Source organism: Eulemur rufifrons, chromosome 20 (genome assembly GCF_041146395.1).
Source record: "Eulemur rufifrons isolate Redbay chromosome 20, OSU_ERuf_1, whole genome shotgun sequence".
Taxonomy (NCBI): domain Eukaryota; kingdom Metazoa; phylum Chordata; class Mammalia; order Primates; family Lemuridae; genus Eulemur; species Eulemur rufifrons.
The window spans coordinates 23,763,168-24,039,718 of record NC_091002.1 but is presented as its reverse complement, the minus strand read 5'-3'; the positions used below and the strand labels follow the sequence as shown (position 1 = coordinate 24,039,718).

Below are 276,551 nucleotides of genomic sequence, written 5' to 3'. Positions count from 1 at the left end.
CCTGTCTGTGTGAAGTGGCTCCCGCCCTGTTCCTCACTCCTCATTGCTCCTCTTCCCGGGGCTGCCACACTTAGATATGGGACTTGTTGACAGTGGCTTGAAAATGTACGGAGTTTGGGTCTGGCTATTTTCAGAAGTTCTTTCCACCCCAAGAAGAACCTAGTGGCAATGCTTGCTGCCAGCTTCCACCCTTTCAGTTGGTGTGGCCGGGCATCACGTGGTAGTGGACCTTCTTAAGCTCCTCTCATCGCTGCCTTGGGGGCTTCATGCCCTTGAGAAGTCTGGGTGAGGGAACTTGCAGACCCAGGAACTAGGTCCAGGGCAGTGTCAGGGGTTCCTCTGAGAAAGAGCTGCTTGCTTCTGCTAGATGTGGGCCTTGTGTCGGGGCCCGTGGGAGACGGTGTTCAGCAGTCCCCAGCCCCTTTCCTGTTCCCAGGAGGCTCTCAGAGCTGGAGAGAGAAGTTGCCGTATTAGGATCCCTTGGCTATAAGCAACAGAAGATTCAACCAACTGGTATAAGCAATGAAGACATTTCCTCACTCATTCAAAACTTATTCAACACATTTATTGAGCACCTACTGTGTGCCAGGTACTGTTTAAGGTGCTGGGAGTGCACACAACAGACTGAGTCCCTGCCCTCAAAGGGCTTACAGTCTAATAATCTCAGGACAAGAAGTCTTGGTGGTGGTGGGAGTTATGTGTTTATGTCCTCAAGAGCCAGTTTCTTTGCCTCGTTCCATTCTGCCACCCTGGGCACAGACGCTTTCCCTCTTAGGCTTGCCACCTGTTGGTCGTGAGATGGCCCTTCCTCACACATCCCCACGGTCAAGAAGCAGGAGGCTCAGCACCTGCCTGCTTTTACTCCACCTCTGCCCCCGTTAGCAGGAGGCAAGCCTTTCCCAGAAGACTCGACACAAACCAGTCCTTGAGTCTCATGGGCCGTAACTGGCCCATGGCCACTTGTTGCTTCAAGGGAGTCTGAGAAAGTGGGTACTGGACAAAGGGGTCCAATCAGGGCTCTCCCCTAGGGCTAGGAGTGGAGCCTCCCTTCCCTGAGTATGTTGGTGCCGGCCTACTTGATAACCTGGACAAAACTGGGGTTCTGTTAGCAAGGAAGACGGAAGAATAGTTACTGAGTAGGTGGCACCGACAGGGTCCACCATGGAGACAGCAAAAACATCAGCTGTGTGGTCAGGGCTCCCAATTTCTTCTAAAAAACTGATCTGATCTTGACACTTGCTCCTTTCACATCCTAAGCCTGCCTCCGTTGTCTCCTTTCTTGTGGTTGGAAAACTAAAGGTGCATCAGCCTTACTCAAGGAGCTTGTTAAAAATCCCAGAGCTGGGTGGGGTTCCAAGAATTGCATTTTAACAACCTCCTTGCATAGTTGTGGTATAGCTGGGCTGGGCCCGCACTCTGGAATACTCAAGGTCAACAGGATCAAGTCCTCAGGATGGCTTACATGGCCCATGCATGACCCGCCCCCATTTTCATCCCCCTCATCCACCCCCTCCTCGTAGTCTTGTGGACACTGCCCTCCTCGTCCTCCTGAGGGGGTTGGTGCTTCCCCTCTGCTCCCACCACTACACACTGCTGCCAGTATTTCCCACTCCCTTACCTGGCAATGAGGTTGTCGCATTTCCTGGCCCCTAGGTCTGCTTAGCACAGATCAGGTTCTCAAAGGTGTGAGGGGATGTCCCTGTGAGGTGGAAGGTCAGAGGGGAGCACTGTTGCCCGGGTCTACCAGGAGCAGTGGGATTTGAGCTTGCACTTGAAGGAGCAGAGTTTCTAAGTGTGCCTGTGAGGGGTGAGGCGCCAAGGGAACCTCGGGAGCGAGGCTCAGGGGAAGTTGGCTGGGGGGGTTGCTTGGGAGGCCGTGGGAGGTGGGACCGGAGGGGTGGGCTGGGATCTGCGACTGAGGATGTGCACAGTCCTTAAGAGTCAGGCAGGGAAGGGAGGGAAGAAAGGGAGGAGCAGAAAACAGGAAGGAAGCAAGGAAGAAAATTAGGCGCTCAGGTGATAATTTGGGGGCCGGGGGAGGGGTAGAGGTGAAGCTTTAAGGCTGCCTTCCATTTCCCTCAGTGACGTGCAGACAGGTGTTTAGAAGTGGCGGCAGCGGTGGGTACTGTGAAGTCAAACCCTGCTGCTGCCAAGCCGAGACCAGCCAACAGGCGGGCACGTGGGCAGGCCACCTCAGCGGCGTGTGACGTGGACAGCAAGAGCACAGGGCCCTGCAGTCTGGCACGTGAGTTTGAGAGCCTGCCTCTGCGGTGCCCAGGGACTGCGTGAGCCTGGGAGGTGACCTCATGCCCCCGCCTGAGTTTTCTCATCTGTAAATGCAGGTAATGACAGATCTGCCCATGTTTGTTTCCTAGGGCCTCGGGGACGAATTACCACAAATGTGTTAGGGTGGCTTAAAACACAGAGATTTATCTTCTCCCAGTTCAAGAAGTCAGAAGTCCGAAATCTAGGCATCGGCAGGGCCCCTAGGAGAGGATCCTTCCTGGCTCTTCTGGCTTCTGGTCACCCCTGGCATTCTTTGGCTTGTAGCTACATCACTCCGTCTCTGCCTCCCTCTTTGCGTGGCCTTCTCTGTGTCCTCTTCCGCCTCTTAAGTATCTGTATGTCATTGGATTCAGGACCCACCCTAATCCAACATGATCTCGTGGTGATCCTCGCCTTAGTTACGTCTGCAAAGACCCTATTTCCAAATAACGTCCCATTCTGAGATCCCAGGTGGATGTGAATTTGGGGGGACACTAACACAGCGAGACCCACTGCTTCATCTCGCTGTGAGCTCGTGGCCTGCAAGGCCCCAGGAGGCTGTAGACAGCTCCATGAGGCAGAGGCGGGAAGCACAGGAATTGCCAACCCCATGTCCAGATGTGCAAACCAAGGCTCAGAGAAGCCTCACGTTGCCTCGTTGGTAAATGACAGGGTGAAGAAACAAATGAAGTCTTTATCCTATGAAGTGCATTCGTTCAACAATTGTATTTTGAGCACTTCTATGCCAGCTCTCATGAAGCTCATGGTTTGGTGGGAAAATTAAAAAGGCGGCCACCATGCATCTCTTCATCGTCATTGCCACCACCGCTGGGTGATCAGTGGAGTGAGGGCCACTGGGAAGAGGGCTCCTGCCGCAGGAGGATTGTGGGAGGAAGCGCTGTGGCAGCCAAGATCGAAGGGTGAGGAGTCAGCAAGGGAAACGGTTGGCGACGAGGAGCTAGGTGGGTAGTGGGCAGCCTGCGCAAAGGCCTGGAGCCACCCTGCTTGCCTGCAAGCCCGAGGTGAACGACAACACAGTCAATAGACCCTCAGTAAATGTTTATGAAATGAATTCCAGATGAGGAAACTGAGGCACCAAGGTACTTCCGAGTCTCACAGCAAGAACCAGCAGAGCTAATTCATGAACCCGGGTCCCCTGTCTCCCCGTCTGGGTCTCTTCCTATCTGCCTGGGTACTTGCCTTACAGAAACAGCTTCCTTCCTTCCTTCCTGCTGAGCTGCAACCTGGCCTTGCTCAGGCCACAGCGGCGGAGGTGAGCTGGGATAGACACACAGAACGCTGGGTCTGCAGCCCAGACTCTGCACCAATCCCAGGCCAGATTTCCGTGAGGCTCTGGCTAAACAGGCCCAAAGTCCTGTAGGGCAGCTGGGCTGAAGCAGAGGGGAAGCGTCCCCTTCCAGAGTGGAAATGTATGCAGCTCGCAGCGACACTCCCTGCCTGGACTTTTTGGGTTTTTTTTAACAAGAACAACAGCCCTAAAAGAACAGTGAACATTTAGAAAGCATTTACAAAGAACAGGCACTTAATCGTCTCATTTAACCCACACAAGAACTATTTCAGGGCAGAACCATTTGTTGCCCCATTTTGCAGCTGGGGAAGCCCAGGCTCAGAGGGATAAAGTGAGAGGTCACAGAGCTGGTGAGCAGCGGAGCCACAGGAATCCAGCCACCAGCCCCCCCAAGTCCTCCCGTGTCGCTGTGGTGGGGGAGGGGCCAGTTCACAGAGACTCCCTGGCTCCCTAGAAGGTGCCAACCCTGAATGCGACCACAACCACATAGGCCCAACTTCCTCCCGCATCTACTTCCTGCTGAGGCAACAGGACCTGGGATCCTCCAGGGTGACCTGGAATGGAGCGGTGGGGTCAGAGCCATGCAGCAGGGTCGGGGCTCCTATCACATCCACAAGGGATGGATAAAGGTGGGACCTCTCTGAATTGGGTCCCCCTCCCCGCCCTGAGGCCCTGTCTCTTTCCCCCCAGACAGTCTTGATGATGCCACCTCTGTTTCTTTCCCTCCCTCCTCAGCTTGGGCAGCTATGTAGGGACATTTGGTTCCCTCACAGAAAGCTTGGACAAGACACCATGGTACATAATGATGGCTGCTTCACTTCTCTGTCGCTGCGTAAGAAACCACACTGAAACTTAGTTGTGAAAAGCAACTATTAATATTTTATTATGTTCACAGATTCTGTGGGCCAGAAATTTGGAAAGGGCTCAGTGGGGATGACTTGTCTCTGTTCCATGATCACTGGGGCCTCACTTGGGAAGAAGACCTGAAAGCTGGAACCTTCTGGAGACCTCTTCAGTCCTACGGTGTGTGAAGAAGTTGATGCTGGCTGTTGGCTGGGACCTCCCCTGGGACTGTCAGCAGCAACTTGGGCCTTCTCTGTGTGGCTTGGGCTTCCTTATAGCATGGAGGCCTCCAAGTAGTCAGAACTCAGGGCTCCAAAAGTGAATGTCCCAGCCAACAAGGTGGAAGGTGCGTCACCTTTTGTGACTCAGCCATGGAAGTCATGCAGAATCGCTTCACCACATTTTACTGGTGATAAGTGAGCTGCAAACCCATCCAGGGTCAAGGGGAGGGGAATCAGACTCCATCTCTTGATGGTGCAATGGGAAATTCTAAAAGAGTGTGGGGGACAGGAGATATCACTGCGCTATCTTTGGGAGCCACAATCTGCTCAGATAGCAAACACAGAGTGCTTAGTATGTGCCAAGTATTGAGTGAAGTCATCTGGTCTCTGAACCCTTATCAAGACGGTTACATATAACATATTTATTTAAAAATTAGATACATGTACCACTGTACTAATATATTGTGTGATAATACATACTCAACTCCTTGAAGTTTTAAAAGGCTGGAACAGGAAATAATCAGAATAAAAAATTTCAATGTTTTCATTCTGTATTCCAAACGAGTTAAAGGATTTCCCTCTGAAATCTGCCCCCCTCTCCTTCCCCTCCACTGCCACCACCTGGCCCAGGACACCATTAAATCTCTCCCAGGCAACTTCTGCAGTTACTGCTCTGGCCTCTACCACCCACCTTGCCAGAGTGATCTTTCTAAAGAGCTGTCACTCTCCGCTTAAAAACTCCCCTGGCTTCTACTGGCCTCTGGACGTGGTCACAGCTTCCACATTCGAGGCTTGATTTGGCCCCTGCCTGCTTTCCACACTCGCTGAAGGCCTGTTCCTTGGGCACGTCTCACCCTGGGGTTGGCAGACCATATGCATCAGAATCTCCTGGGGACTGACTGTTCCAACTTGCAGATTCCTGCATGGATCAGAATTTTTTGGGGTGGGGGGAACTCAGGAACTTACATTTTAGACACTCCTTCAGGTGGTTGTCTTAGTAGTCTGAGATAATCTCTTCTAGTGCAGCACCCTCACCCCCATTCTGCAAATGAGGAAACTGAGGCCTAGAAAGAATAACTTCCCCAAGGCCTCAATGTTTATGTCAGGGAACTGAAGGGTTAGCTCAAGTCAGATTTCAGGGGCAAATGTGCACTGAGACTCTCCAAGGGGCATTTTCTAAACTAAACGACTTGACCAGGGTGTGAGTTGGGCAGAACACCTTTTTCTTTTTTTTTTTTGAAACAGGGTCTCGCCCTGTTCCTAGGCTGGAGTGCAATGGCGTCATCATAGCTCATTGCAGCCTTGAACTCCTGCCCTCAAGCGATCCGCCCGCCTCGGCCTCCCAGAGCACTAGGATTACAGTCGTGAGCCACCGCCCTGCCCAGAACGCCTTTTGGGAAACGCTGCGGCATGAAGCCTTGGTGTGCAGAGGGAACCGGGCTCAGGGCCCTAGAGGGTCGGGTGTTCTCCCAGTCAATCCTCCCGCCGATCCTTCCGGGTTTGAAGGACCGACGCCGCAGCGCCCCTCGGGGCCTGCAGGTGGCGCCATCTCCCAGGCAGTGAGGTCCCGCGCGCCCCTGGAACGGGGAGAGGGTGCGCTCTTCCTGGGTGGTCTGCGCCCGGGAGAGGGAGAAGCCGAGAGGAGGCCGAGGAGTGGAGTGTCTGCTTAGGATTCTCCTCCCCTTTGCCCCTCTGCACCATACCCCCCTGTACACGCTTTCCCCTCTCCTCGCCTCCCCATGCAATGGCCCCCTGACGGTGCGGGAGGGGTGCGTCCTAGCCCCCGCCAGGGTCTCAAGGGTGAGAGGCTACAGGGTGGCGGGTAGGGTAGGAGAAGGCGGAGGAGCCGGCCCGGAGGTGGGGCCATTGTCATCATAGTAATGAGCCTTATTGACTGAGGCCCACTCCACCCGGGGCCGGGGTGCAATTGGGCACTGCGCGCCCGTCTTTAGGCCTCTCCTGTTCGAGCTCCTCCCCCGGCCCCAGGAGTCTGGCAAAGGAGCGGCAGCTGTGTGGATGAAGCCCCCCCTCCCCGGGCTTGTGGGAGAGTGGAAGTGGGTCTCAGGCTGGGGACTTCAGTTGTTGCCCTGGAGCTGGGTCCTTAAGAGCAGGGACCCCAAACTGCTGCCCCTCTGCTCTCCTGGTGAACTGCGCACCTCCACACCTCGGCAGATTTCCTTCTCCAGCCCCCCAAAACCAGCTTCTTCTGCCTCTCCCTCCTGTGTGGGGCCTTGGCCTTCCCGCCCCAGCCCTCCAGCCTCAGGGGCCTGAGGAATCACCCAGAGTCCCACCTTGCAGGGCGCCCAGGCCCTGCTGGCCTGGGGAGGGGAGCCCAGAAACTGTTTTTAGCACACTGCCAAGGGAGGTCTTGGACACACTCAGGGAAATGCTGATGAAGAAACACCTTTGGGGAAAAAAAGACCCTACTAGTAACGTTTGCTCATTGCTGTGGTGTAAATACTCCCGCCACTGCCAGTTTCAAGCTGCTGACATGACAAAAAAATTCTTTAAAATGGAACCACCGGCTCTCAGAGTTGACACAAACCTCCTCCAGCACGACAGAAGAAAAAGGTCTGTTTATGACTTGGGGTGTTTAAGAAAGACCCATCCTCTGCTTTGGTCAGGACAGGCTACAGCACTTGTGGGAAAACATAGGGCCCCTTGTTTAAAAATTATTAAGAATTTCAAGACAGCAGCCACAGAGTATTGAACCAAGTGTGAGGGCCCTGTGTCGTTGCACAGGTCGCACACCCGTGGAACCTGCCTGCCAGGACCTCTCTCTAGCCTCTGGCTGTCTCCCTGACCCCTAAACACTGTTCTCCAGACATTAAGGGCTACCTCTTAATGTCTAGGCTGGATCTTGTCACTCCCTCACCTGCTGCTTGTCTTTGAAAGCAAGATCAAGGCCTGCTGCCTGGCCTGTTTCCCTGTCCCAGTTATCTGTTCTCATAGTTCCCCACCCTGCATCCCACCTGACTCTTGTCGCTGTAAAAACTTGACATTCACTTGTACAATGTTTGTCCCTCCAGAACATAAGTTCCACGAGGACAGTGGCCACTGTGTTGCTGTGCTCAGCGCCACTGTGAGCCTGCACTTAGTAGGCACTCAGTATGTGCTGGAGTGAATAAAAAGAACTAACGGGTGAAAAGGACGGTTGGACCAGGACAGGGCTTTTCAAACATTTTTTGGTAACTGAATCATTTAGTCAAATGGGACTTTCCAGGGAAGCCCATGACATGAGACAGATAAAAGTGTAGCTGCTTTGCCAGCAATGGGGTGGGAGGACCCCGACACCAGGTAGTCAGTGAGAATGAATGGACCCGGTTTGGTGACAACAATATTACCGCTTTCCTTTGTTCTTCCTACATGTAACCTAAGCCAACCCCTCTTGGCTGATGTTAATGATCTGGTTTATGTTCTTATTATCCAGAACCTGAATCTTAGCTGTCACATTGGTTGTAAATCCAGATGACATTCCCATCTCCCCTCCTCCCTGCCCATGCAGGTCACTCTTGGCCACTTCTTGGCTCTGAGGACAGCAGCTGGGCTGAGTCATGAGCGGAGGATTTGGTGTCGTTTGGGGAGGGGGCGCCAGTGCAGGGCTGCAGCCCCCCAGCGCAGCCAGCCTGTCTCGCCCGCCCTGTTGTCATGCTGGCCTCCCTCACTTTGGTCAAGTGAGCTACATGCTCGCTCTATCTGACCTCTAACCTTCTTTAACACCAGTAAGCATTTATTAAGCACTTACTGCATGCCCAGCATGTTGCTAAGGGCTTTCTAGGTTTTATTTCTATTAGTCCTCACAACGAGCCTTAGGAGTGGCTGCCATTATGTTCCCCATTGAACAGATGAGAAAACAGAGGCTCAGAGAGGGAGAGTGACCTGGCCAGGGTCACACAGTGGGTGATTCACACTTCCTGCCCACCCTGACCTGGGCCACAGACCAGTGCTTTACGGATGAGAAGGGGAGAGGGTCCAGGGCCTCATGTTGCTTCTGGTGGCCTGGCTGTGTCCCCTGACCCTGGGAAGCACTCCTGGCTCTTACCTGGGAGCCAGCATGACCAAGTGGCATTGGAAGCAGACAGGCCTGAGCTGGAATCCCAGCTGTGTCGCTAACCAGCTGTGCAACCCGGCTGCGCGGGGGCGGCTCTGGCCTCACTCTCTCGCCTGGGTGAGAGCAGTGTGGATGTCAGAGCCCCGGGTGGGGACAGGGCGTGTGAGGAATGGGATGCCCGGCACCAGGTACAACAGCCGTGAAGCGTCCTCGAGCTTTACCCACTCTGGGCCCATCTTAGAAGAAAATGGAACCCCCAAGGGGGTCTCATTCCTGTCCCCCCTCAGTGGGTCTCAGAGTGGGATCCCGAGGGACGCTCCCCTTGGGGCTGTCCTGCGCCCGCCTGCTCCTGGTGAGAAACAGCCGGGGCAGGCGCAGGGTGAGGAGGGGCAGGGCGCCGGGCTCTGGTCCTTGCCTCGCCACCGGCTGATGCCCTGACCCACTCTTGGCCTCAGTTTCCCTACCTCTAGCACGGGGCTCCTGCAGAGCATGTGAGCTGGGAGTCCACAGCAGTGAGGCCCAGAGGTGTGCGCTCAGGACGCTTCACGTGGATCGGGGTGGGTTCGTTTCCCAAAGCTGCTGTGTCCAATTCCCACCAACTTCGTGGCCTAAAGCAATAGAAATGTATTCTGTCCCAGGCCAGGGGCCAGCAGCGCCACACCCCTGCAGAGGATCTCTGGGGGGGAACTTTATTTGCTTCTTCTGGGGACACGGTGGCATGCTGGGCCTTCTAGGGCTTGTGGCCTCCAATCTCTGCTCGTCTTCACATTGCTCCTCCTCTGTGTGTCTCCCTCTGTCTCTGGTAAGGACATTGGAGTTAGGGCCCCCCAGGGTAATGCACAATGATATCATCTCGATATCCTTAACTGAATTATGTCTGCAAAGACCCTTTTCCCAAATCACGTCACGTTCACAGGTTCCAGGGATTGGATGTGGATGTACCTTCTGGGGGGCCACCTTCAACCCACTGCGGGGGTTCTGACCGTCAGTGCCCCTCGCAGGCTCTCTGCCAGAGGAAGGAAAGCGACAGCCAGAGGAATCCTCTAGGGACCTTAGTGCCACAGCAGCAAGCTCAGCACGCGTGAGCCCAGGGAGGAAAAGGCCACTAGGGGAGCCTGGCTGGGCAGTACTGAGTCCCTCCCGTTTTGGGCCTTAGTCCTGGGTCTGGGCCAAGTTGTCACCCCAGGCCAGGGTGGTAGCACACGACAGCCCCGCATCTCACCGCCCTGTTCTGGCAGAGCTCTACCCAGAAACATATTTTACCCATAAACGGGCCAATTAAGAAGGCAAATGTTTTCAAACAGGAGGATTTATTGGTATCGAATGTGCCATCCCTCCAAGCGAGAGGAGTGGGGTGTGCGCCGAGCCATCTGGAGGGGAGTTGTTTATCATATTTATTTAGTTGCTGGTTTGGAACTGGCAGGGCTTCGTGAGGTGTGGGCGCGGATCCCTGGGAGGGCACGGACCCGGGAGGCTCTGTGCACACGCGTGTGCCGGTGTCTGTGCAGACACGCATGTCTTTGTACCTGAGTGTATGTGTCCACAGGCCTACACGTGTCTGCTCATGTGTGTGACCCTTTATGGTGTTCTCTCTGTGTGCACATATGTGCCTCTGTGTGTATACAGGCATGCATGTGTGTAAGTATGAGGGGCCCTGCATATGTGTTCTGGTATGTGCATGTGCACGTGTGTGTCTGTGTGCACGTGTGTGTCCGTGTGCACGTGTGTGTCCGTGTGCACGTGTGTGTCCGTGTGCACATGTGTGCTCTCTTTGTGTGTGGATACATATGCGGCCTTGTGTGCACTTGCATGTCACAAGCTCTTCATGCCTTACCCAATTTAACTTCCTGGCAGCATTAATCATCTCTTAAAGTCTCTTCTCTGGCAACTACCCATGTCACCCTCCTCTGATCTCTCTCTCCTGGGTGTCACTCTTCTCTTCTCTCTCTACACCAGGGGTCACCCGTAGGTCCTGTGAATGTGAGAAGAGGGCCTGGCCTGGGCTGGGCTCTTGACACAGACTAATTTTGCATGTTAAAGGGAAAGGAATTGTATTGGCCTCTGCAAAGATACGTACTCTCCTGTTCTGCTTGAACAAGCCTCTGACTCTACTTCCGAGACCACCCTTTACCTCCCAGCATTTGAAGAGATGCGGGACACAGACATCATTGCGAGTGCAGTGGTCACTGACGCAGAGCTACTGAGCGCCGGGTTCCAGGAGGCGCTAGGGAAGGTGGAGACTGTGGCGAACCGGAGAGCACGTGCCCCGTCTGAGGGGCAGCCACTTCTTGGTGACGGTTGCTCTGAGGGGTTTCCAGCCATGTTGCCAGGTTTTCTGATTTTCCAAGAGAAGCCAGAGATCTGCGGTTTTGTTTTGTTTTGTTTTTTGTTTGTTTGTTTTTTTGAGACAGAGTCTCACTCTGTTGCCCAGGCTAGAGTGCTGTGGCGTCAGCCTAGCTCACAGCAACCTCAAACTCCTGGGCTCAAGCAATCCTCCTGCCTCAGCCTCCCGAGTAGCTGGGACTATAGGCATGTGCCACCATGCCCGGCTAATTTTTTCTATATATATTTTTAGCTGTCCATATAATTTCTTTCTATTTTTAATAGAGACGGGATCTCGCCCTTGCTCAGGCTGGTCTCGAACTCCCGAGCTCAAACAATCTGCCCCCCTCGGCCTCCCAAAGTGCTAGGATTACAGGCGTGAGCCACCGCGCCCAGCCCCAGAGATCTGCGTTTTTAAGTGAACATGCTTGAGTTTTAAACATTGGCTCCAAGATTTTCGAGACACTATTCAGGCCTAAGTGCACTTGTGCGTGGGATGAGTGAAGCCCAGGGCTGCTCGTTTGCAGCCTCCCCGATACTGTCCCAGGTGTGGCTGTTCTGTGGCTTCAGGCTTCAGCATCAAGCTGCCAACCGACAGCTGTGCCTCTGCGTGGGGTCCAGACTCATCTTGAGTCAGACCCTCTCAACCTGGGCTTGCATCTTGTGAGCGCCACGAATCCAGAATGTCTACAGTGCGGTGAGCATCTTCCTCCAGGTCAGTGCCCCCCTGGGTCCCCGAGTCAGAGGCAGCCCCATCATCAGCCCTGGAGACTAGACTCTGGGTGTCATCCTTGGGTCCTCTGTTCCCCTCGGCCTCCGTGGGCATCTAATCAGTCCCCCAGTCCTGCCAGCTTTGCCTCCATGACGCATCTCTTCAGGCTCCATCATGTCCCCTGGATGGCTGTGACTGCCTGTTCCAGCATCCCTGGGCTTCTGGCTTGTGCCTCCCAGTCCCTTCCCTATCAAGGTCCACAGAGCTCTGTGTGGCTCGACCCCCGCCACCTCTCCAGCCCCGTCCTTCCCTATCCCCACTGGCACCTTAAGCTTCAGCAGCACCAGACCGCTGTTATTCTAGTTCCTGCCTCCTGTCTTTGCACATGCTGTTCCCTTTTCATGGAATGCCTTTCCAGGGCCCCCCCCCCATCCCCTAACTCCTGTTTATCCTTTGAGATCCCACAGGAGGTTCCCTCCGCAAAAGGGTGATGATAGATCTCACCTGACAGGGTTGTTCTCAGGTTTCTATGAGAACGTGCCTGGAACAGTGCTTGGCACACAGCAGGTGCTCAATTGATGTGTGTGCCTCCCCTGCCTGCCACTCCCTGTGGAGGGAGGTCCCTGGGAATGGACTGTGCCCTGAGGGATGAGACAGCGTGGCCCCCAGACAGGTGATCTCATAGCCTTCCCTAGGCTTGGACCTGGTGACTCTCAAATGACATCAGCCACGGAACTTCACCAGCACGTGGATTTTTCCAGGAGCCTTCTTCCGTTAAATAGGCATTTTCATATTTTCACTGGACAGACATTAGCCACGGAGGACTCTGATTTGTATAGCCCGTGTTTGCGAGAGTGACGTTCTGGGCTGCAAAGATATAATCAGCTCTCATAAGAGATGGTTTCCCTGGAGCCAGACGGGGGCTGGGGTGGCAGCAGCGTGATTGGAACTCTAAGTGTGTAAAGTGACTGTCGCAAGTCCCCCGAGCCACAATTCCATCAGCCTTTCCACACGGGAAATTCAACTGCGAATGTTAAAAAGAAGGTGGAGGATGAAAATGAAAGGAGAAAAACATTCAAGATGAAATTAAATTTTGGAGTCATTTGATGGAAGTTTTAAAAATGAACAATAACAGCGCCCCCAAAAGTGCATCTTCTCCAGCTCGGCTGAAGGGGAGGAGGGGTTGCTTTCTGCAATTCCAGAAGAACTTTTCAGTTTTTTCTTTCTTTTTTCCCCTCCATCCCTCCCTCCCTCCCTTCCTTCCACGAAGGTTTCCTGAGGTTTCCTGAGCGTCTACAGCCTGCCAGGCACTGCATCCGGCCCTGGGGTGTAACAGCGAACAAGGCAGGTGTCGCGCCTGCTCTTAAGGAGTTTGCAACCCTCCCTGCTGTTGGCATGGGGGCTGTTTCCAGTTTTTCACAGTTGCAGGTAACAGGGCGATGAACACTTTGCACATATACCAGGATGAGGGCTGGCATGAGGTTTCCTGATGCCCCAGAAAAGGTGACCGAGGCCAGAGCCACAGGCAAAGTCACAAAGCACCCCACATCCTAAAGAGCAGTTAAAATTGGGCCAGACATGCCCTTCAGGGCTTATAAAAGACAGTCCAGCAAGCTCTGTTATCCCACCGTCTCCCCGCCTGCCCCAGCCCCTCACCCCCTGTTTTGTCTCCATAAGCAGAAAACCAGCAAGGGACAAAGAGGAGAATGATTGGGACATAAGTTGTGGGCCCTGGGCGAGGTCGGGTATCGTCTTCTCCCTGTGGGAGAGGAGAGGGGTCTCCATAGGGACGCCTGCAGAGATGGGGGTCCACTAGAAGGGCAGGTGGGCCCCTCATGCCACACTGTGGGGTCTGCTTAGACAGTGGCCTCTGCGCCGGGGCCTTGGTGAGATGGGATGAGGTGTGGGTGGGCAGGGAGGACCCGCGTGGAGGTGGTGTGGTCAAGTAGATGCCTGGGGAGAAGGCAGCTGGGGCCGTTTGCTGGCGCAGGGACTCAAGGGCCAGCAGGACTTCCGGGTGGGAGTTGAGAGATAGAGGAGGCAGAGCCATGGTGTGGCCTCCGTCAGGGACCCTGAGGACCACAGCAGGGGCACAGGGCATGGCTGGGCAGCACCCTCTGCACTGTCCCTTCACGTGGCCCTCTTCTCCTGGAGGCGCCCTCTGCCTACTGCCTACCCTCCCTCGCTCCTCCACCCCTGCCAGGCTGGGCCAGCAGCCTCCTCTGGCCACTCACAGCCCCCAGGGTTCCTGCTGCCTCAGCACAGCCCCCCCCCCCCCCCCCCCCCCGCCTGTCACTGTGTGGTGTGTGTCCGTCTCTGGCTGAGAGCAGGGACTTTGTCTGTCTCATTCCCTGCCGTGTCCCCAGCATCAGCACAGGGCTGGTAAACAGCAGGTGCTCGCACCATGTGTTTGTGGGGACACCTTTGTGATTGTGGGAGGAGCATTGAGCCGAGGGGAGGTGCTGGCTCCAGGTCCCTGGCTGTAGGACACTTGTCTTCTGCCAGATCTTTTTTTTTTTTTTTTTTTTTGAGACAGAGTCTCACTCTGTTGCCTGGGCTAGAGTGCCATGGTGTCAGCCTAGCTCACAGCAACCTCAAACTCCTGGGCTAAGCAATCCTGCCTCAGCCTCCCGAGTAGCTGGGACTACAGTCATATGCCACCATGCCCAGCTAATTTTTTCTATTTTTACTTGTCTGACTAATTTTTTTCTATTTTTAGTAGAGGTGAGGGTCTCGTTCTTGCTCAGGCTGGTCTTGAACTCCTGCCCTCAGGCAGCCCTCCCACCTTGGCCTCCCAGAGTGCTGGGATAATAGGCGTGAGCCACTGCGCCCAGCCTGTCTGGTCTTTATTATCCCTTCTCTCCTCTTTATGTCCAACCCTGGTCTGGCTTTCATTTTACAACCAAATAAATAAATCTTCATCCCCATAGACAGTTTTCCCGTGGGCAGCGCTCTGAAGAATTGGAAATGCTCCCAGCCAAGGTTTACGGCAAAGGAGCGGTGGGTGCCCCCCGGCCTTTGCCAAAGCTGTGCTGTCTGCTTGTCTTGCCGTCCCCTCCGTCTCTGCGGGCAGAGTACCTCCTCGTCCTACCGGGCCTGACTGAAACCCCCCCCCCCAGGACACTGTCCTGTTCTCTCTTGCTGTATTAGGATTTCTTCTGGAATCCTCCTGTGAGCATCCTTCATCCCAGCGTCATCGAAACAGGATTTTCACTGTCTGTGTCTGTCTTTGTCATTAACGGGGCACTCCCTGAGGGCAGGGACTCAGTCTGACCCAGCGCTGTGTCCCCAGCACACATTAGGTGCTCTTACATGTTTTTGAGGGCAGCTGTCGATTGCTGGAGCCAGGCTAGAAGGTGGTGCACAAAGGGTCTAGAGACAGAGAAACGAAGAGAGGGAAGGGCGGGCCGGGACAGGGCACAGGGAGCAAAGGCATGGTGGCAGGAGACAGCCTGGCGCGTGGCTTCTCAAGCAGTGTGGTTGCCACCAGCACCCATGCTATAGTTTGCAGGGGGAAGCCGTGAGAGACCAGCAGGGGTGAGGTGCTGGAGAGTGTTGGTGGCAGCTGGGGAGCCGGGATGTTGTCCTGAAGCCCCAGGGAGCCAGTGAAGGGGGCAACGGGAGGGGGCAGGAGAGGATGTTGGGTTTAGTGAGCTCACGCCAGCCGTGAGCAGGGAGGAGGAGGGAGGGCCTGGAGACAGCAGGGTGGGGGCAGCAGACCTGGGGAGCAGGGACAGACTGGAGTGAGGTTCTAGAGGTGGGATGAAAGGGGGAGGCTGGGCCTGCGCCCGGGATGCTGGCTCACAGCTGGGGGCTGGTGGAGATGCAGAGGAGAAGTTGGGGTGGGAGGCTGGGAGCCGCTGTGGTCGTGGATGTCTGGCCCCGAGGGGGGGGTGGGACACTGCGGGGGACACTTAGGAGGCCCAGCACCCAGGATGTAGAGAAAGGTCCAGGCTCAGGAAGAAGCGTGGGCATGGCCAGCAAGGCATATGGAGGACAGAAGCCTGGAGGAGTGTGGCTTTACCCCGGCTCACCACCCCTCGAATAAATTAATTGTCAATACAATGAAACATATAAATATTTATTTTAAAATAAGTATATTAAAATTTTGGACTTAACAACTTTCTTTTTTTGATAGTGAAGGAGTCTTACTTACTATGTTGCCCAGGCTGGTCTTGAACTCTTGGCCTCAAGTGATCTTTCAGCCTTGGCCTCCCAAAGTGCTGGGCTTACAGGCTTGAGCCACTGCACCTGGCCCTCAGAAACGTTTTAAAGAAAGCACAGACGTGATGTAACCGAATTACATGCTGCCTTTCCCCAAATATACTTACATTAATAAAAAATCCTCTTGCACTCCCTATCCCTCCATCTCACTCCCCAGAGTCCCTGGTTATGTTTCAGGTGTTTGCCCCAAAGGGGATTTTCTGTTGTTTGCTGTGGGGTGAGTGACAGAACGCCCCGCCGCGCCCCTCCTGCGGAGGTTTCAGTGCAGCGCTCACTGCTCGCTGGCATGCTTTAGGGTGAACTTCCCGAAAGGAGTTTGGGCCCGTGTCACTGGGTGTTCACTTAGAGGCCCTCAGAGCTAGAGAAGATGGGACAAACTGGTGTCTGCATTGCACGACATCCTGATAGGGGTGTCCTATTGTCCCCATTTTGCAGAGGTGGAAACTGAGGCTCAGAGAGGTGACTTCCCTAAGCCCATTAAGCCGATGAGTGGCTGAGCCTGGATTTGAACCCAGGTCTGCCCAGTTGCAAAGCCCAGGTTCTTGGTCATATTTTTAGGTGCAAACAGAGACCAAGTTTGGTTTACATCAGGATCCAGAGGCAGCCCAGAGCTCTAGTAACCATTTCGCAGAAGACTGAGGCAGTACTGGCAGCAGAGCCCAGGCCTGCTGCCCCGGTCTGAGGTTCTGACCCTCCGCAATCCTTTGGGGGAGGGAAGGCTTGCGAGAAGGATGCCAGCTCAAGGGGGCCAGGGTCCAGATATGCGTGTGCTATGGGGGCTCCAGAACCCTGCCCTGAGGCTGCACTCAATGCCCCCCACATCTCCCGTCCAGGCCCCCCACACCCCCGTGGCTCGGAGCAGATGGCCAAACCAGTGTCTTTGCTGCAAGCGAGGGACCGAGCTCTTCAGTGAAGAATCATGTCCTTCATCTTGTCCCCTGCGTTTTACACCACCATGTAAAATTTTCCATTAATTCTTCAGAATAAAATGTAGTGGCTGTTAATTTTTGACGCCTGGGAAGTAGCCAGCTGAATGCTTTTTTATGCCTGAAACTATTTTCCGCCATTAGGAAAGTGTAATAAAAAGTTTTCTTTCTTTGATTTTATTTTTTAGATGAGAGGTTCAGGCGGCTCTGCTGTCAGAGCTGTGGCCGGCAGCTGGGAGCCCAGGAGGCAGCAGAGGAAGGACACGAGCAGCTTCCCTCAAATGCCTTCCTCACTGCCTGGCCTCTGAGCCAACCAGGAGGGCCAAGGTCTGGCCCAAATCATAGCCAACCCCAAGTCTTCACTGATTTTCCAGAGAGGCTGTTTGCAAGAGCTTGCATGGGCCCATGAGAAGTTTCTGTCCTGGGCTTTGGCTTCACACAGACCTGGGTGGAAGTCTTGGATCCCCAACTTAATAGCTGAGGGGCTTTGAGCAAGTCCCTTCCCTCTCTGAGCCTCGGTTCCTCTTCTGCAAAATCTCCCAGGGTTGTTGATCCCGTGTCGGGTCCTAGGAAACAGTAATGACAGGAATGTGGGTGCTTGAGGGTGGGAAGGCCTCTCCAGGGTCCTCGGCAGGGTGGTGCCGGGTCGGAGCAGCTGGGTCCAGGGCGGCAGGAAGTTAGGGAAGGAGTGGGTGCAGCCTCACTTGCCCTCGGGGAGAGACCTGTGGGGGCGGGTCCTGCTTTGCCACCACAGCCTTTTTCCTTCCAGAAGTGTTCCTCCTCTCTTCGGGGGAACCATTCCCACCTACCCCCCGCCTTAGGATCCAGATGATGCACTCTGCCTCCTGGGCCATGGACATGGGTCTGTCTTTGTTGGGATTTTTCTAACTGGAGACAAGGAAGAGGGACCCCTTCTTCCTCTGTGGGAGGACAGTCAGAGCTGCTGGTGGCCATGACCCCCATGCCCACCCTGTCGAGAAGCCTTTCTATGGGAAGAGAGAGGGGGCGGGGACGCAGAGTGGTCTCACGTGTCGACATGGCCAGGCTCCGGTGCCCCAGGACTCAATCAAACACCAATCTAGGTGTTGCTGTGAGGGTGTTTTGTATTCGTGGTTAACATCTGCAATCAGCTCACTCTAAGTAAGATCACCCTGCATAACGCAGGTGGGCCTCACTCAATCAGGTGAAGACACTAAGAGCAAGCACAGGTTTCCTGGAGAAGAAATTCTGCCTCAAGATTGCAGCGCAAAATCCTGCCTGAGTTTCCGGCCTGCTGGCCTGACTGTGGATTTCAGACTTGCCAGTCCCCACCATTGTGGCAACCAATTGCTTAAAAAAAAAAATCTATTTATCTATACCTTCTATTGATTCTATTTTTCCAGAGAACCCTGACTGATACCCAGAGGTAAGAAGAAGGAAGAGAGGAAGTCCTGGCAGTCTGAGTCCCTGTTGCCTCTTGTCCTGAGACACACCTCACTTGTCCTTCCTGGGGTGGACCCTGCCAGGCCCTGCACACTTGCCCTCGGGCCATGCCACTGAGGTAGGGACTTTAAATGCCTGTGAGTTTTCTCCGGTGGTTTCCCAGGGAGGGGGGCCTGCCTGCTTCTCCAGTGCTCACCAGAGACATGGCCTGGCAGGGGACCAGCTGGGCTCACCCAGCAGAAGACGTCTGTCTGAGCTCAGGAGTGGTGGCAGCAGGGCCCAGGAAGGATCAAACACCCCGTGCTCAGGCTTACGAGTAGCGGTGAAGTGCATCAGCCTCCTCTGGCTGGAAGCCTGGCCAGCAGCCCTCAGACACCCTGCGCTCAGGGCTTTGGGAACTGACCGCTTGACTCTAAGCCAACAGGACGACGGGGCTGGAGCCTGCGCTCTGACCCAGTTAGGGAAGGCCGGGCTACTCCAGACCCATCTCACCACGCCTGACTGCCTCCATGGGGGCAGCGGGGAAGAGAGCAGGGCCCATGCTGACTTCCTCCCTTGCAAGGGAGGTGCATCTGGGTTGGCTCTGCTTGGAGCAGGCAGACGGAAGACATCTTCCTAAGACGTCCTCCGTGGAGGGGGTGGGCCTCTGGGAGCCCCCAGGACTCTGCCATCACTCTCTGGTCTCTGCACTTTCAGAGGAATCATAGAGCACTGAATTGGATGGGATCTTAAGAAACCATCTACTCTGGGAGTTTTCAAAACTTATTTTATTTTTTCAGGGACAAGATGTCACTCTGTTGCCTAGGCTGGAATGTAGTGTCGTCATCATAGTTCACTGTAACTTCAAACTCCTGGGCTCAGGTGATCCTCCCAAGTAGCTGGGACTACAGGTGTGCGTCATCACACCTAGGTAATTTGTAAAATTTTTGGTAGAGACAAGGTCTTGCCCAGGCTGGTCTTGAACTCCTGGCCTCAAGCAATCCTCCCTCCTCGGCCACCCAAAGTGGTGGGACTACAGGCGTGAGCCACCACACTAGGCCCAAAACTTATTTTTAAAACTTGTTACAGGCCGGGCACGGTGGCTCACGCCTGTAGTCCTAGCACTCTGGGAGGCCAAGGCGGGCGGATCATTTGAGCTCAGGAGTTTGAGACCAGCCTGAGCAAGAGCGAGACCCCGGCTCTACTAAAAAAATAGAAAGAAATTAGCTGGACAACTAAAAATATATACATAAAAAATTAGCCGGGCATAGTGGAGCATGCCTGTAGTCCCAGCTACTCGGGAGGCTGAGGCAGGAGGATTGCTTGAGCCCAGGAGTTTGAGGTTGCTGTGAGCTAGGCTGATGCCACGGCACTCTAGCCCGGGCAACACAGCGAGACTTTGTCTCAAAAAATAAATAAATAAATAAAACTTGTTACAGAGCCCACTCTCCAAGGGAAACCTTACATATAAGCCAAATATGTAAGAGAAGCCAGGAGAGATCTACCCTGAATGAGGCAGGGGAGGGGGGACCCAGTTGCTCCCCTCTCAGTGGCCCTAAGACCCTTCTAGAAATCAAGTCCAGCCACCCTGTTTGCCCAGGCTGCTTCCACCTGCCGAAGGTCACTCCCCAAACTGACACTAAATGGCACGTATCAGTGGGATGCTTGTGGACTAAAAGCCACATGGCGACCTGCTGCTGCTCACCCCCCACGCTGCAATGCCATCAACTCCACCCTGGCAAGGTGTTCAAGGCGGGGCTCGGGAGCAGGGCAGGGATTGTGACGTATGTTGCGGGCACAGGTCCTGGCTGGGAGAGTCAGCTTGACAGAACTGTGCGTGCGTGCGTGCGCGTGTCTGCACGTATGTGGTGTGGTGTGGTGTGCGCAATACAGACAGGAGAGTGATCTCATTAGCTGAGCTGGAGTCACCGTCCAAAGATCAGACAAACCAGGACGTAACAGGCAGGGACAGAGTCCAAGGTTCAATGTCTCTAGAACTCTTGTGATCAATAGTTATAAGATTCCATGATTCACAAAGACAGGGACTGTGTTTCATTTATTTAATACATATTTATTTATGTACCTCTATTGTTTTCTAAGCTGGGGGAACCTATTTTATTGATTTAGTTAACATCCACGAGAGAGCTGTGGTGTCTGTCAGGTCTCTTTGGTTGTGATGGAACATTCTAATTCGTTCCCTCTCTCTCAGAAAAGAAGGAATTTATGGGTACTTGAAACTGAAAAGTGCAGCAGCACCTTCAGGTTAAGCTTGATCAAGGACTCAGGATAGGAATCCCCTCTCTCATCTCTTTGATCCTTTTCCGTGTTGAAGTGCCCCCTTGAATAATTCTTCAGTGAGGGCCTATTCTCTCAATCATATATGTCTGGAAATATATTTTGGCCTCAGTCTCCAGTGACAGTTTAGGTATAGAATTGTAGGCTGCCAAGTATTTTTCCGCTGCGTTTGAAGATATTATTCTTTTCTGATTACTATTGCTGCTGATTCGAAGTTTTTTTCAGTCTAATTGTTTCTTTGTAGGGAATCTGTCTTCCCTCTTCTGGCAGCTGTGAAAGTTTTCCCTTTACCCTTAATGTCTGACTGCAATTAGACATGCCTGAGTGTACATTTTTGTATCCTACTCTGAACTATGACTTTTCTCTGTGAAGACTCAGAGCTTTCTTCAATTCTGGAAAATGCTTACATATTATATTTTCATATATTGCCTTTCCCATAGTCTGTTATTGGGATTCCTATTCCTGTTCCTGTCATACACCCTATTAGATATACAACGGATCATTTCATTTCAACCTCCACCTTCTCTTCTCCATTTCACATTTCTTTATCTTTCTGTGTGCTGTATTCTGAGCGATGGTGTTCAGAGAGGTATTCTAGGTAACATTTTTTTTAGCTTTGTCCAGATGTTGTGGGCTAAACTGTGCTTCCCCCAAACTCTTATGTTGAAGCCCTAACCCCCAATACCTCAAAGTGTGACAATATTTGGAGACAGAGCCTTTAAGGAGGTGATTAAGTTAAAACGAGGCTGATATGGGTGGGCCCTAATCCAATCCGACTGCTGTCCTTATTAGAAGACATTTGGAGGCACAAAGGGACACCAGGGATGAGTGTGCCCTGGGGAAAGACCCCATGAGGACACAGCAAGAAGGTGGCCACCTGCAAGCCAAAGAGAGAGGCCTCAGAAAGAACGAAACCTGCCAACACTGTGATCTTGGACTTACAGCCTCCCAAACTGAGAAAATAAACTTCTGTGGTCTAAGCCACCTGCTCTACTGTGTTTTGTTATGGTGGCCCGAGCTGATGAATACACCAGACTATGTCAAACCCCTCTATTGAGTTTCTTTTTCTCAATTTATCTTGGATGACTTTTTTCTTTCCATGGCCTGGGGCAGGAAACCCACTTCTAGGTGCAGCCCATGTTTATTGGGCAGTTTTCTCCAGTCCTCATTCAAGAAAGAAACAGCTCATTTCCAGCCTTTTCCTAATGTGGGGAGCCTAGTTCCAGCTCCCAGGCACTCACAGGGTCGGGAGCCTCATCTTCCATCCTCACAGCGACAATAAACCCTAGCCTCTTTCAGCCAAGTTCTAGGATGATGGTAAAAAAACAAAAAACAAAAAACCCCCAACCCTTTCCAACCAGAAGTCTGCATATGGCAGCCCCAGGTGGTTTAGCAGCTCCATGAAGCTGCCAGGGACTCAGACACCTTTGATCTTTGCACCCCATCACCCTTGGGGTGTGGCTTTGACCCTCTTGTTGCATTTCCAGGCAGCCCATCTTTTTTTTTTTTTTTTTTTTGAGACAGAGTCTCACTCTGTTGCCCAGGCTAGAGTGAGTGCCGTGGCGTCAGCCTAGCTCACGTAACCTCAAACTCCTGGGCTTAAGTGATCCTACTGCCTCAGCCTCCCGAGTAGCTGGGACTACAGGCATGCGCCACCATGCCTGGCTAATTTTTTTCTATATATCTTTTTAGTTGGCCAGATCGTTTCTTTCTATTTTTAGTAGAGACGAGGGTCTCGCTCTTGCTCAGGCTGGTCTCGAACTCCTGACCTTGACCGATCCACCCGCCTCAGCCTCCCAGAGTGCTAGGATTACAGGCATGAGCCACCGCGCCCGGCCAGGCAGCCCATCTTTAAATGCCCCCATGGTTCTGTCTTATCTCACTGCCCAGAACTGGGTCACATAGTGGCCCCTGCTGCAAGGGAGGCTGCAGGAGTGAGTGTTTTTGGTGGTACCTTTCCTCCCCGCCTTGAAAAAAATTGTGATTCTCTTAGTAAGGAAGTAGAGCGAGTCGGTACAGAGTGGTTAACTTGCAACATCTGCCATACAAAACATTATCTCCATTTTGGTGAGGAAATTGCAGCCCAGCGAGGTGTGGTGACTTACACAGCTCAGATTTGACTGCGCCAAAGTCGCGTGCTTTCTGCTCCTCCCCTGGCCCCCCATCCCCTGCTCTGACCCAGGGATCCTGGCCTGGATCTCACCTGCGGGGTCTGCCCTCGTCACAGCACCCTGGCCTCACATGATAAATGGCCAGGAGGCCGCACTGTTGGTTCCCTAAATCCCACAGGAGCAGTGAGGCCCAGGATCTGGGAGTAGGGAAGCTGGGGCAGGACCCCATCTGTCCTGTTCCCTCCAGCTGTCACTCAGACAAGCACTTGTCAGCCATGGCAAAAGGGCAGCCTCGGACATTTCATCTCTCAGCAGTTGGGGGGCTGCACGCAGGAAGAGTGATGCCTGGCCGCCCGAGGGGGAGCGGGGATTTATCAGGGGCCAGCATGGCTGGGCGGGGCTCAGGGTTTGACATCCACATCGCTTCTGAGGCGGAAGGAACTGGTTGACACCCCCTGCCTCACAGTGGAGCCTCATTAGCTCCGCCTCCTGTCTGTCCCTCCACCCTGCCTGCTCTCTGTCCCCCACCCCTCCCCTGTCTCTGCCCTGGATCTGCAGCCAGGCCCTTGCTGGGTGTTGACATCTGCCTCCTCCATGCTGCTCTCCCTGTAATCCACCCTCCGCGCCACCCACTCCCAGCCTGGTCACGTCACACACACGCCTCCTCCCCACTGTGAGATCCTTCCGCGGCCCCCTGCTGCCCGACCACAAGCAGCTGTCCTGTTCAGGGGATCCTCGTTAGCCAGCTTCCCCCGGGAGACTTGTCCCCTTCGGTGTGATTTGCATCGAAGATGAGTCTTATACACTGCCTGATGCCAGTGTATTCCGGCAGTGCTCACACAAGACAGAGAGCAGTGGCAGGTGATGGCATGGGCCAAATACAGACGGGGGTCAGGTGACAAACTGACCATGAGGGTCTCTGTCCAGAGACCATCCTCAGAGTTAGAGGGATCCTCTTCCCTTTCTTCTACCTGGATTCAGTCCAGGTCAGCTGCCAGGTGTTTCTTTCATAAAGGGAGTGCTCTCGAGGGGAAGCTTCGCTTTAAGGTTTATGAAAGTACATCTGTGCTGAGGTGGCCTTGTCTCCTGGAAATCCCCGGGTCTGGTTACATCTTGCTGCTAAGTGACACCTGGTGCCAGCCCTGTGAGATGCGTGCGTGGGCCTGTGGCTCTGGTTGCTCTCACAGCCACGATCTGTCTCTGATCATGTGCTCCGACAGCAGCTGCAGCCCTGCCAGCCTCTGCCCCGAGCCGCAGCCTCTGCACTTCTGCTATTCGATTTTTTAGAATGGGTTATACAATTAAAGGTTTCCAAAATCAAATTCAAGAGGCATGCCACAAAAAAAGTCTAACTCCCACACACCCCCCTCATCTGCCCAGTTACCATCACCCACCACGTTTCCCAGCTCCTGGTCTATGCAAATGTGAGCAAAACCGAATACATAATCTTATTCCCCCCACCCCCTGCTTTTTACACAAATGGGAGCTTATTATGGTCATGCTTCTATACCTTGCTTCTTGTATTTAATATATCTTGGAGATCTTTTCATATCCGTAGAGAGGGGGCTGCCTCATTCCACTGTATGGCTGCAGAATATTCCACTGACCTTAATTTCTTCAGCCAGCTCCCAGGCGGTGGGTGTTTGGTGCGACAGACGCTGTCGATGCCCTGCCCGGGCCTACCTGAGCTCACCTGCAGTCCTTTCATTTCCGTAGGCTTCTGCCCGTGCAGTTTCATCTGCCTGGGACACACTTCTGCTTCTTTATCTCAAGTCACGAATCCAGCAGCCCGGCCGGAAATACCTGACCTACCTAGTTCAGGCAGGGCTAGCACTTTGGGCCCCAGGGTCCCCCTTGCCCCTCTGCCTCAGGCGTGGTCACAGTGGATTAAATCCTCTGTTTACCTGCCTGCCTGGCTTGGCGCCCCTTGGCAGGGGCAGGGACTGGGCTAGGGGCGGGAGGGCACAGGGAAAGGGTCCCTCACCTAACAGCTGCCCGTTGGGGTCCCCCCGACCCAGTGGCTACTGCCGTTTCTTAGGCAATCCCTGGCTGGCCGCCAGAGGTTTCTGTGTCACAGGTGCCAGATGGTGGCCCTGGCATGGGGTGCAGGTGGATGTCCCTTGGGGGATCCTCTGGAGGCTTCTCCTGCCTGCTCCGCCTGCCCTGGTTTTCTCCCGTAGCTCACTTTCCTCACCCTGTTTCCCCCTGGGCCCCTTCCCTGGTCAGCAGCCCTCTTTGGTGCAGGAGTGGCACCCTCCCATGGTGACCCCTTGATTTCTGGAAACCTCCCAGCCCTTGCTGGGGTGTGGACTGTTCCGTGTGTCTTCTCTCTGCCTAGCCATCTTTCCCCACAAAGAGAAGCACTGAGAGCTGGGGAACCTAAGCATGCACCCCACTGCGGATGAGGTGCTTTCTCTCCTAAATGGCAGCTCCACTTTCTGCAATTTCTCTTGGAGTTCCCCCATTCGGCATGAACTGGGGGAGGGGAGGCCACACTTCCTGGGGGAGGGAAAAGCCATGGTACCACCTGCCTCCTCCTCTGGCTGGGGACACTCAACTCCAAAGACTGTCCCACTGCCCACGTGTTTAGGGGTGACTCTTGGGCTAGGGGAGCTGGTCTGGCTGCCCCTTAATAAGTCCTGAGTTCCCCCTCCCCACCATCTTGGTAGCTGCCTTGAGAAAGGAGTTTGATACCCTTTGTCCTCTGTTCCGGGTCTTGTTGCCAGTTCTGGGGCAACAGGAAAAGTTGCACTTAACCACCCAGGGCATTTGCCTTTCTGTGAATCCTCTGTAACCTGAATACCCCAGACAAGAGGAAGGGCTGAGAGTGTGGGACAGGCTACCCCCAAATCCACACTCACTGATGCATCCTCTGTACCGGCTCTGCCAGGTGTTTGTCTCCGTGGACCCACTGGGTCCTCAGCTCTGAGCTCCGTGAGGTTCTATATTCCTGGGACCCTGGCACATAATAGCTGCTCAATAAATAACCGTTGAGAGGGTGACTGTGGTAGCTGTAGTGGTTGTCCTCGAGTTTACGATATGCATCTTTAATCTGTCCGAGTCTACCATCAAACAACATTATACCACTTTACACACAGTATAAGGACCTTACAACAATATACGCTCAATTCCTCCCTCCCATCTTGGTGCTACTCTTGTCATGCATTTTATTTTTACATTTGCTGCAAACACACAATACTTTGCTACTGTTTTACTTTAGATGGTCAAATGTCTTTTAGAATAATTAAAAATAAGAAAAAACAAAATTTATATTTGCCTTCCTTTGTGCCATTTCTAGCACTCCTTGTTTCTTGGCATAGATACAAGTTTCTTTCTGATGTCATGTTCCTTCTGCCCGAAGAACATCCTTTAGCACATCTTGTCATGCAGGTCTGCTGGTAATTAGTGCTCTGATTTTGTTTGACTGAAGAAGGCTTGCACTTCTTCACTTTTTAAAAATTTTAGGCAGGGCACGGTGGCTCACGCCTGTAATCCTAGCACTCTGGGAGGCGGAGGCAGGAGGTTCGCTTGAGGTCAGGAGTTCGAGACCAGCCTGAGCAAGAGCGAGACCCCTGTCTCTACTAAAAATAGAAAAAAATTAGCTGGGCGACCAAAAATAGAAAAAAATCAGCCAGGCATGGTGGTGTCATAAGGCAGCTTCCTTTAATCTCTTATACCATCTCTGGTCTTCCTCATAGCACCCAGTGCAGTCCGTGGAAACGAGCCCGTGAGCAGGTGCAAATTCCACATGTGTCTGCTTCTCCCATGGGAGCCACACTCTCATACTCGCCCACACTCAGCCTTAGCAATTTGTTAAAAACTTTAGCTAGCTGGGCACAGTGGCTCACACCTGTAATCCTAGCACTTTGGGAGGCTGACAGGGGAGGATTGCTTGAGGACAGGAGTTTAAGACCAACCTGGGCAACAGATTGAGACCTTGTCTCTACAAAAAATAGAAAAATTATCTGGGTGTAGTCCCAGCTACTCAGGAGGCTGAGGCAGGAGGATTGCTTGAGCCCGGGAGTTTGGGGTTGCAGTGAGCTATTATGATGCCACTGCACTCTTGCCTGGGCAACAGAGTGAGACCCTATCTCAAAACAAACAAACAAAAAACTTTAGCTGAATTTTTACCAGCTGCAGGGCTCCTGGTGTCTGCCCCAGGTGAGCAAGGGCTCATGTTCCATCTCTCCTTGAAGGCACATGCCTTTCTTTGTCTTTCAGGGTAATTAGTTGCCCTGTGATCTCAGCTCTCTGATAGGTTCAAGAAAAGTTGTAAAATTGCAGATTGGCCTTTTCTTTTCATAAGGGTGGACGTGACTCTTTCCAGCTTTCTGCATCCTCGAGAGAGACTGTAAGTGAAATAGGGACAGTTTCAGAACATGCCCATACATCCTTTGAGTGCAATGGAAGCGACTCCGTGTGGCTTCTGAGGCCGTGTTGTAAAAGGCACAGCAGCTTCCGCCTTGCTCACTGGAATGCTGACGCTGGAGTTCTGAACTGCCATGTCAGAAGTTCAATTACCCTGCGATGGCCACACTGTGGGGAAGCCCAGACCATGTGGATGGGCCACTTCTAAGTGCTCCAGTTGAAAGTCCCAGCCGAGCATTCAGCCGGCAGCCAACAGCAACCTCCGGAGGTGTGAGTGGCGACGCCTCCAGTTCCCAGCCATCAGGTCTTCCCAGCTAAGGCCACAGACATCAGGGAGCAGAGACACAAGCCATTCCCGCCACGCCCTGTCTGCGTTCCTCACCCGCAGAATCCCCAAGCCTCATAAAGTAGTTGTGGTTTGCTGGTAAGTTTCGGAGTAAGTTGTTACGTGGCGATGGTAACCAGGACAGCGGCTCAGCATCACGGGCTTGCACTGGGAGCCTGCTCTGGCCTCGCCCTGTGGCAGTTACAGAGGACAAGCAGGCAAAGGAGACACAGAGCCTCTGCCCTCTCGGGGGTCACAGTCTAACGGGGGAGGCCGACAATGACAATCCAGAGAGGTGAGGGTTGTGTGGGAGGACCCGGGACTGTGGGATCCAAAGCTGGGGCTCCTGACACTGCCTCCCGGTGATGGGAGAGGGACAGCAAAATAAAACTTCCCGGAGAAGGTGACTCCTGAGCTGAGACCTGAAAGATGAAGAATAAAGGGCAGGGAAGAGTTCAGGCCCTGGGAACAGCTTGGGCCAGATGGCTGCTGGGCAAGAGAGGTGGCACTCTGTGGGGACCTGCAGGAGGCCTGGCAAGGCAGAATGAGAGGCTGAGGCTTTGGGAGGCAAAAGGTGAGGTAGGGCTTCTGTCACACAACCCAGAGGCGTCCCAATTCATACACACGTGTTTTACAGATGAGGGGACTAAGGCTCAGAGGGTTCAATGACTCTCTCAAGGTCCTGCAGTTCGTGCTAGAATTAAGATCTAACCCCAAGTTGGTCTCACTCCAAGGCCGGCATGGGTCATCTCTTCACACCTTCTGAGAGAAGTGGGGGGCTCAGATATGGACATGTGGAACGTCCACAGCCTTGGCAGTGCCCTGTGTGTGTTACTTTATAACGCCGCCCCATCTGAGTTGGGGGGTCAGCAGAGCAGGGACAGGGGCAGCTGACAGCTGGAAGGGGGCTGTGGGGTGAGGGTGGGCCTTGCTACTGCTCCGAATGTGCCGGATCAGCTCTAACCCAATCGCTGCCTCAGGGTTCTCAGCTGTCGTATTGACACGTCTTGCCTGGTGGCCAAATCAGCCCCTAATCAAATTGAATTCCTTATTTCTGGCCATAAAGAAATCCAGGGAGATCAATAATAATAACAGAGACATTCAGAGAAGCACATTGCCTCTCTGGAAAAATGAAAGGAGTTTCCTCCACCTCAGCCAGGGCCCAGCCAAAGACAGGTGTGTGAGCAAATGGACGCGATAGCTTTATTTAACCATCTTGGCACGTCAAACAGACATTTAAATTCCCCGTGCTAGTCTCAGGAACAGGGGAAAACAGAAGACACTGGGATTGCTCGGTGGGGCTCCACTGTCTTCATTAGAGACAGCAGCCGCCAGGCGTATGAAGTGATTTTTAACTAGTGGTTGACAGAGGATGGGCACAAGCTATTTTGTGGGCTGGGAGGAAAACCTCAGGGACTTGGTGAAACCCTGGAATCTTTGCCACAGATCATCTGGTCATCAATCTACAAGGTCCTTTGTAAAGTTTCTGTTTTGGTGGATTCAAAGTAGGTTGGCGAGAGCTAGCAGAGTCCTCCCTCTGATCTATTGTTTTTGGGTCTAAGGTTTAGATTAATGGTTTTATTGCATTGATAAATCCGGCCCAGTGGTAGTGGCAGTCTGAAGTGCTGTGTTGAGAAGGATTCTGAGGTTCTGTCCAGGCTCAGCAGGAAAGAGCTCTGTGATCGATTAGTGATGTATCCCGTGGAGGCAAGAAGTGGAAGACGCACATTTGTTCCACGTTTGCCAGCTGTCTTAGGTCTGTTTCCAGGGAAGCAGACTCTGAGACGGAGACTTGCATGTAGGAGGTTTACTGGGGGACACACTCAGGAACATCTGTGAGGGAACGAGGGAAGCTGAGTTGGACAGCAGAGGCCTCCGCCAATCCCATGGGGTTCTCTAAAATTGTCTTCAGTGGAGGCCTGGCAGGGACCAGCCATTAGACGCAGCCAACAGTCGTGGAAGTTGGGGGAATGAGTGCCTTGTTTTGGCCCAGAGAGCCATGTGCCCAGCTGCAAGGGATGAATTATGGGGGATCCACATTATTTTGACTTATTTTGCTATTCTGTCCATCCCTGCTGGTGACTGGTCTAGGGGGCACACACACATCAGTGAGTGGCAGCAGAAAACATTGAGAACTTCTGCATTGGATCATGGGGGCAGGAACCTCATCTTACCAATGTCTGTATCGTACCATTTCCTGAGCACCTACAACGTGTCGGACATTGGCCTAAGTACATCAGAGACATCTCATTTAGTCTTCACTGGATCTCCTGAGGGAGGCCTCATTATTACTCTTCTCACATTATACTTAAGGAAACTGAGGCTTGGAGACGTGAAGTGACTTGCCCAAAGCCACATAGCTGGTGTGTGGCAGAGCCAGGGTTTCTGTCGTGGTCTCAGCCCAGCTGGGACACAAGGGACTGTGAGCCCAGAGTTCTAAGCTTGTAACCAGCTGCAGGTTTGGGCCCAGGGAGCCCAAATTCAAAAATCTTATAGAACAGAAATGCCTGACATTCAGTTTTGAGTTGTCCCGTATCTGGACTTTAATATCTTCTCCATTATCACCTAAGCCCTCAGTAAAAGCTGGTGACACAAACAACCTGTGTCCAGGTGCTTTAGGGGAATGAGGGAGGCTGTGTCTGGTCATGGGGTGATGCTGAGAAGAGGGAAGGGTGCATCTGGAGAGGGAGGCGGGCTTGGTCCCCTCCTTGTAGGGCCCAGACCATGTTTTTTTTTTCTTTTCCTAGAGACAAAGTCTCACCCTGTCACTCAGGCTGGAGTGTAGTGGTGTGATCACAGCTCACTGCAGCCCTGAACTCCTGTGCTCAAGTGACCCTCCCACCTCAGCCTCCCAAGTAGCTGGGACTACAGGTGCGTGCCATTACACACAGCTAATTTATTTTTTGCAGAGATGGTGCAGGGGCTGGGGGTGGGGTGTGTCTCACTATGTTGCCCAGGCTGGTCTTGAACTCCTGGCCTCAAGCGATCCTCCCACCTGGGCCTCACAAAGTCCTGGGATTACGGGTGTGAGCCACCACACCTGAGCTCATGACTCTTTCTAAAAAGCCCCACTTGATACCTGATTCAGACCTCTAGGTTCTAAAAGGGTCCTTTAACAAGGTGCATTTGCTGCTCCTTGAATAAGAGAACTTCTTGCTGTCAAATGTCAAGCCATCCTCAGCTGAGCTGTTGGACGCCATTCATAATGGGGCTCAGCTCTGAGTGACAGCATGTGTTGGGCATTGTTCTGGCAGAAATCACCAGACAGGTAGTTGTTTTACTACTTGAACTTTGTCTGGAGACGAGTGGAGGAGAAAAGGAAGGGGGCTGACGTTTACTGGGCACCTACTGTGTGCAGCTTCTGTGCCAGAACCTTGACAGCTCTGTACATCCTCACCGAGACCTTGGCAGAGGGGGAAACTGAGGTTAAGAGATGTTGAATGACTTGACCGACTTACCCAATTAGTATGTGGTGGAGCCAGAATTTCAACCTGGGATCGCCTGATGTTAAAGCCTGATGACACTAGCCCTGCAGAGAAAGGACAAATGATCTGTAAGAAAAAAGCAAGGGGTGCTGGATGTGGTGGCTCACGCCTGTAATCCTAGCACTCTGGGAGGCCAAGGCGGGTGGATTGTTTGAGCTCAGGAGTTCGAGACCACCCTTAGCAAGAGCGAGACCCCGTGGTCTCACTATTTTTGGCTAAAAATAGAAAAATTAGCCAAAACCAACTAAAAATGGAAAAACTTAGCTGGGCATGGTGGTGCGTGCCTGTAGTCCCAGCTACCTGGGAGGCTGAGGCAGGAGGATTGCTTGAGCCCAGGAGTTTGAGGTTGCTGTGAGCTAGGCTGACGTCACGGCACTCTCGCCCGGGCAACAGAGTGAGACTCTGTATCAAAAAAAAAAAAAAAAAAAAAAAAAAGTGGCCGGGCGCGGTGGCTCACGCCTGTAATCCTAGCACTCTGGGAGGCCGAGGCGGGTGGATCGCTCGAGGTCAGGAGTTCGAGACCAGCCTGAGCAAGAGTGAGACCCCATCTCTACTAAAAATAGAAAGAAATTATATGGACAACTAAAAATATATATATACAAAAAATTAGCCGGGCATGGTGGCGCATGCCTGTAGTCCCAGCTACTCGGGAAGCTGAGGCAGTAGGATCGCTTAAGCCCAGGAGTTTGAGGTTGCTGTGAGCTAGACTGACGCCACGGCACTCACTCTAGCCCGGGCAACAGAGTGAGACTCTGTCTCAAAAAAAAAAAAAAAAAAAATGAAACAAAGAAAGAAAGAAAAAAAAAAAAAAAAGAAAAAAGCAAGTAGAAGCATTGTTTGATGGGTACAGAGTTCCAGTTTGCAAGATGAAGAAAGTTCTGGAGCTGGTGGCCTGACTGCTATGTCTCTTCAACTAGAGAATGGGAGTAAGCTTGTGGGTCTAGCAGGAGCTCCCAGTTTTTACATCTCCTACCCGCTTGGCCAGTGCTGAGTGGCTCAATTTCTGGTAAAATCTATCCAAGTTGCACCAGTCAGAGTCCTTTGACCTGTAACTGAGTGAGTCAGCGCCTGTCTCTGACTCGAGGAGAGAGGGGGTGTTGGTGACCATGGAGGTATCTGAGGTGAGAGAGAAGGATTTGACACATTGATAAGCAGAGACAAGGGATGGGGGGAAGGGAATTGTGGTCACCTTCAGCCCTAGATACCAAGTGTTGCCAAGGTACCGGTGTGACTGCCCCCAGGCTGAGATTTGGCTGTCCACTCCATCTTTGGATTCCATGAGCCAGTCAGTCCCTTATGTCTCGAGCTGGTGGGGACTGGGTTTCTGTTGCTTGTCTTGGAGGACACACACTCACGGTCTGTGGTTAGGGGCAAGCGAATGATGGGCCAATGCCAGCTACACTGTAGTGTGCTGTGCCTTCTTGCTGGGATCCTCTCGGCTTTTGTGGCACCCACAGATGTGACCATATCCTCCCTGTCCCTAAGGCCTGGGCTTCAGATGAACAGACCCATTGCGGAGTGGGAAGTCGAGGGAAGAAGAGAGTAATGCACTCATCCTCAAAAGTGCCTGCTGTTTAATCCTGCTCAGAAGGCAGCCCCTAAGAGGGAGCTTGAACAATGGCGAGTGGAAAAGGAGAGAAAGGACAGAAATAAATTCTGTCCACTTCTTTCCCAAACCCGTGGACATCTAAGATATGCTTCATGTGTGGATCAGAGTGTCGTTTGCAGGGACCAGCCTAAGAACCTCTCCAGACACCAAGCTTTCTAAAGTCATGCATTTTGACAAGTGTCCATTTCTTACATGTGACGAAACTCCCCCAGTGGCATTGGGAAACATACAGTGAAGAAAAATGCTAGGATGGAACATGGCAGGAATATCAACAGCCCGGCTGCAAACCCAGGAACTAACAATTACAGCTGCTCAGGACGGGCACTGCACAACTCCCAGGGGCACCATTTCTAGTTCAGTGCTCAATCTGTCCAGCACCACTCAGCAGATTATTCGATAAGGAGTTCAGAGCCAGGCCTTGGGGTCAGACGGACCCAGATTTGAATCCTGGTTTTGCTGCTTATTAGCTATGTAACTTTAGGCAAAACATGAACTCTTGTTGCCTTGGCGTTTTCATCTGCAAAATGGGGATATGCCAAATTTTATTGATTCTAAGATGCAGTTTTTTACATTTCACATCTCTGAAATTGAGATATATCTTACAATTGCCATATTTTTAATCAGTCACATTTTTTTCTTTCTTTATGGTAATAAAATAATGGTGCATGTTATAATTGATGCCATGGTAGACTTGTTGAAATTTGGAAATAGTATCTAACTCACAGGAGGATGGATAAGATCTGACATATAGACACAGGGTCTCGTCTGGGTTGGTGCCCTGCCCCTACCCTTCAGCCCACCCTGAGGATCACCCAAATCTTCAGTGGAAATACCTGTAGACCATGTAAATGGGGCAAGTCATTTCTCCTTTCTTTTCTCAGTTTCGTTGTCTGTAAAATGGGTACATAGTAGTACCACCTCATAGAGTTTTACAAGGACAAAATGAGCCAGTGATAGCGAAGCAGGTTTGCCCTGTGTGTCACCATATGCCACCAGGTGCAGGTCTTACAGCCTAGGTGGAGGGCAATGGCAGTATGGTCACTGTCTGTCTGTCTGCCCTGCTTTGGGCTGTCTCTGGCTGTTGGGAGACTCCAGGTGAGGGGGTATGTATCTCCTCATCCCAGGTAGGTAGGCAGACCTGGGTGGGAGTCCTTGCTCTGCCACATTCTGGCTGTGAACTTGGGGAAGTCTCACCACCACCTGAGTCCCAGCTTCCTTGCCTGTAACACTGGGCTGATGGGCTTATGGTAGGACTGAAAGGAGAAAACAGAGCCAAAGTTCTTGGCGCATGATGTATGCTTGATCTGAAAAGAGAACTTCTACTTGGCCAAAGGAGAGGACTGGCTGGGGACTGACACGAGACCTATCTCCCAGGGGCCCCCGAGCCTCCACTCCCGAACATGGTGAAGGAGGCATCGCTTTAAGAGCCCTCACTCAGAGCCTTCCGGAGCCAGCCGAGACTCCAGGATAGAAGAGACCTGAAGTACCATGGGCAGCCCAGATCATTCCTGCACCACGGCTGGGAGGACCTGTGGGTGGCTCCTGATTTGGAGCTATCGAGTAACGCTACTATGAACATTTTTACGTGTCTTTTGGCAGAAATATGCACTCATTTCTTTTGCATATGTGCCTGATATTCAGGTAGGAAACAAGCCTGTCTTGCTCACCATTGTATTCCCAGGGAGTAGCACAGTGCTTGGCACATAGTAGATATTAAATATTTGTTGAATAAATGAAAGAACAAACTTAAGCTACTATCAGCTCAAAGTAAGTTAGGACAGAGCCAGGACTGGATCCAAATTCTCTTGACATCCATCCTTCGCAAGCTGAGATTTGAAGGCCCAGCTCAGAAGGAGACAGAGCTGCAGGTGCTGGGTTGATTTCAGCATCCTGTTACTCTTTGAAGAGAAAGCAGTTCCCTCTCCCTCTCTTGGCCTGCATTGTCACAGCTTGAAATATTCATTTGATTATGAGAACATTTCCCATTAAGTGTGCGTCTTCAGCCTCCCCCCCCACCCCCCAATATTTATGAGCTCATAACTCCAGGATCTGTCACGATCAGTGTTGCAAAAGTGTATCTGAACGTAATGAAATAATTCGATGAGAAACGTGGCAGGGAGACAGTTGGAATTTTCCTCTGCCTTATAAACCATCCCCAGGGGACGGGTGTATATAAATCAACACCTCCCTTAATTAAGTAAAACATTTTAAGGAAAAAAACAAATTAATTACCACTTCATGGCACCACCCCAGCCGATTACCCAAATGGTTCACATTCCATAAAGCTCGCCTGAATTTAGAACTAATTATCGCTCCTTGGGTTCGTTTATGCTTCCCAACACGACAAAGATCTGTACTGAAAGTGGGTAGTGTGGGATGGCTTTTTTACTCCACTGTCAAGATGATATAAGTTGTTGTAAGATTCAAGAATTAAGTCTTTTTTAAAAAAAGCTGATAACGCAGGGTATGTAGAACATGTAGCATCCTGAAGGGGAAATAAAAATGATCTTGGGGTATTGCTGGGGTGGTGGGAGGAAGTGATGGGGTACAGGACGTGTGGAGTCTTGGCCTGGCTGAGTCTCTGACTTGCTGTGTAACCTTGGGCAGGAACTGGATGTCTCTGGTCTCAATCTGGGATGGTTGTGCATTGTCCATTAGCTGGCCTGCCCCCAGGTGAGCCCTCACCCCTGCATGTGGTCCCCATAAGTCCCTTCTCTTGCCTTAATTTCCTCATTTGTACAGTGAGAATCTTGTCATCTCTGAGCCTTGCTATTGTTCAATCTGGCTTGAAGTCCTTCCTAATTGTCCTTCCTTCTGGTTCTGCCCTCACCCTTGCCCTGGGGGCCTGACTCATTCTCATCTGTGAGCCTACAGGGCCCTGTGGCCAGGGAAGCTGTTGACTAAGACTCGCCTATTCCCGGCCCCATCCTGCCCTCTTGAATCTGGCTGGTTTCTGATTGGTCCAGCCCTTACTGGGGCAGGCTGCCTGGGCCTGGCCTTGGCTCTTTTGGGGGGGTGGGGTGGGAGTGGTGGTCTCAGTGGCATCAAACACAATTGGTCTTGGTAGCCCCCTCCAGCTGTAAGCCTTGTTCCAAGTCCAGAGTCAAGTGCCAGCTAAGCCAAGCCCTAACCTGCCTTTGCTTGTGCCATTGCCCCACTTGAGTGGCTGTGTCTGCTATCGGCACTCAATCAGTGCTTAGTCATGATCTGAATTTGATGAAAAATATGGATGGCCAGAAAGAAACAATAATCCAACTCTTTAAAACATTTTTCAGGTATGAGTCTCATATAGTAAAGTACATAAATTATAAAGGTACTACTCCGTGAACGTTTACTTTGTGTTCACCCATGTAATCCCCACCTAGGTCAAGACACAGGACATTTCTGGTCGCCCAGAAGGTTCCCTCCTGGTCAGCACTCCTCAACGCCCCTCAAAGAGAACTCTTATCCTGACTTTTATCACCATAGATTGGTTTTGTCTGTTCTGGAATAGTCTGGTGTCTAGTGGGTTTTTGTTTTGTTTTGTTATTTATTTATTTATTTATTTACTTTTTTGAGACAGAGTCTCACTCTGTTGCCCGGGCTAGAGTGAGTGCCGTGGCGTCAGTCTAGCTCACAGCAACCTCAAACTCCTGGGCTTAAGCGATCCTACTGCCTCAGCCTCCCGAGTAGCTGGGACTACAGGCATGCGCCACCATGCCCGGCTAATTTTTTGTATATATATATTTTAGTTGTCCATATAATTTCTTTCTATTTTTAGTAGAGACGGGGTCTCGCTCTTGCTCAGGCTGGGTATTTATTTATTTATTTATTTTTTTGAGACAGGGTCTTGTTGTGTCACTGGGCTAGAGTGCAGTGGCATCACCATAGCTCACTGCAGTATCTAGTTTTTTTGTGTCTGGCTTCTTTGGCTCACCCACTATGTCTAGGAGATCCATCCTTTTTGCAGATAACAGTAATTCTTGAACTCTTTTTAGACTAAAATTTTAAAAAAATGATTAGTGATGATGCTAGTAATCTGGTTATTGGTATCTAGTTTGCAAATGCTAGGATATTTGTGGGCCTAATACTATCATTACAGTATGTTCCAAAAAAAAAAAAAAAAAAAAAAGGAACAATTTAGCTCCTAAGAGTACTCAAGTGCATTCAAGTTCCAAATGGAGCTGGGATGAATTTGATTAGGAAGGTGTCTAATTACAACTCTCCCCTCTTGAGAACCTTCTAGGGCATCTTCTTGTTGCTTTAATTGCCATTTACTGGGTGCTATGGTTTGAATATTTGTCCCCCAAAAACTCTTATTAAAATTTAATCACCAGTGTGGCAGTATTGAGGGCTCTGCCCTCATGAATGGATTAAGCCATTCATGGATTAATGGATTAATGGGTTAATGGATTAATGCATTGTCATGGGAGTGGGACTGGTGGCTTTATAAGAAGAGGAAGAGAAACCTGAGGGAGCGCGTTCAGCCCCCTTGCCATGTGATGCTCTGCACCACCTTGGAACTCTGCAGAGGGTCCCCACCAGCAGGAAGGCCCTCACCAAATGTGGCCCCTCAAACTTGTGCTTCTTAGCCTCTATAACTGTAAGAAATAAATTTCTTTTCTTTATAAATTACCCAGTTTCAGATATTCTGTTGTAAGCAACAGAAAATGGACTAAGACACTGGGTGACTGAAGAGGTTGAGCGTCTTTTCTTAGGATGATTTGTTACCTGTGCTTCCCTTAGATCCTGCGGGGACCCTCTTTACGGAGCTGGTGTAGGTCAGGGGGTTGGAGGCTGCTTCCTTCAGGTCATGTGTAAGAGGGTAGGAATGATCTGGATACCCTTTTTTGGTTGTCCCCAAAAGGTCCACTCACCCCCAGACCCAGGAAAAATCAGTGCTCAGGGCAGGTGGGAGAGACTTAGGCTCAACTCTCTCAGGTCAGAGTTGGCCTTTTCTGTCCCCACGGGAAACCCTCAGTTCCTACCCCACCTTTCAGAGAGTTTCTTGGCGACTAATGCCTGGGCCCCACTGAAGGCTCTGATCCAGCAGGTCTGGGGCGAGTATTTTAAAGCTCCCCAAGTGACTCCAGGAAATGGGCTGGAGCCAGACTGCTGAATTTGAATTTCAGCTCTGCCTGTTATCGCTGTGACCTTGGGCAAGTAACTTCCCTTCACTTGCCTTAAACTCCTCATTTGTACAATGGGAATAATAATAATGTTGGAGGAATAAATGAATTAATGCATTTGCACTTTTAAAGCACTTAGAAGAGTGTCTGGCACAGAGTAACTCAAAAGAGTTACTCAGAGTAACTCAAAAAGAGTTGGCTGCTATCACCACCACCATCATCATCATCACCATCATCACTACCATCACCATCATGACCATCACCATCACCACCACCACCATCACCATCACCACCATCACTATCAGCATCATCACTATCACCATCATCATCACCACCATCACCATCACCACCACCATCACCATCATGGCCATCATCACCACCACCACCATCATCACCATCACCACCATCACTATCACCATCATCACTGTCACCATGATCACCACCATCACCATCACCATCATCACTGTCACCACTATGATCCACAGAGGCACCAATGCTTTACCTTTAGGACATTATAATAAGTTATTTGACTTATTAAAGCTTGTCAAAGGGAGACAAATACTGTATGAGTCCACTTATATATATATGAGGTATTTAAAGTAGTCAAAGTCATAGAAACAGAAAGTAGAATGGTGGTTGCCTCTGGCTGGAGAAGTGGGGAGTTGTTCAACAGATATAGAGTTTCAGTTTTGCAAGATGAAAAAGTTCTAGAGATCTGTTGCACAAAAAGGAAATATAGTTAACACTCTTATACCATACAACACTAAAAAAATGGTTAAGATGGTAAATTTTATGTTATGTGTTTTTTTACAGCAATTAAAAAACAAACAAAAAACCTTCCAAGGTTCCCCATTGCCTTCAGGGCAAACCTGGATCCCTTGTCTGGGTTGGGAGGCCCTCTGCACTGTCACCACCTTCTGCCAGTCCCCTAAAGCTGCCATGTTCTCCAGCCCCACCGAGCTCTTCAGCTTTTCCAAAATGCAGCCCACGCTTGCTCACCAACCGGTTTTTCTATCTTCCCTCAGCTTTTCAGTCTTTTGAAATTCTAGTCATCCTTCCAGAACCAGCTCAAGTGCATCCTCCTCTGTGAAACCTTTTTACCCCTCTCCTCCAGGAAGGATTACTGCCCCAAGTGTGTGCCCTATTGCTTTTTGTATCATGCTGAGTACTGTGCCAAACGAGCTATGTGCATCAGGATCTCACTTACTCTTCATCATAACCTATACTATCCCCATTTTACAGGTGAGTAAACTGAGGCTAGGAGAGGGGATGTATCATGGCCAAGATCACACAGCTACTACATAGTGGCACTGAGACTTAAATCTTCCTACTTCCAGAGAAATTAGGAATTTTGACCACTCAATTCTGCTCCTTGCACACATCTGAATTATTGCATTGTCCATAAAATTGTTTATTTTTCTGCCTCCCCAGTTAGGGAGCCTTAGTCTTCCTGCCTCGGATGCACTGTGGCTGGCCCGGGGCCTGGCACAGAGAGGGTACTCATTTTGGTGGGAGCTTTGTTGTGCTCCCCAGAGTAAGTTGGTGTCAACGCCAGCTTCTCTAATTCCACCACTTCTACTTCCCCTCCAGGAATTGGCAGATTGGCAATTGCAAAAGAAACATCCCCAGATGATCAATAAATAATAATGTTGGGGAATTTAAAATAAGAATCTGGATTATTAAAGTTACAAATCTTTGGTCTTTATAACTTTAATAAAACATGCATCTATTAATAATGGATACTGGTTCTGGCCTGCTTAGGCTGAAAAGGGGGAAAAAAATGACCAATTGAAAGATGCTAATATTTTTTCTCCTTACCCAGAGTGGCTGCCAAGATGCTGCTTCCCTGACAAATTGCTCATCATTTGAAAAGGTTTAAAAATTTTAACAGCATGAAAACCTCAGTGAGACGTGGTTTCTTCTTGAGACATTCTCTCTCCTTGGATTTGGTGGCCCCACCATCTGCTGGCTCCTCTCATTGGCCTCTGGCTGCCCTTCTCAGTCCCCTAGTTTTTTCAACCTGTACCCTGGGCCCTCTTCTCTTCTCTTCCCACTTCACTCCCTTATCCCCAGTACCCACATCCACTCCCACGGCCACCAGTTATCATCTTTGCACAAAGAGAGACGATCAGAGAGGAAACAGGCAGACAGACCCTATGGCGCCTCATAGGTCATGTAAGAACTTTGACTTTTACTCCAAGAATCATGGCACCACTGGAGGAGCAGAGGATGTGGCTTGAAAGAAATCCCTTTGGAGGCTGTGATTAAAATAGACTCCGAGTGACAAGCACAGAATTCAGAAAACCAGTGAGAAGAATATTGTCAAAATCCAGGCAAGAGGTGACAGTGGTTTAGAATTGAATGGAAACAGTGGGGAGCTGAGGTTGGGTGTAGGGTATATTTTACAGGTAGAGGCAGTAGGATTTGGATAGATTGGGGGGTAGGTGAAAAAAAGGGAAAGGAGTCAAGGATGCCTCTAAAGCTTTTGGCCTGAGCAAATGAAAGGTGAGCATTTTGGTTTCCCGAGATGAGGAATGAGTTGAGTCTTGGATGTGTTTAGTTTGAGATGCCTGTTTGATGTCTAAGAGGAGATGTCCAATGTGCAGTTGGACAGATGGGTCCAGCGCTCAGGAGAAAGGTCCAGGTTAGAGATAGGAATTTGGGCAACAGCATCAAAGATGTGGTATTTAAAATCACGAGGCTAGATGACATTGCCAATGGAATAGGACAGAGACAAGAACATGAAAAAGGACCAGACCCTCTGACCTTCCTATGTTTAGAGGTCGGGGAGTGAGGCAGAATCAACAAAGAGGAGTGAGAGTGGCCAGTGAGACAGGAGTAAAACCAAGAGCATGAGGATCCTGGAAGCCAAATGAAGAAAGGGTTTTAAGGAGAGAGTCACCATGTATGTTAAGTGCTGCTGATGGGTTAAATAAGGTGAGAACTGAGGACTGACCATTGATTTAGCAACATGGAAGTCATTGGTGACCTTTACAAGAGCATTTAATTTCATTTTGGGTCCCCTGATGGTGAAAGCAAAAAGGAAAGCTAATGGATTCTGTAATTCTCATTATCGTCCAGAAAGAAATCTACTAATTGTTCAAGATGCCCCAAATCTTTCTGGGAATTTATCATGTGAGTTCTTATAAAGGAGGGATTGAATAATATAATGAATATTGTCAACAAAAATATTATAGCAGAGCCATGAGGTCAACAGTATACTCCCAGGATGTGTTAGTAAGTGCTATTGTGGGGAAGCATAGTGTGGGAAAAAGACTGTTATGTTTATTAAGTATTTGTCACTGCACTGATGCATGGTGGGTTCCATCCAGTTTGAGACTGGGCTCTGTCTCCTGGAGAAGCCACAGCAGCCAGGGGCCACTTTCATGGAGACCAAGAGTTAGTGGCCTCTGTGTAGTGCCACAAGGCCATCCTGTTACACAATCCAGGAAACACAACTACAGCACGGTCTGTGTGAGATGAGCTCCCTGGAGTTGTGCAGTGCATAAACTGCACAGCTGTAGGAAGCAGGCCTGATGTGACAAGAGGCAGATAAAGGTATTCCCAGAATTCTACAAAGGTGAGAAAGTGGTTTTCCAGACAGACGTTGGGGCATTGTTATCAGAAGAAGGGTGAGTGAATGTTGGAAGGCAAAACAACAGATGTTCACCTCCTACCATGAAGGACAAATTCCAGATGGAAATAAGGCACAAGTTCTCTTTATTCCTTAATCCCTCAAACTTCAGAAAGAGTTCTGTTGTGTCTCTCCCTGTCATCAAATCTGTGACTTGTTTTAGGAGAAAAGGCAAGGGGGGTGGGTAGGGAATTACATAGCTTCCACCCTTCTCTCTCTCTTCTTTCTTTCCAAAACTTCACTCTCTTCCTAACTGGGAGGATTTTTCTAGTCATTGGAGGAGAGGAGATTGGGAATATATTACTTAGAGGAAGCCCAAGATGCTGTAAGAAAGAGGACATAAACACAGAGGCTTGAGGAAATAGAAGTTGATTCACTCTCATGGAACAGTCTCAAGGTAAGTGGTGCAGGCCCTGCTCCCCATGGTCACTCAGGTATCAAAGATCCTTTCATCTTGTTTCCCTGTATCCTTTGTGGTGTTATCTTCATCCCCACTGTCAGAGCTTGGTCATAGCACATCTGTGTTCAGGGAAGGAAAAAGAACAATCATACACAAGGTGCCCTATCTCTTCTATTCTGATTCCATTGGTGACAACTTAGCCATGTGGTCACACTGGCCACAAAGAAAGGGCTGGGATGTGTTGTATCTAGCTGGGGAATCAGCACATGCCTGGTTTATACTCTGTTACTATGGGAATGGGTTTAAGTGAGTAATGGACAAAAACTAGTTTTTCCTGCTCCCATCTCTTTTCCAAGCATTTTTATCTCTCAAACTTAGAAATTGAAAATTTGAAGTTTCTTTCTTTGGGCCCCTTTCTGACCATCTGACCCAGGTACAAATGTTGGCCCTATGTCTCCATCCCAGTCCAGTATGGAGGGCCCTGGGGTTATCGTGTATGGAGAAAAGTCTATCAGTCAAGTTCACATGTCAACCCACAATAATTACAATAATGGTGAATAGCAACAATAATTATTAATATGTTTAGTTCACATATAGATTTATATTTCTCATAATGTTCTATAATTTATTTTTAGTAATATACAGGTGACTTTTGCCATAAGTCAAAAGTCTTCCAGGGGAAGGAGTGACTAACTCTGCCTGGGAAGTGGGAAGCCGCTGAAATGGGCTTTGAGAGGATGCATAGGAATTCTCAAAGGAAAACAGACAGCAAATGACATTTTATGCACAGGAAATAGCATGTACAAATTCTAGTATGTACTTTCACTAAAACAAAAACTTTTTTTCCTGTTTTTATGACCTTGTTTCTCTTCCTCTCTTTCTCTCTTATACCCTTACACCCACAAACACACCAGGTAACTGTTAGAACTCTTGTTTGCAACAAAACTCAACCTCAAAATGGCTTAAACAAACAAAGGGAATTTATTGGTTCATGCAATTGAAAAATGCAAGGGCAAATTTAAGATGTAGCTAAACTCAGGGACCCAAACAATGGTTCCAAAACCTGGTCTTTCTCTGTCATCTGGCTCAGGCTTGCTCCATGCTGGATTAGTGTCCACATGCCACATGGTGCCAAGACAGCTGCCTGCAGCACCAATTCTACTCATCCCCATGGAAATCAATGGAGAGCTTCCGTCTCCGTTGTGCCCCATTGGCTGTGATTAAGTCAGGTGATCATCCTTGAGCTGCTCTGATGGGCTACAGCTGAGACACATGCCTGCCCCTAGCACCGGGGGAGAGTCAACACTGTCTAAAGCATAGGGACTGAGAACTGGAGGGGGTGATCTGCCAAAGGAAAAATTTGTAAGCAGAGAAGGGCGAATGGACCTTTGACCACAAGAGCCGTGTATGCGCACTCCCTGAGCTCTGGATTCCTACCTATTGTGGGGACACTTAGGACTTGGTGATTGAATGGCCCTCAGAGCAGTGGAGGCTGCAGTGGGCTGAGCTCTGAGGCACAAGAGAGGGGGAGGTCGAGAAAAGTGGCTGGTCCAGGGCTCAGAGGATGTCCAACCTTTTCATTGGACAAATAAGGAAACAGAGATCAGAGAGGTTGAGGGACTCATCTGAGCCATCTGAGGCAGAGCTGGGACTCGAACCCAGGCAATGGGAAAGCCAGAACCAGCCTCCGTCTGTAGGTCTGGCAGCTGCCACACTCATTAGCTCCCTGATATCTCCTTGTTTCCTTGTATATTTTTACAAGGTTGTTAATTACCAGCCATAAAGCTCGGCAAACATTTTGATAGGCTTTAAAAGCTCATGAAAACAGCATTACATTTTAAGGCACGGTTTCCTAATTAATCTAATTAACTGTCAGCCTCGCATCCTGCTGGTTCCAGATGAGGCGAGCTGTGCCTCTCGGCTTCCAATTCAGCCCCAGTGGACAAGACTTGAGGCTTTCACACGCGCAATCTGCAAGCCAGGAAACCAGCCCATGCATGGCCCGAGGTGTGGGTTGCTACAGCAGTGTCTAGAAACCCAGCATCACACTGACTTGTTTTCCCTGGATGGTCTGTCTCTAGGACAAGGACACAGTGGTTTGGAAATGGCCTGTGTTAAAGCAAGCACATAGAGGACTGGCCACCTCAGCTTAGGAGTGTCCCAGGCCCAGGTGCAGACACATTTGAGGAGACTTCGCCAGTGATGCTCCTCTTTCTAGGGGTCTCTCCCACTCACGGCCCTGGTCATGTGACCCTGCTTTCCCCAACAGCTGATTGGACTGAGACAGACACCTGACGCAAAGATGGCTCAGTCACCTCTGACCTGGCTTGAAAAGATGAGTTGGGCCAACCAGAGACAATTCTGGAGACTGTGAACTAGAACTGGGGGAGGGTGTATTAGATTACAGGGGCTGCTGTAGGAAAGCACCACAGCCTGGGTGGCTTAGACGATAGAAATTTATTTCTCATGGCTGAGGAGGCTAGAAGTCCAACACCTTGGTGCCAGCAGGGTTGGTGTCTCTCAAGATCTCTTTCCATGGCTTGCAGATGCCACCTTCTTGCTGTGTCCTCACATAGTCTTTCCTCTGTGTGCACATCCCTGGTGTCCCTCTTGTGTGTCCAAATTCCTCTTCTCAGAAGGACACCAGTGAAATTGGATTAAGGCTCACCCTGATGGCCTCATCTTCACTTAATCACCTCTGTAAAGGCCCTATGTCCAAACACTTTCACGTTCTCAGGTACCGTGGATTAGGGCTTCAACATATGAATTTGGGAGGACACAATTCAGCCCATAACTAAGGTCTTGTGATGAAAATTCACATGGCCTCTGGGCTGGGGCAAGAGGGAAGATAGCCAGTGCCCTGCCTGTATCTGCGAGACCCTCACTCCACACCCTGAAAGTGTTACTGCAAACACCTAGGACCTGCCACCTTTCCCCTGAGGGCTTTTGTCTGGTTGCCTTCTGCTGAGGGCATGGCCACCTGCACGCAGGGAAAGTCAGAGTGGCAGAGGGTTAATGCCCAGGGAGCAGCCCTCCACCAATGACTGGTGGGACCTATGCCCCAACTCCGTTGCCCCTTGGGTGGGGTAACTGCCCCATGTTCTACGCCGGCTGCAGAGTTCTCTGGTGGGACGGGGCTTCCATGCCCACAGTGGTAACTGGCATGATCATGTACCTGTCCTTTCCCTGTCCCACTTTCCCACTCCTCTGCCAGTATTTCCTGGAGTCACCTCCCAAATAAACTACTTGCATTTGAATCTTTGTCTCAATGTCAGCCTCTGGAGGAACCCAAACAAAGTCAGGTGGCGTGTGGACATTTTGTAGGAACAAGAACAGAGGAAGCTGGCAGGGAAGGGGAGAGAGGAAGACGTGGACTCCGAGCGAGGGAAAGAGCTCCTGAGCTCAGGTTCTGGTCCCTGGGAGCGCTGCCCTGCGTCTCTCTCCCTTGGCGCTCCAAGTGGTCATGTACAGTGGGAGGTTATGGGTTTTGGAACATAAAACAATTTAGCCGCTTCCCTACCCAGGTGCAGAAGATTCTGTTTGAGTCTTCCAGAAACTTTCCTTAAATATGCAAGGATAAGGCAAGTTGGTGCCTCTTGCTCTGGGGGGAAAGACATTCTGTGATTACATAAATATCCCCCGCCCCTGCAAAAAATCCATGGTTTGTAGAGCTGAAGCGGGAGAGGAGTTGGCCAAATTTGCTTACAGGACAGCAGCTCCCTGGAAGATCAGGAATTGCGGCCCCATGCCCTTTTCTTCTGTGGTAAAACATGATCACGACCTTTCTGATGGATTGGGATGAGCCCGACAGAGGCCCCTGAAAAAAAAGGACATAAATACCCATGGGGAAAATGACCATAAATGTAGAGGGAGTCCGCACTGATGGCCAGTGGTAAAGACACACACCTTTTATACGGTCTTCCCCTTTAGACATGACCTTGATTATATTGTTTTATTATTCTCAGCAGAGCTGAAAGTTAGGTCTAAGGATTAAAATAAGACCTGGGAGTTGGAAGTCTTTCTGAAAAATAAGGATAAAATAAGTCTAGACACCTGATTCTGTTATTCTTCCCATATAATTTCTGGGGGTGCACCCCACGCGATGGAGGGGCCAGCGCTTTGGGCCAAGGGGTAGTGTGGTATTTATAACAATAACCATGACCTCATTATTGTTACAAAGACCTCTCCTGTTCACAGATGAGAAAATTTCGCCCTTCTCAGGAGGGTTGAGTGGCAGGTGCAAGAAATAAAATCAGACCCTAAAAGTTCTAATTCAATGGTTAGGAGTTAGGATGATGAGGAACAGACTGGAAAACGAAGTCCTGTTTGGGTCAGGGTGAGCCGTTTGGCACGGAAGTTGTGGACATTTTGAGGGTGTCAGAAGCCAGGTGGGGGTGGGGCTGCTCTAGGAAAGTTTGAATTCTGGTGGCCTGAGGCCCATCAGGACTGAACAGGACTGTCCTTCCCCTGACTTCATCACTTAGCACGTCCCAGTACCCCACCTGCTTGACACCTGCCTGATGAATTTAAATCCATACCCTCAAAACTGCAAAAGTAGGGCTGGTTCTGCCTCCTTTCTGTCCACTCACCTTCCAGAATTTAATGAGCTTGTCTAGGTTAACATGTTTTATTCAAGCCCAATGCTGGTGGTATCACTGAGGAAGTAAATCCTAAACTAATAGAAGTTGAATGTAATGTAAAATAGCAATTAATCTCTGTCTTGGAGAGTAAGAAAAATTAACAAACCACTGTTCAAATATTTATTAGCAGGAGAGACTGGACAGATATCCTTACTCTATGACTGGGAGCAACTGAAACAAGGAAATTGTCTTGCCCTTAAGTGGGGGGGGGGGTGGGCTGAGGACGGCGAGGGATCCAGAGCCATCCCTGGGGAGGAGGGAGGGGTGAGACCTGTGGTCTTGTAGACAGGTTAGAGCGGTGGGCAGTATTTCCAGATGCTTCTCCCCTCTCCTTGCTGAAATCAGATTGTGGTTGTTCAGCCTGACATGACCTTCATCTTTGACACATGGAAGAGGGTTCTGGCCCCTGCCCCATGCAGGGGCTCAGTCTTGACCTTCTCCTACCAGCTCCCTGCCACAATGGTCCCTTCATCTACCCCCTCTTTTTGATGTCCTTGGCAGTTCTTGACCACTCTGGATTTTTCCCTACTCCTACAGGCATGGGGCCACTCCCACAGGCATGACCATTTGTCTGCCTCCCCACCAACTTTCTCATCTAAGACCTTGATAGAAGTGGCTATAAAGGCTGGCACCTGGAAGACAAGAGTCCAGACTTCCTTTCCCAACTGTGGGAGATGCCTCCAAACATGGCCCCCAGCAGTCCCTCCCGTCCCTGGACACGCATGTGCTCCTCCTGTCGAGAGGTGGCGCCATTTCTCCTCCCTGGAATCTGGGCCGGCCTTGTGACTTGCTTTCACCTGCTGCTGTGCCAATTCCAGGCCTACCACTTAAGAGGCCTGGCAGCTTCTGCTCTCTTGGAATCCCGAGCTACTGAGAAAGAAGTCCAACGAACCTGCTGGAAGGTGAGGCCCAGCCACCCAAGCCAGGCAAGAAGAGAATGTGGATAAAGGGAACACGCAGGGAGGGCAATGGTAGGAGCAGTTTAAGGCTGAGGTTTGGGACTGAACCCCTGGATGGGAAAAGGACCAAACCTTCCGACGTGTGTCTTCAATGTTCCTGCCCCAGCTGAGCCTCCATCTGAATGCGGGGGTGACCCCTACAAACATCCCGTGGAACAGACATGCCCAGCTGTACCTGGCCATCCTTTGGAATTGTAAGAAAGAATAAATCATTATTCTAAGCTTTTAAGGTTTGGAGCGGCTTGTGAAAAAGCAATAGAGCATTGAGAACCAGCCCGTGTAGGACTGGAGTCTGGCTCCCCCTGCCATTTTGGATGTTGGAAACTATACTTTGCCAACTTCAGGACCTCCAGTTGACACCCAAATGGCACCTCCTGATGTTGATCACCTGTCAGGGCTGCTCTGCCCATGATGCTCCAAGCCCAAGCTCATTCAGTTGTTCAACAAACACAGAGTCATACCTACTAGTTAAACCAAGCCCTGTCTTGGCCACTGAGGATTCAGAGACACACTCCTGGCTTCCAAGGAGTTCATGAGCCCAAGGGGAAACAGGCAGGAGATAACATTCTAAAATTCAGTGTGCAGAGTACTGAAATAGTAGCAGGACATTGTCGCATGAGAGTGAGGAAGGTGGGGGTGGCAGCCAGGCCCAAGTAGGCTTCGTGGGAGGGGTATTTGGTCAGTGGGAAGTTCTCCAGACAGAACTTCCCCAAACTAATCGGATCAGACCTCTACTCTCTGAGCCCTTATGGGAGCTGAGGTTTTACTACCAGGTATCTCTGTTCTGTGCCAGGCTCTGGGTGGTGGGAGTGTCACTGAGGAAAGCAGGGGATGAGGATGTACTGAACCCCTGCTGTCCAGCAGGCTCTGTGTGGGCACATGGCAGATCTTGTGCCATTGAATTGTCATAGTTCCCCTAAGGGGTGGGTATGACTATTCTGTTTTGTTTTTTTTTGTGGGGGAGCGGAACAGAGTCTCGCTCTGTCACCCTGGCTAGAGTATGGTGGCATGATCATAGCTCACTGCAACATCAAACTCCTAGGCTTAAGCAATCCTCCTGCCTCAGCCTCTCCAAGTAGCTGGGCATACAGACGCAACATCATGCCCATCTAATTTTTCTATTTTTTGTAAGGACCAGCTCTCACGCTTGCTCAGGCTGGTCTCAAACTTCTGGCCTCAAGTGATCCTCCCACCTCGGCCTCCCAAACTGCTAGGATTACAGGCGTGAGCCACCACACCTGGCTGACTATTCCTATTGTACAGATGAGCAGTGAGTTGCAGAAAGGTCAAGTAAGTAGTTCAAGATCACACGGCATACAAGTGGGAGGATTTGAGCTCAGGTCTGTCTTATTCCAAAAGTCATACCCTCTCCTCTGTACCAAGGAGCAAGAAAAGGACAGACAGGCATGGAATCATCTGGGAGCTTTCAAAGCACATGGTACCCAGACCCTGCCCTCAGAGATTCTGATTTAATTCACCTGGGGTTGGGCCTGGGCCTTTTTTTTTTTTTTTTTTTTTTAAAGAGACCCTTCACCCATGCTTCATGTTACTGAAGTGCTATTCTTTTGGGCAATGACGTGAGAAGTAAATATTTATTAAACTCAGGATCAACTTTGGAAAAGTGGCTCCCAAAGCCAGTCTCAAATTCAGGTTCCCATGTGTTCCTTGTTTCTAATTAGAGAATGTGAAACATGTTCTTCAGGGAAAAAAAATTACCCTAAGAAATAAACAACCACCAGTAATAATTCAATGAGTTTTAAAGTCAGCATTTCACAGATTTCAGGCATTTGGGGGCCACCTTCATGTTTGCCATATGTTTGTATAACCACTGCTAACTGACTTAGTATTTTACTTTATGTCAACTCCTATCTCATAAACTTGAAAGCTTTTAAAAGACAACTATATCATCACTAAAAATTAAAACCAGAAATATTTGTAATAAACATGTAACTGTAAAACTATTAATAAAATATGGTTACTACTAAAATAATCTCATATGCCACATTGATATGTGTCCTGTATTTTGGGAAACAGTTACAAATACTAAATTTAAAAGACTGAAGCTTTTAGATAAAATCTTGATGAATCCTAGGTCACCTCTCACCTAGATTATTGCAATAGCCTCCTGACCTTCCTGTTTCCTTGCTCACCACCCCATCTCCCATCTATTTTCTTTCCAGCAGCCAGAATGATCCTTTAAAACATACACCAGATCATGTCATCTGTAATCTCTCTACCTAAACCCCTCTAATGTCTCTCATCTCATTCAGAGTAAAAGCCATAGGGCTTGCTATGGCCAACATCTTTGCTACTCAAAGTGTGGTCCACGGATCAGCAGTATCAATATCACCTGGGAGCTAGTGAGAAATGCAGAATCTCAGACCCCACCCTAGATCTACTAAATCAGAGTCTGCATTTCAACAAGATCCCCAGGTGATTCGTATGCACATTTTAAAGTTTGAGAAGCCCCTAAGTGGTCCCCTCTCCTACCAGTCTCCTCTCCCTCTGCCCCAGCCACCCGGCCTCCTTGCTGTTCCCCAGCCACACCACGCTTGCTCCTACCTCAGGGCATTTGTACTTCCTGTTTCCTTTGTCAAGAACATTTGCCAGAGCCTGGGTTCCCCAGAAAGCAGAGCTGGAAGCAAATTTTGTTATGTGTGTGTTTACAAGGGGTGCAATGCCAAGGAAGGAGGAAGAGCCAATACAAGGGGGCACCACCAAGCAGGTCACCACTTGGCGTCAAGCACGACTGATTGCTTGATCTCATGGAAGTGTTTTCTGAGAGGCCACATGAATGCAGCCAGCTCAGGACTCTAGTGCCACCTCCGGTCTGCAGTACCATGGGTTGCAGGGTGGCAGCAGGCATCCTTAGTCTGTGTACTCTGCTGCTGCTGGACCCCTATCCCTTCTGTAGGCTTTCAGCCATGTGTTAGTCCATGGGTGTGGCTGTGTCTACTCATTGTTCTGCAACACCCGTGGGCCCTTCCTGTCAACACCCTTTCTTGCCTCCGATTGATATGGCAAGCCCTGCTCTTCTGGGTTGCCCTTAAGCTGCGCAGGATGAGGATGGCACTGCTCTTGCTCCACTCATGGGCCCTTTGTCCCCACTGGGAGTGGGGTATGATAGGCAGGGATGAGGTCAGCATTAAAATAGATCACATTTTAGGAATGCAGTGATTGCAGCCCAAAAAGTTTAAGAGAAGACGTGGTTGGGAAATGTATTGTTTTACATTCACACTATAAAATCACAAATGGTTAATTTAACATAACCAGAAAGCAGATGATCATTCACATATTCTTCATACTCTGGGTGAGGCTTACATCGTGGTCATCGTCAATGAAGCGCTGCCTTTGGGAGAGGCTGTGGAAGCCCAGTATTCACTGGCAGCACCACGGATGATGCAACCTAATGAGTAATGGTGTAACCAGCATTAAATAAATTCTATTAGGGAAGTGCAGAGACAAGAAGATCTATATTGTTTTGATATAAACAGGACCTGCAGAGCTATGGCATTGTGAGCAATAACAACGTTGCTGCTTTTTTTCCTCATGGTGGAAGATTAGGCATTAGCCCAGAACAGCACAGGTGATGGTAAAGAACAGGAAAAGATGGTGCCTGGATACTGCAAAGAATCTTCACATGCACTGATTAATACTCAAATACCTAAGTACCTCTTCTGTACCCACTATTCCATATCTTCATCAGTAAATCACTGTACCTCACATAGACCCAAGAATTTTGTAATACATTTTTTATAAAATTGTTTATGTAGGCAGGACTTCCCAAAACCTATTTTCCAGGGTCCCATGTACCCTATGGACAGTGCTGTTCCCACTTGCAGATACAGATACAGTGAAGCTCACACACAGGCCCCACATCCATTTATCCTTCTAGTATTCATGCCCCAATTTTCCTCTGAGAAGCCACTCCCTGCCCCATAATCAGTCCACATGGAATCCGATGAAGCAGAATTCACCAACTCTGGGGATGAAAGTCCTGACTTAGGTCTAGGCCAATTGGCACATCTCATTCCTCTGGTCCCAACAGTGGGTTCCTGGATGGGCGTGTGATCCAATCAGAGCCAATGAGATGCAGTGAAACTCTTACTTGGGATTCTGGGAAAGGAACTTTTTCTTTCCTGCTGTACCTGAAACCTAACAGCACATAAGAGCTGGATCTGCTACTGCCCTCTTGCTAACATGTGAGGCCTGGAACTCAAGCCACCAGCTGAAGAGGCACAGGGGAGGGGTGGAGGGAACTAGGATCTGGTGAGCTCATCTGAGTTCCTGATCAAGCTGCATCTGAAGCCAGCATGCCCTTGGGCCATGAGCCAATAATGGCTCCTTTTGCATAAACAGTTTTGGTTGGATTTCCTATTATTTGCTGCCAGATTAAAGGCAACTGATTATCACATATGACAGCAGGTGCCTTCATTGCCCATGTGCCAATGCCTTTTCAGTTCTGATTTTTTTTTTTTTTTTTTTTTAGCTAACAAAGAATGGCATCACGAAGTATGCATCTACTTCTGCCTGGTTTCTTTTTCTTGTTCTTTTTTTTTTTTTTTTTTTTTTTGAGACAGAGTTCTGCTCTGTTGCCCTGGCTAGAGTACAGTGGCATGATCATAGCTCACCACAACCGTGAATTCCTGGGCTCAAGTGACCCTCCTGCCTCAGTCTCCCAAGTAGTTGGGACTACAGGTGCACACCACCATGCCTGGCTAATTTTTTCTATTTTTAAGTAGAGATGGCCGGGAGTCGGGGGCGGGGGGCGCGGGGGGGGGGGGCGGTGCTGTCTCGCTCTTGCTCAGGCTGGTCTCGAACTTCTGAACTCAAGCGATCCTCTCTCCTTGGCCTCCCAGTGCTAGGATTTCAGGCGTGAGCCACTGCACCTGGCCCTCTGCCTGGTTTCTATTCCTGCCTCCCTGCTGCCCCACAACTGAAGCCCCTTGACAGCTGTTGCAGGCTCAGCCTCTTTCCAGTTACCAAGGAAAATCCTGCCCTAAGTGGAAGGGGAGGGGTCAATAGCTCCAGCGCCGCTACAGACTGGATTGCTAGACTGCAGCTTTTGGGCTCAGGAATGAAACACAGGTGTCATTTCGAGGCACTTCCCATCCCTTTCATTCCCGTGGTTGTATTTGTCCGCACTTAGCAGAGGACCCGCCCTCATGGGTTGGCTGGGGAGGCTGTGTGCCGTGTCCAACTCGCTGCTCCCCTGTCTCTCCCTGTTACTCCTCATGGATGCAGATTCCTGAGACTCAGGGGAACCATCTAGAAGCCTCTGCTAAGTGGTTCTCAAAAAATGTTTAGATGCCATTTAGCCGCTTGGATGAGCCGGCAGCTGCCTCATTAATCTGACAAATGGTTGGAAACATCTTGCTTCCTTCCTTCCTTCTGACATTGGGCACCAGCAGCCTCCTCACCTTGAGGACACTTTGAATTTTAGGAGGCCAAGGGAGCCTGGACTTGGAGATAGACAGATGTGAATTCAAATTGCAGCTTCATGATGTGAATCTCTCACATTCTTGTGACCTTGGTCACTTCCCTGATCCTGAGGTTCCACGTCTGTTTGATGGGGATAATGCCAGCCTCAGAAAGTTGCCATGACGGGTCAGTGAGATATGGCGCCCAACCCACGGTTTGGTTGGGCTACTAGCCCCTTGAGATCAACAAGAGTTCAAACCCCCCCCCCCGCCCTCTATGCAGGTTAATGCTTGTTAAGGGCTCAGAGCAGAGCCAGTGAGAAAGCACTAGAGAAAGTCCTTCGAATTCTGGGGATCACTTTTTGTGCCTCTGACTCCAGGCTTCTGGAATGTCTGTCTTGAGAGGTGATTAGGTTCAATGATAGAGTGTGAACTCTGGGCCCTAATTTCCTGGGTTTGAATCTCTGCTCTCATACTTATTATATGTGTGATCTTGGGCAAGTGGGCCTCTCTGGGCCTCAGTTTCCTCATCTGTAAAATGGAAATGATAATGACACCTGTCTCTTAAGGCTGTTGAAAAGATTAAAGAAATCTCTCTCTGTAAAGCACCCAGAACAGACACAGCTCTACATAAGGGTTAGCTACTGTTATTCTGCACTATGTTGATCCAGATGTGAAATCCCATCTCTTCCTTAATTTCCACACATAAACTCCCACTGGGGAAAAAAAATTGTGAGCATGGTAGAGCTTACACAAAACCTTTGGGTACAGGAGAGGACACAGAGAGACGCACGGAGAAGGTGATGGGAAGATGGAGGTGGATGTCGGAGTGATGATGAATCTATAAGCCCAGGAGCATCAAGGGTTGCCAGCAACCGCCAGAAACTAGGAGAGGTATGGGACGATTTTTCCTCAGCCACTCCAGCAGGAATCAACCCTGCTGACATCATGATTTTGGACTTCTGGCATCCTGAAATGTGACAGAATACCTTTCTGCTGTTTTAAGCCACCCAGTTGTAGGTAATTTGTTATGGGAAACCAGTGCGCTCTTTTGAACGTCCCTTTGCTACTCTGTCCTCAGTCCGTAAATAAGGTCCTGCAATACTTTCTCCTCCCTCGAGTTTCAGTTCAAATGTCACCTCCATGGTGAAGTTCTTTGAGTCTTCATTAAAAATGAATCATTTCTTCTGTGCTCTTGCATAAAAAACAACAACAACAACAAAAAGCCTTTGGGTACAATGGATAAAGGAGGGGTTACCGCTCGTTACACAAACTGCTTCGAGTAGAAATTGAGACATGGCTGTTCTTAAGCGTCAGCCCTGCCTGGGAGCCCCTCGCTCTGTCCCCATGTGATCCCCGTCCTTTCACCTTCTCTCTGGCTCCTTGCTTTTCGCCCCCAACTCACTTCCATCTCTTCTTCTCTACATCCCACCCTGGACCACCTTCATCACCCTGTCCAGATTCTCCTCCCTTGAGCACGCGCCAAGTAGTTCTGCTCTCCAGCCCCACTCCCCATCCGAGCACACCCACCCAACGAGCTCAGCAGAACACAAAGACCTTCCCTTTAACTGGCCCTACCCTCCTTGGAAGGTAGGTGTAGGAAGTTCGAGGTGTAGAAGGGAATGCTATGTCTTGTTGTAGGCATGGAAAGACTATGATAGATAAGGTATAAATGACACAGGTTCAACGATTAGCTAAAATATACGTGTATTATATTTTATTTACCCTGTTAATTCTCAACCCCCCCCTTCACTAGACCTCAGTTCTCACTGCTCTCACTGGGGAAAAGGAGCCACAACCGAATGGGAAGAGAAACCAAAGAAGTTAATCTCCAAATATCCAGGTCCTGGTGATTAAAAGGCAATTTATACAGGATTTTAGGATAACTTCGACAATAAGTAATTTTTGCCGTACAGCGTTGAAGTTTGGACATAACTCCCACATGAAGTGGACATCTCTAGTTCAATAAATGTTGATGGCCTTCCTTAGAAGAAAGAGAATCAGGCTTTAGTAGAGCAAGAGAGTAAAAGTGAACATGAAATCTTTACACAGTTATTTGAAAGAGAACATTCTGATTTTGGTGATGTGATCTACCAAGGTGACGTGGACCATTGTCTCAGCTACAAACATAGGGAAATGCTAAATAAAAGTCTTAACAGTGTGTATTTTTAATACATAGCTGAGTTGAGAAGGAGGAAAGGGAAATAAATCCCCAAGTGCCTGAAAATCTTTAAGCAAGATCAGTCAATTCTCAGCTGATGTTGCAGTAGCCCCCAGGGCACATCCATGAACTTCAGAGGTTAGGGACAGGGGTTTTAATACCCACGAGGGGCAGCAAATGTGGCGTTGGGGCTCTGAGAAACAGTGAACTGGAACTAAGACCCAGTCAATGCAAAGCTGGAGCTTGGAAGGACTCTCCTTCCTGTGAAATGGGGACCAGAAGTTCTCCATCCGAGGCCCAGACCTAACAGGCTGAGGCCAGGTCAGGTGATGAGGACAGGAATCCAGACCCATGGGGCAGGTCCCAAGCCCATTTATCAGCATGTGAGCACAAGATTAGGGCAAAATTGATGCAGAGTCTCAGAGTAGAAGATTGAATAATAATAATGCGAATAACAATGGCCATTTATTGTGCACCTATGGTATGCCACACACCTGATGAGACAGGTGCTACTGATGTTACCACCATGAGGCTGAACTTATAGATTTGGACAATGTCAGGATGAGAAAGTAGTTGCCTGTTGGCTCCAGCCGGGAGAGGGTTTTTGTGGGATAGTTAAGAGGAACTTTCTGGGGATAATTTTTCAACCCAGTGGCTTTTAAACTGTGCCCTGTGGAAGTTCAGGGGCTAGCCCTAGGTGGCCAGAAGAAGGTCCTTTCTCTATTCGAGGCTTTGTCCCACCCCCCTTCAACTGGATCAGTTGCATTTATATATTGTGCAGCTTCTCTTCTCTCTCACAAGATTTGCTCCACTGAAAGGGTTCTGTAGCAAAAAATAATAAAATATAAACTACAATAAAGTAAAACAAAATAAGAATCCAAACAAGTGACAATCAGACAAGACGTCTATTGCTATCACACAGCCTCGCCCTCTCTCTTGCAGCACTGGACGTTGCTAATTATGTCATTAGCACTTGTTTGGCTGCCACTGGACATAGGCTGTGCAGGGACTTTGTTCTCCAGCATTTCCCAGCATCTGGCCCTAAGAAGATCCTCCACAAACGTGCAAGAGGGACTCTCATGGGAATTCCATGCTCCCCAGGCCAAACCAGGAGTCCAAGGATGTAGAGACTTAGAACATGGCTCAGTCCATGGGTAGGGGCTGCTTCCTCTCCTCTGAGCACTCCATGCATAGGTAGGAAGGATAAGGGTCTGATTCCTGTTCACCATATATACCTAAAAAGTAAGAGTCTCTACCTCTGGAAGCTCTTTAATTGCACCTTATAAAGAAGTTCCACATGCAGAAAAGGGGGGAAATTAATTGGTCTTCCAGGGAGCAGCTGAACGAGGTCTGGTAATTGAATTTCACAATGAACGGCTCCCTCTGGGTGGTCTGCATGTGATCTGGAATGGATATTTGAAGTTTTCCTCATGTAAATGGCTTGAGCTCCTTAAGGTTTACATTTTTGGGTGGACATTACTCATTCACACTTTCATCTTGGACAAGACGAAGGGAAATTTACACTGTCTTACAAATTCTAAAATGATAGAGGGGAAAGAAAACGGGGGCGGGGGACTGTCCTCATCTTGAAATACAATTTGGCAGATCTTTTGCTAAGGTTGGGAAAGAGCCAATTCAGAGAATAAATTATTACTCAAACGTAGGCTGCCTCAGAGTGAAGCTGCAGACCCAGCTGGTGGGTACCAGAGCTCGGGGGCTTTGTTCCAAAATGAGTTATGATAGGTAAGATCAGGAGAGGCAAGGAACACACCAGGTTATACTGATAATCAATACCTTGAACAGGTGGACACATACTGAGATGTCCCACTGAAGATTTAACTAGCATGGTGATGCAGTGAAGACTTAACTTGTGTGTTTTCTGTCTCAATAAAATAGTTACTAGTAAATCACTCTGTCCTTGGGCTGGACATGCACGGTAACCCCCAACTACTGCCACCACCAGGGTGGGTATCAGATCTTTTAGGTTTCTAAAGTCCAAGTCAACACTACAAATATTGAACATGCAAAGAATGCATGACATCTCTCTCTCAAGCGTGTGTGTGTGTGTGTGTGTGTGTGTGTATGTGTCTGCATGTAAACTTCCCTCATTCCAATCAAAAAAGACACAACCAAAGAGCCCACCCTGAAAGAAAACATAATTAAAATAATGAAAGAAAATTAATCACAATTGCTTTATACCTCAAAATATAATAAGGATCTAATTTCATTTTTTAAACAGAGCTCAAGATGAGATGATAAAAATGACAAAATTAGATGAATAAGACCCAAGGAAACAAATTAAAGACCAAAATAGCATCATTATGGCACAAAAAATTTAAAACTGCAAAGAACATATACTGCTGAAAAATAGCAATAGCAACATAAAGCAAAGACCCGAGGTAATAATGGTAAATGCAGATTAAAAAAACAGTTTAAAACAATTAAAAGCTAAGAAACATGGAAAACAGACAAAGGTAATCCAATGTAAAGACATTTGACATCTATGAGTAGAGAATACAACAAAGGAAAAGAAGACACAAAGACATAAAATGAGTGAATTTCTCTGCAACGAAGAAAAAAATCAAATCTACAAACAGAAAAGTACAATTTGCCTGAAAAATTTAATACAAAATATCCAACATCAAGACATAATCTACCACAAGAGTGCCAAAATAATTTAGTGAAGAATTGTTTCAACAAATGGTACTTGGAAAATTGAATATCCACGTGTAAAAGAAGGAAGCTGGACTCTTATCTCACACCCTAAAAATTAACTCAAAAGGATCAAAAACTTAAGTGTAAGAGCTAAAACTATAAAAGAGGTGAAAATCTTTGTGGCTTTGGATTAGGCAATGGTTTCTTAGGTATGACATCAAACCATAAACAAAACAAAAAATAGATAAATTGGACTTCATCAAAATTATAAAACCTCTGTGCTGCAATAGGGAAAAGACAACCCACAGAATGGGATCTATTTGCAAATGTTTGATTATATCTGGTTTTCAGACCTGTCTCTTTCATCAACTGAAGCTCACAACTCAGTCATTTCCAGAAATTTTCCTTCAAATGCGGAGGGGATTATGAATGATATGAGGGAAAACTATCCATAGCAAGCCTGATCATGGACACAAGAAATCAGCAAAGAGAGAAGAGGGGTATGTGCGTGTGTGTGTGTGTGTGTGTGTGTGTTTACTCATTTAGCATAGGAGACCTGCTTACCTCTGGTGTCAATGCCTGTAACAATTATACATGCAACCCAGATGTTCCCTAGGGTTTCTTGCTATGGGTGATCTCAGTAGGTCAAACTCAGATTCCAGTTCCATGGCCTATAGGTCCACAGAGCCCTCCCCAAGAGTCTGGAGACCCCAGGAGACTTGCATGCTCAGTAACATTGCCTCTGGGGTCCTGATTCTGGCATGAATCTCTGTGACCCAGATGTGAAACTCAGCCACACACACACAGACACATAACCACTCAAATCAGAAAAAGCATTCATGGGTATAATTAAATTTTTCTCAGTTGGTAAAAATTTTAAATACAGAGAAAAACACAGAGTAATCTAACAAATACCCATGCCCTCCAACTGTCAGAATTTAATGTTATCATTTCACAGTATTTGCTTCTGAGTTTTCTAATCTAATAGGGTCAAAAGCGAAATCTCCTATGTACACCTTCCTCCCCTGAGGGATCCACCATCAGGAATTTGGTGTCTGTCCTTCCAAATCTTGTTTTCATACTTTTACTGCACATAATATATCCATAAATGGTCGTCTTGCATGGTTTTAAAATGCACATAAATGGTATCATATTTTATTCTCTGCAACTTGTTTTTTATGCAATAATGTGTTTTTGAGAACTATCTTTGATGATATATATAGACATAGATATATACAGATATACATCTAGTTCATTTATATTAACCGTTATGTAGTATTTCATAATATGAATATTTATAAATCCATCTATCTAAAGCTCTACTTGTGGACAATTAAGGATTTTCCAAAATTATTTCCTCTATTACAGACAATGCCTCAAAGAGTAAACATTCTTTTTTTCCTTTCCTTTTTTTTTTTAATCCTGCTGCTTGGATTGAAAGGAGCGAACATTCCTGCATGTATTTATTTCCTGGTGTACAATTTCCCTGTAAATTCCTAGAAGTGAAATTGCCGGGTCAAAGGGTATGTACATTTTGTACTTCACTAGATAAACATCACCAAATTGCTCTCCAAAGTGGATGTGCCAGTTTATACTTCCACTTGCAGTGTAAGAGCATTCCAGTTTTGTAAGGAGATTTTTCTGAAGATTTAGATGAGATGCAAATAAGCAGAAAAGTGGTTACATTAAAGAAATGCAAACAAGTTCAAAACAACTATTTGGCACATCTGTGCTTAAATGTCTTTCTGCCACACACCCTGAAAGGACACAGACCCACACACGCTGGGGGATTCCACCTGCTGCTTCAACCCCTTATTGTCCCCAGCCACGTACTGTCACTGAACAACTTTCTCCTCCTTACCTACCTTTTACGCTCCCATCCCCATTCTCTTCTGCTTCACAGGGGCAAAAAATAAATTCCTCCCATTTTCTCATGGAAAGCTGCTTAGTCATCTTTTCTGTTACTAGGGACTTGGTGCTCCTGCCTCCACGTGTGGTGGTTTCTCAAACACAGTTGTCTCTTGTATCAGTTAAGCATTGTTACATAGCAAATCCACTCCAAAATTTACATGTCTTAAAACAACACTATCTATTAGCTTATGAATGTCTGGGTCAGCAATTTGGGCTGGGCTCAGTTAGGTATTACTTCTGGTCTTGGCTAAGTTTATTCATGCCCTGTAGTCAGCTAGGTGGCTCTGCTTCTAGGGGTTGGTTGACCGTCAGCTGGTGCAACAGCGATGACTTGGCCACTTGTCTTTCATGCTCCAGCAGGCTAGCTTGGGCTTGTTCTCCTGGTAGCGGCAGGGCCCCAAGAATGAGAGCAGAAGCACACAGCCTTCTGGAGGCTCAAGCTCAGAACAGGTACAATGTGACTTATGCCTCATTCTGTTGACCAAAGCAAATCACAGGCCAGCTTAGATTCAAGGCGTGAAAAAATAGACTCTGTCTCTTGAATGGAGAAGCTGCAAAGTCACATTCCAAGGGGCATGGAAACAAGGAGGAGTAGAGGGTTGAGCGTTTGGTTTTCTGTGAAGCAGATTCTGAGATGGAGATTGGGGTGCATGCAGCAAGTTGCTGAGGGAAACCTCTTGAGACCGACACTTGTAGAAGAGAGGAGAGAGAAGCAGGACGGAGCAGAGGGAGAAGTTGAACTACAATGACAGAACAAAGGCTTCAACTGACCCCATGGGGAACTCTGAAGCTGGGATAGATCTTCAAAGTTGTCCTGAGTTGGGGCAAGGGGAGCAGGCCTCTAAGCTCCCAAGTTGATCAATCATTTACGCAGACTGCCCTGAAAAGGCAGCAGTGAAGGAAATTCCCAAAGAGGGTGGGGTGGAGGGGTGTCTTTGTGAAACATCGGAGTCTATTCCACTGCCACATCTCCGGAAGAGTGCTGATGCTTAAGGTAACACGATTGTCAACTGCTATGTATGTATACATTACACATTTACAATCACTTATTAAATGTGTTGCCTTAACTATGTACAGATTTTATTTGATCACAATGCTAAATGTCACTCCTTTGAGCTTGGTCTTCATAGTTTCATTCCTCATTTATCTAGATATCTGCTCAAACTTTAAGGGATGTGGAGAAACTGCTTCTCCCATCAGAAATCTAGGCAAGAACAATTTCAAACCATGCTCGCAGCAGTCACCAAACTGCAGTTAAAGTAGAAACATGATGTTCTTTGTATGAATAGTTCTTTGGAGAAAGGCTGAGCTCTGAGTTGTGGAGAGATATCATTCAACGGAGAATGTGGGAAGCCAGGATGGAATTTGGCTGGAGGACCAAGTCGTGAGAGAAAAAAGCGATCAAGTGAGGCATTAAAGGATAAAGAAATAACCCCATGAGGGCAGTTCTTGAAATCTTGGAAGGCATTTTATGGCTTGAAAAGGCAAGTTGCTGGTATGACAAAATTCCAGGGGAGTCCCCAAGTCAGAATTTGGACGGACTGGATGGAAAATTGGTTCCACCTGCCAAAAAACTAGAATCTCTGTGACCACATAGAAAAGACCCTGCTTTTTGGAAACCAAAAGCTTTGACCTTCAAATGGAGGCTTATACAGGGACAAACAGGGCAGGCCAGAAAAGAGATTATAGGAGAAGTGGCCAACAGAGAAGGCCTTAGAGAACCAGAAAATGTCAGGGCTCCTCAATTAAAGTGGAAAAGTCAGCTCAGGGTGATTAAACGATAAGATCATGATCATATCATGGGTTGTTGGCTATTCTGTTTTGCCCTCCAGAAACCCTCTCTACTGAGGGTGGCACTATGCTCCAGAGGCTCACTTTTGTGGACTGTGTCAACAGGATCCTTTACTCCCTGGCCTCCTCTTGGGTTTGCCCAAGGGGAGACACCTGCAGGAGACTAGAGGATGGAAGGAAAGAGAAATGAAGGTATTTACTCCCCCAGCTCCTTCCCCACTGGGGCCAAAGACTGGAACCATTATGGAAGACTCTTTCTACAAGTCCAGCTCTTTCCACATTCCCATAAATGCCCCATCTCCTTGCCCCTTCAGGCCTGGAGTCATAATGTCCCCCAACCCCGCCAGATGTTGCAACCTCTGGGGTGTTTCCCCATTCCTTTTGGCTTCCCTTAACCCTTCTTGTACCTTTATAAATAATCTTGTTGATCACTCCATTTGAGTGTCATTTCTTTCCTGATGCAACTCTGAATGATAACAATCATTTGAGCTAGCTTATTGGAAAGGGGATTCTTGTGAATTTTCATGGATTGTTGTCACTTTTGGCTGCCCAGCCTCAGAAACCCATACTCATTTCCAGAGAATTTTCCATCACACGAGTCTTGGTGGAATTAGAGCTCACTTCCCCATGCAGAATGTGGAAGTGCTAGCTGCTTGCTTTCTCAGCCTCTCTTGCAGCTAGGGTCTGGGCATGTGACCTAGGCTCAGCCAGTCAGAGGCACAAACTAGACTTTGAATGAGAAGCCAGTGACACAAAGACACAGGGGCAGCAGAGAGGCCCAGTCTGGTGCTGGTGGCCATAGAAGCAGCAATATCCTGTCTCTGGGGCAGCCTAGGCAGTAAGGCCAGAATCAGTCCCTAGTGTCCATGTGTGGGGCTTTAGCAGGGTCAGAGGGGCAAGCTGAAGGGTCTGGTACTCTGCACTGGAGACAGCAGGGTCCTCACCAGATAAGCCCTGGGTGTCTGCCATTGTGGTGTCCAGATCTGCTTCTCCAGAATTCCCAGCCATGTCAAAAGCTCCCTGGTATCTTTTCCATTGATTCTTCTGCTGATTAAATCTACCAGCGTCAGTGAATCCCAACTGGAGATTTCCATGCAACTCAAGTGTGGATTGTAGCCAGGCTTCACAAGGAAACAGAAAACAGCCAGTGGCCAAGGCAGACACTCCCTCTGCCTCCCACTCTTGTGCCTCAGTCTCTCTCTCTCTTTCAATCTCGGCGTGGCACACCCACCACATCCTTCTCCAGCTGTGGTTTTATCTTAATTCATGGAATGACATTATAGCCTATTGGTTAGAAAGCACCCACTTTGAGGTCAGCATGCCTGGATTCAAATCCCAGATGGACTGTTCACCAACTGTAAGGTTTTGGTTAAGTTACTGTACCTCTTTGGGATCTGTACAATAAGGATAATAGGAGGGCCTTCTTGTTTTGAGGACAAAATAAGATAATGTATGTAAAGCCCTCACCAAGCTACTTGGGTCATGGAAACCATTGATAACTGCTGCTACTGTCATCTTCATCAGTGGCCTTATTATTATCATGACTCAAGGGCCTTATGGAAACTACTCAGAGCAGGTGTTTTCAACCTCAAATGCCTACAGGAGCCAGGTTGGAAACACGTTGAGTGAAAGGGAGCCATGTATAAGAACACACTGGGGCAAGGTGGGGACAATGAAAAATGGGAGAGTGTGCACCTGTCTAGAGGGGGAAGCTGCCTCCTGGCAACAGCCACTTATTGCCATGTGGAATGTAAGGCCAGTGATGCCAGATGTTCCACTATTTTAAGAGAGGCCAGAAATCCAGATATTTTGGGGAAGCTTGATGTTTTTTAAAAATCTAAAAAAGCAGCCAGGCAAGATGGCTCATGCCTATAATCCCAGTGCTCTGGGAGGCCAAGGTGGGAGGGTTGCCTGAGGTAAGGAGTTTGAGACCAGCCTGGGCAACATGGCAAGACCCCCATCTCTACAAAAAATTTAAAAAAAAAATTAGCTGAGCATAGTGGCACGCTCCTGTAGTCCCAGCTGGTCAGGAGGCTGAGGCAGGAGAATTGCTACAGCCCACAAGTTCGAGGCTGCAGGGAGCAATGATGGTGCCACTGCACTCCAGCCTGGGTGATAGAGCGAGACTCCATCTCTTAAAAAAAAAAAGTCTAAAAGCACTGTACACACCAAACAAAACCTTCCTGGGACCATGGCAGGCTGCAGATGCTGTCAGGGAGAGAAACTTGTTGGGTCAGGTTCATTCCATTGGCTCAATCAGCTATGGCCAGGTCCTACCACCCACCCAGGGGGAAATGTGGTGGGAATTCTCTGACAGTAGGGTATGGGCAGGAATGTGGTGGCAGGCACACTTTAGAGAAGAGAGGCAAGGACTGAGAGAATACCCCAAGAGTTGCTTTTCTGTGGATGCCAGGCTCACTGAAAACAAATGCATGAGGAATGTGATAAGTTCTGATAACTCCAGGGTTAAAATAGGGGCTTACTATCTTGTTTTTTTATTTACTTAGTGTGGCTGGAGGCAGGGCAGAACAGCACTGCTACAAGGGTTCAGATATGTCCACATGATTCCTTCCATTTTTTCACACCTCCGTCTTAGTATGGAGGCCCTTGTCCTCATGCTTGTCACCTCATGGTAGCAAGATGGCTGCAACTAGGACCATCACAATTATGTTCCAGGCAGAGAGAAAAGGAAGTGAGAAGGGATGGATTTCCCAGAAATTTTCTTTTCCTTTTCCCATATTTCTTTTTCCATCTCATTGGCCAGAGCTAGTTCCCATCCCCATACCTAGCCACAAAGGAAATTGCAAAGATGAGTATCTTTAGCTTTGTACATTGCAGCCCCAAACAATATCAGGGTTCTTTAATTGGAAACAAGGAGAGCATAGACCTTGAGTAGGAAATCGGCAGCCTCTGCCACCTCCTCTGAAAATGTACAATGTGCCAGACTGTGGCTAAGTACTAGGGACTTAGTATTAGAAGGACTTTAGGGACTAAAGGCACAGTCTGAACAGCAACAAGACACAGAAGTAGTTGTGAAACCCAACACAGCTGGGCTTGGTTCCAAAGTGAGAAAATCAGCTTTTGGCTTCTTACAGCTCCTCTGGGCCTCCCATCCTTCCTGAAACCTTCCTGACCCCTTCCTGACCGCCTGCTGTCAGTGTGGCCTTGCCAGGGGCCAAGCATGGTGGGAAGAACGTGTGGTTAACACCAGTAGCAGTTTCAGGAGGCACCCAAGAGTTGTTCCAGAGAGAAATATGTAACTGGCACATCTGGTTTATAATGTATATTAATTCCTGACATGTAATTTTAGTAATATATGTAAAGCAAAAAGTCCAAGTGCTGATTTAGGAGCCTTGTTATTGCCCTGTCAGCAGGATTCATGTTCTATTTGCTCAGTGCTCCGGGTCCAGCACCTCACCTAGGGCAGTGGGAAGGAGAAGGCTCTCTGACGGGTGCCAGCTGGCGGTGGGGGCCCCCGTTGATGGGGATCAGGCATCAGTCAAGTGCGTGGGGCCCCTGGTAGGGTTGGCAGGAGCCCATCTGGCAGAGAAGACTATGGAGCTAGACCAATTTCCAGCTGAGGTCAGGGGCAGATCCATCCCTGCCCCTCAAAGGCAGAAATAACTTGAAGTCTAGAAAACTGTGGGCTTTGGGGTACAAAGCCAGCTCTGCCACTTTATCACCATGGAGCTTTGGACAAGTTACTCCAGCTCTCTGACGCTCAATTTCTCCATCTGTAAATGAGAATCATAATAGCACCCACTTAACAGGGCTGTTGTGAGGTTTAAATAGAAATAACAGCTGCTGAGCACTTACTAAGGGCCAGGGTAGTGTTCCAAGTGTTTGACATGTATTATCTCACTGAATCCTCACAGAAACTTCATGAAATAGACACTATTATAATCCCCGATTTACAGTTGGAACAAATGAGGCACAGAGAGGTGAAGTAACTTGCCCTAGGTCACACAGCTAGGAACTGGCAGAGCTGGGGTTCAAACCTAGACAGTCTGGCCCCAGAGCACGCCCTCTGAGATGCTTCAACAGACTGCTGTATTTTACAGTAGGCACACAGTAAAGGGCAATTCTCTAGGCCAGTGTTGTCCACTAGAACTTTCTGTGATGAAATGTTTTATAATTCTATGTTGTCCAATAAAGGAACCATTAGCCACAGATGGCTACTGAGCACTTGAAATATGGCTAGCTTGACTAAGGACCTGAATTTTTAATTTAATTTAAATTATTATTATTATTTTTTGAGACAGAGTCTCACTCTGTCACCCCAGCTAGAGTGTAGTGGTGTCATGATAGCTCACTGAAACCTCAAACTCCTGGGCTCAAGTGATTCTCCTGCCTCAGCCTCCTGAGTAGCTGGGAATGCAGGCACGTGTTACCATGCCCAGCTAATTTTTCCATTTTTTTTTTTCAGTAGAGATGGAGTCTTGCCCTTGCTCGGGCTAGTCTGGAACTCCTGACCTCAAGTAAACCTCCTGCCTCAGCCTCCCAGAGTGCTAGAACTGCGCCCGGCCTAATTTTAATTAATTTAAATAGCCATTGTAGCTAGTGGCTGCTATACTGGACATGTAGCTGTAGGCCCCCACGCCCACTCTTATCCTTGCTGGAGGGGTTTAACTCCTCATAGCTGTTGGCCTAGAACCTCAGGGAGGTCAGCGGCCTGCGTGAATTAGCAGCAAGGTTTGACGTTACTATTCCAACAACATTGGACCATTTGAAACAAATGGGCAAGGTAAAGAAGCTGGACAGATGGGTACTGCATGAATTAAATGAGCATCAGAAGAGAAATCGTCTCAAAGTTTGCCTTTCTGTGCTGTCATGACATAAATGTGAAATATTTCTATACTGTATTGTTACATGTGATGAAAAATAGATTCTTTTTGACAATTACAAGCATTCAGCACAATGGTTGGATAAAGATAAAGTACCGAAACACAGTCCCAAACCAAATATTCATCAAAAAAAGCTAATGGTGTCTATTTGGTGGTCTAGCGCTGTTATTATCCACTACAGCATCATGAAACCTGGTCAATCGATTACAGTGGATGTTTACTGCAACCAATTGGATGAAATGATGAGGATGCTTGTGGTTAAACAGCAGAGACTGGTAAACAGAGACAGGCCAATCCTCTTGCAAGACCACATGTTGCAAAAAACAATACTGCTCAAATTACAAAGGCTGGACTTGGAAACTCTCTGTCATCCACTGTATTCGCCAGACCTTGCACCAACTGACTACCACTTCTTCCAGGCTTTGGACCACTTCTTGCAAGGAAAAATATTCAATTGTCAACAAGTTGTGGAGAACACCTTTTGCGATTTCATGGCCACTTGCTCTCCAGGCTTCTTCACTGCTGGCATAAACAAGCTACCCTTAAGATGGCAAAACTGTGTTGATAGTTTAGGCACATAGTTTGATTCATTACACTGCTTCTTGTTTGAGATATAATAAACTACAATTTTGATTCGAAATCGGCATTTCATATTTAATGACCTAATATATATATTTTTTCTCCTAGTGTGTTGCTTGAGTTTTTATCCTCTTAACAGGGTCTTTCACATCTAGGTTTGTGCAAGTACACTCCATGATGTTCCCGCAAGGACAAAATCGCCTAATGCATTTTTCAGTACATAACACTGTCAAGTGACACATGACTGTAGATATATAAACCTAGAGAAAGTTACATCTTTGTGTTATTGAGTCATCTTATCCAAGAACATGACACGTTTTCCTATTTGTTCTAATCTTTCATGTCCTTTGGTAGTATTTTGAACTTTTCTTCATGTAGATCTTGCACATTTATTCCGGGATATTTTGTAAAGAAATGTTTAAATTTCTTCACAACTTGAGTCTCTTTGCATCTTTTTTGTGGGTATTGTAAATGGCATATTTTCTTCCTTTCTGTCTTCCAGCTGGCTATCGTTTGCATATATGAAAGCAGTTGATGTTTATTATTCCTTTGCCATGTTGGTCTGGGAAATTCTTTGATTGTTTGCAACAGTTTCTCAGTTGATTCTCTTGGTGTTTTCAGTTACATAATCTTTTCCCCTGAATACTGATAGATTTATTTCCTCTTTTCCCAATTTATACCTAATAAGATGACCTAATATAATAAGAAGAGAACTCAGTTCCCTACCCTTGTGAGCTATCTGGAAAGAAGATGTCTCAACAAATTAACCATAATAAAGGATACAAAAGGCAGAATCAAGACAAGAAGCTCAGGGGTCTGGAATCCCAACCTAAGTTCATTTGCAGTGCACTGTGCTGCCTGCCCGGGGTGAAGGGCCTGCCTGTCTGCACCCCGCCTCACCACTGCTTCTCAAAGAGTCAGCTCAGAACTGCCTCTCAAAACCCAATCATAATTTTTCCAGACTGGGTTGAACCTGTTTAACTAAAATCTCACTAAAAATCTAAGAGGAGGGGGAGAAGAGAAAGGGGGGAAATGCTGGCTTTCCTGGGTTTGCACAGTGGATTTTGGTGAAAGTCATCACACCAGAGCTTGACTCACCTTTGCACAGTCTCAGGAGCTGGGAGAATCTACCAGAAGAACCATTGCATCTTTTGCTGCAATGGATATATGTCTAAGATATATTGCTAAATAAAACATTCCTGTTGCATAACAATTGTACCAAATGGACCTATTTTTATTTTGAAAAGTATATGCTAGCACATGCATAGCCCTAATAGCAGTTACCTCTAGAGCTTACAGCTATGAAGAATGTCTTAGTCTGTTTTCTGTTACACCATAGACTGGGTAATTTTTTTTTTTGAGACAGAGTCTCGCTCTTTTGCCCTGGCTAGAGTGCCGTGGTGTCAGCCTAGCTCACAGCACCCCCAAACTCCTGGGCTTAAGCAATCATTCTGCCTCAGCCTCCTGAGTAGCTGGGACTACAGGCATGCACCACCATGCCTGGCTAATTTTTTATATATATATATTTTTAGCTGTCCAAATCATTTTTTTCTATTTTTAGTAGAGACGGGGTCTCACTCTTGCTCAGGCTGGAAGACCGGGTAATTTTTAAGGAACAGAAGTTTAGTTGGCTCATGGTTCTGGAGGCTGGGAAGTCCAAGAACATGGTGCCAGCATCTGGTGAGGTTCTTCCTGTGATGGAAGGGCAGGAGGCAGAAGCTAACTCACAAGACGGAGAAAGGAATTGGGCTGAACTCATTCTTTTATCAGGAGCCCACCAGCAATAACTAACCCACTCCTGTGAGCCCAAATGACCTAAATACCTCTTAAAGGCCCCACTCCCCAATACCATTACATTGGCAATTAAATTTCAACATGAGTTTTGGAGGGGGACACTCAAACCATAGTAAGGAATATTTATTTTCCACATTATCAGTGTCTGTTACGTTGGTGTTTTTAACATAACAATGAGGTATTGCTTTTGTCATTAAAAAAAGAGCATGTGCTAACACATTCTAAAATGTTTACAAATGAAATATTAATATGATGTCTGAGATTTGCTTCAAAATAATATGTGAGGAAAAGAAATAGGTGTGGGCAGAGATGAAATCAGACCAGCCATAAATTGATAATCACTGAAGTTGGGTGATGAACACATAGGACTGTGTTATAGGATTCTCTCTACTTTTATATATTTTTGGAATTTTCTGCAATGGAAAGATTTTAAAAGGAGATAATTTTATAGACACAGACATGAAGAGACAGCCAGTAGTTTTTAAAGTCACAGAATGGTATGTATAATATCCCACCTATGTGCAAATACTTGTATTTCTACATATATTGGTATACATATGGGCAAAAATCTGGAAGGATCAAGTAATAATAACAAGAAAGTTTACTGAACACTTTTGAGAGTATCAGGCAGCATCTTAAGTATAGAAATCTCTAGTTTCTTTTTAAAGAAACTAGTTTCTTTGATATATTTAAAGACACCACCTGCAAATCTTTTGGAAATTTAAGTCTCTGCTAGCCCTGTAAATCTTTTGACATACTTCCCATCAAAGAGTGGTATCTATGTTCCTTCTTTTTGAACCTGAGTGGGCTTCTGTTTTGACCAATAAAGTACGGCAAGAGTGATGCAATGTTCTCAGTTTCAGAGCTGGAGTCACAAAACACCAAGAAGCTGCTGCCTTCTTCACTGGAATATTTGATCTTGGGACACTGGGCCACTATAGAAGAAGTTTAACTACCCTGTGGCTGCCATGCTAGGAGGAAGCCCAAGCCACATAGAGAAACCACGCGTAGGTGCTATGGTCAACAGTCCCCACTGAGCCCAGTCTTTGAGTCATCCCAGCCCAGGCACCAGACATGTGAGCAGAAAAGTCTCCACGTGATTCCAGCCCCCAGCCATTAGAGTCTTCTTTGATAAGGTCCTTAACATCATAGAACAGAAGAAATAAGTTGTCCCTTCTGTGCCCTGGTTGAATTTCCAACCCTCAGAATCTGTGAGTGGAATAAAATTGTTTTTGTTTTACATCACTAAGTGGGATGGTTTGTTATACAGCAATGGATAACTGGAGCATACAGGCTTTCGATCATGTTAGATGATTACATTTGGTTCTTATGGTTTAAGTCACTGTAAAGCGCATTTTTCCCTCACTTGTAGTTAATCACAGCCAACTTGTAAACAAGACCGTAGTCTCCTTTACTTATTTTTTTAAGTTAACCTATTCTTTCTGTTTAAATATGTCTTTAAAAAAGAAAAAAAAGTATTTTTCTAACACAGTAGAAACAACTGTTACTAAAATTTAAAATTATGCTTTTCTACATGTCATTTAAAATCATTTTGTAGCCCACCAGGGATACATCGCGTCTTCTAGGAATTACTGCACTAAGCTTTTCTTCTGATCACAAAGGTCTCTTCTAACTTTGCATTGGAGAATTTACGAGGTTTCCTCTCCCAGGTTGTCAATGCATGTTGCCCCAGGAGGCCCTGTGCTTTGAAGGAGTTCACAAGCCTTCATTCCTGTGTGGTGCATGGAACAGTGCATGGCAGTGACCCACACTGTGAAGGGTCAGGGATTTTACCCCACTTACAAGCGCGTCACCTAGACAATTTCCTGGATGCTGGCAACAGACACAGACTCTTGGGTCAGAGATCAGGAACTGGATCACTCACAGAGAAATTAATAGGCTGAGCTTCAGGTTTATTGCAGATTCTCCAAGCCCCTGCAAGTCCCCAGGAGCTAATGCATGTGGACCTGCACACACAGTACATTGTGTCACAAGAGAGGAATGCTGAGCTTGGAGAAAATACTGCTTTTCCAGTGAGCAGTACCAAGCCTAGGTAAAGGAATGGCTTGGGTACAGGGCAATCAGGGCCTTGCCTTCCTGGTACACCCAGCAAGAACATACAGGGATGCTCAGGGCCCATAGATGTCCCGATCACAAGCCCTGTGGCCCAGGTCAGATACGCTAGGGGTGCTGTGAGGTTCTAGACCTGAAACTCCACCACTGTCTCGAGTCCTAAAAGCATAGCATAAGGTCAGCAAAGTGGGCTAGGGGTATTATCAGGTTCACCTTGATTCCACTTTAATCAGTAATAATAAAAGATGAATGGTTTATGGTTTGCTCACTTCAATTTAACTTTTATTAGTACAATAACCCAAATGTTGCTGAGCTTCTTCAAATTCCATGTTCAAGGGAAATCACATTAGTGGCTTGTGTCAATTAGCTACTGCTATAGTAATGCCATATACAATCCACCTCAAACTCCCAGTGGCATATGACAGTAAGCATTTAGTTTGGGGTTACGTGTTTCCTGGTCAGCTGGGTGGCTCTGTTCCATGCATCTCCCATCCCCCTCCTGCAACTGTGGGCTAACCAGAACACACTTAGCTCTTGGAGATGACGGAATTGCAAGAGAGCTGCCCACCTGTGCAGGCATATTTCAAGCCCATTTGCTTTTAGTGATATTCTCATGGCCAAGTCCAAGTCAAGGAGTAAGGAGGTATATACCCCATCCATGGAGGTGGAGGGGAAGGAAGAAACATTCCTGACAGCGATCTAATCTATCATTTATCAAAAGCCCATGGTTTCTCTTCTTATCATTGTTACTCACACTGCATCTCCTACCCTTCTTGCAAAGTCTTCCCCGTATCCTCCCTTCAACCCCAAAGTACAATTAACTCTCAGATAATGAATATTCAGGTGATGGCTCCTTCCCCACCTCCCAGAACAGGGCTATAGAACAATTTACACTCATTTTTCTCAATTAACCAATATTTCTTCCTAATAATAAAGAAGAAATAAAACATTGACTTGGAGGATATGCCTCTAAGCTCCCTGTCCCGCCCACCAGGCTGGAGCGGCTCTTGGAGGACTTGACAATAACCCAGCGCTTTACGTTCCAGCTTTTACATGCACAGGACACCTTCTGCTTGAGAGGAGATGCATATTGTACAATTCCTCATAAAGAACGACTCCGTTCTAGTTTTTATGGTTATATAAGGTTATAAAAGGTAATAAATTAATTTAGAAATGATTCAGAAAGGACAGAGAGACTGAGAATAGCTAAAACATCTGTTTTCTTTATAGTTGAAGAGAACATACTTAGGGAATGGGCTTTACAAAGAGGTTAAACTACACAGAACCTGACTCAGAATGTTGTGTTATGTTCATACATTTTTCTTAAAGTTTTTTTCCCCCTTCTTTATCTCTGGGTGTGTGTGTGTGTGTGTGTGTGTGTGTGTGTAAAGAAGAATTAAGCAGGGGACTCGTGTATTCCCAGGAGTCCCTGCAAGGTATTTCTTATATATTCAAAGACCTGTGAACACTTGTTGTCTGAGAGGCCACCTGAAGGGTCCTCATCTTTTGCATTGCTGAGGATATCTGTACTAGTCAAGGATTCTTTGTTAGAAGTGATAGAAACCCAACTGCAACTAGTTTGAACAACGAAAAGAGGATTTATTGGCTCACACAACCACACCATAGACAGTGCAGGGTGGAGCCGGTCCCAGGATGACTAGGTTCAGATATCCAAATGCCACCAGGCTCTTCCCTCGCTTTTCTCTGCTGCTCTTTGCTTGCTGGAACCATTCTTGCCTAACACAGATGGACTTTCTAGACAGAGAGGGGAATACGGCCTCTGTCACTCTAGAATCACAGCCTTCCAGCTTTAGCAACTCCTGGAGGACAGAGAACTTCTCTTCCTGGGCTGGTGTACAGGCTCCAGAAGATGTCTGTCATTGGCCCAGTTTGGATGACATGCTCATGGCCTGGACCATTCGCTATGGCTGCATTTCCAGAATAAAGGTGGAGAGCACTGACATGGCCACTGCAGAAGATCACTGGGAACCGTGAAACCACTTTAATCTGTATGAGCTGCAGTGCTCCTTATGAGAACTGCAAAGCTGGTAGCAAGCCCTCTCCCTGGTCTGAACCTTAGGAGGCCCATCTGTGCGATGGCAGAAGGCTGATCTGGAAGTCTCTCCCACATAGACATCCTCTGACCCTTTTAAAAAATCACACACTATTACTCCCTCTCACACTATCTTTGGTGGCCCTCTGAGTTTGCTCCCCGTGGGTCAGTGAGCAGGGCAGGTTAAATGTCACCAGGGTAGCTGGCTGGTCTTGGGTGCAAAACTAGGAATCAGCTGCCCACGTCTTTGGGGTGGGGTTGTGGGAATCATGGTCGCCCATGGTCCCTGCACTCCTGGGAGGGCTTCTGGCCAGCTTCACTGCAATTGTGACCCTGTTTGAAGCTTGGGGCACTTGGACCTTGACATGAGGGAAGGGGCTCACAGCCCTGAGTTGTAGAGCTGGCTCTATCATGCCACTTAGCAGTTCCCTCTGTCTACCCCCTGCCGCTTCTTCATGCTCCCCTGAGCATATCTCCACTCACCCTAACGCCTGAGTGAACAACGTGGAGTGCTCTGAAGATCAGCCCTCTGTCATAAGATTGCCACCTAGCTGCGCATTTATTTATTTTAAGCTAAACTACACTGTTTAAGGTACATATGCATTATATGTTATGATTAATCCACATTTGAACTAATATTTTTGGCTGACAAACCAAATATCTATCCTCATAACATGAAATAAAAGGGCTTCTGCCATATGTGTTTAGTGTCGGTCATCCCTCAATAGAATATATAATGGATGACATTTAAAAAAATATTAAATGAATGGTGTCTTAGGGTTCCCTCAGATGCACACCCTGGGACAAGACTCTGAGGCCAAGTAGTTTATTTGGGAGATGGTCCCAGGAAACACAGTTAATAGAGAGGGGAGTGAGATAGGAAGGAAAGGCTGCCAGTCAATTGTGTGTGACGAAGTAATTCCCCACCATGGGCAACTGCAGCTCAGTCACCCTAGGAAACTCTGGGAGATGGACACATGCCTCGGAGTTATCTTACCTGATGGATGGGAGAGGATGCTAGGTCGCCATCAACTCCCCATCTGTCATAGGCTGAATGAGATTTCTTTGCGAGTTACATGTCCAGTACTTCTGTCTTGTCCAGTGAGTGGGCCAGGTGTGCTCCTGGAGGCAGGAAAAAGCCCTTGCTCAGCAGGTCATTGCAGCAGTGATCAGCTTTGGAGCTCTGAATACTAGGGAGCTACGGACCATGGGCAGTGGGCTGCAGATGGATTTCATTCCTCTAAACTGATATCCAAGGGTTTCTCCATCCTACCACTGAGTCAATGGAGAGGGGTGGGTGGTTTATATGAAGATCCACGTGCCAACCCCTGGCCTCTCAGGCAATATTCCCAGAGCACGGCACAAGGATCCACATGTGGACTGGTGGACACCCAGACACCGCCGTGTTCACAAAAAAGGTTCACAAAAAGATGAACCTTTTACTCAAAGGTACAAAATACCTACATGAGACTTTTACGCTGCAAGAGACTCAGTTACAGTTAATAATCAGATTTATATATTTCTCTTTAAGAAAATAAGGGAGGCACAAGAAAAAAAATCATCACTTATAAAAAATAAAGAACATATACATTTTTTCATGCCTATGAGTTGTAGAAGGTAGATTTCAATCCTCTCAATAAGTACAATCTCCATGAGGACAGAGGCTTTTACCTGTTTTGATCATCACCATATTTGTAGCCCGCAGCCCTGTGCTGGGCATGTAGAAGATGCAGAATCAAGGTTTATTGAATAAATGTATGCTCTAAATTTCTCTACCAGTGGCCCCTTCCCTCCTGAGATCCAGGCCATTTAATTTCAATTAGTTTATTGCAGCTTCACCCAGAGCTGGGCAGGAGTGCTGGGATTTTCTCTCAGACAATTAAGTGCTTTAGTGAAGAGTTGGAGGGTGAAGGGTCGCTCGCTCTCTGTGCCCCATGCAAGCCTGGCTGGCCTCAAAGAAATGGTGCGGCCGTCAGAGCACTGGCCGGTGACCGAAGGGCTGTATGTGTCCCTTCAGTTTAATGTCCTCTTAATTAGTATAAATAATAGCTGGGCCATCCCTTGCCGCCACTGCCTGTCTCCAAGGCTCATTATGATCAGGGATGAACAGCACTCTTCGGATCTTTATGTCCCCGTACACGACACTGTGAAGAGTCGACCATCATGCCCGGCCCACAGTAGTTGCTTAATGGGTGTTACTGTTTTCCAAGTATGACACTCCTATGAGGCCCCACCAAGCTTAGGCATTTGAGGCTGAGCCTCTGCACCCCTTTCGCTGCATCCAAAGGGCTGGAGGTGAGAGTCCTAGGAGAGAAAGATGGCAACCACACCCAAGACAGAAGGAACAGCTCTGTGCGAGTAGGGCAGGGCTGGGCTGGGCAGGCATCCTTCTTTGATGTCAGTGTAAAATCTGGCAGGACATTTTGAAATAATGTGGTCAAGGGTTTCAAACCAGCACCCTGCAGGCTAAATGGCTGTATGTTTTTTTTTAAATTCAAATGAATTCATAACATTTTAACGTTGAGAAATTTCACAACTTAGCCTACATTTCTTGCCTCTCCAAGGAAAAAAAATCCGGTGATCTGGCCACATTGGGCCCAGATTCCACTTAGTAACACTTGGCTGAAGCTCGGTATCCACCACCCCCCTTAGCTGGGCATGTGCTCAGCTACCACAGACCTCACCCAGCCTGCTGCCCTTGCCTTTGCTACCTGCCTGGGCCCTTGAGCATTTGAGTTTGTTTCCTTGCTCACTGAACAACTGGAAAAACTGGGGCTCAGAGAAGGAAGTGGTTTGAGTTGTCCAAGCTCATATCGGTAAGTAATGGCCAACTTCAAACTGGGCCCTGTGACTCCCAGTCCTGTGCTCTTATATCACAACACTTTCTGCTGCTCTTTCTAAGTTTTGTCATCTGGACAGGAGCTACTGCAGTGGGAGGTGCAGTGGAAGGAGCTGACTCGGAAGCGTGTGAGTGTGGCAGCTCTGCCTCTGCCTCACTGGGGCTGTTACTTTCCATCTCTTGGCCTCAGCTTCCCCATCTGTAAAATGGGACTAACAATAATCCTACTCTCTTAGGTGTAGAAGGGCTTTGAGAACTCTGTAGAGCTAGGAAATGTTATTGAACATGATTGCTGTTTCAATTTTTTTTTTTTTTTTTGAGACACAGTCTCGCTCTGTTGCCTGGACCAGAGTGCCGTGGCTTCGGCCTAGCTCACAGCAACCTCAAACTCCTGGGCTCAAGTGATCCTCCTGCCTCAGCCTCCCGAGTAGCTGGGACTACAAGTGCGTGCCACCACACCTGGCTGACTTTTTCTATTTTTAGTAGAGACAGGGGTCTCACTCTTGCTCAGGCTGGTCTTGAACTGAGCTCAAGTGATCCTCCCACCTTGGCCTCCCAGGGTGCTAGGATTACAGGTGTGATCCACCGCTCCTGGCCTGTTTTGATTGTTTATTGCTATGTAACATAGCACCTCAAAACTTAGTGGTTTAAAACAATAACCATTTTATTTGTTTATGATTATTCAATTTGGGCTGGGCTCACATGGGCGGTTTTTCTAGAGATCTTGCTGGTAGTCACTCTTGTGGTTGCATTCAGCTGGCAGGAGGAAAGAATGTCCTGATTGGCCAGGCCTGGGTCAGGTGCCATCACCAGAGCCCAGGGGAATGGTGCCAGCCCCTTCTGAACTATTAATAATATTAATCATAGATGACATTTAGTGAGTGTTTGCTATGTGCCAGACACTCTTCAAACACTTTATGTGAGTTAACTCACGTAATCCAACAACTCTGTTAGGTAGATATTATTTTCCACATTTCCTATATGAGGTACAGAGAGGTTAAGGAATTTGCCCACGTTCACACAGCTGGTAAATAGCAGAGCCAGGATTCAAATCTGAGCAGTCTGACTTCAGTATCCACGTTCTTTATGGCCTGGACCAAGAATGGGAGTGGAGGCTCATAGGAAAGTCAGATACTGACAGCAGACCCCAGGACTCCTCGATGGCATCAGCTGCACAAGCAACGGATGTCAAACTAGGGCAGCTGCCAAGCTAGATACTGATGCAGGATTTCACCCCTAAAGGCACTGCTGGAGCATTTCAAAGAGGTTACTATGGGTATTACAACAAGTACGTCAATGTGAAGAAAGAGAGCGTCACCAACGTGGAGGGCACACTCTGCACTCCTGACTACGACCTCCTTGCCCTCCTTGGCATCCCTGCGTGAGGAACTCGATCATCAATCTGACTTACAGAAGTCAGAGCTCTTATTCTTCATCTCCTTTATCATCAATAACAATCATCATAACAGCTTACTATTTCCTGAGCATCTTGTTTCATATCCTAATGAGAATTAACCTCCAAATAAAAGATGACTGGTACATGTTAAAAAAAAAGTCAGATACTAATATCAAGAAGAGGGGGTATCTTCTTAGCTTTGTGCCTTGAAAAAAATTAAAAAATAAAAAAAAGAAGAGGGGGGAAAAGATACAGTGCAGGCAAAATCAGTATCTATACCCTGCAACCACCATTAATCACCATAAAAATCCGCTGTGCCGTTTAGAGCACAATCTACAGAATACCTTCATGTTCTCTGTGCAGACCCCTGGGTACTTGGGTATCTTTCTCTCTACCCCAGCTGGGATTCTTTTATTCTTACAGTCCTCTAAGTGAATACAAAGCTGAAAAGCTGTGGAGCCACGTGGTCAAGAACTCTTGAGGTACATCATCAAATAAGAACATCTGAGAGCACATGATACCAACATCTGGCCACAAACTCTTAAAATAATATGGAGAAGTGAATTTGGAGAAGCAGATGGAGGACAGGAAGGGGAATGGTAGGTGACACCTGCAGAAAGGCACCTGGGGCACCAGGACTGAAGCAAGGATGATTGAAAAGTCTCGGGAAGTGTGTGTGACTCTTCTGAGTCCTTGGGCTGGGGTGTGGCTGGAAGGTCTCATGTATCTGTCATTTCCTCAGCACCCAATCCTTTTTGTATGAGATGCTCCAGAGATGGTTTTTCTCATTTGAACCACTGTCACAGACACAATGCCTTCCTTGTTTATATTTCTTCTAATGTGCTTCTGCTTGAGCAAGTGAGCCCTTAATGTCAATTTCAATTAATGCTGCTGCGTCTGATCTCAGTGGTGCCCCTCACGGATGCAATGGCAGGCAGAAGAAGGTCACTGAGAAGTGGGCAGAGGTGTCCCCTCTTGTTCGAAGGCTTGAAGGCTCTGGTGGGGGAGGCATTGGGAGGGAAAGTGTAGAATGATTTACTCCCTACTTGATGAAGACCATACTTTAATGATGCTAGCCTGTCTTTTGTTTGACTAAAAAAAAAACTAATGTGGAAACCCAGTAGCAAGGCAGAGAGCAGAAACAAGGGCTCTGAGGGCTGAGCCAGTGAGGAAGGAGAGACATACAACCTTGTATTGATCTATGAGAGCTTCCCCATGACCCTGAGGCCCCCAGCCATCAGTCACAGGGATGGGAACTGTATGCACTAAGCCTGCTGACTGCTGCCTAAGAGAGAGTCCCTGATTCTGTCACATGCACTTTCTTCCCTCCCAGCTGGATGGCTCAAAGCTGGTGGTCTCAGGCCAACACGTCTGTGTGTGGCCTGAGCTCAGCATAGCAATGGGATGAACCAGAGTTTGGTGGGGGTGGAGGGTAGCAGAGCAAGGCTCAGGAAGAGGTAGACAGTCCCAATCTGCCAAACCTTCCTCCCTCTCTTCTTCCTTCCTTCCCTCCCTTTCGCCCTCTTTACCTTCCCTTCCGTCCTTCCTTACAAGGGAATTTGTTTCCTTCCAAAGGGGAATTTGTTTAGGAAAGAGAAGATATGGATTTATGTTCTCCAAGAGATGATGCTCTCCCCTTGGAGAAGTCAGAGCTTATTTTTCATGCCCTTTATCATCAATAACAATCATTATAAGAGCTTTCTATTTCTTGAGCACCTTCTGTGTCAGGGGACACTACATACATTATTTCTAGTCTTCACAACAACCCTCAAGGTAAATGTAATTTATGGCCACTTTCCTTAGGAGGAGATTGGGGCTTAGAGAGCTTGAAGAGTTTTTCCAATTAAGTAGTGGGATTTTTTTTTTTTTTTTTTTTTTTTTTTGCCAAATTACTTCTCACTTGAGGGGTTTTGTTTTGTTTTGTTTTGTTTTTTGTAGAGACGAGGTCTTGCTATGTTGCCCAAGCTGGTCTCCAACTCCTGGGCTCAAGTGATCCGCCTCAGCCTCGCAAAGTACTGGGAAATCAGGCATGAACCACCGTGCCTGGCCAGGACTGCAGTTTGAACTGGGGCCTGTTCGTTCAATTTCTGGCTCCAATGTCATAAATTACTGAACTCTTGGGAGGGCCAGGCTCCTGGCTAAGACCCGATGATGGGTGCATCTGAAATGAAAAATGTCTTCTATTCACATCCCAGATATCCATATCAGCAAGGAGTTTAACCTATACCATTCTAGGAATCAAGATGCAAGGGCTCCTGGCCGGGCGCGGTGGCTCACGCCTGTAATCCTAGCACTCTGGGAGGCCGAGGTGGGCGGATCGTTTGAGCTCAGGAGTTCGAGACCAGCCTGAGCAAGAACGAGACCCCATCTCTACTAAAAATAGAAAGAAATTATATGGACAGCTAAAAATATATATAGAAAAAAAATTAGCCAGGCATGGTGGCGCATGCCTGTAGTCCCAGCTACTCGGGAGGCTGAGACAGGAGGATCGCTTGAGCTCAGGAGTTTGAGGTTGCTGTGAGCTAGGCTGACGCCATGGCACTCACTCTAGCCTGGGCAACAGAGTGAGACTCTGTCTCAAAAAAAAAAAAAAAAAAAAAAAAAAGATGCAAGGGCTCTAGCCCTGGTCCTACAACTCTTTTGATGGGCAGCTGTCAGTGTACATGATGTGTGAGCTCCCCTCTCTAGGCCTCATTCTACATCTGTAAAATGGGCAAGTTTGGGCTAAATATCTCCAAGGGTCAGCTCAGTTCAATCCAATCTGACAGCACTTATGGTGACTTCCTGTGTGACTGTGCTGGGAGGGTACAAAGAGGGGCAAGACAGACCTCTGTCCTCTGGGTGAGCAGCATGCGTGCTCTAATAGTTATAAAAAAAGGGCAATAAAGCTTAGAGAGCAGAGCATCTCATTTAGACTTAGCCAGTGGCAACATTCATGGCAACGGCAATGGGGCAGGCTTCATGGAGGAGGCACCATTAGTACTTGGGCTTGAAAAGAAATAGAACGTGTAGGAGGGGATGGGAGGAAGTTTTTCCCACATGCAGCAGAACCACCTGGTCAACCCATAAAATTGCACGAAGTAACAAATCATAGTTGTTTTAAGCCACTAAGTTTTGGGGTGGTTTGTTATGTAACAATAGATAACTAAAACAGATCCCAAAAGTGTGTACTTACAGACTTTATCCTAAAGGTCAGAGACTGCCAATTTCCAGACGACTGCCTACAATAATTGGCCTGTAATAATTAATTTGGCTTGCACAGTTTTTTAAAAATATCTCAGCCAACATTTAAAAATTGGGAGATTTTATATGAAAATCCAGATTTTGGGGTTCTCTTGAAAAATCCTGCATCTCGGCACCTGTGTTCTAGCAACAGCTGGCTGGTTGTTCCCTATCTATGTGGCAGATACTCTCTGCTCCCTATTATCTCACCCCTAACCTGCTTTCTGACCCCTATAGGCATTTGAGTTTTCGATCCATGCTGTTGGCATGGCCATGGAAGGCCATCGAAGGGTTATGAGCAGAGGAGGAATGATGAGAGCCGGGCAGCAAGTAATGTATTGGTGGGGAGTGACTCTGGGGCAGGTGTAGTCAAAATCCCCAGACCATGAACTCCATCTTTTGGGAAATGCTCCTTCCCTTTCTCTGATCATATAGTTCCAGTGGGGCTACCATCTCCCTATATGTCCCACCTCCCTATTCACAATGATTGGTTAAAGAGTGGCACCTGGCTTAAGCTGGGCCAGTCATAGTTCCTGTCCCTCCAGCCATACACGACAGATCCAGAGATGGGGACCTACCCATGTTGGACCAAAGTTTTTCCCTAAAATATTGTCCTTAGGACCAGAAGCAGAAATCCTCAGTCTCTCTCTGGTGGAGCAGGTGAGAGGTGTAAGTGGTGAGAGCTGCTGTGGCCAAGCATCTGGGCTGGAGGAGAAAAGCCTACGTGCAGAGCCAAGAGACAAGGCCTGGGGAGAGAGTCCTGGCGACATTCGAATCTCTGATCCCCTCACTCCAGTGCATTTTCTGAGCCTGGTTCTCCAGCCTTCCTGCCAGTTCTGGGAGCTCCCTATTCCCTCTTGAAAAATTCCTTTGCTGCTTCTGTTAGTCCGAGTTCATTTTTTCTTCTTCTTCTTTTTTTTTTTTGTAATTTCCAATGGAGAACCCTGGCTATAAGCAGGAGTTTTGAGACAATGCAAGGAGGGCTACTCCTTACCCCAATCAGATAGAAGCCAAAAGAAGGTTTATCCTTAAACTGAAGAGCAGGAAAGAGGTAGTGCTATTCCCACTGGAAAGTGCCTTTAGCTGGGAGGCAGGTATCCTCTCTGCCACTGACTTCCTGCAGAACCTTAGGTAAATCTCTGTGCCTTTCTCAGCCTCCATTTCCCTACCTGTAAAACAGGACCCGGAAAAGAACAGTGATTCTCTAACTGTATTCTGCAACACCTGGGATTTTGTGGAGGGACCACTGTTAAGGAGGGTGGTTTCAGGCTGGGGTAGGAAGGCCTACTAGCAGGACTCTGGGCTCCCCTCCCCCACGTCAAGCAACTCCCCCTCACCCCCAATCTGTTTTATGTATTGCCTTTCTGGGAAAGGTCTTGCTTAAGAGGGCTATATAGCTTAATAAGTTTGAAAACCCCTTTGAGGGGCTTTCCAATTCTAATAGTTCATGATTTTATAGGTTACAGGGGAAAGCATAAAGACTTTCACACTGATAATAAAACTATTTTGAATGTTTGCTCTATGTCAGGTATTGCATTAAGAGTTTTTTGTTTTTTTTTTTTTTGAGACAGAGTCTCACTCTGTTGCCTAGGCTAGAGTGCCGTGGCGTCAGCCTAGCTCACAGCAACCTCAAACACCTGGGCTCAAGAGATCCTTCTGCCTCAGTCTTCTGAGTAGCTGGGACTACAGGCATGTGCCACCATGCCCAGCTAATTTTTCTACATATTTTTAGTTGTCCAGCTAATTTCTTTCTATATTTTTAGTAGAGCCGGGGTCTCGCTCTTGCTCAGGCTGGTTTCGAGCTCCTGAGCTCAATCGAGCCTCCCGCCTTGGCCTCCCAGAGTGCTAGGATTACAGGCGTGAGCCACCGCGCCTGGCCTATCACATTAAGAGCTTTACATACATTTACCTTATTTTTAAAATCCTTAAAGCAACCCTATGATGTAGGGAATTAATTATTACCATTTTGCAGATAGAACCTGGGACTTGAGGGCTGGAGTAATTTGCTCAAGATCACACAGTGGGGAAGTGGGGTTTCGACCTAAATTGTTTAGAAGGCATGAACTGGAAGCTCACAGGCCAAACCCAGCCTTAAGATGTGTATCTTTTGGTCTGCATGGTGCTTTTTTTCTTTTAAAACTTGAATTAGTTGCCAGTATTTAAAAACCGGAAGATTTCATATAAGATTTGGATTTAGAGCTTCCCCTCAAATCTCCCCTCTTTTTAGACCTGGTAACTGCTAACAGTGGGGGCCTGTATTCCAGCACGAGTAGTAGCTCTCTCTTCTAGAAGGGACATGAACTCATTTATGGTACCTGCCTGGCCCTACAGGCATCTGATTTTGCAACTCCTGTTCTAATGGCAAGCCTGTCTTCTTTCTTACATCCCTCGATCCCCACCTGCTGATTCTCCCCCACTACCCTCTCCCTCATCTGCCCCTTCCTCTTTGTTCTTTGCCTTTGATGAAGACACCTGTTGGATCCCTATGCTCTTTTCTCTTGACTCCATCTTCCAAATCCTGGCATGGGTAGCTCTGCAAACATCATCGTCACATCTCTGAAGAGGAATGTGCCCATTCAGGATGAGTTCAGAGGGCAGAATTAAGTCCAGTGGAGAGAGAAAGTGGCTGATGCACGCCTTGGAACTCAGCCCTACATTTAAATCCTGGTTCTTTCACCTACCATCTGTGAGACATTGGCCATGTCACATTTCCTCATCCATGAAATGGGGACAAAACCAGAACCAACCTTACAGGATTACTAGTAAGATTAAAAATCCAGTTGAATCGGATTACATTTAAAGTTCATCCAAACTTGACCTTGATACTTTTATCTCCACTTGCTGAACTCTACTTATCTGTTTTAGTTAGGAAATTATGGTTTCGAGTTACAACAATCACAACTCAAACTACTTAAACTATAGAGATGTATGGGTTTATGTTAAAGTCTGGGGGTGGGGGTCAAGCGTCAGGAATGCCTTAATCAGGTCTCTGGCTCAATTTTTCTGCAATATTTTCTTGGTCCTGCCCTCCTCCATGTGATGGTTTTGTCTTCTGGCAGGCTTCCCTCATGGTGGCTTAAAAAAAAAAAATCTGCTACATCATACCCTATACCACACTATCCAGAAGGCAAAAGAATGTTCCCTCCTTTATCAGACCAAGAACCGTAGGTCCTTACTAATTAGGAGGTAGGATAGTATAGTGATTCAGTACGCAGGCTCTAAAGCTGGACTCCATCACTTACTAGTTCTGTGACACTGGGAAAGTTAACCTCTTTGTGCTGCAGTTTCCTCATCTGTACTACAGGGATAACAACAGTACCTATCTCATAGGGCTGTTGCAGGAATTAAATAAGCACTTAGCAGACTGTCTGGCAATTAGTAAATGCTCCATAAATGTTAGCTAGTGTTGCCAGCATATTTCCTTAGAAACATCTCCCTTCATACTGTAATTTTCACATTCTTCTGGTCACCACTGAGAGTCTTCCTGACATTTCTCTGTAGAACTTGTAGTCACTCATTCAATAAATATTAAATGAGGACCAATTGTTCTAAGCACTGTGGAATGAGCAAAACAGACAATATCCTGTCCTTGTGAAGATCACAAGGTAGTGGAAGGTCGGCATGGGAGAGAAACAATAAACAAACATACAATATTTCAGGTGGTGATAAGTGCTATGTTGAAAAATCCAGCAGGAATGAGTATGAGGAGGAAGTGCAAAGGAATGGGGTATTATATTCTAAATGTGGGAGGGAAAGCCTCTTTGAAGAAGTGACATTTGAGTGGAGAACTGAAGAAGGTGAGTGAGCCATACCAATATCTGGGAGAAGAGCATTTGAGGCAGACACGACAGCATGTGCAAAGGCCCTGAGGCAGCAATATGCTTGGCATATTGGAAGAACAGGAAAGAGGTCAATGCATGGCTGGTACAGAGTGAGAGGGATGAGGGCATCAGGGGATGAGGTCAGAAGGTCAGCAGGAGGGAGGCAGGTCTCACAGGACCATAATCCTCAGTGTCAGCAGGGAACAGGACATCATCTGCAGAGTTAAGTTTTATAACCACGGTCATGAGAGCCTCAACTTGCCTGGTGGTAGGGCTGAAGGAAGGTCAGACAAGGCTTTCAGAGCAGTTGGCTACTGAATTGAACATTAAGGAAGAACCAGAGGCATCTGGGCAGAAGGGGAGGAGCAAGCTAAGTAGTGAAAATGCTCAGCAGAGGGTGCTCAGAGACTGTGGTGTATTCAAGCAAATATGGTAAGGCTAGTGCACAGGAAAGGAGGTGAGGAGCCAAGAAGTGGCCAGAAACAGAGCAGAGGAAGTTGGCAGGGGCTGGATTCATTAATCCATTGAATGACTGATTCAAGTGTTTATGATTGATTGAAGTGTTTATTGAGCATTAGGTGTGTGCCAGACCTTGCACTAAGTCTGGGAACATAGTGATGTATATACAACAGTAAAAAACACATGAACAGACAAATGACAGAACAACAGGATATATTAGAGAATACCTTTAGACGAGGTACTCAGGAAAGACCTCTCCGAGAAGGTGATATTTAAGCAGAGAGATAGGGGCGGAACATCCCAGGCCTTGCTCTCCGGGTCACCAATTCTCTAATTTGATTTCTCTTCCTTTTCAAGAGGGCACAGAGGTCAAACAACAGAAGGGCAGTTATAAGCCAGGACTCTGAATTCAAACTCTGCTCCATTCTCAGGAATCCCGTCTCTTAGGCAGGTTCTGAGGAGGCAACATGACAAATACAATCGTAAAATCACAGGTTGGATGAGGCACGGAGAATTTGTTTGGTCAGCTCCCAACCTCTGAGGAAAGCCTATAGCTGAGGACTGAAGGACAACGGTCCTCTTGTGTCTCACAAGACCCCTTTGGCTGTTCTGTGGAGGCCGGAGGTTGAGGGTGGGAGACCCTGGAGGCTAGAACACTGATTCAAGTGAGAGATCCCGACAGGAGAAACGTTTAGGAGGGAAGACCACTACCTGAATCAAGTTATAAAACATCTGCACTCCAGAAGGGTAAAGGTACTTGAATTTAACCTTTTTATGGGGTGATAGCACCTCCTCCACAGACCACCCGCACCGCGGCCTTTCCGTCCAGTCCTAGCCTGGCTGGCGAGGAGCAATCCTCACCGAGGCCACGTGGCCAGGTTCCTTCAAAGTGAAAGGACCAGGTGTTTCTTCCTACTTCGTCTCTTCCGGATCCCTCCGGCACCGCCCCCAGCCGACTGATTTGGGACCCAACTCCAGGCCACGCCCACCAAGGCACCGCCCACTCGGCGCTCCTTTAGGGCACGCCTCCTTCCGGCTCCTCTCCAGAGTGGCCACGCCTGAGCTCCCGCCTCCCCGCTCTGCTTCCGGGCCCGCCTACTTCAGGCCAGCTCCTATCTTCCCCCTCCTGGGCTTCTCTTCAGTCCCGCCTTCACCCTCTCCGCTTCTGAAGGCCCCGCCTCTTTCCAACCTTGCCCGGGCTTCCCTCCACCCGTGACTCCTCCTCTGGGCAGTCCCCTTTTAGCCCCGCCCATGGCCCCTCTTTCCAGCACTCCCTGGCTCTCGGCTCTCCGAGGCCTCCACGATCTTCCCTACCTGCCTTGCCCACCATCCCAGGGCTTCACCACCCTCTCGGCCCCGCCCCGCCGTCGGCTGCAAACTGTTGTAAGCTTCTCCTCTTCTCGCCTTAGCCCCGCCTCCAGGGCCCCATCTCAGTCCCTCCTCCCTGTCAGGCCCCGCCCCGGCCCCGCCTTCCTCCCCTCCCCGCCCAAGCTCTGGACCTTTCCAAAGCCAGGGTGAGGGGGTGGGGAAAGCCCATGCGCCTGGGAGTCTGGCTGTGTCAGGGCGGGGCTGCGGACTCCGTGCTCGTGTCACCGTGTCCTTCCTTAGATACAGACAAGAGGAGGAGGGAGAGCCCGGGTTCAGGGCCAGAGCGGCGGGCGGGGCCGAGCGAGGGAAGCCTCTCCGCGTGCCCCCACCCCGCGCGCCTCAGTGGTGCCGGCCGAGGGAAGGGCTCGCGGCTGCGGGGCTCGCGCCGCTGTCAGTGCGGTTGGGCGCGCGATCGGCGCGGGCGCGGGGCGGCAGACCTGAGAGAAGCTGAGGGGGCGGTGGCGGCGGCGGCGGCGATTCCCGCGCTTGTGCTCAGCCTCCTCACGCCGCGGCCGCCTTCCTCCTCCCTTCCTTCTGACCCCAAGTGCGGGGGCACCGCCTCCTTCCGCGCCGCGCAGCTTTCTCCAGACCTCTAGGTGCGGGTGAGTGGGGGCAGCGGGCGTTTCCTTAAGGGTGCGGGGGGGGGGTGTACCTTGTGCCTTTTCATTCGCCTACTTCTTCAGGCGGGCCACTGCCTATTTTTAGAAACTCTTATTTCGGCCATTCGGGGAGTCCCGGGAGCCATAGTAACTCCGGGCCCCCTCCTCCTGCTCCTTTCTCCCACCCGGACCCGCCGCCCTAGGTCGCCGGCTCGGGTCTGTCCGCGCCCGCTCCCGGCCGCCCTGGCATTCACTGCCCGCTTCCTCTCCGCTGGCGGAGCCTGGGCCAGGAGTTGGCTGGGTGGGCCCGCGCCCGCTCGGAAGTTGGAGTCTTTTGTGCTCGTGCCCCGCCCCGCCCGGCGAGGGGAGGAGGGCGGGGAGCGGAGGCCGTGCGGGGGAGGCCTCGGGCGGGCCCGGCCCTGGCTCTGGCCCCAGCCCCGGGCGTCTTCCGGCTTTCCCGCTGGGGCTGGCTCTGCGGGCTCCCAGAGGCGCGCGAAACTGGTCCTGCCTCGCTCCTCGCGGGCTTGAGCACCGCGCTCGCACCTCTGCCGGTCCTGGGCTCGTTGCACACCTCGGCCTCGGAGAGGAACAACAGGCCCTCGAGCTGGGGCCCTGTTCCGCACTTCACTCAGCCCCCTTTGCGGCCGAGCCTTAGTTTGCCCCTCCGTGAAATGGGGAAAGAGAGAAACTTGTTTGTGGATTCAGAGAGGAAACTATTATAATATGTGAGAGAAGTGTTTAAATACCAGCAGATAACGTTTAATGAGACTTGACTCAGGGACTTTTTGCCTTACTTCGTTTAATGATCACAACGACCTTCTGGGTTATCCCCATTTACAGAAGCAGAAATCAAGGCTCAGAGAGGGTAAATAAATTTGCTCAAGTCACAGTTAATAGTCACAAAAGTGTAAAGCAGTGGTGCTAGTACCTGTTATTTATTTTCTGATGTGAGCGTGTATCATCTCTTAGTGCAGAGGGGATTTTGACTTACCCTGGGTCAAACCATTTAGTTAGAGATAAACTCCGGGTTCTCCCTGCGTTCTGGGCCATTGTCCACGATACAATGGATGAAATCCCATTCTGGGGTTACCATAGCACCGAGAGAGGGGAGGTTAGGATGAATTTCTTACTAATATCGCCGTTAGGAGTTGATGGTTGGAAGGACTCCAGATCTCAAACACAACTAAAGTTCCCTGGGGTTTTGGTTGCAGGAAGGCTTAAGACTGTATAAACAGTGAGGTCCATTCTTTGTTTATGGCATGTTTCTTCCCCAAACTTTGCATATTCTCTATGTTGTTTAGCTTTATTGATCCTAGTTTGAGGAGATGAGTAGCTCAAGTCATCTGCTTCAACTCTGTACTCAAATTTCTCCTATTTTCAGATAAGGCCCAGTTTTCTGATTTGTTTGATCCTGGTTTGGGGGAGTGTTTAAAAATCAGGCAGGGGAGTTTCTGGGCCAGGTCTTAAGACCAGGCTCCTGATGTTTACATTAGTTCTTTGGAGTCTGGTAGGTCTGTTGGTCCCTCCCCACCCCCCCCCCCAAAAAAAAAAAAAGATTTGGATTTAGTGGTTATGGTATGTAGGAGTTGGAAGGTGTCTTACAGACTGTCTGGACAACTTTCATACCTGCCTTTCTCCTCTTCTCTATTAACTGAACCTTGGAAAGGGGAAGTAAGTTGTCTAATTCACAGACTGCCTCAGTGACAGAATCAGAACTAGAATTCCCAATCGTCTTCTCAGTCAAGTAATATTTTTATTTCTCCCATACCCTGCCACCTCATAAAAGAGCACTACTTATTCATGCCTTGAAGATCAGGAATCTTGAGTATTTGGAAATTCCAAGGAGGTTGTGTAGTCTCTGCCACTCTCTGTGCCCCATGTTTATTGTTATGAGGAGTTCTGGTTTTGCACACAGGTGTTACCAGTTCTCCTAAGTTGCCAGTTTTGTTTTATGTTATTTTATATATGATTTATAGTGTCTTCCGTAACCATTATATGATTTCATTTCTAATGCAGTTCTGTGAGGGAGTTTGCAGAACTTGCCTCCTTTTTACTATAAGGGAATGAAGATATAGCAAGATTAGGACACTTGCCTTATATCAAAGAATTAACAAGAGGTGAGGACACAACATGGGCAGAGGATTTGACATGACTTCATAAACTGAGCAACTCATTGTGACTCTCTGAGCCTCAGTTTCTTTATCTGTAAATGCTCAGAGGGTTGCTGTGGGGATTATGAGAAAATGCTGTGAAAATGCTTTGCCATTAGTAGTAATAATAGCTAACATTTTTTAAGTAGTTAACATGTACCATGAGTCACCAGACTAAGGTCTTTCTGAGGCATATGTCGTTTAATCCTCAGAGTAACCTATGAATTAGGTACTGTTATTATCCCTGTTTTACAAAAGAAGAAACAGGCTTAGAGAAGTTACGTCAAGTGGCCAAGCCAGGATTAACTACAGACAGTATAACTTTAAAGCTGGTATGCTTTTTAAAAAAATTGTGGTGAAATATATATAACAAAATTTGCCATTTTAACCAGTTTTAGATGTACAGTAGCATTAAGTACATTCATATTGCTTTGCAACCATCACCACCATCCATCGCTAGAACTTTTTGTCTTCCTCAACTGAAACTCTGTACCTCTTTATTCCCTCCTCCCCCCAAGTCCCCGGCAACCACTTTCAGTCTATGAATTTGACTACTCTAGGAACTTCATGTAAGTGGAATCATACAATATTTGTCCCTTTGTGACTGGCAAAGTTGTCACACTTAGTGCCTTCCTTAATCTCAGTGTGCTTTGTGTAAATGCAAAATGATTATTAGTTCTCATCTGCAGCAGGGATGTGGCATGCAAGCCCAGAGCAGGAACCAAGACCTGGTGGTTATATCTCTGGTTGAATCTCCCCCCAACACCCCGCCCCCCATGGATTGAAGTTCCTTATCACTGAAGTCTTTTTTGGATCTCTGCTGGCCCCCTCTATATCTTCATAAGCCTCATACCCTTGAAATAGAACCCAGACAACTGTCTTCACCTGGTTTGCACTTACTTTCTGACCATCCGGGGGTTTGGGATATGGGGCTGCAGTGATCAGGAATAACAGTGCTATAACAGCAGCTTGGATCAAAACTACTCAGAGAACAATTAAGTGGATTACGTTTATGAAATGCTCCCTCTCTCCTCCCCCCTCTTTCCATAAAAGCACACAGGAGGGATTAGCTTTTGGGTTCCTAGAGGGTGTTTATGGATCCTCACTGCTTGCAGGTGGTTAAGACGGAGTTAGATGCTGCATTTAGCCTTTCAAAATTCCCTTTGATTTGACTGTTTCTCTGTCAGTCTGTTTGGGAGGGAGGTATTTATGTTTATGAAAGGTGGTTAGAATTTTGTTTTGATACCAACAGGGGGTTGGGGTAGGGAGTGTTCTAGAAATGGATAATAGGGTAACAAATAACGTGGTCATATGGATGGTCATGTCATGCTCTCCTTAAAAATCTGGTGGCCCAATATTGCTTACATATTAAAGTTCAAACCAGTGTGACCAGTGAGTTCAGAGTGTGTTGTTTATTGGATAGAATCCTGCAGTTGAGGAGTCTTAAGTCGTTTAGACCAGCCACCTGGCCAACATTTGAATTAGTTACTTGTTGAGATTCTGTTTCATTGGACACTTCATTACTGAAAAATTTTTCATTCACTGAACAGTTATTAGGCATCAGGGAAAGTTGTAAGCTTGGGGATTTGGGAACGTATAGCCTCGTGGGGAAAACAGGCAGTGTGAGAAGTGTTGTGAAGGACAAACGTCATGAGAGCACAGCAGAATGATATCTAACCCAGCACTGGAGGGTTTGGAAAGGCTTCCTTGGAAGAGAAGTTGGCTAACCCTAGACCTCAAGAAAAAAATAGACATAAGCCAGGGGGGAAAAAAAGAGATGTGGGGAGTCAGGGAGGAAGCAGAGATAAGACTATTCTAGATAGAAGGAACAGCAAGTTCAGAGATGGTGATGCTAATAGATAAGACTTCTGGCTATTTACTATATCTGTCAAGTGCTATTCTAAGAATTCAAAATGCGTTAACTCATTTCTTACCATAAACAGGGAGGGGTAGGTGCTTTCATTTACTCCCATTCTGTAGTTGAAGAAACAGGCCCAGGTGGAGCATAAAGCATGAGGTGGGTGGGTGTGAAAAGAGAGGAGACTGGCAAGGGAGGCATAGCAGAGGCCAAGTCAGGAAAGGGCCTTGTTGCCCATGTTGAGGAGTTTGGACTTCATCCTGAGGTGAGGGGACCAGGATTCTATGTGCGTTTCAGAAGGATATCTCTGCTTACATGTTTGGGGAGTAGACTGGAGAGAGGTAGAGCTCCATGGATAAAGAGACAAGTTAGGAGGCTGGTGCAGTAATACAGGCAAGAGGTGACGGTGTTTCAAATGAAGGTAGAAAAGAGGTGAAATTGAGTGATAAGACAAAGATTGGTGTGGAGGGTAAGGAAGGAATCATGGTGACACCTGGGTTTCTACATGGTGCAGTTGTGTAGATGCTGTTTATTGAGGTGGGGACAGGAGAAGGAGGAGCACATAAGGGAGGGAGGAGGGTTTCTTATGCAGAGTCTCCTTACATATACTTTCATTTACTTCTAGTTATGGATCCTAGTTCTTCATGTCATATCTGGAGGGGAGGGAGTGAGAGTATGGCACAACAAGTCTGGTCACTATCCCTGGCTAAACTGGATAATACAAACACAAGTTTGGGAAAGAAGGAAATAACATTAGATCCTAGACATCCAGGCCCTGTGCAACCTAGAAGACTTTACGTTAAGCCAAGAAAAGCTTAAGTTTTCTCCAGGCAACGTCTTTGGCACTGCTCTTTCTGTGTACCAGTGTGTCCCTCTTTAAGTCTAAGTCACTTCTCTGGTTACTCTATGCTAGGCACTGGGAAAACATAGATGAGTAAAATGTAGCCTGAGGAGCTGACCTTCCAGAAAGGCAGAGATCTCAGTAGCTTAGATACAGCATGTAGTAGGGAGAGGGTAGGGTGGGACAGGGCAGGGTGGGACAGGATGGGAAGGGTTCAGGAGGGATTTTTATTGGGGCTAGGAGTCAGGAGACCCCACTCTGTGCTCTAGTCTTTTTGTCAGGTGGCAAATGTTCAGGTTTATTCATCTAAATAATGAAGAGAAATAATGACTAGATGACCCCCAGGGTCCTTTCTAACATTTTATGATAATAGAGAGGATGGGGTGGAGACAGCAAGAGGGTTTTCACATGAATATCTGTAAAAACCTGGTTTTGTTCAATTTTAGCTTTGTATATAAAATATATAACTGGAGGGGAGAAAATGACAGCAGTAATGTTAGCCTGCTTATCCTACAGCTTCTGCCTGGGTACTGTAAGTAAAGTTTCAGATCTGTGCTCAAGGTGCAGCTCACAGACCCTTAGGACTTGAGATATGGGGCAGTGGGATAAATTGGAAGTCTGGTCACTAACCTGAGTGTCAGTTGGTCATTGTGTGGGCTTGACCAAGGCTATTTCCTTCTCTGGCCCTTTTTCTTCATAAAATAATCTGGGAGGTCCCTGAAATTCTATAAATGCCAGAGTGCAGTGGGGAGGTAGAGACAGAAAAATGATTGGAGATGACTTTCTACTCACCTCCTTCTCTTAAATGAATGAATAGAAATGGATATCTGCCCAAATATCATTGTCATTTTTTCTGTTTCCAAAGGCCTTCCTGTTTCCTCAGTGTTAGTGTCTTCTGTCATTTCATAATGGCCTTCATGGTAAGAAGCGTGCTGTGCCTCCTGGGAGGAAGAATGGGATATTGTCCCTGTGCTCTGGTCTCCATCTCCAGAAGAGCCATTCAAGCTGTCCACTGCCCCCTGCTCTCTGTGCTAGGGTAGGGATGGGCGGTTGTGGCTGAATACTCGGGTTTCCTAGAGGGCACATGCATTGGGAGTGCTTTACTTACTGAAGTGCACATCTGGCTATCCTCCCAACACACCCAGTGAGTTCCACTGAGGGAAATAGCATTCAGTGGGCTTTTGATGCTTGCCAAACTAATTGTAACTGCCTAATATTCTCTGGGGTCTCAGTCTTCCTGTCTAAAACAAGGGGGTTGGACTAGATAATCATGAATGATATTTCTACCTCTTCACAGTTTTATGGCGGTGGCTTAAGAATTTATTTCTGGAAGGAGAAAGGGCTTTGCTAGTGCATTGAGAGTTATCTCAGGGTTAAATTCTGGATTCACAGAAGATACCTTTCAGTATATAAACAGATGTATATTGCTTTTTAGAATGGTCAGATTGCTGAAAAATTGCTCATGAGTTGAATTTATCAAATTATCTGCTGAATTTTATTATAAACTTGGAGCTGTAGTCCCATGGGACAAACTTGGAGTCCAAGACTATAAAAAATTATATTTAAATATGTAGCAAACTGTTTAAAATCACATAATAAGGGGAAAAATCAAAAACACTTTAAGATCCTCATGTAGTAATAGGAATGGAAAAAACACTAGACCAGAAACCTTTGTTTCTCTGTTGAGGTTACCTGGCCTTTGAAATGCCATCTGTAGAGACTGGATAGTTCTGTTTATTTGTCAAGTAATACTGCTTTCTTCCAAGTAAGTATTCTCTTTTAGAAGGCCAGGTTTAGAAGCTTAATATTGTTAGCCAGGTTTTCTTTATTCCAGAGACATTTATTTGGTATTTAGCTGTCTTCTGTTTATTTGTTTTATTAAGCATTTTAGTAAGCTTTCTTAAAGGTACAGTTTGCATGGTGTCTGTTGATCTGTTTGTCCAGTTTCCTTTGCAATTCTTTGTGCTCATGAAAGCAAGCCCAGGCGTAGATTTAAAAGGGTCATTTCCATAACTCATCATTTATCTATATCTGGGTTTTCTTTGTGAAAGTATGATCACGCTATACTGAGAAGTCAAATGTTTCCTGCTTACACAGACCATTTTAAGGCTTTAGGATTTTGATTTTGCAGATAGCTGTAAGGTGATACTGAGAAATGGTGCTGTCAATACAGTAATGAGGGCTGTGCATGAATCAGTTGTATACAAGAATAACTTTTCTTCAAACCTTAAGGACTCACCTTAAATTGTTTTCATACCCATTAAAATCAACCCTTACTAAAGTTAGAGTTTTGGGTAGAGTTGCCATGCTAAGTAGGTTACCTAGCTGCTTTAACATGATTGTTTATGCTTGGAAGTCCAGCAGCCTTTATTCCAGGGGCTTGGAGTACCTACTGAGTGTTCTCCCTGTGGAAAACATAAAAACCAAGCTAGACATGATCCCTGTCCTCAAATTGCTTTCAGTCTTGAGAGGGAGACAGATAAGTAAAACAAATCCTAGTCCTGTTGCCCTGGCTCAGATATTTGGGTTGAGAGTTCAAACTGGAAATAGCATAATTGATGGATGTATGACTAGGCAAAGAGACCTCTTTGATTATCTGACTTCCAGTGTGTAGATTTATTTTTGGCATTCCTTTCTCCTCTCCCTTTCTTCTGTTACCCAGATTTATCCTCCGTTGCTAAAGTGTCCAGCACCCAGTGTATAAAGTTAAGAATGTTAGGGAAGGGGGACAACATTGTCCTTCAGGTTTTGGGTATCCAGACATCTGCCTAGTGCCTTCCCTATTCTCCTCACATCAGTTCTCTGGCTGGCTTCCAGAAAGATTGAGTATTGTCTAGCTTCTTATTTAGGAATGAAGAAAATTAAGTTTTATATTAAATTATTTAAGTTTTATTATACTCCATTCTGAAATAAAATAGCTCTCTATTTTGTTTGCAAGTGGAATTAGTTGAGGTATGGTTTCTGGCATTTGATCAATTGTGACTTAATAATTGTGGTTCTTGAAGTCCATTGTCACTGCCTCTGCCAGCCTTCTTTGAACACTTTACAGCATGGAGCCCTAGCAAGTGGAAATGGAGGGCACATTGAGGATCCCCTGATCTTGAAGGGCTTTTCCTCTTCCCTCCTCTCTACCCCCAAAAGAGAAATGTTACTTGGGGTGCTGTGTTGTGTTCATGATTTCTTCCAACAAGTTTAGCATTGCCTGTGGGGTCTAAAAGAAGAGGGAAGTATGCCTGTGTCAATCCTTGAAGGTTAGGTACAATGTTGAAATCAGTTGGCTAAACTGTTTGGGACCCACTTGAGTGCGTTAGTTGGTTCTGGGAGGAATAGAAATGTGTTAAGCACACTCTGATCTTCAGGGACTTTATGGTCTCTTTGGGGGAGATAAGATAATAAAATCATGAAGATGTAGCTGATAATAAGTAGAGAGCTTGGTTCAGATGACTAAGGTGTGCTCTTGTTCCCTGGTACTAAACTGAAGAAGTCATTTTCTCTCTCTGAACCTCCATTTTATCATCTATAAAGTAGAGTTAATACTGTATATTTTGCCTTCTTCACAATAACATTGTGAGGAGCAAATTAGATTATGTTACTAAAAGTACATCATAAAATCAGATGAAGCAATTTATATGGGAAGAACCGTTGAGTCATTTGTCATAGGTGATAGGTAAGTGACAGGATTTTCCATAGAAAGGATGATCTCTTTGTAGTGATCAGGAAGAATGATCTGAAGTAGTCTCTAGGATTAGGAGAAAGTGTGATTTAGCATTTAGGCAGTGATGGAGCAAAAGACTGTAGGCAAACTGTTTTGTGGGGGCAGTGAGTGTTCTCAAACCTCATATTGATGTCATAGGTTAGGCATATGTTTATTTTTAGTAGTTACTGCCAAATAGTTTTTAAAGACATCACACTGTCATCGGTGGTGTATGAGAGAATTCCTGTTGCTCCATGTCCTTGTCAACACTTGGCATTGTCTGTTTTTTTCATCTGAAGCCATTTTGGTTGGTAGTTAGAGATACGAATTTTAACAATCATAATAGGAATCTAGCAAGTATCATAAAGGGGTAAAGTGATTGGGAAGTTCAGTGGGGGGAGAGATGCTTCCTGTGGAGGGTGGGCAGAGCCTGTGAAATATTTTTTTTTTTTTTTTTGAGACAGAGTCTCACTCTGTTGCCCAGGCTAGAGTGAGTGCCGTGGCATCAGCCTAGCTCACAGCAACCTCAAACTCCTGGGCTCAAGGGATCCTCCTGTCTCAGCCTCCCGAGTAGTTGGGACTACAGGCATGCACCACCATGCCCGGCTAATTTTTTCTATATATATTTTTAGCTGTCCGTATAATTTCTTTCTATTTTTAGTAGAGATGGTGTCTCGCTCTTGCTCAGGCTGGTCTCGAACTCCTGAGCTCAAACGATCCGCCCACCTCGGCCTCCCAGAGTGCTAGGATTACAGGCGTGAGCCACCGCGCCCGGCCCAGAGCCTGTGAAATATTTATGGAAAAGTGAGCATTTGAGCTGGGTCTTGCAGGATAAGGATAGTGATTATATGTTGTCCAGGAGCATCCTAATTTCTAATATTCTGTCTGGTTGTACTGATAAATTAGGACATGCCAATATTACCATGTCTGTACTGTACCTCCCAGACTATTCAGAAACAACACCCAAATAGCTTTTCTCAGTTTATACGCTGCTCTCTTCCCTCCTCCCCTTTTCTAGAAAGTATGGTCACAGATGATTTAGGCTGCAGAGATAGAGGACATTCTGTGCAATGGGAACAGCTTGAGCAGAGACACAGGTGAGTATCCACACTAAGTAGCATCCACATTTCTGCCAATGATTTGGGGGGGGGGTGGAGGTGGTGTCCCGTACTTTGGAGGTGGATGATACCTTCTCCTACATAGCCTTTCAGAGCAGGTGGAAAAGGTCATGTCGTTATGATAAAGCCAATTTGTATTTAAACTGGATAGAAGGATGAGAATGATTCTTTGCCTATAATTACATCATTTCAGGGAAGAAATTAATCTAGCAAACAATCATATTTGAAGTGTGTTGAAAGAGAGTTTGTCTTCATTTTAAATGGAGGGGAAGAAAAAGGAATACCAAAAGCTAAAGGCTCTCAGAGCAAATCTATTACTTGTATATTTGCTCAGGGAAAAATTGCCATTTCTTTGTCAGCTTTTATCCTGCCGGTGGATCCTGGCTGGGTGTTTATTTTCTGTAGTTTTACGAAATCACTTTGAAGGCTGGCATGAACATTGATCATATCTTAGAGCCTTTCCTCTTTGTTCTGTCAGCAAATATTAGAAAATGTACCTTAAATTACCTGGTTGGGGAAAATAAGGTGGCAGCAGCATTTTCATGTTGAACATTAGTCAGCTCCTGATCCTGTGTCAAGACCTGGGATGTTTGTCAAGAGAGATTGAGAGGGCTAAAGCTGCCATTAGGGACATTCACTGGGGGTTTCTAGGCATTCTGTCAAGGAGACTAGTCAAGTACTTGATTAAAAATCTGACCTGGGTTCTAAACCCAATTCTGTCTTTCCTATTAGTAATATTAATAGCTACCACGAATTGGGTGTCCACTGTGTTGAGATACCATACTTTGTACCTTGCGTTCATACTAATAGAGCTAATATTTACCGAAGGTTACTGTGTGTTAAGCCTTTCATAGATGTCTTATTTCTCACCTCAACTCTAAGAAGTAGATTCTGTTGGTCCTCATCATACAAACGGGAAACTAAAACAGGAAGGTTAAGGAATATGTCCAGGTAACACTGCTGGAGTAAATGGAGTTGCTGAGATTTAAACCTAACCAATTCTTTATTTTTAATATAGAAACTTTCAGACATATATTAAATACAAAGTTGACAGAGCAGGTTAATGAAGTATGATGTACCCATCACTCAGTTTCAACAGTTATCAATTCATGGTCGGTCTTAGTTCATTTATATGCTTACCTACTTTTCCTCGTTCTGTGCTTTGTAGAAAATCTCAGCTATCATATTTTGTCCTTAAGTATTTCAGTATGTATCTCTAAAAGATGATTTTTTAAAAACACAATTATAATGCCATTATTACACCTTATAAAATTTAGCAGTTCCTTAATACCATCAAAATCCAGATTGTGTTCAAATTTCCGGTTGTCTCATAAATGTCACGATCTTATTTTTATAGTTTGTTTGATTCAGGATTCACATAAGGTCCACACATTGTAATTGGTTGTTATGCCTTTCAAGTCTCATTTAGTTTTTATATTCCCTTCTGCAGTCATGTGCTGTGTAACGACATTTCAGTCAATGATGGACCACATATATGGTAGTCATCCCATGAGATTATAATAGCATAATCATATTTTCACTGTACCTTTTCTATGTTTAGATATGTTTAGATACACAAATACTTGCCATTGTGTTAAAATTGCCTATAGTATTCAGTACAGTAATGTGCTGTACAGGTTTGTAGCCTACGAGCAGTAGGCAATACCATGTAGCCTAGATGTGTGGGAGGCTCTACCATCTAGGATGGTGTAAGTACATTCTGTGATGTTCTCACAAGGACAAAATTGCCTAACGACACATCTCAGAAAGTATCCCTGTTGTTAAGTAAGTAATGCATGACTGTAGTTTTTACCTCTTTATTTGTTGAAGAAACTGGATTTTTCCTGTGGAGTTTTCCATGTTCTGAATTTTGCTCATTGTATCCCCTCAGTGTGTGTGTTATGTATCTCTGTCCTCTGTATTTCCTGTAAATTGGTGGCTGTATCTAGAAGACAGTATCTCTTAAATCTCATGGCGACCCTATAAAAATAAGTATTATTAATATTTTGTAGATGAGAAAACAGATTGAGAAAGGTTGAGTGGCTTGCCCAAGGCCACACCTGGATTTGAACATAGGATCTACTTGCCTCCAAAGCTTTTGCTCCTTCCTTTTCACCACTAACCCACTCTGTGAGCTTAAGCAAATCATTTTATGTTCTCTGGGCATTAGTTTCTTTGATGTGTTTCTTTGTGATCTAAGGTCTCTTACAGGAGTATTCTGTATATCTATGACCGTTTGAGTGCCTGCTCTATTATGGTAGCGTCCTACATGCTGTGGATGATATACTCTTGGGTAAGACTGTCTGCAAGGTGCATGTGGTCAGTCAAGGACTGTAAGACCATACCCCATTTCAGACACAGTCATCATGGGGCTATGAAATCCTTAATGTTTTGTAAGGCCTTCCTAACTTGCCTTCCTGCCATCCTGTCTTGCCTTCTTCTATGCCATGTTCCTCACTGCTGCTGGGTGCCTTTTACTAAAAACCATTTTTGTTGTGTTTCCCTTGCTTATAAATCTGGTATGGAAGACTTGGTAAAGAAACAAAGTTTTTCTGGCAATAAACCTTCCCTCTTTGGAGTTACTATTTCAAGGGCAGCTAGTCTTTTTTCTCTTCTGTTTGGCAAGGGTCTTCCTGCTTTATGTAGATGCTGAAGGAATCTTGAGATGATACAACGATGGAAAGATGGAATGAAGCTTGGGGAATGCCATCCTGCTTCAGGGGAGAGCATACATTTAGCATTGTTCTGTTCAATCCCAAGGGCATCTGACTATAATGGGGCAATTTTATTCTTTTGCACACGAAAGGAACTTTTAGTTGTGAAGGTCAGAGGGAAGAGTCTTAAAGGTATTCCTTTTGGGGGATCCAAGCTGCTGAACCTTCATCTCATTGAAGAGTCCTCAGGGGACTTTTAAATCCTTTTCTTTTCCAGGTCTGTTCAGAGTCTTACCTTCTAAGCTGGCAAACTGGCAGCCCTTTGGGTTGTGTCTGGCCTACATACATATTTGGTTTGGCCTGCAGTGTTTTTTTTAAGAAGTGAGTCTTCCTTTTGCCTAGGCTGGAGTGTAGTGGCACAATCAGCAGCCTTGAAATCCTGGACTCAAGTGATCCTCTTGCCTCAGCCTCCTGAGTAGCTGGAACCACAAGCATGTGCCACCATGCCTGCCTAATTTATTTTAATTTTAATTTTTTTAGAGACAGGGTCTTGCTGTGTTGCCCAGGCTGCTCTCACATTTCTGGGCTCAAGCAGTCCTCCTGCCTCAGCCTTCTGAGTTGCTGGGATTACTAGTGTGAACCATTGCGCCTGGTGGCCTGCAGTATTTTTATTTTGAGTTGAATCCCAGCCTGGGGAGATTAGGCTGCCTTTCAGTAGAGATACAGTGTGTGTGAGATCAGAGGTCCCAGCATGTGGGCTGTGAGGGTGACTGATTTTACATGAAGAGGGAGGAGGATTTTTGAGGAAGTAGCATGGCTAGAGCCTGATGCTGACCATGAACAATTTTCCTATTTATTGGAGTAGGAATAGGCCCCAGCTGTTCTGTGGAAGGCTTTGCTCCTGAGTCCTCTACCAGGGCTCTCTTGTATACTGGCTTACACTGGCTTATACATGCCTAAGAAGCTTGCAGCCTGTATTTTTTGGGACTCTGAGACAAAGAGATATACCTCTGATCTTTAGGCAACCCGTTGGAGCACCAGCCCAACTTGGCAGAAGCCTTGAGTTTACAACATCCCATTCTTCTTTTCTTTACTTTTTCCAATTACTGCTTCCTTATTGACTGGCTCCTTTGTACAGAGAATATTTGTTCTTAAGTTTATCAAAGCCACACCATTTCCTGTTGTCTCTCTGATACCCATACCCAGTGCCATTTATACATGTATCACCAGGCTAGCACTTTTTTCTTTTTCTTTTTTTTTTTTTTTTTTGAGACAGAGTCTTGCTCTGTTGCCTGGGCTAGAGTGCCGTGGCATCAAGCTGACAGCAACCTCAAACTCCTGGGCTTAAGCAATCCTTCTGCCTCAGCCTCCCAAGTAGCTGGGACTACAGGCATGTGCCACCATGCCCGTCTAATTTTTTTCTGTATATTTTTAGCTGCCAGATCATTTCTTTCTATTTTTAGTAGAGACGGGGTCTCGCTCTTGCTCAGGCTGGTCTCGAACTCCTGACCTCGAGCGATCCTCCCGCCTCGGCCTCCCAGAGTGCTAGGATTACAGGCGTGAGCCACCGCGCCCGGCCCACTTTTTTCTTTGAGACACTTGATAAACTCATTTTTTGCTACTAGGTTGGCCCTTGGGTGCCAGCCAGTGCCAACCCAGCTCTAGATGGAGCTCTCTGTTGTTGAAGACGCTACCCAGGTAAAGTGCTGGTAAATCCCCTGGGACTAAGTGAATTATCTTTATTTTACTCGGAACTTTTGTGCCCCTGTTGGCTAGTAAATCTGCCTCCTGGCCTGTCTTAGGACTTCACAAGGACAGCAAACTAGTCAAGTCTCAGTGGACCATGTTCTTGTCAAAGTTGGTATCTTTGGTAGTTTCTAATATGTACTTGCAAGCTGAGATGAAGTGAGTCTGATGCCTCATGAAAGAAACCATGACATCTAATTGAAATCAAAACTGTTTTACTTATAAGTTAGTACCTGGTCTTTTTTCCTCCCAGTTGCAATGTGCATCAGCTCTTAAGTGTGGAAGGTAGGTGACTTTCTGAGTAAGTGACTCTTCTCCCTGTCTCTCTTCTCTTAGGCTTTTTGTAATTTCTGTAACATCATCATCGAATATGTGGGGCACCATGGTAATTTCCATGACAACTGATTGTGATTTCCCGGATAAAGAGAGGAAGCTAATAAGTGTTAGGAACTTGAAGAGGTATCTGGCTAAGTTCTTGTGATGCTAGTAAAATTTTAAGCTGAAAGCAGCAATTTCCTAATTAAACCTCCTCCTTTTACAGAGGAGGGAACAGGTCCAGAGAGGTTAAGCAACTTGCCTAAGGGGTCACTATACTGTTTGTGGAATAAACTCTAGATCTTCAGCCTAGTATCTCTTTGTGCCTCCTATTCTGTAAGACTTCTTTCCATTATATCCCGGCTAACTGTGAGCTCCATGAAGGCAGCAATCATGTCTGTCTTGTTAATGAATGTTTGTCTAAGGCCTGCTACAGGATCTAAGTATTTTTTGAGTGAATAAAAATGTTGGAGTTTCTTCTCTAACTGGGACACATGGTTGCATATTGGATGGTACATGAAATCACAGGATAAAACCTGTATCTTCCTGAAGTGTTAGCGTACTCAGGTTTTTTTGTAGTTGGATTAGTTTAAGTATTATAACTGGTAATTTAACGGTAATCATTAAATCATATTATGGAATGGATGATAAGTTAACATGAATTTTTGAGATAAAATGAGAAGGTATCAAATAAATTACAGGATTATAGCAGGCCCCTTGACCCCTACCCCCAGAGGGTCTAGTGTTGCCAGATCTCTGACATTTTTAAGAGCAGCTAGAAATCTCACTTTTTTTGAGACAGAGTCTCACTCTGTTGCCCCAGCTAGAGTGCCGTGGCATCAGCCTAGCTCACAACAACCTCAAACTCCTGGGCTCAAGCAATCATTCTGCCATAGCCTCCCGAGTAGCTGGGACTATAGGCATGTGCCACCATGCCCGGCTATTTTTTTCTATATATTTTTAGTTGTCCAGCTAGTTTCTTTCTATTTTTTAAGTAGAGACGGAGTCTCGCTCTTGCTCAGACTGGTGTTGAACTCCTGAGAAATCTCACTTTTTAAAAAGTGAGATCTGATTTTGAATGTTGGCAATTAACTCACATTTTTAAACAAATTTGGGCACATCAGACAAAACACATCCTTGGGCCTGAGTATATTTGTGACTTGTGACATAAAATACTGTTCTGGGCAGGAGCTAGACTTTGGATGGGGCCAAATAGGTGGTGGTGTCAGGGATGGCTGCTATTCCGGGTCTGGCTCCTTCTAGGCTTCAAACTGGCCATAGCTGAGAGTGGAAAGAGTGAACCAAGAGACTTGAGAGATTAGGACAAATTCCCACATTAAACACCACCCTCTGTGGGAAGCAGTGTCTGTAACTCACAGGCTTAGTCCTTCTCGTTTACTACTCTTGTTTTGCAATGAAACCGAGGTCCCAAAAGGAACTCGAGCTTTCCTCTAGGACTTTAAGAAGCAGCCGTAGGTCCTGGACAGGCCCCACTTCAAACTCCAGACTTTTTTTGGTGCTCCTGCCTCACACACTCTTAGGGCATGGGGCAAGGGGCTGCTGGCATACTTTGGGTTGGTAGAGCTGGGCTAACTCCACTTCTTGGTGGATCCCTGTCATCCGGAAATGGGGGAGGGTTGAGGTGGCAGTTGGTAATGTGCTCAGCCTCTTCTTGGTGCAGAGGGTCTATTTCTGTCACTAGCATCAGATTGACCTTATTTTATTTTTTTACCTAGAAAGATGTAGACGACAGCTCAGCAACAAGGAGCCTCAGAGCTGAGATAGAGCTGTCCCTCCTTTTGCTTTTCTTGCCTCTTGTCTTTTGTTTCCTTCTCTCCACCTCCTTCCTACTACCCCCACTGTTACATTCTCCCCCACTTTCTCCTCTATCCTTTGTTTTTCTCTTACTGTTGCCCTTCCTGGGAAATTCTTACAGTATCGCTGCAATAGGCAGAGCCTGAGATTGAGCCTGTTTTCCATGTTTTTTAAGGGGACTTGCACTAAAAAGTAGGGCAACTAAATATGGGAGATTGGACTTTAAACTGTCCCCCCTTGTCTTCTCCACCCCCACCCCAAGTTGTAAAGGATAAAATCTAAGCTCTCGCCTTGGCTGAGGCTCATACACTCTGGTGCCATGTCATTTTGCTACCTTATGTCAGCGGCACAGTGCTTTACCACCTACTGTTGCCCTCTACTTCTGCTCAGTAGAAGGTTCCCTGGATGTGCGAGGCTCTGTCATGACTTACTATAGATGGTCCCCAACTTGCAGTTTGACTTAACAACCTTTTTTTGTTTTGAGACAGAATCTCACACTGTTGCCCAGGCTAGAGTGCTGTGGCGTCATCCTTGCTCACAGCAACCTCAAACTTCTGGGCTCGAGCAATCCTCCTGCCTCAGCCTCCTGAGTAGCTGGGACTACAGGCATGTGCCACCATGCCTGGCTAATTATATCTATCTATCTATCTTTAGCTGTTCAGATCATTTCTATTTTCAGTAGAGACGGGGGTCTTGCTCTTGCTCAGTCTTATCTCGAACTCCTGATCTCGTGCGATCCTCGTGCCTTGGCCTCCCACAGTGCTAGGATTACAGGTGTGAGCCACCGTGCCCGGGCCCCCCCCCCTTTTTTTTTTTTTGAGTCAGGGTCTCAATCTGTTGCCCAGGCTAGAGTGCCGTGGCGTCAGCCTAGCTCACAGCAACCTCAAACTCCTGGGCTCAAGCAATCCTTCTGCCTCAGCCTCCTGAGTAGCTGGGACTACAGGCATGTACCACCATGCCTGGCTAATTTTTTCCATATATCTTTAGTTGTCCAGCTAATTTCCTTCTATTTTTTTTTTTTTAGTAGAGACAGGGTCTCGCTCTTGATCAGGCTGGTCTCGAACTCCTGAGCTCAAATGATCCGCCCGCCTTGGCCTCCCAGAGTGCTAGGATTACAGGCATGAGCCACCGAGACTGGCAGACTTAACAATTTTTTTGACTTTATGATGGTGTGAAAGTGATATGCATTCAGTAGAAACTGTACTTGGTGTACCCGTACAACCATTCTATGTTTTTACTTTCAGTATAGTATTCAATAAATTACATGAGATATTCAATACTTCATTATAAAATAGGCTTTGTGTTAGATGATTTTGCCCAACTGTGGAGTATGCTGAGCACATTTACGGTATTGCTAGGCTAAGCTGGGATGTTCAGTAGGTTAGATGTATTAAATACATTTTCAACGTAAGATACTTTCAATTTAAGATGGGTTTATTGGCATGTAACCCCATCCTAAGTCAAGGAGCATCTGTAGTTCCTGTAAGTACAAAGTCTCTCATCTCCCAGCCCCCTTTACCTGTTAAACTCCTATTCATCTTTTCCTGCCAATTCCCATGCTACCTCCTCAGTGACACTTTCCCTGATCACTACACAAGCAGAATTAATTTTGATCCTTTGTGCACTTTGCTTCTGTAGTGGCACTCTAGTGCTTCATCACACCCAAATCCTCTCTCATTCATAAGATTGAGACTTTATAGGCCAGAGGACAGTGTGCTACTTGTCTCTCTTTCCCTTGCATCTCTGTAATAGGCCTTGCACAAATATTACTTGCAAATTGAATGACAGAAATGTGAATGTACTGATACCTATAGTATAAAGCTGGACATTAAGTGCGAGAGATGGAATACAACAAAGTGCTGTGGAAGTTTACTGGAATTCTTGAGAAATAACTTCTAACTGTGAGAAATCTTGGAAGCTTCTAGAAGCTGGTACCATTTGGGTATGTCCTTAAACATTCAGAAGTTCTGTTGGCAAACATGGTGGGAAGAACTTTCCAGATGGAGAGAATAGTTGGAGTATTGAGGAAGTACGGAGGTCAGGCCCCACCTACTAATCCACCCATCCTCTCATCCAGAATTCCTGCTAAAATGTGTGCTCTCTGGGAAATTCCTCTTCCTGTTCTTTTCTTCTCTTCTCCCTACTTCTTTTGATACTGTTGCCTTTTATTTTTGATTTCTTCTCAACTCTTTCCCTTTCTTTCATATTCCCTTTTCTCCAGTCCTTTTTTTGTTTAACTTTATTATTTACCTTTCTGTATCTACTTTATCTTTTCTTGCCCTCTTCCCAGGTAACCCAAGAAACCCAGGCTTTTGGGTGGAGATGTGAATCAGCCATACAATATTTAACTCCAAATAACACCTCCCCTTGTGAAGGTGAGAAGGAATCGTGGCATAATTGCTTCTCATCTGTCTCTTGTGTTTTATTGGCACTGACTTTTTTTTAATCTCCCACAATGCTGGGGGTGTCATTATCATTCTATTTTTTATTAGTTGTCAAAATGTCAATTTTAATGAGAAATTTCTGTAGATGGGCCTGCCCTTGAGTGGTATGAGCCTTCAGGCAAAGCCAGGGCTGGATGAATCAGAAATGTTCATGGATCTGTTTTCTCACACATATAGATGTGTAGGCCACACAGACACACACACACACTACTTCCTATCCTTACAAGCTAATATGCCTTGCAACACATGCACACACACACAACTGAGTCACGAATGTGATACATTTTTTCTCTTCTATATACATCTGTACTATCTCCCTTACACTTTCAAGTCATCTGTTTCCCCCTCCTCCCATATATGCACACATTTACCTGTTTACACTCCTCATCCCGCTGTCTTCTACCCAGATACCCAGAATTGTGTGTGCTACAAAGTATCTGCAAGCCTATCTCACAGACACTACACTGTCCACTCCCTTACATAAACATACACAAGTCCTTCCCTCTACATGTGCCTGTGCATACACTGACATCTCTGCCTATGCCCCAGATGCCACACACTCAATACCACAGCATCTCCCCCATATTCCTTATACCCAGGCGCTACTACTGTCTCCCTTCTTCAGTTTCTCTATCTTCATAACATACATTTTAGTTTCAGACTAGTTTTGAAATGTCTTTGCCGGCAGCCAAGCTAGCAGACTGTGTTAGAAAGTCTGAACCATTTATAATAGATCCTTTGGACTCAGGCCCCTAGAATAACCCTTTTACGATGGGGGTGGGGGCGGACTGGATCAGATAATAGTGGACTTCTACTAAATGTTATTGTTATGATCCAAGGTGAGTTTGAACCTAGGTCCAAACTAGATCTTGTGCTTTTAGATTTCTTTTGGAAGATGATCACATGCTTAGCAAAAGAGAGCCAGAGCCACTGCATGTGTTCCAAATCAGAATCTCTGGGGTGGGGCCTAGAAACTGAAAGTTCCCCTAGTCCTTCTGTTGTGTAGCCAGGTTGGGAAACACTTATCTAGAGGTAAGATAAAAGTAAGAAGATTTGCATTATCTTCTTATACCACCTTGGACAAGTATCTTTTCTGGACCTCAGCTTTCTCAACTGAAATACAACAAAGCCTGTGCTTATAAAGGACCCTTTCAGTTCTAAAATTTCATGCTGCTTTATGGTGAGTTTAGTCTGGGATCTTTTTCTACCTCAAAGTGTCTATTCTCTGGGTCTGCCCTGGGCTGTGCATTTCAGGGCACTTGCCCAGAGGCCAGCAGAGGAAGCCTTAAACCCTGACCTTCTGTCAGAAGCACTGACACTGCTCCTAATTAGAAATGGATCAATATGGGCCTGCAGCCAGGCCTGGGGAGCCTGGGAGGAGGCTGGAGGAGTGAGTGCTCCTAGCTAGGGAGAATCTGATTACCGTGAAATGGATCTGGTTACACTTGTCAACACAACAGTTCTGCTGGTATAGCCCTCCTCCCCTGGGCCCAGCAGGCAGGGCTGCCCTTCGCAAATGGAGAAGTGGTTAACTTGTATCCCCCTTTAATATGTTTTCCTCACCTTTATAAACTCTTCCATAATGTGGTGCTAGGTACATTGTTCAGGCACCCTCGTCAGATGGAAATAGCACTTACTAAATAGCTACTAAAAGTCTCTACTGTACTGTACCATGTTTCTGAGCATTTGCAATACTGATTCCAAGCTGAAAAACTGTTTTCTGGCACGGCCCTCTCTTACCCTTCTATGGACTGAACTGGAGGAAATTCTTTAAAACCAGTGGTAAGGCAGGTGCATGGGGTGGGGAGAGATGCTCTGCTTGCTTTTGCTTTCTCATCGCCTTTCTAGGTCCCTGAGGAATGAGCAGGCTCTAGTGGGAGAGATCACTCATCATTTGGGATCAATGGGAGGGGTTTCTCCTGTGTGGAGTGCAGAGTCAGGTTTCTGAACTGACCCTGTGCAAGGAGCGGGAAGGGACTCATAACTGGATATTCCAGGGCATTGGAGAACCTGAAGGCTTAACATGCTCAGCAACCAGTGTGGTCAGACCAAAATCCATTTATAGGTGGTCATTCAACAAATATTTGTTGACTTTGTGCTAGTGTTTAGGATCCCTAGATGACCTAACAGTCTAGCATTAGAGTCAGACAAGGATACAAACCACAGTATAGTGTGTGTGCCTTAACAGAAGAGTATACGAGGGACTCTGGGATTACAGAGGCATGATGGAGGGCTTTGATGGGGGACAACTGATCTGTGTTTTGAAGGAAGAGTAAGAGGTAAGGCAGGGAGGGCACTCAACCAGGGAGCTGGCACAAACAAAAGCATAAGGATGTGTCTAGTGACTTTTGATAAGGGAGTGGCTATTAGAGCAGTCCCTAACATGTGGCAAAACACATTGACTGCCCTGAGCCTTTGTCCTTGGACAGATGTAAGGTTGTAGTAGTGGCCATTGGATGGCAGTAATGCAGGAGCAGCAGGTGGGAAGGAGAAGGTAGATCTTTTAGCAGGTGCTGACTGAAAGATATTTCTAGAATTCTGTGGGGGAGAAGGGAGGAGAGCTGCAGACCAGCAGCCCTCTGTCCTCTGGGCCAAGCTTGCAGAGGTGCTGTGGGTTCTTGGCGGTGGTTCGAAGGTTTGCCTGGCCCAGGAAAATGGCTTTGCTTCTCTCATGGCAAAATCCTCTGCTCCACACAGCATGCCCCTCCTTTCTGTATTCTTTAAAAAAAAAAAAAAAAAAAAAAAATTAATGGAATCTGTTCAAAATACCCCTGAAATGAAATTACATTTTTAACTCTAATTACCCTAATTAAAACTTGACAGCCGTAATCCTGGAATGGCAGATATGCTAAGTACCCCATGCCTGTGACAAGCTCACTTACCCAGATGGAATGTGGTTCTGTTCTGGGCTTAGGAGAAAAATCCTTTTGTGTGTTTCCCCGCCTCTCTCCCCCAACAGTTTAGTCTTTGGGCCCCACAAATTCCCCAAGCTGAGATAGCTGTTCCTGTGGGCTACAGGCTTGCCTAGGACCCTTGATCTCAATAGCTATCCTTTTGCACCCAGAAGTGATGCCACTGTTGATTCTTATACACACTCTCAAGTTTTTTCTTCAATTGAGGTCAGACTGCAGCCTTTCCCTCAGTGAAATCCCCTGCCTTGGGGGACCACGGATCTGTACTTGTTAGAAGGCTGTCTGCTGGCCTAGTGCTAAATATGGATCAGTGGTCACTTTATGACTAGTATCAAGGATATAGTTTGAGGTCAGGGACAAGGAGGTCTGAAAATAGGATCCCTCTTCTCTTCACCTATCTCCAGTTCCTTCAATTCAGTACAGTCTGGACCCACTTAGTGAGATGCGTGGTCTTAGCTTACTTTAACTAGTTACCTGGCTAGACCCAAAAAACGTGATGTGGTGGAAGGTAGGAGCAAGCCCTTGAAGCAAAGTGAAGAATCCATTGATGTTGTGTGTCATCTCAGGGTTCTGCTAGAACCAGAGATCCCATGTGCTAGTAGTCTATTCTCAGCCTAGAAGCCTGTTCAGTTAGCAAACATTGGGTGCCATGTTAGGTGCTTCAAGGGACACAGAGTTGAATAAGACCATTCCCTCCCCCTGAGGTAGTCTGGCTTGTCCCTGAACAGGTAATACTGGCAGAGAAATGAAGAAGGCCATTGCAGGTGTTAGGGAACAGCATAGGGAATGCTAGGAACTGCCAGGTGACAGCCTGGTGTGATTGGAGTACAGTGTGCAGGAAAAGGATATGGTGGAGAATGTGGGTGGAATTTAAACTATCCTGTAGGCCAAGGAGATCCATTGAGGAGGTTGCAAGGCTATAATAGGAGTATGTATGATGGATTGGGATACAGAGGTTATGGGAGACAGATTAAATTGTTAGAACAGGTGTCAGCAAACTATGGGCCAAATCTAGCTCACTGCTGCTTTTTGTGACGTTTTACCGGAACACAGTGTCACTCATTTGTTCGTCTATGATTGCTTTTGCACTACAGTGGAAGAGTTGAATACTACAAGAATACTGTAGCCCACCAAGCCTAAAATACTTACTTTCTAGCCCTATACAGAAACAGTTTGCTGACCTCTGAGCTAGAAGGTAGTTATACAGGTCTGTAAGAGAAGGTAAGTGTCAGAACTAGGCCTAAAATGGATTGGAGGTGTTAAATGAAACTCCAGAAGAAGGGACAACATGATTTAGCAGAGGGCACCTGTTCTACCTACCTACCTTTCAAAACTTGTAAAGGCCAGATTTGTTGAAAGTCACTGTCTTAGTCTGTTTTGTGCTGCTGTAACAGAATACCCCAGACTGGGTAATTTACAAACAGTAGAAGTTTTTTGGCCATGGTTCTGGAGCCTGAGAAGGCCAAGATAGAGGGGTTGTATCTGGTAAGGGCATTCTTGCTGCATCATAATGTAGTGAAGGGCATCATATGGTAAGAGAGAATGTGTGCAAGAAGGGCAAACTTGCTTTTATAATAAACCCACTCTTGAAATAACGAATCCACTCCTGCAATAACATGAATCCATTCATAAAAGCAGAGCCCTTGTGACCTAATAACCTCTTAAACTATTAATATTATGTTGGGTATTAAGTTTCCAACACAGGCACTTTAGGGGACACATACAAATCATGGTCACCATGGCCATAAAGGGACACTTGATACATAGGCAAATCCTGATTTGCTTTTATTAGCTGTTTGACCTTGGGCCAGTCACTTCACTTCTCAGAAGTTCAGGTGAATCTGGTGAGTAAAGGAAAGATTCATCAATCAGATCTTCCTCATGAGACAGAGATTTTATTCTGCCTCTTCTCTATACCTTATACCTCACCTCTAGTTTATAAGTCTGAAGGCCCTCTGGTGGAAAAGGCAGATATCCTAGAAAACCTGGAACATAGTTTGAGTTGAGAAGTTGGGGATGAATGGGCAGAATCTACCCAAAGTAGATCACCCAAAGTAGCTGATGTTGCGGAGGAGAAGCTCATGATATTTTGATGATAACCTATACCCTTCCCCACCATAATTGCTGACACTTGTTCTGGCCAGATTGAGTTTATTTCTGCCCTTAAACTGACAGAGCACATAAGACCCCTACAGAACTAAAGCATGGATTTGTCGCTCAGTCTCCTTTTCCAGCCAGAAACTGCATAAGTGCCACTTGACATCCCTGTGTGCCCCTCAGTGCCACTATACTGAGCCCTGTATGTCTCACTCCCTTTTTCCTACAGCTCTGTGCATCTACCCTGTAGGTTGGAAAAAACACTATGTATGGAGACTGTAGTGATGGGATCCAAGCTCATTTCTGCCTTCAGTTTACTATGTGACCTCAGCCAATTCATTTCATGTCTCTGGCCCTTCTGTAAGCTCCAGTGCGGATATCTTCAGCCACTTTTTTTGATTTGGGATTTCTTCTCTAAGGCCCAAACTTCATAACACAGCCTTTTTCCTTGTATCTGTTCCCCCAAAGCTCCCCACTTCTTTCAATCTAGAATATTAGTATATGCCCACACATCATTAGCTTCAAATTCACTGCCTTCAACTGTGAGGAGAATAGTCATTTCTCTAGCTGTTTTTATTGGTTCTAAGAACTGGCAATTGATGTGATTATTAGAGTGGACAGACCCTGGGGATCAGGTCCACCTAACCCCAGAGATTCAGCAAGATAAGATATTTCCAAGATGGTTAGTCTAGTTCAGTACAAGCAAACATTTGGCCCTGGGCATCCAAGATATAGTAGAGGAAGAAGGGGCAGGCACTGAGCTAGGCAGTTGACATACTTTCTTTCCCCCATTTATCCTCACAACTCTGAGGTAGGTGATTTTAACATTTTACAGCTGTGAGATCTTAAGTTTTAGAGAGTACCATTCAATTGACAGTGACTGACTCATTGAGGATGCAACTGAATATTCCTTGCTTCCAAGAAGGGAAGAGTGGTAGAAGAGGCAAACAAGTAAACACAGTGATCAAAGCACTAAGGCTATCCAGTTTTGGTGGCGGAGCCAGGGCTCAACCCAGGTCTGTCTGCATGTTGTTTCTACTAAACCATGCTGTCTGCCTTGCAGAAATGTGGGGAGAGCAGCAAGCACAAGTGGAAGTGTAGGCTGGTAGGCAGCCTCTGGAGAATGGCCATTGGTGGGGAGGGCTGGCCTTGGATTCAGAGCTGGGCTTTATAGTTTTAGGAGGGTCCTGAGAGCTTAGGCAGGTGACCAAGGCAGGGGCTCTCACATGGACCTGGGCCTATTTGTAGAATAAAGCACCTGATTTTGTTCCCTGTAGAGGGTGAAACCTAGGTGGTCAGCACTGACCATATCCTGGAATACCATCAGAGCCCCAGAGTTAGCTATGGTATAAGAATAATAGGGAGGAAGGGTTGATATCCAGGCCTTATGGGTGAGAGAGTCAGAATTAGTCTAAGAACTGGATTTGAATTGCTGAATCCCATCTGAAATGATAGAGCTAGGATAGGCAGTAAGAGGCAAGGTAAGGCGAGGGACTTTAGAGGCTGACAGAAGCTAATCTTTAGGTTAAAAAAATAAGCCTTATTAGATCTACAAGTTACTTCAGCTTAAAAACTTGAACCATTTGCAAATGCTGGCTCCTTTTCCCAGAGACCCTGTCTTCCTTTTCCTCTGATCATGGCTAGCCAGGCATGCCATGGCTAGCTCTTGGCTATAGCATCCTTCAGTCCTCCTGTATCACATTGGGCCCTCTTCTGTAAAGCCCCTGATAGTGCTAGGTTTACTTTATCTTTATCCACCAGACCTGAAGTTCATTCTTAGGAAAAACTCCAAACCCCCACCCTTTTACCTACAGTTTTCACTTAACTGAGCTGAGCTGAATCCCAGCTAAAATTCACAGATTCTTTTTTTTTTTTTTTTTTAACCTGGCTATCTGCTTTGTGATTTTAATTTTTGGGTAAAATTGGCATCATCTCTCAGGTCTTGGTCTCTCACTGTGGAACTGGGGTATGAGGCCAAGTTTGCATTTGCAAAGCATTGTCATTGCTTTTTGAATACCTATTCAAAAACTAATATGGGAGTTTGAAATTTGCAGTTCCAGCCTCCACATCAAGGACACCTCCAAAGTCGTTCTCTACTGTGTGAAGTCTGGGGGATGTGGGATGTACCCTGGTTAGGAGTAAGAAGACTGGTCCTGGCCCTGCCACTGACTTCCCTCTGTGACTTTGGACAGATCTCCCTGCTCTATCCTACCTCCCTTTCTATAAAGGTGGGGCCCTTCCAGTTCTGGTTTCATCAGGGGCATGAAAGCCATCTTCTGTACAGTCTCAGTTGCACAGAGCACTGTCTGGCCCAAGCTTTGGTGTGTTGGTTACTGATTATAAAGCCTTAGATTCTTGCTTGCAGCTCAAGAGGGGGAAGGGGAACCATCCAACTGTCTCATTAGCATGGAGAAAAGAAAACAGTAATTACTTGTGCCTCCCTTGATAATTCCTGCAGGGTTCGTTCTTCTAGGGAAGGAGGAGGGGAAAAAACCAGAGACAGCTTCAGCTGAGGAAGGAGAAATGCGGTTAGCTGCCCAGATAATGCAGAGGGAAGAATGATTGTCTCGCATGTCTGTTATGTTCTGTGGACCTTCCTCCAAGCAGCCTGGAAACTGCCTAGATTGAGTTTCATCTATGTATGGCATATATTATGTTCTCATACATGGACATGGGTTGGGCTCAAGAACCCTAATATCACCTGTCATTGAGAAACCAGCTGTCCCCTAGGGCCTCCTTTTTGATATGCTGGGCATCCTAACACCTGTCTTTTGTGGGGAGTTAGGGGAGGGTTTTACTGAACCATTTTGTGTCCTGGGTACATTTCTGTTATGTTGTGAGGTCATCTTTTTAACCTCCACAGCAACATAACCAGTTGGTTTATTATGCCGGGGCATAGGCATCCGTATAGTAGAGCCAGTCACAGGAGTCAAGGTCAGATATCCTTGTGAGTGGGAGGAGTCTGGTAGAACTGCAAGACCATGGGGTTTGGTCAAGGCTGGGATAAGCAAGCCTTACAGAATGATTGAGGCAGTTTCAAGGCTGAGAGGTTAGGAGCAGCCAGAACAGAGCTAGCAAGGAGATTGGCAAGCTTGGCTTGTGGGACAAGGGCCATTTGTCCTGTGCCAGTCTTTTCCTCTGTGTGTGTGGGCAGTCGTGAGCCCTCAAGTGCTGACTGACTGTAGCAGAAGTGGGTTGGAGGCTGCCTTCAGGTGAGCCCTGCCTGAGGGAGCCTGGAGCTATTAGCTCTGATTATCTCCTGGCTGCTCACTCCTGCCTTGGTTGCCACCCCAGAGGCCTAGAGAACCCAGCTTGCCCTTTCCTTCCTCCCCTGAGGAAGATACCACATCAGCAGCACCTCTTTCAGCCAGTCTTCCTGCCGGCCATGGGGCTTGCTTATTCTAAACAGCAAGGGTTCTATAGGAACATGCTATTTTTTTTTTTTTTTTTTTGAGACAGAGTCTCACTCTGTTGCCCAGGCTAGAGTGAGTGCCGTGGCGTCAGCCTAGCTCACAGCAACCTCAAACTCCTGAACTCAAGCGATCCTCCTGTCTCAGCCTCCCGAGTAGCTGGGACTACAGGCATGCGCCACCATGCCCGGCTAATTTTTTCTCTATATATTTTTAGCTGTCTATATAATTTCTTTCTATTTTTAGTAGAGATGGGGTCTCGCTCTTGCTCAGGCTGGTCTCGAACTCCTGAGCTCAAACGATCCGCCCACCTCGGCCTCCCAGAGTGCTAGGATTACAGGCGTGAGCCACCGCGCCCGGCCGGAACATGCTATTTTTAAAAAATTTGTTTTACAAATGTAGGAGAGGATTTCTTCTGTCAAAATCTTCCTTCTTCTGCCCCCCTGAAATGCTCCCTTTCTCCTGTCCCAGGCCTTTTGATTACATTTTGATGTTCAGGCCCCAGGCTTCCCATAATTTTCTCTCTTAATTCACTTCCTGGCTCCTTTCCCTAGCCTCCAGCTGTAGATTCCTGGTTTCTGTATAAGTACTCCTATAGCATGCTGTCCCATTTATTTCTCTCAATAACCTATTTATGAAGCAGGAACCTTTTAAAACAAATGTAGGAAACTGAGGCATAGAAGATAAATACATTGCCTAAGGTAACAAATCTAGTGAGGCAGAGCTAGAATTCAAATCCAGGTGTCTCTGATTCTAGTGCTCTTTACCACTAAATTACCTTACTGTTATTTTCTCTAAGCAATATTTGACTTCTAGTGGTTCTTGGTGTCTACTTGCACCCGTTGGGATTTGTGTGCATGTAGTTTTTGAACTTTATCTAGTCTTGGTTGGTGCCTGACTGTTTTGATGGAGGTACAGACAGTGTGACATTGTGTCTGCCATAGCTCTTGCTAATTCTTTCTCTCAGGGCAGATCACTTTAACTGAAAAGGTAGTACAACTCACTGTTTTTTAAAGAGACATCTCCTTATTCCTTCTTTACTGCTTCATATCAAACCAGTCATAGATTTAAACAGTTAACCTGTTCTTGTCAGTCTTGTTTGATCCACCTTCAGAAAATCCTTCATAAGAGCAGATAGGAGCACCCTCATTTTACAGATCTAAAAACTAAGGTCCAGGAAGGTGAAATTGAATTGTTCAAGGCCACACAGTGAATTAGAGGCAGAGCTGGAGCTAATTCTTAGGTTTTCTGACTCTCAGCCTACTATTCTCTCTAATTTAGTAAGAAGGAGAGATACATGCATATAATGTGCAGATCAGACCTAAAGAGAATTGAACTGTAGATCTAGAGGTTTCTGAAGGGACCTTGCCTCCTCCATCCACATCTTCACCCCAGGTGAATTCCACATTTGAGGGATTTAGCAGAAAGGGAGGAAACACTTTCCTTTAGAACTCAATGAAGCTTTCATGACAGGGAGCTATGGGGAAGGATCTAGAGGATGTCAGTATCCCCTTATCCATGAGGAAGGATAGATTCCCAGGGCTTACTAGCCTGGAGTAATGCTAGTAGGGAGGAAGCAGTGGCAAGAGGAAGAACCTGCTTGTCTTCTGATCTCTGCAGGCTTGAGCCTCAACCAGGCAGGTGTTGGGCTGGGACAGGACCTTAGTGAGGACTGAGGATGAAAACCCTGAGGAGCTTGTCCTTAGGTGCCTCACTTCACATCCTGCTGACAGTCCAGGATTTGGACAAGTAAATTTCCTTCATTTAAAATTTATGAAGAGGAATCCCTACTACTGCTCTAAAAAAAAAAAAAAAAAAAAAAAAGTCCTTGGTTTTGGAACCAGAAGGAAAAAGAAACCTTTTCCAAAGTCTAGGCCTTAGACATTTCATTCCTGCCCAAGCTTCTCCTTCCTTACCTGCTCTCCTTCAACCACCTTTCTCTCCTTCCATTTCCTCTGTTTCCTGTCCAACAGCTCTTCTTAGCCTTTCTCTCTTCACTTCTCCCCTAACTCGTGAAAACAACAGTAGGAAAGGACACCTCAGCCAACAGATTAGTAGCATATGATTTATATAGCTACAGGGGCTGAGACTCAGAACATGGAGCTTGAATTTTGGACCTTACTTTTTAGTCCTCAGAATAAGAGTTGATGGGGCAGGTGTTTATTTATTTATTCACTCACATGTTCCCCAAATACTTAGTACCTCCTACCTGCCAGGCTCCTCTATGTTAGACACTTGTGCTGTCACAGTGATAAGACCCCAATGACAGTTGTATGGGGAAGATATAGTAGTAACCACCCCCCAAATCAAATCATTGAATTTTGAGGTAGAAAGAACTTTAGGTTTTCTGCTCTTCCTTTCATGTTGCCATGTAATGAAGTAAGGTAGACCATAAAGTAAGGGAAAGCACATAGACTTTGGAGTAAAATAAAGCAGACCTAGGTTCAAATTCTAGCTCTGCTACATACTACCTGTTTGACCTCGAATGGCACACTTATCCTGCCTGTCTTCAGTTACCTTGGTTGTAAAATGGGCATGCCATCACCTACTTCACAGGGTGTTAACGAGGATTAACAGTTTAACACCTAGCCCAGTGCCTGTGTAGGGTATAGCAGCAGCCCTTGTCTTTCTCTCACCTAAATCAGGGACTGGTGTAAATCCTTGCTCCTTCTGTGAGCTTCTGAGGTCCACCCCAGGTCAGATTCATTTCTTTCTCTACTTTTACGATTCATAACACTCTGAACTGTTAGAGCCTGCCTGATATTCTTAGTAGTCCTTTTCAGGAAGTTGCTACAGTTCCACCATGACTGCAGAGTACCTAAGGATAAGGACTGTTCTCAATCATCCCTGCATCCTCCGTAACACCTAATTCAGAGCTCTTTACAGAGTAAGGCCACTATCAGGAAATATTTTTTGACTGATTGGATAGAAGACTCATGTATGTACTCACTGTTTTTCAGCTGACAGAGTTGTTAAAGACCTGGCTGGGAGACTCCCATCCTAACTCTTGCCCTTTCCTCACCTGTGATAACATTGATTCTCACAGAATCCCTATGTCGGTAGTGTGGAAATTATATCCCTGTTTTGCAGATGAGCAGTCTGGAGCTCAGGTTAGAATCCAGGTCTCTTGTCTCTTAGATCCAGACTGAGATAAGAGTAGGAGGAATGGGAACAGAAATCTTTAGAACTGACCAGGTCTCCATACTTTGGAAGCAGTAGGAATCTCTACAGGGAAGAAGGGGAAGAGAGGAACTGTATTCCTGAGGCCTTAGCTGATGGTGAGGCCAAAACTGAATGTAGCCACAAGCCAGAAATGTTTCAAGAACAGGGCAGAGAAAGAGTGGTGAGAATGGGTTCAGGATAAATTCATAGATTAATTAGGCCTTGAAGATTAAGAAGGGTTTGTATAGGTACAGATGAAGAAGGGCATTCCCGTGAGAGATCGTCATGGATGAAAGTATGGGGGCTGGAAAGCCCGCGGTAGAGGTAAGGGCAGGTGATGACTAGATCATGGCATACCTAGAGAGCAAGGCTGAGATGATTGGGAGCCATTTTTGAGCAGGAGAGTGGCATTAGGACCGTTAGTCCAGCAGTGTGGGTCCAATGGATTGGAGCAGGAGAGCGAGGAGAGACAACTATAACCTTCTGTCCTTGTAATGTCGATAAATTTTAAGAAATATCCCAGAAGTGCAGGCAAGAGAAAATGTGATCCTGAACCAAGGGGAAGTTGACCCAGTAGGGAATAAAGAAGAATGGTTTGGATATAGAGTTCTTAGAGCAAAAAAAAAAAAGAGAGAAAAGAAATATCCCAAAAGGATTTGGCAATTGTGGGAAGGAGGGGTTTAGAGCATGAACATTTGGAATCTAAGTACCTGGGAGAGTGGCTATATCATTTGCTGAGCCATGGAGGCTGGGAAGTAGGACATGAGTTCAGTTTGACTGGCTGGGTTGGAGGTGTTGATAGTCCGGTCCCCTTACAACCCACCCCCTGGTGCCTCTGCCTTGTCCTTTGACCTGGAGCTGCAAAGATCCTTCAGTTCCGTGTGTTTGCTGCATTGTTCCAGGCCTGGAGCCCCCCATGATCCCTCCGCTGATGTCTTGGAGCAGCTCCCACTCCCTCTCTGAAATAAGACAGTGCTTAGCCCAGTACTCAGTCTATTTCCAAGTGTGCAGTAAAAGGCTATTAAACGGCTGTTGTTGTTATCATCGTAACTTTGAGATCACAGTAACTAGAGATTAGAAGAGCCTTTGGAACCAATTGGCTGAAAGACTCTGGAGTCATTCAGCTTGTATTCAGTGTAAAGCCTGGACTGCAAGTAAATAGAAAAGGACGTCAGGCTGGGTGTAAATGGGTGGGGGCTCTCACCTGTGTCAACTAGAACTAGAGAACACGTTTTTGCCCTCTGTTTTTGAGAAGTGGTACAGTGTGTGGTTTAGAGGGCAAGCCCTGGATTTGGACTTCGAGGTTCAAGTCCCAGCTCCACCATCTATTAGCTGTATGAATTGGGCAAATTTACTAAACTTCTGCGCCTCAGTTTCCCCATTAGTAAAATAATAATACACCAACCTTCCAAGATTGTTGTAAAGATTAAATGAGTTAATACCAGTAAAAGGTTTAGAAGAGTGCCTGGTATGTGCTACTGTTCTCCTCATTCCAGAGTCACCTCTACCCCACATTTCTGAGAATATATAGAAGTTCTCTGTTTTTCACTGTCTTCACCCAGCAGAGGAGGAAGGCGAGCACAGAAACCTGAAGCAATCTCAGAGTGCTTGAAAATGTGTCTCAGCTAGGGTCCAGGTTATATAAGCCTGGAGGAACCTGACCCAGGAGTGAGACAGAGTAGAGTTGTCTAGAAGACCTGAGTTCCACTCCCAGTTTTACCACTGATTTAACTTTGATCTTGGGCAAGTCACCTGACCTTTGAGCCTTCGTTATCTCATATGTAAAATAGAGAACATAAATAGTTCCTCCATGGGGCTAGTATATGCTTCATTCTCCCTATCACTCCATTCTAGCTGTATTGGTCATCTTATTCCTTAAACATACCAAGCTTATTTTTGCCTAAGTATAATGGTAGAGAGCCTTTGCACTTGCTATTCTCCTTCTCTAGAACACTCTTTCCTCGGATTTTTGCATGTATTACACCCTCACTTTATTCAGGTTTCTGTCCAGATGTCACCCTTTGGAGAAGGGACTTCCCTGACCATTTCATCTAAAAGTAGACTCCGCTTTAACCCTTGTTATTCTTTCTACCCTTACCTTGCTTTATTTCATAGCACTTAGCACTACTTGAAATTATATACTTAAAATAATTAACCTGTCTTTACTAGGATGTAAAATGTGTGAGGGCAGGAACTTGAATGCCCACACTGCCCTGAGTTCATGCCTGTTCTGAGCAGGACACCTAATGGTCTTCTCTCTCTGTTGTAGGTGAGCCTTGTTCCCAGAGGCAGCTGGTGCTGACTGTGTAACCTAAAGGAGGAAATAGCTGGCTAAGCACAGCCTTGGTACTGGTGAGTGAGGGTGCCTGGGAAAACTCTGGACAAGCTTGGGCCAAGATAGAGGGTAACTAGTTTGGGGATTAGTTTTACCTTTAGTACAGATAACTCACAGGTGATTACTTTCCTATTCTATGTCTAAGAGATTGGATGTTGGCTTAGGCAACGTCCTGAACTGGGAGAAGGGTTGAGATTCCTTTCCTAGAATTGCCATGAGAATATCTGGCATCATTTGCCATGAATAAGGCAGAGCTGGCTTGCTTCCTCCTTGCTTTTGCTGGAGGTTATCTGGGGACCTGACAGCTATACCTGTCCTCCCTTAAGCTCTTTAATGTGGTCTCCCAGCCCTTAGAGACTTTTCTGACTTTGATTTCTACTGTGACCTATCAAGCCCATACATCAGTTTCAGGAAATCCTATGGTTTTCTCAATCCTGCAAAATGTGATCATGGAAAGTGATGAGGATGGAGTGATAGAGTAGGGCTTGAATGAAGGGGAAAGTCAGGGGAAGCTCAAAGGGAGGACCACAGATGGTGAGAAGGGAAGGAAAATCAATACATTAAGAACTTACTATGTCATGGATCCCATTTAATCTAGACAACCCCTCTCCCTCTTTTTTTTTGAGATGGGATCTTCCATTGTCGCCCAGGCTGGTCTTGAACTCCTGGGCAAGTGGTCCTCCTGAGTAGCTGGTATTACAGCTACTTGCTACTGCACCTGGCTCTAAAACCCCATTTTATAGATGAGGAAATTGAGGCTTAGGAATCTGAAATAATTTGCCCAAGGTTCACACCTGGGAATTCACAAAGCTGATGTTAGGACCCTGTTCTAACTATAAATACCATTGTTCTTCCTGACTTGGCAGGCTTTCCTTGGGCTGCTAATCTCCCTGTAATTCTGATTTTTCTTACAGAGTTAAAGAAGACAGACCTCCTTAGAGATTGAGGAAGGGGATTCAGTTGAGGGACCCAGCAGAGCAGGTAGGAGTTGGGGGTCCCTCTGAGCAATGGTATTTCTGAGAGGGCTAATAGTCTGAAAGATAGGAAGAACCTTCAAGCAGGCAGAGGCTGCTGTGACTGGAAGGAGAAGAAAACATCTGTAACACATGAAGTACCATAAACACTTGGTCCAGCACAAGATAGGGACCTGAAGAGCTGGGTTGAAGTTAGGAAAAACGGTTTTAATCTTGTCTCTCCACGTGTGCCCTTGGACAATCTTCATTTCCCTACTTGTACAACTGGAGTGCCTCCCTGTACCCCTACATGTCTATTGTGTGTGTATCAACCATGCAGGGATGTTATAGATAATCAAATGAGAAATGCATGCTGAGAGTCTTCATAAATTGTAAAGCAGCATGAATGAAACGGGAAAGTGAGAAGAAAGCATTATAAATATGTCTGAGTTCCTTTTGTGTGGCTGTAAAGGAATCCCTGAGTCTGGGTAATTTATAAAGAAGATAAAGTTTATTTTCTGATGTCTGGAAAAGTTCAAGATTGGGCATCTGCATCTGACGAGGACCTCAGGCTGCTCCCACTTCTGGTGGAAGGTAAAGGGAAGCCAGCATGTGATCTCAGCATGAGCAGAGATCACATGGCAAGAAAATAAGGAAGAGAGGGAGGTGCCAGGCTCATTTTAACAATCAGCTCTCCCAAGAACTAATAGTGAGAACTTACTCCCCTCCACTTCCCTCCCAGGGAGGGCATTCATCTATTAATGAGGGATCTGCCCCCAATGATGTAAACACCTCCCATTAGGCCCCACTTCAAACATTGGAGATACAATTTTTACAAAAGGTTTGGAGGGGTCAAACATCCAAACTGTAGTAGTTTTGGGGCACCTCAGTCCCCAAAGGTAAAAGGGGGAATTTTTCTTTTAAAATTTGCTCTGTAAATTTTCTCCCATGCCCTTCTCCTCTCCTTCTGCAGGCCCAATGCATAGCTCAATCTTCCACAAGGAAAAGGATTCTGGGGCATAGATGACAAAGCCAGGCAGCATTGGCATCCATAATTTGCAGGGTGCAGGTTTAAGTGCATTCATAAACCCTGGCTGCAAGGCTACTGCTGGCATAGATAATTAAAGGAGTTTTCAAGAGCCATTCCCAACATGAGTCGCCACTAAGTGACTAGTTCCACTGAGTTGTTACCTTGTTCCCTGCTGTCATCTCAGAAGAGGAAGGCTATTCTTATTTTGGCCCTAGGGTCCCTGCCTGCTAGTGGAAAAGGCGCTTACACTATAGCCTTATATCTTATGGAGGCCATGGTCATTTTAGTTTTCCTACCATCTTGCTTTCTCCCTTGGCTAATGATATGTAGGCCATTTTCTTCATACTCTGTTTAACAACACCCTGTTCTTCCCTCTGTCTGCCAGAGGGTGCACAGAGGGGTTTGGTACCCATCTGGTAATCTTGGGCTCCACATTGGCCAGCTCCAACCTTCCCTCCTACTCCAGGCTTTTGCTGCCACCTCTTTTTGTCTTAATTAATCTAAAGTTCTGTAGCTTCTGGCCTTTCCCTGGCCTTGGTGCCAAGCTTGGATCTTATTTTTCCTGTAACAACTACCCTATGGAAAAGTTACAGTATTGACTGTTTTAAAATATGAATGGTTCCATGTAAATGCAGATAAGTATATAATATATAGGTATCTATATAATAGCTTTTATATCTAACAGCCTCATTTTTCCAGAGCCGAACTAAAAAATGAGGGTAGCAAAGTATTGTCATCCTTAAGCCCTTGTACACCGCTAATTTATTCTTATTTTTACGTGTTGTTGTAACAAGTTCGCATTCTGGTTTCTAACCCTCCATAAAATTAAAAGCAGCATGTAAAAAAAGGAAGAGGAGCTGCTACATTAATAGCAGCTAGATGTGAGAGCTAAAAGCTGACAGTAAGGGGAGGGGTGAAAGAAGAATGATGAGAAGTTAAGACAGCAGTCTGGAGGCCATTTAATTTAGGAGCAACAGCACTACAAACATCTATGTACTCTAGTAAGGTAGGGGTGGGGCTAGGTAATTTCTGTGGTTCTAGGTTCCTCTTGAAGGCCAGAGTTATCAGAAAATGTTAAATTGATTATAGTCTCTATTAATATATTATTATTATCAAGCACTATGCTGAATGCTCTACCTAAATTTATTTCATTTTCATAGCAACTTGGGAGGTAGGTGGTGATATTCTTGTTTTATAAATTATTTGAGACTTAGAGAGGGACGTGTAGGCAGTGATTGGAAGAGCTAAGCTTAGAACCCAGAAGAATCTGGCTCCAGAGAACCAAGTTTTTTCTATTATCCTACATTGGTTCTTTCCCTATGACCTAAAGCCCTAGTCCTTCTCGGCATCTTGGGCTAGTATTATCTCCCTCACCCCTTTTAAACTCATTCTCCTATATAAATTTTTCTTTTTGGAGACATTTGTTCGTTGTGTATTTGAGCAGCTATCATGTACCAGGCACAGTTTCAAGTGTTTGAGATGTAGCAGTGCATAAAATAGGTTTTCTCTCTTGTAGTTTAAATTCTAGTGAAGGAAAGCTGGTAAACAAATGAATAAATATGAAGAAAAATAAAGCAGGATAAGGGAATAGGGAGAGACTGGATTATCATAGAAGGCCTCTCTGAGAAAATAAAATCTGTGCAGAAATCTGCAGGAACTGAAATAGTAAGCTATGAGTATATCTTGGGGAATATCATTCCAGGCATGCAGAGTTCAGCAGGTTAGAGGCCCTGAAACAGGCTTGTGTTCGTTGTGTTTGAGGAACAAAAGCAGGCAGCCAGTGTGGCTACAGATGAAATAAAGCAAGGGGGAGAGTGGAATGTGGAGAAATCATAAAGGTAGATAGGGACCAGATCATATGGGGTTTTATTGAGTGAACTAGGAAGCCACTGTAGAGTTTTGAGTAGAGGAATGACATAATACAACATCAATTAAAAAGAAATCTCTGCCTGGTTGCACAGCTAGGATTTCTAATACAATGTTGAATAGCATTGGTGAAAGCAGATGACTTTACCTTGTTCCCAATTTGAGGAGGAAAATATTCTGTCTTTCACCATTAAGTGTGGTGTTAGCTGTAGGGGAGTGTGTGTGTGTGTGTGTGTGTGTGTGTGTGAGAGAGAGAGAGTTGGGGAGGGGGGAAGAATGACTTTTATTAGGCCAAAAGGAAGTTGCCTTTTATTTCTAGTTTATTGAAAGGTTTTATTATGAATGGGTGTTGGATTTTGTTGATTTTGTGGGTTTTGTCCTTTATTCTTTTAAGATGGCATTACATTAATTGATTTTCAGATATTAAACCAACCTTGCATTCCTAGAACAAATTCTACTTGATTGTAGTGTATAATTATTTTATATGGTGTTGGCCTTGATTTGCTGAGGGATATTGGTCTATAGTTTTCTTTTGTTATCTTTGTCTGCTTTTGGTATCAGGGTAATTGTGGCCTCATGAATGAATTTGAGTATTCATTCCTCCTCTGTTTTCTGGAAGAGTTTGAGGGATTGGTAATATTTCTTCTTTAAATGTTTGATAGAATTTGCTAGTGAAGCCATGTGGGCCTGGGCTTTTGGGAAGATTTAAAAATTACTAATTCAGTGTTTTTTCTTGTTATAGGTCTACTTAGATTTTCTGTTTCTTTTTTTTTTTTTTTTTGTTGAGACAGAGTCTCACTTTGTTGCCCAGGCTAGAGTGAGTGCCGTGGCGTCAGCTTAGCTCACAGCAACCTCAGACTCCTCGGCTTAAGCGATCCTACTGCGTCAGCCTCCCGAGTAGCTGGGACTACAGGCATGCGCCACTATGCCCGGCTAATTTTTTCTATATAGATTTTTAGTTGTCCATATAATGTCTTTCTATTTTTAGTAGAGATGGGGTCTCGCTCAGGCTGGTCTCGAACTCCTGACCTTGAGCAATCCACCCGCCTCGGCCTCCCAGAGTGCTAGGATTACAGGCGTGAGCCACCGCGCCCGGCCTTCTGTTTCTTTTTGAGTCACTTTTGATAATTTCTGTCTTTCTAGGAATTTGTCCATTTCATCCAAATTATTTAATTTGTTGGTAATTTGTCTTCTTTCTTTTTCTTTAGTCTAGCTAAAGGTTTGTCAATTTTGTTGATGTTTTCAAAGAACCAGCTTTTGGTTTCATTGTTTTTCTGTTCCATTGATTTCTTACTTTAATCTTTATTATTGTTTCCTAATTTCTGCTTGTTATAAATTTAGTTTGCCTTTTTTCTAGATTCTTAAGAATTAGGTTATTGACTTTTGAAGCACTGTGCAGCCTAAACCAAACTCTTTTCAGGCTTGACTACACCTAGGGGCTATCAGTTTGTTCCTCGTGATGTAGTAGTCTCTGGTGAAGTATCTGAAACTTCAGAGAGGGCCTAATTCTGAAACAATAAGGGGAGACAAGTGGTCTACAGTATATGTGTATTACCAACAGAAAGGGGGCTAGGGCTAGACCTGTAGCTCTGGGCAGCTGGGATCCTACCTGCCCTTAAGTCAGCACTGGACAGGCAATGAGGCAGGCCTAAGCTTCGAATACGAGATAGGGGGTGGTGTGGCAGGAAGTCAGGTAACACACAGCAAGCCAGAATTCCCCAGGCTTCTGAGGAAGGTTGCATGATACAGCTCTGGAGGAGACTGCTGCCTACCTCATGGACTTCAGAGGCTTCAAGATGTTTTGGGGGGCCTTACTGAACACCTGTGTTACCAATGAGATTTTAAGCAGAGATTTGATTCCATTAAATAAGGCTTAAAATGCAGGTCCCATAGGTAACATTGTGGTGGGAGCAATGCTTGGGCTTGCTGGGCACACACTTGCACCCTTTAGTTTCCTCATCTATAAACAAAGAATAATAGTTTCTACCCAGTCTACTGTATAAGGCACATTTCAGATAAGTGCTATATAAAGCCATTAGGTACTGTACAAATTTAAGGGGCTATTAATGTTAGTAATTATAGTGATAGGGACCTGGGACAGAGTCTGAGAAGGTCCAGGAGCAGTGGCAGTGCATCATCATTCTTCAGGGTATAGGGATGAATGTCTGACAAAGGTGGACCTGGTAGCTTAGAAAGGCGGAAGGCTCATTATCTGCCAGTGTAATCATCGTATGGCTCCTAGAGGATTCTATGTGTGGGGGTGGAATTTGAGGGAGGCCACCAGAAGCACCTGTCCCTATTCACTCCCTACCCAGGGATTTTGGCCATACTTTATTACTTTGGTTCCAGAAACAGCTGGCTTTCTTGAGGGTTGCTGTCACAGCAAACCAATAAGGTCCAGCTTGCTTAGGGGAAAAGAATAGCGTGCAAAGGGCTCTGGGCACTATTGAGTTCTGGGTCCCCCTGCTTCCTTCCCCAGGTTCTATTAAAACTAGAGAGGATCTTTCTGTCCCACTGGAGCAGCAGGCCAGAGCAAGAGATCAGCCAAACAGAAGAGGGACTGACAGGTTCTAACAGGTCAGATCAGCTAGAGGGCACTTCTAAGGATGTTGGCTGTTGCAGTGAGACAGGGTCCTGAGCTTAAGAATACAACCAAGAGATCAAAATTTAAGGTGGGAAAACAACATATGAGGCAACCAAAGTCCATCAGCAGCTATGGTGTCAGAACCCAGAGATGAGGAAGAGATGAATAAAAGGAAATTACCGTCAAATGGGGCGGATGCAGGGGGGGAAAAACACCCATTTTATGAAAGACCTCATTAACACAAAGCAGAAATTGCTTCTTTGGAATTATCTGTCATTTTGTATTATCTGAGTCTCCACTGTCTACCCCTCCCCTCATTGCCACCCTCTATACCTGCAGTGTGTCAGGAATTACTATGCTAAGTGCATAAGGCAAGAGACTAAAGATACCTGTGGTGTAACTGGTCTTTGGGAAGATTAATTAGCTATATCTTTCCCACCATTTTCGTATATTCTTTAAAACCTTAGGCCATATGATGTTGGGGGAAGAGAGGAGGTTTTAAAGCCACATTTACTAAGATTTAGGTCTTTGCTCTGACATTTATTTTCTGTGTGACTAACCTCTCTGAGTTGTAGTTTCCTCATCTGCAGAATGGGTGTAATAATACCTACTTTATATGGTTATTGTGTTGCTAATAGGATATGATGAAAAAACTGCCTGTGCTGTATTAGTGTTCAACCACTGGTGATTGGAATAAATTCTGATACTAATGTGTTCAGTGTCACATTGAAGTAGGAGAGTATGGTAACCCAGGCTTTTAACCGTGTTCCATTAACTCTCAACCTTGGGAAAGCATTTTATCCTTGGGCCTCAGTTTCCTCAGTTCTGCAAAGAGGGAATGATGTAGAAAGTTGATCTGCAGTTGTTAATGTCTCTTCCTATTCTGTGCCTCCAAAGGCACATTGCCCTGTGGTCCAAAGGGATTAAAGAGTCAAGAGGGACCTAAGGAGGAGCCTCAACTTCGGTGCTGCTTAAGGCTGCAGCAGGGGCAGTTAAAAAGAAAGAGCCATCATCTACAGTGAGAAGGTGTTAGAAGTAGCTAGAAGTCTGCTGCAGGGGCAGTGACCTGCCTGCCACCCAGCATTTGGAAAAGAAATATCCAAGAGAAGATCATAATGGCTTGGAAGGTTGGAAACTGAGTAGCTAGCAAGTGTGAGAAGGACCATGACGCATAGGATCTAGTTTGTGCTCCATATTACTGGGTGTTCCCAATCAAGCTGTTTCTCTTTTTTTCATCCTCTGTATCCCCATCTATGAAAATGAGTTAGGCAGTGTATTCTCCAAGGTCCTCTCCAGGGATGATTTTCTGAAATTTTACTGTCCACTTCCTTCTGGTTCTTAAGTTGTGTTTGTACCCCAGCTTTTGCTCTTGGTATTGAGGATTTCATTTATATGAGAAGGCTTTTCAACCAGCCAGGCTTTGTTTAACCCTAAAGTATTTAGAGTACTTTTGAAACTACATTTTTAGGCCACTAAGAACCATTCAGTTTTCACATCTAGAATTGCCTTAGTCCACCTGATCCTGAAAGAGAATGCAGCAGAGTAGAAAGACTACAGTACTTGACAGCAGGCCCTGAATTCAGTTCCTGCCAGTACTAACGTAATCTTTCTGGATCATAGCATCATCATCTGAAAGTGGCAATAGTGATAATAGAGTGGACACATACAAAATTATTATGCAGAAGAGGAAAGAAAAAACAGGCCCGAGAGGTGAAGTCACCTGCTCAGGTTCAGGCTCAGACCGGAATCCAGGTCTCTTGTGTCTCATACCAAGGTGGTGTTCTCCTCTAGAACCAAGGTCCGTTGTGCCATATTATGTAGTAGCAAAGTTTGGAACTGAAAGCCTGTCAGCTTTCTTAACGTCTCCGTCAACTGCCTTCTCAATTCCCCTGTGGCGTGTGTCAATAACACAGCCCTTACTTGTTTTAGAAACAAGTGCTCCATAAGCACTCCTATTTGATTTGCTTTGGCTGGTACAGGATACAGATGCTCTTAGAATAGCACAACAGACTTTCCAAATCAGCCCATGCTCATTCTGAGCCACTTGCACCTCTTATCTGCTGCTGGCTGGGGTTTGTCCCCAAGTCTTCCCTATCTGTCATATAAATCACATTTAGTCATCTTTTGCTTTTGCCCTTTCCCTCTTGAATAGAAGTAATATTTATTTAACATTTATTGTGTGCATACTATGTGCCAGGTATTGTGATAGGTACTTTAAATAGATTATCTCTCTTAATCTTTATAATTCCTTAAGCTATTAATAGCTCCAGAGGGGAAAGCTGAGGCTCAGTGCAGTCAGTGAATTTACTGAGGTCAGATATTTAGTCTGTGAAAGAGCTGGAGTTTGAACTCAGGTTCTGACCCCATAGACTAAGCTCATGAGTACTGTATAAGTACCATACTGCCTCCCTGGCCTCTGGCTACAGCCCATCCACGAGGGTAGCATATTCAGGAGTGCCCAAGAAGAGGCATTTGGTGGCCTGGGTATGATGGGAATATCTTCCTTGCCTTCAGTGCATTTTTCCAAGAGTTTCTGCTCTGTTGACCTCAAACCAACTTCTCCAGAACTCAGGCATGGAGCCCAGAGATCCAAGCACTAACAGAGAGGCCAGGTTTCCATCTTCAACATGGAACAGATACTCTAGTAAAGAGCATACTTGTCATTTTCAACATTGAGTGGGAAGAATATCCCAAGCAATAAGCCCCTACTTGTACGCCTAATTCTGAACTGCGGGGAAGGAAAGAGAAAGGGTCTGTACACTTCAACCTTGATGAGCCTCCTCCAGGGACCTAACGGGAGAGGAGATATACATACATAAAAGATTTTAGGTATAAGATTGTTCTGATAGGTTTTCAAATCTGTACTCACTTTTCAGTTTGAAAGCACTTTACCTTCAGAAATAGTACTGTGAGAAAACGGAGGGAATCTGCCTTTATGTAGCAGAATCGGAGACTAGACTCCCAAATCCTTAGTCTTAATAATGCTGGTGAGTCTAAGTCCTTCCTGAGAGGATTCTTTCCCTGACCTTGGGCTTACCCAACCTTCAGTTGCAAAAGGGGCAGGCCCTTAGTCTCTTGTCTGTTCTGAGCCCTCTCTTTTCCAGTTGTCCCCCTCCTCACTGATTTATCCTCAACTGCTAGAGACTTCTAATGAGACCCCTTCTAATGAGAGGTATTTTTAGGCATAGGGTGAGAGGAGTGTTTTTGTCTCTGCATTTTCCCTAGGACCACTTGCCATAAGATCATGAAGTTTTAGGGTATCAGAGTGGGAACGGACCTTAACAATCAAGTTTACCGAGGAACCTTTTATGTAAACAATATCTAAAACAGCTGCTTTGGTTGAAGCAGCAGCAGGAGGCCTAGTGGCTCAGCCTCCCCACTTCCCTTACCAATGACAGCCCTTGAGGCATCTGCCTTAAACCTGCAGGGTTCCCAGGATCACTGTTTGTCAAACAGCACTGACCTGGACCAATGTGCTCATTCTATAATTGTGAAATTGAGGTCCAACAAAGGAGAGTAAGTAATGTGCCCAAGGTCACGCAGTGAATTAGTGGCAGGTGCCTTGACTCTCAGCCTAGTGTCCTTTCTACTACACTGAACTTTCAATTCATAAGTGACTACGTATAATACTTTACTAGCATCTTGTGCTTAGGTGTCAGGCTTCTCTTACCTCTTTACACACCTGGTTCCTGTGAGGTAGGCAGGCCTGTGGATGTGTGTCAGGGCATAATTCTCATACATTTAGCAAGCATGTGTCAAGTTTTGTTTAACTGATTGGTGCGGAAACCAGCAGAAAGAAAGTAGCTGAGAAACTGGATTTAGGTTGTTATTAGAAGAAGGATTGCTGAAATAAGATTACTAAATTAGATCCAAAATTGGTTAATATCCTAATGAAAATTAACCTTGGGAATTATTTTCTCAACTTAAAAAATGCTTTTCAGTTTCTTACACATTAACTTCTAACTTTGTAGAGTTTTAAACGTTCGAGCCCTAATCATTTATAAAGAATAAGTCATACAAAATTCCATTCTCCAAGAGTGTCAGATGACTCACAGATGCATAATAAATAATGTTCTAATACGACTTGAAGAGTCACATAATCATCTTTTTGCCTTATTTTGCAAGTTTGGATAATTTTCCTTAACACACAGCCACTGAAAATAATCAGAACTTTTTGTATTAAAGCCAGCTAGAGCCATCCCAACCCAAGAAGGCAGCTTTCTGCTCAGGGCACAGACCTGACCTCTTTATTAAAGTTTCTGTGGGTAGCAGCTGTCAGCAAGATCTTGAGTTCTCTCGCAGGGGCTTTTGGCCTTTGCTCACCCTAGACTTGTTTCTTCCCCTTCCTCTGGTCAAGGGGGCTCTTTACTTGTTCATGGTTGCCCTTGGGGCCATTATGGATGCAAAGAGGTTACAGAGTTCCACCTGGAGGAAGTTTATTTTGCACACAGAGCCAGTTCTACTCATAGTAAAGTAGGCATCTGATTTTCATTATGCAGTGTTCTCTCTGAACAGATTTTGCCCATCTTCCCATCCCCATTGCTACTACCCAAGGCCAGATCTTAATTATCTGTCGCTGGAACTATTTTAATTATCAATTCACTTGCCTCTCTATGTCTAGCCTTGGTCCCTGAAACATAACCTTTCTCTCTCCCTAGTTTTAAGGCACAGATCTTATTCCTATCACTTCCCTGTTCCTGAAACCTCTAAAATAAATCTAATCTCCTTATCATGACATTCAAGTCTCTGCAAAAACTACACTCCACTTTCTTTCCAGCCTCCTTTTCCTCATGCTCTCTGTTCCATGGGGGTTCATAGTAGGTAGGAATATTAGGGAAACCAACTTTTGGACAGTGTGAAGGAAGAACTTCCTGATCAAGTCTGCCAATGAAGGTCGGGAAACATTCTTTGTTGTGGAGCTATGTTAAGATACAATTTGATAAACATTTGTGCCAGGCACAAGAATAGGTCTTTAGGGATAAGAAGAAGCCAATCACATGGTTAAGGCCTTTGGAGCCCACAGTTGATGAAGAAGGACAGGCAGGTAAAGTAAGTAGACTAAAGTGGTGATCATTATAATTGGAAGTGTGTGGAGTGCTTTAGGAGCTTGGAGGAAGCGAACGCTAACTGAGAGATCAAGTAAGGCTTCACAGAAGAGGTGATACTTGAGTTGGACTTCAAAGATGAGGTATTTGGCAATTGCAGAGGGGAGACTGTAGTTTCCCAGCAAAGAAACCAGTGAGGATAAAGGCACAAAGCCTTACATAGGTGTTTTAGAGAAGGAAAAACAGTCTAGTGTAGCCAGAGTATAAGGATTTCAGGAGTTAGGAGTGTGGTAAGGGTTAAAGTTACTGAAGTAAATTGGGACCAAACTTTGAAGTACCCAGTGTTCCAGGCTCTCATATGTGTGCTGTGTTTCACATATAGCATATAGTAATGATTCATGAATTAAGTGATATGTATTTGTCTATTTGTACATGTATGTAGCTATGGTAGGATGTGTGTTACATTTGAAGAACCATTGAGACAAGGCAAATATCAAAAATTGGAGCCAGATGGACAGGTTAGACCTAAGCTCACCCAGTCTTGGAACTTCTGAGATATTCACCAGTTTCACAAGCATATAAGTTAGTACAGAGTACCAGCATTGGAAGGGACCTTAGGGACCAGAAGTTTATACATATAGCTATTCAGTTATCCATTCAACAAATTCCTGATGTTGCTCTTATAGCTGGGATACAGTAACAAACAAAACAAGGACTACCTTCATGGAACCTGTTTTAATGGAGGAGACAGAAAATGAGTAAATCAATAATTATTACATAATTTGATGTGTTATAAAGAAAGATGAACAAAGATGAAATGACCAGAGAAGACCTCTACAAGCAGGAAGATCATTTCTAGCTGAGAACAGAGCACGTGAAAAGGCCCTGAAGCAGAGCATGTTTGTAGAATACTTAGAAGGCAGCCATTGTGGCTGGTGCAGCACCAGTGAGGGGGAAAGAGGCAGGAGATAAGGTTGGAGAGTGGGCAGCTGAGGCTAGACCATACAGGGCCCTGGGATCCATTTGGCCGATGAGGAAATGAGGCTGGCATGTAGCCAGGGCCACACAAGTTAAGAGCAAGGCCAAGGTTGGTACCATTCTGGTTCAGCTTCCTTTCCTTTGCTCCCTGCCATTTTCTGTCTTTTGCCCAAGATTTACTTGAATCCCATTGAATACCTTCTCACCTACCTAACGTAGCCCTCTTTTCCAGCATTTCTTAGACCCACATTTGCTCACATGACCTGGCGATAGAGTGATTCCTAGACGGTTAAGGCTAGAGAGATCCTTGGACCTGTTTGAGTTTAAGCCCTGGTTTTAGAAACCCAGAGAGAGCAATTGACTTGCCTAAGGCCACTTATCTATTAATAGTTACTGGCAGAATTTGAGTTCCTTTCCCCAGTTCTCCTGCCTCCTTGTGTCTGGCTCTTTGTTTTCTGCATGCTGCCTCCCTTTCTTTAGTTTCCAGCAGAAGGGAGTCAAGTTGTGACCCACATATTTGGTAAGAGCAGCTAGCATTCCAGGGCCCTCTGCCTCCTGCCCTTACTTTAGCTTTTTATTTGGTTTTTGTCATCTGAATTTACTGTTTTATTTGGGCCAGTGTCTTTGAACTACCACCCTCTGCAAAGATAGCAGGTTGCTACTTCTGCACCCTTTTTCATGCTACCCCCACACCTGAACTGGCAGCCCCCTCTTAATCACCGGTCTGTATGCAGGCTTGCCTTTGAAGCCCAGCCCCAGTCTTATCCCCAGAGAGGCAATGTGGAAGAGGGTAAAGTTTGGAGTTGGATATATTTGGATTCGAATCCCAACTTTGGCACATACTGGGGCCAGAGTAATCTTGGACAAATTACTTGACTTCTGTGAGCAGTTTTCTCATCTATAAATGGGGCTGTTATTAACTGCTTCATGGGGTCACTGGAAGGATTATTTAAGGTATTGTATGTGTACACACTTTAAGCATTCTGTAAAGAGAAACTTGGATTTACTCCTCCTTAAAGGCCCCTCCTGAAAGCCCTCTCCCTTTTCCCTAATTATGTAATAGCTATCATTTCTTGGGAGGGTTTCTATGTGCCAGGCACTATGCTAAGTGTCCAGTGCTTTTAAAATGCACTTAGGGCTGGGCATGGTGGCTTATGCCTGTAATTCTACCACTTTGGGAGACTGAGGCAGGAGGATTGCTGGAGGCCAGGAGTTCAAGGATGCAGTGAGCTGTGATTGTGCCACCGTACTCCAGCCTGGACAACAAACTGATACTCTGTCTCTAAAACAAACAAACAAACAAACAACAAACAAACAAAAAAGCAGTTAGCACTGCAAGTGAATCTATAATTGTTTCAAAATATAAAGTTAAAAAATTTTTAAAAGCATTGATCTTATTTTTTATATATTTGTGTTATTCTTGTTGTATGTAGATAGAGGCCAGGTTAGAATTCAGTATATATCTATGTTCTAGTTGCTGTTTGATTTTCTAGCTGTGTAAACTTAGACAAGCCTCTTGACCTCACTCTTAGGTATTTTTCCCACCAGAGCACTAAAACTCAACCCTATAACCATTTGGAAACCTGACTTGCTTATATGCTCACCTTGGAAAAGTGTGTCTCTGTTGATGACAAAGCAGTAGTAACCCAGCTGACCCTGCGTGACTTAGGACAGTATAGGAGATAGAGAACTGAGTGTGTGCGAGCCATTAGATCAAGGATTGGAAATTCTTCACAAACCAAATACATCAGAAGATTTCTAGGGTAGAAGCTGGGGGTAGTGTTGATGGTGACACTACTTGGATTATCTTCTAGGGATGGATGATTGCCAACCCTGTTGAGTGCCAGGACCAGAGATGTACAGCCACCCTTGCTTGTGCCTAGGCAAAACATAGTGTGTTGGTGGCAAGTGTCTAACATGACTGTATCTGCCCACAGGCCATGTCTGCCATTCAGGACCATCTGCTGGTCCCTGGACAAGGCTGTTTTGGTTTGATAGAAAGAGCCTAATGTTTAGACTTGCATAGACCTGAGTTCAAATCCCTGCCTGCCAATTACTAATTGTGTTCCTTTGGCTAATTCTTACTTTACCTCTCAGAGTCCGTTTCCCTTTCTGTAAAATAGTGCTGTTGATACCTATTTTTGAGGTTGTGAGGATTCAGAATAAGGTAAGTTGGTGTCATACAATACTTGATACTCCGTTGGGTAAATGGCAAGTTGATCTGTTACTGTTAGCTCTTTGAAGACTAGTATCCCTAGGAGACGGCAGTAAAGTCAGGGCTGCTCTGATTCCCTGACTAACCCTACCTCCACCCTCAGAAATGCCCTGGACCCCTCCTTTCCTTCCTCAAATTCAGGCTCCAAAAATGTTGGGCAAGAAGGAGCCTCCCTGGCCAGGCTCTATCCTACTAGGGGGTTATATATCGGAGTAAGCAGGATTGTTACATGGCAGATATACAGGGACAGGGCAGATATCTCAGGCAGCAGCTGATGAACAAAAAGCTTCTCTCTGTTCCCAATAAATTGGTCCTTGGGGATCCTAGCTTTGAAATTCTAATTGACGAAGGAAAAGATTCATTAGGCTCTGGACTCATTAAAATGCTCTGCTGCTCACCTACGATTTATTCTTGGCACTTCATCAGGAGGAATTAAGTAAACCAACGGGCTGGGAGGCTGCTGACAGCAGAGTCCTATGTGCCTGGTACTGCGGGGGGATGGGGGTGTTGAGCCTTCTGTACTATGGAGCATACAGCTGGCTTCAAAAGCTCTTCACCCCTAGGATTTTGCATGAGTCTAAGTCTCATATACTGTTAGCACTAGAAGGACCTTCTGAGTTTATTCATAGATGAAGCTCATTTATGAATGGTCCAAAGAACTGGGGCTTGCCCAAGATCACCAAGCCCATTAGTGGTAGAGCTAGAATTAGAATCAGGCAGGCAGCCTGACTTCTAGGACAGGATTATTTCCCCTGCATCACTTTTGGATTTCCAGACCCAGTATTTCATTCATTCAGCCTTCAACAGATATTTTTGATACTGTGTGCCAGGATTCTGTGATAAACAAAACAACATGTGAGAGGAGTAAATACCTGATCCAATATTAGTGTAGATTAGAAAGTTCTCCAAGTCTGAGGGTTGAATAGGTATTAGCTCAGCAAAAAGGTAGATGAAGAATGTTTAGGCTGGGGAACTAATGCCTACAACGGCCAGAGACTCAGAAGGGAAAGTTGAGTCTTGCTAGAGTGGAGGAATTGAGGAAGACATGAGAAATGGAGGCAGGTAAAATCTATGGAGTTTGGGCTACTTTATGGTTATAAACCCTGGACCTGGGATTAGGAGTCCTGGGTTCTAGATGTGTTTCTGCTACCAGTATGTTAATCATCATTCCGGTAGCATTTATTTCCCATTTTTTAGGTATGCTATGCTGGGCATTGAGGTACAAAAGTATGTAAGAGGTATGTAGTCACTTCCCTAAGAGATTGGTCAGTTTAATGAGGCAAGCAGACTAATAACAACTCCTGTAATAAATGAAAGGAACAGTTACCTCTGCTGGAGGAAGTCAGAGTTGAGCTGTGTGTTATTTTCAGCATTTTCTGTGGGCTTTGATGATCTCACCTGTCAGGTGGTAAATAGCCACTGTCCAGTGTAGCTCATAAGCTGATGGGAAGACAGCTTTGTAATGACTGGTATTTGGCATTCGTGGGTTACAAAACACTTTTCACATTAATTCACTGAATCTTAACTACAGTCTTATGACTTAACAAGTTTCTCCCTAGTTAACAGATGAGGAAACTAAGAGTCAGGGAGGTTCAGGCTTGTTCATGGTTTTACAGCTTTTGATTAACAAAAGTTAGGATTATAAATCCAAATCCTGTGTTCTGTTTTGCAGTGCAGTGGATTGAACAAAGTTTGAAAAGTGGAAAGATGGCAACCTTTCTTTCTGTTCTCTACTTGAGTGGCACATTGTTTCCTTCCTCCCTCTTTCAGAGTCATTAGAAATGCAAAGAATGTCTACTGTGTATGAAAAGCAGACCTAAACTGGCTAGGGGGAAAGAAAGGGAGCTTATTTCAGGTCTTCCCCAGGCTGGACTCCGAACTTTTAAGACCATGTGCCCCAGAGCTCCCATCAGCTCCTGTTATTTACAGAGCACTATCTCGGCCATTATTTCACTGGCTACTCATAGCAACTTTATAGATGGGTAAACTGAGGTCCAGTCACTGACTTATTCATGCCAGAACCAGGATTGAAATCTAGGACTCCTGACACCAAACAGGTACTCTCAAGTCATAGAATGTAGGCTCCTAGATTCAATTCAGTTAAAACAATTCTTGAGTATATTCCACGTGCCAGAGACTTTGCTTTGCAAGAGAGCCTCTAGTTAGGCTCAGACCATCTTGGTGCAGTGCCTTCCTTAAGAGCAGGGGCTTGTGTTATTTACTTCTCTGTCTCCAGCCAAAGCCTAGATCCAAAAATGCCTTGCTGTTGTTTTTGGTCTTAGTCTGCCAGAAGCTGGAGGGAGCAGATGGCCACAGCAATGTGGGTCACGAAGATGTGATCCCAGGCAGGGCTAGAGGGTGATTTGAGAACCCTTCATCCAACTACTGCTATTTCTGTGCCTAGGCCCCTGCCAAGGTAGTCTCCGTCCCAAAGCAAAGTGAAGCTAGCTAACCCAGTCCCATTTCCCATCTCTCATCTCTAGTCACCTCCCTTTGCACCTACTCACTCTCACCACCCCATATACTGGCCTTAGTCTCCTGGACAAATCTCATACAAAGGCTGCTAGGATCTGCTGTCCAGGTGACCCTTTGGACCTACTTCATAGGTATGTTCGAAGATGGGGTTAAAGAGTCTAGCCCCAGTCTGGCATCTCCTCTATCTAGATAACTCCTGGCTACTGGGTTCCTACTCACTCTGCTGTTTTTACTCCTGACTCCTTAAGAAGCAGATTGGCAACTTAATGTGACTCCTAAAGAATAATTAATACTGAGAGAAATTGACATGTTTCCTGTTTATCCAAAATCCTAACTGGAAAATTTTAAGGAGCACTATTGGGGGCAGGGGGCGGTGATGACTGGGAACTCTGCAAGAACCTCGAGCACCTTAGAAATCATGAACAGAAATAACAACATTTATTCATGATGTTTCAAATGCTCCTAATAATCATACATTTATACATTACAGAGCCTTTTCATACCTGTTATTGCCTTTGAGCAACTCTGTGAAGGAAGCAGTATAAGGATTACTGTTCCCACTTGACGGTGTAGGAGACTAAGGCTCAAGGAGGGTTAGAGACTATCTGATAATCATGGTGGCAGAACCCAAAACAGAACCAAGAGTTAGGAGACAAGTGGTCCTGGGTTTGAAATCTGATGCTCACCACTTTCTAGCTGTGTGACCTTGGGCAAGTTACTTACCCTTTCTGAGCCTCAGTTTCCTTCTCGGTAATATGAGGGTAACAATATCTACCTTTTATGGTTGTATAAGGATTAAATAATATAATATATGGAAAATGCTGGCACAGTGTAGAACAAGTATTAGGAGCTCAGTAACTGCAGGTTTCCCATTTCAGTGTTTTAAGTGTGTTGTATTCTGAGTCTTTGAAAATTGGTACTCTCACTATGGTAAAATGAACTACATATAATAAATTCCATTAACCAGAGTATGATTTAAGTGCCTCACTGGGTTAAGAGAAGTAGATAAGAGGGAAGGAAGCAGGGTGCTCCAGGCTCTGGCTAAGTACTTCTGATGCAAATCACAGTAGATTAGAGCTGATAGGGACCCTAGAGATCTGTCCCAGTGTGTCTCCCTCAAACTGTGTCTTTCTCAGAAGAGATTTAATAATTTGGGAAATGTCAGATTGAATAATGCTAAGTACATTTCTTTACTGCTGACTTCTCAGAGCCTTACTGTGCATGTGACTCTTCAGAGGGGCTGGTTGTGGAATATGCCAAATTTTCTATTCTTATTTGACCTTGGAGCCCCTTTTATGAGGACCTCTCAACATCTTGAGGAATATTGATCTTTCACAAAAGAGTTCCTATAACCCTAATCTGGTCCAGTTTTTCCATTTTCTTTGTTTGTCTGTTTGTTTGTTTAGAGACAGGGTCTAACTGTGTTGCCCAGGCTAGAGTGCAATGGCCCCATCATAGTTCACTGTAACTTTGAATTTCTGGGCTCAAGTGATCCTCCTGCCTCAGCCTCCTGAGTAGCTGGGACTACAGGCACATGCTACCACACCAACTAATTTTTAAATTTTTTGTAGAGACAGGGTCTCACTATGTTGCCCAGGCTGATCTCAAACTCCTGGGTGCAAACGATCCTCCTACCTTGACCTCCCAAATTGCTGGGATTACAGATGCAAGCCATGGCACCCAGCCTCAGTTCTTCCACTTTCTAGATGAGACGCGTAAGGTCTGAAACCAAGTTTACAGAGCTAGCCCCTGGCAGAACCAAGTCTAAATCTCAGGGTGCCTGACTCCTTCTTGGGCCATGCCATTATTTATACTCCACCATTCTTCCTTTTTTAGCCAGCAAATCCTAAAATTACAGAGGATTCTGCAAACCACTAATCAGAGAGTTATTGTTATAGCATTAAGCTTTCTGTTTTGATGTGTATTTATTCCAGTAAGCAGGAAAATGAGGAAATAACAGGCTTAATGGCCACCAAATGTTTCCAAACAGTTTAAGGACCAGGGGTCAGGTAATTAGCTCAGTGACTGGAAAGGTGCCCCCCTCCCTTGTAAAGTTGAACTTTGTTCTTCTTGCTGTAAGAAATTTGAATTGCATCTTGGGGACTCATCTTGGAGGCCCACGGTGCAGCTCCTAATGAGAACTACTCTGACACCAGTAATTATGGAAAGGATTCCGAGGGGCGTTTGAAGAGAATATGTCAAGTTTCTGCTCCTCCATCACCATCTCCACCACAAAATTTAGTGAGTAGGAATGTGCTGCTGGATTTCTCTCCAGATCTGGCAGAAAGAGTTGTCCTTGGCATTTGGTGGGGCTATCCTTGCGTTTTATTTTACTAAGCCCTCTAGTTCAAATCTAGTAAAAATGTCACCTTTAAATTTGCAAGGTTATACAGTAGACTCTTCAAAGAGCATCTGATCTCAAAACAATCCTGTTATGTAGAGGTTATCTTCCACATGTCATATGAGGACATTAAGGCTCAGAGAAAGGACAATGACTTGTCCGAAGTCTGACAGCAAATCAGTGATAGATTCTTCATTGTGTCACAGGTATCTAGTGCAAGCTTGACATGTAGTAGACATTGAAGAAATATTTATTAATTGAAAAATTTAGTACATTCTCAAGAATGAACTTAAGGTCTCCTAACTCTTGGTCCAGTATTCTTTCCATTAAGTCAGCATGGTGGGACCTAGTAGTTGGGCTCATCTCAGGGTCACCCAGATAATAAAGAGAAAGAGGGCTGGGTCTCCCTCACTGTGTTGATGGCTGACAAGGATGGCATTTTCTGGCCTTTGCTGCTTTCTGCTTGGTGAGGACCTCGTACATCCTCCCCATCACAGAAATCCTAGATTATTAGTCTCTGGGCTGTACATTCAAGCTCTTATTGCTTCTGCTTCCTGTAATATACTGAACAAAGACACCAGTGACCCCCAGCTTCTCACTCTGGCCCGCCTTTATTTTCTCTCTTATCATTGTCTTGCTTCTTTTTCTGCCCTACTGATGGAACTTGGGCTCATCTCATGAATACCAGGAGTACACACCGTTTAGTAGTTGCCGGGTCAGGAACCCTGAGAAACCCTTCACTGAAACAGCATACACCTAGGATTCTTTCACCTGTTTATTAGCAGAAATTCCCCGAGCATCTACTGCTTGCCAGGGTAGTGCAGGAGACTGGGACTGCAAAGACTTCTGAAATAGTCTCTGCCTTCAAGGAGTTCAGAATCTAATGGAAGGAGGCAGATGTATGAATACAAAAATGCAGCACATGTTGTTGCAGAAGAGATCTGTAGAGGATATCTAGGTCCAGAAGGGAGGGAATGGTTGGATCTGCCGGGGGCAGGGTAGGGGGTGGGGGTTGGAAACAAAGGCTTTCCTGAAGAGTTTCCATCAGGGGCATCGTATCAGCACACTTGTACGCAGAAAACTCCTAGCCCCAGCCTCCATCACCAAATCAGAAATTGGTTCCAGTCCTGCTTCATCGATGAAGTGGTCTCTCTGTCTACACAACGTTAAGAGTATGATATTTGGAGCCATCTATTAAACGGGACAGTAGTAGTTAATACCATTGTCATTTAGAAAATTCCTGAGTGCTTGCTGATACATTATCTCATTGAATTCTCATAACAACCTCACGGGACAGGTACTGTAATATTATTCCCATTTTACAAATGAGAAAACCAGGCACAGAGAGGTTAAATTATTTACCTAAAATCATACAGCTAGTGCATGGCAGAGCTGGGATTCTGAACCCAGGTAGTCTGAATCCAGAGTCATTCTGGATTTCTTACCTCAAAGAGTTTTTAAGGATCAGAAGTGAAACACTTAGTAATGCATCTGCCATGTAATAAGCAATTAATAAATTATAGCAATCATTTATATTACAAAATAGCCTTTCCTAAGGTTGGGGTGGATTGGGCCTCTGCAAAGATGTCTCCTTCCTGTTTCTCCCCAACCTCTCCTGGCTTTAGCATCTGTGCAGCCTGCTTCTTTGTTTCTTAAACAGCGTGGGTGAGGCATGGGGCAGGGTAGGGGTGGGGGGCAGTATTATGTGGCTCAGCTGGAGTTCAATCCAGCAGATACTCCCTGAGAACCCCTTCTGGGCTAGGGCATATCCTGAAAGGCAGTGGGGATGCCAAGGTGAAGTAGATTGCGGTTCCTGCCGTCTAGGAGCAGAGGTAACACTGAAACAGATTATTTTAATACAGTCTCTTCAGGTGGATTTTAGCCAGCCCATCAGCCCCCACTGCCCATGGCTCGTACTACAACTAGCAGGTCAGAACGCCTTGCTATTATATTGTTAAAACAATCATCTTGTTAATATCCTTGACATAATTAAAGCAGCTCTTATTAATGTAGAAAGTAGTAATACCTTAGAGAAGGCCAGCAGCTACTCAAAAGACTTTTGACATGCTCAGTTGGAAAAACTTATTTTATTTTTAGGGGGTAGGGGGAGGTGGTGGTGTTCCAAAACTGCTGGTAGGGCTGAGGGAGTCCCTAGCTTCAGGAATGTACTGTGAGGAAGGATTTATGTCCACCCAGGCTTCCCTCCTGGCCACCTGATATGCTCCTTAGTTATCACATACTTTATAGCTTCTTGTACGGAGGCACATTTTTTTTTTTTTTTTTTTTTATTTTGCAGAATAAGCAAGAAGGGGGAGGTAGCTTTCTGAGGCAAGACATCTGCAAGAGAGGCAGTAACTGAGCAGCTGCTGAGATAGGCAGGGGCCAGGGCAGCTAGGGTTTCATAAGTATATGTATTATTGCATGAGATACCTCCAATTAATTGATCCATGAGCATTATTGAAACTCCTGTCATGTGCCTAGCAATGTGCTAGGTAATGTGGAAAATATCAAAAAAAGCTCTGTGCAGCTTAACAAGGGAAGACTAACACATGAGACAAAAAGGAGCTGGCATAAGATGAGATGCCCTGCTTAGGGGTTGGATTGGTGGTTCAGACTCTGAAGAGCTGTAGGGGCCAGGCACCATGGCTCACGCCTGTAATCATAGCACTTTGGGAGGCCAAGGCTGGAAGATCACTTGAGCTCAGGAGTTCGAGACCAGCTTGAGCAAGAGTGAGTCCCCGTCTCTACTAAAAATAGAAAAGTCGTGGTGCATACCTGTAATCCCAGCTACCTGGGAGGCTGAGGCAAGAGGATTGCTTGAGCCCAGGAGTTTGAGGTTACTGTGAGCTAGGCTGACACCACGGCACTCTAGCTGGGGCAACAGAGTGAGACTCTGTCTCAAAGCTGTAGGGACTTAACAAGTGCCTCCTTAACTAAGTACTGTGCTGCATATGACTTAGGAGTGGTTGTTGGCATGCATAAAGTTCAGGCTCTTCAATGGCCACAAAGACTTTTCTGATCTGATCTCTACCAGGCCTTCTGGTGTCATCTGCAACATTTATTCTTATATCTTAGACTCTGGCCAAACCACAGTACATATTATTATTCACTAAATACGGAAGCTTTGTTAAGCTTCCATAACTTTGCTTATGCTGTTTCTTCTTTCCTGAATGTTCTCCCTCACCCGTATATGGGCTAAGGTGAACTTATTCTTCAGGACAAGATCAGAACTTCTTGATGACTCTTCTCTGACTTTCTGTTCTCCTTGCCTTTCTGACCCTTGGGTAAGTGACATATCTCTGAGTGCGCAGTTACTCCTGTCTTAGCTCTTATCAAGATGAAAGATAGGTTCTGGTTGTCATGAGATCTCTGTCACTGATTGGACTGTGAATTTCTCCAGGGCAGGGGTTGTTCTTTTTTAATCTCTGTACTTTGTACAGTTTCTGTCTGGCAACAATAGGTGTTCAATAAGTGATTTCTTGATAAATGAGTAAATAATTAAATCTTTTTAGCACGTTACTCCTCTGCCTGGGAACCTATAGTAGCTTCTTTGTGGCATTCAAAACTCTGTAAACTCAAAAACGAGTAAACAAACACAGGAGACTATCCATCTTCACATATATGTAAAAACGGCAATGAGGATTTGTTTTTTCCCTGCTAATTTAACCCCTCTCCCCCATATGATGAGACATGATCCTGTTGAGGTTGCCAGGAATAGCAATGTAAATTGGTACAACTCTTTGGAGAATAATTAGACAGTGTATCTCAGGAGCCATAAAAATGTTCATATATTTTGACCAGTAATTGCACTTCTTAAGGAGTCTGCCCTAAGGAAATAATCCAGTATATATATACAATAAGCTTTCCCTCAGATGCTATTATTTACAATAGTGAGAAATTGAGGAAAGCCTAAATTATCACCAACCTAAATTATGATAAATGTACTCAGGGAAAACTATGAGCTATTAAAACAGTAGTTATAAAAATGATGCTTTTTGAAAATTGTGCAGCTGTAAGGACAAATATGTTACATGTGTTGTAATACTAATTGAAAAAATAGGTTACAGAATTGAATGAAGGATCCAACTATGTAATCTGAACATAATGCACAAGAAAAAACATTGGAGGGAAATAAACTAAGATGCTAGCGGTTATGTCCTATAGAAGGGTAGAAGTTTAGGTGATTCTGTGTGGTAATTTCAAATAATAAACACACTGAACAGTACAAATTCTTACTCAAATTATTAAGAATTTTAAAATAATAAAGCAAACCTGATCTTAATTCTAGTTTTAAGCAAAGAAGTGAGGTGATGATATTACTCTAGTGATAGTAGAGGATGAATTTAACAAGTGGTTATAAGAATGGAGAGAGAGGGCTACATTCTAAAAATATTTAGGAGGCCAAATCAGCAGGGCTTGGTGATTGACTCAGTATGCAAGGGGAAAGTATTTGCCTACTAGAGAACATTGTCTTAATGAGTATAATGACATGTCCAAGGTCACAAAGCTAGTGAGTAAGTGGCTGATCCTGGGGTTAAACCCTGGTCTGTCTCTGTCCAAAGTTGTGCTCTTTCTCTTACAGCTGAGACACCTGTTATAGTTTGGGGGGAACTTTTTAAAAAAGCAGTTGTTGCAATGTAGAAACCTATTTAGTGTAGTATCTTCTTTGTGTGGGGAGAGGGGACCAAAAAGGGTTAGTTAATTCTTCCCAAGACAGTGATGGGGGAAGACTGTGGGTGCCACAGCTGCTTCTGTCATAATCAGTTGAATTGATTAGTTTAGAAACCCACAGCCATTGGGTGTGTTATGCCTGTTGTCTTAGGGGCTGGTGTGTGTGTGTGTGTGTGTGTGTAAGAGAGTGAGAGAGAGAAGTTGTAGTGGTGCATTGGTTGGCTTTTGTTTGATGCTCATGGTTGCAGGGCCTCTTGAACTTGGGTATATGCATAGGTATACCATAGCACATGCAAATGAACATTTTGGTAATTAAGCCACGTTTATTAATGATGCAGCAGCTGTGGGAGTGAGAGGTGTTAGGTAACCTCAAACAAGGGATGGTGTCTAAGCTGCTCCCTGAAAGGAAGGGTTCACCTGAACCGTACAATGCCCTATTCCCATGCCTGCCTCACATAGACTAATCTAAGAAAAAGTGTTTTTTTTTTTACATAATTCTACACTTTGGAGTATGAGACCCATCCCTTCAGTATGAACCTAATTCATACTGACTTGTTCGTTGTACGACCTTGGGCAACTGACTTTGCCTCTCTGCACTAGGGTTTACTCATTTATAAAGTGAGTGACTTACATCCACTTAGAGGATTACTGTGTATAGATTTGGTGGCCTTAACTAATGAAGGGGCTTGTAAGCCATATCAAAGGTTTTGGACTTGATTCTTGGTGCTGGCAAGCCCCCCTGAAGGATCTTAATAGAGCTAAGCATGGTGGCTCACACCTATAATCCCAGCACTTTGAGAGACTGAGGTGGGAGGATCACTGGAGGCCAGGAGTTGAAGACCAGCTTGGGCAACATAGTGAGACCCTCATCTCTACAAAGATCAAAAAAAAAATAGCCCGTCATACTGGCACATACCTGTGGTCACAGCTACTCAGGAGGCTGAGGCAGGAGAATCACTTGAGCCTAGGAGTTTGAGATTGCAGTGAGCTACGAAGACACCACGGCACTCTAGCCTGGGCAACACAGCAAGACTCTGTCTCAAAAAAAAAAAAAAAAAGAGAGAGAGAGAGGCAGCAGGGGCACACTTCTTGATCACACAACAGGCAGATGCTTAGTAATATTTGTGGAGTTAATGTTGTTGCCAGAGAGACAAAGGTAGAGTAGCTATGACTGTGGCATCATTCTTAGTGGTCCTCTTTGGACCAAAATGCCACTGTGGGATAATGCTTAGAGCCTTAAGTTAAGTTTGAATCAGCACCCTGGAGAGAAGTCAGTTCTCTTCCCCTTCCCCTGTCTGCATGTGAGAAATAAAAAATATGCCAATGTATATGCTGTCTGTAGGGGGCTGTTAGGGGTGGCATTCAGTGTTTTCAAGTAGGATTTTTATAATGAGGAAAATACTGATTCCACATGAACGGATTTTAATCAACTGCCCTTGCACCTGAGGGGCACAGCACTTAGCTGCAGTGCCAAGTTGTGTGCCTTCCAGCCGACTGGCTTTCTGCCTGTGTGCCTCTGTCTAGGAAGACCTGCAGCACCTGTATCCGGGGAATATTCCATCCAAATTTATGTAGCACAGCTCAGGTAATGTAGTAGGTTATCTCCTTTGTCCCTCACAACAACCTGTGCTGCAGGTGGACAGGGCAGGGATTTTTATCCCCATTTCACAGATCGGGAACCTTGAACCTCTGAGAGGTGAAGTGCCTTTCCAGGGTCACACAGCAGTAGATGGATTCAGGTCCTAGGGCTCCACAAGCAAGGAGGAATCCAAAGCTAATTAAGCCACTATTACTGTTTTAACTTAGGGCTAATCCTGTTGTGGGGAGGGGTTAGGGCCTCCCTCTCTGTATTCCTCAGAGTCCCTTACTTCCTTTAATATAGACTGGGAAATGGGAACATGTGCTCTACGATGATGTAGCCTTCTGCAGCCTCACTCAGAATAGAGCAGCCACAGAGTGTGGAGGTTCCATCAGAGATGCAGAATTTTAAGCAAGTGGGGTTAAGCAACCCCTGGGTTCCTGTTGCCCAGAAGGGAAGCTTAGTCTGCCTGCAGGGGTCCTCAAGGTACAAAGAGGCCTTTCTGGGAACCTTTGCTTAGGGGCCTCTTCCTGCCTCACTTCTCAAGTTGTATCTTTTTGGACTCTGGTGGCTGTTTTACTCCAGATACTCATCTATTTATTCATTCACCACTTCATGAGTGCCTATTCCTGTGATTCCTTTTATGTTCAAGGCACATTTCCAAATTCTAGAATTTTAGTGACACACTTGAAGAGACTTTATTATATCTCTAGTGATAGTAGTCTTTCCTTGATTACAGTTCAGCTCTAGGTTAATGTTCCAGTAGAACTGACCACCTTTTCCTTTATACTTACAAGGAAAAATTCTTACAGGTTTTACTACAACAGTAATAATACAGATTTAGCCCAGGTGCAGTGGCTCATGCCTGTAATCCTAGCACTCTGGGAGGCCACAGCAGGAGGATTGCTTGATCTCAGGAGTTCAAGACCAGCCTGAGCAAGAGCAAAACCCCCGTCTCTACTAAAAATAGAAAAATTAGCTGGGCGTGGTGGTGTGCACCTGTAGTCCTAGTTACTTGAGAGGCTGAGGCAAGAGGATTGCTTGAGCCCATGAGTTTGAAGTTGCAGTGAGCTGTGATGACACCACTGTACTCTACACAGGGTGACAAAATGAGACTCAAATAATAATAATAATAATAATAATGCAGATTGAGCATCCCGAATTCAAAAATCTGAAATCCAAAATGCTACAAAATCTGAAACTTTGTGAGTGCCAACATGATGCTCAAAGGAAATGCCCACTGGAGCATTTCAGATTTGGGATTTTTGGATTAGCGATGCTCATTCAGTTAAGTATCTGCAAATATTCCAAAATCTGAAATCCAAAACACTTCTGGTCCCAAGCATTTGGATAAGGAATACTCAACATGTGGTAGCAGCAGGAACTGATATATTTGCCTGCTTTCTAGTGTACCAGACCTTGTTCTGAATGCTTACATTGAATTAAATTATCCTCTAGCAACCGTAGAGACATATAATGCTATCCTCACTTTACAGGTGAGACAACTAAAGCACAAAGAACGTAAGGCACTTAGCGAAGGTCATGTCACACAGCTAGTTCAGTAGGAGAATGAAGGCATTTTGATTTCAGAAATTACTCTCTTGACCGCCTTCCATGGCCTCTCACATGAGAGTAAAGATTCTGGTTTTGCCTCCCACTTGGTGGCGGGCCATGTGTTTAACTTCTACTTACAGTAAGTTGTACCGCTTTCTGCACTGTGTCATATGATCCACTCAGCTGTGGGCTGTGCTGAAAGATAACACTATATAGGCTCAGAGTAAAGAAGAAGTTTTGTACACTGCTAAAGATTTGGCCATGCACCTGGAAGATTCAAAGTACACTACTGTGTCTTTGAAACTGGTTAAGAGCTACTCATTTGCCCAGCCAGTCTTGCTCATAGATGTACAGTAGCATCTGGGAATGAATCTGGTATCCATTTTGCTCTCAACTCCTTAAATGGAGAGAGAAGACTGATTTGTAAACAGCCATAATACAAGATTGAAAATTAGAAAGACCAGAAGAAAAGTTACAACATGCCTTTTCCCTTCCTGGCTGGTTTCCTCATGTTTTTTAGTATAAGGAGAGAACGTCTGAGAGTACGAGCTTCTTTGGGAATATACCTTCTTTTCACACCCCCAGGCCCCAGGAAAGTTGTTCCAGTTCCCATTAAGCCTAGATCATCTTCCCTTGCAGCATATAGCATGACCCAGAGCAGATGACCAAGATAAATCATCATCAGAAGTGTTCAGTGGCAAATCCTTGGTCTACCTACCCTCTTCTCTCTTGAGAGAGAGAGAAAAGGAAAGGAAAAAATTAGGACAGTTTTTGTAAATTAGTCTAATACCAAAATCTAAAAGAAAATCAGCCCTAAAGAACTTGAAAGAAGTGAAATAAACTTCATGCTTTCTTTGCTCGGTTTCATAGAGGTTGACAGGATTGGGCCAGAGTGGCTTAGAGCTGTGCTACTCAAAAGTGAAGTTTAAAAAGCAAAACAAAACAAAAACCTGGTCCTTCACCACAATAGTTTTGAGAAGCACTGACTTATTCATTATTTAGTTGGTGTGACAACATGAAAAAGAGCCTCGGTGTTTTTGTCTATAAAATGAGATTAATGATACCTGCTTCAAGGAGTTATTTTGGGGATTTGACAGTAAATAATATTTTTAGTATTTAATATGTATCTACCACTGTGCATTGTATGTGTATTGTTTAATACTCACCACAATGCTGTAGTAAGTTTTATCATCCTCATTTTTCTGAGACCTTGGATAGGTTATACGACTTCCCGGAAGTTAAGCATGCAATAAGTAAGCAGGTGGGATTGGATGGGAGTTATGTATGTAGCATGCTCTACGTAAGGAGCCTGGCACACATGAAGGCTCCCTTGTCACTAGAGGTAGAGATCTGCATTCTAATTCCCTAACATATTTTTTGACCTTGAGTAAGTTACTTTCTCTTAATTTTCTCATCTGCCCTCGATGGCAGGGACTATATTTTATTCATCTTTTGTTCCACAGCATCTAGCTAAACAGGCCTGGTATGTGATGGGTATTCAATACTGAGGCCATTGATTACACTAGTGGGTCTCTGTGGGTCCTTTCAATCCCTTCTTTCTCTAAACATCCTAGGTACTTTATTGACTGTTCCCCCTTCCTGAGCATCATATTTACTACCTAGTCTGCCTGGCAACATGACCTTATTCCCTCATATCTGTTGGTCTTAGGAATCTTGATTCTGGGTCCTTTTGAGATAGCCCACATGGTGTCTGTGTTTTTAGTTGTCTGTGAAATGTGTCTAGGATAAACCACTAGGGATAACACAAGTTAAAGGGTGAAAGGGGCCTGCTCACTAAGTCAGAAAAACATTCTTATTCCATTCCTACCCAACTGGGCCTGCGCCTAGGGCAGCTCTGCTGGCAGCCCTGCCAGGCCTGAGTAATGGCTGCAGCCTGGAGCAGGGTTTTCCATGAGCTCCATCGGGGTCTCCAGTAATTGGAACATGGCACCTTCCAACTTGTAATGGATGGCAGAACAAGAGGGGCATTTGTCACTGCCCAACTTCCCTGCGGGAAAGAGCCTCATAAGTCACAGCTGACAAACCCTTTGATGACTTTTAAACTTCATTTACAGAAAAGAATAGCTATAATCAACCAACAGCAAGCAGTGACTAATCTTGCCACATTATCACTGTGAGGAGCCAGCCCCGTAAGGCGTTGAGGGTAAGGGTAAGGGGGCATCCCCCAAGCTCACAGCAAGTGCTGATTGGCTCTTGGACTTGAGCGCATGCCTTCAGCAAGGCCCCATGAGTTTGTGTGAGAGGATCAGTGTTAGGAGGTAGAGGAAGAAACTGACCTCCAGGCAAATACAGGGCACACTCAGCATCAAAGCCATTTTGAGCTAAGGTTAAGAGGACCAGCTCTGGTCTTACACGTAATTGTCCCAGCTCTGCCATTTCCTGGCTTGAGTAGGACTAAGCACCAAGCCTTAGTTTCCTCGTATGTGCGATGGTCACAGTACATCTTATCGCATTGCCTGTCTCGTGGCAGAAGGCTTAGTGCAGTTTCTGGTACATAGTGAGTACTCAGCAAATGTTGGTGGTGATTGTCATCATAATCACACATTTAGCCCTGGAAGGGCCTTTTGTGGTCACATGGTTCAAAACCTAAGGTCATGTGGCACATCAACAAAGCCAGGACCATTCTTCCTGTGGGTGGAGGGGTCAATGGGAACAATCTAGTAGAGTGGAAAGAACACAGGCTTTAGAATTAGAAAAGCTTGGGGTCTTTCACTTCTAATCATGCTACTCATTATGACTATGGACAAATTATTTAAGCTTTTTCTGAGTCTCAGTTTCTTCATCTGTAGAGTGCAGATGATACTACTTATCTCATTAGGTTGTGACTAGGATTATGAGAGATTATGCCTGTAACACTTCCAACAGTGCCTGGTATAAAGTTACTGCATATTAAATCATATGTTCCCTTTTTATTCTCTCTGAAGGCAAGAATAAATATGCATCTATCAGGGGAACAAGAGACAGCAATGAAGATGTTCTCCTGTTTCAAATGTCTATTTCCAGCCCTGCTTACAGGAGGAAGGGGAGAATAGGGTGATCAAGGGAGGAGAAAGGGACACATTTTGTACATTGTTCTGTAGTTCCTCCTGCCAGGCCTCTCCCTGTGTCACCACCCAGTGGGAATTCATCTTAAACTCTCTCCCCTTTGGTGGAGCCTTCTGTGATGCTCCTACCCGTTCTCAGATCTCCCAGACTGCTTTGCTTGAGTTGCTTCTGGGGCAGTGGACTCCATCCCAAGGCACATGTGCTTTGTGGCAGTGGTGGATGTCCCCTGCTGGATTGGGAGTTAGTTGAGATCAGGTCCCAGACCAATTGCTAGATGAATAAATGAATGAATGATTCATTTGTTAATACCTGGCCCATTGTTAGCTAAATATTTGAATATTTATAATTGTGATTGTTTGGATAAGGGGGTGTTTGGATGATTTATTTGGCAAAAATAAAGAGGTCGACAGTCATTTGTAGGTCCCTAACTCTAACTCAGTGTTAGGGATTGTAGGCCTAAGGTTGTCACCTACCCACCCTTTGTTACCTTTCTCCCCATAGCTACGAAGGGGAGCTTGTCACATAGATGCTGAGTCTCAGCCTAAGGCTACAGACAAGAGTGCAATTAGTGTACAAGACGCAGGGAAAGTAGGATATATAACCAGATCACACAGTGGGGAGAGATGTCTGAGGCCCAATCCTGCCACCTGTTTCTGCTTTGGGGTGTCCCTTCAGGGCCTACCAATGCTACAGTATAGGACTAGAGACCTCATGGTATAGTTGAGGGGTGACAGTGGTTCAGCAAGGCCTGGAACCCCTTCTGGCCAGTGTTCTTTCTTCTTCCAGCCCCATACAGTAGTGGTCTGACAGGCATGGGGAGGGGACACCTTTATGAAGTTTCTAGGTTTGGTTCCAAATACTTGGAACAAGGGAGAGCATGCATAGTCTCCCTACCCCTGACTCTCTTATTTTTAGGCAAAGTGTGGAGCACGGGGAGATGACGTGGATAAAGAACACTAGAGCTAGAATGTGGAGGACCTAGAGTGCCAGGCTAGATTCATCTGCTTTCATAGGGCATTTGGGTTATCCAGTTTCTTAATTTCTTAATTTCTAAATACCTACTGGTGCCAGCCATCATACTGAACACTTTACACATACTATCTCCAGTCCTTACCCTAATCTCAGGATTGTTATAATTGCTATTTTGCAGTTGAGGACTTCGAGGTGAGGTTAAGGAACGTGGCATGATTACAGTTATAAGTGATAGGGCTAGAATTAGATCTAGACCTGTCTGACTCCAGAGCCTGTGCTGTGTTTGCTATTTCATGTGCCTTTTCTTTTTTTTTTTTTTTTTTGAGACAGAGTCTCACTCTGTTGCCCAGGCTAGAGTGAGTGCCGTGGCGTCAGCCTAGCTCACAGCAACCTCAGACTCCTAGGCTCAAGCGATCCTCCTGTCTCAGCCTCCCGAGTAGCTGGGACTACAGGCATGCGCCACCATGCCCAGCTAATTTTTTCTATATATATATATATATATTTTTTAGCTGTCCATATAATTTCTTTCTATTTTTAGTAGAGATGGGGTCTCGCTCTTGCTCAGGCTGGTCTCGAACTCCTGAGCTCAAACGATCCGCCCACCTCGGCCTCCCAGAGTGCTAGGATTACAGGCGTGAGCCACCGCGCCCGGCCTCATGTGCCTTTTTCCTTTGTTATTGGGAAACAATCAAAAAAGAGATTCCTGGAGTGAGTGCTTCTTGAGAAGTAAGTAGAGCACAAAACTGTTGAGTCCTTTGTTTCCCAGCCTCTCCACAGTGCCAGCACAGAGGAGATTACTCAAGAAATGTGTGTTGGCCGGGTATGGTGGCTCAAGCCTGTCATCCTAGTGCTCTGGGAGGCCAAAGTGGGAGGATCACTTGAGGTCAGGAGTTTGAGACCAGCCTGAGTAAGAGTGAGACCCCATCTCTACTAAAAATAGAAAAAATTAGTTGGGCGTCTTGGCGCATACCTGTAGTCCTTGCTACTCGGGAGGCTGAGGCAAGAGAATCACTTGAGGCCAGGAATTCGAGGTTGCAGTGAGCTATGATCACACCACTGCAATCTAGCCAGGGCAACAGAGTGAGACTCTGTCTCAAAAAAAATAGTGTTGAATGAGTGAAGGTGGCAGGGGTTGGGTAATAACAGAAATAGGTATAATCCCATATCCTTTTCTAGTATGTTACAGATGTGACAGGACACTTTGACATCAGTTAGCTTGTTGGATTCTTGTATCAGATCTGAAATCAGGAAAGTGATTGTTTCTATTTTCAGAGTAAGGATGATAAGGGTTAGGGAAATTCCATGATTTGTTACAGGTCACATGACTAAGAACAGCAGAGCCAAGGCCAAGCCTTCTGGACCTATAGCATGCAGCCATTACACTTTTACTCACCCTGGAGCCTTCCATGTTCAGCATGCTGGGACCTTGGATTTCTCATGGGAGGGAGAATGGTCAGGAACTCAGGAGCACCCCTTGGGAAATTAGTCCTGATCCAGTAATGATCATTTGGGCAATGCTAATGAGCCAGGGCATGGTGAGTTTAATGAGAGTAATGGATGTTCTGTCATCTCTGGCCACCTAGTAACCAGGAGCCTCTGGACCGAGGAGGCTCTGATCAGTCTAATTGCTTGGCTTTCTCCAGAAATAATCTTCCCATCACTGGTAGCTATTTTCCTGTGAAACCACCTAGCTATCTTCAGGGTTATCTAAGGGCAGAGAGCTGTGACCCTCGTCCAGTGCAGGAGAACAAGGCCAGAGGTATGCAGCAGTATTGGCCAAGACAGAGGCTCTAGATGGCACAGGGCCGTGAAGACCAAAAACAGCACCGCCTCTTTTGAAAGGAGCATTTCAAGAGGAAGGGTCCAGTGCTGGGGAGGATTTACAGAGTTGGGAGAGTGGGCCTTTTCTGATGGTTGAGTGCCTGAGAGTTCAGGCTGAAGATTAGACTCGATAATAGGCAGGATTGAGAGTGCTTTGAGGAGTGACATGGCAGAGTCAGAGACTTAGGACACTTGTTGGGAGAGTGGCATGTACAGTGTTGAACGAGAAGCTTGGATTCAGGTCTCCTAGCTATTCCCTTCGCTAGCTATTTGCCTATAAGTTACTACTGATTTTCAGCTGTTTTCATTTATGAAATGGGACTAACAATTTCGGGATAAAGGATACTATCTTAGTCTGTTTGCCCTGCTGTAACAAAACACCATAAACCAGGTGGTTTATAAACAACAGAAATTTATTTCTCACAGTTTTGGAGGCTGGGAAGTTCAATATCAAGGAACTGGAAACTTGGGTGTCTGGTGAGGGCCCTCTTTGGCTCATGATCTTTTTCGCAGTGTCCTCACATGGTAGAAGGGGCAAGGCAGCCTCTGGGGCCTCTTTTATTAATATAAGGACATTAAACCAATTCATGAGGGCAGAGCCCTCATGACCTAATCACTCCCAAAAGCCCCACCTCTTAATACATTGGGAATTAGGTTTCAACATAAGGATTTGGGAGAGAGGGGGGGTACCTTCAGACCGTAATAGATATAAACTGACTTTGTTCACTAAAATTCTGTGCACCTATAAGGAACTGTAGTAGAAAAGGGGTCTTGAAGAGCAAGGACCAAGGAGAGAGTGTGGCTGACTGTGGGTAACTTATTCTCACCATGGAAATCAGTACCCAAGTCATCTGTGTGCATATGGAATCTTGCCCCTTCCTGTTTTCTTGTTTTGGGAGTCAAACAGACCTGGATTCCACTTCTGGCTTTGCTCTGTTAACCAATTACTTCGCGTCTCTGAGCCTATCAGAGTTTCCCTATCTAAAATGCCTCCTCACAGGGCTATTGTGAGGATATGTGAGGTATGTATAGTCTCTGACACATGGTTGGCATTCAGTAATTAGGGGCTGTTCTTACTGTGATGTCTCTCTTGGGGTCTCATTTACCCCAGGTTGAGGGGTGGAGGTACATTTTAGGGCTTTTTTTACCTTTGCCAAGCCCTGTCACTTTTCTACGTGTTCAGGCTTGGCTCCTGTGGTCCAAAACAGTTTCCATCTGAAATATTTCAGCTGGGAAAAACAAATTTTTTGTTTTTGCCACATGTCTTCTGTTCTTATTAGCCTGGAATAGAAAGCCCATCCCTTTGAGCTGTAAATTGCATTTCAAAGCCTGTGTCTTTGGTGGGTTTTCATTAGCTTAAGAGCTCAGCTTTTATGCAGCAATTGTTTGTCTTATAGGTAAGGTGAAGACATTTATTTGGGACCTAGTTTCCAGTTTTCTCAAACATAGCATTCTTTTGAGATGCTGTGGGCTCTCCCATATCCTCACTGTTCTGCAGACCTGTCTCTCACAGAGCAAAAGGAAAATGGAATATAAGAACCCTAGACTTGGCTGGGCGTGGTGACTCACTCCTGTAATCCTAGCACTCTGGAAGGCTGAGGTGGGAGGATTGCTTGAGGTCAGGAGTTCGAGACCAGCCTGAGCAAGAGTGAGACCCTGTGTGTACTAAAAATAGAAAATATTAGCCAGACAACTAAAAATAGAAAAAATTGACTGCGTGTGGTGGCGCATGCCTGTAGTCCCAGCTATTTGTGAGGCTGAGGCTGGAGGATCGCTTGAGCTCAGCAGTTTGAGGTTGCTGTGAGCTAGGCTGATGCCACAGCACTCTAGCCCCGGGTAATAAAGCGAGACTCTGTCTCAAAAACAAAATAAATAAAACAACAATAATAGTAATAAAAAAGAACCCTAGACTTAGAGTCAGAGGACACATGGGTAATCTTGGCTCTGTTACTCACTACCTGTGGCATGCTGGCCAAGTTCCTTACCCTCTGTTTCTCCAAGTGAGGGTATATAAGCTCTGTGCTCACTTAAGGTCCCTGCTAATCTCACATTGCAGAAGCCTCTAGGGACAAATCTGTTTCTCTCTCCCTCCCCTCACCCCCACCACTGAGAACAATCCCTCTACCCACCTCTCCTCAGCTCATTGCTAAACTCAGAGCCTCCCGGGGCTGCAGATACCTTGCTCTCAATTGCACAGCTAATCTGTGAGGCACAGTTTGGCCAGTGGGTGGGAATAGTTTATCAAGTCAAGGAGCTTCTACTGAATAGTAGGATGTCAATATTTTCTAGAGTTCCCACTCTAAGCTGGGGGAAATCTTGAAAAACTAGAAAGAATTGGGTAGGAAGGACTGATGGTTGGTCTATGGAGGTGGGTGTTTGGGTCAGAGATTAGAAAAAGGTGCCTGGAATCTCTGCCCTCTGTGGTCCCCACCACCTAAGCCAGTGCATAGCTAGACCTTGCCCCACCTCCTGGGATATATCCTTACCACTTCCTCCCTAACTTTGAGCATTTACTGTGTCCTAGGCTTTGTCAGGCCTGCCCTCTGACATTTGCAGGGCAGAGTTGAGAGTACACATGGAGACCCATGTACCATATGTCTAAATATTTGAAAGTTATAAGTAAAGCTAACATATTGTGATGTTGTAATACCATGTCTGAATTTAGAATTCTTTTTTTTTTTTTTTGGAGGTAGAGTCTTGCTCAGTTGCCCCGGGTAGAGTGCAGTGGCGTCATCATAGCTCACTGCAGCCTTAAACTCTGGGCTCAAGTGATCCTCCTACCTCATCCTCCCGAGTAGCTGGGATTACAGACATGTGCCATGATGCCTGGCTAATTTTTCTATTTTCTTGTAGAGACGGGGTCTCACTCTTGCTCAGGCTGGTCTCGAACTCCTGAGCTCAAGCAAATCCTCCTGCCTCGGCCTCCCAGAGTGCTAGGATTACAGATGTGAGCCACCTCGCCCAGCCTGGATTTAGAATTCTTGAACACTTTGGGATTCGTACCTGAGCCTGGCAATTCAGGGAGACCTAGTCAGGGCCTGCCTCCTTTTCATTTCCCACCTTCAGCTCCATCCCTCACTTTGAGGAGCCTCATGAACATGTATGTCATCACTCAAGCATTTCCATATACCCACCAAAAGCTATCCCCTTGGGCTTTGTGAGTCCATACAAGAGTAGCACAGCTTCCCCTCCAGAGGAGTGTGCAGGCCTTGAAAAGTGGGTCGGGGTTTGTTTAGACAAAGCTGTAGGTGGGCATTTCTCCTTGGCACTGCAGGTTTCTCACCCGGAGCAGCCACATACACTTGCTAAGTCTCTTCTTTACAGATCAGAAAACTGATCTTCACGCGCCATGGTTTCTGGCTGCTCCTCCCTGGCATCATACAGAATGTGGTCCAGTTTGACCTTGAATCCTCATCTAGAATGGGCTCACAAATGGCAGTGTTTGAGTACTTGTAGCCAGAGAGGTTACTAGATCTTGTAAAGGGCTTTACAGTTTGCAGAGTCCTTCTATGTACATTGTCCCTATTCCCAGGTGATGAGAGAAGAGACTGGTAGGACCAAACCTGAAAGACTTTGCTTGTTACTAGTCGAGTGCTGATTTCACCACAGTACCAACCATAGGTAGTCAGCAAATGCTTCCTGCTCAGTGGTGTTAGAGGCTTCTGGAAGAGGTCTGAGGGAACCCACAACTGTCGTGTCTCTGCCAGGTTAGTGACAGAGCTAGCAGTCATCAGCAGATTTCTGAACCATTATTCCTCCTCACTCCCTTGCTCTCTCTGTCCACCAACCAGGCTTGACTGGCTCCCTCCAGCCAAAGCAGGTGGCTTCTTTCTGAGCCAAAACTTGATAACTTTGAGCTGAACGACCCAGAGGAGAATCATCTGATGCCCACCCAGGAGCCCCATACACTTCTTGGATACCTATGAATAGACAAGGAATTAACCACTGAATGGCTTGTCACCCAGGTAGGAGAGGGACTGTCAAAACTGTGAGGAATGGGGCACCCAAGGAGACCAATGTGCATTGAGCATTTCTGCTGCACATGGACAGTGTGTTAGGTGTTTTCACAGGTAACCTCCTTTATGTCCCTCATTGCTTAGTATTAGGTTGGTGCAAAAGTAATCGCAGTTTTTAGCATTGTTAAAATTTGCCATTTGGGCCAGGTGCAGTGGCTCACACCTGTAACACTAGCACTCTGGGAGGCCAAGGCAGATGAATCGCTCGAGATCAGGAGTTCGAGACCAGCCTGAGCAAGAGCGAGACCCCGTCTCTACTAAAAATAGAAAAAAATTATCTGGCCAACTAAAAATATATATAGAAAAAATTAACTGGGCATGGTGGCACATGCCTGTAGTCCCAGCTACTTGGGAGGCTGAGGCCGGAGGATTGCTTAAGCCCAGGAGTTTGAGGTTGCTGTGAGCTAGGCTGACGCCATGGCACTCACTCTAGCCCGAGCAACAAAGCAAGACTCTGTCTCAAAAAAAAAAAAAAAAAAAATGTATTTGGCCCCAGAATTGCTAATGAACACTGCCCTTACAATGCAGTGGTGGTTCAAGAAGTTTTGCAAAGGAGATGAGAGCCTTCAAGATGAGGAGCACAGTGGCCAGCCATCGGAAGCTGACGACAAATTGAGAGCAATCATTGAAGCTGATCCTCTTACAACTACATGAGAAGTTGCTGAAGAACTCAGCGTTGACCATTCTGAGGTCATTTGGCATTTGAAGCAAATTGGAAAGGTGAAAAATCTCGATAAATGGGTGCCTCATGAGCTGATTGAAAATTTTAAAAATGGTCATTTTGAAATGTCATCTTCTCTTCTTGTATACAACAACAAATCATTTCTTGATCAGATTGTGATGTGTGAGGAAAAGTGGATTTTATACAACAACTGGCGATGACTAACTAGCTCAGTGGTTGGACCTAGGAGAAGCTCCAGTGCACCTCCCAAAGCCAAACTTTGCACCAAAAACAGGTCATGGTCACTGTGTGGTGGTCTGCTGCCGGTCTGATCCACTACAGCTTTCTGAATCCCAGTGAAACCATCACATCTGAGAAGTATGCTCAGCAAATCGATGAGATGCACCGAAAACTACAATGCCTGCAGCCGGCATTGGTCAACAGAAAGGACCCAATTCTTCACAACAACGCCCGACTGCATGTCGCACAACCAACGCTTCAAAAGTTGAACGAATTGGGCAAGAAGTTTTGCCTCATCTGCCATATTCACTTGACCTCTTGCCAACCGACTACCACTTCTTCAAGCATCTTGACAACTTATTGCAGGGCAAATGCTTCCACAACCAGCAGGATGCAGAAAATGCTTTCCAAGAATTCCACAAATCCCAAAGCACAGATTTTTACACTACAGGAATAAACAAATTTATTTCTCATTGGCAAAAATGTGTTGGGTTGTAATGGTTCCTATTTTGGTTAATAAAGATGTGTTTTAGCCTGTTCATAAAGATTTAAGATTCACGGTCTGAAACTGCAATTACTTTTGCATCAACCTAATAAATGTAGATGATTGGATGCAAAAGATAAACTGAGTAACAAGCATCTGTCCCTTCCAAGTCAGTTCCAAAGCTGGCACCAGCTCCTTCATCATTAAGAGTGATGGCACCCTCTCAGCCCCCTTCCTTGTTTAGGATCGTGACCTCCTGACCCCAGTTTGTCCCGTGGGCTTACTGCAAGCCCAGGCCCAGGAGCAGTATCTTCCCCAGAATCACATTCTCAGGGCCAGCCTATGAGTTCCTGGTAAACAGTGCCATCTGCTGGTCAGAACATACCAGTTTCCTGGCTGGGAGGATCTCGGAGAAAAGGGTCTCTTACCTCGTAGTGGAACAAAAGGTACAAATTTCTCTTCTCCATTTCACTAAAAAGAAGCCCCTTCTGCCCAAAAATATTAGTAAATAGGCTGGCAGGCTGATGAGAGCTTTTATACGTGCTGCTTGGGGCCTTTAGCACCTTCTGAAAAGGCCTCAAGGTAGGGTTTTGAGATAGGAGGATCCTAAAGGGAGGGTTGTACCAACCCAGGCCAATGAGCAGAAGACTGGGCCAGGAAGTATAAATGCCAAGGCTTAACTTTAGGCCATTTGTACTGAAATTGAGCCTCCTCTCATTCACCTTGAAGTGTGTGCCCAAGTATAACCTGTCCAGGAATGGAGTAGGAAAAATTTGTACTGCTCTTTGGGGTAAAAGACATTACCAGAGCATAGAGAGCAAAGAGTAGGTGTAGTCTCCTCTCTGAGTCAAACAGAACAAGATTTGAATGAGTGAGTAGGTATAGAAATGAGTAACTTTTTTTTTTTTTTTTTTTTTGAGCCACTTTGCCAAGTGAAAGAAATGGGTAACTCTTTTTTTTTTTTTTTTTTTTTTTTTTGAGGCAGAGTGTCGCTTTGTTGCCCTGGCTAGAGTGAGTGCCGTGGCGTCAGCCTAGCTCACAGCAACCTCAAACTCCTGGGCTTAAGCGATCCTACTGCCTCAGCCTCCCGAGTAGCTGGGACTACAGGCATGTGCCACCATGCCCAGCTAATTTTTTCTATATATATTTTAGTTGGCCAGATAATTCCTATTTTTAGTAGAGATGGGGTCTCGCTCGTGCTTAGGCTGGTCTCGAACTCCTGACCTCGAGTGATCCACCCGCCTCGGCTCCCAGAGTGCTAGGATTACAGGCGTGAGCCACCACGCCCGGCCAGAAATGGGTAACTCTTAAAAAAATTAATTTATTGAAAACAATTATCAGATAAATATGCTGACTTACTGTAGTATTTAAGTTGGCTTTAGGTCCAGGAAACAGAGTGATAAAGGTGGAAAAAATGGGCTTCAGGGACAGACTGACCTGTGTTTGAATGCCCATTGTTGGCAAGTTAATGCCCTTAGTTTCTGGTAAAATATGAGCAATAATAACACTCACTTGTGGGGTCTTGAGATTATCCAATATTGTATGCCACTCTTAGCCCTCAGTGAGACTTAGTTAGCATACCTTTTTCAAAATGGCTGGTACTGATAAAGATATAGCTAAGTCCATGTCTGGATCAGACTGAGCAATTTTCATATGATACTGTTCTAAAGTGAGCATTACTTGCATTTGCCATGGTTCTGTATTGAAGGAACAGTAGAAAAGCTGTAGAAGATCTTCACATTGAGATCCTGAATGGGGTAATATTTGAGATGAGCATTGAGGAAGGAGTGGACTCAAAAGAATTGGAGTAAAGCAGTCCAAGGTTCAAATGCCAGCACTGCCATTCGCTAGCATTGTGACCTCTCTGAATGTTAGATTCCTCCCTTATGAAGTGTTGTGCTCTGCTTACCACGTGAATACCAGCTAAGTAACAACTCTTAGTAATATAACAAGAAAACAAGATGCAGAAACAGGGAGGCTGGATGCTGTAGGGGGATGTAAGCTTGTAGGAGGGCAAGAAGCAACTAGTTAGCCAGAATGTGGGCCTTGGGCAGCCCTTGAGCCCAGCTCGTGGTCCCAGTTTTACATAGGCTCTCTCTCTTCAGGTGGCCACCATGTCCTTGAAGATCCAGACAAGCAATGTAACCAATAAGAATGACCCCAAATCCATCAACTCTCGGGTCTTCATCGGAAATCTCAACACAGCTGTGGTGAAGAAGTCAGATGTGGAGACCATATTCTCCAAGTATGGCCGTGTGGCTGGCTGTTCTGTGCACAAGGGCTATGCCTTTGTCCAGTACGCCAACGAGCGCCATGCCCGGGCAGCTGTGCTGGGAGAGAATGGGCGGGTGCTGGCCGGGCAGACCCTGGGTAAGCCTCTTACCACAGTATTCTCCTAGTGTTCTCCAGAGTAGCTGCTATCCTTCCTTCACGCTCCAGTTCCCCTCTTGGCCCCCTTCTCTCTTTCTCCCGCCACTACCACTACTCTGAGATTTTGTAAATTAAATAAGCTATATGTGTTATAAATTAAGTCATAAAATTGATGCCTAGAGGGGAGAATTTTAGAAGCCCCTGGAAAACAGTTCTGTCCTGTCCCTGCCTTCTGGGTGCTTCTTAATGATAGGCTTTAGGGCTCCAGTTAAAATGCAGATTCCCCTGAGAAAGGGAACAGAGTGGATTAGCATACCCTCTTACATTGGGCTACAGATGACTTAGAACGCTTTCTGAGAGCTAGGAGGAGGGGTCTCCCGTGGTATGCCTTGGAGTGTGTACAATATTCATGTGTGTGCATGTAATTATGTGTATGTGTATGTTTGAGAAGGGATATTTATATATGTATTTCTGAATAAGAATGTGACTGAATATGTGAACATATATCTGTATGTGTGGATGTGTCAGAATATACTGGTGTGTATAAGCAGATTGCACATACTCATTTACTAAATATTTAATGAGATCCTATTGTGTACTAAACACCGTCCTAGGCATCAAGATGTTTAGTAGAACGTCCGTGTGAATATGCATTGGCTCATTTGCATATAGCCAGTTATATATGTGATGTTGGAGCCAAGTCTGAGTGTACTTGAGAGTACATGTTGTCTGTGTGTGTGACTTTCTTATGTGGACATGTGAATTTATGTATGAGGGTGCGTCTTTGTATATGTTCTTGTGTACCTGATATATGTGTTTACATGAATGTTCTTGAGAATGCATATATGTATATTGTACACGGTTGTGTGTGTATGTGAGTGATATGTTTGTGAGCATTCATGGATGTGTCTGTATGTGGACACACAACAGGGATATCCATGTGATGTCTGGGTATGAGTCTAATGTTTGAAGACTAGATGTATGAAGACTTTTGTTGGCTATATCAGTGAATAAAGTCCATGTTTCCATCATGTAAGCACATGAATTGCATGTGTACATGAGGGGGATGTGTTTGTGGGCATACTGCTGTCACGCCATCATTCTGACTCTGCCTCTTCCCTTCACACAGACATCAACATGGCTGGAGAGCCCAAGCCCAACAGACCCAAGGGGCTAAAGAGAGCAGCATCTGCCATATACAGGTGGGGCACTCTGTCTGTCTAGGTGGGATGGTCCCTCTTCCCACAGAGGGAGTAAACGCTAGTGTGATGGTGTGCTGAGCCTAGAACTTGGGGAGGCGTTTGGAGATGAGGGCCTGTGGAGAGTGGGCTGAGTGGCCGTCCCTAAGCTCTGGCCCTCTCCCCTTTGTTTCCCCAGTGGCTACAGCTTTGACTATGATTACTACCGGGACGACTTCTACGACAGGTGAGCAGGGGAGGGGCGTGCCCAGGCATGAAACAGCCAAGCTGGAAGGGTTCTGAGAGATTGTTGGTACAGCCCACTCAGTTCTCCAAATGGGAATTAAAGCCCAGAAGTGTGGACAGGCATTTGCCCAAGGTTGCTTCACAAGTCAATGGCAGAGCTGGGTGTAGGGTTCAGTTCTGCAGGAGCCCAGTCTAGAGCTCCCATCACCATACCACGCTGACACTCTGGCTGCCCTTTTCCTCGTAGTTCTGGGGTAAGACTCAAGGAGATGGTAGAGTCAAGGGCTGTATAAATATAGCCAGTTGGAATATGCAACAGGGTACAGACTGGTTATAGGGAGTGTGAGCCTCATACTTCTACTTTCAATTTCCTTCCTTGTGTGAAGTGACCAACCAGCTGGAAGGAACTCCAGAGCTCAGACTGAGCCCCTTGGCCTTATATTTATAGCCACAAGGCCAGGAGCTATTTGGAGGCCTGAATTAGTCTCTGGTGGGCTGTGGGCTCCCACTCTGCCACACTCTTAAGTGGAAATCGTAGTGGGGACTAGCCCAGACCTCTCCTCCCTGCTTCCCTCCCTACCTCCAGCTCAGCACACCCCCAGAGGCCCAGGTAGTAGAACCTCTCTGAGCCTTGTTTTTCTCACCTGTGAATGGTTTCAGGAGACAGTGTGGTATAATGAAAAGTGCCCTAACTTGGGAATCAGGAGATTTAGGTGCTAATCTCAGCTCTGCCACTGGATGGATTATGTGACTTTAGGCAAATCCCCTTCCCAGTTTGTGAAATGGGCTTGCACCAAGTGATCTCTCAGGACTCCTCCAGCTCTGGGATTCTGTGGTTCAGTGATTCTGACCAAGGCCAGAGCCGCCCCCTCCCCTTGGGGCAGAAATGCAGGGTCTGGGATTGGATCTTTTCCCAGAGACTCTCCATCTCCAGCCACCACCACCCCCAGGGCAGGGCTCCCTGAACAAAGGAGTACCAAGGAATGGGGCCTTGAACTGCCCAGTGAGGGCAGGTTTACTGGCTGTCATCAGGAAAGTGGCCCCAGTGTGTACCCAATAAGGCTGCGGGTCCCTGCAGAAAGATGGTAGCAACAGATGGCAGGGAGACCCCTTCTCAGCCTACTGAGTTTCTGCCTGGTCTTAAGGAAAAGACCCCCCAAATCTCTGGAGAGGACTGAGTGACGGCTGTGGGAAGGAGCACACAGTCTGGGAGCCCTGGGGTCTGACTGAACTGCCCAGCCTTGCTCATCCCCCACTGGGCTCCTCGCCTTTGTCTCTGAAGTAGAGCAGGAAGGGTGGGGTGATTAAGGAGGCCCAGAGCAAGGAAAGGGCTCAGAATCTAGCCTCATGTCTCTGAGTTCATGGGCTCATGCATTGAGGGACTCAGTGTCCTAACCTTTCACCTATCACATCTTCTAAAATATATTTTTAGCTAAATTCTTTCATGCTCTGCCCTCACAGAAGACTTGGATAGACACTGAATTTGGGTAGCCATCCTTATTAAGCATGTGGGGAAACTGAGGCACAGGGGTTGACCCTTACTCTTGTACCTGTCTATTTCCAGCTGGGGATTTGTGCTGCTTTGAGACTTCCGAACTCTGACCAGAGTTTGGGGTGGCAGTTGGCTGGGCAGAAGCCAGGTCATGCGATAGAGCTGGCCTGGTGTCAGAGTGACTAGGGAAGGCACCTCTGTGGGGCTGGTCTCACTTTTCGTCTCTGTTGAATGGGCTGTAATCACTACCACCTACTGTCTCATCTGCCCTTACCTCACCTAGCTGGTGGGAGAGGTGGATGTAGTGAGGATCCCAAGAGCCGTAAGGGTCCACAAAGCTGTGCTTCTCACCCCAGGGCTTGTTGGGGGCCCGCCAAGCTGTGTAGTCCCAGCCACAGTGCCCCCTCGTGGCCACAAGCCATGCTGCAGCCTCTGGCCCGTTTGCCCTACAGGCTCTTCGACTACCGGGGCCGCCTGTCGCCTGTGCCAGTGCCCAGGGTGGTCCCTGTGAAGCGACCCCGGGTCACAGTCCCTTTGGTCCGGCGTGTCAAAACTACCATACCTGTCAAGCTCTTTGCTCGCTCCACAGCCATCACCACCAGCTCAGCCAAGATCAAGTGTGAGTGACTATATCTTCTTCCTAGATAATTTGTATTTTTATCATTAGCAAAATAATAGAATCACATTTTTTTACATTGGAAAATAGATAAAGGAACAAATCTCCCACAGCTCTGCAGCTCTAACACAACCAAGTGAGTATTTTCATCCATTTCTAAGAGGAAAACGCTGACATTTGAGGAGGAGGGATGCGGGTTGGGCACAGAGAGATTAGTGCTGTGACATGGTGCCCAGATAGGAGATGGCATCACATCTCTCCTCTCTAGTAAGGACAAGGACAGGTCTACACAGGCCCACTATTCCACATTCACTCCAGTGTAGACACACTACAGTCAAGCACCCAGGAAATCTATTGCAAAAGACCTACATTTGTATACCTTGAAAGACAAGCCCCATCCCATAACACAGGCAAAGACACAGGTTCTTGCTCAGGTGCACAGAGAAGAGCACACCATACACCTTCATTCCTGTCCATCCTCAGTCCGTTTCAAGATCGAGAGCTCTGGGGAAAAGAGAGCCCGGTTCAGAAGTGTGGCTGGTCACTGTAGGGATGGCCTCCAGGAAGTCTCAGGAGGAGGCCTTTTCCCTGACCAGGAAAAGAACTACATTCCTAGTTGACAGAATAGGGCTTGAGGTTTTGTTTGTCAAGCCTTCAGCCCCTAGGTGACAGCCCTGTCCCCCCCTTCCACTCCCAGTAAAGAGCAGTGAGCTACAGGCCATCAAGACAGAGCTGACACAGATCAAATCCAACATTGATGCCTTGCTGGGCCGCTTGGAGCAGATCGCTGAGGAGCAAAAAGCCAATCCAGGTCAGCCTCTGAGGGTCCTCACCCAGCTCTGTGGCCAGGGCATAGGGCAGAGGGTGGGAGGATAGTACACAGGGGAGAGGGTCTGGGGTGGCCCTGCAGATCCCAGCCCACCTGGACCCACCGTGTTGAGGCCAGCTTTTCCTAAAGTGCCCCAGGCTGAGTTTTATTTCCTCTTCCTCCACCCCTTCCTCCTCAAGATGGCAAGAAGAAGGGCGACAGCAGCGCTGGCAGTGGCAGTGGCAGTGGTGGTGGTGGTGGTGGTGGCGGTGGCAATAGTGGCAGCAGCAGTCGGCCACCAGCCCCCAAAGAGGATACGCCTTCCGGGGTAGGCACGCCCCAAGAAGCACAGGCTCGAGATGACGGTGACGAGGAGGGATTGCTGGCACCTAGCGAGGAAGAGCTGGTGAGGGCCTGGCCAAGAGCATGGCAGGGTGGGCTGGGGCTGGACTTTGCACTCCTTGTCTCAGGAGGGCAATAGGGCAGAGAGAACCTCTGAGCTGGTGGGCCCCCCGTGAGCTCCCTCGTCCCAGGGGTTCTAGTCCTGTAGAGAAGAGGGAAGAAAGAGCAGGGGGCAGTTGCCTATTTCAGATGCCAGTCAGCAGCCCCACTAAGAACTGGGGCAGACCCAAGTTCAGGGCACATTCTGGCCTCCATTTTCCACATGAGTTGGAGAAAGGGGAGCACACGGCCTGCAGAGTTCCAGAGAGTAGGACTGGGGTTGCCTGGGGAAGCCACGGGGAGGTGGGTGTTACCTCCACAGAGCGTTTGCTAAAAGCCGTTCTTGCTTGAGCATGAAGCAGGCTGTCATGAGGGAGTGAGCTCCCTGCCTATAACTGGAATTATTCAGGCTGAGGCTGGGAGGCCATTTAACAAGGAGCTTCTGTTGAGAAGGAAGGTAGCCCAGACTCTGAGTCTGTAAAATATCTGTTGTTTACTTGCTACTTGGTTACTTGAGGAACGTTCATTGAGCACCAGGCCCCGTAGTCCATACATTCTAACTTCATTTAACTTTAGCAACAGCCCTGTACCATGCACAGTATTATGGTTCCCACATTTCAGCCCACAAGGAAACTGAGGCTCACAGGGGTCGAGTACCTTGCCCAGTTAATAAGGACTGAGCCAGGATTGTAGCCCAGACTTCTCTACTGGGCTACAGGAGGCTACAGGAACCCCCTGCTGGGTTCCAGCATGAGGACAGATAGGCTCATGGCCATGACAGTCAAGGGGACTTCCTCGTGCCCAGCTCACATGTCCTGCTTTGAACCTAGCCTGATACTTCATCTTACTCTCACGGGCATAATAGTCTCCATAAAAGCCCTAACTCTTCCACCAATCTATAAGGCTTTTAGGCTGCCCCAATCCAAAATCTTTCTATGCACAGAAATGTGCCCCCTGCCACTCCCAGAACTCCTTGATTGGCCCCTTCTCTCTTCTGTGGGGTCCTCAGACCACTCTCTCAAGATCCTATGCCATCCTTGTTGTCTGGTCCCATAGGCATTCCCGTTGGCTGTCCCTACCCCTTTCTGACTGTGTCTTTTAGGTGTGCTCTGGGCCCTGGGGTCTTTCTAAACAAATGGCCCAGGACAGAATTTGGAGACTGCAGTGAGTGATGTGTGGTCTCTTCTTGCCTTCTCCCTATCAGGAGCACAGCCAGGACACAGATGCGGAGGATGGGGCCTTGCAGTAAGCAGGTATGGGGTCCTGGTGGGCAGGGGTAGAGAAGCAGTGAAGCGGAGGCATGGCCATGCCTCTTCCCTGGGTTGGGCAGGAAGTATCCTGGAGCAGACCGTAGCAAGGTAGCACTGTGCCCAGGAATGGAGCCCCTTCCGTGTCCAGCCATCTGGCCAACTCTTTGTGGGGGGGACTTGGCAGGCTAAGAAAACAGGTGCAATGGATGGGCTGGCCAGGGTTGCCCAGCAATGGCTCCCTCAGCACACTCTGAGCCACGTCACCTGTCTCCACCCTTGAGGAGTTCCTAGTCTGGTGGAGGAAGACACAAACTGTTAACTCCCCAATGTGAGCAGGGTGACAGCAGAGAGGAGCCCAGGTGGCAGAAGAGATTATGTGTAGCTGAGCCTGCTCTTGGTTGAGGGAGAAGCCTTAGCAGAGGCACAGAGCTGTGACAGTCCCTGTGGTGAGGCCATGAGCCTCCTGTGGCTCTAGCCCCAGCTCTGCTTGGTAGGGAGAGGACACTACTCGTCATCAGAGGGTGATGATTGTGAAGGGCATTACATGCCAGGCTTAGGGGCTTAGACGTCATCATTTTGTGGGGAGAAAATGCCCTGTGTGGCAGGAGCTGCAACTGCTTTATTTGCTTTCACCTCCAACCCCACAAGGTTATGATTGTGCCAGTATAGCAGATGTGGAAACTGAGGAACTGAAGGATGTGGGGAGGTACTACATGTCTCACAAGATCCCAAGGTAGTAATTGGTAGAGCCTAGATTTGAATCCAGTGGTGCGTGGCCTGAAAGCCCATTCTCTGTCCACGGTTTGCCACCCTACTCTGCCCTACCCTGGAGGGAAGCCAGGCCACACCTAGCCCTGCCTACTCTCTGACCTGTTCCCTTGGTTGGAGCCATGTTCAGAGTAAGACAGGCTTCGGTGGAGGAAGGTCTCAAACACCTGTGTGGTCCCAGGGAGGTGTCTTCATATGGGACACATTCGTGCTATAAAATGCCCCACCAACAGGAGCTTCTAGAATAGTTAAGTCTAGAAAATTATGCATATGTAGTCTCTTTTGGAACTTCATGGCTTTACTTGGCAGGCTAAGTGTTACCTTGTTAAGCTAGTTCACAGGTGAGTTACAGAGACTCTTGTGAGGAAGTGGAGGTTCAGGAAGGAGGTGAGACTTGCCCAAGTTTACGTGGCCAGAAGATTATGAGGCCAGAGCTAGAGTGTAGGTAAAGATCTATCTGTAGGCATCATCCCACCCTCTCCTCTTCCCTACCCCTGATATCAGGAACATCAGGGGCTCTTCCTCTCAGCCTTAGTGTCCTTTGCCTCTCTCTTTCTCAGCCTGACAGGAGCAATGGCCACCAGCAGGAGAAAGGCATCGCCGCCCCAGGCCTCAAGCTGGGCACCCGCCCTGGATGCCAACCCCCAGCGGGTACCAGAGGAGAGCGGGCAGCAGGCACCTCCTCCCCCATGCATCCCAGCCAATGTCACATCCTCTGCAGGTGGAGTTTCCAGCCTACCCCTTCCCTGTGCACCCTCCCTGTGTGCTCTGTCCAGGCCAGAGGGCAGAGCACAAGTGTCTCCCCACACTCTGCCTCCCTTCCCCCCAGGACACTCCTAGGCTTGGGGTTTTTCTATAGGTTTGGAGGGGGGCCCACAGCGAGGGACCCCGACAATAAAGAGATTGGATCCCAACCTGCTCTGAGATGGGATGGTTTGTTTTCTCACCAAGGTATTCTGGCCCTTCTGCTCTCCAGAAAGCTGGTCTGCTCTACCCCTTCTGTTCTCACCTCCTTCACTCCTCCCTACCAGGGAACATTGTCTAGGGTGCCTAATACTGATCCACTTGGGCCTTAGTTTCCTCAGCTAAAATGGTGATAAAAATGGCCAGTAGAGGTGTTGGGGGAGGGTTGGATATGCTGGTGCCCATGAGCACCTTGCTGGCTGAAACACCAAGCAGGTGTGACCCACTTGGTCACCCAGTAGTTAAGTTGAGGCCTCATCTCTTTCCTTAGCTTCTCACTAAGTCAGCTCTTAAAATGATTCTAGAATCCACCACTTCCTCCACCTTCTCTATACTGGTTTAGGATACTGGTTTTTTCACTTTGTCCTCTTACCAGCCTCTCAGTCTCCAGCTTCTCCCCTATATCATTTCCCAGTAGCCACCACCCACTACAGTGTCCTTTCTGAAACATCCCTTCCGTGTGTAAAAACTCTTTACTAAATGAGTTTTCATCATCAGAACAAATCTCATCTCCTGGGTGTGAGGTCCAAGATCCTGTTTGCTCTGGCCTCTCCTGTCTCCTGCCTCCACCCTTCTTTCCTGCCCACACACAGACCCTGTACCTCAGCCTCATAAAACATACAAGTTCTTCACTCCAGGCAGTCTGGGGAGCAAGGAAAGAGCCCACCCCACGGCTTCCAGCAGTGGGAAGTTTGTGTCAGGATACACGTGGACTGGCTGCCCCTCTCTTGGGCCACTTGTCTGGACATTTGCTGGCACTCAAACAACTGGCCAGGTTCCTTCTAACTCCCACTTCTTCACAGCTCAACGTGGCCCATGATGTCTTTCAACTCAGCCTCTTCCCCTTTATTCCTCACAATGAATTGATAAATTTTCCCCACGTTCAGGTTCCCAAGAGAGAATCAACTGCCACAGCAGATTTTGTTGAGTCACTCATAGGTTACACGTTCCCATCGTGGTCCAGTGAACTGGGAGATGAAATGTGGCCACGTAGGCTGGTCTCATTGGCGTGGGGCTGTGGGACGGCAGCGCCCAGAAACATACTTTGTTCTAAGCCTGGCACATACTCCTCTGCTCCCCTTGCTACTCTCTCTACCTGGAAAATACTTGCTTAAGCATGTAGCTGCTGCTCTAGTGTCAGCACCTCTGAGAAGTTTCCCTGCCCTCCTGGGCAGCCCTCCCCCAGCACACGGAATTCAACCCCATCATCAGAAAGGGTTTGGGTTCTTTCCTTCCATCTTTACATGTCCCTCACAGCTTGCAGCCCTGTTGGAATCCTTATTGAAAACCCCGTTTCAGGCCACCGGTTCTGTATCATAGCCTTCACCAAAGCTTCCTCCTGGGCTTTGGCCCCAGGTTTAACTGGACGTTGCAGGCTGGGCTTGGGACAGTGCTCAGGCTCCCCAGGGAAGTCTTTGTCATCTCATGTCTCCCTCACTGGGCAGCCCTCCTGTCCACTGCCACTGGCAGGCTAGCAGTCTGAAGCCCCAGTGTGGCTGTGGGCTCAGGCAGTCCTGAGTTCTGCAGGGGCCTGACTAGGCCAGCCCCAAGGCAGCCAGAGTTCAGGCTTCACACCTGAGCCAAAGGCCCCAATCCCTGCTTGGCATTGCCTCTTGGTGTGATTTGGAGGAATATTTCTGCCCCTTCTTAGTGTTAGCTGCCCAGTGGGATCATAGTCCCCATATGTCTGCCAAGGGACCCTGGGCAGCAGCAATGGAGCAGGTAGGGGATTTGTGAGGAACCTCATGGCAGAAGCTGAGGCCTTCAGGCTGAGAGATCCAGGCATGGGGTTAGAAATAGGCCCTTTGAAACTGGGCCTGGTCCTGGCTCAGCTGGCTTAGCCAAATCAGAAGGCTTCGATCTGGAGAGAGGAAGAAGGTGTATGGTGGAAGGGGCTAGGTCCATTGGGACACACTCCTCCACTCCCAGAAGACCAGAGCCAGCTCCGGCAGACCCACTTGTAAACCAGGCAGGTCACAGCTGTTCTTGGGTCTTGATATCCCTGTCTGTACAACATGGGGAACAGTTGCCCTGGACTGGAACGTGGGCAAAATCCAAAGATTTGCAGTCTAGTCAACCTCATGCTGAAGGCATATGGCACCAGGCATTGTGTCCCTGTATTTCCAGAGCCTGGTGTCAACTGAGACACTCACTTTTCAGAGTTTAGGGGGCAGGTAGACCAGCAGTGACCATGGGCTTCCTCAGTATGCCAAGCTTGAGAGGGCCATGAGAAGAGCAGGAAAGACACCTTTAAGGACAGGAGGCATCTGTCCTTACCCACTTCTGCCCACAAGGCCCTGCTTAATCACCTTGGCACCAGGACATGTGCTGGACAGAGGGAGAATGGGAGTCTCATCTTGGCACCCCAGAGAAGCCCTTGGACTACTTCAGTCCCTGGGAACACTCACAATTGGGCCCCTGAGTGGAATATTGGCATCCAAAGCCCTGTGTACACATGCCCTCCTTCTCTGAGCCTGGGTTCAACAAAGACTTCTCCCATTCTGCTGGTCAACAGTTGTTATTTTTCTGTCTAACCTCTGAAAATTCTGAAAGGAGATGGTGAAGAAATGTGATAACCAGATTCTACCCAAACGACCAATTGTCTCTAAATGTTTTCAAAATTTAAAGCCTCATTTGTGATCCTTACAGCCATCTTGAAGGAATATAGCAGCCAGTGGGGTTTATTGGATTGTGAGCTAAGAGGCCTGGGGCTTTCCCCTGTATTGCTGCCAACCAGGCTGGTGACCCTAGGCAAGCCTGTTTCCTTGCTAGATCTCAAGTTTCCTCAGCTGTAAAATGAGAGGTTGGTCTAGATCAGGGATAATAAATGGGCCTTGTATCAGTTACTGACTGTTGTATGACAAACCACCCCCAAATTTAGTAGCTTTAATAAATGACATTTGTGAACGCCAGATTCTGTGACTTGGCAATTTGGGCTGCGCTCAGCTTGGTGGTTCTTATCTCATCTGGGCTCTCATGTGGCTGGAGTGAGCTGGGGGCTGGTTGGTCTCAAAGGGCCTCGTCCACATGTCAAGTGGTTGGCTGGGCAACAGGAGCATCTGGGCCGCGTGTTCTCAGCATCTAGCAGGCTGACCCATATTGTTCACATCACAACCGGGTTCCAAGAGCAACAAGAAAGGGCCATCCCCAATACACAAGTGCTTTTCAAGATCCTGCTTGTGTCATGTTTGTAAAGTTCCATTGGCCAACACAAGTCACAAGGCTAAGCCCAAATTCCTCTTAATAGGAGCATCTTCAAAATATGGCCATAATTTGTTTTTAATCTACCACAGGCCTCACACTTGTCAACACAGAACGCTTAGTGGTTGCCTGGAGTAGTCCTTGTTAAGGATTTGGAGCAATTTTTAGAGTTTTTGGAAATACTAACATGATAATTTGATTATAACGTCTCTTATGGGCAAGGAATTTAAATATGGGTATGTGTCAGGTATTTGCCAGTCCCAACCAGATGACCCATGAGCTCATATCCTGTCCCATAAGGACATAATATGCAGTGTGCCTGTCTGACAAGATCACAGAAATACAGAAGGCAGAGCAAGGCAAAAGATTCTGAGCCGGACATCCTGGATCTGAATCCCGGTTGGATCAATCAGAATCCCTCTCCCTGTGGCCAGATTCTTCATAATAAAATGATCCCGTAATAATAAACCACTTCCTGTACACCTGCTGTTAAAAGGCACATTTGACACTTGAATCTCCACAACCAGTCCTTAGTGGATATAGTGAGGATTTTCATTTCAAATTACAGAAACTGAAGCAAGACCTGCTTTAGCAGGAGAAAGTTTACTGGCTCGTGAATTGTTAAGTCCAGGGGCAGCTCTTCAGACACGGGGATTTGGGTTCAACAGCTGCCATCAGGAATCTGCTGGTTCTCAGGAAGGTTCTAAGTGGTGGTAGAGCATAGCCATGGGGCCAGTGAGGGTGGAAGGGGAGAGGAGAGAATCCCCAAAAGGAAGACAAGGCTTAGCTGACAAAACAATAGGTGTTCATTGTATGGTTATGCCCATTGTGTAGATTTTATAGATGGGGAGGTTTTAAAGCATGGCCTCATGGAGAAATGGTATCTCTATCCCCTCCCCTTTATCTGAACTCTGTGACTGATCAATAGAATGTGGTGGTAGTGATGCTATGCCAGTCTTACAGTCCAGGACTTAAGAACTAGCAGCTTCTACTTCTTGTTTCTTGGGACCCAGCCACCATGCTGTGAAGCAGCCCAGGCCGCATGGAGAGGCCACGTGTACATGTTCAGCTGACAGCAGTATCACCTCTCAGACATATGAGTGAGGAAGCCTTCGAGATGACTCCAGCCACCCAGCCACCGTCTGAGAACTGAGTAAGAACCACCTCACTAACCCCAGTCAAAGCCCAGCACCATGAAGGATGATAATAAACTGATCGTTGTTTTAAGCCCCTAAGTTTTGGAATGATTTCGTTATGATCGGTAGATAGAACAGACTGAAACCCAAAGAGGCTAAGTAGCTTGCTCCACTTTAGGGGGCTGGGTTGAGTATGGAATTTGTGTTGAACTGAGTTCCTATCCAAATTCTTTATTGTGTGACCTCAGGCAAGTCACTTAACCTCTATGAGCCTCACCTTCCTCCTCTGAAAAACAGAGAAAAGAGCACATCCTTATTACGACAATAAATGAGAGCATTTGCTATTACCTCATCCAATCCCCATTCAGGTGATTTTTCTCTTAAAAGGTAACAGACCATAATTTCCTCTCCTCTTTTTTTTCCCTACTTATTCATACCCACCATGTTCCAAAAAGCATTTCAGGCATCTTACAAAGAGGAAATGAATAAAATATTATTATATAAAAATTAGGTAAAGGAAGATAATGGTAAGAAGACCTTTTTTTGCTGTTCCAACATCTGGTGAGTTCTTGCAGTAAGAGTGGCGTGTCGGTTGGTCACTAAGGCTGTGGGGCGAGCCCAGCTGGCTCTCTGTGCTTGAGTGGATACCTCCCTCTTCTGACTGACGTGTGGGCTCCTGGTACACCACACACCCACCTCACCTCCCTTCAACTCCTGGGGGAGCCCAGATGATCTATCCTACACAAAGGTACAGTAGCCAGGTCTTGTTTGGGCAAGTGCATGGATTTGGCTCTTTTGAGTACACAGAATAAAAACTGGCAGCATCACCCATTCTCCCTGACCTGGACCCCTTTTCTTTCTCACCCTCCAGTCCCTTCTGATCATAAGCCCCCTCATCCCTCAAACTCCACCTTCAGCATATACTCCACCTCCCATCCACCCCAATGTCCATCTCCCTGACCACCCAGTGAAGCTACCTAAGGCCAAAGGCTATCTTTCGTCCTTGTCCATAAGTCTTTTAAAAATGAATGTGTGACTTGGCCAACTAAATAATTACGGAGCTTGGAGTTGCAGTGTGGGAAATAATAAACAGATAGCAAATAGCAACAATCCAGCATCTACCTTTGTGTTCTTAATTACACTTCACTTCTACAGCATTTGGCTCTATAAAAAGAGGAATACATGGACATATATATGTTCAGCATTTCCTGGGTGCTTTGCTAAGTTTTTTACACAGGTTGCATTATCTTACCCCTCACAGTAACCCCCCAGGAGTAGAAATACTCATCCCATGTTACAGACTGGGAAACTGAGACTTAAGGCTGAATAATTTGCCCAAGATCATGTCAGTTGGAGGTAGAGGCAGGATGCAAACCTTCCCCCCACCCCATCATAAACGACTCTCTTCGAAATCCTTGTTTTTGTGACGAGTCTCTCCTGACTGTCCTCTGTGCGGGCCTCACTTTCCTTTGCTGACTCTTCCATATATGCCTGCATCTCTCCACCCTTTCTCTGTACTCGTTCCTGGATGACCTAATCCATGGCTCTAGACTCTGCTCATGGCTCCACGATCTCCACCTCTAACTCACCTCCCCAAGAACACCAGGGGAATAGATACAGATGCCCATCTGACAGGTGCACTTGGATGTCCACAAGAACTTCAGCCGAGCCTCGCCGTGTCCAGCCCCCAGTCTTTTTCTTCAGGAATCGTTTATCTCGGGGAATGGCACCACTGTGCACTGTATTGTCCATGTCAACATCCTCCACTCCTCTGTAATTGTTCACCATGTTAACCTTTCCATGGTATGTTTTGGCTCTAAGCCCTGTTCATCCCATTGCCTTACATTAGGCCCTTTTCATGTTTTACTTGGATTTTTGGACTAACCGAGTCTCTCTGCTGCTTACTTCCTACCAGTCTTTCCCCTGTACCACCAACAGTTATTCACTGCTCACTGAATAAAATCCAGACCCCTTGGCATGACATATAGGCCCTCCAAGATCTCACCCCTTCCTTTCTAGCTCAACTTCTGCAATCTGCCCCTGGTCTCAAACCACATAGAACTAATAGAACTGTGCTGCTGCCTCTACCATGAATGCTTTGCTTTCTCCCACTGGCTAACCCTTGTTATCCTTTCTAGCTCAGCTTGGAAGTCATCTAACTCAAAGACACTTTCCTGACCCAAATTAGAGCTGCCTCCCCTGCGTGCTACTTCCACCACAGATCTTACCAGATTATATAGTTTGCTTACCTGTTGTTTCCAGTAAACTGTAAGCTCCTGGAAGGCAGGGACTGCCTTTTGCTACAGGTACTCAGATACTACTTTTGGACGTGTGACACTGTCTCTAACAGGCAGCATAGCAGAATGCTTAAGAACACTGACTCTAGGCCGGGCGCGGTGGCTCACGCCTATAATCCTAGCACTCTGGGAGGCCGAGGTGGGCGGATCGTTTGAGCTCAGGAGTTCGAGACCAGCCTGAGCAAGAGCGAGACCCCATCTCTACTAAAAATAGAAAGAAATTATATGGACAGCTAAAAATATATATAGAAAAAATTAGCCAGGCATGGTGGCGCATGCCTGTAGTCCTAGCTACTCGGGAGGCTGAGACAGGAGGATCACTTGAGCTCAGGAGTTTGAGGTTGCTGTGAGCTAGGCTGACGCCACGGCACTCACTCTAGCCTGGGCAACAGAGTGAGACTCTGTCTCAAAAAAAAAAAAAAAGAACACTGACTCTGAAGCCCGAATGCCTGGAACTGCATCCTGGCTATGCCACTTACCAGCCATGTGACCTTAGTGAGTTACTTAAACAGTCTCCATTTCTTCATCTGTAAAATGGGGATAATAATACACCTACTTCAAAAGGTTTCTGTGAAGAGTAAATGAGTTAACACAGCCATGCATTGCTTACTGATTTCATGGTTGTCGTTTGGCTTTTGTCCTTGTGCAAACGCCATAGTGTAAACAATTGTAGATGGTGTAGCCTACTACACACCTTGGCTCTATGGTATAGCCTGTTGCTCCTAGACTACAAACCTGTACAGCATGTTACTGTACTGAATACTGTAGGCAACTGTAACGTGTATCTAAACACAGAAAAGGTACAGTAAAAATGTGGTATAAAAGACAGAAAATGGTACACCTGTATAGGGCAATTAGCATGAATGAGGCTCGTAGGACTGGAAGTTGCTTTGGGTGAGTCAGTGAGTGATTGGTGAGTGAATGGGAAGGCCTAGGACACTGCTGTAAACTTGATAAACCCTGTACACTTAGGCTACACTAAAATTAACAAAAAAGTTTTTTCTTCAGTAATAAACAGCTTACTGTAGCTTTTTACTTAATAAACTTTTTAATTTTTTGACTTTCTGACTCTTGTAATAGCACTTAGCTTTAAACACACATTGTACAGCTGTACAAAAATTTTTTCTTTATATCCTTACTCTGTAAGCTTTTTTCTATTTTTTTTTTTTTTTCACTTTTTTGTTTTCAGATGGAGACTTGCTACGTTGTCCAGGCTGGACTTGAACTCCTGGGCTCAAGTGATGCAGCCAGGACTTACAGGTGTTCACTACCATGCCTGGCTTTTTGTGACTTAACTTTTTTTTGTTAAAAACTAAGACACAAGGCCGGGCGCGGTGGCTCACGCCTGTAATCCTAGCACTCTGGGAGGCCGAGGCGGGTGGATCGCTCAAGGTCAGGAGTTCGAGACCAGCTTGAGCAATGAGTGAGACCCCGTCTCTACTAAAAATAGAAAGAAATTATCTGGCCAACTAAAATATACATAGAAAAAAAAAAATTAGCCGGGCATGGTGGCACATGCCTGTAGTCCCAGCTACTCGGGAGGCTGAGGCAGTAGGATTGCTTAAGCCCAGGCGTTTGAGGTTGCTGTGAGCTAGGCTGACGCCACGGCACTCACTCTAGCCTGGGCAACAAAGTGACACTCTGTCTCAAAAAAAAAAAAAAAAAAAAACAAACTAAGACACAAACACATGTTAGCCTAGGCCTAGAGGGTCAGGATTATCAATATCACTGTCTTCTACCTCCACACCTTGTCCTGCTGGAAAGTCTTCAGGGAAAATAGCATGTATGGAGCTGTCATCTCTTATAACAATGCCTTCTTGGAGGACCTCGTGAAGGACCTGCCTGAGGCTGTTTTACAGTCAACCTTTGTAATAAGTAGAAGTCCAGTCTACAGTAATGATAAAAAGTATAGTGTATACATAAGCCAGTAACATAGTCTTTTATCAAGTATTATGTACTGCAAGTGTATGTGCTATACTTTTGGCAGTGCAATAGGTTTACACCAGCATCACCACAAACACACGGGTAATGCATCGTGTTAAGCTACATCACTAGGTGATAGGAATTTTCCAGCTCCACTACAATCTTATGGGACCATCGTATATGCAGCCTATCATTGACCAAAATGTCATTCATTATGTGGTGTGTAACTGTATATGTGCATGTGTATATATACCCAGAACAGGGCCTGGCACAACAGTAAGGACTTTGGCAGTGTTAGCTGCTTATTTATGTAAATTCTTAAGAATATCCCAGATTCTGGGCCACATGAGAGGCATCTGTCATAGTACACTGGTACATATGGGACTGAAAATGAGTCTTACCTCACAGAAGCCAAAATAGTTACGATACTAAAGCTACTGCCACTTAAGTGATTAAATGTGGCTAACTTCCTGTGTGATATTTTGCCCTTGATTTGGCTTCTGGCTCATTTAAAAGCTCATGAAGATCTATAGCTTATGAATATAATTTTAAATGCCACCCACTGAAAACTAAAAATGGTGGGTTTTTTTAGTTTGTTTTGTTTTTTGGAGGTAGGGTCTCACTCTGTTGCCCACGCTAGAGTGCTGTTGGATTATAGCTCACCACAACCTCAAACTCCTGGGCTCAAGGGATCCTCCCACCTCAGCCTTCTGAGTAGCTGGGACTACAGGAACACACCGCCATGCCTGGCTAATTTGTCTATTTTTTGTAGAGACCCAGGCTAGTCTCAAACTCCTGGCCTCAAGCGATCCTCCCACCTTGGCCTCCAAAAGTGCTGGGATTACAGGTATGAGCCACCATACCCAGCCAAAATGGTTTTATATTTTTTATTTATTTTTATTTATTTATTTCTTGTCCATATAATTTCTTTCTATTTTTAGTAGAGACGGGGTCTCGCTCTTGCTCAGGCTGGTCTGGAACTCCTAAGCTCAAACAATCCACCTGCCTTGGCCTCCCAGAGTGCTAGGATTACAGGCATGAGCCACCACACCCAGCCCAAAATGGTGTTTTTTAATATGAATAATATCCATTAATATTTATCAGCTGGTCCTCCAGTGGTGTCAAATGTGTTAATAAAACAGAAGCCAAGTTTAAATGATAGGGACATGATTTTATAAGGGTTCTGGAGTATCATATTATTCAGGAAAGATTTGAAAGGATAGGAGCCATGGCAACTAGAGAGGACCCAACAGGGGTGTTTGGGCCTCTCTTCTCAAGAGCACCATGATTAGGGAGACAAAGATCACCTCTGTTGCAAATCCTTGCGAGAGTTTGGTGTCCCTATGGCCAAGGTTGGCAGGGTTCATTAGGATCACTGAGACAGGCAACAATCCCCAAGAGCAATCTTCAACAAGTCATTCATCGTACCATCACCATAAAAACAGAAGCAGTATCTACAGTGCCCAAGATTTGGTGTAAAAAGCATACACTTGGCAGAGCCAACTGGTATCACCCTTTGGGAAAAGGGATATGGTTACAAGTACTACCAGCCATAAAAAATTTCCTGTCCTCTGACCCTGGAAATTCAGGATCAACAAAAGAAAAATGGTTCTATGTGCCATGCAGGCGTGGGTTAAGCACTTTATATATTTTGTCTTACCATTACCTCTTTGAAGTAGGCATTTTCCCATTTTATAGATGAGAATACAGGATTATAATCAATGGTAGAGGAGGACTGCCCGCCACTCTGGACTGTTCAAAGCCCACACTCATAGCATGATCAAGAATTAGCAATCAAGTGGGGGCAGTGGTGTGCACCTGTGGTCCCCACTACTTGGAAGGCTGAGGTGGGAGGATTGCTTAATGCCAGGAGTTTGAGGCTGCAGTGCACCAAGATCACACTTGTGAATAGCCATTGCCATTCTAGCCTGTGTAACAGAGGGAGACACTGCCTCTAAAAAAAATTACCGAGCAGCTGCTAGGCTAACTATGGCATAACATGGATGGACTGCTATGCAGTCTTTTAAAATTGTGAAGACTGTATGAACTTGGAAAAATGTCTTGACACTAAAAGGTTGCATGGTAGTAAGATCATGGGAATTTAACATTTTTATTCCATCTTCTCAATTAAAAAAGAACACCACATGCTACAAAGCCCAGCTTCTACGAATATGTTGCAAAATTTAACCTTCTGTTCCACTGTAAAGCCTCAGCATTGTCAGGGCAAAGCATCAGGATGGAGAGCCCAGGTACAGAGCCGGGTCCTCACACACCACAATAGCACTTCTTCCAAGCTCTCTAGCCCAACATCTTTTCTGCAGAACTTATCCTGCAAGATGTATGACAGGCAACAGGAGAAGAGCTACAAAATTCTCTGTATTCTATACACCTTTTTAAAAAACTCATTCAAACTTTTATGCAATACCTACAACATTCTAGGCACTGCTTGCTCTCAGTACTGGGGATACTTGAGTGAACAAAACAAAAAAGTCTCTGCTCTCAACACTTAATATTATAGTGGGCTAGAAGGAAACAGTATGTTACATCCAGTGGGCAAGGACCTGAAGATGTGTGGGAGTGAGCCAAGTACATACCTCAGGAAAAGCTTTTTAAGCTTTTCTGTAGGTAGGGGTGAAGGGGTACAGAATCAAGAAGGTTTTCTGAAGAGTAGAGCCATAAATGCATGTTTTTATGTGATGATGAAGATACACATCACTGGGCCAGGGTGTGGTGGTTCATACCTGTAATCCCAGCACTTTGGGGGGCTGAGGTGGGAGGACTGCTTGAGGCCAGGAGTTTGAGACCAGCCCGGGCAACACAGTGAGACCCCATCTAGATAAAGTATTTTTAAAAAATTAACCAGGTGCCTGTAGTTGCAGCTACTTGGGAGGCTGAAATGGGAGGATCACTTGAGCCCAGGAGTTCAAGGCTGCAGTGAGCTATGATCATGCCACTGCACTCCAGTCTGGGCAACAGAACAAGACTGTCTCTAAAAGAAAAGAAAGAAAATCCAAAATACACATCACCATACTAAAGTCTTTCCTCAGGTAGTTATGAAATCTTTTTACTTATTCTCAAACTTTTCTTTACCATTGTCTTTGCATGTTTAGGAGCAGTCCTCAACTTGTTTCCTAGACCCTTTGGAAATGATGATCTGGTTCCCTTCTCACAACCAGAAAGTAGCTCTTGATCTTGGTCAGAATCCCTTGATTGCCTTTGCTTTGTCACACCACAGCCAGGTTCCTTCCAGCCGAGCTATGGTTGGAAGAGATAGTAGAGATAAAATGGGCTGATGCTATTGTATATGGGTAATATAGGGCAAACCATCATTTTCAATGGGTTCAGTGTATAGTCAATCCAATTTTAATCAAATAGTGTCTCAAGTGGAGCATCTTACAGAGGCAGGATCAGTTCTGAGAGTCTGCTTTGAGAATGAAGTTAAAACCTGGGGTTGAAATCACCAGTATAGTTGTAGTAACTATTGCCAACCTGTCAAACTATAAAGTACCATGCCTTCCCCTAAGGAGTCCCACTAAGTAAAGAAATAAACAGAACACACATACATACACAAAAAAACAATGGAGCACTAATTATACAAGAGGCACTGATCCTTGCTTTATTCACACAGTAATATTCAACATTAGGAATTGTGTGGGCATAGATACAAAAAAAAAAAAAAAGGAAAATGGGGTCTTAAACAGCAGTTGGCTTCATCATGGCAGTTGATGGCAGCTCAGCCAATGTGTGGTCCCCTCAAGAGAACCTACTGGGTGGAAGGAAAGACCCTCCACCGCTTCACAGCCAAGGTACTTAAAACACTTGGCCTGTACTTTAAGGGTCACAGTGATTAAAAACAACAAGGTCAAGATATTCTTAGTGACTGCTCCTGTCTGGCAACAAGAAAGCGAGGAGTAGCGAGCATGTATGCCCTCAGCAAGTGCAAGCAGGGCAGATCACAGCACAAATAGGGAGATGGCCTTCGGCCCCGTGTGCCAGTGACGAAATACCCTTCGAGCCAAATCCTCAGGAGGCACACCACCACACAAGCAGCATCTCTTGGTTTCTCATGGTCACATTCAAAAGCTACTTTATTTCAGAAAATATAAAAGCATTTCATGGTGGGCCTTTTTCAAACCCAGAACACAAGTTCACAAGTTGGCAGGGAAAAGAAAAGCTTTCTCTAGCATCACCACTTGGACTCTCACAATTCCCCGTGGTGCACACACATCACTCCTCACAAACAGAGATGCCCAACTAGGAATTTTCTTAGCATGTCAGTTACAAGACACACTTAAAGGCTATGTTTCTAAAACCTCTTAGTGACGGATAAGGAAGAAAATTCTAAAGAGGAAGGGTCCCTAGCACCTTGTATTCCCTCATGTGGTTACACCTGGAGAACTTGGCAGTGAGGTAGCAGCAACAATCCTCACCTAAGGAAAATAATTCAGATCTATGCAGTCATTTCCTGGACAGTGAAAACAGATCCTCCAGGATCTCATGTTCCTACCACACTCTCCTGGGAAGCTGTGTCTACTGTATGTATTCCAAGAGAAGCTGAGAAGCGAAATGGCTGCCCAGCTGAAGTGCCTGGAATTGTCCAGTTTTCTCAAGACAAGGATACAGAGATCTCACCAGAGCCCAGGGACAAACTTTTTTTTTGCTGAAATCACCAAGCACAATTTATCTAGAAAAGAAAACTGAAGGACAAACCAAATTGAAAGAATCACTGTTATAATAACTTTAATTTATCTTGCATTTTACAGAAGTCTATGAACGATTTTAAAAAAGCACCTCCTTACCCCGTATCACGTTTCTCTGACAGGTGTTAAAGTAGGCAATGAGTATGTCAACAGCTTGAGCATCGGCATCTTGCAAGGATTTCAGACCAACCAACCACTTGCCAAAGAACTTGGCAGCTTTTTTTTTTTTTATCTTGTTTTTAATACAATGGTATATCCACTCTGATGGCAAACCGTCCAGCCAAATCTCCACAACACACTTTGCAAAATCAGTGGTGATTAGCAAATTAGTTAGCTTTGGCACGGAGCTGTGCTCGCTTGCCGGTGACAGCTTGGAAGCCGGTTTTGATACTGGCCACAGAGCATCGAGAATGACAAGTTTCGCACTGTAAGAAATAGAGTCGGGTGTCCTTCTGCAGGATTGTGTCTGGTGATCGGCATGTGTGACAAGTGACATATTCCTCTGCAAATAAAGCAACATATAGCATTACCTAGTGCCTGTAAGAGGTAGAGGTTTCTGCCCTCTGAAACACAACTACATTGAACTCCACAAGCCAGGCTGAGATGACATTTTATTACCTGGGCACCCAGATCAGGGAAGTTTAGCTAATCCAGGGGAAAGAAAACACAAGCAGTCTGCTGTGATGCTTCTCCAACTAAAACATGGGTTGAAAAAGACTCTAAATGCCTCAGGCTACAGGGAAGCTTGCCAGCTGCCTATTCTTGGTTCTGTCTACAGGAGAGCCACTCAGGTTATAAACAGATATGACAGTTTTATGATTAAGCGGGTAAAAAAAGGGGCCTGGGGCCAGGCTGAATCACAGGCAGGTGTCTCTGACTTGGCCTAGAATCAACCAGCAGCCTCAATCAGCTGGGCCTTCTTAAAAAATCCAAACCCCCTTCCCAGTCCCCTTCTCCCTGCTCCATTGCCCCTTCACTATCATTTTCTCCCTGATTTTTCTAGAAGGGCAGCTTTTCCAGGCTCATTACAAACAAAAGGTTCTCCCAAAATACTGGAGCCAGATAAGCACATTTCAGTGATGTAATGAAATTAAATTATACACTTACTGATATATCTTCTCAAGACATTTTCTATCTGTTTCTGTTGGAATCTTCCTTTGATTACAAGCTGGTTATTACCATCTATAGAACCACTATGAAAGAAAACAAAAGTATCTCCATTATTATTGTTTTTTTACTAAAGGAACGAAATTCCAGCACCTTTATACTTAATGAATTCAAAATATAGTCAATGGTGTAGGATAAATTCTAGGATTGGTACTATACTACCTGGTTTCTCAACATTTATTCTTAATTAAGTAATTGGTGCCTAATTACCTAACCTATACTAACATTAAATCCAATTTCAACCAATTAAATCTCCAGTGACAACAATCAGCTTTAAAATTGATTTGAAGTCTAAAACAAAATGATTCCTTAATTGTGTGTGACAGTCCATTCATCCAACAAAGGAAAACAAACTTTTACTGAATGTACACTGTGGGCAAAGCAAGAGAGGGAGCTGTAAATATTAAAATATGAAAGGAGCCATATATATTTTTTAAAATTCTAAGCACCAAATATTTTTTCAATTCAATCATGGGTGAAAGTATAGTTGAAGAAAATATACTAAAATTGATTGTGGTAGTAGTTATACACATTAATTTTAATATGTGAACAAATTAAGAACCATTGAATTGTATACTTTAAACATATGAATGGTATCTCAATAAAGCTGTTACCAAAAAAAGAAAAGTACAGTTGAAATCACAGGCCACAGATTGTCAATGGTACTCAATGATATACTTTGAGAAAAAGCTGTTGACAAGCACTTTTGACAAAAACAGAGCTCTGGACTAGATGCTATCATTTGTTAAAAATTACAAATCACAAAGTGAAACAATAAAATTCAGTCAGGTAGAGTTAAATTTATATTTGTTCTGTATGTCATCATAAAACTGACTTTTGCAAGAATCTCTCCTGTGATTCTCCTTTAACTATAAGGGTTTAATATCATCCTCCATGGACTGTAACCCTTAATCTCCAGGCTACGGTGATTCCAATGCTTGATGTAGAAATTTTTTTCATTCACTGTCAAAAGAAATTGAATTTTCTCAACAACCCTATAATATTTAACCCACTGACCATAACTTAACTGGTCACAACTTGTTATAATTTACCCCACCTCTACAAAAACTGTAGATTATTCTGAGAAGTAGAAAAAACACTGCTAGCTTTTGCTCCTTCGTTAGTTTATGCAAGTTAAAAATAAACAATGATTGTGACATATTTATATTATTCTTTTCCTGGAGTTTATACCTGAAGAACAAATTTATATTTAAAATATAATTCTTCTATAACAGAGCCTACATATCCACCATGGTCAAGTCAACTACTCCTTGATCCCACACCAAGTGTAGCAAATTCCAACAAACTGAGTTTTAAGAGAACAGAACAGAACACCTTAATTATTCTGTACTGCCTGCGAGACATAGATATTAAGCCTTTTAAGAGCTCAAGCTCCAGAGATAGGCAGACCTAACTTGTATCTTGACTGTGACACTAGCTATGTGACAACCTCACTTCATTGAACCTGTTTCCTTATCTGAAGACATGGATATATTCCTGTATACTTCATAGAACTGTTGTAAAAATTAATTGAGATGGCACCCCAAAACACACCAGGCACAGTGCCGGGCACACAGTAGGTGCTTTATATGCATTAGTCATCATTATGATGACCTCAGTCCACATTACCTTTTAAAGGGACATTTGGCTTCCTGCCCTTATAGAAGTCAAACTCATCAGATCCTGGCCTCCTGAATGGGGATGGATGGCTCAGTGCCTTCAACAGGTGAGCCCTGAAGACACAGAAGTAGCTATTTCATCCTGGATCCCTGTTTCAATGATTTTCCCCATGCCACGCATCAACTTACTAGCTGTATTTCAATAGCTTGTTATCAATTTAGAAAAAAAATTCTGACTTAAGAAAACAGCGTCCTCTAAAATCTAATACTTGCTCCATAAAAAGGCCCAAGAGTTCAATTACAGAAAACTCTAAACATGGCAGAACTGTGGTACTCATTTTGGCAGACCAGCAGGCCCTTTCAGAGGAGTTGTCAAATCTGCACCCCATTTTTAAGCAGGCACGCTCTCCCACAGAAATGATTTCACTCCTCTTAAAAATACCTCTAATAATCAGGTGAATGTTTTTTCTAAACATGTTACATAACCTTTTCAAGTTAAGAGAGGTTCTTATGAAATGTCCAGCAGTACTGTACATAAATGTGAATATAGTTTCTTACCTTGTACCTAATTCAGCCAATAAAAATGCAAGGAGATGTTTGGGTTGACGATGTAATCTAAAAAGAAAACCGCATATATAAACTTTTATCTTGCATGGAAATCTTGACCAAATTTCTAAAACACCATCCTGTTCACTGTTTTGATCTGTGGTTATTAAGCTATTAAATTTCATTGCAGTTTATTTAAACTCTGAAATAAAGATATATATGATACCACTTATTTACATTTTAGTGCCCATAAGATAGTATTACATTTTATGAAGACACACATTAATGTCTAAAAACATGGATAGAAAAGGTAAACACCAACTTAGAGAGTGACATCTTCCTCTGGGAAGGGGAAATGAATCAGAAAGAGATACAAAGGCGGCCTTAATTGTAACTGTAAAACCCTCTTTTTAAAGAATTAAAAAGACCTGAAGGAAATGTGTCAAAAGGTCACCAAACCTAGGTGATGGATACTTGGATATCTGTTATGCTAATCCATATATATTGCCTATTTAAAATTTTTTTTTTGAAAAAAAATATAACTCTCTATATATATAGAGAGAGAAGTATTCCATGGTAGCACAACAGCAGAAAGATGGAAACACCTTAAATATTCACCAACCAGGGGAGTGGTTAAACTATGGTACATCCATTCAATGGTGTATTATCCTGCTTTTAGAGTAAAACAGCTTTATATACCCCTCAAAAAAGTACATACACACATAATATAAAAAATGCAAATACAGAGCAATGCCATTCAATATTTTCACTTTTTAAATCTGTACACTGACACCATTTGAACTTGTTCCAACAAGTAGATACTATTACGACTATTATAATTTTTAAAGTTTTTTTTTTTACCCCAAAATGCAGTTGGTGAGAGTTGGTGAAAAGACAGTAAAACAAGTAAGCTCCTGCATTGCTGGTGGGAGTATAAACTGATACATGCTTGCTGGAAAGCAATTTGCCAATGTTTACCATAAAAATATCTGTTCAATTTCAGTAATTTCATTTTAGGAATTTTTGCCCTTCAGGCTCTATTCTGAGTTACTATAAACATATATGTATAAAGATGTTCCCTGAAGTTTTGCCTCCAATAATAAAAACCTGGAATCAACCACGTCTAACTTAAGGAACTGTTAAAATATGTTGTGTAGCTATTTAAAATACTTACAAAGACTATTTAATGACCTGAGTAAAACTTTCATAATATATTGAGAAAATAGGTTAAGAACCAGTACGATATCAGTTTATTTTAAAATATGTGCATAAAACTGGCTAAACATAAAAATAATAAAATATGGTTACCTACTTCTTAATGGTGGACTTTTCAGATGATTTTTCATTTTCTTTAGCATGCCTTTATTTTCTAATTTTTCTAAAATGAGCATATACTACTGTTGTCATTAGCAAAAAATTCTAAAATATTTTAATTAATACATATAAGTAATGAAAACAAGTGATTATCTCTGGGAGGTGGGATTTTAAGTGATTGTCCCTTTTGTTTATTATTTTTTCTGCAACAAGCATGCATTACATGAAATTGAAGAACAAACAGAAGATAAGGTCAGTGGCCAGAAAATGTGTAGCCAAGGAGCTCTGAGAAAAGCCAGGCCCAGACGGTAAGCTGGGGTTGACTCTGCCGTGGAATGTGATATTGAGAAAGCTGAAATCTCATTGTGTCCTGTCCAAGGAAGAGGCACACCAAATTCAGCCACTTTTCAAGGAGCTCACTGCTTGCTTGGCAGGCCCACCCCAGACTGATTGATGAGGCTTCCCACACCCTGGGTTCAGCCTCCCCACTCTTCACTCCATCTGGTTAAGATCCACCCTCATGGGTCAGCATGAGTTGACTCCTCTCACCTCTGGATGGCCTGATAAAATGAACCCAGAGACCTATGAATTGAAAGAACTGATGAACTTCAACTGTGACCTCCCTCAACCTAACCCCTACACCTGTGCATTCTTTCTGCCTACACTGAAGTCCACAATAAGGACATTTAACATCCTTAAAACTTCACTAAGAATCTGGTATTTGGGATGAAGGTTCTCCATTAACCAACTTACAGTTTACAGATATCTGTGAAGTTAACAAAAGAAGTTTTCTTGGTTCCTACTCGGACGACCTGTGGAGGTTTCATGACGAATTTCCTTTTCTCTCCAGCAACCATATCTGGATTCTTTTCCCTCATGATGTTGAACACTCGATTCAGTAACTATAAAGTGGTATTCATGAACATTCTTAGTAATAGCAGGAATATAAAGTTCCCATTTGAGTCACTTTGCTTTAACAGAGAATTCTTCACTTTTTACTAAATATACACACGCATTACTACATTTCTAGGAGCTCCTTGAAGGCAGGGACTCAATCCGCGACCAGGATTTAGTCCATTATGGATGCTCAGTGACTCTTGTTCAAAGTTAAATGAACAAGTCTCTATTAATTCTGTTGTTTCTATGGGAAAATATGTGATACATAGAAAATAAGATTCAGGAAAGCCCAAACAAGCAAACTCCAGACTACCCTGGCCCCAAATTAGCTACTTTGTCATCAGTGTCCCCCTGACTCCCGGAGGGCTGCATGAATTCAGGTAAGGACAGTGAGTACTACAATGACTGCTGTACTCTGGGCAGGCTGCCCCACAGGTGGGCATCAGGAAATGCTATGAACTGGCTAAGTGACCTCTCTGCATCTATTTCACCATCAATCTGTACTTCTGTGGCCCTTCCAACTCAAGGAACATTTAGCTTGCCTTTGAGCTCCAATAAACAGCTCAGCCCCTTTTCACAACAGAGTTTGTCTTACCTCCTCATATGTATAGTCTCTTTCTGAGCCTGCCCAAGCAGGGCCCGTCTGGTTACTGAATGAGATACCATCGTCTTTTTTGCTGTCTTCATCTTCTAGGGCTACAGATAACAAAGACTGTAAGAAGGAGGGGTAGGCCCTGCTAAAATACAAACAGGGTGGGGGCAGATCTAGAGAAATGAAAGCTTCGAAGACATTTGTCTTCCTTTCCACAACTGCATTCACAGCAGCCTCAAGCATAGAGGGACCAAGGCTCACAATCAACCCTTTAAGACAGGGATGTTGTGATTTTTTTCAAAAAAGATCGTTAATAGAGACCTCTCCAATTAGGAGTTTGTAGTAACACACTAAAATGTTTCTTGACTTAACAAACAAAAGATAAAATAATGCATTAGAATAATTAGAGGAAAAAGAGTCCAACTGTTTTGAAACACTTAAGAAACATCCACATCCATAAAAACCCATCTGCTGACTATACTAAAGTTCTCTAAAGACCGTATAGCATTTAGAAACTAATAAAACTACAAATAAAACACATTTTAAACATTATTTAAAAATCACCTACAGAAGTTTTCCCAAGCCTCAATCAGTATGTTTTTAATGTAATCACAATTGCCAAATTCTTCCCCCGTGAAATCTGTAACTGCCATTATGAAGTTAGATATTATTTCCTTTCAGCTTCCATTATCAGGCAATGAGAGAAGTAAGGGGCAGGAAAAAATTTTTAAAAGAAGTCCCCTCCCACCCCCAATCAAGACTAAGGCCAAAGGCTTGTATAACCTTGAAACAGGCTGCTGAGTCCCCAGTATTACCTTCATCTTTCTCTAGTATTTCATCCTCATCTGGGAACTTGACATTCTTCTTTTTCTTCTTTTTATTGCCAAGCATAATGTCAAGGTCATCCTCTGGTTCAGCTGGTTCTTGAACATCACTTTCAATCTTTAGATCCTAAGAAATTAAGACGAGTCTCAACATTTTCATGCTGGGACTATTCTTTTTTAAAAATGATACAGGCTGACATCATTTTGGAGGGGGAAAAAGATCAAGTATTCAAAACTGAAGTCACAGGTAAGAAATGCCTCTCACAGATGGGTCAAACTGGCTCAGAGAGACTCTGCCATTTAAACTTTGAATTCTTGAAGACACGTCTATGGGATCTTCCCCCCTTTTATCCCTTGTTTTCATTCTTTAGCCTTGGGATTTTATTATAATTATTATCCATGTTCCAAACCAGGCTACTGTCAGAATTACCTGGGAAATTTTAAAAGTTTGAATCTTTTGATTGGTAATCTTCAGCAGGAACAGGGTTCAGGAGTATTTTAAAGAAGTTTCTAGTGATTCTGACGTAGTTATTAGGAGAGCTTTTTCCTGCTGACACCAATTATGTAGTGTTTTTCCACACTAACTCTCCAATACCAACCAGGTATCCTCCAATTCAATTCAATTCTGACACATACTACCTGAGTCAGGGCTCAGTCCCACAAGACTGACCTTACTCCAATAGCCATTTGCAAGTACAGGTTCCCCATGTTTTGGTCCAACTTGGCTAAAATTTGGCAAGTTCCCACACTCCTACTCCAAGAGTCAATAATTTGCTAAAATGACTCACAAAACTTAGGGAAGCACTTTCCTTACTATTGCCAGTTTATTATAAAGGATACAACTCAGAAACAGCCAAATGGAAGCGATGCACAGGACAAAGTATGAAGGTGGGGAACAGACGGGGTGGAGAAATGTGGAGCCTCCATGTCATCTCCAGGCATGCAACCCTCCTAGCAGCTTGACGTGTTCAATAACCTGGAAGCTCTCCAAACCCTTGTTTAGAGATTTCATTATACAGGCATGATTGATTAAATTAGCCTCTGATGACTCAACTGAATCTCCAGATCTCCTTCCCACTCTGGAGGTGGCAGTGGGCATTGAAAGTTTCTTTTTTTTTTTTTTTTTTTTTTGAGACAGAGTCTCACTCTGTTGCCCGGGCTAGACTGAGTGCCGTGGCGTCAGTCTAGCTCACAGCAACCTCAGACTCCTGGACTAAGCGATCCTACTGCCTCAGCCTCCCGAGTAGCTGGGACTACAGGCATGCGCCACCATGCCTGGCTAATTTTTTGTATATATATATTTTAGTTGTCCATATAATTTCTTTCTATTTTTAGTAGAGACGGGGTCTCACTCTTGCTCAGGCTGGTCTGAACTCCTGACCTCGAGCGATCCACCCGCCTCGGCCTCCCAGAGTGCTAGGATTACAGGCGTGAGCCACGGCGCCCGGCCGGCATTGAAAGTTTCAATCCTCTAATCAGGGCTTTCTCTTTCTGGTGACCAGCCCCCATCCTAAAGCTATCTAGGGATCCCTAGCCACCAATCATCTCATTAGCATACAAGAGACACCTTCCACTTTGAAGACTCCAAGCGTTTTAGGAGCTGTGTGCCAGGAACTGGGGACAAAGACCAAATATTTATTTTTTATTATACCACAGCCTGGCACCAGACAGTGGAGAGGGTTTTGGGCATCACTCTAAGAGATGATATTACGAAAGACAGAAAGGCAGAACCCATGCAGAATTAGGGTCAAGTGATGAATGGAGACAATGTAAAGCTTGACCCCAAGATTAGTTGCTACAGGATGTAAACAGGGTATATTAAAGCCTAGAAATGAGCCATATACATCCCAGAAGAGCAAAAAGGGCCAGTCTTAGTTTCCAGCCTTTTAATTTCTCCCCTAACCTAAAGTGTGCTGTCAACATTACTTATCAATTAATAGCTATTATTTGTGTGCCTACAAAATGAACTGTGACAATGGCTATAATAATTTCAGAAATCTTATCAGCAGAAAAGTTGGAATAGCTAGGAGTAAATGAAGCTTAGATTTGGAATCCCAAATCCAGCTGTGTAGTCTTTGGAAGGGGCAGCCTTGAAAAAATAACAGGAAAATACCTAATCCTACAACTTCCCCAGTAACAGTTAAAGATTAATCCTATGAGTTCTGTCACTAACAGACACCCTGTAGTTCTGTTTTGCACACCTTGTGAAAAGAGCTGAATAGAAGGAAAAGAGATGTAAATCTCTCTTTCAAAATGGTTTGTTGAGAATCTGCTTTTACAGAGTTCTGAGTAAACAGCAGGAGAACCAGCTACAGCCTCAACCATATCTCAAGGACAGAGTCACATCCCCAGTGATAATCCCTTCTTCAAGGAAAGGCAGGAAACTAAGTCTTGGACTCTGATATCCTTGTGGTTTTTGTTATCTACCTGCTGCGGCTTTTGTGACCAACTGACAGCCATCACTATTTTTTTCCTCTTCATCTCTCTTAAAATCAGTGAGCCACTTGGCCTTGCTGCTAGCATTTCCCTTCTCTTTCTTTGGGATGCCATGCCATCTCCCTGCTCTCTTCCCACCCCCCTTTCCCTTCTCTCTTTCACCCTCTCATTCTCCCTATCTTTCTGAGAAGATAAACTTTTTTATCTTAATTTCTGTGTGAGAAATCTTTCTCCACCTGTGCTGTGAGCACCTGCTAGTCTTTCCACTCTGATAGTCTCGGTGCCACATTTGGCCATCAAAGACTAATTAGTCCATGGTATTAGCTAAATACCATATAAACAGGAACTAGATATTGACCTATTCTCTACGTCAATAAACAAAAACTTAGAAATGCTGAATATAAATTAGCACAAACTAGCCAACTGCTAGTCCCATATTATTATTTATTTTATTCCATAAGATTTACTTCCAAACTGAGGCCACGAGTGTAAAGAGCAGAGAATAGCAAAAAGTGTTTGTCAAGGCTTTTTAAAAGCCTTATAATGGTCTAAAAATTCATGTGAAAGAGTAATCCAAGACCTCAAAAATACTTCAGCTTCAAGCTTAACATCCATGCCTTGCCTGATGACCAGGATACTTGTAACACCCACTTATGTCATGACTTCAACAGGAGAGAAAAAAGTACCCAAGCATTTAACTTATTAAGAGTAGAGCTTATCAGTGACTCTTCAGAGGAATCAACCAACAAAGCCTTATTAACCAAGACTTTCTGTGGCACATCTCTACGTGTCACCTCATTTACCTAAGATAGTTAAATCCCATTTGTTCAGTATAAGAGCATTTCTCTCTTGCAATTTCCCTATAGTAGCAGGAAAAGAAGAGAATGCCCAAACAGAGAGAGAATAAGATGAATCCAGGTAAAGAATTCTAAATTATCCCCGAACTAGAGAGTCAGTGCTGGGTTGTGTTTGGGGAAGGCAGGAGGGAGGGAATGGTGGCAGCGACAACAATGCCAAAGAAAAATTAAAAAAAAAAAAAACAAAAAAAACAAAAAACAAAAAAAATTATCTCTGAGCTAAAATATCTTTGAAAACAGGAAAAATATCTTGTTCATTTCAGTACCCTAGCAACTGCACACAATGCTTGACTTACTGTAATCACCAATACATATTTACAGAATTAATCAAGTCATCAAAATTAATGACATTGTTTCTAAAACTCAATGAATTACTGTATACATGTCCTGCTGTATGTGGGATACACCTTATTTACTGGAATTTGAACAAATAAACTATTTATTAAAGAAAAATTTTGGTAGAGGGTACAAAATGGGATACTTGGTGTGTGTGTGTGTGTGTGTGTGTGTACGTGTGCGTGTATATATAAAGTTGCTGATATCCTGGGTTTTATAAGTAGATGTGTGGGTTCCGCTAAAATGACTCCTGGACAGGGTCTTAAAAGTTATAGCTCTAAGTAAGGGAAGAACAGACTTTCCTTCCCTTTCATCCATCTACCATCCTATTCACCTACCTGCTTACCTATCTACCTTCTCTTTATTGAAAAGAATTTTGAGGGCAGGCGTCACCTGTAATCCTAGCACCCTGAGAGGCTGAGGAGGGAGGACTGCTTGAGCTTAGGAGTTCGAGACCAGCCTGAGCAAGAGCGAGACCCTGTCACTACTAAAAATAGAAAAATTAGCCAGGAGTTGTGGAACGTGCCTGTAGTCCCAGTTACTGGGGAAGCTGAGGCAGGAGGATGGCTTGAGCCCAGGAGTTTGAGGTTGCAGTGAGCTACGAAGACACCACTGCACTCTACCCAAGGTGACAGAGTAAGAGTCTGTCTCAAAAAGAAATTGAGATATTTGTATTAGAAATCAAGTAATAAGACTACCAGAGGGTCAAGTCCCTACAAGATCGGACAACTCCATAAAACTAGCCTGAATGTTCTGGTTTGCCTACAGGCCACTTTGTTATCAGCTACAAACCACCACAGGCTGGGTTCATTATTTGCTGCTCAGAGATATACACAAAAACGTGTGCATATTCAACGTGCTACCAGAAGTTTAAGAGAAGAAACCACAGGACTATTTCCTCCACAGGATTTCTCACAGAAATCTCTCTCCTCAGCCAAACAATCTCAGTATGGTTAAGAACAAGGAGCATCTTGTAATCATCTTATGGCATATAATACAATATAATATGTAAGACCTAAATTTATATTCCTTGAACCATAATCCCTTTAAGATACCTAGTCAGATACACTCCCCCCAAAAATGACGTTAATGGTGGCAACTAAGTGCTAATAACAAAAGCAAAGCTAGTAAGTAGACAAACAGGTAGAAACATCAGCTATTAGCAACCTTTCAAGAAGTCAAGTTTTACCTTTAACAAGAAAGCAATACTACCTTTACACCTTCTTCAGCTTCATCAATATCAAATATCTTTTTTGTTTTTTTCTTCTTTTTCTTTTGATTAAAGAAGTTCAAGTCATCTAGATCATCAGAAGCATCTAAAAAGATTGAGGTACAATTATTAACAACAACTAGAAGGCAAAATATCAAATTTTAAATTATGCCAACACATTTCAGTTATAAATTAATCAAGTCACCAGAAAAGAAAGACCAGGTATTAATTAGTAATACATTACTCCCTCCACAACCACAAAAATTATGATTCTAAAAAACAATGACAGGTCAACTCAAAGCTTAGTAGGAAAAATCTGGTTAGGGGACTATGTTAAGATATTCATTTATTAATAGTGACCTGATCATATCATTCCTCACTGTTCCTAAGACAAAGTCAGACTCCTAACACAATTTCTAAGACTCTCCAGCCTTATCTCCCCACTTCTGCTACTTGCCTTGACCCCTTCATTTCCCATACCTCAATCCCTGGCTCCAGCCCTACTGAACTACTTTCAGTTCCTAGTACAGTGTGTTTGTGATCTCTCACCTCCAAGCCTTCCCATGGGTCCTCCCACACAGCTCTTACCTCCTTCTCATAGGATCTTGGTTAGAAGTTACTTCCACCAAGAAACCTTTTCTAAGCTTATCCTTTCCCCTCTACTGGGTTAGGTGTCCCCAGGGTGCTTAGATAGTACCTTCCACTTACTCCAACTGAAGTACTTATAACCAGCTTGCTTATCTATTTCCCTAAGGGGCTATCCCTTGTTCACCCAAACTCTAGTGCCTAGCTCAACATCTCATAAAATCAATCAATCTTCAAAAGGCCTCATAAATTATTTCACATTCGTTAAAACAAGGCTGCACAGTAAATAAAAATATCAATGAAATTTTATTGACCATTAATGAGTAATAATGGGTCCTCTTTAGTAAGCTTTCCATTTGTTCTGCTGTGTTATAAACAAGGAATATTTTAGGATCCCTCTGCTACAAAGTTTTTAAAAGAGCTATTTATGAATTCATTTTGTCTTATTACCACAGGACTGATTTACTTTCCATATTTGTTTTAAACATGTACAAGACACTTGGCACGGGGTAGATGTTCAATGAATGTCAGTTTTCCCTACCCAACAAAGTCTTATAGTCAACAGATACAAATAATATTTACAGAATTATTTATTTCTAATAGTCAAATTATGGCTATGTTACAGCATAGGAGTGAATAACTAAAGCTGGTGTCTAACCCCAAACATTTTAGGCTACAATTTTAACCTCTCATGTACATTCTCAGACTTGCTAAATCACCAAACTGCCTATCTTGGTCCTATTTCTTTCTGCCTACACTGAAACACAATTACCATTAAAGCTGTAGGAGAGATCTGACAGGTTAGACTGGAAAACCAGCTCTAGAACAAGGTTTCATCATCTTTGCCACTTGTGAATTCAGTGGAAACTTCCCTGCAACAAGCCTATCAGAAATCTGGAAAAGTCCAGTGCACACAGACTACTGATGGCCTTTAATTCACTGGAACAGCCTTATCAGGCTGAGAAGTCACTGCATATACAAAATACAAAACACTGATGGAGCTAGGGCTCCTAGGACAACAGTGACTCTCTCACATCAACCACTCACCTTTTTTCCTGCTGTCCTCTTCATCGGCTTCCACATCTTTGTCCTCAGTTGGCTCTGGCTCCACTTCTTTTGTTTCTGAAGGCTGAGTTTCTTCTGTCTGGGCATCCCCTTCCTCATCTAACATAAACGGCTTCTTCTTCTTCTTTTTCTTCTTGCTCATAGTAGGATCAAAAATCATCTGTTTAAAAGACAATAAAAAAGAGACCAAGTGATTGTTTTTAATGATGCTCACATTCCTTATGCTTTATCATCAAAAGACATACTCTTAAAAGACTATGTGATGCAAAATACCAAAAAGGATTTTACCAAAAAATAAAATAAAGTGTCCATCCAAACCTCTTTACACTATTAAACATAGGAGGTCCTGACACATGTATACATCTTTAAATTTGTAAAGTATCACAAGACACAGCAACTTCACTTTAAGTTTCATGAACAAATTTGGACATTATGAATGAATTATGGAATTCAGGGAAGGGACCTGAGCAATAACCTATGCTATGCCTCTCACTTTACAGATGAGAAAACCAATGCCTAAGCCAGTTATGAATGAATGTTTTATTCAAGGTTAGTAACCTGGGGTTGATACACCAGGATACTTGAGACTTGATCTGATAAAAAAATTTTTTTTAAATTTTATCCTGAAGTTCAGACAAACCTTTAAAGAACTCCATCAGCAACCCTTCATACAGCAAAGATCTGAGAGAGACTTCCATACAACCTTTTATTCTGCTTTTTGTCTGTGGAATGTTAAAAGTTCTCTTAGGTTATTTTTATCTAAATGTCCACTACAGAGTAAGTAAAAATTAATTTATAACTTGTAGACTATCTGCGCGCACTGATCAGTTGAAAAAAAAGTAGTTACTTTAGACAACATACAGGGCAGACACCTGATAGAGTAGAAAAAGCAAGGTCTCTGAAGTCAAACAGAACTGGATTCAAATCCCAAGTATTTTTTTCCTGAACCCCATACCAATCCTTGTCCACATTCTACCATGCCTCTCCTGTGGACAGTATAATGAAATATTTTAAAACACAGGTCTTATGGCTGGGTGTGGTGGCTCATGCCTGTAATCCCAGCACTTTGAGGGCCAAGGTGGAAGGAACACAAGGAGTTTGAGACCAGCCTGGGCAACATACTGAAACCACATCTCTACAAAAAAATAAAAAATTAGCTGGATGTGGTGGCACACGCCTGTACCCTGTAGTCCCAGCTATTTGGGAAGCTGAGGCAGGAGGATCACTTGAGCCCAGGAGTTCATGGTCACAGTGAGCTATGCTCTCTATAGCTGTACTCCACCCTGAGTTAACAGAGCAAGACCCACCTCTTTAATTAAAAAAAGAAAGAAAGAAAGAAAGAAAGAAAGAGAGGGAGGGAGGGAGGGAAGGGAAGGGAAGGGAAGGGGAGGGGAGGAAGAAAAAGAAAAGCACAGGTCTGGAGCCCAACTGAGTGGTTCTGGATTCAAATCTTCTGTTTCGTCCCTGTGTTATTCCATGCCTCATTTATACAACAGAGATAAGTATAAGGGAAGATATTTAAAAAAAAAAAGAGAGAGACAGAAAGGTAAGAAGTAGTAGGACTAAAACAAAACCACACAAGGTTGTTGGGAGGATTAAATGAGTGAATAAATACAAAACCCTTGGCATACTGCTGGGCACATAAGTACTCAGTAAATATTAGCAATTCTAATTTATATACTGCTTTATAGTTCACAAAGAATGGTATCTCTTGATTCCTATCACTGAAATTTCAACTTAAGTGATCTAATTTCCCAGACATATCATGAAACTCAAAAAATTCCCAAAATTGATTCTAATTAACTTTTTTTTTGAGACAGAGTCTCACTCTGTTGCCTGGGCTAGAGTACCGTGGCGTCAGCCTAGCTCACAGCAACCTCAAACTCCTGGGCTCAAGCAATCCTCCTGCCTCAGCCTCCTGAGTAGCTGGGACTACAGGCACGTGCCACCATGCCCGGCTAATTTTTTCTATATATATTTTTAGTTGTCCAGATAATTTCTTTCTATTTTTAGTAGAGACGGTGTCTCGCTCTTGCTCAGGCTGGTCTCGAACTCCTGAGCTCAAACGATCCACCCGCCTCCGCCTCCGCCTCCCAGAGTGCTAGGATTACAGGCCTGAGCCACTGCGCCCAGCCCTTTTATTTGTCTATAGGTCTTATTTAGGTAAACAGTTTGGTTGTAGCCTAGTAAAGGATAATAAACATGCAGGAATTAATAACACTGAAATAATTAATAACTCTCTCAATTACTGTCTCCGGATACTTAACCTACACTCATGCCTCATTCTATTTATACCACCATGCAAAGTAGTTTACAAATAAGGAAATCAGGGATCCCAAAGCAGCACCCAAAGCAGACCTCCTCAAAGAACAAGGCCATGTCAGTTTTGACTAAAATCATGGCTTTTTAAGATTTTCATATCTGACTTCTAAATTATCGGGTGACATCCCTATTTTTTTTTTATGAGAATAGTTTGGATTTGAGAAGCAAATAGTTGCTGACAGTACACTTATGGAAAACTACAGAATGACTTGAATTTTTTTTTTTTTTTTTTTTAAAGTTCACAACAAAGCCTTCAAAAGCATGAAGTTTCTATTTTCAATTTCTCATACTGGGTTGGAGAAGGCAAGAAAAAGGGATATCAGCTAAAATTGCCCTGACGTGCTTTCTCAAATTGGAAACCTCCTCCCATTCATCATACCTTACCCAAGAAATTATCTTTATGGTCTACACCCAGAAGGCAGGTGTGAGTCCACAAAAGAACCCACAGAGAAGCAAGTCATTGATCTAAAGTTCCTTTCAAGGATGAGCAGAACAAATGTTAACAGTGTTGTCATCTCTGGGTGATTAGATTCTGGGACTTCTGTTTAAGAGATGGGGTCTCACTGTGCTGCCCAGGTTGGCCTCAAACTCGTGGGCTCAAGTGATCCTCCCACCTCACTCTCTTGAGTAGCTGGGACTACAGGCAAATGCCACTGTGCCCAACTTGGATTCTGGGAGATATTTATTTCTTTGTATTCTTCTGTGTTCATAAACTTCACGCAAAACACATTCCATTCTTAATTAGAAACTTTCAAAGCTTTTGCAAAAACATCATACCATATCGTGTGAAAACCCAATATCCTGACACCTTGTGAAGGAGTCCTAGTAGTAACCAAGTCTTAAATATTGATAGCACTTTTAAAAAAAAGGTCTGGGCAACAAAGTGAGACTCTGTCTCAACAAAAAAAAAAAAAAAAAAAGGTCTGTTGAAGCTCAGGAATTTCAGGATAAAAAGGAAAAAAATTAAAAATAAAAAGTTTTAGAATGGTCTGAAAAATATTGAATGCCTAAAGATTAGAAGACTTTTTCCTTACCAGATAGCACCCATGTTTCTAAAATATTGCTTTTTAAAGATTATGGTTCCACTAAGTTAAAAAGAGTTGTTTTTTTGGCTTAATTACCAGGTTTTAAAAAAAATATGTGCAGTTTATTTTGTCAATTATACATCAGCAAGCTGTTTAAAGGAAAAAGAAATGTGAAAAAAAACAGAAAAATTACTTTTTAATAGTAGGGTCTCTGATCCTGTACCCTGGGAACGACTCTCCCTCTGGGAAGTCCCTGGGAGTTTATGAATCATTTCCAAGTACAGATTCTCATCTAATCCTCACAAGTCTGTAAAGTTGCCAGAAGGCAAGGGGTTGGCCTAATGACAATTATCTAGTCAAGAGCAGGAGAGGAATCAGAACCTACACCCTATTCTTCATACCTCCCTCTAACCCTAACTTCCACCTGACATAGTGGAAGCCAAAGGCCAGGATTCGAGGTCCACTAACTTGCTGCACAACCTTGGGCAAGTTAAAGCTCCTTGGGCCTTACTTTCCACCATATAAAACGAAGTTGGATTGGTATACCTAAGTGCCAAGCCACTTAATACTTTATTAGCTTCCAAAGTCCTCTGCTGGAATGCTGGTTCTGCCACCTCTGCTTAACAAAATCCTGATCACCCTTCAGTAGTGTATTCATATTCCACTTCAAACCCTGATCCCACTTCTAAAAATGATCCCTCCAGCCCCCAAAATCACTATGTTGATAGCCCTATTTCTACTTCTTGTGGCAACTGGTTTTTACCTTGCATTACAGCTTATCTCTTACCTCCCTTACTACACTGTGAACACTTTACCATAGAAACCATACCCAGAATAACACCTCTCAGTTATCTTGCACTACATTAAGTACTGTATTTGCTAAAGGTTATGAAAAGTTTGGAAAATAAGTAGAAACAAAACAACTGTGAAACTGAGAGGCCAAGGTGGGAAGATTACTTGAGGCCAGGAGTTTGAGACCAGCCTGGGCAACGTAGCAAGACCTGTCTCTACAAAAATTTTTTTAAAAAAATCAGCGGGGCATGGTGGTGCATGCCTGTAGGCCTAGCTACTTGGGAGACTGAGGCAGGAGGATCCCTTGAGCCCAGGATCACAGTGAGTTATGATTGCGCCACTGCACTTGAGCACAGGACAGAGCCAGACCCCGTTTTTGTTGTTTTTTTTTTTTTAAAAGCGTGAAACTGCCATTCTCATAACTTAGACAACTCTCTAGAGACCCTCGAATTCTTACTCTTATTCCTCGCCAAGGCCCTATAGGACAAGTGAATTATAAGTTCTTCATAAGCTTTTGGGGGCGGGGGTGGAAAAACCCACCAGTAAGCTGTAGCTCTCCCCCCGCCCGATATTAAGCAATAGCTGAGAGCACTTAACATCAACTTCATTTCAAGTCGTTTGATTTTACATCAACTAGAACAAATCTGGGAAAAAAGAATTTGAGGAAATTCGCTCAATCCAATCACCACGGTAGTAAAAGATCCAGCCAGCTTCGCAGCCTGGGCTTCCAGCTCACATCACTATGAGCCGTCTATTAAGGGAAGGTCAGAAACTCTTGCCCGGAAACTTTCCGGGAAGGTTAGTCACTTTTTGAGGCTGAAGGATCTTCTTCTCTTGTTCTCTCTCACCCTTTCGTCCTTTAAAAAAAAAAAAAATTATGCTCGAGAGGAAAACAAGGGCAGGATACCGGCCTGGACAAGCCAACCTACAAAGTTTTTAAGGAAGGTGTGCTCTACCGGAGCCGAAGGAAGACCCTCGCGGCACGCCGTGCATCCATGGAGGTGGGCTGCGGCTGCAGTGCCCAGCTGAAAGGAATGCAGGGGTCGCCAGCCCCAATCTCGTTCTGGGCATTAACTGGGCACTCAAGCCCTTTCAGGGAGGGAGACCCAACGTGTGCTCTCCATTCCAGAAACGCCGGCCACCGTACGAGGTCCGCCTCAGAGCCGCCACCCCGAGGTGAGTGGGGTGCGGCCGAGCCTGCGGCTCCGGAGTGCTCGCCGGCTCTACCGCTCCGAGTCGCCTAGGCCCGGCTGCCCCACATGGCGGCGGCCGGCTGCTAGGCCGCAGGCCCGGTCTCCCACACTGGGGTGGGTTCATCTTCTCGCCTCAGTCCTTAGCCCTAGCGCCGGGCTCAGACTCTCACCTCGTCCCCGGACATGGCTGCGGCTCGAGTGGGCTCGGCACGGACGGGAAGTCGGACGGGTCAGCCCCAGGCCCCGGCGGCAGCGCTGCTCCTGCCGATAGCTCTCCCACCACCGCACTAGGATCTTGCATCAGCGAAAGGAAACGACACCCCGCCCTCTCCTGGAAGCGTTGGAAATGCGCCTGCGCAGAGTCCGCCAGGGAGCAGGCGCGTAGACGAGCCAAACTAGCGCGCTTCGTGAGGCGCGAGTTTCCTGGCGACGCCGCGGCGCCAGGCATGCCGGGACTTGTGGTCGGTCTAGAAGAGGCGCGCATTTGCGTTGTAGCCGCCCAGCGACTTGTGCTCGACGTCTGAACCAAAGGCAGCCGGAAGATTCGGCTGCGGGTTATGGCCGTTCCCTGAGCCTTTCGCGCGGAGTACTGGCTTGCTTGTAAAGTGAATTCGAGGCCATTCCTCCTGGGTTAGCGTAGTGGGTAAGACACTTGGTAATGTGAACTCGTCAGAGCTCTAGTTTTCCCGCATGCCTCTGGGCTGTTCTAGTGTTTGAGGAAGTTTTAAGTTGGAGCTGAAGGCGCGTACCTCACTAAGGGGTCTTACTTCTTGTGAAATTTAACGTGCTGGCTTTCTACTTAGGAAGGCGGAAATCAAAAGTATCCTCCCTGTCTCCCCTCGGGGTAGACTGAGGAGAGAAGGTGTACCCTGAGAAGAAACGGCCAGGCAAGAGGCAGTCTGTAGAGAAGCCTCAAAATACCTGTTTATGAAGTCTGATTGAATGCTCTGGGTGCATCGTGCAATTTCCCTTGAGGCCAAATAGCAGCTACTCTTTAGGGAGCTCTCGTTATTGTCAATGCCCTCCAACCAAAGACCGGGAGAACACTCCTATGGTTGGACAAAGTTGGGCTTATGGTCTCCTTGAAGAGGGCCAGTACATCCTGGGGGACAGCGGGACATTTCAGAAGAGAGTGTTGGAAAGAGTTTTATAGGGTTTGGGCTTCTGTTATGTAATTTGGGGGAAGGTCCGAGGAAGCAGAGTTTCTGGATTGGATGCTATCAGGAGGTGGGAGTAATTCTATGACAGGGTCTTTTAATAATTCTTACATAAAAAGGAAGAACCAAGTGAGGCTGAAGCTGTGACTGGTAAAAAAAAAAAAAAAAAAAAAAAGGTTAGGGATGGGGGATATCTGGTCATTTTTTGTGGTTGACACAATGTTCCTCTTTTTTTGTTTGTATTCAGACATCATTATGGAGTGGTTTTGTTTTTGTTTTGACCCATCATGTTCACAGAGTGGCCTTGTCTGATGCTGATGTCCTGTGAAACTGATTATGTTCAACAAGGGAGCATATTCTAGTTGATAGTGCCAGCCTAGCTTCCTGCTATCGGGGGCTGCATTTCTTCTCACTGCACTCCATATTACTTAATATATGTTCTCTGCTTTAGACCTGAAAACAACTGCATAAGATAATCAATACATATTTAGTACTCTCTACTGGATGCTAGTCCCCAAGTAAGCATGGCAGGTCCTTGCCTCCATGAAGCATACATTTTTAGTGAGATAAATACTTTATTAGCCCCTTTTTTCAGATGAGGAAACTGCTTTTGTGGTATTGAATAATTAGTCCAAAGTCATATACATCCAGCAAAACAGGGAACCTGGTAAACCAAGTCCAGACAATCTGATGCCAGCAGCTGCCACTTTACCACCTTGAAAATATGTATCCCTAAGGAGTCTGGACTGCTAACTCCAAACTTCAGTGATCTTCAGCTACCAATGTCTGCACATACTAGGGTTAGTCAACAGCAGCACTATTGACAAATTGGGCCATGCTTTGTTCTGTTCATTGTAAGATGTTTAGCAGCATCTCTGGCCTGTATCCACTAGATGCCAATTGCGCCCTCCCCCTAGTTATGACAACCAAAAATGTCTCCAGACATTGCCAAATGTCCTAGGTTGGGGGGGGGGGGCGGTGTGCAAATCACCCCTGGTTGAGAACCACTGATATACACCATTTACCTCTTCTTGGACCACTGACAGATAACAAACATTTGGGGCATGCTCAAATTGCATTAAGTGGGGAGGCCTTGAAGAGGATAGAGGGAAATAGTGTGGACTAAGTTTTTAAAAACCCTGTTCAACTAGGAAAATGAAGATAGAGAAAGGGAAAACAAATGAAGTAGAAAAAAACAAAGGGAGAAGAGAAGTGATAAAGGTTAAAAAAAAAAAAAAGGAGCTCATAGGAAACCACCCTTAAATTACTCAGTACACACTAACAAAGTCACACTAACAAAGTCTTAATGAAGCCTTTTTGTACCTCCATTCCCTGTTTGGGAAATGTTGGTATGCTTAGCAAATAGTCTTGACCACTTTGATGAAAAAATTTCTTTTCCTTTACAGCATGGTACCAGGTATAACCTCCCTGAACTGGCTACTTACAAGAAGGCTTCCTTCAGAGATTTCAGGCTTCCTCCAAGGTAGTAGTTTGTTTTCCAGGGAAAGCCAAGATTCCCTGGGGAACTGGCAAAAGTCACAAAGCAATGATAGCTAAGCTTTTCCTGGTTTTCCAAGAGATAGAGCCTACTTAGCATCAATACAAATAATCACTTATATTTTCATAACTTCTTTCATCTAGGAATCTGCAAAGCATATAGACATTTATTAATTTTTTTCTCATATGTGTAAGAGAAATCACTGTGACTTTACTATTTTATAAACACAGAAGCCAAATTATGGAGTCCACAAAAAATGGTGAGAAATCTAGAAACAGACTACTGGAATCTTCACTCTGGGCCATTCTTTATGCACAGCACCATCCCAGATCTCCAGGTGCCCAACAGTAAGTTAATGATGATAGTGTTCAGTTGTATGCTTAATTTTATGTTTTCATTGGCTTTAAAATATTCCATAGCCTTCACTTGACCCATGAAATAGCAGGTCTATAGAGAGTAGGACTTAAAGTGAAATAATGACTACTTGAAATAGAGCCCAGATGTCATGATTCTTAGTCCAGTTCTTTTCTTACTTGGTAAGCAAGGCCACACATCCTCATGGGTGATATTTAACACCCATGTTTTACAGAAAACATAATTAAAATAGAGTTCTAATCCATGTAGAAATTCAGACCTGTTCAACTCTTTTTGTCTATGAGTACCTCATTAGATGGGCCCTTTAATGCTTTAAGAGTCAGCTTTGATGAAGAAAAGAGAAACGTAACTGAGCTTCTTTTTAATGAAAAGCATCTAGTGACCCTGAGTTTATCTTTGGGTTGATATAGTAGACAGAAGGTACAGTGAGGCTCCCCCAAAGAAGTCTGGCATGGGATTATCCTTTGAGAACTACACTAGTAGGAATTAATTCTTTTTTTCCCTTTTTTTTTTAACTTCCAAATACCATCACAAGAATTAATTCTTAATTATTAATTTAGTCATATGTAGAAATGACTTAAGAGGTTATCTTTAAATGTGGCTCTAGGGAATTTAGAAATCACTAATTCTAAGCAAGTTGACCAGGAAATACTCTTTCTAATAGCATTGTTATGTCAATGATTTCTAAATCCATATTTCCAATCCAGACTTCTCCTCTGAGTTCTGGCTGCACATATCCAAGTACCTACTTCTCCACATTTGCTTGTCTGACAGAGATCTCAAAGTTATTGTGTCTAAAACAGAACTCTGACTATTTCCTACACCAAGTCTTCCTCATCTCAGTTAAAGGCCCTGCTCTCTACCCAGTTGCTTAAGTCAGAAACTCAGGAGTTACCTGATTCCTTCCTTTCCCTCACATTCATCATCCAGTTCATTATTAAGTCTTGTTGACTGGTTGTCCAAAATAGATCTCAAATTTAACCACTTATCTCATCTCCACTGCCACTAGCATAGTCCCTGTGATTGTCATCTCTTTCTTGAATACTCCAACATTTTCCTCTTGTCCCTTCATAACACTTACCATAATTTATTTATTGGTCTGTTGTTTACTGGTGATTTTCTTTGTTGTTTTTGTTGTTGTTTTGTTTGTTTTTAACAGCCACTGCACCTAGTGTGATTTTCTTAATCTTCACTACTAGAATGTATGTACATTTCCTAAGGATAAGTACAAAAATCTCTTTTGTTAACTCCAATATTCCCAATACCTAGCAGAGTGCCTGTTCATCATAGGAACTTAATAAACATTTGGTAAATATTTGTTGAATTAATGGAGGAAAATCCAGTAGTATCCAACATTACAACATTATTGCTTACAGTGAAATAGTTGAAGTTGGAGCCTTTATTTAATCATATATAGTAAAAATGACTAAAGCTAACATAATTAAAATCAATTATATTCTAATATGTCTGAAAAAATATGTTAGAATTGAAATGGTTCACCTGGAATCCAGAAAGAGGAATATGCCAGGATCTGTTTTTTCATCCAGCAGTGTTCAGGATCGAGAAATCGTGAATCCAAAGAACGTCGTTAAACTAGTCATTAGGTAAACTTACTCTAGGACATATATAAGCTTTCCCTGTGGCCTGAATGAAATGGATCTTAATACCACCTTTTTCTGATCATTCACCAAACAATATTTTGATTGCCAACTTAGATTCATTGGTACCTTTACACTGAGAAGGAAATGCTCTGGACAGCAAACACAAATATTTTAGTCTCTGGAAAAATACATTCTACGTTATATTGTATTCCACAGAGAATGTAACTCTGTGAGGACAGGAAATTGTTAATCACAGCTCCGTCCCTAGTTCTTCAGAACAATGCCTAGCACAAAGTAGATTCTTTGTAAGTATTTGATGAATGAATGAATGAATGTGTATTAGTAAATTAGAGTCATACTTTATACCACAGTCTCTTATGAATTTGGTTATTGTGAGTCAATCCTCAAGTATCAGTTACAGCCTTTGCTAATCAACCTAGCCTGTGATAATTTTACCCTTTTCTGTCATCATGTAATATTTAGTAATGTCATTGATGAGCATTTAGACTTTTCTGTCTTGCATTGTTACTTATTTTTAAATACATATGTCCTTTTCTCCAGCTAGATTATAAAATCCTTGAGAGCAAGAACCATATGTTAAAACAATGCCTCCTACAGCATCTTAACTCTAATAGGCTCCTAATACTATAAATTTTTGGTGATGTTTCCCGGAGTTACTCAGTAACTTGACATCTGTACAAAAGACTTCAAAACTCTTAAGAAAACCACAATGAAATACCACCTCACATACATTAGAATGGCTATTTAAAAAATTTTTTTTTTAAAACTCTAGAAAATGACTCATGTTAGCAAGGAGAAATTGGAACCTTTGTGTACTGGTGGTAAAACTGTAAAATGGTGTAACTGCTACGGAAAACAGTATGGTGGTTTCTCAAAAATTTTTAAATAGAATGACCACATGATCCAGCAATTCAACTACTGGGTAAATGTCAAACAAAAACAAAAACCTGAAAGCAGCATCTCAAAGAGATACTTGTACACCCAAGTTCATAGCAGCATTATTCACAAGAGCTGAGAGGTGGAAGCATCACAGGTATCCAACAATGCATGAATAGATAAGCAAAATATGGTATATACATATAATGGAAGATGATTCAGCCTTAAAAAGGAAGGAAATTCTTACATGCCACAATACGGATGAACCTTGAGGACATTATGCTAAGTGAAATAAGCTAGCCACAAAAAGACAAATACTGTATTATCCCATTTGTATGAGGTGCCTAGAGTAGTCAAATTCATAGAAACAGAAAGTAGAATGGTGGTTGCCATGGGGATATGGGGAGGGGGGAAAGGGGGAGTTGTTTAATGGGTAGGGTTTCAGTTTTGCAAGATGAAAAGAATTCTGGAAGCTGGTTGTACAACAATGTGAATGTACGTAACTATACACTTAAAAAATGGTTAAGATGGTAAATGTATTTTATCACAAATTTTTAAAAAAGAGCACTCAATTGAGAGTCAAAAACCAGGGTTGGAGTTCTTGGTGGTTCCTAATGACTGATGAATCTCAAACAATTTGCTCCTTTGTTCCTTCGTCTTCAAATGGGGTCATAAAGCCTGCAAGCTCTGGATTTGTATGAGGATCAAATAAAAACAAAAAACAACAACAAAAAAAAACTATTAAGATAGTTTTTTGAGTAGTAGTTTTTCCTGGTATTCTGGCGTCCCTCATCTCTTAATATTCATTACAAGTTTGACGCCTTACGTCATACCAAAATGTTCCTAAAGCTCCCTCAGTAGTAACCTGTTACCACTTCAAAGGATTTGTATGCTGAACCCTTTCAATTTGGGCTGTTCACCTTATAATTTGGTCCTGACAAAACAGCAAATAAATAGCTTTTATGAAGATTGTTGATGATCCAAGATGCTAATTGTCAATGTGATTTAGCATTTACTGAGGAAATACAAGGTCAGGATTTTCATGTTAGTATAAGAAAGCTGGACCCAAATTAGGAGGATAAGAGGAAGAATTAACATCTATTGAGTACCTAGTAAGTGTCAGGCCCTGTAGCAGATATGTTACATGCATTATCTCATTTAATACAACAGTCTTGTCAAGTTAATAATATTATACCCATTTTATAAATAAAGGGGAAAATAAGGCTCAGAGAGTTTAAGTCACTTATCCAAGAAAACACAATAAATGACAGACTTCAAGCCCAAGTCTGTGTGACTCTGAAGCTTATATTCTTTCTACTATGTTACAGTGCCTCTCAAAATGTATTTAACTATGCCTATTAATAACAGAGTTCTTGATATATGATGTATATGCATTTATATCAATTATCTTGGTCATTACAAGTAAGATAGACTGTGTAGGGATGATTATCACCACTTTACAGATAAGAAAACATTTTGTCAGAAAATTTAACTTACCTAACATCAAATAACCAGTAAATTATAAGAATAGAACTTGGACACAGTATGAAATTCTCAGACTCCTGCTTTTGCCACTTTGGCCAATGAAGGCAGAATTTTATCTCTGAATTTTTTGGCTCTAACTTTTTCTTTATGGGAGCAAAGAGTGAACATCTTGACATTCTTGCACTTCTGCTAATGTGTGGACAGATTAAACACAAATGTGTATCCCTGTTCACTCCCCCAAATCACTAAAATGACAGTGAGGTAAAATTTTTAGGTTTACCAGCCTACTAGGATGAAGAGAATAAGAAGGAAGACAGTAGCAGATGATAGCAACACATTTTTGGAAGATGGAAAGCCATAGTTGAGCTGAGAAAATAATTAATTTTAAATGCTTGCAGAGGCATATACTAACAAGAGACAATCAGGTTCATATTGCAGAACACTAGCATGTCAGGAATTGGAAGGAATAGATGGTACAGAAGTAGAGGTGTTGTAAGGGGCTGAAAAGAGGAGATTGGCTGAAAGTCTTTATAGGAAGTTAAACTACCAGATCTCTTCCCACATGCTGCTCACTTAGACAACTACCCTTTCATTTCTCTGACAGACCCTGCAGGTTTATTCTGTGACACAATTGAACTAGAGAAGCTCCAGACTCTGAGATACCAGGCACAGCTAAAGATAATAGCTGGGAAGACAAGGTTAGGAGGATACTAGACTGAAAACAGAGATTAGATGAATGATCTACATGCTAAATGATGAAACTCACCCAGCCCTCCTGCTGAATTTTGCTCTAAGAATGCTGACAGCAAGGCTTATATTCTCCAGGTAGGATATTGGAGAATTAATTTTGGGAGGAAGTTAAATAAACCCAGAGGAAAGATCTATAGATACTGATACTTGAAGGTTCCCCAAGAAAACAGCTAGGTACCCACTTTATTGTGGGTACAGTGAGACCCACCAACTGACAAGCTTCCTGTTAACACAGAGCTTCCAAACACCTATTTAGTGATTTACCCTTAAATATAGAAGGACAGCAAAAGATCACCAGATATTTAAGATAAACTTTCACCAAGAAAGGCAGCATCATATATAAATGGAAAAGAAAAACTCAAAGAAAACATACTAAAGAGAACAGAAGAATATTTTTTAAAAAACAATAAGCATCCTCTAAGACTGCGGTCCCCAACCCCTGGGCTGCAGACCGGTAATCGTGTGTAGCCTGTTAGGAACCAACTGCACAGCAGGAGGTGAGCGGCGGGCAAGCAAGCAAAGCTTCATCTGTATCTACAGCTGCTCCTCATCTCTCGCCATTGGCCACCACCCCCAACCCCAGTCCGGGGAAGAATTGTCTTCCATGAAGCCTGTCCTTGGTGCCAATAAGGTTGGAGACTGCTGCTATAAGAGGTAGTAGAAAATACTGCATCCATAAAGCAAAGATAAGGTGCTCCCAAAATGGAACAATCTGAGAATAAGTAACAGCTCTGGGAAATTAAAAATATAATAGAAAACTAAATAATTTACAGAAGTCTTACTATATCAAGTTGAGGAAATCTTACAGAAAATAAAACAAGAAGACAAATGGAAAATAAGAGAGAAAAGATAATTAGTGGATGAATCTATAAGGTCTAACATTAGATTAATAGGAAGAGTTCTAGAAGTAGAGAAAAAATGGAGATAAGGAAATTATCAATGAAACTACAAAAAAATATCTGATAACTGAAGGACACGAGTTTCCAAATTAGCAGAGCCTGTGGAGTACCCAGCATAATGAAGGGGAAAAAAAACCCAAAACACTAAGGCACATCATCATGAAATTTCTGAACACAAAGAATAAAGAGAAGATTAAAAAATCATGGTGGTAGGAGATAAAGAGGGAGCAGGGGGGCTGGGTGAGGTGGCTAATGCCTATTATCCTAGCACTCTGGGAGGCTGAGGCAGGAGGATTGCTTGAGGTCAGTAGTTTGAAACCAGCCTGAACAAGAGCGAGACCCCCATCTCTACTAAAAATAGAAAAATTAGCAGGGCATGATGATGTGCACTTGTAGTCCCAGCTACTTGGGAGACTAAGGCAGGAGGATCTCTTGAACCCAGGAGTTTGAAGTTGCAGTGAGCTATGATGATGCCACTCCACTGTAGTTGGGGTGAAAGAACAAGACACTGTCTCAAAAAAAAAAAAAAAAAAAAAAAACCAACCAAAAACAAAACAAAACAGAGAAATGGGAATGAATTACTTGTAAAAGAGTAGGTAATAGCAGTAGCACATTTCTCAATGGTAACATTGGTGGCTAGAAGGCAATGAAGCAATGCTTTCAAAATTCTGAGAGAAAATTATTTTCAACCTAGAATTCTATAGTAAGTCATATTAATCAAGTACGAAGGATGAAAAAATATTTTTAGGCATGCAAGGATCAAAAATTTACCCCCCTCCCCACATAACTTTTCCCAGGAAAATACAGGAGGATCTGCTCTACTAAAATAAGAAAGACTGAAAAAACAATGTTAAAATTCATATGGAATAAAAAAGAGCCCAAGTAGCCAAAGCAATTGTGTGAACAAAAAGAACAAAGCTGGAGGGATCACGTTATCTGACTTCAAAATATATTACAAGGCCATACTAACTAAAATGCATAGTATTGATATAAAAACAGATACATAGATCAGTGGAACAGAATAGAGAATCCAAAATTAAATCTACGTGTTTATAACCAAATGATTTTCAACAATGGCGCCAAGAATATATGTTGGGGAAAGGGCACCCTGTTCAATAAATGATGCTGGGAAAACTGGATATCCAGTTGGAGAAGAAAGAAATTAGACCCCTATCTCACCATATATAAAAATCAACTCAAAATGGAGTAAAGACTTAAATGTAAGACCTGAAAATCTAAAATTGCTAGGAAAAAAAAAAAAAAGAAAAGAAATACTCCAGGACAGTGGTCTGTCTAGGGAAAAACTTTATGGCTAAGACCCCAAAAGCACAGGCAACAATATCAGAAATAGACAAACAGGACTATATTAAACTAAAAGGTGTTTGCACGGCTAGGGAAACAATCAACAGTGAAGAGACACCCTGTTGAATGGGAGAAAATATTTGCAAACGATGCATCTGACAAGGGACTAACATCCAGAATATAAAAGGAACTCAAACAATAGCAAAAAGCCAAACAGTCCCTTAAAAAGTGGACAAATAATCTGAATAGACATTTCTCAAAAGAAGGCATACAAATGGCTGACAGGTATATGAAAAAATGTTCAATGACACTAGTCATCAGGGAAATACATATCAAAACCACAATGAGATATCATCTTACCCCAGTTAGAATGGCTATTATCAAAAAGACAAAAAATAACATGCTGATGAGAATGTGGAGAAAAAGGAAGTCATACACTGATTGTTGGTGGGCATGTGGGAATGTAAATTAGTACAGCCATTATGGAAAACGGTATGGAGATTTCTCAAAAGATTAAACATAGAACTATGCTACGATCCAGCAATCCCACTACTGAGTGTTTATCCAAAGGAAAGGAAGTCAGTATATCAAAGGGATACCTGCACCCCCAACTTTATTGCAGCACTACTCACAATAGCCAAGATATGGAATCAACCTAAGTGTCCATCAACAGATGAATGGATAAAGAAAATGTGGTATATTTACACAATGGATTACTATGCAGCCATAAAAAAGTGAAATCATGGCATTTGCAGCAACATGGATGGAACTGGATGTCATTATGTTAAGTGAAATAAGCCCGACACAGAAGGACAAATATCACATGTTGTCACTTATATATGGGAGCTGAAAAAAAAAAAAAGTTGATCTCATGGAAGTAGACTGTCAAATGATAGTTACCAGAGACTGGGAATGGGGTGTGTGTGTATGTGTGTGTGGGGGGCGGGGGGGGGGGAGGAGCACGGATGAAGAGAGATTGGTTAATGGGTACAAACATACAGTTAAATAGAAGGAATAAGTTCTAATGTTCGCTAGCAGAGAATAGGGTGACTATAGTTGACAACAATGTATTAATATTATATATTCTAAAATAGCTAGAAGAGAGGACTTGAAATGCTCCCAACACATAGAAATAATAAATGCTTGAGGGGCCGGATATACTGCATACCCTGACTTTTTCATTACACATTCTATGCATGTAACAAAATATCACATGTACCTCATAAATATGTACAAATATGTATGGATATAAAAATCAATGGCAGGGTACAATAGCTCAAAGCCTATAATTCCAGCACTTTGGGAGGCCAAGGTGGGCCGACTGCTTGAGCCCAGGAGTTCAAGGCTGCAGTGAGCCTGGGTGACAAAGCAAGACATTGTCTCTAAAAAAAAAAAAAAAACAAAAAAACAAAAAATATGCCAAGTGTGATGGCTCACACCTGTAAACCCAGCACTCTGGGAAGCCAAGGCAGGGGATCACCTGAGGCCATGAGTTTGAGACCAGCCTGGGCGACCTAGCAAGACCCCATCTCTATAAAGAATTTTAAAAAATGGGTTTTAGGAAGTGGAATAAACCTAGGAAAGAAGCAAAGGGAAGTCCCAAGATGACAGCTATGTGCAGACTTAGAGAGACTGAGAAAGAAGTGCTCCAGGGGTTTGTTTCCAGTGAACCTGCTAGAGATTGTGACGTTTGACTCTGTTGAAATAGTTTAGGCATTTTTACATTTCTGTTGGAAAGTATTAGTGATAATGTTGGCAAGAATTAGTGATGATATAGAAAATTTGGCAAACAAAAACCAAAGGCAATTATTACTTCCAACAAGAGCAAAAATTGTATAAGAAGTAAATGTAATCATAATATGACTAATTGATCCAGAAGTAAACCACGTTTATAAAGTCTTAATGTGGTTAACATGAAACATTGATTTAATAAAAAAGTTGCGATATATTAATAACAATATTGGGAGGCTGGAGGGAGGGAAAGTATATGGCATTGAATTCTCATCTCTCATATTAGGTACTGTTTAAAATCCATAAATCTATAAATAACAGTATAAATGTTTTATTTGGGAAAATGTTGATAAACATGAAAAGAAGTGAGTAAAAGAGTCTCGAAGGGTGTCCCAGGCTTTGGGGAGGCCACTGCTTTTTTCTTTTTGTTTTTTGTTTTTTTCTTTTTGTTTTAGATTTTGTCTCTGTGTATGTATGTGTGGCAAATTATACTCCAGATATTTTTTGTTATGAGCCTTTTAGTTCCACATGACTATTTTTAACCATAAGAATTTTTTAAAGTATTTACAAGTAGTACCTTGATAAACATATAAAATATCAAAAAAAAGAAAGAAAGAGAGGGGGAGAGAGAATGCGTGCACAAGAAAGGAAGAAAAGAAGAAAGAAGGAAAGAAAAGGAAGTCTTTAGTGTCCACCCAGACCTATGATATAAATTTTCTTTACAGAAAATTCATCCTGGAGGCATATTACAAAGTAACAACCACAGATATTTGAGAAGAATAAGGCCCTAACTAGGCATTTTCTTTGAAGTATCACATTTAGTTCAGGGTGTCGCAGGTGCTGCCATCCCCAAAGTGAGAGAAATAAGGTAGAATGCTAGAGTGTTCTTTTCTCTTGAGTTCTAATCAGTTTTACTGGCTGATTTTTTTAATTGTGAATTAAATAAATGCCATAGATATTCTGGAACTTCAGTAAGATGTTATCCTCAAAGTGAATGTCATGAGACTGTCTGATATATGCAATTAGGAGATGTAGAGTTTAGTCCCCTTTCTATTACTTTGGCTCTGTGACCTTAGCTATAATATTGTGTTGGCCCTCCCACTTCTGCTGATGACTCCAGAAGCTCAGATACAGTGTATAATGTCAAAAAAGAACTGCTTCATACTAAATCTCTCTCTATAGTAAATATGTTCCAGTGTACTTATTAGGGATTATTCAGCAACCTCTATTAAACAATAAGAATTATACATATCAAGGCTGGGCACAGTGACTCATGCCTGTGATCCTAGCACTCTGGGAGGAGGAGGTGGGTGGATCATTTGAGCTCAAGAGTTCGAGACTAGCCTGAGCAAGAGTGAGACCCTGTCTCTACTAAAAAAATAGAAAGAAATTAACTGGACAACTAAAAATATATAGAAAAAATTAGCTGGGCATGGTGGTGCATGCCTATAGTCCCAGATGCTTGGGAGACTGAGGCAGAAGGATGGCTTGAGCCCAGGAGTTTGAGGTTGCTGTGAGCTAGGCTGACGCCATGACACTCTAGCCTAGGCAACAGAGTGAGACTCTGTCTCAAAAAAAAAAAAAAGGAATTATACGTATCAAGCTGTAATAAGAGGAAAGTTTATAGCAGTAAGTGCCTACGTCATAAAAGTAGAAAACCTTCAAGTAAACAAGTTAATGATACATCTCAAAGAATTAGACAAACGAGAACAAACCAAACCCCAGATTAGTAGAAGAAAAGAAATAATAAAGATCAGAGTAGAAGTAAATGAAGTTTAAACAACAACAACAACAAAAAAAAAAAATACAAAAGATCAACAAAATGAAAAGTTAGGGTTTTTTTTTTTTTTAAGATAAACAAAATTGACCGACCTTTAGCCAGATTAATTAAGAAAAAAAGAGAGAAGACCCAAATAAATAAAATGAGAGATGAAAAAAGAGACATTACAACTGATACTGCAGAAATCCAAAGCAACTATATGAGCAACTATATGCCAACGAATTGGAAAACCTAGAAGAAATGGATAAATTCCTAGACACAAACAACCTACCAAGATTGAAATAGGAAGAAATCTGAAATCTGAATAAACCAATAACAAGTAATGAGACAGAAGCAGTAATAAAAAGTCTTCCATCATGGCTGAGCACTCACGGTGGCTGGCTCGTGCCTATAATCCTAGCAGTTTGGGAGGCTGAGGAGGGAGAATTGTTTGAGGCCAGGATTTCAAGACCAGCCTGGGCAAGAGCAAGATCCTGTCTCTACAAAAAATAGAAAAATTATCTGGGCATGGTGATTCATGCCTTGTAGTCCCAGCTACTTGGTAGATTGAGGCTGGAGGATTGCTTGAGCCCCGGAGTTTGAGGTTGCAGTGAGCTCTGATGATGCCAATCAAGCCCAGGCAACAAAGGGAGACACTGTCTTAAAAAAAGGGGGGGGGGTCTCCCATCAAAGAAAAGCCCAGGAACCGATAGCTTCACTGCTGAATTCTACCAAGCATTCAAAGAAGAACAAATACCAATCCTACTTAAACTATTCCAAAAAATTAAGGAGGAGAGAATACTCCCAAACTCATTCTACAAGATCTGTATCACCCTGATACCAAAGCCAGACAAAACACAACAACAGCAAAATATGATAGGCTAATATCGCTGATCAACATAGATGCAAAAATCCTCAAGAAAATACTAGCAAACCGAATTCAACAACACATTAAAAAGGTTATTCATCATGATCAAGTGGGATTCATCCCAGGGATGCAAAGATGGTTCAAGAGATGTAAATCAATCAATGTGATACATCATATCATCAAAATGAAGGACAAAAATTATAAGATCATTTCAATTGATACTGAAAAAACATTCGATAAAATTCAACATCCCTTCATGATAAAAATTCTCAAAACTAGTTATAAAAGGAACTTACCTTAATACAATAAAAGCTGTGTATGAAGATCCACAGCTAGTATCATATTGAATGGGGAAAAACTGAAAGCTTTTCCTTTAAGATCTGGAATAAGACAAAGATGCCACTTTCACCACTGTTATTCAATATAGTACTGAAAGTTCTAGCTAGGGTAATCAGACAAGAAAGAAATAAAGGGCATCCAAATTGGAAAGGAGAACGTCAAACTATCCTTGTTTGCAGATGATATGATCCTATATCTAGAGAAACCTAAAGACTCCACAAAAGAACTATTATTAGTAGAACTGATAAACAAATTCAGTAAAGTTTCAGGATACAAAATTAACATACAAAAATCAGTAGCATTACTACATGCCAGCAATAAACAATCTGAAAAAGAAACGAAGAAAGTAATTCTACTTACTATAGCTACAAATAAAATAAAATACCTAGGAATAAACAACCAGAGAAGTGAAAGATCTCTATAAAGAAAACTATAAAACATTGATGAAAGAAATTGAAGAGGACACAAAGAACTGGAAGGAAATTCCATGCTAATGGATTGGAAGAATCAATATTGTTAAAATGTCCATGCTCCCAGAAGCAATCTACAGATTCAATGCAATCCCCATCAAAATACCAATGACATTCTTCACAGAAATAGAAAAAGTAATCCTAAAGTTTATATGGAACCATAAAAGACCCAGAGTAGCCAAAGCCATCCTGAGCAAAACTGGAAAAATCACATTAACTGATTTGAAATTATACTACCAAATTATAATAACCAAAATTGAAATTGAAATTATAATAACCAAAACAGCATGGTGCTGGCATAAAAACACATAGACCAACAGAACACAGTAGAGAGCTCAGAAATAAATCCACACAGTTATAGTAACCTTACATTTGACAAAGGTGCCAAGAACATACAGTGGGGAAAGGACAGTCTCTTCAATAAATGGAACTGGAAAAAGTGGATATCATATGCAGAAGAATGAAACTAGACCCTAATCTCTCGCCATATACAAAAATCATATCAAAATGGATTAAAAACTTAAATCTAAGACCTGAAGCTATGAAACTGCTAAAAGAAAACATTGAGGAAACACTTCAGGACGTTGGTCTGGGCAAGGACTTCTTGAGTAATACCCCCAAAGCACAGGCAACCAAAGCAAAATTGGACAAATGGGACCACATCAAGCTAAAACACTTCTGCACAGCAAAGGAAACAATCGGCAGAGTGAAGAGACAACCCGCAGAATGGGAGAAAATATTTGTAAGCTACCTATCTGACAAGGGATTAATAACTACTAATAGAATATATAAGGAGCTCCAACAACTCATAGGAAGAAACCAAATAATCCGATTAAAAATGGGCAAAGGACCTGATTAGACATTTCTCAAAAGAAGACATACAAATGGCCAAGAGGCATATGAAAAATGCTCAACATCATTAGTCAGAGAAATGCATATCAAAACTGCAATGAGATATCTCACCCCAGTTAAAATGGCTTTTATCAAAAGACAGGCAATAATGAATGCTGGTGAGGATGTGGAGAAAGGGGAACCCTTGTATACTGTTGGTAGGAATGTAAATTAGTGCAACCACTATGGAGTTCCTCAAAAAACTAAAACTAGAACTACCATATGACCCAGCAATCCTACTCCTAGGTATATATCCAAAGGAGGGGAAATCAGAATATGGAAAAGATGTCTGCACTCCCATGTTAATTATAGCACTATTAAGCTATAGCCAAGATTTGGAGACAACCTAAGTGTCCATCAAGGGATGAATGGATAAAGAAATTGTGGTACAAATACACAATGGAATAGTATATAGCCACAAAAAAGAATGGAATCCTGCCATTTGCAACAACATGGATGGAACTGGAGAACATTATGTTAAACGAAATAAGCCAAGCATAGAAGGATAAATCTCGCATGTTCTCACTCATATGTGGGAGCTAAATATTAAATACAATTGATCTTATGGAGAAAGAGAATAGAATGATGGAATGATGGTTACCAGAGGCTTGGAAGGGTAGCGGGGAGGGGGGGACTAAAGGGAGATGGTTAATGGGTACAAAAATATAGTTAGATAATTAGATAGAATGAGCAACATTTGATAGCACAACAAAGTATCTATAATCAACAATAAGTTAGGATATATTTTAAAATAACTGAAAGAGTAGAATTGAAGTATTCCTAACACAATGAAATGATAAATGCCTGAGGTAATGGATACCCCAATTCCTTAATCTGATTAATTCACATTGTATGCCTGCATCAAAACCGCATGTACCCTATAAAGATACACAACTATTATGTACCCATAATTATTAAATAATAGTAATAAGTTTTTAAAAACAATATGAATTTTATAAGTGCCAACTATAGGCATATCTTACTTTATTGTGCTTCATTTTATTGCACTTCACAGATAATGCATTTTTTACAAATTGAAGTTTTGTGGCAACCGTTTGTTAGCAAGTCAGTTGGTGCCATTTTTCCAACAGCATGTGCTTACTTCGTGTCTCTGTGTCACATTTTGGTTATCTCACAATATTTCAAACTGTTTCATTGTTATTATATCTGCTATGGTGATCTGTGATCAGTGATCTTTGATGTTACTATTGTAATTGTTTTTGGGTGCCATGATCCACACCCATATAAGATGGCAAACTTAATTGATAAATGTTGTGTGTGTTCTGACTGCTCTCCCACCAGCTGTTCCCTGTTTCTCCTTCTCTTCAGGCCTCCCTATTCCCTGAGACACAACAATAGTGAAATTAGGCCAGTTGATAGCCCTGCAGTGGCCTCTAAGTGGTCAAGTGAAAGGAAGAATCACATTCTCTTTCTTTAACACATTGACTGCCACACTAGGAAAAAAAAATTTTTTTCCCTTGGGGCCACAGTGTTTTATTACAAAAATAGACTAAAAACTTTGAAAACAAAATGATCCTTTCTAATTTAATGAAAAATTTGTGGGGTTTTTTTATTGTTTTCTGTGCATGAGTTATATGCAACTTGAAAAATAGTTCACTTGGCTCCCAAGGTCGAGGCGTGGGAGTTACATATGTTTCACGAAGCCCCGGGCTCAAAATTAGCATGAGTTAAATACAACTGATATGGCAATTAATGTGTTAAATCCAAGCTAGAAATGATTAAGCTAGTAAGGAAGGCATGTCAAAAGCCAAGATAAGCCAAAAGCTAGTCCTCCTGTGCCAAACAGCCAAGTTGGGAATGCAAAGGAAAAGTTCTTAAAGGAAATTGAAAGTGCTACTCCAGTGAACACAAGAATGATAAGAAAGCAAAATAGCCTTATTGCTGATATGGAGAAAGTTTTAGAGGTCTGGACAGAAGATCAAATCAACCACAACATTCCCTTAAGCCAAAGCCTAATCCAGAGAAAGGCCCTAACTCTTTTCAATTCTATGAGGGCTGAGAGAGGTGAGAAAGCTACAGTAGAAAAGTTGGAAGCTAGCACAGGTTGGTTCATGAGGTTTAAGGAAAGAAGCCATCTCCATAACACAAAAGTACAAAATGAAGCAGCAAATGCTGATGGAGAAGCTGCAGCAACTTATCTAGAAGATCTAGCTAAGATAATTAATGAAGGTGGCTACCCTAAACAACATCTTTTCAACGTAGATGAAGCATCCTTTAATTGGAAGAAGATGCCATTAAGGACTTTCATAGCTAGAAAGGAGAAGTCAATGCCTGGCTTCAAAGCTTTAAAGGACAGGCTGACTATCTTGTGAGGAGGTAATTTATCTGATGACTTTAAGTTGAAGCCAATGCTCATTTACCATTCCAAAAGTCCTGGGGGCTCTTAAGAATTATACTAAATCTACTCTGCCTGTGCTCTATAAGTGGAACAACAAACCCTGGATGATAGCACATCTGTTTACACACGGTTTACTGAATACCTTAAGCCCATTGTTGAGACCTACTGCTCAGAAGAAAAGTCATTTCAAAATGTTACTGCTCATTGACAGTGCACCTACTTATGCCAAAGCTCTGATGGACTTGTACAAAGAAAGGAATGTTGTTTTCATGCCTACTAACAACAACATCCATTCTGCAGCCCATCAATCAAGGAGTCATTTCCACTTTTGAGTCTTATTATTTAAGAAATACTTTTCTTAAAGCTATAGCTGCCATAGACAGTGATTCCTCTGATGGATATGGACAAAGGAAACAGAAAACCTCTGGAAAAGATTTACCATTCTAGATGCCATTAAGATTATTCATGATTCAGGGGAGGAAGTCAAAATATCAACATTAACAAGAGTTTGAAAGAAGTGAATCTAACCCTCATGAATGACTTTGAGGGGTTCAAAACTTCAGTGGAGGAAGTAATTGCAGCTGTGGTGGAAATAGCAAGAGAATTCAAATTAGAAGTGGAGCCTGAAGATGGTGACGGAGTTACTGTGATCTCATGACAAAACTTTTAACAGATAAGGAGTTGCTTCTTATGTAAGAACAAAAAAAGTAGTTCCTTAAGATGAAATCTCCTGGTGAAGATGCTGTGAATATTGTTGAAATGACAACAAAGGATTTAGAATATTATATAAACTTAGTTGATAAAGCAGTGGCAGGGTTTGAGAGGATTGACTCCAATTTTGAAAGAAATTGTACTGTGAGTAAAATGCTTTCAAACAGCATCACATGCTACAAAACAATCTTTCATGAAAATAAGAGTCAATCAATAAGACAAACTCCATTGTTGTCTTATTTTAAGAAATTGCCACAGCTACCCCAACCTTCAGCAACCACTACCCTGATCACTCAGCAGCCATCAACAGCGAGGCAAGACCTTCCACTAGCAAAAAGATGACTTGCTAAAGGTCCAGATGATCATTAGCATTTTTTAGCAATAAAGTATTTTTAATTAAGATATGTACATTTTTAAGACATAATTCTATTGCACACTTAATAGGCTATAACATAGTATTATAAACATAACTTCTATGTGCACTGGGAAACCAAAAAAAAATTTGTATGACTGCTTTACTGTGATACTTGTTTTATTGCAGTAGTCTGGAACAAAACCTACAATATCTCCAAGGTATGCCTGTGTATCTTTGCCTCTGAAATTTCCCATATATCCTATTTTACTGTATTCTCCATTAGAAATGAGGGGCTGGGCATGGTGACTCACGCCTGTAATCCTAGCACTCTGGGAGGCCGAGGCAGGAGGATCGGTTGAGTTCAGGAGTACCAGCCTGAGCAAGAGCAAGACTCCATCTCTACTAAACATAGAAATAAATTATCGGGACAACTAAAAATATATAGAAAAAATTAGCCAGGCATGGTGGCACATGCCTGTAATCCCAGCTACTTGGGAGGCTAAGGCAGGAGGATTGCTTGAGCTCAGGAGTTTGAGGTTGCTGTGAGCTAGGCTGACGCCACAGCACCCTAGTCCAGGCCACAGAGTGAGACTCTGTCTCAGAAAAAGAAAAGAAAAAAAAGAAATGAGCACCAAATAAATGTTTCCAGAATTTTATTGGCTGATATTGTGAGGAGAACCTTTATCATTAAATGTTCCTGTAATTCCCTTTTTAGAAAAGACAGAAAGTACCATATGCTCTAGGAAAATTTTATTTTCATTGTTAAATTTAGGATTAAGTTGAAACTAAAGAGTAAAGTAAAAACAAAAGTCTGTTTTCTTCCCAAAGACAGAGTTCCTTAATGATTTATATTTTTATAAAAAAGAAAGATTTTTTTTTTTTTTTTTGAGACAACGTCTTGCTCTGCTGCCCAGGCTGGAGTGCAGTGGTATCATCATAGCTCACTGTGTTACTGCCCAGTCAAGTTATATTGCCTATTGCACAGAAGGAAGCTAATACACTGAGACAGCAAGTGCTGCAGTAGAGAAAGAGTTTAATATCACAGGGTGCTGAGTGAGGAGATGAGAAGAATTTCTCAAATCTGTCTCCCTGAGAATTTTTGGGCCAGAGTTTTTAAAGATAGTTTGGCAGACAAAGAGCTAGGGAATTGGGTCTGCTGATTGGCTGAGGATGAATTTGTAGGGTTAGGAAGCAGATACTGTCTTCTTGCACTGAGTTACCAGGTAAAAGGGTTGGAGGATCTATTGAGTCAGTTCCTAAGCATGGCCAGTGATCTGGTTGGCATCAGTCAGTGCACCCAAATACAGAGTCTAGAAAATACTATCTCAAAGACCAGGCTAGGTTTTACAATAGTGATGTTATCTATAGAAATGATTAGGGAAGTCACAAATTTTGTGCCTATCAGGTAGGTATACGTGACTCCTGAGCAGTAAGCAATTGTAGGAAAGCAAGCTAGGGAACAATAGCTGGTTATTTTTATAACTATGCCTATACCTTTGCAGAGTTCAGGCCTCTACCACAGTTCCTACCTTGCAACCCTTTATTAATTTTATAAGGGGCAATTTCAACTTCAGCCTCAAACTCCTGAGCTCAAGTGATCCTCTTGCCTCGGCCTCTCAAGTAGCTGGGACTACAGGTGTGCATCACCATGCTTGGCTAATTTTTCTTATTTTTTTGTAGAGATGGGGGTTCTTACTATGTTGTCCAGGGTGGTCTCAGACTCCTGGGATCAAGCAGTTTTCCCACCTCAGCCTCCCAAAGTGCTGGGATTATAGGCATGAGGCATTGTACCCAGCCAAAAGGAAAGATTTTATCCAAAACACTAGAGTACCCCAAAAAGCAATCCTGTGAAATACATACTAAAACTATCTGTTTTACAAACAAAAAAATGGGCTCAAAGAGATTAAGTAATTAAATATCACATTCCAGTAGCGATCTGAACAATTACTAGATAGTATACCTCTTTTAAATGTGACTTTTTGGTTTCGTAGTAGTATACTGCTGGTTCAGCCTTTGAAGTTTTTTTTTTTTCAATCTGGTTTTTTTACTCACCATTTTAGTTATATCTCCTGTCTTTAGTGTAATATATTAATTTTATAGGCATAGATTATATCACTTTCTCTAATTTGTTTTTTCTTTTATTTTTTAGTTTTTTTTAGAGATGGGTTCTCACTCTTGCTGAGGCTGGTCTTGAGCTCCTGACCTCAAGCAATCCTCCCGCGGCAGCCTCCCAGAGTGCTAGGATTACAGGCGTGAGCCACCATGCCCAGCTCCAATTTGTTGATAAAAATGTTGAAGTGGCAAGGCCAAGTGTGGCCTATTACTACAGACCTTTGCTAATTTCATACTGGTCATTCCCTCAACAACCAGGCAGGCAACTACTACTTCAACTAATTTTACTTCTAAAGTGGCACCTATTTCTCCTTTGTATCCCTGCTGTTACCATGAGATAATCTGTCAAATCTGAATCTCAAATCAGGATACATCATACCTAAGGGACGATGTACTTCATATAACTGCTTACCAGCCATATCCATGAAAAATGTGATTCATTTGGTATGACTTTTTTAGTGAACTCATGCTCAGTTCTCTGTTTTGCCTTTCTCAGTTCTCTGTTTTGCCTTTCTCCAAGTGTTCACAAACCATCTGTTTAATTTTAGAATATTGCAAGGAATTAAAGTCACCAACTGGTCTATCATTTCTGGAAATTACTATTTCCCTACATGTAAAAATTTGAGCAAGGCACAGTAACTCATCCCTGTAATCCCAGTGGCTTGGGAGGCTGAAGTGGGAGGATTGCTTGAGGCCAGGAGTTCAAGACCAGCCTGGGCAACATAGTGAGACCCCATCTATGAAAAAATAAAAATAAAAATTAGCTGGACGTGGTGGCACATGCCTGTATTCCCATCCACTCAGGAGGCTGAGACAGGAGGATCCCTTGAGCCCAGGAGTTCCAGACTTCAGTGAGCTATGATGGCATCACTGCACGTCAGTCTGGGCAACAGAGTGAGACCCCATATCTTAAAAAAAAAATTGGGGCCATCTTTACATATCTCTAGACTTCTTATTCTCCTTGATTTTCTGGAGTTTACTAACAGTAAATCCACGATCTCACTGGTAAAATCTTTAAGAACCCTAAACTATAAACTATAAAAATTGGTCTCCTTTGAAATGACCAAAGGCTCTCTTACTATTAATATCTTCTTTCCTAAATTGTACTTCAATTCCTTTTTAATGGTGTTAAACTTATTCCTGTTTAAGATTGTTCTGCCTGGTGGAGGCATTTTTCCCAGTGACCTTTATTGTTCTCCCACATGTATAATCACCTCTTGGCCTCTTTATTTCTAGTTTCCTCTAAGTATTTCTTCTCTGCTTCCTGGTTTTCCAACATACAATGTTACTTTTCTTCTACTAGATAATTTTTCTAAACAAAAAATACCTTTAAATACCTTATTATTTTTGAGAAATCTTCTCTTTTCCTTCCCTAAGGTCCTTTCTACCCATGTGACCTCAGTAAGAAATAGTTTCTTTCTCATCTGAACTTTTGTAGTACTTTATGTAATGCCTTCTTTATATCACTTGTCATGTTTTCTTTAGCATTAGAGTTATTTGTATTCATTTTCTGTTTACTTGATTCTAAACCCCTTGGAGACAAAAACTAAGTCTTACACATCCTTCTGTATTCCATTTAGTTTAGTGCCTTGCACATAGCAAATGCTCAACGATTGTTTGTTGAATGCATGAATGGTCACATGAATAAATAGAGTCCTATCTAGTGGTATGCTGCAGCCTACTCTTACTTGCTTTTGAATGCTGATGGTTAAGTTTTCAGGAATTTTACTAACAGGCTGTTAAATCATTGGTAGCTTGAAAACTGACCATGGTGGAAGTATTTATACCACTGTCTTGTTACACAGCAAAACAGAACTTTCCCCCCAGAGAGCCAGTTATTATTATATGATTATCAAACATTTACCAGCCCATCACTCCAATACTAGAAAATTGTGTATACCTTTTTGTGTTAAAATTAAACCTAACATTAGAAAGCTGAAAAGACTTTCTAAGTCATTTTCCAACATTTTACAGATAAAGAAATTGAGATTCAGAGAGGTGAAGCAGTTTGCTCATGTCACGCATCTAGACAATAGCAAAGCAGGTACTAGATTCCAGCACTTCAGTTTCTAGTCGTTTCTTCTTTTTACAGCACCACATTAACTTCATTTTTATGTTGTTTTGTCCTTATTGTGCTCCTTGGTATAACCCCAAATAAGGCCATAAATATTATCCCAATTATCATAATTATTAAGGGGTGTTAGTGAACATAACAGATTTCTCTAGCCTTTTGTTCCTTTTGCAGGTGGATTAAATTAACACAGTTGTTTTTGGGGAAAGAGCAGATCCCCTTCCTGAATGTTAAAGGCTAAGAAAAAAAAAAGTTTTTCTTTTGTTTCTTTATTGGTTAGGTTTTTTAAATTTACATTGTTTTACTTAATAAATAGAGAATCTGTTACATAAAGATGCACTACATGAAGCTTAGGAATAGCTTTATAAACTTTTATTGCATGCTCCCCAAGAGTGATTGTGAATGCCAGACAGGGACAATGTTGTCTCTTCAAGGGTGGCATGGCTGCCCAGTAATATCTTCCTCATTACTGAGGAAGTAATTGTACTTGCCCTGTTTCCTAAAATTCTCACCATTAGTTTAACTATCTGGGATCAAGTTGTTTGTTAAAATGCACAAATTTTACCTAGGAAGGAATGCACAAAAAACATTATTAGAACCCTAAAGGAATAATAATAGAACAGACATAGTGTGATTTTGAAGGGATAAAGGTGATAAAGAGAGACCCAAGAGAATGTGGACATTTTCAGTAGAATAGGTAGGACAAACCTATCTCTGGTGATTTGTCACAGCTTAGAACCAATGGCAGCCAGGAAATGGCATGAGGATATTGGTCACAATCAGTGGATTTATTGGAAACTTCATTGAGAGCCTAGAAATGTAGTTAACTTCTGAGAGAACTAATAAGAAACAATCTATGCTTATCAGACCTTGCTTGGAATATTGTCTTTACAAAATTTGTAGATAAACTGGAACACTTTCAAGGGAGAGAATAGGGAGTAGAAATCAACATTCAATAAATATTATACAGCATTTATTACGTGCCAGGTACCGTTCTTGACATTGAGATATGTCAGTGAATAAAACAAAGATCCCTGTTCTTATAGAACTTACATTTTTACAAGACTAGACAGACAATAAACATAATAAATACTTAATATAGTTTGTTAGAAGGTTAAAAGTGCTATCAATAAAAAGAAAAAATAGTCTGGGCAAAGGGAATCATATTAGAAATATTAGAAGAAATGGAAGGATGTAAGTTGATTAGCTTAGAGAAAAAGAAGATCAAATGATAGTAGTAGGCAGCAATTTTTTAATTGTCTCAAACTATCTGAAAGCCAGTCAGTTATAAAAGTATTTAGACTTTCTCTAAATACTTGTGTGGCCCCAAGATCATGACCAGTGGGTAAATTTTGTAGTAACTGAGGATTTAGCTGAATATAAGGAAGAATTTCCCCATAAGCTGAATAGTTCAGAGATAGAATAGGCTGCCTTTTTTTTTTTTTTTTTTTTTTTAGAGAGACAGCATCTTACTATATTTCCCAGGTTACAGTCAAACTGCTGGGCTGAAGTGATCCTCCCACCTCAGCCTCGTGAGTAGCTGGGACTACAGGTGCCTGGTTGGTAATAAGTTGTTGGTTTTTTTTAATCGTAGATGGTGTTTCAATCAGAGGCTATACATTTGACAAGGATGTTGAACTCAGGATTTATATTAAATGATCTTTAAAATCTCCTCCAGTCTCGAGACTCTGATTCTGTAATGTTTTTTGGTTTTATTTGTTTTAAACTCCAAAGAAGCTGTTTCTGGACAGATTGAAAGTTTGGAGAAATGAAGTGGAATATGGGGAAAAAGCTATCTTGACAGCTCTATTATTTTTCTGTGCTTTTACTTTTTATCTTTAAAGTAAGGATAATAATACCTACCACCATTGTAAATATTGAATGGAATGATACTTGTTAGCTACCTTGTACTATGCCTAGCACACTTGGCAGTGGTCAATAGAAAGTGGCTGTGTTAGTCATGGTAAGCTAAGTTATGCCATGGTGACAAACAGTACTCAAATCTCAATGACTTGTAGCAACAATGGTTTATTTCTCATTCACACTACCTGCCCATTGCAAGCTGGCTGCAGCTCTGTTCCATATCACTTTTACTCCAGGATTCCAGGCCTTCTCTCTGTGACATTGCCTGTCTGTGGAAGAAGGAAAAGAGAAAGTCACACCACACACTGGATCTTAAAGCTTCTGCTCAGAAGTCACATGTCACCAATCTTATTGGTCAATGCAAATCACATGATGTGGTAGATTTCAAAATATGTCCACAAATTCCTTGACATTCCTCCCTTCAGAAAGTGGAGTCTAATTCCCCTTAATGTGGGCTAGACTTAGTCAATTCTGACAACTAGAATATGGCCGAAGTGATGATGTGTGACTTCCAAGACAGGGTCATAAAAGGCATTTCAGCTTCCTCCTTGCTGTCTCTCTTATATCACTAACTCTGGAGGAAGCCAGCTGCCATGTCATGAGGACACTTGAGTAGCCCTGTGGTTAGACTCATGCAGTGAGAAACTGAGGCCCTTACCAAAAGCCAGTCAGGAACTGAGATCTGCCAACAGCCCTGTCAATAAGCCCTCTTAGACGATGATCTTCCTATTCCATTTAAGCTTTCAGATGACTGCAATCCCAGCCAGTATCTTCAGTGCAACCTCATAAGAGACCCTGAGCTAGAACCACTTAGATAAACTACTCCCAAATTCTTGAGCCACAGAAACTGTGAAATAATAAATATTTACTGTTTTTAACTGCTAAGGTTTAGAGTAATGTGTTACACAGCTATAGATGATGAATACACATGGCCACCGTTCAATTCAACAGAGCAGAATGCATAATCCTCCTGTAGAGAGGGCTATCGGGGAGAGAAGCTGGTATATTGGTCTACAGTAATATCTACCACAGTAGCTGAATATTTAAAATTGCATCCTCTACTCATTTTCATTAAACAAGTATCTGAAGCAAGGAATAAATTAAACAGCCTATGCACAAACATTTACTCCCTTTTCTCTACCATTGTCCATCCTAGTTCGATAATCAGCAAATAAAGGGGTATTTTAAGTCTAGGATCTGATACCCCTCCCTAATCACTACCTACTTCCAATTCCTAGAGTTACAGGGTTATCAGATTCCATACTTTTCCCTGCTTTTGGTCCCTCCTTAGTCCTAAATTAATCAATTTGCTGTTCAACAGTTGAGATTTGTAAGGAAAGACCCTGTAATTCTGGTTATATAGTCTCTAGCTTTCAGCAAACCATTACCTTTCCTTCATCTTTCACACCAAGGATTTTCTTAAAGTGTTATTGGCCAAACTGACTTACTGTCACTCTGGCTGTCTGTATGGTATTTCCAGTATGTTTTTTTTTTTTTTATTTATTTTTTTTTTTTTGAGACAGAGTCTCACTCTGTTGCCCAGGCTAGAGTGAGTGCCGTGGCGTCAGCCTAGCTCACAGCAACCTCAAACTCCTGAGCTCAAGCGATCCTCCTGTCTCAGCCTCCCGAGTAGCTGGGACTACAGGCATGCGCCACCATGCCTGGCTAATTTTTTCTATATATATTTTTAGCTGTCCATATAATTTCTTTCTATTTTTAGTAGAGGTGGGGTCTCGCTCTTGCTCAGGCTGGTCTCGAACTCCTGAGCTCAAGCGATCCGCCCACCTCGGCCTCCCAGAGTGCTAGGATTACAGGCGTGAGCCACCACGCCCGGCCTCCAGTATGTTTTATTTTAACTATTCTAATGAGTGTGAATGATATCTCATTGTGGTTTTAATTTACATTTCCCTGATGACTAGTAGAGTATCTTTTCTTTTCTTTTTTTTTTTTTTTTCTTTTTTTTTTTTTTTTTTTGAGACAGAGTCTTACTCTGTTGCCCAGGCTAGAGTGAGTGCCGTGGCGTCAGCCTAGCTCACAGCAACCTCAAACTCCTGGGCTCAAGCGATCCTACTGCCTCAGCCTCCCGAGTAGCTGGGACTACAGGCATGCACCACCATGCCCGGCTGATTTTTTCTATATATATATTTTAGCTGTCCATATAATTTCTTTCTATTTTTAGTAGAGATGGGGTCTCGCTCTTGCTCAGGCTGGTCTCGAACTCCTGAGCTCAAGCGATCCGCCCACCTCGGCCTCCCAGAGTGCTGGGATTACAGGCGTGAACCACCACGCCCGGCCTAGAGTATCTTTTCTTGTGTTCTTTTGGCCATTCACATATCTTCTGTTGTGAAATGTTCAGTTGTTTTGCCCATATCTTAATTGAGTTGCCTTCTTATTATTGAGTTGTAAGAGTTTTTTATGTAATTCTAGATATAAATTCTCCACATATTCATCAACACTTGGTGTTGTCAGTCTTTTAATTGTAGCCAACCTGGTGAATGTGTAGTGGTGTCTTATTTTGGTTTTAACTTGCATTTCCTAGGTAAGTAATGATGTTGAACACCTTTTAATGTATTTTTTTTGCCATTTGGATATCTTTTGTGATGTATTTGCTTAAACTGTTTTCCCAGATTTTTAATTGGGTTGTTGCCTCTTTTTTATGGATTAGTAGGAGTTCTTTGTATATTCTAGATACAAGTCCTTTGATAAATATGTGTTGTGAATGTTTTCTGCTAGCCTGTGGCCTGCCTTTTCATCACTTTCTTAATGGTGTCTATTGATGAGCTCATGGGATGACTCTTATTGTGAAATTTTCATTGCACATTATGTAGTTAAGTTCTATTTTGTAATTTTTAAGAGCTCGTCTTTGGCAGGGCTTTCTCTTTGTGAATTTTGTGTGATCTGGGTTGAGGTTATATCTCTCCAGAGAGGTTTAGTATTTGCTCTTGTCAACTGCCTCGATGTAGGACCAATGTTTTACTTTATTTTGGGGGGGGGCTTGAAATTTCCAAAAACATGTGATTAGTGTAAATAAGATCCTCAAACCCACCAGAGGGTGGACCTATGGTTATGAATTCTTGAGGAAGACTTTTTTCATACATAGCAAAGTATACTTCCTTGTTATTTCTCTACAGTGGTGGAAAAACGCTAATTCATTTTTTGACTGGAGGTCCAAGTTTTTCCTGGGCATGTGAGTTCTAATTCTCTGCTTCATTTTCTCTCCCTGTGTGTCTATCAAAACACCAGGTCCTTGATTACTGAGATAAGCAACCTCCTCCACTCCCTCATCTATTGGCCATGTTTATCCTCTAATTTTAGCTCTCTTTTTATTTTTTGTCACTAGACTGTGGCAGGGGCAGGGAGGATATCCTGGACTTTTACTTTCTTAGGAGTTCAATATGCATTTAAAATAATATTTATGATATTTTATCAGCAATCATAGGTGTTTTGTAGCAGAGGGTTTTCAGAAAATCTAGACTGAAATATTGCTGGAAACAGAATGCCAAACTTTTCTGTACCCATCAAAGTACTTATCTCATTTTTTCACAATCCCTTGGAAGAAATATTTAATATTTCTTACATATGTATTAAATATGTAATAAAGATATGAGGGCCTCTCCAGTCAATACAGACTTACTTGAAGTCTGAAAAGTAAAAACAGTGTAGCATAACTTTCCTCATTAAGATTCTGCTTAATCCTTGAGGATTTTGTTAACATTTGGTTTTGCTTAATTTTACCCATATACTTTTTTTTCAGAAATGGGCATTATGGGAGTTCTAATGGCTTTTTGAACATCAAATAGCTCTTAAAAGTAAAACTGTGATGGATTGAGAGTGAATGACACAAACAGGAATTAAATTTCCCTTGAAATGTATGTGGGTTTATGAAAAGCAGGAAAGCTGTTCATAATTTTAAAAAGCATTTTAGCATAATATTATGAATGCTTGAGAAATGCAAAGTGTTGTTGGATTGTACTGTGTCAGATTATAGCTCTCCTCTGAAACTAATGTCACAGCCAGAGAACAAATAGTCCTGGCCTGTAATTCTAGGACTTTGGGAGGCCAAAGCAGGAGAATCGAGGCAGGAGAATAGCTTGAGATAAGAGTTCAAAACAAGGCTAAGCAAGAGCGAAAACCCCATCTCTACTACAAATAGAAAAAATTAGCCAGGCGTGGTAGTGTGCACCTGTAGTCCCAGCTACTTGGGAGGCTGAGGCAGGAGGATCACTTGAGCCCAGGAGTTTCAGGTTGCTGTGAGCTAGACTGACACCACAAGCACTCTAGCCCTGGCGACAGGGTGAGACTCTGTCTCAAAAAAAAAGACAAACCCTCCCTTTGTTCTTTGGAATACACAGTTATTTTATACCAAAGGATGTGTCTCCCTGGTTTGCAAACTGTTCACTGGAATAAAGTATCTTCCCTCTAAATTCCTTTTAAGAGAACTTTTGTTCACAAGGGTTTGGTGCAGAGAAGAAAAGGGGTTAGTACATTCTACCTAAAGGATTCTAGAAAGATAGCACAAATGATGCTTGAGCTGAGTCCGAAGAGTTGTTTGCCTGGTGGACCATGATGGGCAGAGGGAGCAGCATGTGTAAAGACTCAGAGGCAGGGAAACAGCTTGGAATTTTTAGGGAATTGCAGTTTATTTGAGATACCAAAGTGTAGTATAGGAGAGGGGCACAGTGAGAGATGGGGCCACAGAAGTTGCCATGGGCCAGATAGAAGTCCAGCTAAAGAGGGTTTGGGCTTTATATTGAAAGATCAGGCTGGGCGTGGTGGCTCACGCCTGTAATCCTAGCACTCTGGGAGGCCGAGGCGGGTGGATTGCTGGAGGTCAGGAGTTCGAGACCAGCCTGAGCAAGAGCGAGACCCCACCTCTACTAAAAATAGAAAGAAATTATAGGGACAACTAAAAATATATATAGAAAAAAATGAGCCGGGCATGGTGGCACATACCTGTAGTCCCAGCTACTTGGGAGGCTGAGGCAGAAGGATTGCTTGAGCCCAGGAGTTTGAGGTTGCTGTGAGCTAGGCTGACACCATGGCACTCACTCTAGCCCGGGCAACAGAGCAAGACTCTGTCTCAAAAAAAAAAAAAAAAAAAAAAAAGAAAGATCAATATTATGATTATTATCACAGCATCTCAGCATTCACTATATAGATATGCTTTAAAATCACCTTTATCAAGGCATAATTTATAGACAATAAAATGCATGTATTTCAAGTGTATATCTTGGTGAGTTTTGACAAATTTATACACCTGTGTAACCACCACCTCTCAAATCTATAGAATTTTTTCTTTTATTTTTAGTTGGCACATAGTAATTATGCATATTTATACAATCAATCTGTAAAATTTTACCATTCCCTTAAAACCTTTGCTTGCGCCGCTTCTTAGTCTATCCCATCCCCTACACACGCACCCAGGCAACCATTATAGACTTCTGTCACTGTAAATTATATTTGTCTTTTCTAAAGTTTCAATTAAATGGAATCAGATATTATATACTCTTGTGTCTGAGTTCTTTCATCCATGCATTATGTTTTTGAGGTCCACCCATGTTATTGTATATAACATTTTATTCTTTTTTATTGCTAAAGTTTTATTAGATTTATATAATATACTTTATTTATCTAGTCAACTATTGATGGACATTTGGGTAGTTTCCAGTTTCTGGCTATATAAAGCTGCTATAAACATTTGTATACAAGTCTTTGTCAGCACTCACTTTAACATATGTTGTAGCTGATAAACTTGTCTGAGAAGATCCTACCACCCACGACCACTGGCCAAAGTATGTGTGTGTGTGGCTGGGAATGGAGGAAGGGCAGCATGAAGAATTTGTCTCAGGCCTGGACAATCATAGTCCCTCATTCCTGTGGCAACAGTAATTGGTCCAAGGAGCAGGCTTATGACCCAAGAAGGTTACTTAGAGTCATTTCCCAGAAGAAAGAAAAACTTTTTTCCACTTGAGGCATTAGAGGCTTTTAGAATTATCCAGGCAAGGAATGCTTAGGGCCTGAATTAGAGAGTCTACTCTCAGACTGCTACCTGATTAGATATAAATCATCTCTGGATAGAGTGGCTTATGAGAAGCTGATGACTCTTCCCACTAGGACAAATTCTGTGAGACAGGATGTTTATGCACATTTGCTTTGAAGAGGGAGAAAGGTAGGTGGAATGAGGCAGTAAGAAGTTCCATGAAGGATTCTTCACCTATATTATGGATTTATTATATAATAAGGCTTCCTAGGTTTAGATCCTGTTCCTTTGCTTGTCACTCTTCCTATTCTTGTTATGGAGATTTATTTTTGGTGAGGCAAAAAAAAAAAAACCCTGCAAAATAGGGAGTTGGGACTTACTCGGAGCCTTAGTTCTGGCAAATACTAGATGAATAACCTTGGGAAAGACACTTTATCTCTCTTGACTTCAGTTTCCTTATATGAAAAATGAGGATGATAATAATATCTATCTCACAGGTTTGTTAAAAGAATTAAATGACATCATGAATGAAAAATATTTTTAAAGAGCTGTACACTTATTATTTATTGCTCTTGCTAAGCCTAAGAGATATTTTTATGTCTGTAGGTGGGAGTGGGAGGCAGATGTTTGTTACTATCAGTGGCTATTATTTATTGAGTTGCCTACAGTGATCCCTGGATGTGAGCCTCAGAGTACCTCTTTCTTCTAGGAGGTATTCCCAGGTCACAGGAGTTAGTTGGGCAGTAGTTGTATCAACATTTGAAAAAACATGTCTCTTCCCTAGGCTATTTGGATCTGATTGCCAGGAAAGGAAAAAATGTGGTTTGAATTTGGTAAATGCTAGAATTTGGTGGGACATGTTTAATATCACTAAGACAAGGGAAGGGCGCAAATAGACAAAAGGAAAGAAAAAAGGGAGAGAGAGAGCCACGAGAGAGTATTTGAAAACAAAAGGCAAAATTTATGAAAAGACTAGAAAAGGAAAAACTAAGTCTTTCCCCAAATGTCTCCTATTTCAGACTTTCATGTCTTATTTCTCGTTTATGGCCCTTGAGGTCCCTTGAAGAGGAACTCTTCTTTTTAATGCCATTTATGTGTCTACTTTGTCAATGTCAACTCATTATTAGTAATACTATTACTTGCAAGGAATGATTAACAGGACATTTTGACTTGGGTTTGCTATTATGTATAATAATTAGTATTTCTTTGAATTGTGTACCTCACTCAAATCCCTCAGATGTGGGATTGCTGAGGAAATAACTTTTAAACAGAAAACTGAAGGATGAGTGATACTTAGTTCTGGGAAGAACCAGGGAAGGATAGCCCAGGCAGAAGAAATGACAGCAAAGAGTTCATTGTGGAGTTAATCAAGGCTCATGTGGCAGATCTCAAGAGTCTATGCAGGCAAAGCTCAATAAAAAAGAGCCTTCTCTTGTTTCTCATATCCTTATAGTTTACACTAATTGCTGAGTGTCTTAGGTATAATCAAGGCTAAAGCAACTACTAGCACTTAAAACAGAGCTACCCATGAGGCCAGGCCTAACTCTGCCCCTGGTAAGGATGAAGAGATTCAGGAAGGGAAAAATCAAACTTAAGGATCCAGCCTATCTCATCTTTATTCGGTATGTACTCATAGGAAGAGTGCTTAAAATTTAATTGTTTGGTTGTTCTTGACACTCCACTATAGTTTTGTTTGGTTGGTTGGTTAGTTGTTTTTTTCTTTTTTTTTCCACTATAGTTTTTTATTGTGTGAATTTTTCTGGTGATTTGATGACCTGTCTGGTTCCTGTGTCCTCTATTTCTGTGATTGCCACTCCTGCTGCCATCACTACCTCTGTGGCAATTTTCCAGGCCAGACACCTTAGGGCCACCTTTGACTCTTTGTCATCTTTGTTTGTTTGTTTGTTTGTTTTTATTTTTATTTTTTGTTTTATTTATTTTATTTGTGTATTTTGTTTTATTTTCTTCTGTCATTTGTAAGAACAATAGATTCCACTTCTGCAGTGTCCATCTAATGAGTTGCCTCTGGTCCATTCTCATGGCCACTGACTATGCCAGTCTCTCCTGCTTAGTTCCCTGGCTCCAGCCTCATCCAACTTAATCTGTCCTTCAGGTTCCTGCCATGTTCATCTTCTTTGAATACTGTCCTAATTCTGCCACTTTCTTAGCTCTGACCATTTCTCTGTAAACGAATTCCCATAAAGCTGGTTCAGAAACCTTAGGCCTCAGAAAGTATCATCCTTAAGATTACCTCAGCCTTTGTTCTTGTTCTGTCCTTCTAGTGTATTTCTTCGCCTATCCCCCACTGACTCTCTGGCCATCCCAATCCTATAGTCTTCCAGTGCTTTAGGGCTGTGATGCCGAACCCCCAGGCCTAGGACTAGTACCCTTCTGTGGAACTAGGCTGCACAGCAGGAGGTGAGCTGCAGGTGAGCAGGGAAGTTTCGTCTGTATTTGTAGCCACTCCCCATTGCTGGCATCACCGCATAAGCTCCACCTCCTTTCAGATCAGCGGTGGCATTGGATTCTCATAGGAATCACAAACCCTACCCTAAACTGTACATGCGAGGGATCTAGGTTGTGCACTCCTTGTGAGAATCTAATGCCCTGATGATTGGCAAAAGAGCTGAGATGGTGATGCTAGCACTGGGGAGCAGCTGCAAATACAGATTATCATTAGCAGAGAGGTCTGACTGCACAATAAATGTAATGCACTTGAATCATCCCGAAACCAACCTCCTTGCCCCTGACATGGAAAAATTGTCTTCCATGAAACCAGTCCCTGGTGCCCCTGGTGCCAAAAAGATTGGGGACCACTGCTTTAAGGTATTCTTTTATTCATTCATCCAATAAATATTTATTGACTTTTATGTGTCAGACATTGTGTTAGGCACAGGAGATATACAGTGAGCCTGATGAATACAGTCCCTGTCCTTGTGGAGCCTATAATTCACAAAAAGATGGTAAAGTTTCAACCAAAGAAATATATTAAGCCAGAGTAAGCCCCCAAAATTTCCCCCACAGCAGATTAAATAAGTTCTTACGACCTTTCCGAGCTGAAAGGCAGCATCTGAAATTAGACTGGGAAGCTAGTGGGCCACAAGTTATTCATAACAGGTCTAGACTGGGTAGTAAAGGGAAATAAGGTTGGAGGAATCAAGAACACCAGTCTAATGTGTTTTAAACACAATTGTAGACAACGATGAGGCATCCACTTTTTCTGAACACTTCTTAAAATTCAGATCTAAAGAACTACCATCCTTCTTGGTACCTATCCTTCTTCAACAAAACTGAAAGAGATAGGTATTGGGCCGGGCATGGTGGCTCATGCTTGGAATCCTAGCACTCTGGGAGGCCGAGGCGGGAGGATCACTCAAGGTCAGGAGTTCGAGACCAGCCTGAGCAAGAGCGAGACCCCGTCTCTATTAAAAATAGAAAGAAATTATATGGACAACTAAAAATATATATAAAAAAGTTAGCTGAGCATGGTGGCACATGCCTGTAGTCCCAGCTACTCAGGAGGCTGAGGCGGTAGGATTGCTTGAGCCCAGGAGTTTGAGGTTGCTGTGAGCTAGGCTGATGCCACGGCACTTGAGCCCAGGCAACAGAGTGAGACTCTGTCTCAAAAAAAAAAAAAAAAGATAGATATTGCCTATGAATCTTTACACTTGGTGACTGACTAATGACCTACATTTGAGGTTGCTTCCTTTAATATTTGCGTTTTGCTTCCTTTAATATTCGCTTAAATGTAAATATTAAAGGAAGCGACCTCAAATGCAGGTTGCTTTTGTAACTTTACACCCTTTTTTTTCTCTAATAGTGGAATCAGAGTCTTTAAAAGTGTCAGAAATCAAAAAGTCAAACTGTTACCGCCAACTGGGCTCATTGCCCACTGCTCAAGAGGAAACCAATACACTGAGACAGCAGGGGTTACAGCAGAGAAAGAGTTTAATATTGCAGGCACCATGCAAGGAGATGAGAGGAATTTCTCAAACCCATCTCCCTGAGAATTTGGGAACCAGGGTTTTTAAAGATAGTTTGGTGGGCTAAGGGATAGGGAAGTGGGTCTGCTGATTGGCTGGGAATGAATTCATAGGGTCAGGAAACAGAAATTGTCTTCTTTGTGCGGAGTCAGTTCCCAGGTCACAAGACCAGTTGAGGTGGTTCCTTGATATGGGCCACTGGTCTGGTTTGGTCACTTGGTCCACCAGAATGCAGGGTCTGGAAGATATCTCAAAGACTAGCCTTAGATTTCACAAAGGTGATGTTGTCTATGGGAGCAATGAAGAAAGCTAAGAATCTTCATGATCATCAGCTATATGACTCCTGAGTAGTGAGAAATTATAGGAAAGCAAGCTAGGGAACAATGGCTGGTTATATATATACTTTAACTATTTCTGTACCTTTGCAGAGTTTAGGCCCCTACCACAGTTCCCACCTCATGGCCTTTTATTAACTTTATAAAGCGCAGTTTCGAAACCATAAGATTACATATTCACCTTATTCCCAGGGCAACTGGAACCTGATAAATTGTTCCCTAGGACCAGTGGGGTCAGAGGAATGAATGACTGTCTTCCCAGTCTTCTCTGTATCTGCTGACTTCTCTTCTTTTTCTAGCATGTGCAGTTGCCTCTAGATCCAAGCCAGCCACTGCTCTGAGGACAAAGCCCAGGAAAAGCTTTCCCTCCTCTGCCTTTAAGTACCCTTTCCCTCTCTCTGCCACATTTCCCGGGTGTTCTACTTGGTGTTATTTTAATTAACATTTAGTGACTGCTAATATCATAACCTGTCTTAGCTGACGTCCTGTAACAACATTCCTTTGCCACCTAAATTACCTAGATAGATAGGAGATTTTTAAAATTAAAAAACTGTTGGAATGAATCCATTTTCCTTATAGCAATGTTACTGAACCCATAGGCCATTAATTATGAACACTGTCATATTACTTCAACTTGGCACCGGTGTACACACAGGTCATGCCTTTACAGTTATTTCTAGGCAACTTCCTTGTCCACTTCAGCACATACCAGAATTCCCACATGTAGTTTTTCTAATCTTAGTATAAGTAGCAATTTCCCAAGCTATGTTCCATGGCCATTTCTAATTTTTGGGTTTAAAATGCCCACTTCAGAGCCTCTTGAACCCCAAGTACCAAGGTATCACTTTGAAATCGTCCTGCAAAAATGTTCAAACTAGCCATTCCCTTCCCTGTCATACAACTTAGCCTATCTGCTCACATAATCTTTTCAAGCCTTCTTTACGACTTTTTCTAAAAATGCCTCTTCAAATCATTTAGAAGCATAGAGTTACATATATTTTGTTATTCTTATAACCACCTTCATTGAAATATTAGGATCGATACATTAGAACAAAGACCTAAAACTCAGGTATATTTTAATTATCCTACTGTTAGACAGACTAGAATTAATCACAATCCATACACAAATCATGTATGATTTGGGAGAATAAGGTCATTTTATGATAAGAAGAGAGGTAGTGGTAGAAAAGGTGGAATGTTCTGACCTGTTCCTAAATTTAGGCTTATTTTGCTAATATTACATGAAAGCATGTGTTAAAAGAACTCAGAGCATAACTGTCTTGGAACTTGACAGCAGTGCTATACGTCATCATCCTGAGCAGCTCACATCTGGGAATTACCACTGGAAAAATGTCTTTGTGCTGTTCCCCTCCTTCCTCGTAGACATCTGCTTTGAAGGAGAAATTTAGATGGAGTAAAGTTTCTAAGCAAGTGGGGTAAGGACTAAAGAACACTTCAAAGTGCAGGCCATATTCATTTATCCTGATGTAGTAAATTCTATAGGATTTAACCTTTTTGCTTTCTCGAAGCTGGTACCAGTTTTCTCTCTTGTGGAAAAGCTGCAGCTCTTTAAAGGGATGTAGAAATTCACTTTGATTGGAAAATATCTGAGGAGAAAACAGCTGGTCTTCAAGATAAGAAAAGCATCTATCAAATGCCTCTTGCAAGGTAACACTATTGACAATTTCCTCCTCCTTCCTACAGCCGAATTAGACAGGCATTAAAGGACAAACACAGTCCCCAACAAGAAAGCCCGATAGAAAGCGTGGGTTTTTCTTGCTTTGAAAGTCATTTTGGCTTGTTTTCTCTGACTTGCTGAAATCTGACTACTTTGGAGTTAAGTATAGTGGATGGAGTATAGGGTATCTTGGAGCTTCTGCTATTAAACCCTTTTTGAAAATGTGCTGGGGTTGACTAGTTGCTCTTTGCTCTTATGTAAAGAAAAATGTCTCTGAAAGTGTATGTTGATTTGAAAGGTATATTCATCATATTTCAGGAACAGCTTACATTTCCCACATTCTCATCCTTAAAATTTCCAAATTAAGGAATCATATATTCATAGTTGTTAATGGACTCTATCCCTGATAAATTGCCAAAAATATGGGCTTAGTAGTTGCACATAACTCTTCAGATGTACAAGAAAAATCTTTTCCTAGGCTTCTTAGACTCATATCTCTCATACAGTGAGATATGGAAATCAAACTGGTCCCTTAAGAAAGACAGGATTAGAGTTGACTAGATCAGTACCTTTAGATTTAGGAAGTAAATATTTTAGACCTGGAATAAAGTTAACACCTGGTCAATGCAAATAAGGAAAAGATTCCAGAGTAGAGAGAACAATCCAGGGACTTCCTAGGTCATTTATTTATGAATTGAGTTTTGACCCATTTCACTATTGGCTGTGATTCACCCTTAAGGTTTGATCTATTTTTTTAATCCTTTTAGAGCATTGCTCTATTTCCTGAAGATCTACCAAGAATCCTAGCCAGACCCAGTTCTGTTACCCTAATAACATGAGTAATTCAGAAGCTACAACATACTCACTTCCTGGGCTCTTGCCCCTGTTTCCTACCCTCCAGCCCCCCTCCTAAAATGAGTATTGATCAGAATAGGAGTTTGAGGAAACTACTTGAGGCTGGAGGAAGTACTACTAGAAAAGAGCAGAAGGAACAATCCTCAGAGCACCAGCCCCAAAAAGGTAAAATGCACAATATCTGGCATTCAAAAAAAGTTATCAGACCTGCAAAGAAGCAGGAAAATACTACCCATAGTGAGGAGAAAAATCAACGAACAGAAACAGATGAAGAATTATGCAGAAGATAGAATTAGTAGACAAAGACATTAAAACAGTTGTTATAACTGTATTCCTTATGTTTAAGAAGCTAAAAGAAAGATTGAAAATGATGAGTAAAGGCCAGGCACGGTGTCTCTCGCCTATAATCCTAGCACTTTGAGAGGCTGAGCAAGAGTATCGCTTGAGCCCAGGGGTTTGAGATTGCAGTGAGGTATGATCGTGTGCCACTATACTCTAGCCCAGGTAACAGAGCAAGACCCTGTCTCAAAAAAAAAAAAAAAAAAGAAAAGAAAAATGAGTAGAGATGTCAGGTTTTAGTGTGAAAATGTTGGTTCTTAATGCTCTCATGGCTGGAAAATGACCAGACATACCAAAGTAAGGCAAACACGAAAATGAGATTTATCAAGGAGAGAAAGATAGGATTATAGGGCAAGAGCAAGGTATAGGTTTACAGAGCATGGTACATATGCCACAGATGATGATCAGACCCACTGTCGCAGCAAAGGGAGAGAAAAAGGAAGGGCACAAAAAAGGCATTTTGTTATGGTCTGCATCTTGTTTTCTAGTGCCCGGATTGGGACCACCCTTGAAGTTCGGAGATCACTGTGGAACCACTTTGATTGGACAGTTGGGAGTCACATGACCTGAGTCTTACTGCGCATGCAGCTCCCCCATAAGCCTGTCTGAAAACCCATTTTGGAGGTGAATCACAGCAGCACCCACTTTCATCCCTAGGAGACCCAGAATCCCTCGCTATCTACCTAACAGAGACATGGAAGGTATTTTAAAAGACCTAAATCTAACTTCTAGAGATGACAAATACAATATTGGGTATGAAAAATATGCTGGACAAGATTAACAGCAAATTAGACATTGTCAAAGAAAAAACTAAAAAGTTTGACGACCTAGCAGTAGAAACAATCCAAAATGAAACACATAGAGAAAAAAAGACTTAGAAATAAAAAAAGAGTATCAGTGAACTGTGGGACAACTTCACATGGCCCAATATATGTGTACTTAGAGTCCCCAAAGGAGAGGAGAGGGTACAGAAAAAATATTTTAAGAAATAATGGCAAAAATTTTTAAAAATTTGATGAAAACTGTAAACTGATAGATCCAAGAAGTTCAAAAACTCTAAATACAAGAAGCATGAAGAAAACTACACCAAGGAACATCATAATCAATTTGCTTAAAGCTAGTGATACAGAGAAAATCTTCATCTACCCTGCCTTAAGTTAGGCTCTCTTCATTTCTGGACTATCATTATAACATCCAACTAATCTCCCTACCTCTAATTTAATTCCCTGCCAGTCTTTTCCTCTTCACCACTGTTAGAGAATTCTTCACTGCCCTCTGAATAAAATCCAATTCTCTGAGCATGGCAGGTAAGGCCCTCTTAGCATGGTATATCTGACCCTTTTCTCTCTCTCCATCCTCAACATCCTTCCCCTCACATCTGTTCCCTATCCTTTAGACACAAGGGACTCTGTGGAAAGAGTTGTACTATCCCCGTCCTCTATGCCTTTCTTTATATGTGCTATTGTTTCTGTCTAGAAATGCCCTTCCCCTCCTTGGTTTGTTAATATGTAGCCCCCACTAGTATCTAAGATCCTGGAAGGCAGAAACTATCTTTCTTCTCTGCAGTTTCTGCTATATATTCATAGCTCAATGCATATTTTCCAGTGAATGAAATTATCATTAAAATATTCTTCTTTAGTAACAGCTCAAGTCTGGGAAATCTGTTGTCATGCACCCATACATTGACACTGAGGAGACACTGTCTTTATTTTCAGAAGCTAGAAAATTTGCTTCTTAATATAATAAAAGGTGTTGCCAGTTGTTGATACATTTGTCTTTGACTTGATTTCACTTTTAGCTTGTTGAGGTTCATGAAAAATTTCAGTTGATGATTGTTTTTAGAAATAAGTCTATTTAAAATGGTATCATTTAGCACCAACAATACCCACTAATATACCTGAGAATGGCTGTTTTCTGGATATCTTAAATATTAATATGTGATAATTTCTTTTATGGATGAGCATCCAACTTGTCCCATTTCCACAAAGAAGACAGGGATTCTTTTGGTAATTGCCAGAAAAGAAAATCACTCCAGAGTGTTTATATACTGCCTGCAAATAATTAGGAATATTTTTTACATGGTTCAGGACTATCCACATAGTGTGGCATGGCCTGTATGCAGAAACTGGTAGCCCATTCATTACCAATGGGCTGTGGAACGTGCTCATGTATAGGGAGAAAGCACATACCAGGCTTTTATAAAGTAATAAAGTTAATGTTTAAGACCAACTATATTGAGTTAAGTAGCAGTTTTGTTTCATTAACTTGTATTTAACTGGTTTAGAATTCATAAAAAGTGTTATTTTGTTAACTTTTTTAAAATCCCACATCCAGCTTTATTTTTCTGCATATGAGAGGGTTTGCAGTATAAATTAGCCCTAATTTTATTCACTAATTTGTTCAGACACATTTACAAAGTACCCACTATATATACCAGTTACTATGCCAGGTACAGAGATGAATTAAACAATCCCTGTCGTTAGGGAGCATCCAGTCAAGCAGTGATTCTGAAGTGGGGCCAGGGAAGGTATACGCCCTTATGAAGACGCACTACATTTTTCAAGAGCCAGTTATCAAAGCACTGCCCTAGCCACCCTGATTCTGGTAGGAATGTTATTGAAAGCTCAGCACTTGCCCACAAGGCCATATCAGAAGAACAAGGACAAGTGGTTGAGGAGAAGGAAAGAGAAGTTTATTACTTTGCCAGCAAAGGAGGAAAATGGCAGACAATCATCTCAAAGTCCAAATTCCTGTACATAAGCAGAAATATAGAGTTTTTAAAGGGAGGGCCCTCAGTTCTAGGCTATTGTTGTTTAACTATAGTTAATGATTCTAATCATCCCATCTCTGCTGAAGACAAAGTCATGACCTCTGCCTACCTGGGAGGCCCACCCAGACCTCCTCTGGTCAGGCGTGCTGACAGTTCAGCTGAGCTATCTCCTGCAGCACAAAGAACAAAAGACATTCCCCTGCCCCTCCCAACCATCTACCCAAGGCAGGGATGCAAGTCTCAGTTCCCAAAAAGAGTGGGGGAAGTTTTAAAGAGACAGAAAACATCTTTTGCAGTTTTTTTTCCCAGGCCATTCCCTCTGTTACAGGAATTTGCTGCACATGTAGACCAGTTAAAGTGGAAAAGTTGGAGAGTAGAGAGTCCAACATGTTAACCCAAAATTATGGTATGATAATGGCACTTTAATAGACCTATGAAAGTTACTATAAATGTACCCAAGTTTACCTAACAGTAGTCAGGAAATGTCCAATAGGCAACTGAAGATATGTATTTTTAAAGAAGTCTCCAACTCTGGAGATACTGATTTAAGAGTCATTAATTTATATATTGGAATTGAGGCATTCAGAGTGGGTGAGATCAACCAAAGAGAGTGTATGAAGCTGGAAGAAAATAATGAAGTCATCATCATCATCATCATCTTTATCATCCCAACCATTTACTGAATTATTTTTACTATGTGCCAGACATAGTGTTAAGTACTTTATATGCATTATTTCATTTAACCTTTACAAAAAACCTACAAGATTAGGTGCCATGGAACCATTGGTAACACTAATATTTAGGAGGCTGGCAAGGAGGATCTTTCCAAGTGGGTCTGAAAAGGGAACCATCAGAGAAACAGAAGAATGAGGAATGAATGATGTCCTAGAAACTAATGTAGGGATAAGGCAAAGAAGGAAGGTTGAGAAGCCTGAGTACAGCTACTTTGGCCAATACCAGACCCTAACCACCCTGAACAAGGAAGTTGCCAGCCAAATTGCCACCCAGGACCACCCAAGGATGGATGAATTATAAGCTATTTTTGCTTACCTTTCTGTGATAGCAGTTTATGATTAACCTTTATGTCCCAACCCCAAGACAATGCTAGTCACATATAGCTGTTTCCTAATGGGGTTTTTGAATATTAAAAATGTTATCATTGCCCCATAAAGTGTCCCCCACTCCTGCTCAAGAAAGAACCCCCTACTCTGTCTGTGTCATAGGATATATCGTCTGTCTCTCTCTCAATAAACTTTCTGTCACCAGTTGGCTCACTCTCGAATTCTGTCCAGTGAGAAGCCAATAACCAACTTGGCGAGTTAAGGGGGCTTTCCTCTCTTCATTGGTACACCCACTGCATCAAAACCATGGCAGGATAGTGGTTTTGGGAAGGGGGAGGTCAGCAGTGCCACATGCTGCAAAGATGCCAAGGGAAATGAGTGCAAAGGAGACACTGATTTGGTAATTCAGAAGTGACCTTTCAAAAGAGTGATGAAGAAGGATTGAAAGACATATTATTATACAAAGAGTTGAGGGAAAAAATGAGATATGCACAGGAGAGGTAATTATGGGGGAAAGCTGGGCTATAAAAGGAAATAGAGTGGAACTTGAGAAGGGGTGGTAGGGAAAGGGAGAAAAGAACAAATACAACCAGGCATGGTGGTGCTCACCTGCGGTCCCAGCTACTTGGGAGGCTGAGGAAGGAGGATCACTTGAGCCCAGGAGTTTGAGGCTGCATTATGCTATGATTGTGCCTGTTAATAGCCACTGCACTCCAGCCTGGGCAACATAGCAAGACCCCAGTCTCCAAAAAAGAGAGAGAGAGAGCAGAAAGGAGAAATAGAGGAGACAGGAAGAGCTTAGGGGAGTTTACTACTAGGGGTCTGTTTTGCTCTTAAAGTAGAAGACGAGGTCATCTGCAATAAGGTGGGGGTGTGTTGAGGAGAATGGGAAAGGTTGTGACACAGGGCATAACTACTCATATTCAAAACGAGGTACTCTGATCTTCTGAAGACTTTATCTACTAAATCAGAGCTGAAAAGCAGGACAAAACGTATCATAGGTGTAAGGTTTCTTTGAAGTAGCCGGCGCCAGAGAAAGAAAGACGAGCAGAGTTGAAAGGGATAAGTAAAGAGGATTTATTGGGGTGCTCCCGGGTGGGGGTAACAAGCCCCTGAGAAAGGGACCCGGGTGAGCCTCACAGGACCCATGGTACCCAGAGAAGCTGCGCCGCCCAGAAGTCTGAGTGGGTTTATATATGTTTTTTAGGGCTGGGGGATGGGAGCTTCTTCGGCCAGGAGATGTCGGGGCCAGGAGTAAGGAATTTCTTTAAGTTTTGGGGAGGGTACTGAGAGACAGGAGGAGCGCCTCTTTTTTCATTAGGGAAGGGAAGGGTGCCTGCCACCAGCCTTACAATAGGAACTCCTCTTTCCCTATTATAAATAACCATGCTCCTAGACTCTGTATCTCTAGATGGATCACTGCCTTAGATTTTGAGTGTAGGGTTTTCTCTGTGAAGGAGAACTTGAAAAGATAGTAAAGTGTAAGTAGGAAGGGAGGGTCTCCAGAGAAATAGGAATTCAACCAATTCTACAGCCTGGTTTAGGAGGCCTGTGGCTATTCGACTGCTAAAACTAGCCCTTGACAGACCCTGACAGCCTATAGATGAACTCGAGTGAACTAACCTCATGACCATGCTAAAGTCTCTGTAACTGGCTCTGTGAACAAATTTCAATGACCCCTATATGTTTTTCTATAATCCTCTCCCTTCACTAACTGCTTGACCTTTTGAGTAGTTTCCCAGAAATGGTACATTTTCTGCAAGACAAAGGAGCTGAGATTCTGAAGGCCCCTAGGCAGACTTCCTGACAAAGATTCACCATCCCCTACAACCTGCTCCCAATGCACAAGCTCCTTGTTAGTTACACCACTTAGTTACACCACGACCTGCCCCAGAGCACAGGACCCATCCTTTAAAAGCCCATGATCTCCCTTAGTTGGAGAGATGGATTTGAGGCAGCTTCTCTTGTTCCCCGAACAAGATGTCCTTTAATAATTGGATCTTTGTGCCACAAGCAACTGGACCTAGGCCGAAACCCCCTTGTGGTTTTGACAACATCTCCACCCCAGGAGGGGCTATGGCTTCATTACCATAACATGCAACATGTATGAGCATGACAACTAACCACACATGCGTAAGGGAAACTACATCCCTACATGTGATGACACATCTTTTCTTTCTCTACTACCCCATAAAAAAACCCTTGCCACTTTCCCTCTGGAAGACACTGCTTTGGAGAACGTTCCCAGTGCTCTCTTCATTTGTTGCAAGTGATTAAAACTATGAAACAAGACCCTCGTTCTCCCCGAGAGTTTTGTTACTTGCCAGGCAGTTACTTTCAGGTAACAGAAGAGTAGAAGGGCAAAATGTGAAAAGTGCTCAAGAGCAGATTATACAAACTTTAGAAGTGCAGCTAAGATCATTAAAATTGCCAAAAAACCTGGTTTGAACCTAAAGGTTTCTGACAAGTACAGTGGATCAGATGTGTTCTAATGTGTCCCTTGACAAATTTCTTGGAAACTTAACTACTGCCTAGAGCAGTGGGAGAGATCTATAGCTAACATACTCAGTCATTCTTGGAGGACCAGGGTGATCTCTCTCTCTCAAGGGTGTTGTTTTAAAATCAAAGCAAAATGTCTAAAAAAGCAGAATAACAAGTAACTATCATAATGAACATCTTCATTTCAAAATGTCACTTGAGATGAAATAGACATTCTGAGTATTTCTCAGAGAGTGGTCTGAAGAACATCATGGGGTGAGGGTTAGGGTTGGGGGTGGGTGAGAATAAAGAAGATTAAAAATCTAAATATTTTATACATGTTCCAGGTGTTTTTAAAAACTTTTTATTATGGCTCTGGTTCCATGTGAGGGTTGGGGGGAAAAAAACCTCTTTATTATGGAGAATTTTAATCCTATACAAAAGTAGAATAGTAAAATGAATCCCATTAGACCCATCACACAACTGGGGGCCAAGAGTTAGGTGGAAGTTGGTAAGCAAAGTACTGATGAGTGTGCCCAAGTGAAGAAGTGGTCCATTTTAATGAGGTCACCTATGCAGTCTGCTACTCAAATTTGCTTTATATAGGTTCTCCAAAAGTAAATTGCCTTCTCTAAAACAGAAATTGTAGTTATAACCAAACATTCTTTTATTATGCAAATATATCCTATCACTGTTTTGATATTCTATAAAATACAAATGTAGCAAAAATTCTTTGGGCAGATAAGGATCTGAATGATTCTGAATAGCAGATCTGCATCAATCTGTTTCTTAGTTAATGGCCACATTTAGTTCAATAAATATTTTGGGGCACTTACTGTGACCAGCTTATAATGCAAGGTCTAAGCTGCTATGTAGAGATTGTGACTTAAACAAAACAGATGTGGATTCCTTCCTCATGAAACAGCCTGGGAGGCATTCCAGCAAGAAAAATGGATATTGGGGGACTATTAGCAATTTCTGCTATACCAGCTTTGTGCCAGGCCTTGTGGTAAGCCAAGGAGCAGATCCAGGTTTTGCAGATCTTGAAGCTTACACAAATTCGGAAGCCCTCTTTAAGTAAGAAAATATAGAATTATAAAGACAAAATTAAGTATAGAGACCTAAGCAAGTGAAGGTCCCTAAAACTAAAGTTTAATTAGGTTTACAGTAAATCTAACTCTGAGTAGGCTCCTGCCCTCCAGGCAAGATTTACCTGAAAAAGACAATTAGAGACCTAGATAAGCTAATGTATTGTCTTTTGTAATTGACTAAATGGTTTGAAATAAATTCGAACTATTTTGCTCCACTAGGGGCTATGGATAGTCTTGAAGGGTTGAGAAAAGTGAAAAAGGAACGTTTGTTGGAGTTATCCATAAAGGTTTCATAAAGAAAGTCCTACCCTAAAGAATGGAGGACTTGGAAAGGCATAATGAAGGGAAGAGGCTATTTCTGGTAAGAGATCCACATACGCAAAGTCCTAAAAGCAGGAATAAGCAGACCATTTGGGAAATGGGAGGACACTTGGACTGGAACTAGACTTAATGTTGGGGAACAGTAGAAGATTAGGCAGAGACAAATGATGAAATGTCCTTCTGAGGTGCCAGAGTGAGGCATTTAGGTTTGATCAGATAGACCAGGCATGGCAAACTACATTAGCAAGCAGGCAAATCTGGCCCACCTCCTGTTTTTGTAAATGAAGTATTACCAGAGCACAGCAATGCCTGGTAGTTTATATATCTTTCCAGCAAGCAGAGTTGAATTGTTGCCACAGAGGCCTTATTGCCTGCAAAGCCTTTTCAGAAAGTTTGCTGATCCCGGAGATAGAGAGTAAAGACTTGATGAAAGTGGGATTTTGTAGAAAGACTATCAGCTTAATCTAAGACTGTAAACTAAGACTGATCCAAGACTTAACTTTTTAGAGGCTTTCACAGCCTAAATTATGAGACTCTTAGGTCAAAGGACAGAGAAATATAAAATCCTTTAATAGAGAAGAGAATTAAAGTTTTATGGGAGGCCATTTTTTAAAATTCAGTATACTCATAGCTTCTTAAATAAAGCTCCAAGGCAGGTTAGAAAACTTTAATTGAAATATTTTCCTAGTTAACAGAGACTGTGCCTTAAGGAATAATTTAGGTTGAAATGAATCTCATTGTCTTGCTTTAGCAGTTCTTGGTCATTATGTATTTTTCCCTGGTGTACTTTTGTTTCCAAATCTTTTACAAACCAATTGGGCCAATTATCTTCCATGCAATTAAAATCAAATAGTTTGTGCCAAGCAGCTATGTCCTTTCAGTTGTAGGAGAGGGAAGCAAGGAGCATAATTTAACCCAGAGCTTAATGTGACGAAAAGAGTCCCCAAAAGAGTTATGTGCCATATTTCTCCACTGCCCATCCACCCCACTAACATTGCTGAGAACAATTCTCATAGAATTAAAGAAGAAATGGGTGAGCAAGGCAATGTGCGAAACACTATATATGTTACCTCTTCTAATTCTCATAACAGTTTTGAGATAAGTACCATTATTATAGCTCCCTAAGAACCTTACTCAAAGTCCCAAGACCTGTCCAGACCTGGGCAGATTTGAAGCCCAGGTCTGATGACTGTGCCATGCTGCAGTCTTTTTTATCACATAATATTTTGATTCTCCATAAATGGAAGAAAAACAGCTTCAAGCCCGGCATGGTGGCACGCACCTATAGTCCCAGCTACTCAGGAGGCGGAGGCAGGAGGATCACTTGAGCCCAGGAGTTTGAGTCCAACTTGAGCAAAGGATGGAGAGGGGTCAAGAAAATGAAGAGAACAAAATCCATCAGCCCCATAATTTTGCCTACAGCATGTCTTGGCTCTTAATTACTTGGAGGAATTAAGAAAAAAAAATAATCATAAGAATGTTATTCATTGTGTTATACGAGGACAGTGACAAATAGGAAGGAAAAGTTAGGTTTTATGATTGTAAAGTCATTATAATGGACTTTTAAATCATTTTAATGATTAAAATAAACTCTAGTCTATGGAGCCGTGGGTATTGTACACCTGAAACGTCATGCTTTGGGGGGCAGGATTCATTATGCCAGAACCTACCATAAGTCATTTAAAGAAAGGTCTCATCAAAATAAAATAAGTTTGATTCCCTAATGGATAATAATGAGCCAAATTATCTTAGATATAAAGGGAGCCCTTAATTCCAACACAGAGACATCCTGAGGGAATAGTTTATCTTCTCCAAAAGTAGAAGCTTTCAAAGACCTTAAGGATTCCATGTCATCTGGCATGATAGTTTCAGCCAATTTGTTTTTTTTTTTTTTTTTTTTTTTTTTTTTTTTGAGACAGAGTGTCGCTTTGTTGCCCAGGCTAGAGTGAGTGCCGTGGCGTCAGCCTAGCTCACAGCAACCTCAAACGCCTGGGCTTAAGCAATCCTACTGCCTCAGCCTCCCGAGTAGCTGGGACTACAGGCATGCGCCACCATGCCCGGCTAATTTTTTTTTTTCTATATATATTTTAGTTGGCCAGATAATTTCTTTCTATTTTTAGTAGAGACGAGGTCTCGCTCATTGCTCAGGCTGGTCTCGAACTCCTGACCTTGAGCGATCCACCCGCCTCGGCCTCCCAGAGTGCTAGGATTACAGGCGTGAGCCACCGCGCCCGGCCCAGTTTCAGCCAATTTGAAAGCAGCACTTAATGGAACTCTCCACAGTCTGGGAACCTGGGATTCAGTATTTATTCTTTGGAAAAATTGGGCAAGTGATTCCACCATTCAGATGTTAGTTTATTCATCTGAAAAATGACAATAATTATCTGTCTTCCACAATGGGAACATATAAGGGCAAACAAAAAAAAAAAGAAAGAAAGAAAGAAAGAAAGAGAGAGAGAGAGAGAACTTGGGAAAGGAGAAGGCAAAATAGATTATTTTTATTTCATATAAATTATTTAAAACGTGTTTAAAACATATAAGATTCTACTAACTAATAAACATTAGCTCACTCATCCATCTCTCTCCATTTCCAAAGTAATCCAGAAGCCACCATTATCTCGTTCTTGGACTACTGAAATAGACTCCTAACAGTTCTTCCTGCTTCTATTCTTGCCCCCTCTTCAATCCATTCTCCATTGCCAAAGTTGTCTTTTCAAATCACAAAACAGGATTTCCACTATGACCATAATGGAGTAACTAGTATTTGATGAGTACTTGTATAATAAAAGTATTCTAAAACTAGACAAAACATATGAAATAAATGTCTTCTAATGTTGGACATAGATAATGTAGGACTGTGATCCCTGAGAGAAGGAAACAAATAAGGTGAACATCATGGTTGCTCTTTCCTTCTGCCTGGAAGTAATTTCCAGCTACAGAACAAGGAAAAGGACCAAACAGAATTTGGTGATCTTACCAAGCTAAGAAAATACGTTGAGGCCAGGTGCAGTGGCTCAAGCCTGTAATCCTAGCACTCTGGGAAGCTGAGGCAGGAGGATCACTTGAGCTCAGGAGTTCCAAACCAGCCTGAGCAGGAGTGAGACTCCATCTCTACTGAAAATAGAAAAATTAGCTGAGCATGGTGGCATGTGTCTGTAGTCCCAGCTACTCAGGAGGCTGAAGCAGTAGGATTGCCTGAGCCCAGGAGTTTGAGGTTTCAGTGAGCTTTGATGATGCCACTGCACTCTAGCCAGGATGACAGAGTGAGATTCTGTCTCAAAAAAAAAAAAAAAAAAAAAGATTGAAACTCAAAGTGATGAGATAGCTGGGGTTTGTGGGGTAGGATACCATAGAAATGGGATCTGTTTAGAGAAGGAGCACCAGAAATCCACATAGGAATCCCCTTGTGAGTCTTTGGACAACTACTAAGCTACACATGCATTGGAGAGATTCTATGAGGCAGAGCAAAGAACTACTAAGGAAAAAACAACTACCGGGGCTCACACTGGGCAGGAAGATGTTTAAGTTCCACAAACCAGAATAAAGATACCTTGCTGAATGATGACATCAGTAGGCTGTGATAAGTTATGTATGCATAATAAAATACCTGGAGTGACCATTAAAAGCTTTCCTCCAAGATAAGGAACAAGGCAAGGATGTCCTCTCTTACTATTCTTATTCAACACAGTGCTAGAAGTTATAGCCAGTACAATAAGGCAAGAAGAGAAAATAAAAGGCATATAGATTGGAAAGGAAGAAATAAAACTATCTCTTTTTGCAGATACCATGATTGTCTACACATAAAACCCCAGGGAATCCACAACAAAATTCATAGAACTATTAAGTGAGTTCAACAAGGCTATAGGGTACAAGACATACAAAAATCAATTGTATTTCTAAGTACAGGCATTGAACACATGTACACCAAAATTAAAAATAGCATTATAATGCCATTTATAAATGCTCAAAACCAAAAAAAGGAACTACTTAGATATAAATCAATAAACCACATACAGGACTTGTATGCTGAAAACTACAAACACTGATGAAAGAAATCAAAGATCTAAATCAATGGAGAGACATACATACTGTATTCATGGATTAGAAGACTCAGCATAGTAAAGAGATCAATTCTCCTCAAAATTAATATGTAGCCTTCCTTTTGGCCAGAACTGCCATCTTCCAGTAATTCTCCAAAATGATAAACACAAAGGAAAAGAGAAGAGGCACCCAATATATGTTCTATGGGCCTTATAAAAAACATGGAGTTGTTCCTTTGGCTACATACATCTGAATCTACAAGACAGGTGATATTGTAGACATCAAGGGAATGGGTACTGCTCAAAAAGGAATGCCCCAGAAATGTTACCCTAGCAAAACTGCAAGACTGTACAATGTAACCCAGCATGCTATTGGCATTGTTGTAAACAAACAAGTTAAGGGCAGTATTTTTACTAAGAGAATTAATGTGGATATTTAACAGATTAAGCACTCTAAGAGCTAAGATAGCTTCTTGAAACATGTGAAATAAAATGATCAGAAAAAGAAGGAAGCCAAAGAGAAAGATACCTGGGTTCAACTGAAGCACCAGCCTGCTCTACCCTGAGAAGCACACTTTGTGAGAACCAATGGAAAGGAGCCCGAGCTGCTGGAACCTATTCCCTATGAATTCATGGCATAGTAGGTGTAAAAAATAAAAGACTTCTGGACTGTTAAAAAACAACCTAATATGCAGTTTAATTCAATTCCTATCAAAGCATCACAAGATTTTTTGGTAGATATTGCCACGATTATTCTAAAATTTATATAGAAAGGCAAAGGAAGTAGAATAGCTAAAGCAATTTAAGTGATTGAAAGAAAGAATAAAGTGAGAGGACTCAGTCTGCTCAATTTCTAGACTTATTATCTAGCTAAAGTAATCAATACTGTGATAATCAAATTTCTAAAAACTAAAAATAACAAGAGACACATTATATACAGGGAAACAATGATAAGAGTCCCCACCAATTTCTCATCATAAACAATACAAGCCACAAAACAACTGAATGACATTTTTAAAATGCAGAAAGAAAAAAGTAAACCCAGAATTCTATATCCAGTGAAAATACTCTTCAAAATTAAAGTGAAATAAAGAAATTACCAGACAAAAGCTGAGAGAGTTTGTTGCTAATATGCTTACAGTATAAGAAATATTAAAGGAAGTTCTTCAAGCAGAATGAAAATGATACCAGATGACACTAGATGAGAACTTAGATCTATAACATATTAATAACTAAAAGCATCAAAAATGGTAAATGTGTGGGATAAATGTAAACATTTCCCTCATAGCTTAATTTCTTTATTATTATTTTATAGAAACACGGTCTCACTATGTTGTCCAGTCTGACCTTGAACTCCTGGGCTCAAGCAATCCTCTCACTTCTGCTTCCCAAAGTGCTGGGATTATAGGTGTGAGCCACCCTGCCTGGCCTAATTTCTTTAAAAATAATTGACTAAAGGAAAAATAACAGAAATGTACTGTGAGATTTGTAACTTATATAAAGTAAAAGATGTGACAAAAATATAAAAAGTCAGGAAGGAAGGAAATGGAAGTATTCTGTTATAAGGTTCTTAAATTATAAATAAAATGGTAAACAAAAAAATTAAAAGAATTGAAAGTCCAGAAATAAACCCACACATCCATGGCCAATTGATTTTTAACAAGGGTGTTAGGATCATTGAATGAGGAAAGAATAATCTCTTAAACAAATGATACTGGGGCAACTGGATATCCATCCACATGCAAAAGAATGACATTAGACCCCTTCCTCATACCATATACAAAAATTTAACTCAGAGTGGATCAAAGGGCCGGGCATGGTAGCATCTATAATCCTAGCACTCTGGGAGGCAGAGGTGGGAGGATTGCTTGAGCTCAGGAGTTTGAAACTAGCCTGAGCAAGAGCAGGACCCCATCTCTACTAAAAATAGAAAAATTAGCCAGGTGTCGCAGCACACACCTTTAGTCCCAGCTACTCAGGAGGCTAAGGTAGGAGGATTGCCTGAGCCCATGAGTTTGGGGTTGTGGTGAGCTGTGTTAATGCCAATGGTTTCTTAGATACAACACCAAAAGTACAAGCAATCAATGGAAAAATAGATCAATTGGACTTCATCAAAATTAAAAACCTTTTGTGCTTCAAAGGACACCATAAAGAAAGTTAAAATATTTATAAATCATATGTCTGATAAAGGTTTAATACCCAGGATATCTAAAGAACTCTTACAATTCAACAAAAAAGGCAAATATTTCAATTTTTAAAATGGGTGAAGGATTCAAATAGAAGGTATACAAATGGGCAATAAGCACATGAAAAGATGCTCAATGTCATTGGGCATTAGGGAAGTGAAAATTGAAACCACAATCAGATACAACTTTATACCCACTAGGATGGCAATAATAATAAAGGACAGTAACAAGTATTGGCAAGGATGTAGAGAAATTGAAATCTTCATATATTGCTGGTTGGACAATAAAACTGTGCAGCTACTGTGGGAAAATATCTTGGCAATTCCTTAAAAACTTAAACATAGAATTACCATATGACTCAGCAATTCCACTCCTAGGTATATAACCAAGAGCATTGAAAATGTATGTCCACACAAAAACTTGTATATGTTCATAGCAGCATTATTCATGATAACTAAAAAATGTAAACAACCTAAATGTCCATTAATGATGAATGGATAAACAAAATGTGGTATATTCATAAAATGGAATATTATTTAGTCATTAAAAGGAATGAAGTACTATAACATGCTACAACATGGATGAACCTGGAAAACATTATGCTAAGTGAAAGAATCTAGACACAAAAGGCCATGTATTATATAAAATTTCCAGAATAGGTGATGCCATAGAGATAGAAAGTACATTGGTGGTTGCCATGGACGGGATAAGGGAGGAATGGGGACAAACTGCTAATAGGTAGGGGACTTCTTTTGGGGGCAATGGAAATGTCCTGAAATAAGATAGTGGTGACAGTTGTAGAACACAGTGAATATACTAAAAACCACTGAAATGTACACTTTAAAACAGTGAATTTTGTGTGATAGGAATTATATCTCAATAAAAATGTTTTAAAAAGCAAATAGCAAGATGATATACTTAAATCTAACCATATCAATAATTATATAAAATATAAATGGACAAGGATAGCCCCCACTTATAAGTGAGTGCCTGTGGACATGCCTCTCAATCCCACTAAAATACTGGGCTGCCAATGTTGATGGAAATGTGGAAACTGAATGGGACTTTCCAACATATAAGTGTATAATCCTGATATATTGGAAAGAACACTGGGTAAAACATCAAGTATAATTCACAGTCCTGCCACTAACTATCCAATTAAATCACTTAATTGATCTAGGCTAGACCTGTTGTTTTGTATAATATGTAAAATGAAAAATATATACTAAATTAGCTCTAGGCTGGGCATGGTGGCTCACACCTGTAATCCTAGCACTCTGGGAGACAGAGGCAGGAGGATCGCTTGAGGTCAGGAGTTCGAGACCAGCCTGAGCAAGAGCGAGACCCCGTCTCTACTAAAAATAGAAAGAAATGATTTGGACAGCTAAAAAATATATATAGAGAAAAAAATTAGCCAGGCATGGTGGTGCATGCCTGTAGTCCCAGCTACTCAGGAGGCTGAGGCAGGAGGATCGCTTGAGCCCAGGAGTTTGAGGTTGCTGTGAGCTAGGCTGACGCCACGGCACTCTAGCTCATAGCTCAGGCAACAGAGCGAGACTCTGTCTCAAAAAAAAAAAAAAGAAAAGAAAAATATATACTAAATTAGCTCCAAGAACTCTTCCAATAACAAAGTTCTGTAAGTTGGAAATGTAAGTAAAATTGGAGGTGTTTTGCCTAGCAAAGGTCTCCCATGTCCTACCTGGTCATATGTGTTCAAGGATAGAAAATAAAAAGTATTTACCATGTTTATTTATCTCATTTATCCTTAGAGAGGGAACAAAGCCTCTCTGACTTCAGGAATATCTCCTCTCATGTCTGGAAAGCTCCTTGGTTGATGAAGGAAATGATACCATGAACTCCAGAATACTGTGAGGAAAGCTTTCAAATCCAATGGGATCACTATACAGGTCAGTAAAAGAAAGATAAATTGCAGAGTACAGAAAATTCTTTTGTGTGTGTCACATTCTGTGCTAATTACCTTATATAGCTATCTCATTTACTCTTTACCTATGATGTAGGTTTACCGTCCCCATTTTTTAAAAAATGTTTTCATCTATGAGAAATTGAGGCTCACAGAACTTAAGTGATTTGGAAGCCCCTGCTCTTTCCATATTCCATCCCATCTCTATCCGGAGAGTCAAACTCTTCCATGTTGCATCCGTTCCATAAACCTTCCCTGACCGTCTTGGCCCACATGATTTCTCTTTCTTCTGAGCTTCTCTAGTGTTTATTACCTATACCACCAATTTTACCTCTCTCTTTGCAATGTTGGTTATATTTGGCTTATTTATTAATCAGTAAGCATTTATTAAACAGCCATCATGGAACCCCTAGGCAGAAGGGATACACAGATGAATAAGACACAACTCTTGCACTTAGGAGTTAAAATATGTTGGAGGAAACAACCCCATCAGTAGTTTATAAACACCCCAATCCATTCTAAGATTAAATCACTTTCTCTACTTCTCTCTCCGCCAGTTTGGAACACTTCTATTTCAGCTCTCAGAGGGAAAAAAATCATATCTCATATCAATAAGCCTGAAAGTAGCAAAACCAAGCCTTAAAGGAAAGGAGAATTTTATCTAATGAACTATAGCAGCAAATACTCCATAAGCACCGAGGACAAAACACAGTGGGGGTAACAACTGACTGGAAACTTAAATTCTTTTGATCCCTGACTCCCCCTCCCCCTTTTTGAGTCTCCAAAGTCTATTATACCACTCTGCATGACCATGTATACCCATCACTTAGCTCCCATTTATAAGTGAGTACACGTAGTATTTGTTTTTCCATTTCTGAGATACTTAGGATAATGGCTTCCAGTTCCATCCAGGTTGCTGCACAAGACATTATTTTGTTCTTTTTTATGACTGAGTAGTACTCCGTGGTTTGTGGAGTGTGTGTATGTGTGTGTGTGTGTGTGTGTATTTTCTTTATCTATTCATTGGTTGATGGGCACTTAGGTTGATTCCATATCTTTGCCATTGTAAATTGTGCTTGTGTCTTTTTGCTATAATGACTTCTTTTCCTTTGGGTAAATACCCAGTAGTGAGATTTCTGGATTGAATGGTAGGTCTACTTTTAGTTCTTTGGGGAATCTCTGTACTGTTTTCCATAGAGGTTGTACTAATTTACACTCACACCAACAGTGTATAAGCATTCCATTTTCACTGCATGCATGCCAACATCTATTGTTTTATGACATTTTAATAATGGACATTCTGACAGAGGTAAGGTGGTATCTCATTGTGGTTTTATGTTTCATTTCTCTGATGATTAGTGATGTTGAGCATTTTTCAACAATGATAACTTTCTAACAGATAATGAAAGTCCACAGATAAAAGTTATATGAGTAAAGTCTGGTACATAGAAAGGATACCAGCCAACTTTGGTTTCTTGGTTCTTTTGGTCATCTGGATCTTGCTCACCAACAATTTTAAGTTCGAGATTTTTCTTTAGTTTCATGTTCTGCAATACTGAATCAATTCAATTTGATTTAATCAGAAACTTCAATGTACAGAGCAGTATGGTAGGTACTTAATAGAATAAACCTGAATAAGAGAGGATCCCTGCTTCAAAAATTGAGAGCCATTTAAATTATTATCCATAATGTGCACCTGGAAAAGTCATGTTATTGTGTTAAGTACTTATGCTCTTAAGAACCATATTTATTAATAAAAGCCATATATATGGCTTAGAGCATTTCACCCCATACTATAAGATTAAAATCCTTGCCATCTCCAAGGTTCTGGGCTGGGCTACATTAATGTGGAGTCCTTGTCATGCCTTCTGAGAGGCTTGTCCGAGAAATGAACATTGTAAGCATTCTTGAAGTGCAGATGAACTGAGACAGAGGACTTCTTAGTCTTACCATTGTAACCTAGGATCTGAGAAGAGAGACACCAATCCCTGTGACCACCTGGGCTATCCATCCCACATCCTTTCTAGACTTGCCCCTGAGTAATATATTCTCCAACCCAAGCCTCATCCTGCCTACTAAGCAAGAGGTAAAACAGGTGAATAGATTCCCTCTAAGATACAGTGGGTAAGGTAAAGGGAACTGAAATTCATTGAGCATCTACTATGTACCATATGTATCATATCTTATTTAAAACTCACATTAGCACTGTAGAGTAAGTATTACTTCCCCCATTTTACATCTGAGGAAAATGAGGTCCAGAGAGGTTAAATAACTTATGTGAGGTCACATAGCTAGTAATTGGGAAAGACATGGTTCAGATTTGGAGAATGGCAGCCAAGGGAGTTCTAGTTCAAATGTCTGTTGGATCCTGGCTCTACCAGGACTCTTTCACGGTTAAGTGACATTTCAAATTGTCACTTACGCCCCCACACTGTAAGCTGGTGCTTCAGGGAGACCCATATACCTCCTGAAATTCAATTGCACCAAATATTTTTGGTCTCCACAATTTAGTTTTTGCACTTTAATTTCAGGCTGCTTCCACATTAGAAATGTGATAGCTCAGTTGCCATGAGCAAAAGAACTCACACCATGGAAACTACTGCCAAGTTGGCAGTATCCTGGGAGGTAGGAATCTTTGAGGCAGAAGAGACCATGAAGCAGTAAAATACAGAGGTCCCTTAGCCCTGAAAGCACTGAAGATCTGGGAGGCCAGACAGAGTAGTCAGAGGGATGGCTCCACAGCTGGAGGTCATTAGCAGCCCAGGGTTGCATAAAAAGCAGTGAGAAGGCAGGGGATAGCTTTGGTCAGGCTGCCAAAGTCACTGAACTAACGCCTGGACCCTGAGTTCACTGATCCTTCCTACTCAGCGATTTCCACAGGTAAGTCCAAAGAGGAATTGCTTCAGGAATCTGACAGTTTAACTCTGCTCTGCTGATATAAGGATGCCATCACCAAAGCTGGGAAGAAAATGGGCCGCTGATCATGACATGATTTAATAATGAGGTCAATCCTCACTTCTCTGGAGGGAGCTTGGCAGGAATTGTGTAAGACAATAGATAATTCCTGAATCATTTATATTTGATTTTGGAATTTAAAGTAGCACTGACAGCAGTAGGATTTAACTTTATGTTTATAATTATGTTTAACTTGGGTTGAAAATGAAATAGTAGTCTTTGGGAATTCACTGATTAATTGACGAGGCACAAAGAACCAAGTGTTCATTTAAAAACTGCCATCAATGATCCAGAAAGGAGGAGGTGAGTCAAAAATATTAAATAATTCTAGGGTTAGTTCTAAGCTGGTTCTTTTTGGTATTTGGTCACAACCACCAACTAGGCTGGGGAGAAAGATTCATTGGCCAGAAGATTTCTGAAATCTTTTCCTTGGCTGTATACCCTTTCATAGAGGAGTTTCTTTCAACCTGTCTTTTCCTTTGGCCTCCAAAGTTCTTCTCAGAGAAAAAGTCAATCCCCTCCTCCAGACTAAAGCCAAGTATGTAAATGTTTGTCAGTTTTATCTCTGCCCATAGGCCTGGTCACTTTTAAGATGGCCTTTCCGAGGGCTGAGTATCTACTGAAGGTGTTTTAATCTTTCTTCTAGGAGGGCCCTGAATTTCCTAAACTGCCTTTGAGAGACTTAGATATTTTATTTTATAAATAGTAGTTACAGGCTTTATGTATCATCACTAATGTCATCTGTACAAAATCAAGAAAATATACTGTAATGGATACAAACCTAGAGTATCAGTCTCTTAGATATGACAGGCAAGGAGTGTTCCTTGATGGTTTGTTTTCAGTTCAGTGCAAGACACACCTGGATCACACCACTTACAGTAAATGACCTTTAAGAGGGGGAGATACTTTGGAGTTGTTCTATCACTTGAGAATAGGTCAATACTATTACAAAAGTAAATATAGTTACTTATCAAAAACCAAATCTCCAAGTCCAAAAAAAGAGAAAGAACTATTATTTGTATATTTCAGCCCTTAGAACCAATTTTTCTTTGCTGCTATATGGCATTTCCACATCATGCTTAGACTTCAGGCTGAGCCTGTTATTGTTGGAGGTAGGAGATGAGGGAGTATGTTTCAGAAAACCTGTCTTCCTCTTGGCCTCTCAGGGTCCTATACCATTTTATTCAGTCAGCCAGCCTCCAAGTATTTATTGAGCACCTATTACGTGTGCCACTCTATCCTAGTTGCCAAAGGGCATACAAAAGAGAAATCTTACACAGGATTGCTAACGCACTTCCACAAACTTGTAAAGGAGGTGAAGTTGGCCTTTGATGGTCCTCCAGTGTAGTTTCATCTGTTTACTTCTGGTATTCATCCCCAGTTTCAGCCCTTGTGCCCCAGGCCTGATTTTTCCTAATGTGCCAGAACTTTTGTCTACATAAGTTTAGGACACGTACCACTGGTAGTACATGAGATGACTTTAAGTTATACAGAAGATGATTTTAGGTGGTAGATGGACAAGCATAAATTAAAGAATCACATCACGAGAAAGTAATTCCCTTTTTAGTTTACTTTCAAGCCTGGATTCATCTAGAAGAATATGTGGTATTAATATGTCATTAACATATTCTAAAACTTGTTATCTCTCTCTCTCTTTTTATTTTTTTTGGAGACAGATCTCACTCTGTTGCTTGGGCTAGACTGCAGAGGCATCATCATAGCTCACTGCAACCTCAAACTCCTGGGCTCAAGCAAGCGATCCTTCTGCCTCAGCCTCCAAAGTAGCTGGGACTACAGGAGTGCACCACCATGCCCACCATGCCCAGCTTATTTTTCTATTTTTTGTAGAGACACGGGTCTCACTGGTGCTCAGGCTGGTCTCGAACTCCTGGCCTCAAGTGATCCTCCCACCTTGGCCTCCCAGAGTGCTAGGATTACAGGTGTGAGTCACTGTGCTTGGCTATTATCTCCTTTTTTAACCAAGAAAACAGACTACAGGCCTAGAGTTTTCTTCGGGGAACAGTAGTTATTTAGAATCTACTGAGACCATTTTATTAATTTTTCCAGGATTATATACTGTTTAAGACAAATGATACTGATATGATATAAAGTTCTCTTTTCACATGAATGCATTTACATTTTGGAAAAGTTAGTTGATTTAAAGAAAAATATTAAGTAAGTAATAATATAGATGGTTTGGGGTTGAAATCCTGACGTTGCTAACCAAATGACTGAAGTTTGGGAAACATTTTTCTCCCCTTCCCTAGCCCAAGCAAAGTTACCATTTGTGACCCATTCCTTCCCTCTGCTTGACCTAAACCAATTGAGGATCATGATAATGACTGATAAATATAATGATGGATCATACTTCTCCCTATAAACATTATAACAGGGCTCTTAGATTTTTTTTTTTTTTTTTTTTTTTTTTTGAGACAGAGTCTCACTCTGTTGCCCAGGCTAGAGTGAGTGCCGTGGCATCAGCCTAGCTCACAGCAACCTCAAACTCCTGAGCTCAAGCGATCCTCCTGTCTCAGCCTCCCGAGTAGCTGGGACTACAGGCATGCGCCACCATGCCCGGCTAACTTTTTCTATATATATATTTTAGCTGTCCATATAATTTCTTTCTATTTTTAGTAGAGGTGGGGTCTCGCTCTTGCTCAGGCTGGTCTCGAACTCCTGAGCTCAAACGATCCGCCCACCTCGGCCTCCCAGAGTGCTAGGATTACAGGCGTGAGCCACCGCGCCCGGCCTAGATTTTGAACCTAAAGAGATCATTTTAATGGTGGAAATTTTTGGCCAGGCACAGTGGCTCATGCCTGTAATCCTAGCACTCTGGAAGGCTGAGTTGGGTGAATCGTTTGAGCTCAGGAGTTTGAGACCACCCTGAGCAAGAGTGAAACCCCGTCTCTACTAAAATAATCAAAAGAAATTAGCTAAACAACTAAAAAAATATATATATAAAAATTAGCCAGGCATGGTGGCACATGCCTGTAGTCCCAGCTACTCGGGAGGCTGAGGCAGTAGGATTGCTTGAGCCCAGAAGTCTGAGGTTGCTGTGAGCTAGGCTGACGCCATGGCACTCTAGCCCGGGCAACAGAGTGAGACTCTGTCTCAAAAAAAAAAAAAAAAAAAAAAAAAGGTGGAAATTTTTAAACAGATAAGTAAGGTAAGATCTTTGTAGTAGATTAAACTGTCATGATAATGATACCATTGAGCACTGTCATTAATTTGGGCTTTTTGAGTATTCCCTAATCCTCACAACAACCACATGAGGCTCAGGGAGGTTAAACAAAACCTGTTCTTGGTCACTTAAGCTATGAGGAACAGAGTCAAGGTTTTCTATGACACCCCTTGTCTCTGGAGCCTGGAACCTCTGGCCACATGGGTAGCTAACTGTTCCCCCTAAGCATAAGTCAAGCCCTAGAGAAGCCACATGGATGAAAAGTCTGAGGAACTCAAGGGAGTTCATGAATAATTGAATAATGATACATGTAACACAGTGAAACTCTGAAATGCTATGGAAGTATGTTCAGAGTGGGTAAGACTGCTTGGAGGAAGTGAGGACTCTGCCAGAGGAGTAGGGAGTCACCTCATTGCATTCATTTCTCTGCTCTGCCTTCTGCCACACCGTCCCACAGACCTCCGTCTAGGGCCAGGTCAGCCTTGATGCCTCCCACTAACCTCAGGCACTCAGGAAGGAGCACATGCCCTTGCTTCCTTATTTCTATCTGTGGAAAGGATGACTTTCTTCCCAGCCTGCAGCCCTTCCTCAGCTGGAGCTAGTGGATTGCTGTCTTTAGGACGTGCAGAGGCTGGCCTGCTGCATCTACTTCTGGAGATGAGTCCCTTGCAGAGCTCCTGTCAGCTCTGTGACTATCTCCAAACAGCCTTTCCAACCCAGGGCCACTGGCAAGTTATGCTCTTAACCAGAGGTCCAGACAAGAGTTTCAGGTTCTCTTAGGAATCATACTGTATCATGCTAACCTGGGGCTTCAAGCCGACAATTGGGAATAAATATCCTCTGCAACACTGTATATGGGCCCTACATCCTGCCTGTCTGATGGATCGGATCTCTTGCAGTCTTGGCATCATCCCAGCCACACCTAGTTTTATCAGTTAGTTTACAGAATCCCTTAAATGAGAATTAAGATAATGGATATGAAAGCAGTTGATAAACTCCAAAACCCCAGAAAAATGTACAAGATTATATTACTTACGAGCTTTCCTAGCACATTCCAGAATTTAAGACTATGGCACTCTGTCCTTGTCTCTATTCCCATTCTTCCTGGGATTTCATCTGGTCCCCAGGTTTTAATTACTGTCTATATCAATTACTATCTATATGCTAATAACACTTAAATCTGCATAGCTAGTTTAGATCTCTCCCCACAACTTTTTTATTATGACAGAGTCCTTGATATCTATATTTTGGCGTATCCCATAGATACCTCATAGTAAACAGAACTCACCCCCTTTCTCACTAAGCCTTGGTCTTCCTTTGGAATTCTGGATCTCATTGGGGTTACCATCAACCACACAATCACCTGAGCTAGGCACCTTCCTTGATGCTTCCTTGGCCCTCATCCCCTTGCATCCAAATCCCTTATATCTGTTGCCTCTTCTCCACACTCACTAGTCCAGGTGCTCATTTGTCTTTCTCCTATATTATTCTGCTTTCACTTAGATTGTTTTTAGTAGTCTCTGTCTCCAGATGTGTCACATCAATGTATCCTCCCCACCTCTGCTAGCATATTTATAAAATTAAAACTGCCCTTGTGTCTCCCCTGCTTAAAACCTTTCAGCAATACCACAGGATATAATCCAGTCTCCTTAACTTGGTATGTGTAAGGCCTTCCCTGTCTGATTCTTGTGATTCTTAAGGGCCTTCCTGCCCTCACTCTTGTTTTCCTCCATACCTTTGCTAGCCTGATCATTCTGTCTGATATGTGGTGTCCTGTCATTAACTCCCTGCCCACAATAGCTAAATCCTATTCCTCATTTAAGATTCAGCTCAGATATCACTTCTGCCAAGAAGCCTTCCCTGACTAGTCCCATCTCCTGGCCCATTAGGTGCTTGCATATTTTATGTGTACCTTCATCAATGATCAGACCTCATTATTATTGTTATTTATTATTTCTTATAATTACATTGTATTTATGTGTCTTCTGGACTGGCAGTTCTTTGCAGGCAGAAACAATATCTTTATATCTTTTCTAGCATAATGTATGACATAAACTAAGCCCCTAATAATTGTTTGAATGAATGAATGTCAGAAAAGTAGTCTTACCTTTTAAAAAATGTCTTCAATGGTAAAAACTGAAAAATTATTTTAGTTAAACCTCAGTAACCTAACATTCTCTTGCTCTAATTCCCTAAACATTTCAGTTAGTGAACTGAATCTATTTTAAGTTTATGCCAACAATTACATGGTGACATTGCAAAAAGATATTCCTTAAGCATTCCAGTGCCCAAATTGGTGATTGTAGGTCTTGGCTTCTCCTTTTGTCTCCCCACTACTCTGTCTCCAAAGAGCTCCAGCTGAAGAGACCACACATCTCATATAGTCTTCTCCCCAAGTGCAGAGCAGAGCTCTGGTATGGCCACCTGGGGGCAGTGCAGATTTGTGGATGGGTTGCACAGCAAGGCTTGGGTAGCCCCAGTCCTGAGCATTCCCAGTTCCGTGTGCCACTTCTGTCCAGCTTTCTTTCCTCTCTTTTTTGCAGGATGTCTTTGTCTGAGTCCACCTTTGACTCAGACTCCCACTGAATTGGTAAGGGAGGGCCTAGAATGGTGTCCAAGTGCAAGGCTGGCTCACAGAGCAGCATGCACACCCATATGCACATATCCTGGAACACTTCCAACCTTCAACTCCTGAGAGGCAGGGTTAAACAAATCAAGCTAGAGGCTTCTTTAAGCCAGGAAACCTAAATAATTTAAAGGAAAGTACGAAAGCTGGTGTTAAACACTGTTAACAGGTATTACTTTGTTCCATGACATACAGATGATGGAAATGTCATATTTCATTAGTTGTCTAAATTAAAAACACATGGCTATCATCCATCAATGGGATGGATGGACCAAAATCTAATCTTGGTCCTTTTTCAGGAGCTTCCAGGTATTTGGGGGAAGATGTCTCTCAGTCAAAGGTGCCTGTCAGGCCAGGCATGATGGCTCATGCCTGTAATCCCAGCACTTTGATGAGGCCAAGGTGGAGGATTACCTGAGGCCGGGGGGTCAAGACCAGCCTGAGCAACACAGCAAGACCCTGTCTCTACTAAAAATTTAAAAATTAGCCAGGCATGCTAGTGTGTGCCTATAGTCCTAGCTGCTCGGGAGTCTGAGGTAGAAGGAGCCCTCCAGGTTACAATAATCTGTGATCATGCCACTGCACTCTAGCCCGGGTAACAGAGTGAGATCTGATCTCTAAAAAATAACTAAATAAAAATTTTTAAAGGTGCATGCTACCCGTGGTGCTCTTTGCCCATGATAATGGTCTATTCTAGGACCCTTTCTCCAGGCCTTGTTGTGGCATGGAGACCTCTGCTGAGGCTCCAGAACAGCAGTGCCTTTGCACACCTCCCTGAGAACATAGTCATCCCCATTCAAGGCCCTGCAGTTGTAGAGGTCTATGGGAGATCTGGAGCAGGACCTGGCTATACAAAAAGGCCAAAGTGCCCCCGAGCACCATCCCCTCAAAGCCAGACTCAGGAAATTCTCTCCCCTTTGCTCTCTTCTAAACCTAAAAGCCCTTCTTTCTCTCAGACAAAACAGCTTTATTGCTTTTGAGTCTCTGGGCTGATTTCAAAATCAAAAGCCTGTTGATTTATTTTTTTCTTTTTCTGAGATGAAAGAAGGCCTGATGTCCAAAACAAAAAGTCCTGGTTTCTCTTTTGGGGTGGGGAGTGTGGAGGAGGATAGGAATGGTCCATTCTTCCATGAAGAACAGAACAGCTGGCACCACAGAAAGTAAGACAGTCAATTCCTCAAGCCAGTTATCCTCTCCAACACTGAAGTGGTGCTTATCTCATGCCTTCTTCCCAAAGTACTTCCTCCAGGAAGAGGCAGTAGCTCAGGCTATGGGTGAGGATTCACACTGATACTGTTGCAGCCTCAGATGTGGGGTGCTTCGGGTTGGAAGTAAGCAGCAAACTTAGGATCCCGTCTTTTTATTTTTTTAATTTTATGGATAAATAATAGTTGTACATTTATGAAGTACATGTGATATTTTGATACAAGCATACAGTGTGCAAAAATCAAGGTAATTGGGGTATCCATCACCTCAAGCATTTATCATTTCTTTGTGTTGAGAACATTCCAATTCTACTCTTTTAGTTTTTTTGAAATATGCAATAAGTTATTGTTAATTATAGTTACCCTATTATGCTACCAAACACTAGATCTTATTCCTTCTGACTGTATTTTTGTACCCATTAATCAACCTCTCTTTATTCCTCCCTCCCCACTACCCTTCTCAGCCTCTGGTAAACATCATTCTACTCTCTAGCTCCATGAGTTTATTTATTTATTTTTTTAACCTCCAACATAAGTGAGAACATGCAAAATTTGTCTATGTCTGGCTTATTTCACTTAACATGATGTTCTCCAGTTCTATCCATGTTGTCGCAAATGATAGAATTTCAGTCTTTTTTTATGGTGGAATAATGTTCCATTGTGTATATATGCCACATTTTCTTTATCCATTCATCCACTGATGGACACTTAGGTTGATTCCGTATCTTGACTATTATGAATAGTACTGCAATAAACATGAGAGTACAAATATCTCTTTGATATACTGATTTCCTTTTTTTCGGATATATACCCAGGCGTGGGATTGATGGATCATATGGTAGTTCTATTTTTAGTTTTTTGAGGAAGGATCCCCCGTCTTCTGTGTAGGGTTCCAGAGTAACTAGGGAGAGTAGGGCCGGTACTGACAGTTTCCAGTTCCCTGGGGTTGACCTAGTTTAGGCTTTCCTCTTCCCTGATCTCAGGAAGTGTTTGAAGAACCCATGAGGGAGTTAGCCCAGGACCCCATCTAGCCCTTACATAATGAGCTGAGTAGTGGAATAATAGACAAGAGCTCCCTTGATCACTGATTTATTTTGCATAAATTTTTATTTTTTAATATTTCATTAAAATATCATTTATTTTGATTATTGGGATTTTTGGTACCCCCCCTTTAAATTTTGCACCCCAGATTCATGCCTCACTCCTCTTACCCTAGTCTGTCCATGGGCTGTTGCCCCTGCCAGGGCTACCTGGAGCCCCTGTGGTTTGCAGGATGTAAGAAATGGCCTGGTCCTGACTCTGTGAGATCCTTGGTGGGACACAAGCATCTCAGCCTGGCCCTAAGTGAGGGTTGATGGCCCAGCATCGACACTTTTCTCAGACCTTCAGCTAGAGTGTTTTAAGGCCAAACCTGTGAGGCACATTGACACCCTGGGTATCAAGCCAAGAGTCCTTTGATTGATTTTTGTCATAGATGGAGAGAATTTGCTTATACACTACCATTCATTAGGGGTCACATGAGGATCCAAGAATTTCATGACATAATCTTGGTTGACTTGATTTGACTAAATCCACATTCTTTAGCATGGCCCATAATTATCGAACACCTGCTGTTCTGCAAACACTATTTTAGACATTGAGGATACAGCAGTGAACAAGACAGATGGGATACTTTCATGGAGCTTACACTAGACCAAAACAAGTAGACAAACAAGATACGGTTGATCCTTGAATAACACAGTGATTAGGGGTGCTGACCCCCCTTACAGTGGAAAATCCATGTATAACTTATTTTTTTTTTTTAGAGATGGGGTCTTGCTCTGTCACCCAGGCTGGAGTGCAGTGGCCTGATCATAGCTCATTGCAGCCTTTCAAACTCCTGGGCTCAAGCAATCCTCCTGCCTTAGCCTCCCGAGTAGCTGGGACTACAGGTGTGTGCCACCACACCTGGCTAATTTTTCATATTTTTAGTAGAGACAAGGCCTCGCTATGTTGACCGGGCTGCTGTTGAACTCCTGGCCTCAAGCGATCCTTCCACCTTGGCCTCCCAAAGTGCTGGGATTACAGGTGTGAACTACCATGCCTGGCCTGTGTATAACTTTTTTTTTTTTTTTTTTTTTTTGAGACAGAGTCTCACTCTGTTGTCCGGGCTAAAGTGCCGTGGCATCAGCCTAGCTCACAGCAACCTCAAACTCCTGGGCTCAAGCAATCCTCGTGCCTCAGCCTCCCGAGTAGCTGGGACTACAGGCACACGCCACCGTGCCTGGCTAATTTTTTCTATATATTTTTAGTTGTCCAGCTAATTTCTTTGTATTTTTAGTAGAGACAGGGTCTTGCTCTTGCTCAGGCTGGTCTCGAACTCCTGAGCTCAAATGATCCACCCGCCTCGGCTTCCCAGAGTGCTAGGATTACAGGTGTGACTGTGTCTAACTTTTGACTCCCCCCAATAGCCTGTTTACTGGAAGCCTTGCCAATAACATAAATAATTGATTAACACGTATTTTGTATATATATTATATACTGTATTCTTACAATGAAGTAAGCTAGAGAAAAGAAAATGTTGTTAAGAAAATCACAAGAAAGAGAAAATACATTACTGTACTGTATTTATTGATTTTGTAAGTTTGTAAATTTGATTTATTGATATTGTAAGTTTTCATCATCTGTTTACAAGATGAATTGTCGGTCTGAAATGGTGGTCAACCACAGCTGCAAACCTCAATCTACAGTACATATCAAACAATTCAACTTTTTCTTGTAATGTCATGACTTTTTTCTTCTTGTTGGGAGCACTTCCAGCATCACTAGTGGCATTTCATATGGGTCCCATCATATTATTCAAGATTCATAGTATTGCATTAAACATGATGAAAAATATTCAAAAACTGTGATCACTTTTTACTGCAATACACAAATTTCTGGAGAGACAAACTGCTTCTGCAGAGATGATTAGTGTCACATGACTTTTTAAGTGGATACTGGCAACACTTGAGCTCACTGCAATAGAAACAGCAAGTGGCTATGAAATTATTACACTAATACCATATGAACTACAGTTAATTTTATGCAGTTATGATGTAATACTAAATCTTTATATTTGTTCACATTTCTCCTGACTGTGAATGGCACCATTCACAGCCTGTATGTGTGTGCATAATTTTGATAAGTTTTAACTTTTTATAATAGATTTGTGTATATTTTATGGTAGTAAATGATAAAAAAGACTAGTATCTACATATATTTTATGCATTCATGATATACTTAACTTTTTCTTAATTTTTTCCATATTTCTAGATTACACATTTCATCTGAGAGTTTTTTCAAATTGTTGCAAATCTCCAAAAAATTTTCTAATATAGTTATAGAAAAAAATCCACATATAAATGCAATTCAAGCCTGTGTTGTTCAAGGGTCAATTGTAATTCAAATAATGATGAGTTCTAGGAAGAAAATAAGGTGATATGATAGTGAAGGGGGGATACCTTGACAGACTTTGGTCAGTTATAAACATGCATGAGGCAGATTCTAGGGCTGAGATACCGTGCAGTTCAGTAGAGAACTTCCAGTCTCTCCAGAAGTGGCGAATAACTTTCCTACTGGATATTTGCACGGAAATGTGTGAGCATGCCTATGTGGCATGTGTGGCCTCACCTCCCCCTGCTAGAGGTTTGGTCACAGCTACAGCATCTTTACAACCTGTTTAAATCAAACTTACAGTATCTGTCAGCAAAGTATCTTTCCCTGACAGGCTGATTCATTGAGCCTCTCTGCACACTTGGAAGAGGGATCGCTAGTGAAGCATTCAGGAACCAGGGGTCCCAGAAAGGTATGTAATAAATTCCATCCAGATGTTGGGATAGGTTTCTTTTTCCTTCTTTTTCTTTTTCTTTTTTTTTTTTTCCAGTCACATTAAAAATTTGAATAAGTTGTATTCACCTTATCAAATAAGGTGGGAAAAACATTGCTTCCCTTTATTCCTGTGTGAGTCTGCACCAAAGGAGCAAGAGGTCTAATAGCATCTGGGTAATACCAGCTGGCATCTGAATTATTGGAAAGCACTTGGTACATATGACAGAATTATCCAAACAGGTAAATGGTGTTGTAAACACTTCAGCAAAACCCAGTTAGAGGCCTCCGAGTCCATTCTAATTTACAGCTTCCAAACTGTTTACCTGCGGTGTAGGCAGCCCATCTATTTTGAAATTCTAGGAAACCATGGCTGTGGAAATTAGTCCAACAAATAGCTGAAAGTACACATTGCTCTCTTAGGAAAGGAAAAGCAGACCTAGGTATAAGTGCAAAATTTTATCTCAGCCTAAATGGGCAGCTTTGTTGTGCTGTATGGCTAGCAACTGGATCATTAAATAACTCACAAAACTCTTCTGTAGCAGCCCAGGCTTTCCTGAGGTTAACTCTTGCAGTAAGAGCTAGAATGAGGAAAAAGAGATTTTCCCAAGCTGCAGCTGCATTTGATATCCCCTTCACGCCACACTTGAGCTCCTGCTCACTGAAAGAAAAGCCTAAATAAAGACAGCAGTGGCAGCAGAGAGGGATTGTTCTTGGTAGTGGCTGCTCCTGACTTTAAACTATAGGCATTGAGCTAGGAAGCAGTGCTGAGTGGGAGGACCCGGAATAAATGATATTGGGAAATGGGAAACCCCAAGAAGAAAGAATCTTACTTTTCTCCTTTGAAAAAGGTATGCTTTGCAAGGTTCATCTTTTCATCTGGATTGGTGAGTCTCAAAATTTTTAGTCCTTACACTACTTAAGCAGAACAAGAGTCTCACCTATTTACTAGATTAAATAAACAAGCAAGCAAACAAAAAACACTTTTGAGGGTGTTTGCTGAATCCCTTGTGATTATTTGTACCTCAGTTTAAAAATATTTGCTTTGGCACTTTAAAATTTTGACTCAAATCTGCAGTGGAAATTCATTTCAAAGGGGGAAAAAAAAAGAAGAAAGAAAACAAAACCACCCAACCCGTTTTATGCGCCTTGCATTTTGACCCAGCCCACACGACGGCTGGAAGAATCTTCGTAGATCACCAGAGGTCCCGGATTCCATTTGCAAAACTGTTGATCTACATCTTGATTTCAGAACCCTTCTTTTGATCTGGGATTATCTCTTGCTGCCCACACAGAGCAGCTACTGATATTCCTGGAACAGGGCGCTGTATAGAGAGGTGAGCCCCAATGGGGAAAGAAGAAATTTCTTTCTCTTTCTGAAAGGGTGTTTTGGTTACAGTATGATATCTGTGCTATAGTAATATATCTGTGGGTTCAATTTCTTCTCCTCTGCTTTCTCTTCTTCTGCCTCCATTCCCCCTCTTCCTTCCTCGTACTCTTATTTTTTGCGTGTTTGTTTCTTTGTTTGCTTCTTCTATGGTAAAACTTTCCCTAAGCTGAGGTACCTAGATGATTTTTGCCTGGTACATTCGGTTAATTGGAGTTTCAAACTCATAGTTTCTTACTTGGGTATAGAATTTTCCAAAATGTTTAAGCACCTAAATTATTATAAAAGCGGCTGGCCACTGCCCATGCCTTATAGGCAGGTAACTGAGATGGTACCAGAAAAAAAAGCGCTGCCGGTCAGTTCTGTACCCTTCACTGTACCAGAGTGCAGAGCCGTACTGAGATGCCTGCAGGAACAGGGAAGAACCCTCGGAGAGGGAGCAGCCATGTTGCATTAAGCCCACAACACAGACAATCTGAGGAGCAAACCCAGGGAGTAATGGAACCATGCCCTGGAAGCACGCCATTAGAAATCTCCTGAGCTGAGCCCTGAGAATGAGATGTTTCTTTTGGTCAAACTGCTCTGTGAAAATAAAGAAGATTCTGATTCATGTTGAAGGTAGGAACTGTGTCTGTGTCTACTTTTCTTAAGCCACAGGGATTTCATTAAGGATCTGGGCATTTACACTGATGGCTTCGCTTTTGGGCACAACCCTCAGCAGAATAGTCCCATGCAAAGGTAATTACCAGGAATGGGGGGTGCATTGTAGCCTTTTGATTTAGTGACTCCAACATCCTGTCAGATGTAAGAAAGGAGACTGATCCTTACCTCAAAAGAAATCTTAATAAATTGAAGGTTGAAGTATTTGGTTTCAGCTTCTGTCAGGTTGAGGCTTTGAAAACAGAATTTTGTGGATCCAGGAAACCCAATATCAGATTCTATTGCTTTGGAGCTCTTGCAGATTCAAGTACATAGGGAAATGTATAGCCACATTGAGACAAATACTTTTAATGGGCTATTTTACTGTCCACTGCAATAATCCTCATTTTGTATAAGGGGCTGTGAGCTGGAATGCAGTCTGGGAAAGGAGTTGTTTCTGGTTCTTCAAGACAATCAATCTAGAGGAATCTCATATGTTAAAATAACATAAAACTTAACATATCTCAGTTATATCATGACACTTCCGAGCACTTCTGCATATGGGTAAGCATTTTAGTAAAGATGCCGTTACAGTCTGGCCCAGGGAAGTAAAGGAGTCAAGTGTTCAGAGTCAGGCAAAAAAGGTAAGGAACCAGAGCCAGGACACTCATCAAAAAGGGAGAAAAGTTCTTATAGAATAAAAATAGAAAATAGGAAACAAAAAGATCAGATGTCTGGGAGGGGGTTTCAGGTAGGGCGTCATTGTTAACTGAGATAAGAAAGAATACAATTCAGAGGGAAAATGTACACAAATAAATAGAGTGTGATTTGAGAGAAAACTGACTTCGGTTGGGTTGGGAAGATTTATTCAGATTTTGGGAGAAAATGAAAAGAACTATAAAGCTAGAGTCTGGCTTTAATTTCAGTAACTGTGTAGCTGGGTCTAGGGGGCCAAGTATTCCCTAAAACCCTTAGAAGTCTGTATTTTGCTTACAGAGCAGCTTTCTTGAGGAAAAAGATGAGGAATGGGAGTGTTTCCAGTGGGCAGAAGGGTTCCATAAGCCACTCTGATGACTTCCACAAAGGTAGGATCCAGCCATAAATTGCCTGCTAGACAGCCACCGGTTTGGTCTCCATCTGTTCCCTAAACCTGTACTTACAGATTTTTCTCTTTATAGTCAGGTATTGTTTTAGAAGAATCAAAACAAAAGTACTAAATTCAAGACATTCACAATTTGAATCTTGTTTAAAAGATGGAAGGATGAGAATTGTGATTCTCCTCACTCCTTTAGAAATAGTTGAAGCAGGCAGAATCTCAGGTGTTATATATTTTCACTCTTCACTTAGGTTATTCTGCTCTCAAATGCCATTATGACTCATTCAATACAAACAGCCAGTAATTGGTCTTTTAGAAAGCGGAAAAGTGGTTATTTAAAACTGCCTCGTTATGTCCTATAGCTGCGCCCCTTGACATTTGCCTCCAGGGAAGTGTACACAGTGACTACTGACTATCTGTTTATTTCATCGTTGAACTGCCTTAAAACAGATACCCAGTCCTTGGCATTACTATAAGTTAGGGGAAAATGCTCCATCCTGGCATTACCATAAATTAGGGACACAGAAAAATTTGCTGAACCCTAGTGAAAACATTTGCTGCTTGGAAGCTAGGCTTAGCAAGGTCATGTGTCCTGACTCACAGGAATAGCTGGCTCTAGTGAACAAAGCTCAGGACCAGGAATTAAGAGACCAGATTCTGATCTTTCATCCACCTCTAACTGCCTGTGAGACTTGACTTGCTCAGGGGTTCCATCTTCCCATGCGTCAAATGGAAGAAGAAAGACTTGCCTCCTCTCCTGGCCAGGATCTTTGTGGATAAGATGACAGCCTAAAGTATCTGCCTTAGCTGGGGGAGAGGGAATGGAGTCAGATCCCCTAGGTTGTGATGGCTGACTTTTTTACTTGATTGCTTAATTTTTTAAATCTTCATTTACCTTTTTCCTGGACTCCTAAGTGGTCTGGACACACTTTTATTTTCTTTTAAGTAAAGTTGTTATTGAAATAAAACACTCAAAGAAAAGTGTCCAGCTTGATAAATTTTCACCATGTGAACACACCCAGAAAACCAGAACCTAGATCTAGAAATAAGAGACTAACAGCACTCAGAAGCCCTTTCCTTCCCTCTTCAAGTCCCTTTTTCTCCTAAGGATAATCACTAACCTGACTTCTAACACCACAAATTAAGTTTTGCCTGTTTGTGGGCTTTATATATATATGTGTGTGTGTGTACGAGTTTGTATGTATCATTTCTTTTCCTTAATATTAGGTTTGTGAGATTCATTTATATTATTGCATATGGTAGTATTTGTTTATTCTCATTGTTGTATAGTATTTAATGAATTAATATGCCACAATTTATTTATTCATTCTCTTAATAGATGTTTAGGGTGTTTCCAGTTGGGGGTTATTATGAATAGTGGTGCTAGGAATATTCTTGAACAGCTTTTTTTTATAAACATATGAATGCATTGTTATTGGGTATATCTAGAAGGGGAATTGCTGAATCATTGGACAGGTGTGTATTCTGCTTTTACGGATATTGCAAGTTTCCAAAGTGGTTGTATCATTTTACACTCCCACCAGCAATGTCTGAGATTTCAATTTTTTTCTACATCCTCACCAGCAGTTGGTATTGTCTGTCTTTTACATTTAGCCATTTTGATGGATGTCTAGTGAAATGCTTTTTATTTTAATTTTCATTTCCTTGAAGACTAATGAAGCTGGGCACCTTTTAATCTACTTATTGGCCATTGGCTATTCTGTTTTATGAAATAGCTGTTCAGATCTTGAACCTGTTTTTCTATTGGGTTGTCTGATATTTTTATTGACCTATGAGAGTTCTTTAAATATTATGGATATGAGCCCTTTGTTGTGCACTTGTTTCGAATATCATTTCCCACAGTGCTATGTTGAGTCATATTGGAGCCTGAGGCAAAAGAAGAAATCAAAATGCTGATTTCTGTCTTTATTTAAAATTTTGATATTTTGTCTACTATGGATCTTTTGCGCTAAATTTAATTTTAAAAAATATTGCATTAAAGTCTTACTTACTTGATTACTGAGGTTTTTGTTATCCCCTTAAAGAATTGTGTCTAAGGCTGGGCGTGGTGGCTCATGCCTGTAATCCTAGCATTCTGGGAGGCCGAGGCGAGCGGATCGTTTGAGCTCAGGAGTTTGAGACCAGTCTGAGCAAGAGCGAGACCCTGTCTCTACTAAAAAAATAGAAAGAAATTAGCTCAACAACTAAAAACATATATATAAAAATTAGCCAGGCATGGTGGCGCAGGCCTGTAGTCCCAGCTACTCGGGAGGCTGAGGCAGTAGGATTGCTTGAGCCCAGGGGTTTGAGGTTGCTGTGAGCTAGGCTGACGTCATGGCACTCTAGCCTGGGCAACAGAGTGAGACTCTGTCTCAAAAAAAGAAAGAGGGCCGGGCGCGGTGGCTCACGCCTGTAATCCTAGCACTCTGGGAGGCCGAGGCGGGTGGATTGCTCAAGGTCAGGAGTTCGAGACCAGCCTGAGCGAGACCCCGTCTCTACTAAAAATAGAAAGACATTATATGGACAACTAAAAATCTATATAGAAAAAATTAGCCGGGCATAGTGGCGCATGCCTGTAGTCCCAGCTACTCGGGAGGCTGAGGCAGTAGGATCGCTTAAGCCGAGGAGTCTGAGGTTGCTGTGAGCTAAGCTGACGCCACGGCACTCACTCTAGCCTGGGCAACAAAGTGAGACTCTGTCTCAACGAAAAGAAAAAAAAAAAAAAAGAAAGAAAAAGAATTGTGTCTAAAATGATCTCTCTTCTATTCCTAGTTTGATATGATTTTTAAATATTAATTGATGTTGAATTTTATGAAATTTATTTTCCTCATCGATTAAAATGACCCTATGTTTTTTCTACCTTATTCATTTTATTTTTTATTTTTATGGATATATAATGGTTATATATATTTATGGGGTACTCGTGATACTTTGATATAAACATATAATGTGTAATGATCAAATAAGTATAATTAGAATATCTATCACCTCAACCATTTATCATTCCTTTGTGTTGGAAACATTATAAATATATTCTCTATTTTGAAATATCCAATAAATTATTATTAATTATCGTCACCCTATTGTGCTACCGAGCATTAGATCTTATTCTTCAATCTAATTATATTAATATTTTTGTACCCATTAACCAACTGCTATCTATCTCCCCTCCCCACTACCTTCCCAGCCTCTGGTAACCACCATTCTATTCACCTTCTTGAGATCAATTTTTTTTAGCTCCCATGTATGAGTGCAATATTTGACTTTCTGTGCCTGGTTTATTTCACTTAGTATGATGTCCTCCAGTTCCATCCATGTTGTTGCAAATGACAGGATTTCATTCTTTTTTATGGTGGAATAATATTCCATTGTATGTTAATATATATACCACATTTTCTCCACATCCTCACCAGCATTTGTCTTCTGTCTTTTTGATAATGGTTATTTTAACAAGGGTGAGATATCTCACTGTGGTTTTGATTTGCATTTCCCTGATAACTAGTGATGTTGAGCATTTATTCATATACCAGTTGGCCATTTGTATGCCTTCTTTTGAGAAATGTCTACTGAGATCCTTAGCCCATTTTTTAATCAGATTATTTGATTGCTTATTATTGAGTTGTTTGAGTTCCTTATATTATATATTCTGGTTATTAATTCCTTGTCTGTTGAATAGTTTGCAAATATTTTCTCCCATTCTGTAGGTTGTTTCTTCAATTTGTTGAATGTTTCCTTTGCTGTGGAGAAGTTTTTTAGTTTGATGCGATCCCACTTGTTCATTTTTGCTTTGGTTGCCTATACTTTGGGGGTCTTAAGAAATCTTTGTCCTAAAGCACTTCTCCAATGTTTTCTTTTAACAGTTTCATAGTTTCAGGCCTTACATTTAAGTCTTTAACCCATTTTGGGTTGATTTTTGTATATGGTGAGAGATAGGGGTCTAGTTTCATCCTTCTACATATGGCTATCCAGTTTTTCCAGCACCATTTATTGAAGAGGGCATCCTTTCCCCAATGTATGTTCTTGGTGCCTTTGTCAATAATAAGTTGACTGTAAATGTGTGGATTTATTTCTGGGTTCTATATTCTTTTTCATTAGTCTATGTGTCTGTTTTTATGCCATACTGTTTTGGTTACAATAGCTTTGTAGTGTAATTTGAAGTCTGGTAATGTGATGCCTCCAGCTTTGTTTTTTTGTTTGTTTGTTTGTTTGCTCATGATTACTTTAGCTAGTCTACATATTTTGTGGCTCCACATGAATTTTTGGATTGTTTTTTCTATTTCTATGAAGCATGTCATTCCTATTTTGTTTTGTTTTTGTTTTTTTATTTTTTATTTTTTTGAGACAGAGTCTTACTCTGTTGCCCAGGCTAGAGTGCCGTGGCATCAGCCTAGCTCACAGCAACCTCAAACTTCTGGGCTCAAGCGATCCTCCTGCCTCACCTCCCGAGTAGCTGGGACTACAGACATGTGCCACCATGCCCGGCTAATTTTTTACATATATATTTTTATTTGTCCATATAATTTCCTTCTATTTTTAGTAGAGATGGGGTCTTGCTCTTGCTCAGGCTGGTCTCGAACTCCTGACCTGGAGTGATCCACCCACCTCGGCCTCCCAGAGTGCTAGGATTACAGGCGTGAGCCACCGCGCCAGGCCTGTCATTCCTATTTTGATAGGGATTGGATTGATCTGTAAATTGCTTTGGGTAGTATGGACATTTTAACAGTATTAATCATTTCAATCCATAAACATAGGATATTGTTCCATTTTTTTGTGTCCTCCTTAATCTCTTTCATCAATGTTTTATAGTTTTCATCATAGAGACATTTCTCTTCTTTGGTTAAGTTTATTCCTAAGTAATTTTTTTATAGCTATCATAAAATGGGATTGCTTTCTTGATTTTTCATATAGTTTGCTGTTGGCATATAGAAATGCTACTGACTTTTTAATGTTGATTTTTTATCCTGCAACTTTACTGAATTTGTTCATCAGTTTAAATAGATTTTTGGTGGAATCTTTAGGTTTTTCTAAATATAAGATCATATGGTCTGCAAACAAGAACAACTTGACTTCTTCCTTTCCTATTTGAATGCACTTTATTTCTTTCTCTTGTCTATTTGCTATGGCTGGTATTACCAGTACTACGTTGAATAAAAGTGGTGAAACAAGAAATCCTTGTATTGTTCCAGATCTTAGCAGAAAGGCTTTCAGTTTTTCCCCATTTGGTATGATGTTAGTTGTGAGAACCTTATTTATTTTGTTATGATGAACTACGGTGATTGATTTTTTTGAATGGTAACTTAATCTTGTATTCCTGGAATAAATCCAATTCTGTCATGGAGTATTAGTGCATTTATATATTGCTAGTTTGGGTATGCAAGTATTTTGGTTAGGATTTTCACATCTATGTTCATGAGAAAGTTTGACCTGAAGTTTTTCTCTTGTAATGTCCTTATTAGGCTTCGATATAAAAGTCATGTTAGTGTCATAAAATGAGTTCTAAAGTCTTCCATCTTTTTTTAATTCTCAAGAAGTGTTTGAGTAAGATTGATATTTTTTATTTTTGAATATTTAGATCAATCCACTGGTAAACAATATCCAGGGCTATAACCTTCTTGGTATAG

The 276,551-nt window shown here is 43.8% G+C and overlaps 2 protein-coding genes across 5 annotated transcripts; one reads left to right on the top strand and one right to left on the bottom strand.

Moving 5' to 3' along the window:
- Window positions 1–85,773: 85,773 nt before the first annotated feature.
- Window positions 85,774–167,384, top strand: RALY (RALY heterogeneous nuclear ribonucleoprotein). Of its 2 annotated transcripts, XM_069495572.1 has the most exons (11): window positions 85,774–86,196; window positions 118,679–118,761; window positions 119,659–119,725; window positions 159,401–159,665; window positions 160,795–160,867; window positions 161,043–161,090; window positions 163,034–163,200; window positions 163,895–164,008; window positions 164,206–164,411; window positions 165,651–165,699; window positions 167,025–167,384. In XM_069495572.1, the coding sequence occupies exons 4-10, from the start codon at window positions 159,410–159,412 to the stop codon at window positions 165,693–165,695; spliced, it is 909 nt and encodes a 302-aa protein (XP_069351673.1). In that variant the 5' UTR covers window positions 85,774–86,196; window positions 118,679–118,761; window positions 119,659–119,725; window positions 159,401–159,409; the 3' UTR covers window positions 165,696–165,699; window positions 167,025–167,384. The 2 variants fall into 2 exon arrangements, with proteins under 2 accessions (XP_069351673.1, XP_069351674.1); XM_069495573.1 differs by lacking the exon at window positions 161,043–161,090.
- A 12,206-nt stretch (window positions 167,385–179,590) lies between these two features.
- Window positions 179,591–199,782, bottom strand: EIF2S2 (eukaryotic translation initiation factor 2 subunit beta). Of its 3 annotated transcripts, none has more exons than XM_069496616.1 (9): window positions 199,635–199,782; window positions 194,115–194,292; window positions 192,485–192,588; window positions 187,635–187,770; window positions 186,823–186,923; window positions 186,084–186,232; window positions 184,029–184,085; window positions 181,792–181,877; window positions 179,591–181,186 (listed from the first exon to the last, which is right to left on the bottom strand). In XM_069496616.1, exons 1-9 carry the CDS (start codon window positions 199,647–199,649, stop codon window positions 181,011–181,013), a joined length of 1,002 nt encoding a protein of 333 aa, XP_069352717.1. In that variant the 5' UTR covers window positions 199,650–199,782; the 3' UTR covers window positions 179,591–181,010. The 3 variants fall into 3 exon arrangements, with proteins under 3 accessions (XP_069352717.1, XP_069352718.1, XP_069352719.1); XM_069496617.1 differs by having other exon boundaries at window positions 187,635–187,761; XM_069496618.1 differs by lacking the exon at window positions 184,029–184,085.
- Between the last annotated feature and the right edge of the window lie 76,769 nt (window positions 199,783–276,551).

Coding starts and splice junctions, on each gene's coding strand:
- EIF2S2 (XM_069496616.1), bottom strand. Junction 192,589..194,114: donor AGAGGACAGCAGGAAAAAAG/GTGAGTGGTTGA, acceptor CAATCTTTTTAG/ATGCTTCTGATGATCTAGAT. Junction 186,233..186,822: donor GAGACTATACATATGAGGAG/GTAAGACAAACT, acceptor ACCACTTTATAG/TTACTGAATCGAGTGTTCAA.
- RALY (XM_069495572.1), top strand. CDS start 159,410: ATGTCCTTGAAGATCCAGACAAGCAATGTAACCAATAAGAATGACCCC. Junction 159,666..160,794: donor GCTGGCCGGGCAGACCCTGG/GTAAGCCTCTTA, acceptor CCCTTCACACAG/ACATCAACATGGCTGGAGAG. Junction 161,091..163,033: donor CGGGACGACTTCTACGACAG/GTGAGCAGGGGA, acceptor TTTGCCCTACAG/GCTCTTCGACTACCGGGGCC.